This window comes from Chrysemys picta, chromosome 7 (assembly GCF_011386835.1).
Source record: "Chrysemys picta bellii isolate R12L10 chromosome 7, ASM1138683v2, whole genome shotgun sequence".
In the NCBI taxonomy this organism is placed as follows: Eukaryota; Metazoa; Chordata; order Testudines; family Emydidae; genus Chrysemys; species Chrysemys picta.
Genome location: NC_088797.1, coordinates 22764551 through 23021742, shown reverse-complemented (window position 1 = coordinate 23021742; position 257192 = coordinate 22764551). Strand labels below are relative to the sequence as shown.

Below are 257192 nucleotides of genomic sequence, written 5' to 3'. Positions count from 1 at the left end.
GCTTAGGCTACAATCCATTAGCATTTCTTGTAGATTCTTCCTCCTCTTCCTCCTTTCTGTTTCTCATGCAATTGTAATTAAAGAACAATAGAAACATCCCCATGCAAAGGGAGCGGATGTTTGTGAAAGGATTGGGCACCATTTGTCATCATCCTCACTCAGCCTGCTCCCCTTTCTGTTCACTCCACACAAGGACACCAGATCTCTTTAGGAATGCTAGCAGCTAGATGCCCTATGGATTTGAGCTGGGATTCCCAAAAGTGCTCAGTGTTGCCCTACATTCTGTTCGATCAAAGTCAAAGTAAAACTCCCGTTCACTTCAGTGGAAGCAAAGTTAGGGCTATGCTGAGCACTTGTGAAAACCCATCCTAAAGATCTAAGTTACCTCCAAAAAGGTAGGACATTCCTGCCCTGCTTCTATTAAGTTGATTGGGGGCTAGTGGGGAATTTCTAGACTAGGGACCGAATGGCTAGGTAGCAGTTCTGCAGAAAAGGACCTAGGGGTCACAGTGGACGAGAAGATGGATATGAGTCAACAGTGTGCTCTTGTTGCCAAGAAGGCTAACGGCATTTTGGGCTGTATAAGTAGGGGCATTGCCAGCAGATTGAGGAACGTGATCGTTCCCCTTTATTCGACATTGGTGAGGCCTCATCTGGAATACTGTGTCCAGTTTTGGGCCCCACACTACAAGAAGGATGTGGAAAAATTGGAAAGAGTCCAGTGGAGGGCAACAAAAATGATTAGGGGTCTGGAGCACATGACTTATGAGGAGAGGCTGAGGGAACTGGGATTGTTTAGTCTCCAGAAGAGAAGAATGAGGGGGGATTTGATAGCAGCCTTCAACTACCTGAAGGGGGGTTCCAAAGAGGATGGAGCTCGGCTGTTCTCAGTGGTGGCAGATGACAGAACAAGGAGCAATGGTCTCAAGTTGCAGTGGGGGAGGTCCAGGTTGGATATCAGGAAAAACTATTTCACTAGGAGGGTGGTGAAACACTGAAATGCGTTACCTAGGGAGGTGGTGGAGTCTCCTTCCTTGGAGGTTTTTAAGGCCCGGCTTGACAAAGCCCTGGCTGGGATGATTTAGTTGGGGATTGGTCCTGCTTTGAGCAGGGGGTTGGACTAGATGACCTCTTGAGGTCCCTTCCAACTCTGATATTCTATGAATTCCACTGGTGTCAACTGTCTTCAAGCATGTCTATTGTGCCACTCACTATAGGTCAAGAGATTTAGTCGGCGTGATCTGTTGTGGGAGTGAGCTATATAATCACGGGGGCTACACTAAGACTTTTCAGCCCCCAAGCTGTCACAAGTTCAAACTTGGGCTCCAACAGTTGAAGTGCCTCCGTTGCATGTAGCTGACCAGGACAGGAGTGGATAGAGAACAGCCATTGAAACAACTCGGTCCTGATCCATTCACGACTTAGGAGGACCAGAAATAGGCCTGACATTTGACTGGTACCTAATGTAGGGTGCAAAAGAAAAAGTTACAGTGTATTTGTGCTGCTCAGCTCTACTCACAAGCCTTTGTGACATAACAAACCACTGTCCTGATTGCAACTGGGAGAGCCCCGTGACTAGAAACTCCATTGAAGGAACCAAGAAGCAGGAGGAGGCTGGTTAGGAAGGAGACACACAAAGTACCTTGGGGTAAATCAGCTGTGATTGAGGAGGAAACGAGATTATGCACAAGTCCCAAGGATATCCCCAAAACCTAAGGTTGCTTTAAACCAGCCCACATATGACCCAGACAGTTGCGCTAATGGATGGCAATCAAAGAGAAGCAATGACCCAGACTCTCAAAGAAAGTGGCAAAAGACTATTAAATACTATCACTGGGTCAGTGTACAAAGCATGGCCTCGAGGTATCTGAGACACGGCAACTCACTGGCTGCCCCACGTGCTAAACTATTGATTATACACCCAGTATGTGGAACAAAGGGATAGCGTAGCAGTGAGCAGAACACAGGTGTAACTGCAGCTGAATTCTTGTTAGGTCCCCAGCCAGCCACCTCCCTCCCGCTAACAGAGAGACATACAAGATTGATATTTGAATTTTAAACTCATAAGCCCCTTCATTTTATTCTACCGAGAGATGCGCCTTGGTCCATCAGAACTAACACAGCTATAATTTGGATAGTCTGAATATTTGCCAGCAAACTCCTCTTGGATCTAGACTCTTCGGGGCTGAAGGACATTTGAAAGGCCACTTGCCCTGGATTTGCAATAATGAACACACAGACACACAAACATGGCAGTTGTCCAATTGCTCGAATATTACTTATATACAAGGATAAACTCAAAGCCTTTCAATTCTAAAATTTAGTCATGGATGTGGATTATTCAGGTTTCTCAGCAATTCAAATAATTAACAGCTCCCCACTAGAAACATATATCGTTCCTTTCTGTTTGGCAGCTACCGGGTTAAAGAATCAGATAAGGTAATGAACAGTTACCTGTCTTTCTGACAGAACAGGTCTGTTCATTTTAATGACAATCTTAACTGCAAGAGGGTGCATGGGGGGAGGGGAGGGGAGAGGATTAATTCCTTTTCTTTTGTTTAAGACTTTGAAAGGAATTAATCCATGGACATGGCTGAAGGGGTGGGGGCAGCATAGGTTACTGCCCCCATGTCCTCCATGTTTGTAACTAGAGCAGCAATTCCCAGGGATTCTACAATGTAGACACTCATGGTTCCCTAATTTCTGATCATCAGCCAGGGCTGGGGAAAGAGCTATGCATGCTCATCCCCATCAGTACTCAAAGGTTAGCCCTGACCCAGGCTTAATGCATTGCTCTCAAACGAGTTTCCCACCGCTAGGCCCCTGAAAAGCAACCTTGTGTCTCCACTCCTCACCAGTACAACAGGTGCAGGGTACGAGCCAGGAGTCCTCGATTCAAGCTTTTTGTTTCAGTCTCATCATTTCCCATTGCGAGCCGGGTGGGGGGAGATAAAGGCCGTCAGTCTGTCTGCAGAACAGGCTGGCTCTGTTTGCCCTGCGCCCCGGCGAATAGAGGCTGCCGAGCTTTAATGGAGCACTCAGGTTTCCGTCGATGCCAGCTGCAGATAGAACGGCCCAGTGGCAAACAAATTCAGGTCCCTGGGGGCTGCTCAGATTCTCCCCTCATTTGTTAGTTTATGTGTAAAGTACAGTCAAGCTAATTCCTGCTTGCGTGGCTGGAAAGATACATTTTCCTGCTCTTTGGGTTCACTAAAAAAAAAAAAAAAAAATGAACAAGTGCAGCAGGGCTAATGGAGTAAGAGCATTTCCCAGGGCTCAAGCCGCAGCAAACACCTTCCGCTGGGGATTCTCTGAGGAAAACTCCATGCGAAGGTGAAGTTGTGCAGCTCTCTGTAATAACCAAGAACCATTTGTTACACAAAGGGGCAGGAGCTGTCTTAATAGCTACATGTTCAGATGGGCTTAAATCCAATAGCTTCTTGTGGCATCAGCTGTTGGATTTATTATATGCTTAATAACGTGCCAGTAAAAAAGGAAGGCATGAGTGGTACTGGTAAGGGCATTATTTGCTTATAAAATATTAATGAAGCCATTTAAATTGGGGCTGTAGGCATCACGTCAGGGAAAAGGGTCAGACTCACCTTCACTTCAAATCCCAGCTTAGAATTCATGTGAAAATGATGCCCAGCAACACAGCTTTGCACGGAGATACCACATCTAGTTGAAATTGCAGGGGGAAATTTAAGTATGTAGACTGCAAAGGGTAGCTGAATTGAACTGCAATTGTATCTGTCTAGCTACATACTTATGTGGCCCTTGTCACCACTGTAGCTGAGTGCCCCAAAATCATATAAATCCCTAGGAGGCAACCGCCCAAATCAACAAACCTTCATGCAGTTTAGCTGTAAAATGGGGATCCAGATCCAAGTTGTAAACCCCTCACCCCCACTTTAAAAAAATGTTCAGGGTTGTTTTGATTTAGGCTTGATAATAGAGACAGCAGAGATGAAATTCGGGTCCAGAATGGGGTTCAGATTCCAGCCTCCCCAGAATTTGAGGATGTTGGGTTTAGGGTTGTACTTAGTAAGAGGGACAGCCCACTGGAATGGCAAGGGGTGCTACTTGGATTTGATTTTTATGAGTTCAGGATGACAAGGCACTCCAAAACCCCTATATATGACAGAGAATTTACAGGGTGGAGCCACGAGGTATTTACATTAGAGCATTCCCAAGATGAACATTTAAGTATCAGTCCACTTTTCAATTGTGGTTTATTTTCTACATCACACTTCATTTTCTATTTGTTGCAAATAAATGAACACTGCGATCTCCAGTTCTCCAGGGTTCCTCAAAAGCAGCAGGCTTTAAATTGGGTGTTGTTTTCACAACCTTATGCCGAGTATTAAGACTTGTGTTGATGTCTGTGCCAGGCTCTCTCTATGATTTTGGACTTGCCTCATTCACTGAGGATGGTGACAATCCCAATAACATAAGGTACCTGACAGCTCTTGCTTCAAGTTACTCCTGTTACTACAAAGCAAAGCAAGGAAAAGAAGAGTCTGGAGAGTACATCAAGATTCCAGTGATTACTTTTCTCCGCCTCAACTTTTCCAAAGGCCAACAGATTCCCTAGTCACTCAGAGAGAGGCTGCATTCTTGGATAAGTGATGGAAGTATACTTGGGTCACTAAGTAAATTGTGACCAACCAGAGAATAATGAAGTTGAACAGCCTCAGGGGAAGGACTGTACCAAAAGCTATCATTGAACTATACTTTAAAAACGGGGAAATTTAAGGACAAAAATAAGGAAGTTAATCAAAAAGACCATAAAGTTAAAAAGGAGAAAATTAAAATCCTTTGACTCAGGCTGGGTCTACACTACCCACCTGAATCGGCGGGTAGAAATCGACCTCTCAGGGATCGATTTATGGGACGCGACAATCGATCCCCGAATCGAAGCTCTTACTCCACCAGCGGAGGTGGGAGTAAGCGCTGTCGACTGGAAGCCGCAGAGGTCGATTTTGCCGCCATCCCTACAGCGGGGTAAGTCGGCTGCAATACGTTGAATTCAGCTACGCTATTCGCGTAGCTGAATTTGCGTATCTTAAATCGAACCCCCCCTGTAGTGTAGATGTAGCCTTAGTATGGAGACTACTTAAGCAAGCCATAGAGAGTCCCAGAATGCACGGCATACCCCTATATGAATAATGAAAGTAAGACAGCGGGGGGTTGGGGGGGGGAAACCAGTAGCAAGTTTCAAGGGATTATTAGAGCCAAATAAGTAGCCTTCAGAAATGGAAATACAATCCTATGAAAGGCAAGAGAAAGGAGCATAAATTATGTCAGGCAAAATGTAAGATGGAAATTAGGAGGGCTAAAGGTGAATTTGAGAAATAAGTAGCTAAAAACATAAAAACAAATAGCAAAACATTATTTAACTTGGTCAGCAACAGGAAGCGGGGTGGATCAGCCAGACCACCAGGGCATAAAGGCAGCAATTAACAAGGATAAGGAAATTATGGAGAAGTTAAATGATTTTGTTACAGCAGTCTTCACCACCGAGGATGTTGGCGAGATACCTACCCAAGCCCTGCTGTTTCAGGTAATAAGATAATATACTGTCAACAACTGAGGTGTCAAACCAAATTAAAGAATCAGAAGAGCAACAAGTCACCAAGACTCGATGGTCTATATCCAAGAGACAAAAGGAATGAGCTGCTAACAAAAATATGCACTCTCATTAAAATCAGTTACCATACTGGCAAATAGGCACAACGTTTGCTACCCTCCTATCTTTAAAAACAGGGCTATGGGTGATCCTAGGAATTACAGGCCAGCGAACCAGGTAAACTGGTTGAAGCAATCATCAAAACCAGAATAATAGAAAACCTAGATAAACACGATATGAGGTGTGCCAAATCAGCAAAGTTTCTGCAAAGGAAAATTCTCTCTCTCTCTAGTCTACTGGAATTCTTCCAGCATAGCTGCAAAATAATGGATAACTGAGGACCAGCTGACAATTTGGGCTTTCAAGTAGCATTTGACAAGTCCCTCACAAGAGGCTAACAAAATAAGTAATCACAGGGTGAGAGGTATAGTCATGTCATGGATTAAAAACTGGCTAAGAGTCAGAAAACAAAGGGTAGAAATAAATAGTCTGGTTTCAACGTGATGAAAGGTTAACACTGGGTGCTCCAAGAGTCCATACTAGCATTGGTATTGCTTACTTAATTGATTGGAGTTTGGCAGAAACTTCCCCACTGAGAAGGTTTATTCCATAATTTTCCACTATGGGTTTTTTGGTACCTTTCATGGAAGCATCGGACACTGGCTCCTGACAGAGACCAGATACTGGTCTAGATGGACCACTGATCTGATCCTCTCTGGCAGTTCTTATCTTCCTGTGAATCTGCATTGAAGCAGTGGGAGGGAAGGCAAATGAAGAAAGAGAGCCCGAGGAACATGTAAAAGCACATCTATCCTCAAGGGATGTTCACACCCAACATGCATGTCATGTGCTATGCATTGTGTAATAGATGGCTGACATCAGCAAATCAAAGAGAACAAGAACTCCCCATGCAACTCTCTTCTAAATTGCTAGGCAGGACTGAAAGCTGGAATTGCAGCAAATATAGCAACTGACTCCAAAGATAGGAAGGGAGTCCTGTCCTGCCTGGCAGTAAAATGGAACAGCATTAATCAGACAAAGGGACGGCTGATCCAGAGCGAAATCAACATTTCCTCCCATCTGCCATTCAGTTCTGAAACCTGGTCTTTCCAATCTGAAGATTTCTATAGGTTTCATTTCAAATGGAGAGAGAAACCCAAGCACCTTGGAAGTGACAAGGGCCAACCAGGAAGATGCATGTTTTTTAGCAGAACGTTTCTGATGACCTGGCACAGCAAGCAAAAGATAGCTGCAGGCAGAAGGGTGCGAGCTAATCCCTGCTGTGTGGCTGCCCTGTAGAAACAGTTGATCCTTCTGCAATTCTGAACTGCCAGTCACAGCTTCAACATCTTAATACACAACATGTAGTAATTAAAATTTCCAATTAAGAAGAAAACTAACCAGCAAAACGAATGTTGTAAATTAGCAAGCTTTATGTACAAATTGAAGAAGGTTTTTGTTGCTCTTTAAAAGAGCACGTTATGTTAGCATTTGAAGTAAATGATTCTGGACAAAGCTATTGTGACATCCCTTGTATCCATTTTAGTAATGTGATACAAGTAATGGTCTCCCAACAAGTCTCCTTTGTTAGGGAGCATGGACTCCAATAAAGACCTCATCTCATCATCTGCCTATGAAATCAAACAAGAACCGAGCATAAATGGACAGATTCTTTATGCATTGTCCCAGCAAAAGGGGATGCCACTTCAGACTTGCTTCTACTTTCATCCCAGGAAAGAAAGAAAAAAGCTTTGAAGGAATCTGTAGGAACAACCCTTAAATTTGGTAACAGTGAACATGAACCTGGGCTTGAGTGTGACAGGTAAATGAAGGGACCCCTGCACAAAGGAGGAAGGATGGGACTTGAGGTCAGAAGACTCACTCCCAAATTCCCACCTGACCCATGGAGTAACTTTGGGCAACTCACTCAGCTAACACGGGTCTTTGCCTCCATTTCCCCATCTCTACAATGAGAATAGACTCACCTGTAGAACATGGGTTTTGTGAAGTTAAACTCATAAGTTTTGTAAAATACTTTGAGTTTCTTGGATGGAAAGTGCTATAGAAGGGCAAAATATTATCAGCATCTATATACTACAGTGGAAGAATCTTTAAAAACATTGAGAGTGCGCATGCCTGCTGGGAGGTCTTTCAAGTCTAATCACATAACAGATGGTGTTTAAAGGCATTTTTCATATTAAAGACGACTATTCTGCTGCTCAAATGTTTGTGTCTAATATGTGTTTGTTATTAAAATAGCATTACTTTCTTAGATATATATGAGCTTGTGCATGTGCATGTGTGTAGGCAGGGTAATTTTCTTCAACTTTCAAAATTTTTGATGCTCATAAAAGCAAAGGATTCATAGCCCTGGCTAGAACCAGGCAGAGCAAAGTCAGATGCTCTCTAAGATTCTTCTACACAGCTCAGCCAATGTATTTCAATCCTACACTGCAGCTATCTCGTTATTTCAATCTTGGGCCACAGCAGGTCTACAAATGCATCTCAGGCTAGACCTGCACCATCCTCATTTATCAGCTCTGCTATTGCACCTCATCTCTGACCTGCAAGCTCACTTATCCAGTCATTATTCTAGTCCTACACTTCTGCCTCAAGTTTCAGAGCGGTACCCGTGTTAGTCTATATCAGCAAAAACAACGAGGAGTCCTTGTGGCACCTTAGAGACTAACAAATTTATTTGGGCATAAGCTTTCATGGGCTAAAAGCCACTTCATCAGATGCATGGCGTGGAAAATACAGTAGGAAGATATATATATAGTACATGAAAAGATGGGGGTTGCCTTGCCAATTCTAACGAGACAATTCAATTAAAGTGGGATATTATCAACAGGAGGAAAAATCACATTTGTAGTGGTAATCAGGGTAGCCCATTTCAAACAGTTGACAAGAAGGTGAGAGTAACAGTAGGGTTAGCGTTTTTGTTGTGTGGTACTCACCAGCAACTACACACCACAATGCCCCTCTGCCGTGTACATAGGCCAAATCGGACAGTCTCTACGCAAAAGAATAAATGGACACAAATCTGACATCAGGAATTATAACATTCAAAAACCAGTAGGAGAGCACTTCAACCTCCCTGGACACTCAATAACAGAGTTAAAAGTGGCAATTCTTCAACAAAAAAACTTCAAAAACCAGACTCCAACAAGAAACTGCAGAACTGGAATTAATTTGCAAACTGGACACCATCAAATTAGGCCTGAATAAAGACTGGGAGTGGATGGTTCATTACAAAAACTAAAAATTCATTTCCCCATGCTAATTTCCCCCTACTGTTACTCTCACCACCTTCTTGTCAACTGTTTGAAATGGGCCACCCTGATTACCACTACAAAAGTGATTTTTCCTCCTGTTGATAATAGCAATTGGTATGGTAGTTCTGGGGGATGGCACTAGACTGAGTCCAAATAATTCACTTGTTAAGATCGGCTGTAATAGAGATCAGATCTCTGGAGTTTAAAAGGTTACTGCAACAACTGAGGTATGTAGCACCCTGCGGTTCCCTCCTCCCACAAAGGTTGTTTTCCCTTGACAGAGTTTCTGGACTGCAACATTTTAGGGAAGGCAGAAATCATCTTAATAGCAGCTCAAAACCACTTAAATGCCTTTGAAGAGCGAGAACATTTTTAACAGAATAACTCTCTTTTGCGTAATAACAAACACATGAAACACACTGGAGCTCTTCCAAATAAACATCCCTTCAAATCCATCCTGAATACTTAATTATTTTGCTCCACCTCCCAAAGCCAACCTCTGCCTTTCCTGCCCTCTAACACGACATAGACTCTGCTGTCTAGTGTCTCCCTTGCACATTTATCAACGGCTTAAACTAATCTTAATTCACAAAAAAATTATATTTAAAAAGGAGCCGAGATGCTTGTATGACCAAATGTGTCTCACATTTGGAGATGGATGGCAGGAGAGAGATCGCTTGATCATTACCTGTTAGGTTCACTCCCTCTGGAGCACCTGGCATTGGCCACTGTTGGTAGGCAGGATACTGGGCTAGATGGACCTTTGGTCTAACCCAGTACGGCCATTCTTATGTTCTTATGATCCATCACTCTAACTTCCATCCTTCCCATACATCCAGCCCTTGTGTTTCTCACCCTTCACTTTCCTTTGGCTAATTTAGGCCTCATTTCTATGAACTGCCGAGTACCTTCAGCTCCCACTGATTTCTGTGAGACTGGTAGTCTTAATTTGTTATGAGGTATCATACACACCTCCAGTACTATATAAATTACGAACAACAAACAGCATTGTTAATTCAACATCACATCATTCCAGTATTAGAACTCTGATGAGTCGCTCCTTTAACTTTGATACATTGTCCTTACACGAAGTTGCGGCAGGGTACAATAATCAATGTAATTAACAGACACGCCCCCCCCCCCCCCCGCCCATCGCCTATATTTAGATACAAAGCAAAGGGTGGTGGGAAAAGCTTTCCATTCAGATCTCCCCTTCAGTCCAGTATTCACAAGCCTCTCACGAGGACACCACAAAACTGCATAAGTAGCTTCTTCAGGGAGCATCCAGGTAGGGGACGTAAGCAGTGCAGGTCCCATTGCACTGAATTATTATTGTCTAGGGAGTTTAATTATTTTCCTATTCTTTTTAAATAAATTCTTCATTCTTTTCTAATCATGTTAGAGAGATAAAGAAGAAACTGAATAGAGAAATGACGAGATGGCAACGTGGGCTCCATTTGCCTCGGAGATGGATAGGGGCATTATACAGAATAATCCCCAGGACGTGGCTTCTGATCTAATTAGACAAACATTAGCTCAGCTCAATATACAGTACCCACAGATGTACACAAGCTCAGGGAATGGACATGTCACCTGATCGGAACTTCTTCATCATCCCAGCGGGGATGTCGGAGAAGATTTTGACAGCACAGTACAGCTGCGACATGGAAACATAAGGACAAATTGCAGCTCAATGATCCATTCCTGTTTGTTAATGATAGGCAATAAGGGCTGGAATGTAAAATTTGGACAGAGGGTCTCTCTGAGACCAAAAACAGTTGTATCTTAGAACCACATTAATTGGGATACCACCCCCAATCATTGTGGTACTGATCATCCCAGCATTTGGGCTCTGGAAATGTTTAGTTCAAAAGTGCCAGAGCAGTAAGTAATATTGGTGAGCTAAAGATTAAGTTTCACAAAAACTGACAGCATATACCAATTTCCCCCCACCCCCACAAAAAAAAACAAAAACACACACATTCAGGACATGCAATATTTTTAGATGTAATACTGCTCGAAAATTTACAGGCAGACTGCCATACAGATCAACACTTTTTCAGGGGTCTCACACACCTAACTCAGCCTCAAGAGGAAGTGACCTACTAGGTCCAGCAAGCATCTGGTTCAAAGCAGGTTACACACCAGTGGACCATTACTATGCCATCTTTTATAAGAGATTTTTATTCTTTGTGTGATAGAGAACATACACATCTTAAACAGGGTCCTGATGTAAGCTGCTTGCCTTTTTGCAGAGGCATTATACTTAAACCTGAAGATTAAAATCTATTTCCTTTCCAAAAGACAATGGCTTCACAAATAATTGAAGCAGAGCTGAGGTTTCGTATACTCGCACTTTTGCTTTGGATACATGTGATATCTTCATATCAGGTCAAGGAAACAAAACCTCAGAGTCAAGGCTCAGATGAGCAAATGAAGAAAGAATGGTTACTTACTCTAGAGTAACTGATTCCTTGAGATAGGTCGTCCACATAGAATCATAGGACTGGAAGGGACCTAGAGAGGTCATCTAGTCCAATCCACTGCACTCATGGCAGGACTAAGTATTATCTAGACCATTCCTGACCGGTGTTTTGTCTAATCTGCCCTTAAAAATCTCCAATGATGGAGATTCCACAACCTCCCTAGACAATTTATTCCAGTGCTTAACCACCCTGACAATTAGGAAGTTTTTCCTAATGTCCAACCTAAACCTCCCTGGCTGCAATTTAAGCCCATTGCTTCTTGTCCTATCCTCAGAAGTTAAGAACAACAAATTTTCTCCCTCCTTCTTGTAACAATCGTTTATGTACTTGAAAACTGTTATGTCCCCTCTCAGTCTTCTCTTTTCCAGACTAAACAAACCCAGTTTTTTTTTCAATCTTCCCTCATAGGTCATGTATTCTAGACCTTTAATCATTTTTGTTTCTCTTCTCTGGACTTCCACCAATTTGTCCACATCTTTCCTGAAATGTGGCGCCCAGAACTGGACACAATTCTCCAACTGAGGCCTAATCAGCACGGAGTAGAGCAAAAGAATTACTTCTCGTGTCTTACTTAGAACACTCCTGCTAATACATCCCAGAATGACGTTCGCTTTTTTTGTGACAGTGTTACACTTTTGACTCATACTGACGTGTATTCCACTTCTGGCGTGTATTCACCCCATGAGTGCAAAATGGGATTGTTTTGGCCAGCAGTTTCTGTTGGGGCAGTGCCTGTGCCCTGGATGACCCGTCTCCCCTATGAAAGGGAATAAAGGGCAGAGCAGGCCCGACTACCCCTCAGTTCCTCAGAAGCCAGGTGTTATGGGACTCAGTAGTAGTGAGGAAGGAGGATGGATCATAGAGTACACATGGATAACATATCTCGAAGTTACTGTACAGTAAGTCACTGCTCTTTCTTCTCTGAGTGTTTGTCCATATGTATTCCACTTCTGGTGACTCACAAGCAGTGATCTCATAGTCAGGAGGTACGTGTTCAGAGTCTATTTAAACAATGATTGCAGGACAGAAAGTGTAGAATCAAATAAAGTAAAAATCTTAAATGAACCAAACTGTACTACAGAATATCTATGGATAGTAATTCCATGCTTGATAATGAGAATATAGCAGTAGGGATATAATACAGACTACCTGACCAGGATGGTGATAGTGACTGTGAAATGCTCAGGCAGATTAGAGAGGCTATTTGTAGCGGGGTGGACACCCGCTCCTGCCTGGGAAGGGTTAAAGCCTGCCCTGCCGAGGGCTGGGGCTGTGGGAAAAACTACCTAGGCTGATTGGGGAAGTAGCCGCAGCTGGGCCACGCCCCAATCAGAGCCCAGCTGGCCCTATAAAGAGGCTAGGAGCCAGGAGCTCAGCAGTCTCTCTCTTCCTTCAGAGAGAGAAGGGCCTGGCTGCAGGGAGCTAAGACAGAGTACCTGGGTGGAGCAGGGCTGGGGAAAGGCAGAGGAGCTGGGGAGCTCCAGCCTGGAAAGCCCCAGGCTGTGGCCTAGCATTGGGCCAAGGGGTACTGGGGGTTGCAGAGGGCAACCCAAGTGTAGGCCAAGGCAGCAGGTCCAAACTCTCCTTGCCAGTGATGAGTGGCTGATACTGCAGTCTGCCCCAGGCGTGGGGCTAGACGATGACTGGCAGTAGCCGGATACTGAGGTGAGGTGGGATTAGTGGGTGGGGGTTCCCCTGGGAGGGGAGACCCAGCGTGTGTGGGTACTGCCAGGGGGCAGTACCCAGAGCAAGAGGCACCGGGGTCCTGGGAGGGACACGGGAGCCAGTACTGAGAAGGCGGATCACTGGCCTGCAGAGGGCGCTCCGGGCTGATTTGAGCTGATTCCTCGGAGTAACCAGCAGGAGGCGCCGCAGGGATGAGTCCGACCCCTTACACTATTAAAATAAAAAACTCAATAATAATGGGAGATGTCAACTATCCCCATATTGACTGGGTACATATCACCTCAGGAAGGGATGCAGAGAGAGAGTTTTTTGACACCTTGACTGCTTCTTGGAGCAGCTTGTCCTGGAACCCACAAGAGGAGAGGCGATTCTTGTTTTAGTCCTAAATGGAGCACAAGATCAGGTCCAAGAGGTGAATATAGTTGGAACACTTGGTAATAGTGACCATAATGTAATTAAATTTAACATCCTTGTGGCGTGGAAAACACCACAGCAGCCCAACACTGTAGCATTTGATTTCAGAAAGGGGAACTACACAAAAACGAGGAGGTTAATTACACAAATTACAAAGTACAGCACCAGAAATCCCTGCAAGCTGCCTGGAAACTTTTTAAAGACACCATAATAGAGGATCAATTTAAAAGTATACTCCAAATTAAAAAACATAGTAAGAGAACCAAAAAAGTTTGGTTGGCTAAACAACAAAGTAAAAGAAAGAATGAGAGGCAAAAAGGCATCCTTTAAAAAGTGGAAATTAAATCCTAATGAGGAAAATAGAAAGGAGCATAAACTCTGGCAAATGAAGTGTAAAAATATAATTAGGAAGGCCAAAAAAGAATGTGAAGAACAGCTAGCCAAAGACTCAAAAAAAAATTGCTATTACTTTTTAAGTACATCAGAAGCAGGAAGCCTGCTAAACAACCAGTGGGGCCAATGGACTATCGAGATGATAAAGAAGCACTCAAGGACAATAAGGCCATTGAAGAGAAACTAAATGAATTCTTTGCATCGGTCTTCAAAGTTGAGGATGTAAGGGAGATTCCCAAACCTGAGCCATTCTTTTTAGAGTAGCGGCCGTGTTAGTCTATATCCGCAAAAACAGGAATACTTGTGGCACCTCAGAGACTAACAAATTCATTTGTAGCCCATGAAAGCTTATGCTCAAATAAATTTGTTAGTCTCTGAGGTGCCACAAGTACTCCTATTCTTTTTAGGTGACAAATCTGAGGAATTGTCCCAAATTGAGGTGTCATTAGAGGAGGTTTTGGAACAAATTGATAAACGAAACCGTAATATGTCACCAGGACCAGATAGTATTCACCCAAGAGTTCTGAAGGACCTCAAATGTGAAATTGCATTACTACTAACTGTAATCTGTAACCTATCATTTAAATCAGCGTCTGTACCAAATGACTGGAGGATAGCTAACGTGACGCCAATATTTAAAAAGGGTTCCAGAGGTGACACCAGCAATTACAGGCCAGGAAGCCTAATTTCAGTACCGGGCAAACTGGTTGAAACTATAGTAAAGAACAAAATTGTCAGACACATAGATGAACATAATTTGTTGGGGGAACAGTCAACATGATTTTTGTAAAGGGAAATCATGCCTCACCAATCTACCAGAATTCTTTGAGGGGGCCAACAAGCATGTGGACAAGGGGGATCCAGTAGATATAGTGTATTTAGATTTTCAGAAAGCCTTTGACAAGGTCCCTCACCAAAGGCTCTTATGCAAAGTATAGAGGACTATAAGGTGGATAGAAAGCTGGCTAGATCGTCAGGCTCAAAGGGGAGCAATCAATGGCTCCGTGTCTAGTTGGCAGCCGGTATAAAGCAGAGTACCCCAAGGGTTGGTCCTGGGGCTGGTTTTGTTCAATATCTTCATTAATGAGGTGGAGGATGGCATAGACTGCACCCTCAGCAAGTGTGCAGATGACACTAAACTGGGAGGAGTGGTAGATACGCTGGAGGGTAGGGATAGGATACAGAGGGACCTAGACAAATTAGAGGATTGGGCCAAAAGAAATCTGATGAGGTTCAAAAAGGACAAGTGCAGAGTTCTGCACTTAGGACGGAAGAATTCCATGCACTGCTACAGACTAGGGACCACATGGCTAGGCAGCAGTTCTGCAGAAAAGGACCTAGGGGTACAGTGGACGAGAAGCTGGATATGAGTCGACAGTGTGCCCTTGTTGCCAAGAAGACTAACGGCATTTTGGACTGTATAAGTAGGGGCATTGCCAGCAGATCGAGGGATGTGATCATTCCTGACATTGGTGAGGCCTCATCTGGAATACTGTGTCCAGTTTTGGGCTCCACTCTACAAGAAGGATGTGGAAAAATTGGAAAGAGTCCAGCGGAGGGCAACAAAAATGATTGGGGGCTGGAGCACATGACTTATTAGGAGCGGCTGAAGGAACTGGGATTGTTTAGTCTGCAGAAGAGAAGAATGAGGGGGGATTTGATAGCTGCTTTCAACTACCTGAAAGGGGGTTCCAAAGAGGATGGATCTAGACTGTTCTCAGTGGTACCAGATAACAGAACAAGGAGTAATGGTCTCAAGTTGCAGTGGGGGAGGTTTAGGTTGGATATTAGGAAAAACATTTTCACTAGGAGGGTGAAGCAGCACTGGAATGGGTTACCTAGGGCGGTGGTGGAAACTCCTTCCTGAGAGGTTTTTAAGGTCAGGCTTGACAAAGCCCTGGCTGGGATGATTTAGTTGGGGATTGGCCCTGCTTTGAGCAGGGGGTTGGACTAGCTGATGACCTGAGGTCCCTTCCAACCCTGATATTCTATGATTCTATGAAAGTAAGCTGCCATGGGATAAGAGGGAAGGTGTTCTCATGCATTGGTAACTGGTTAAAAGATAGGAAACAAAGGGTAGGAATAAATGGTCAGTTTTCAGAATGGAGAGAGGTAAATAGTGGTGTCCCCCAGGGGTCTGTACTGGGACCAGTCCTATTTAACCTATTCATAAATGATCTGGAAAAAGGGGTAAACAGTGAGGTGGCAAAATTTGCAGATGATACAAAACTACTCAAGATAGTTAAGTTCCAGGCAGGCTGCAAAGAGCTACAAAAGGACCTCTCAAAACTAGGTGACTGGCCAACAAAATGGCAGATGAAATTCAATGTTGATAAATGCAAAGTAATGAATATTGGAAAACATAAATCCAACTATACATATAAAATGATGGGGTCTAAATTAGCTGTACCACTCAAGAAAGATCTTGGAGTCACTGTAGATAGTTCTCTGAAAACATCCACTCAATGCGCAGTGGCAGTCAAAAAAGCAAATAGAATGTTGGGAATCATTAAGAAAGGGATAGATAATAAGACAGAAAATATCATATTGCCTCTATATAAATCCATGGTACGCCCACATCCTGAATACGGAGTGCAGATGTGGTCGCCCCATCTCAAAAAAGATATATTGGACTTTAAAAAGATTCAGAAAAGGGTAAAAAAAATTTTTAGGAATATGGAACAGCTGCCGTATGAGGAGAGAATAAGATTGGGACTTTTCAGCTTGGAAAAGAGACGACTAAGGGGGGATATGATAGAGGTCTATAAAATCACGACTGGTGTGGAGAAAGTAAATAAGTAAGTGTTATTTACTCCTTCTCATAACCCAAGAACTAGGGGCCACCAAATGAAATTAATAAGCAGCAGGTTTAATACAAACAAAAGGAAGTATTTTTTCACACAATGCACAGTCAACCTGTGGAACTCTTTGCCAGAGGATGTTGTGAAGACCAAGACTATAACAGGGTTAAAAAAAGAACTAGATAAATTCATGGAGGATAGGTCCATCAATGGCTATTACCCGGCATGGGCAGGGATGGTGTCCCTGGCCTCTGTTTGCCAGAAGCTCGGAGTGGGCGACAGGGGATGGATCACTTGATGATTGCATGTTCTATTCATTCCCTCTGGGGCACCTGGCATTGGCCACTGTTGGGAGACAGGATATTGGGCTAGATGGACCTTTAGTCTGACCCAGTATGGCCATTTTATGTTCTTATGACTGCTCTACCAAAGCAGGGATCAAGTTTGGAGGCTTCACTAAACAGTAGTGCTGGGTAAAAGTGGGGCTTGAGCTCCAGATATCTGCACTACATACACAAGAAACTGGAATTTCTTTTAGAGACGTTGCAGAGGCTGTCTGGGCCCCAGTGCAATGGGCTCTAATCTGCAGAGATTGATCGAAGAGAGCCATTCGGGCAGTCTTTGCGTGGATACAGGTTGACCTTTCACCCTGTCAGAAAACGCTAGAAACAGACGGAGAATTTGTGAAGGATCTTTTCCTGTTTAGATAGCAGGAGAGGGCTCTGATGACCTTAAAAGTGTGATGTTTAACCTCTCCTTTATTACAATGAGGCACAGCAAAGAAAACCATAAGATGGACCACTTGGTTCAAAAATTTTGGCTGAGGTCTTAGTGGCATGTCCTTATGGACTACTGTATAAGGTGGCCCCGCTATGAGGGCTTAGATCTCTCCTACTTGTCAAGCTGAATTTATAGCCACTAAAAAGGCAATCTTCAAAGACGTGTGTGTGTGTTACCCTATGATCCCCTCAATGCCTACTGGCAAAGGGTTCACTGTCATGTAACAGCAACTCCTATTAGGCCTGACAAATTCACTACACCTAACTCATTGCTGTTGTGGTATTTATCTATAAAGAATGCTGTGTAAGGTGCCAAAGGAAAACTTGTGTCATACTGGTCAGCATAATCATTGTGTGATGTATGTCTGGGTAACAATTAAGAAGTTGTGTATGCCGAAGAGATGTTTAACCCAAGCAATCCAGGCAGGGGTGATAAACAAGGTTTTCCTAGATGAAGAAATGTTGATTTACTTGTCTGCCTAGGCCTCTGACAAACTGAGAATTGTGCAAGTCAAAGCAAGCTTCATTTGCATAGTAAATCCACAGAAAGAACAAATTAGCAGAAGGATGAGAAAACAGCATCGGCAGCACCGTGTCTGCACACCAGCAGGGGAGAAGGATTTTGTCTGGGGGAACACATCAAAAGAATAAATTACAAAGGTTACCTGGACTATAATAGGGGGGAAAAGACACTGTGGTGGTCCATCAGCGAGGGACCAAAGAACAGAGGTTTTTGCATCAATGAAAGCTGGATCCTGGCCCGGGGGGGTGGGGGTGGGGGTGGGGGAGGGCTTGTGACACTGAGAGGAAGCTTTAGGTGAGAAACTGCCTTAGATAAGGATTGCAGCCTAAGTTAAGTTTTAGTCACCAGAATGCACTTTATACTTTTGTTGTGTTTGTAACCATTTGTTTCTATTATCTTTGTTTAGTATCACTCACATATCTGTCCTTTATTAATAAACTTATTCTTGGTTTTACTATAAGTTCATCCCAGTGCGATATGTAAAGTGTGAATTCGCTGCTGTATACTTTCTCTTTGGAGACAGCAGACTTGGTAATTTCTGTGAACGTCCAGTGACAGGGAGCTATCACTCAGTTTAACATCAACAAATCTCTCTTTTGCTAAGGCAGCAACATCACCCATAGATCTGGATACCCAGAGAAAGTGTCACAACATGGTATAGAGTAAAGGTTGCTAGATGTTCGAAGGGGGACCCAATAACCTTCCTGTAGAAGGTAAATTCTTGATGCTGTGGAATCCAGAACTGTTCCGACAAACTTTGAATAGGAGTGAGATTGGATTTCTCTCTGTTGATTCTGAGACTAAGTGAAGGAAAGAGTCCCAGTTACTTGGATGGAATTGTTCATGTGTTGAGGTGATTGTCCCTGAGTTAGTCAGTCATCAAGGTACAGGTAGATATATATCCTTTGTCTCCTTAAGTGAACTGCCAAAACCACTAAACACTTGGTGAACACTCTTGGAACTGTGGAGAGACCTAAGGGAAGCATTCCGTATTCATACAGTTACTTTCCCACCAGGACTTTGAGTTATTTTCTTTGGGCTGGGTGAACTGCCATATGGAAATAGGCATCCTGAAAACTGAAAGCCACAAATCAGTCTTGAGTATCAAATATGGGGATTATGAAAGCTAAGGTCACCATTGTGAACTCGAAACAATGGAAGAATTTGTTGAGATGTCAAAGATCCAGGATGGGGGTGTCAACCACCTTTTCTTCTTTGGAATTAGGAAATAATTAGACTAAACCTCCTGCCCCAGAACTCCACGGGCACTTCTTTCATTGCTCCAAATTACAGAAGGGAATCGCTCTCTCTCCTTCCTTAGCAATATTTTGTGAGAGGTGTCCCTGAATGGAAACAGGGAATGGGTAGGGAAGGGACAGGAACTAGGTAGAATACTCCTTGTCTATAATCTCCAGGATGCATCAACTCCAAGGTTATCCAAATCCATACCCCCGCTCCCCCAAAATCCGCAAAAGGCAGTTGCCAAAAGGGGGGAAGAGGAGGATAGATCCAGCATTTCTAGATGGTTCTCGACGGTGGCATCAGACCTGCTGACACAAAGTCGATGAAAAGTGTGTGGCAGGAAGGTCTCTTTCTCTGGAATCTGTGTCTCTTCCTCAGAAACTCTGATGATCTCTTCTGGCTATAGTAGTGGGAGAAAGGCCCGGAAACTACCCTAGAGAGAGGCAGCTTTCTCCTTGGGGCAGTGTATATAACCCCAGACAGTGCAGAGGCAGCTCCTGAGTCCTTTAAAGTGTGCAGGGCTTCATCAGTACTTGCACTAAAAAGGTCATAGCCTTCACAGGCTCCCTGATGATCATTTGGACCTCTTTTGGTATTACAGAAGACTGCAACTGTGAAGCTCTGCGCATCATGATTGAGATTGCCAAGGAACATGCTGCTATGTCTGAGGTGTGCAGATCAGCTTGCAGGGAAGTATGGGCCACTAGCTATCTCTCAACTACTAAAGACTTCAGCTTCTCTCTGTGCACCTGAAGGAGCTTTTCTACACACTAATACCCTGTCCCAGTTTAGGAAGTTGTATTTATCAAGGTATGCTTGGTAGTTTGATAAGTGCATCTGCAACCTACTAGAGGAATAGGCTTCTTTGCATCCTTGTCCTGTAGTGTCATTTCGGTCCCTCCTACTTAGACCTCTCATGAACTGCCACAACTGCAAATCCCAGGGTCAATTATAGAAACATTCGAACCCCTTCGAGGGAATCTAGCAGAACCTGTCTCCCTATTCTGATGTGGGTAACACTCGGGATGGACTCTGCCACAGGTCTTTAGCTGGCTCATTTATTGGTACTGCTAGTCTCCCAGGAACAGAGGAATGCAGAATCTTTAATAGTTTATGACACTCTTCCTACACTCTCTCTAATGGGATTTCCAGGATTTTGGCCATTCACCATCGTAGAAGACATGGTAGTCAGCTGGTTGGGCTGGAATAGCAGGGGTGACAGCTTCACTGGGTGAAGAGGAGCATATTGCTGCTGGAATGAGCTGATCCTCTGCTTCTTGCAGACATCCTGCTCAATGTCTTGCTCCTGTTGCTGTAAAATGTGTTGCAGAAGTGGACCCTCTGGAGATGACTTATGAGGAAAGAGACTTGTCTCTGAGGCAGGAGCAATGGAAGAAGTCTTCCTGCTGGGCTGCATGCTGCAGGGAGCCCGGAATGGCCATGACTGCAATTTATATGGATATGGGATTGCAGGCCATGGAGGAGGTAACCAGAAAGGATGTTTGTCTCAAGACTCCCAATGCCTTCATTTATAGAAACGTCCCTGGGATTCCCTGACAGATCAACTTGGCTCACAGGGAGGGGAGCGTGACAACAGATAAGTGATATCTCCCTGCTTTGTCAGAAGCAGATGAAGAAAAGGTGTATATTTCTTCCACAAGTGAAGTCACTCTTTCATATGTTCTCGGGAACTCTGAAATATTCTCCACTGGTACCAAGGTTATAGTTGCAGGTAGTACTGAGGGTAGGTGCTTCTTAGCGTTAGAGAGCAACGGTGACACCGGTTGTTGGATTATCATTAAATAACTTGGTACGATAAATCTCTTCGTACTGAAAACGTCAGAGCCAGAAGAATTTCCAGCACATCAGTTGAAGAGTGGTGGGTACGACAGGTTGTGAATGCTGCGGTGCCAATGTGTTGGTACCGGTAGAGGTGCGGACAATGTCCTTAGATGGTTCTGTGGTTGTTCAGTGACCAGCTAAGGTCAAGGCATCAGCAGAACTTGATCTGTGCCTTGAATTGCCTCTTGGTTAAGAAACATGAGTTGGAGCATATACATGATAGGATTTCTGCTTTGATTTACCAAGTCTCAAGAAAGAGACCTGTGTCTGCTGTCACGTTGAGAAAGATGCTCTTTCCTAAGCCTTTCTCCAAAGATTGGGCAGAGGTGAGCTTATATGCTCCTCCTGACTTGGTAGTTGAAGAATGTACCTTCCTTCAGAAAGAGCAAACCTAGTAGCGAGGAGCAGGCCTGCGGTGTACTGGAGCACTTGGGGAGATAGTCTGATCGAGTTTGGTAGTCTTCTTTCCCTCAGGTTCAGAGGAGGACTTACGGAGCTTTCCAAGAGGAATATTTTAAGGTTGGATTCCCTCACTTTTTGTGTCCTCCAAGAAAAAGCACAACATATTGAGCACTGGTCTGGCATATGTGTTGCACCAGAAGTAGTACTTAAGAGTGACCATCATAGATAAGAATAGCTGCCTCACAAGAGGAACAGGATTTAATACTGGAAACTTGGGCTCCATCATCCCAGAGAAGCTCTGACACTTGGAACAATTGAAGGATGGTTAGGCACACTCCACCCTTGATGCCCATGGGTGGAATGGCATGGGGGCATCAGGGGTGCAGGTGCAGCCCACATGGATACTGCTATTCAAAAGAATCCAATCTCATGCACATAGGGTATATGCACACCAGAAGTGGAATACATGTGGCCATTAGTCAAAGAACTGATTTTCCAATATTTTGCTTTAAAATTTATTCTGGGTCTTGGCTCCACACAGACTAATATTTACATAGATTTTTTCCATAGTGGAGTCTCTACTTTCCCTCTTCCAGGTTCAGTAGCTTAGAATATTGTGTTTATATTTATTTGAAAATTTTGAGTCTTAATGATTTCAGATCTTAAACTCATTTAACATTAACAGGGAAATGAAAGGCTTTTTATTTAAAAACCAAACAAAAAAGGAGATAAAAATACTTTAAAATACTATTAATAAAAATCAGTTTCTCTGCTGTCTTTCACCCTTCATTTCACAAGATCCCACATTTCTTTACATAATGTAAATACAGGAACTGACCTCCCATCACTGAAATGCAGCCATCTCTGGAGTGGAACATGGCTACTGTAGGTGAATGCAGAGTCCTTACAAATTCCTGTAATGCTATGTTTTCACTTTTAGTCTGCCACCCTGTGATTACTCAATGTTACTACACTAATGTGCATGTAATGTGCTTAGTGCTAATAAAAATGAACAAACACATTGCTCAAAGGATCTCCATACTGCATCAATATGGATGTTTCTTTTTTCCTGCAGTCACCTAGCTGCACTAAATTAACACCATGGGCAAGGGGTGAAGAAAAAAAATGTACCCATGAATGTAATATTTTTTGGATTTTCTCAGCCTCTAACACAATCTCAGCAATTTCTTAAAACCTCTCTTTATTATTTGATTTTTGTGTTAGTTATAGCACACTGTCTCCTATAAAATGTACTACTATGATACATTCTGCAACATTTAACCCCTTTTCCCAGTTGTCATTCGTTAGCTTCACAGCTTAATGACAGAGTCAGCAGAGCACAATATGACCCTGTTAAAAAAATTTTAATGCCATTTTTACAAATTACAGCATAATGCACCGATTACCAGGATGAAAGCAAAGTCTCGGCGTATGTCTGGAGACCAAATAAAAGAACGTTTGAACATCTGTTCATCCTACAAATGCCTTTAAATGCTTTGATTTTCCCATAATCATTTTGTTCCACCATTTCACCCTTTTCTGAATGTGTATCCAACAGCCTCAGGACAGCAGCCAGAGATCTGCAGTAATAGCACATTATAATCAAAGTTCCTGGGCACACTTAAGTTTTCCTCTTAGAGTTACAAGGGGGGAAAAAAAACCCAGTTCTCAGCATATACCACCAACTCTTGGTCCTATAAAATACTGTGCTCTGCTAGATGAGCAAAGTGAAAGGACAACACACTCTTCAAAAGGGGTTTATAATACGGAATTATAAAGCACTAGAATACTGTTCAGCCAAAGAGAGGGTTATATTGACTCAGTAAGTATTCCTAATCTGTATGTTTTCAGATGGATCAAGTTCCAGAACAACTGATTGGCCCATTCAGACTGCCCTGAAGAATGCAAAGAGAATGGGTGGAAACAGAAGGAATTCAGAAAGTTAAATAGAAAATGCTATGTAACAATACATACCTTGCACTGATTGGCTGCCTTCCATCCAGAAGTATCAAAAAGTCCTTTACAAACTGTACAGTCAAGAATCACTTACCCATCACCAAAATGCTACCACCTCTGGTGTGGAATGCAGCAGCCAGCAACATTAGTACAGAGCAGTTTAGGATAAAACACAAAGACTATCATGTCCTACTGAAACTATTTTAGGATTGGCAGTTAATAACCCAGTTTGGTATTTGTTGAGGACACCAGAGCCAAAACCTCTGCACTTGTAAACAAACAAACAAAAAAAATCCCAAACAAAAACATTCTTAAACATACTACAAATTCTTTAGTAATTGCAAGTGATCAAAATTCCCCAAATTATACCAATAATTCTTAGATTAAGCAGATATAATACACAGGCATTCCCTCTGTGTCATCTATTTAACAGTTTTCTATAACACCCATCACCATAGTATCTAAGTGCTAAACGGGAGTGCAGTATTGAGTAAAGGATGCAATATGGGATTTGATAACTACTTAACAGAAAGAGAATGCAATAAATATTCTGTGAAAGATTGTCTTGGGGGGTGTATATGAGAGAGAAGGGTGGGAGAGAGGACACATTTTCCTTATAGGAGGATACATTTTACAGCAGGGCTGGCAGCACAAGTCATATTAAGCCGTAACTGGAGTTGCCTAATTCCTCATGGATCACACTGAAAGCGAACCCCATCATCTTAAAGGATGTGCTAAAGCTTTGGCTGGGACTCACTCACTCAGCAGAAACTGTTTGGGATTATTCCACAAAGCACTTCCTCTGATCTGATTTAAAGGGACACTGTGTCAAGCTAGTTTAGGCACCAAATTTGCCCTGCCTCAAGAATGTTTAGCGGGAAATGTTCTCTGGATATCAAGTTTTTTGCTCCTTCCAGTTCATCCCTGTCACCAAATAAATAAATCCTACAATATTTTGCTCTGCTGAAAAAAAGCCACACAAGCCAGCAGAAAGGGCACAACCCCTATTCCCATTACTGGATGGCTGATCAATAATGCTTTGGCAAGCAAGAGAGTAAATGATCTATTATGGTTATTTGTTTAGCATTCCATGTGATCTAAAGAAATATGCTGGCTTGGTGCACGTGGCCCCATCTCATTCTCATGGCTGGTCCCAGCAACCACATCACTTACTGACAGCAAATAGTGTTACTCCTTTTGATCAAATGACACGGGTGAATGTTTTGGTGTTGTAAATCCTTCGTTCAATCCCTGCTCAAGAGTGCAGCATCTGAATGTGTACAACCATTGTTAGTATCTGTGTTTGGGTGGCTTACGCTCTACAAGAAACAAATAAGGGACACTGGAGAACTGTTATCCCCAGCTTTTATGAGGTTGGGGCAAGAAATCAGAAGTACCACCTATGGGAGCCTTTCTAAACAGCTAATAGTTTCTAAAGCGCCTTAGAGATCTTCAGTTTAAAAGCCCTTATACTGCAATATGGTATCTTAATTTAATGAAATAAAGCCAGTCACTATTTCCACAGGCAACTTTGTGTTTCATTCTCACAAAACAAGCACTTTGGTTACAAAAATTAAAGTAGTTCCAGCACATATTTTCTTAGCAATTATTCAGAACAGCTTAGCCTTCCAATTTCCTAAAGAATCAACTAAATAGCCAGCAGACTCTCAAAGGCTGTGTGAAATATTGTAGAAAAGCAGTTCTGAACTGCCAGACTAGCAAACATAACAATACAGACCCTGAAATTATGTGCATATGAGGATGTTCTAACATTGCAGACTGTCAAGATATAAATCATTTATACAAAACTTCCATACCTGTCTCTCAGACAGCATCTCACATTATTAGATCTGAAAGAATCTAAAACATCTATTTTAATTTTCACCATTTACATTGGGTATTTTTTGCCCCTCACTCAGCTTGGGGCGTGAAAGTAGACTGGTTAGTTTCATTTACTGGTTCTCATAAAATTTCCCAAATTGCTACTGGGTTTGGATTTTCCACCTTGCTGCAGAATGTTTAAATTAAAAGAAACTTAAAACATTTCACGAAAACATTTCTATCAACTGTAAAACACAATAGTACAAATTGGCAGGTGACACTTGCCAAGAGGGACAGCAGGGAGATTCAAATAGCAAAATCAGAACAAACAGATTCTGGAGGCCAAGCGAAGTCATGGGGATAGGAGGACTTTCCAGCTTCAATCCAGGTAGAAGGCGCCCTTATAGGATGTTACTGAGATAAAAAGCCTTTCAAAGTCCAAGGTTTTCAGACAAGAAATACGTTCCACCTGAATTCATTTTGGTGTGTAAGCCTTTTAAGGACACTTCAGACATCAGCTAGAAGGCCTCTTCTGCCTTCTCAAGATTGAATCATTTTCTTCTGTGTGTCAAAGACATATCTTTTAAAGAGAAGGTTGATAGTAACAGGCTGGGCTGAGTCAACCTTGCTGCTTTCATCCTCTTTGGCTGCATCTCCCTTCCCTGCCTTGGATTTCTTCTTGGAGGGGACAGTGAGAAACACCTTTGTATCTGACTTGAGTCCATCTGAAAAAATCAAGAACATACATGACAAAAAACTGCCTGTCAGCATTTCAATATTACAAGTGTACATCTGAAAACAATGAATACGTGAGTTCATCATTGCAATATACCTCATTTCAAGGATTTATTGGCTAAAACTAAAATTATGACAATCCTTCAAAAGTGCAGTTCAGAGTAGTTATTCCCTGCAATCCAATATAGTCTCCTGCATCCTCATTCCCAGATCCATGTTCTTTGCGAGCTCTCATACAGTTACCCCCCAAGCCATCTCCCTTCCAAAGTTCTGAGGGGATAAATAGTAATGGATTTTTAACAAATCAGATCAAATTGCCTGATCTAGGCCTTTAAAACTCCACAGACTTCCTGCATCCTGCATGGATGCTTTCCAGCAACCTCTTCTTTCTTGTGAGTGGATTTGGGGACTAGCATTTTTAAAAAATCAGTAAGAGTCACATTTAACTTTGCTCTATTTCTGAGAAGCAAAACCAACTTGTCCAAAAAAATTCATATAGAAATCTCACAAGAACGTAAGTGACAAATCAAAGATTAAAATCCTGAAAAAGTGTAGCTCCATAGGCACCAGAGGTCTTGAATACTTTTGGTCCATTACCTAGACTGGCCAAAAGTACACTGCTCAATACACCACAAGTAAAGCAGTGTTGTTTCTGGCCAAAGCACCATATATGTTAACCGGTTACAATTTTTTTTACGTGGCCAATCCTTAAGAGGATCAGAATTTGGGGGAGCACGACTGGAAGTTTAAACACTATGCTCGAAAAGGATTTAAATCTTTTGTGTTCAAACAGGAATATCTGCCTTTTTCTACCTAAACAGCAGGGGGTTTATTTACCATTTTTATGTTATTTTAACTGGTCACATTGGTGACATTTCAGATAAGAGATACAAGGTAGCCAAGTCCAAATAAATGCTGCAAAACAGGGGAGATACTGCTCCTTGGAGACTGCTCTTGAAGCCTTTTCTTTCTTAAAGCAGATGACAGAGAACCTCTGAGAAGCATATTCAATGCCACCTATCTGCATACTCCAAAATGTAGCTCTCAGGCATTTGGCCAGTTTCAGTTCAGGTGTTTTTAACCTGTGGTGTCATGTAACCTTATCTCAAACACTTAATCAGCTTCTCCCACCTCATTCTGAAATTCAGAGACAGAGTCTTGTATCATGGCCTGACAAAAAGATTGAGATGCTTATGATTTACTGGAGACAGGAGGTCTACAAGCACATGTGATTTGCTCCATTATAGACACATCTAGTGGGTATTTACAGCTGATTGTGGGGACTCAGCACCAGAGCCACCTTCTCTTCTTGCTAAGTCAGATAGTAAATTGCTCTAAGAGGCATTCACAATATGCTGCAAAAGTGGAGAGGAGAGGAGAAGAGGAATCACAACAGCAAGAGAATAGGAAATAAGCAGGTCCTGCAGCAAAACCATTACACTGTCAACCATCCCCCTTCAATTCCTGTAACGGAGGTTCTGAAAACACTGCCAAATCCTTGATACACAGTGCTCTAAGGGCTAGTCTACACTACCCGCCCAGATCAGCGGGTAGAAATCGATCTCTTGGGGATCGATTTATCGCATCTCATCTAGACGGATAAATCGATTCCCGAATCGACGCGCATACTCCCACCTCATCAGGAGGAGTAAGCGCCATCGACGGGGGAGCCACGGCGGTCGATTTGCCACCGTCCTCACAGTGGGGTAAGTCGAAAAGGATAAGTCCAATTCAGCTACGCTATTTGCGTAGCTGAATTTGCGTATCTTAAATCGATTCCCCCACACCCTAGTGTAGACCTAGCCTAACAGGCAGACCACTCAAATGCTCCATGTTGGGGTGAAGTGAGGACAATCAGGTGCTCTCTCCAAACACAAAGGGACGTGGGAGTATGGGAGAAAAGGAGCACATTATATAGGTACATAAATACATAGCCTAGGGTTGGGGAAGTCAAATGTCAGGCAGCATTAACTTTGCATACTTTCTACAAGACCTCCTGAAATGTATATTAATGACCAGTACAAAAAGTTTTCTTCAGATATTGGGATATAAAAAGCAACACTTATTTCATGTGAAAGTGACTAGGTTAGTTTCTCCCCAGTGGCTGAGAAGTTTAATGATAATTATCCTTGCATGTGGAAGATACAATTAATCAAGTTAGATAATATAGTAAAACCTGACCTCAAACACGTACTATATGCCTCCACTACACCGTACAATTGTTTTTGTTGTTGCCGATTTTTATAAAACCCAAACCCAAGTGCTGTCCACATAAAACCTATTTTAAAAAGTTTTTACTTGCATTACGACCACCTTTCATCATTAAAAATGAAAGAATCTAATCATTTCATAGAAAGTACCTTCTTTTACATTTGGAAAGTATCTAGCACATTTTGAATCCTGGAAACAACAGCAATAATAATAGAGATGGAAAAAAACTATTAGCTGATCCAGTGTAGCTCCCTGCCTGTGCAGGATTTGTTCCCTATTGTACATTTCCACTCTTTTGACCGATCTCATTGCAAATGTCCCTAACTTACAGGGCTTCCTGTACTTCTCCAGGGAGACTGATTACTTTTCGGACTTCACCGAGTTTAGACAAGGAAGCTATGCGGTTTAGCTTCACTTTGGTTACTAGTCAGTTTCCCTTTCTTGGTCTCATCACTAGTATTATGTTGTTGCTGCTGCTGGAACACCTGCTGCTATTAGGAAGATGTTTAAATCCAAATCAGCTCAGAAAGGCCCATTTTCATTAATTACAAAAGATCATGAAATATTTCAAGTCCTATTACTAGGTTGTGCAAGACACATTTTAATTAAAAAAAATATCTAATTTGGGGGGTTAAAACTTGACAACAGTGGCCAACATTTTCTATCTTGGGTGTCAGAAGCTAGCTACCTAATTCCATACTTGGGAACCCTTCCTTTTGGTTTATACAGAGTTTAGCACAATAATGCCCCCAATCCTGATCGGGGCCTCTGGGTGCAATCACAATATTTAACATTAAACAACCAGAATAGGGAATTGGCTTGAGTTTCAGAGGTGCGGTACAATCACCGTTCCAAACGAGCAGAGCATCCATTGCTCCCACAGAAGCCACTGAGAGCCTGGGGTGCTCAGCACCTCTGAAAGTCAGGCCACTCATACAGGCCACTGCCTAAATTTAAGCACCCACATTTGAAAATTTGGATTTCAAGTAAAAATGATGAAAAAATGAAAATGGAGCCACAGAAAGTGTAATGAACTGCGGGGCGGAGAGGGGGGACGGGGAGGGGGTTTAAAGCAACCTCCTCTCCAATCCATCCAGAAAAACTGAAAAAGAAAGAGGCAAAACTTGACCTTGTCTGCAGGCTCCACACCCATTCAGATTCAAACAAGGCATTATGTGCAAGAAGAGTTAGCAGGAGAGATGGAAGAATGTGGCAGTTCCTACAAGTGAAATCATGGGCTGCCAGCCAAATGCAGCTCAGGTATTATTAAACTTGCAAGGTATCTAAATTACTTAATCAGATCCCATGGCCCTCATTTTGCAAACAGATTAGGTGGCTGGCATCATACCCTGACAAATGGCAGTTGCTGTTTTTTTCACTCTGGTGCCAGGAGGTCTATGGCTGAAGAGGCTCTATGATACAGAGCAGTACAAAGGAGCAAGCAGAGGGAGACAGGCAGAGAGGCACAATCTAGGTTTCATCTACCTCCGTGGATTTCTCGCGTTACACACAATGCATACTTTACATTTTACAAAACCCAGGAAATGAAGGGAAATATATCTGTCACCGAAGAAGACATCAGCCCTTTAATAGCTGAAATGACGGATATTTTTAGATGAAACTCTAGTTTAACTTACTTACATTAGAGGTCTAATCTCTCCTGAACAATGACTACGTTAGCCTGAATACATAGTGAGAAATCTGTTCCATTAATTAAGTGCTGCCTGTACTAGGATTTGTAGCAAATGTTAATAGATTTTTTTCCTTCCTCTGTTGGACAATTACTTTATTTTGCCAAGTTGCTAATGGATTAAATTTAAAAGGTCTGTGTGTTAAAAAAGACTTTAGCTTCAAAGTTCTAACACGCACCTTGCCCACATTGCTGGGAAATACCTACATATTAATATTATTAATGGGCAGTCCTCAGAGGCATAGTAGATAGCTGAAAGCTTAGCAAATTCATTCCCACCCATCAACCTGCTTTCACCACTAAGTATATAACATAACTCTCCCAGCCAGACCTTATTTAAAATGTATTTATTCTGTAGACTAACCTAGGTTAGAGAAGGAAATGTGAATATACAATAGCTCCTATTATTACTCTGTTGTAAATACCATGTCAGGACTCTCATACTAACTATAGGATTCTTCTATTTTAGCAAGGACTAAAGGATTCATCCCAGATTGTATATTTCACAATTCCAGAAAATGCAAACTTTGCATGCAAATGAAAAAAAAAATCCCACCAGGAAAATTAATTTCAAAGCCTCAGAATGGCTTCAAACAGCAGAAAGATAAAGATTTTTTGGAACAATTTTATATTTTCAACAATAAAATAGGTTTTGCCCTAATTTATGTTACATTAGTTTTAGTTTATAAAACATTATTATAACCAGATTTTTACAACTGCACAGGCAAAAATTCTTGTCTAATTGCAGAAAACATGCAATCACAACAATTTGGTACACCGATAACATGCAAAGAAATCCTGGGCTTGTATTTCTTCTTCCTCTTCTCCTATCAAATACCTGATACTTAGTATCTACCCAGTTAGATCCGGCAATAATTCAAAGGCTGTGCCAAATGGAGTTTTAAGGTTCCCCTGATGCTTCATCATGATCATTTGCTTCTTCATACCTACCTGATCCCTCTAATAGGGTCTGATCCAAAGCCCAGTCACATCGATGGACCTTTTCTCATTATCTTCAATGGTCTTTGGATCAGGCCTATAGGGAAGAGATGACTTCACTGCTCCTAGCCAGTAGCTAGGATAGCAGAGGAGCATTTTCCCCCCAATACTGCTCTGCAAGTGGACCAATTAAGAGGTGCTGGCAAAACAGGAATCCTTCAGATTTCCCCTCTTCTTTGAGTTGAAACAGAAATACCATTAAGTAAAAACAAAACAAAAGTAATCCTCTGCTGCATAGAAGAGTTCATGAACATTCTTCATATGTTCATTTATGATTTAGGTGCTGGCTAATACGGGTCAAACAGGTGGCGAACTCCTTCCAGAACTCATATGCTGAGAAGATACATGAGGAATGAATGCCAATTCCTCCATGCAAGTGATCCTCCCTCTGCCTCATCAGATCCTCTCTCCAGCTTGACCCACTGCCTAATTCAAATCAATTGCTTCACTTCCACTTGACTGTATTCACTCCTCTATCTCCTATCCCCACTGTTGTATATTTTTAACCTACTAAGTGTAAAAGACAATTACTTGTTCCATAACTGGTGTTGTTGAGATGTGTTGCTCATCTCTACTCTCTGTTAGGTGTGTGTGCTCGCCACATGCACCAGTGCCGGAAGTTTTCCCCTCAGTGGTATCCGTAGGGGACTGGCTCTGGCGCCCTCGAGTGGCGAGCACATGCCATGGTATACGGGGCACAGCCGGCTCCCTCCACCCTCAGTTCCTTCTTCCAGAAATTCCTACAGTGGGGAAGAAGGGTGGGTCATGGAATGGACATGAGCAACACATCTTGAAGAACACAAATTCAAGTGCTTGCTCATGTCCATTCCATATTAGGTGACTCCCAAGCAGTACCAACCGAGGCAAGTAGGAGTTCATGGATGTGTAGATTGCAACACAGCTCTGCCAAACCGAGCATCAACTCTGGCCTCCTGAGTGATGGCGTAATGCGCTGTGAAAGTGTGAACCGAAAACCATATCACGGCTCTGCAAATATCCTGGATGGGAATGTGCGCCAGGAAGGCTGCCGAGGATGCCTGGGCTCTGGTCGAATGGGCCCTCACATTCGGCAGTGGTGGGACCTGTGCCAGCTTGTAATAAGTCTGGATTCAGGAGGTGATCCGGTTGGAAATCCTCTGTGAGGACACCAGAAGGCCCTTCATCCTGTCCGCTGTCATGATGAAGAGCTGGGTCGACCTGTGGAAGGGCTTGGTACGCTTCAGGTAAAAAGCCAGGACATGTCTGACGTCCAAGGCATGCAGCCTCCTTTCCTCGCTAATAGTGTGTAGTTTGGGACAAAACACCAGGAGGAAGATGTCCTGGTTGACATGGAAGGAAGATACCACTTTCGGCAGAAAGGCTGGATGGGGTTGCAGTTGAACTTTGTCCTTGTAGAACACCATATACGGTGGCTCCGATGTCAGGGCTTTAATCTCCGACACTCATCTCGCCGATGTGATCGCCACAAGGAAAGCGACCTTCCATGACAAGTGGGAAAGGGAGCAGGAGCCCATAGGCTCAAAGGACGGGCCCGTGAGCCTAGAAAGAACCAAGTTAAGGTCCCATTGTGGGACAGGAGCCCAGACTGGCGGGAAAAGCCTCGCAAGGCCTCTCAGGAATCTGCTCGACGTGTCATGCGAAAAAACTGTCTGACTTTGGATCGGCGGGTGGAAAGCGGAGATGGCTGCAAGTGCCAGCCCCTGGTTCTTAAGATGAAGCAGGTAATCTAAGATAGATTGTAAGGAGGAGTGTGATGGAGAAGTGCTATGCTCAGACGCCCAGTGGGAGAACCTCGTCCACTTGGCCAGGTAGGTTGCTCTGGGAGCACAGGGGGATACTGAGGCTGACGGCTTGTCTGAGGCCCCCCATCACCGACCTGAGCCCTTGAGAAGGCTGAGTAAAGCTCCATGGGTACCAGGCAGCTGGCCAGTGGCCCTGGATTAAATGGCGATACTGCCAACACCGAGGGTACTGCTGGTGCCGGGTTCTGGCCCGCCGGCAATGACCCCTGTCCAGTGCCAGAGCTTGAGCCCAAGTGGTTGCTCTCAGGCGACCACGAGCGAGTAGATCAGCTATCCCGGTCGCTGCAGTGCCGATTGCTGCACCTGGACAGGGAGCTCTCCACTCGGGATGAGTCCCTTCTGCGGGTCCTAGGAAAGCAACGGCGTTCAGCAACAGCGTTACAATGATCTACGCCTCACGCTGCTTGACTGGTACCGGGATCTGGAGCGGGTCGGTTGCCAGGAAGACTTTCTCTCCGATCTTGGGAGACCAGCGAGGGTTTCGCCAAGCCAGTCCTCTCTGCTTTCGAGGACTGGTTGCTCCATGTGCGTGAGCACTGGTGGGATGTCCCCCACCATGGGGAGCAGTGCCGCTGAGACAGGGACCTATTTAAAGGACTCAAGGTGGGTTTACCCCTAGACCGGGGTAACACCGTAGCCAGCGTGGGCGGCACTGGTAGCGCCAGGATATCCTACATTGCTTGCAGGGCCTCGGGCGTCAACGGGACCTCTAGTTGGCAAAGGCCCCAGTCACTGTCCGGCCTGGCAGACATGGGTTGGGGTGGGCTGGACCACTTGACCTAAGCTCGTGCCCGACTCCTGGAAGGAGGTATCGAGCTGTCCTCCTCAGGCCTTGGCTCCCCTCCTGCCCTCTCCTTCCCCTAGCAGGATGTAGGAGATCTTCCTCTCCCAGTCTTCTTTAGCCGCTTGGCAGGTGGGGTGCTGCATACTGATGCTGCAGTGCTCGGGGCAGATTCAGACCTTGACTGCTCCGGTGCCAGAGTTAGCGCTGACTCCACTAGGAGCACCTTGAGACGAAAGTCTCTCTCCTTCTTAGTCCGAGGTTTGAATGACCTGCAGATACGGCACTTGTTGCTTATATGCGACTCGCAGAGACACCTTAAACAACTATTATGCAGATCACTAATGGACATTGATTTCTTGCAGCGATCGCATGGCTTAAAGCCTGGGGACCAGGGCATGCCCCATCCCTAGGCTAAGTTCCATTCGGGGCCAACCAAGTAAAAACACTAACACACTAAGGGAAACTGTTAACTATGTACAACTGTTTTACAAGAAAAGTTCAAAATACTGAACAGAGCGAAGAAAGGCTAGCCGAAGCAGCAGATGTTCCAGCACCATCACTGGCGGCAAGAAGGAACTGAGGGTGGGGGGAGCCAGTGGTGCCCCTTATACCGCGGCATGTGAGCACCACTCTAGAGGGCACCAGAGCCAGTCCCCTACAGATACCACTAAGGGAAAAACTTCCAGTGCAGGTGCACGTGGCGAGCACACACACCTAATATGGAATGGACATGAGCAAGCACTCGAAGAAGCCGCCTTGCTCCTTCTTGTGGATCCCAGTCCACAGCTTCAAATAATCCTTTAGCCCATTCATTGCTCCATTTCTCCTATCTACATAGTCTATTGTCCTCCCGTGTTTTCTCTCCTTTTGTTTTGCTGTCTTCTGCTCCTCACCATTTTCTCTGACCCTGAAAAGGTCTTCTAAGGTGGACTTGGCTATTTCCCCTGAAGTCTAACCCCGTGGTTCTCAACCTGTGGTCTAAGACTTCCAAAGGGGTCCGCACCGCCATTCAAAATTTTTAGGGGTCTGCAAATGAAAAAAGGTTGAGAACCCCTTCCCCCTCCAGCTTTCCTCTGCTTTCTGTTCTCTTTCCACCTAGCCATTTCTCTCTACCCCATTCCCTGCTCCAGCTTTCCCTCTTTCCTTTCCCTCCTCATTCCTACTCCAATCTCAGAGGTCTCCTTTACCTCCAGGAATGGCTCGTCTCCTTTAGAAGACTGACAAAATGCTGAGTGACTGGAAAACTGTAAAAGGCTGAATGCTACATACTTTGGAGGAAAGTAGTAAAACAGTGGAATAACTCCTGTGTGCCTAACCAGAGAAGGGAGTAACAGCCAAGGCACTGACTAATCACAATATTTTGAACAGGTGGAATGATATACATATGGGGCATGCCCTCTAACCCAGCCAAATGAGAGGAAAATGTATACAGCTGAACTTCAAACCCCCCTCCCTGAAATAGGCCTGGGTGCCCCCTGAATTAAGTAACAGTTCCAATTCTTTACTGCAATGACAATTACAATGACACCTAGACCTGATATCACAAATGTCAATAGTTCCTTTCATGCTTAAAGATCCCAACATGCTTTATATACTGCATACTACCTATTACAGTTATTAGGGTCCCATAAATATTTCAATATCAGTAATCTTTGCATTACTGGAACATAGCTGCCTCTGGACTGACGTGCAACAGGGTGGACAGCCAGCAGGCTCTACAATTGGGTGGGGTTGAAGAGTGTGAAATTTGAACCAAAGAGACAAGGGCAAACATTTACATTTATGTTCATGGGAATTTTAAATCTAATCAAATACCTGCACACATTTGAACAGTCTACTTTAATGTATTAGTAGGAACTACTACTAATGCTGCAACTGCACGAGTAATAGCAGTGGTGCAAGTGATACTGTAGATATGCCTCGGGTGTTTTTACCACCATGTCATGGAAGTCTGCTCTAAGCCAGAGCACTGACTACACTAATGGCGTAATACTAGTGCATCTGCACCATTACTAGCTGTTACTGGAATATGGGTATTACTTATTCTGGTGTAGGTGCATTTATTAGTGTTAGAGCCTATCCTTGATTTGTTGCTGGCATCTGCAAACATATTATCTGACTCCCTTCTGGAATTCACAGCATCACTTTTGTTAAGAGATTCAGGGGGATGAGACACAACTTTTTCTGTTTAGCAGATCTGCCAATATCACCTTGTGCTGTGGCCCCATAGATTTCACAAACTAAACAAGATAGGGCAAGAAAAGCCCTTGGATGGGAGACCTCCAAGGAAAGCATAGGAGCTGCAGAAAGGCATCCTGGTAATTTAGTGAGTGGCAATCTTCCCTCGGAATCAATATTGAATGAATGCCACAGTATAGTACTAGGGTCTACATGCTACTGGGCAGGACCTGTCTTTTGGAAACATAAAACCAAGGTCCTAACTGCCTGCGGTGATGAAAAATCTCACAGCACTTTTCACAAGAATAGGCTGCCCCAATGTCCTCACCAAATCATGACTTGGCTAATTATATTCTGTCTACAGCAGCTAAATTACTCCTGAAGTTCCAGCTGGATACAGTATCACTACATGTCCCCAACTACTGTACAGTTTTGCTATGCACTGCTGAACAGCTGCTGTGTTCCACCCCTGAGCATGCTGCATTTCAGTGGTGAGTGAACTGAGAGCTTGTGTGCAGGCTTCTGGAATGAAAGGCATTATTATAAGAGTTGTTATACTGGAACTGGAATTATCAAGTGGATTTCATTATGGTCTTCTGATTATTAGGAAAGAGCTATTCTTTCTTGATGAGGAAGAAAGAAGCTGTTTTAATTCTGGAGAATGACCTAGGTGAAGTTCAGGCCAAAGCTGTATTTGGAAAACTCTCACATAAAGCAGGACACAACCCTTTCATGCACGGTGCCAATTCTACACAATGGCTTGAACTGCACTCTCCGGCGGTCCTTAAAGGCACATTCTGTATCTTGGCTTTCACTGCTAGCAATCAAGAAAGAATTCAAGAAAACAAAACTGTTTCCCAAGCACTGTTTGCTGGTGCCATAATTAATATAATCAAACAATTCCACAAATTGCTTCCAATTGCTGGCGTCACTTTCATGTTCAGAACCAGACTTTCAAAGAAGGGCCCTTCTTGTCCTACACCCCTACAGAGGTAACTCTTGGTTCACACAGTGGTAACTAGGCCTCGCTAAATAATATAGGGTAATTTGTACTGTAATAGGTCCCTAAGGCACCATGGACACAATTTGAAATGCCATCTAATTTTTCTTTTTTAATTAAAAAGCAGTTACTATATTTAAATGACAACACAAAAAAAGTTCAGAGGGGACAATTTGAAGGTTCCCACAGCTTGCTGGGGGTCTTCTCAAGGTCATGAAGAGTTTTATGGGCTCAATTGTACACAGTAGGACTATTTCTTTAATTAGCTCAGCGTCCTCTCTGCATAAAGTCAGCATTTTGATTCATACTGCTAAATGGAACTCAGGCCCTAGTACTGCAAGCCCCAGACCAGAAACATTTACAATATTTACTAACACCTCCATGATTTCTGGCTGCCCTCTGCCCTTTCCCCCCGCCCCAACAGAGTCCTTAATTTACCACCTAGATCAAGCAGAGTGTATCAAGTGTGCATTCAGTGTGCCACTCATCCATAGGTTTACTGGCCCACCCCATAGCCAGCAAGCTGAATCTGCAGGATGATCCAAGTGTGCAACTCAAACTTCCAAAATCAGTGTAGCATCATCATGATGCCAATCATCAAAATACAATATAAATGACAAGATCCAGCATCAAAATGTGATTTGTCTAGAAGGATGTTTACATTCTGGTGACCCGTGTAAGCATGTGGAGTCTCTGCTGCCCGAAGCACTGAGATGGGACAGATTTTTCCATCTATCCGCTCCACTGTGCATTGGAATTTTGCTCCTTAAACCCTACATAAACCACTTGAACAAGCCACATGGTATCCACAGCCAGTGAGACAATCTAAATGCTCTCTACAAGACCATCTGTGGCCGCCGAAATATATTCCAAAGGGCAGCCTTATCTTCAGCACCCACCCAGCATCTTCTCCAGCCCAAACTCAGACCCCTGGTCTGAAGCAACAAGTCAGAGCTCTTCTGTATTTCTCAGACAGTTAAGCACACACTTTCAGAATATAAAACAGGGTCATGTTTTTTATACACTAAAAAAATCCATGGCCACCTCATACTTCACAACTGTCCGTGCGCTGCACGGTGTGCCTATTTGTTGACAGTGGGACACAGCTTGGATCCTCTTGTTCCAGAAGTAGGCCAGGTTAACTTTTGGGAACATGGAGAGGCAAAGAGGAGAGTTTATGATGTTTTATATCTGGCCCATTGACCATGCACTGTTTACTTGTCTATTCTTGTATTGTAAGCTCCTCAGAACAAGAGCCATCCGTCTTGAGTGTTTGCACATGTTGAGCATTACTGGAATAAAATAAAATAACGAGGACAATACTATTAATGTGAAGGCTGAAGCTGCAGCTTGATGTCTACAGGGACTCTTGATAGAGTTTGACAATAGAGAAATTACTGGTTGACCAGCTCTAGCTTCACCATCATACTGGGAAACATCCCAAGTTATTAAGAACAGCCAGCCTGGGAACATAGTATTTAAAAAAAATTATTTTTCAGAGTATTGGTCACTATTATTTCAACCGCTGATATGCATTTGTTCCCACTCTCCATGGGCCTGCTTGGTGATCAGAGCACTCCTGCTAAAGTAAGGCCGACCTTGTGTTGGTTTCCTTTAATCAAAGATCATTGCTGTCTCATATATCTCTAGCCAAAAGGATTTAATTAGCAAGATAAATATTGAGAGTAAAACAATGACAATGAGCCATAACTTGAACTTTGCTGTTTGCTTAACTATCCAGCACAGTCTTTCTTCAATTTAATAGATTTTGTGCACTCTTGTGATGGCTCTGGTGCTGGAACTGGTTTTGAAGCTTGAAAATCCATGCTACTTAAGGACCATGCATCCGTCATGGAGCTAAAAGTCTCCCCTCCCTCTCATCCCCACCCCCTGCACAAGTTCTGCCTCCCATATTGTCACAGTCCCATTGCTTGTCTTCGTTCAAGAAAATGAAAAGTGAACAAGAGCCAGAAAACGTTCTTTCTGGTTGAACTGTTCTTATGAATACAAGGAAGAGCAACTTCTGGCCAGAACACCAAGCACAGTTTAGGCAGGAGGGCAAGCTTATCACTCAATTCCAGTTCTGTCAATACACATCAATCCTGACTGGCAACACTCCTCCAGTTCTATTCTGGACACACAGCTCTGTCAACGTCCCACATTCTTGTCCCTTAACTCCCACTACTATTCCTAGCCCTGGGACCAGGCACATCTTTGCCACTGGATCTCAAACCATATCTAAAACCCTGGCTTGCATAAACTAAAATCTACTTTCTAATGAGTGCATAGGCAAACTGAATTCAGTATGGTCAGGGATATTTGGGACAGTCTCTTAAAACAGGAGATTTACTTAATAACGAAGGACTCTTGCGCAGGTTTCACTATAATAGGGTCCGTAATGTTTAAACTCTCATATCTGTAGGGAAGCAAGTTCTGAAGAGCATAACTTCCCATGTTCTGAAGAGCATAACTCAAATTTCCATGCTGATTAAGGGATACAGTATAATTCCAACCCAGTGCATGGGGACTTTATCTGTGAGAGTTCATAATTCTAAATCCTCGGTTGCACTGAGTTGGGACCATCTTTAACTCCTATGTGGGTGTTTTGAAGCTAAAGCACACACTGGTATGGGCGAACAGATGCCTCAGTTGATATAAGGTCAACCCCAATACCATAAAGAAATCAATACCTCTGGTCTGCACTAGGATGAGCAGCAGTACAACAGGAAATCTGGTTTGAATTCAACAAAAGGGGCTAAAATTTCATCAGGGAAGCCTAACGAAAAGCAAAAAAGTACAAATACACAATCTTACACCAGCCTTTCAGAAATGCATACGAGGCAGAAAAAGTTCAGGTTAGCAGATCTGACACAGAACCAAAAGCAATTCATTACAAAGCTGCTCCAAATTAAAGTGCTAGATCTGTGGACCCATAATCCTCCCATCTTGCTTGCAACTCTTGATGTGGAGTAGGCACCACTGAAGCCAGTTAAGCTGACCCAACTCAACTGACTTATACTGGGCATCTGCTACTTAGTGTGGGCCCAGAGTTTAAGTTGTGCGATATTCATCTTCCCATGGGCTGCCTTTTTAAAGCAAGCCTGAACAATGGGACTTCAGAATAAAGACTAAAACAGTTATTTAAAAAAAAACTTCTAGGCAAAGGCCTTTAATGCGATTAGTAAGGGGAGGAGGATAGGGTAGCAGCTTTTTCTTTTTTATGTTATGTATATTGTGTGTAAACAAATATGCAATTTGCTTTAAAAAGATAAGGTGATTAAATTTTTATCAGGCTTGTACTCTGTTGTCACCACAACAAAGAGAATTAGGAAGAGGAAAGAAAGGCCTTTTTATTTGAATTATGCTCTTACCAGAGGTTCTCCACAGCACAGCTGAAAAGCCACTCAATGTTCTCTAAACAGGCCCTTTGATTGCATTTTATTCAACTTGTTTGCATTTGGAGCAATCGAAAGGAAAAGAACGCTCCACATTTTGATGTCTTAATGTTCCTTAATACCTTCTTTAATTTATATTAAGCTTCTTAACTAGGGTGATGAATTCTTCAAAAACAATAAAGACCTAGTACAGAAATCTTTCACACACCATGAAAATTGAAATTATAATGTATTCACGGCTTTTTTTGTTACAAAAAAAAATATTTAGAAGAAAGATTTAAAGCATACACAAAAAAATCCTGAAAGTTGTATGAAAATGACTTGATCCACAGAACTAGATGAAAGTTCAAACTAATTATTACAAGGAAAAGAAAATGGTTGGGGTGTGTGTGTGTGTGTGTGGAATGGAGAAAACTATAACAGAATGTTTTGTTACTATCAAGTTTTCAGTCTTAATATTCTATAAATTCCTTCTCTATCACTTTCTATAAAAAAGGACTCTGGAAATCTTTGTATTTTTGTTTTACACAGAATAAATTTGAATGTTTGCCATTCCTCTCTCTCCCCATTACTATTATTCGTAGTCTTATTTTCTAAAATGGCTTTTAAACTTTAAACTTCCACAATATATTTCCATCTATTTCTATCTTTTACAGAGGGCCAAAACCAACAATGCACATTTAACTGGTGGACTTCTTAATAATGCCTCGAAATGCCAACATACGCAACAGTTTCGCGGCTGCCTGGGTAAAGTTTCACAGACTGAGTTGTCATTCACAGATGGATCTCAGTCAGATGGGAGACCGGGTTTATGAGAAAAGCAAGGATAATGTAGTAAACATGGAACTAAAACAGGCCACCCAAAGGACAAGACTCAATGGATTTGTTCTTGCATGTACTGTACATTTTCCAATTATAGTTAAAGAAACATTCTAAAATTGCTTAGCCTACAACACTGATTATTTGCCCCATGCTGTAAGTCTTACCCCACAGGATCCCAATAATTAAAAAAAAAAAATCTTTACAGCAGCAATTCATCATAGTCCATATGTTCCTAACAAGAAACCATTAGGTTGTCATAATCTCAGTTTAGCTCTTTTTCCACAATCGGTCTTAATGGCTTGCACTTGCACTTTTCTCTGTATTTGTGTGTGTATATATGTGTGTTTGTGTGTATATATATACATACATACACACACACACACACACACCAGCCTATTCATTGCTCCCACAAAGAAACCCCCCAAAACAAACAAGCAAGCAAACAATTCATGGTATTGTCCTATTATAAGCCAAAACAATACCTAGATATTGCACTACACTGATTTGGTGCATTAGAAATACAGTAGGAGAGACGAACTTCCAAGATACTCCCTACCCCTGAAGTACATCAAATCACCCTAAAAATCCCTCTGAAAGAAGCATGTTTGAAAAGGAACACGGATTTGTTATTTTCTGTCGACATTCACTGATAGCTCACCTCCCTTGCGTGAGTTACACTTTTATGTTAGCTTCCAGGAAAGCTAAAATTAAAACCTTATGACAAAGCTTCCCCCACTTATTGAGTGCTTGTGAAAAAGCTCACTGAGCTGTTACAGCAGTCAACTGGTCACAGTAATGAAAACAACACTGGGTAGATTTAAAAATCTGTACACTGTATGTTTTTGCAATTTTAAAGTTAAACAATACTGACCTTAATCCAATAAAGTGGGATTGTACCATGCAATCTGTGTACTGTCTGGAGTAAAATGACACATCGCCCCTTCCTAAACTGAATCAGACACATGCAAGTACAGTAGCATCAAACTCATGGCCCAGGGCTATATGTGGTCCATTGCAGCAAAACTTACAGCCATCCCTGAATGGCATTACTGAAGTCAGAGTGAGTATTTATGAGAAGGCACAAACAGCTTTTCAACCAGAGAAAGTGCCACAGGCCAACTCCTACCCTGGTATCCTGTCTGCTCCATATTTGTCTGGCAATCCTAATCTCTGTTTTTTCAGGAGACAGTAGAGAGGAGAGAGAAAGAGAGTGCACTATTAAAGCAAAAGGGTGTTCAAGCATAACAATCAGTTTTGAACCAATGAAGCCTACAGTACATATCTGCCCAATTTTTCATTATTGAGTAAGCACATAATTTGCATGCACAATCATAGTAAGTGTGCACGTAATCAACTAGTTAGAAATCTTAACTGGTTGCATGCAATTATGAAAGTTTGGGCCTATAAGTATCAGTGATGCATGAATTTTTATTAAAGGAATTTTGTTTAAGAAACCCATTCCAGGAAACTGATTCAATAAGTCATTGAAAGATCAAGGAATTTGCTCTATTTGCATCTCAGATAATTTAAAACCCAGAAGTCCACAGGCATCATGATGGTCCACAGATTTTACCGTGGCTGTGTTGTATTTTTCAATAGCTAATTTTCCTGCATTGTATTTTCAAAAAGTCAGCCACTCTGCTCCACCCTTCCAGCACTCACCAGCTATCCAAGAATCCTTTCTTCATTCTTGCTTAATTCTCTTTGTGTACCCAGCAAATATTAGTTCGATCAATATTATAACCAGTGTTCTAATAAGAAAGAATCCGCAAAAGACAATGGAAATTTGCAAAATTGGGCCCTTGATTGTTTGAAAACCTTTCCCACAATGCTGGTTCAGTATTGCCAATTTCAAATGTCCAAAAATCATGAGACTTAAAAGAAATAATAAATATTGGGTTCTTTTTTGCCTTCTGAATTTGGGAGCCCTAGAGTTCACTTTTTCAACCTTTTCTTCACATCAGGGTAGAAATTTACCTTTTTTTTATTTTAATCAAAGGTGAGATTCTCACAGAGTAACATGACTCCAATAGTTGGGGCTTTAAGGAAAAATTACCTTATATTGTGAAACTCTTGATAAAATCTCAAGAGACAGTAACACTAAAGGTTGTGCTTCCTTCCCTTACCACATTGTTCCTGGCTCCTGGAGGCACTGATGGTTCCACAATTAGTTAAGCACAACATCAGAAAATACAGTACAATCTCCTTTATCGGATATTGAATTCGCAGAAGATTGGTCATGTTCTCCAAGGACAACTTCCACTAAGCATTGTTCCCAAAGCCAAATTATCTTTCACTTCCTGAAGTTTCCAAGTTCTAAAATACTTTAAGGCCTGGTCCCCACTAAGTCCCCACTTCGGACTAAGGTACGCAAATTCAGCTACGTTAATAACGTAGCTGAATTTGAAGTACCTTAGTCCGAACTTACCGCGGGTCCAGACGCGGCAGGGAGGCTTCCCCATCGATGCCGCGTACTCCTCTCGCCGAGCAGGAGTACCGGCGTCGACGGCGAGCACTTCCGGGATCGATCCCAGAACATCGATTGCCTGCCGCCGGACCCTCCAGTAAGTGAAGACGTACCCTAAGAAACACAATGTCTGTAGTGTGTATAATTTGGGAGCACTGACTGTAAACTATTCAAGTTTCTAGCGTTATGGTACCAGGTATGAGAGGTCCATGCACAATAAAGGACCCACTCCTGCAATATTTCCATAACTGATGTCAATGAAAGTTCCCTGAATGGGAGGCCTGTGGATTTAGACCCCCATTTGTTAATTAGAGGAACAATGTAAAGGCTAATGCAATGGCACCGTCAAGTTCTAATGAATGAACCAGTGACCTTCTGAACCTCGCTTGGATTGAGAGAGTCTCTGGGCAGTTCCAAAACACAAGCTCAGTCAGAATGGCATTGCAAAAGACACAAATTAGACTGGTATTTTGAGTGAGCTCAGCTGAAGGTAGCACTGAAGGAGAGAGAAAATTAGATTATAGGGGATGTAACATGACCAGCCAAAATATACAAACATGTTAAAAATAAATTAGTCTCATTACCAAAACCACAAGGGCAGCATCTCACATTGCTCTCACTCAAATAATTTAAATCTTTGTTTATTTCATTAAGTTTGGGTCCTAGTATGATCCACTTCATGAGCACGGGTTCCAATGTCTTAAGATTTATTTTCTTGCTGGATAATTCTCTAACATTTATCTTGTGCTAGCACTTCAATGGTTGTGGCACCCTAGCCTATTCAAAGTCAACAGACGAATATAGTCCAATATATCACCCAGAAACGCCCAACCTATCTGTCGGTCATCCCTGACATCACACACTCCTCATGTGACAATTAGCCGCTGCCATTAAGTGTAGGGAAACTATTTGGCAGCGGCTGAGTTTCTAAGTTTTGGAAAGAAAAGAAATTCCAAACAAAATCTAGAAACCTGTTCTTAATTCAGTGAAAAAAATTGGGGTCTTGCACTTTCAGGAGAGGAGAATCATCAACGGGATGAAAACAGTTTCCATTACAACAGAATTAGACACCTCAGCAAAGTAACAAATATCTTTCCTACTTGCTCATTTATCTTTCATTGGGAATGCTGCAGAGGGAATGTGTTCACAGTGGCAGAAGTTGAGAGAAGAGTTACATCACTTATAAGCATTTCCCTTCAACTGGCCCAAGAAAGGAATGGTGCACACCCGTTCGAACATATTCTTGATTGAGTTTTGTCAGGATATGGGACCTCTGCGAAAGGGAAGGAAATGAAGGGGAAAAGTGAAGATTCCTGGCTTAAACAATGATCACATTCAAATTAATTTTTTAAAAACCTACTCCACGTTTTCCTCTTTTTTGGCTTCTCTCATTCACTGAATGATAGCGCTTCAGTCACCTTTATACTCCATAAAATCACCTAAAACACTACCAATAAAAAACACAATGTCCCTTCAAATATCAGCTTGTGGCTGTGTCCTCTATTTAGATCCCTGCCGTAGGGTTTTAATTCCCTCACCCCCGGTTTGGCTTAGTTGTCCTGATGTCTCCACTTATTGTTGAGAGCAGGGCTGATCAATTGTAGGCTCCTCTGCCTCCGAACTCAACCAAGGAGTGACTTACAATTCCAACAGCTATTGCTGATTTTGTAGCAGAACCCTGGGAATTTTGTGCATTTGAGGTCCATTCTCCCTCCATCCACTCTTCTGTAGAGGAAAGTGAAAGGGAGGAGAGTGGCTACTGACACAGCCCCGATTGGTAAGAGCTTTCCCCCAGCAGATGCAACAACAAAGGAACTGCTATACTTGAGCAGGCCTGAGGTTCATCTACTCTTGTATCCTGTCTCTCGCAGTGATCAGTACCAAATGTTTTGAAAAGAAAGTGTAAGAACCCTGCGCTAGACAGATGTGAAATAATCCACCCCTCACATTAGGTCTGATCTTGATCCTTAGGAGTTAGAGATTGGCTTAAGCCCTGAAGCGTGAAGTTTAATATCCCTTCCAAAATTGCTATAGTCATTAATTATGATACTCCTGGATATTCTTGATATTCTTTTTGAAACAACCTTTAATCCAGTGGAATACATCCAATCCCAGCCCAAAAAATCTTCCTTAGCTGACATTTGGCAACGAGAAGTGAGAGAGCCAACGTTTATTTGCATTGGTGGAGCAATATGGCAGAACATCAACAGCCTACTACACTGCCATGCAAAGGCACCTGAATTCAACTGTTGCCCCCCAGCTTCTTCTTCCCTAAACTGCAAGAGATTGCAGGAGTGCACTTAGACCCTGGGGGAAGGTACTGCTTCATGGCACTCATCAGTGACTCCTGCAGCTGGTGGAGAGGCAATGGTTCTAAAGTACAGCACCAATCATCTCTCCTAAGCAGAAAGGTGGCAGGTGACTTGAGTAACCATAAAGTCAGAGGAAATGGTGGACTCTGAGACTTTAACAAAAAATTCCAGGGGTAAACTCAAAGCCCATCAACATGGAAGGTCTCAGCCTTAGTTTATCTAAAGCATGAAAAGAACCCTATTTTAGCCTTCCAAGATTATAATGAAGGCACAAGACGCACTCACCGCTCCATACCACAATGATGATGAGAAAATATACATAAACTTTTGTTTATTAAAAAATATAATTCTCACTTTGGGTGCCTGGAATTCTGCAAAGCTATTGGTCCTGGAACTACTTTCAATTATTTTATTAAAATCTACATTGTTAAAATAGTATTTCTAGAAAAACATGACACTAAGAACAGCAACGAGCACCTGGATCGTTACAAGATATGGAGACCACAAAATACACTCCCTTGCCTATAAGTTGAAAAGAACTGGAGAAACAGGCCTAAACAATATTGTCTGAGAACATTTTCTTGAGGAAAGAATGTGTGTAAGGGTGGGGGCTGAGCTGTGGGAAATGAAGAAGGCAAGCGAGAGGTTAGTTTAACTATTAAAGGGAAAGGGGGGAAATGAAAAAAGATTGCCTTCAATTCCTTGCCTCAAAAAAAAAAAAAAAAAATGGTCCCCATCGCCTAAATACTTAGGTCTGAAAACATAAATACGATAATTTGACTTCTTCAATGGGTGTAAGAATACAAATCAGTTCATAGACAGCAATGAATGGTTCTTTTAATTACTATATTTGGCACATAAATATCTAAGATCATTTCTGTAATGAGTAACTCAAGCAAGTGGCATGTAGCAAATGTGAGTTTTATATATGTTTCATGTTTACAGCAACTATTCTTTGAACCACTGTATATATTTTACAAAACAGGCAACAGATTTTATATGAGAAATACTTGTAAGATTCATGCTGAACTTGTGAATCACAAAGTATTCTGTTAATTTCATCAGTACAAAAAACCTCCTTAACGTTAGAAGAACCTATAGGTCAGCTTTGCTGACTTTTAATGAAGGTTAGTTTGTGCTCTGTGCTCTGCAATCTAAAATTATAATGGTCAGACTGCACTATTCCCATCTTTTAATGAGTCCTATTTCAATACTCCAAATATATACTACCTAAATTTGTATACTCTTTAACAGTAGTTAATCTTCAATTAAAATACCTAGAGCAGAAACTAAGATAACTGGTTTAAAAGGTAAAAGCTTATTGACAAAAAACGGTATTCTTCATATTGCCTTTTTTAATTCTGCATATTAAAAATGCCATTTTTAGGAGTTGAGAAAAAAACTTCAAGAATAATGAAGGCTAACAAAAGACTGAAGAGCAGTAATTTAAAAAGCTCCATATGTAGCATCCTGATTACTGTATCAGTCCCATTTCCATAACGAAGGGAGGTCACTGAACTGCCGCCTGTCCTTTCTGGTGACAAAGAAAGGGCAAAGAGGACAGAATATTTTCAAAGCATCACCCTCAAGAACTAAAGGAAGAACAAGAAGTCTCCTGCAGTACAATATGGGGTGTCAATGTTTGCACTTTTCTGGAGTATGGTAACCCCAGCTCTGGTGGTCCCTGCACATGCACTTAATTTGGAAACAGCTGGGTTCAAAAGTTTATCCTCACTTTTTGACCTGCAAGGGTTTAGTGTGTGGGAGTGCACATGAGTGTATACATCATACCACACAAGCGGAGGATGGGCAGCCACAAGATACACTGTGTGTGTGCATGTAGGACATTTTGTATATTTACAAATGCTGTAACATGTATATATTATCCAATATACATCAGACACATACCACGCATTGTGTAGGCATTCAACATACAGCCAGCCAAGAAAAGGTTGCATTTTAGAGTTCAGTAAGTCACTAGAGTCTGCATTTATTTGCAGTTACTTTTTTCAAAAGAAAACACATAATAGTCAGCATATGCTGCTAATTACAATACCACATATTTGGAAATCGCATATTTCCTGGAAAGTATGCCAACACAACTTCTGTAGCTGACTAGACTAGCATCATATCCATGTCTACTTTAAATATACCATAATGATGTATGAATTAGCAACAGATCAATCTATCAAGTTATTTACAACATGCACGGTATCGGAGCACCTTAGACTGACAGATGCAGAGAGATGCAAATGCAAGTACTATAGATATAATAGCTAATTAAAGTAGCATTGTAGATGCAGTAGGGCTGGGTGATGTAAGGTACTAAGTAGGGCATGGTTCAGGGAGGGGATCACGGACTCTCGGAGGCTCAGAGAGCAGTAGTTTTACTTACAGCATGAGTGAGAACATTAGCAGTCACAGACCTGGCAAAAGAGTCAGATCTTGCAACGCCTTTATAAGTGTTGATGTTACCATGTTACCAGAAAATCATTTTCTTGTACTGCTTTAAGGCAGTAGTGATATCTTAAGCTCTTGGACAGGAAGCCTACTATCCTGAATTCAGGTCTTGGAAAGTAAGCAAGAACCAACCAATTTCCAATTATTTTGTTCTTTCTTTCTTTGACTTGTATAACAATTGTGTTATTTTGGAATCTGAAGCAGTTGGATTACAAAAGCTTTCCATTTGTAACACTGAAGGTTCTAAAAAACATTGAACTTTTAATAATTTGTAACATGCAGTAAGTATAAATGGTGGTGTAGTAAAAAACACACAGCACATATAATGTATAAACAGAGGGTGATGGAATAATGGAGAAATGGAACCAGGACTCATTGTGACCGATAAAAGAAAAAATTGTGAATGAAAAAAGCACATTCTGTCATTGGTAAATTTGTACCACTTCACTCACACAGAGTTACACAGAAATGCATTATTATTCAGGGGTTTCAAATATAACAAGAAAGGGGAGGGGGGGAACACTGAGAACACAAGGCAAATCAAACAACACATGTAGACGTTGCACAGATATAATGGTGTAGAAAAGTTGTTTAACAGAACAGCCCATACATTAGCTATTGAAAATGGGAGTTGAAACACAACTCAATGCCCTGGGGGAACATTCTGCACAAAGACATTACAGAAGGCAAATCTATGAAGACCAGACTACTTGACCGATGCCAAAATATGAGTGTCTCACTCTTCAAAAGTCTCAGGGATACAAAGTGAAGTTATCAGTCATAGCCATTGTGTATTTCAAACCCAAAAGTCCTAGCTAAGTGCAAGAGTTTCCCAGAGGAAATGTTTTACTTTTATATTAACTTCCAATCTGAACTCTCAAGAGTTGGAACACTTTAAAAAAAAAAACAACAGGATTGTGTTTATGCCATTTCTGAAAGCTGAAAACAAATGGTAGAGTTTTGGAATGGGGGAATCAGAGTAATCCAAAAAACAGAATTAAGTGGCTTGGTGGCAATGTAATAATTGCAATGCCCAATACTATAGCTGAAGGAAGCATTTCTAGAACCGTTAGCATAATACCAGCCAACAAGCAGTTTCAATGCTACCCAGTGGTAGTATGGGGAACAGCACTTTTAAGCATTCTCTGAAGAACAAAGATGATGCTGGCCTAATGGCGAGGAAGAGAGATGGTCATGATGCTTTTTGGGTGGTACCCAGACAAGAAGATAACATTGAGTCCTCACACTTCAGAGAGGCCTCTGGGCTGAAAGCAGTGTGCAGGTGATTCCATCAGTTTCTGTCGAGGGTTAACAGGAAGTGGGAACACTGCATTTACACTCTCAACAGTGAGCCAGATTCTGTACTCATTTTTACTAGTGTAAAACTGGAGTAACTCCTTTACCTTCAATGAAGTAACTTCAGATTTTCAATGAATCTGACCCATTAACTGCAGGGACATAACTAACTTTTTATCATTACAAATGAGAGGGAATGGGTGCTATCGTTTAGCATCTCTTCCTCTGTGGTCCAATTTGCTCTCACTAAAGCAATGGACTGGAACTCAGAAGACCTGGGTTCAATTCCTGACTCTGCCACTGGTTTGCTGGGTGACCTTGAGCAATTCACAGGCACCTAGTGCCTCGGTTTCCCCATCTGCAAAATGGGGATGATACTGACCTCCTTTGTAAAATGCTTTGAGATCTATGGATAAAAGTATATAAGGGCTTATCTACAAGTGGAGTCATGCACGCTACAGGAGTGTGATTTCTGAAATGCACTAATGTGGGTGTGCATTAACTGGCCTGTGTAGATGCTTCTGGTGTGCACTAAAGGTTCCCTACTGCCATCTTTAAAGAGTACACCAGCAGGGACTACATGGACCAATTAATACACAGCACATTAGTGTGTTTTAGAAATCACCCTCCAAGGATGTATCACTCCACCATATAGACAAGCCCTAACAGTTAGGTATTACAGTATACTCCCAATTATCTGAATAACATGGGGTACACAGATTTGGATAATATTTAAATAATCGAGAGGACAGGGGCCATTCAGCAACAAGGTGGCCTACCCCGCAATCAGAGGCTTGTCCTCCCACTCATCCTTGCAGTCCTGGCTGGGGAAATCTGCTCTGCCCTGCTCGCTCACTCCCATAACAACAAGGCTACAGATGGCTTCCTGTGCTGGCACGAACCATTCACCAGCAGAGCGGCCTCCCTGCAACTGGGGTTCCTCCTCCTCACAGTCCTGGCCTGGGGTCTCTGCTCTATTATCCGAACCTTCACATTATCCAAATCTCTTCCTTGTCCCCCAGCATTAGACATACAGAGGACAAGGAAGGGATTCCGACAAGGACAGATTTCTGTAGTTCAGATAATAGGGTTTCAGATAAATAGGAGTACACTACATTACTATTACAATTAGAAATCCATTTTTAAATGTGTAAAGTGTCATGGCTAGGGCAGGAACATGTGTGTCTGCGGTGCATTTTTTATTTTTATATTTAAATACATCAACAGCAAACATAAGTAGAGTGATCTGGATTAATTTCTGATTTTGCTAATTTAAAAACTACTTAGCATTTTCTTGGAGGAGAATGGGATTTGGGAGTTTAATGTTTCATCAAATATGCTTTTGTTAAGTGCTGCTGAACAGGAACATTGCTTAAGGTCACAACAAACTTTTAAGTCAAATCACAGGCAACTAAGGAGCTCCTGTCCTCTTTCCACGACCTCCATGTCTACCACAGAAGGCCAATTATTTTAGAACAAAATGTGAGAAGTACATTCTCTCCCCTAGAGCAATATTTGTTCATTGTTTCACTTCCATTTATGCTTCCACAATATGAGTTCATGTCTACAGTTCCCATGTTCTAAACAGAAAATGGTGCTTGATCAGTATCCCCATCATCACCACAAATTTTTGTTTTTCAAGTCGAAAGGCTTATTATGTCCTTCAGATGGCTTAGCCTATGGTCAAGGCCAAATTCAGGCTACGTATCAAAGAAAGTTTAGACATACAGAGTTCAAAGGTCTACTGTATTCATTACTGTTTGGAGTTTGTACAACTTTCTCAATTTACCTGAACTCAGTCTTCCAAGGTTCTCTAAAAGTAATTCAGAATTGTTTTACCAGCTTACTTAACTTTCTATATTCTTGATATTATCAAGCAAAATGAAAATTCTTTATCTACTATCAACTTTTTCTCCTGAGGTCTAATCCTGGCTTAGACACTGACTCTTTCTGCAGCCTTGGGCAAGTTATTCAACCTCGCTGTGCCTCACTCTGAGAGAAATTTACCAGCCTGTTTCAGGTTTGCTATTTTGGGAAACATGCTGAAAGAAACTCTGGTATGTGCATTGATGTAAATTTTGTATTTTCCCCCAGAGATTTTAAAGAAGAGGCTGAAATCTTGCCACTAGCTTTGTTTTTGTTTATTTTAATCTTAATTTTAAAAAAATTACTAACAAAAATGGTATATAACACCAAACATCAACTACATAATATACAGAATTCCAGACACACTGAGCATAAGCCCAGCCTCTCAACTACTCAGACCTCTATAGTGGGATGGTCAAAGACTAGCCTAGATTACTTACAATTTTAAAAACTACTTCTAATTTATGCCAATGTATTAGGTATGATATAATTTTATCACCATTAATACATTTATAGAAAAACAGCTTTTCCAAAAGAAAATAACTTCTTCATCTAAACTGTAATAGAATAATACAATTATACATGGAGAACTAGATGACTAAGGACTGAGAATGGGTAGGGCTACAATTATGTCACATCCATTTTTAGGTCAAGTTTCTAAGGTGCTGGCGTACAAGGTAGAAGTCTTGGAAATACAGAAAACAAAAGTCTCTGGCAATATTTTGTACCCAAAGTAACCATGATTTTTCTCTTTTTAGCACAAACAAGAATAGTGCATGTGCTATTGAACAGTGAGTGGTTTAGAAGAAGAGGTCCCAGACTGCAGATGACTTGTCAATCTCACCCAAATGTTTTTTAAAAAGATGGGCTGCTTGTTTGTTTTGTTTTTTAAAAATAGAGGTGGAACCCCATGACCCTTTGGGGAATTAAAGCTCCTACTGTCTGTTCTGGTTTGCTGCGTTATCCTGAAGCTCCTGTTCTGTATTAGCCACCCATGCAGTCTAGGCTTGTTTTCACTTTGGAGCTGTCAATGAAGTTTGGTGAATAGTTTCCCATCACACATCCACACGCTCAAAGAAATACCATCAGGTCAAAAATCCTGGCTATTCTTTAAAAATGTGAAAGTCATAAAAGAAATCCAGGACTTATGATGATTGTGACAAAACTCCACCTCTGGCAATGGGTTTCATAATATCTACTGGTACTTTGTTATTATTGCTGTTCTGTGCAGGAGAGAGAACTTCAGGCTCCAGCTCCACAGATCCAGAACCTAAGAACTACATCACTGGTTCAGATTTAACCAAATCAGTAATGACCAAGTCTTTCTGATAGAGCTGTTCAGTAGCCTATGAGAAGTGAGTCAAGCATCATAATTCAGCTCCTGGTAGCGAGATGCCAGATCACCGGGGTACCCACAAAAGTGACTGGAAGTAACACTATATTTGGCCTATTTGCTGGTAATTAGGAAAGAGGGCAAGGATTGACTCACCTAGGAAACTATATGTTGTCACTCCAAAGTGGTATCTATACTAGAATTTTCAGCCACATCAAATATGGTCCATTACCATAGACAAGATCAGCTGGAGTTGAGTATGCCATGCTGTGTTGAAAAGGGGCTGACTGATACACATTGGCCCACTATGAACTGCACAAATGAAGTGGACAAAAGTGTCTCATGGGACAAGGTTGAACCTGTGGATATTCAAGAGTGACCCCTAGTTGACACACAAAATAATCCTCCAGCTGCCACAGGTAGATTGTTCCATTCAACTGGAAAAGTCTGAAGCAACACAGGAGTCCAGTAATTGGCTCACTCCAGCTAAGCCCCAGCCTATAAAATACCACGAGTAGCTCAGTGACTCAGCACTAGGCAGAAGCTCAGAACTGCAGAGTACCAAGTCACCAGTTTCACTTCCTGGTTGGAAACAGCTGCTCTATTCATTCTGCAGAAAAAGCATCCCCTTCCCAAAAAGATTTAGGAATGACAATGGTTTCCATAGACACTCCAATGTGACAAGAGATTATTTTTGATCACACATTTCCCCAGCAGTAATCTTATGATATACAGGTAGGGGTGTGTGTGTGTGTGAGTGTGAGTGAGTGTGAGTGTGAATGTGAGAGAGAGAGGAAACACTATACATTCCTTCTAGCCCCTAAAATCACCCCGACAAGAAGCGAGAGAGTGTGTGGAAACTAGGATATAGGGAATAAGTGGCACAAAACATTGATCGGTGGGGGAAAAAAACTCTACATCCAACTCTTGGACCCACTAAATATCCCAAGTTGCTCCCTCAGGGCAGACAGAGTGTACCCACCCTCTTGGCCCATGGAAGAGCCAGGGGAGAGAAAGCCGATGATGAAATTCATGAAATCACTTCAGTTGCAAAACGATGAGATGAAAAAGAGTTGATGTTGGAACTGTTGCTCCCATTCGTCTCTGAGTTTCACATAGAGCATTCCTTTGTATCACCCTGGCTGCAAGCCCACTGGTCTCATCACTGATTGCAGAGACACACTGTCATGATTTTATGTTTGCAGGAATACATTGAGACATAGCATGGAAATTGCCCCAGGACAAGCTCAAAGTGGCACCAATATATAGTAGGATCTTTAACTAGATATTTTAAGAGTAAAAATAGGTATACGCACACAATTAAGATGCTAATAAATGAGACTGTCTCATATGATAATGGAAACTAGAATAAAATTATACTCATCTTCACCTTTTTTTCCCCACCATGACCACCAGACATGCAACATTGGGTCAACTTACAACCCTGAACAAGAGCTGGGGCGGAAAGAGGACAATTTAATAGTTGGTTCCATTATTGTTTCAAGAGTGAAGGAGGGTTAAAGGGCAATAGTTTAGTAATGAAGAAACTCCAAGGACCTAGAAAGCATGGCAGCCTCCAGAGGTGGATTTTGCCAAAAGACTATAAAAAAGCTACAAAGCTGCTATTAAGATCCAAACCCTAAAACAAGCCCATAAAGTCAGAAAATATTTATCTGGAAGGGTGGTAGCCCAATAAAAGTTTTATGAATGTTTTACAACTGCCCTGTCAAGAGGCTGGCCGCTCAGTCACCTCCCTCCCCTTCTAAAAAACAACACATGCAAAAAACCTTGCCCATTGTGTCAGGTTCCAAAGTGGGAATGACAAGGCTGTTTGGAAAATGGAAGTACATCTCTCCCTCTCCCTCTCGTAAAAGCCAGCAGAATGTGCATTCCTTTGATCCCACTCCCACTGTGTGTTATGTATAGGCAGGGAGAGAGGGCAATGGCCGTAGTTTTCAGCCCCAAAAAGGAAATGGGAATCTCTATAAGATATCACCTGCCTCCACTATTTTTTTTGCCAGACCTCCTTCTCCTGCCCACTAAGCTCTCCTACCTGTTTGGGAGAAGATTTACATGCACAAGTACTAGGGATGACTGGAACTCAGCAAAAGATAGTCAGATCTTATGAAAAGAAATATTTGATTTGCAGGGTACATTTTAAGATGTTCAGCACTGATGCTTATGGGCATTGGAAGATAAAGTTGAAGGCAGACGAACACAAAGCAGAAAAAGAAGCTTTTGGATGGACGACGTGGTATCCTGGGTGGATCATAAGGACTATTCATCCACCATGAGATTAGCAGAGGATCATACAGAATGGGCTACCCAGGCTGCAAACCTCCAGTAATGGAGATGCCTAAGAAGAAGAAGAAGAAGAAGAAGAAGATGATGAGAAGGACATTATCCCCATTTTACCAATTTAATAGTTCATTCATTACTTTTCACCTTCTAAGGACAAACCCGCCAAAAATAATCCCACGTAGTTTAGCGGTGGACAATGTGGTCCAAGTGTAAGGAGTTACACTTTTTCATCTTTAATTTTCATGATTCTCATCTCTGGTAAAACATTTTAGGACCTTCTACTTTAAAAAATTCAAAGCAATACAGACAAACACTGTACATTTCAGTTACATTAAAGGGATATTTATTCCTTTCATTACACACTGAGAGAAATCTGGAAATTCAAAAAGGTAAGATGGCTGCTACTTCATCCTCCATCCATGCACTATGTCTTCCCCATCAATCTCCTCCCTGACTCTCAAATCTCACCCCAAAACAATAAAGCAAAGGAAGAGGAACAATCACAATATGGTGAAATCAAACTAGTTAGCGATGGAAAAGACCCAGCACTTTATCAGCCCCCAGCCAGTGAGAGATTGTTTGTTACAGTGATGTCTGCAGTACTTCATCAATCATTTTTAAATGACCTAACCAACCAGGCTTCCATCAATTCCCTTTGGATTCTTTTCCACGCTCTATCAGGTCTGACCATTGGGAAACATTTCCAGAAATGTAAGCCAAACTTTAATTTGTTTAAGATCATCTTTTTACTCCTAGGTATGGCCACCCTAAATGATTCTTCTCGTGCTGCATCAAGCAAAATGGATGCTGGATTTCTTTTAAAAGATCATCTGGGTGGAAAAGCACCACCCACTCTTGTGACTGAGCAACTGACATTCAATGATGTAACACAGCTTAAACATGACTCCTCCCTCGCCTCTGGTGAAGTAGTATTACGGGGCCATTCCAGTGGATTGCTGGAAAGACAGATGTTTCCCATCAGCCATGTCATGTTTGTGTTAAATAACAGATATTTTTAACATATTGTGTTACTCCATCCATCTTAGTGAATTGCCCGTCTTGTAAAATTCTTTTAATTATATTATTTTCTCCCCACTATCTTCATCATCTACAATTATTTATAGTATTATTGTCTTGGTTTCAAACACTAGTTATAAACATTGTTGCAACAGTTCCTAAATGGGGGGTTTATTTATTTATTTGTCTGCGGGCGCGCGCGCGCGCTCAAGAATAAAATCATTATTTGAAATGTTTCGACAGGGGTTTCTGGCTTTCACACACACCCCTTCCGAAAGGAAAATTTTAAGGTAATGTTGAGCAGATCAAGTTTGGTTTTCATTGGGGATCTCAAAGAATCAATCTTCCAGAGGATGGCACAGCTCCGTCCTGGGCCTGAAGCTCCGCCAGCCACTTATTTCTGGGGGAGCAGAGCAACCTCTGAGCCAGAGTTTGGCAGGAGTAAGTGCTCTGCTGGATTAAGTTTCAGCATAATGTTCTCGATAGGAATCAGAGCAGCATCCCTAAAGTGCACTGGGAGGCTAAAACGCCAACCATCAAGATGGATGGTTTGTTTTTATTTTTATAGAGATTTTCTAAACCTCAACTTTCACCCCTAACCCCCCCTCCCTCCTCCCATTCCCAGCCACCTCCAAAGGCCCATCTGTCTGTTTCATTTAATAGAAACCTATATTTCCTAGCTAATGGATGCACTTGGCTAAGAAGAGATAATCTCTTTGTGTTCGCTTCAGTTGTCTCACTCCTGTTATCATATTAATACTGATTAAATATGAAACCCAACATTTAAGACAGACCGCACGCATTATTTAAAAGGGACAAATTCCCATGAATTTGGACTCGCACATGCTAATCTACATGGAATGTGGTCCCCACTGGAAAGACTCTCCTTCGTGTTTGGATGCCACCCATATTGATTTCCACAGGGCAGTCCTGCTTTGTTGGAGCTGTCCTACGTGGGATCATAGGACATCAGAGGTTTCCTGAAATAACTGTGGAGTTGATACAGCTCCTACATTAGGAGAGTCGTCCTGCTGTCATACCATTATAATTCAAATAGAAGGGAACTTTAAGGTCAATCCTTGGCTCTGTCAGGAACTTCCTGTGGGCACTTGGGGAAATCACAATATTTCTTTGTGACTCAGTTTCCCTATCTGAAAAAGATAATACCTATGTCAAAGTGGGGTTGTGAGGCCAATTCATGAATGCCTATAAGGTGCTTCACATCGCATCTTCAAATATCATCAAATAAGCAAAACTCATTCAACAAGTTTTAGGATTCAAGCTATTTTTTAAAATGGGCTACATTTTTTAAGGAGAGGGGGAAAGGCTCCAGTAATATCTCATGAGAAGGATAAGATTTTATCATGACACTGAAAGGAAAAAAGCCATCTTCAAATTCCTAAAAATAATGAAACACGCCCTACTCCAAGGAAAAACCAGAAGAAATTTTCAAGAAATCATCAATAAATTAATATGTCAAGTGTACCATCCTATACCTGATCGGAGAGGAACAGGGTGGGAGAGAACAGTTGTGGAGGAAATTCACTATTCACAGATAAATTAACAAATTACTAGAATAATGTGTCTCTTCTGTTACAACTGCCTGTGAAAACTAGCAGCCAAGCAGGTGGTTGAGGAAGGAAACAAGTAATACTTAAACTTCACACACAACTTATTCTATTCCAGTTTTTATATTACATCCTTCACTGTGGTATTTAAATGTCCCATTCTTTTTACTCAGTTCTTTCTTTGAAAACTCTGTTGAATAGTATGTGCAAAATGTGACAAACCTTTAAAAATTATCTGCTGAGGTACATTACCTTTGGATTTTAATATTGTCTGTTTAAATACATGACAATCACCACTTTTTAAAAGAGTTATTAACACTGCCACCTATTTTTGTAGGACCTATTGTATTATCTTTATTGCTGTGTCACACCAAGTCTGCAGAGGGATGCAAGTTCATCAGATTTATTCCCAGAGCTGTGCTGACATCAAGTACATTGGTTTATGAATATGGAGGTAATCAATTTGAGCATTGTTAGCATCTGCTCCATTACAAAACAAAAACAAAACCACCACACACAAACAGACCAATATCCTCTACCCAAATATTTGCTAACTAAAGTTAGTCCCTTAAAGTAATTGGAAGTGTCCACTTAAACTATATCCACATTCCTTAGAGACTGAAGACTGGTCAGAGAGTTCCGCGCATCCCTATTCTTGTGGTACCTTTTCTGAAAAGGGATGCTACGTGTCCTGCACAACTTTGGAGGAGATGAGGTTACACTATGGTCAGGAAAGCTCCCTTGAGATGTCAAGAAGGCTAACCTAACCTTGTGAGATCCATATAAACAAACAACTGAACATGGAGAGCCTTGAACTGAGGGACTGCTGTTTACCTAACCCCTGAACTGCAAAAGACATCAATCCCTGCCTTATTAAAGAAATGCATACACTCGCTCGGCATGCCTGCTCGAGAACTCTCTCATATTCACAGCTTCTCAGGGGTTGAAGGAAGTTCTAACGGGCCCTGTCCCATAAATAAAATCCTTCTGGCGTGCGATAGCTAAATTGTATTAAGACAGGCTGAGACAGCTCCAGTTAGAAGCCACGGGTGGGGGGTGGAGTGAAGTGCCCTATATAAGTTCACTTAGTGGGTTTTTTCCCTTTTCCATTCCAAGTCAGCTCTAACTACCTGGTAAAATGAAACTAGCGGGGAACCCAAAACTTCCCTCCATCAGCAGTATAAATATAGTAGAGCTGTATCAAAAAACCAAACATGCCTACATAACCTGCGTGCATACAGTTTTAAATACAGAGAAATGGAGGCTACATCTACAGCAGGGATCGGCAACCTTTAGCACCCGGCTCACCAGGGTAAGCACCCTGGTGGGCCGGGCCAGTTTGTTTACCTGCTGCATCCACAGGTTTGGCCGATCGCGGTTCTCACTGGCCGCGGTTCACTGCTCTAGGCCAATGGGGGCGGTGGGAAGCGGCGGCCAGCACATCCCTCATCTCGCGCCACTTCCCGCAGCCCCCATTGGCCGGGAGCAGCGAACTGCGGCCAGCAGGAGCCGTGATCGGCCGAATCTGCCGACACGGCAGGTAAACAAACCGGCCCGGCCCGCCAGGGTGCTTACGCTGGTGAGCCACGTGCCAAAGGTTGCCGATCCCTGATCTACAGTATGGGGATTATAACAGCATAGCTATGGTGGTATAACCCCGTAGTATGGTAGCAAAAGAAACAAAACACTTCAACATAATTCAATTCTGCGTTTGCAGAAATGTTTCTGGAAGTGATTTGTTTACAGCCCAGGGAGAAAACCATGTATCAAGCAAACAAGTTTTTCTAGTGGGGAAAAAGTCCCAAATTGAGAAATTACTGACCTAAAAAAAAGAGCCAGTTCCCATTTGAACTCCAGAAGAACTATAATCTATGTACATCTTCAGAGGAGAAACTTGTTAGAACACTTAATAGCAATGAGACATGAAAAAGAAAATCCACACTTCATGATACCCAGCTCCCTTCTGTCAGCAGAAACTTTAGTGCTTTGGCACATTTCCAGTTCTTTAAAATGTCCTCTCCCCCGCACTATAGGGTTACCCTGCATCCATTCTAACTTCTCCACATTTACATCTCTCTTTGCACAGGCTGTATCACCATTACGCTAGGTTAAGAGAGAATTAATTATTCCTAATCATAGTGATTATGACTGGAGGAACACGATCAAAACTTCACAATAACAAAGACCAAATTTGTATTTTTTCTGGTAATATTTTTATTATAGTAGCAATCATAATGTGCTGGGTGCTGTACTGATAAATAGGAAGAGAATCCATACTGCAAAGAGTTTACGCTCTAAATAGACAAGACAAAGGGAGTATTCTTTTCCTTAATTTATAGCTGGAGAACTGAGGCAATGAGAGATTAATTGATTTACTCAAAATATATAAGAAATCTGTCGTGGAGCCAAGAATTAAATGAAAATCCCTGAATGCCCAGCATAAGAACATAAGAATTGCCACACTGGCTCAGACCAAAGGTCCATTTAGCCCAGTATCCTGTCTTCCGACAGTGGCCAATGCTAGGTGCCCCAGAAGGAATGAACAGAAGAGGTAATCATCAGGTGATCCATTTCCTGCTACCCATTCCCAGCTTCTGGCAAAGAGAGGCTGGGGACACGATCCGTGCCCATCCTAGCTAATAGCCATTGATGGACCTATCCTCCATGAATTTATCTAGTTCTTTCTTGAACCCTGTTATAGTCTTGGCCTTCACAACATTGACCTCAACCACAAGACCATTCCTCCTCATTTACATTCTAAAAACACCAAAGCAGATGAAAGATGCGGCAACAGGTAAAGTGATCAAGGGGATGGTAGACATTCAGCTCGTTTGTTCAGTATTAGTTTTATTTATTTTATTAAAAGCAATTGTTTGGGGAAGAGGTGTTTGGGACTGAGGACAGGATTTGAAGCAAGCAAGAATGATTGACACAGAAAGGGATCATAGAATATTAGGGTTGGAAGGGACCTCAGGAGGTCATCTAGTCCAACCCCCTGCTCAAAGTAGGGCCAATCCCCATCTAAATCATCCCAGCCAGGGTTTTGTCAAGCCTGACCTTAAAAACCTAGTTGAAAGCAGCTACCAAATCCCCCCTCATTCTTCTCTTCTGGAGACTGAACAATCCCAGTTCCCTCAGCCTCTCCTCATAAGTCATGTGCTCCAGCCCCCTAATCATTTTTGTTGCCCTCCGCTGGACTTTTTCCAATTTTTCCACATCCTTCTTGTAGTGTGGAGCCCAAAACTGGACATAGTACTCCAGATGAGGCCTCCCCAATGCCGAATAGAGGGGAATGATCACCTCCCTCGATCTGCTGGCAATGCCCCTACTTATACAGCCCAAAATGCCATTAGCCTTCTTGGCAACAAGGGCACACTGTCGACTCATATCCCGCTGCTCATCCACTGTAATCCCTAGGTCCTTTTCTGCAGAACTGCTGCCTAGTCATTCGGTCCCTAGTCTGTAGCAGTGCATGGGATTCTTCCGTCCTAAGTGCAGGACTCTGCACTTGTCCTTGTCAAACCTCATCAGATTTCTTTTGGCCCAATCCTCTAATTTGTCTAGGTCCCTCTGTATCCTATCCTTATCCTCCAGCGTATCTACCACTCCTCCCAGTTTAGTGTCATCTGCAAACTTGCTGAGGGTGCAATTCACGCCATCCTCCACATCATTAATGAAGATATTGAACAAAACCGGCCCCAGGGCCGACCCTTGGGGCACTCCACTTGATACCAGCTGCCAACTAGACATGGAACCACTGATCACTACCCGTTGAGCCCAACGATCTAGACAGCTTTCTATCCACCTTATAGTCCATAAGATTGTGGGAGTAAGAAAAGTGAACGACCAAAGGGAGAGGGAAGCGTGAAGGTGGGAGGTGAAGAGAGATGGAAGTGTAATGCACAGGGAGAATGAAGTTGAGTAACTGAAAGGTGGCTAAGAGTGAAAGCAGATTCCTGAAATTATCTAAAATGTTACTGTCCAGCAGTGCTTCTTGACAACCAATTCCAGAACAGCTTAAAAAGGGGGATTATAAACGCAAAAGAGGCAAAAAAACACATTATGTTAAAATCCACAGCACATTACTATGTGCAATAAGTACTTGCCTGGGACTAGAGATCCTATGACCAAGATTATAAACTCAGCCATTATATTAAGAAAATAATTTAATATCAGGATGGTTTGTTTTTGCCTTTTTGACAATAACCGTTATTCCATAGAAATATGGGCTATGCTTCCTGCAGCCATTTTTATAGCTGAAGTTTGGCTATTAATCACAACTGTTATACTGTATTTATATACAGGAAATGCTTTAGTTACTAATGTACAATATTGTAACAGAAGATATACTGTAACAGAGCGCCATCAGTACAGGTCTATAGAAGCTCTGTTTATGATCTATTCTTTGTTAAGCATTGAAACCATGATGAGTTCTGTATAAGATACAATCTTTGTAATATAGGCCTGACACACAAGAGTACTATTAGGAAACAAACTATTTCCTGGTCCTATACACATAGTCTGGGTCAAGGTTCCAAAGGTTAGTATCCCTGTCACATAGATAGATAGATTATAGGACTGGAAGGGACCTCGAGAGGTCATCGAGTCCAGTCCCCTGCCCGCATGGCAGGACCAAATACCGTCTAGACCATCCCTCATAGACATTTATCTAACCTACTCTTAAATATCTCCAGAGACGGAGATTCCACAACCTCCCTAGGCAATTTGTTCCAGTGTTTAACCACCCTGACAGTTAGGAACTTTTTCCTAATGTCCAACCTAGACCTCCCTTGCTGCAGTTTAAACCCATTGTTTCTGGTTCTATCCTTAGAGGCTAAGGTGAACAAGTTCTCTCCCTCCTCCTTATGACACCCTTTTAGATACCTGAAAACTGCTATCATGTCCCCTCTCAGTCTTCTCTTCTCCAAACTAAACAAACCCAGTTCTTTCAGCCTTCCTTCATAGGTCATGTTCTCAAGACCTTTAATCATTCTTGTTGCTCTTCTTTGGACCCTTTCCAATTTCTCCACATCTTTTTTAAAATGCGGCGCCCAGAACTGGACACAATACTCCAGCTGAGGCCTAACCAGAGCAGAGTAGAGCGGAAGAATGACTTCTCGTGTCTTGCTCACAACACACCTGTTAATGCATCCCAGAATCATGTTTGCTTTTTTTGCAACAGCATCACACTGTTGACTCATATTTAGCTTGTGGTCCACTATAACCCCTAGATCCCTTTCTGCCGTACTCCTTCCTAGACAGTCTTTTCCCATTCTGTATGTGTGAAATTGATTTTTCCTTCCTAAGTGGAGCACTTTGCATTTGTCTTTGTTAAACTTCATCCTGTTTAACTCAGACCATTTCTCCAATTTGTCCAGATCATTTTGAATTATGACCCTGTCCTCCAAAGTAGTTGCAATCCCTCCCAGTTTGGTATCATCCGCAAACTTAATAAGCGTACTTTCTATGCCAATATCTAAGTCATTGATGAAGATATTGAACAGAGCCGGTCCCAAAACAGACCCCTGCGGAACCCCACTCGTTACGCCTTTCCAGCAGGATTGGGAACCATTAATAACAACTCTCTGAGTACGGTTATCCAGCCAGTTATGCACCCACCTTATAGTAGCCCCATCTAATTTGTATTTGCCTAGTTTATCGATAAGAATATCATGCGAGACCGTATCAAATGCCTTACTAAAGTCTAGGTATACCACATCCACCGCTTCACCCTTATCCACAAGGCTCGTTATGACAGGGGTCAACACACATGAAGCAGCAATTACTGTTACAGTCAAGTATTAGAGGGGTAGCCATGTTAGTCTGGATCTGTAAAAAGCAACAAAAAGTCCTGTGGCACCCTAAAGACTAACAGATGTATTGGAGCACAAGCTTTCGTGGGTGAATACCCACTTTGTCAGACGCATGACTAACGAAGTGGGTATTCACCTACGAAAGCTTATGCTTCAATACATCAGTTAGTCTTTAAGGTGCCACAGGACTCTTTGTTGCTTGTTACAGTCAATGTTCCAAACAGCTTACAATTAAAAAACCACAAAGAAATGTGCCCCAAGGAAGTCCTAATGACATACACCTCTAAAATGTGCCCAGACTTTAAAAAGACATCAGAATAAATGTTAGTGGGAAGGGAAGGGGAAATGGAGGAACAATCAAAGTCAAGGGAGCACAAAAGACTTCTTTACGGGAAGCAGAAATATTTAATTTCCATTGCTCACCAGGCCTATCCTTATGGCATTTAAATTCTGAATGCAATATCTGTATTGCTAAGCTTCTATTTAAACATTTTATAATCACCACTTCTACTTGTGCATATGTGTAAGTCACAGGTAATTTTTTTTAAAAATTATTGAACGTTACTAAAGAAAGTTCCTTCTTGGCCATCATCTGACCTAGGCCCCAGTCCAGCAATTGGATCCACATAAGTAGACCCTTGCACACACATGTAACCCCACTGAAGCCAATGAGGCCCTGTGCAACCACAAGGGTCCTTCCTTCCCAACTATGCAGCATTTATACAAATGAGAGATGCTGAAGATTTTCAAGGCTGTTTAAGATAGTTATAATTTTTATAATAAAGATTAGTTATGAGAAAAATATGTATTGTTAAATTTCTGTAGAATCCTTCTTTGCCCTGTCATGATCTTTTAAGGAGCACTGAATGAGTTAAATGTAGTATAAATTATATAGGATCTGATGCTGAATTATACTGAATACCACAGAATACCATAGAATCATAGGACAGGAAGGGACCTTGAGAGGTCATCTAGTCCAGTCCCCTGCACTCATGGCAGGACTAAGTATTATCTAGATCAGTGGTCCCCAACCTTTTTCATCTGGCAGGCGCCGGACGACGAACCACAGAGGACAGTGGCAGCAGACAAGAATCCGCTGAAATGCCGCCGACAAGCGGCAACGTCAATAGGCATCGCCGCTGAAATGCCGCCGACAAGCAGCGTCATCCAGAGGCGTCACCGCTGAAATGCTGCCGACAAGCAGCGGCGTTTTGGTGGTGGTGCCGCCTCTGGATGACGCTGCTTGTCAGTGGCATTTCGGCGGATGCTCGTCCACCAGCCAGTACACAGGCACACTTAGACGCCCTGGCAGGCACCATGGTGCCCGCGGGCACTGTGTTTGGGACCCCGATCTAGATCATCCCTGACAGGCATTTGTCTAACTTACTCTTAAAAATCTCTAATGATGGAGATTCCACAACTTCCCTAGGCAATTTATTCCAGTACTTAACCACCCTGACAGTTAGGAAGTTTTTCCTACTGTCCAACCTAAACTGTCCTTGCTGCAATTTAAGCCCACTGCTTCTTGTCCTATTCTCAGAGGTTAAGGAGAATAAGTTTTCTTCCTCCTCCTTGTAACAACCTTTTATGTACTTGAAAACTGTTATGTTCCCGCTCAGTCTTCTCCTCTCCAGACTAAACAAACCCAGTTTTTTCAATCTTCTCTCATAGGTCATGTTTTCTAGACCTTTAATCATTTTTGTTGCTCTTTTCTGGATTTTCTTTTTGTCCACCTCTTTTCTGAAATATGGCCCCCAGAACTGGATACAATACTCCAGTTGAGGCCTAATCAGCGCTGAGTAGAGTGGAAGAATTACTTCTCATGTCTTGCTTATAACACTCTTGCTAATCCCAGAATGTTTGCCCCCCCCCTTTTTTTTTTTGCAATAGTGTTACACTGTTGACTTATATTTACCTTGTGATCCACTATGATCCCTGAATCCCTTTCTGCAGTACTCCTTCCTAGGCACTCATTTCCCATTTTGTATGTGTGTAACTGATTGTTCCTTCCTAAGTGAAGTACTTTGCATTTGTCCTTATTCAATTTCATCTGATTTACTTCAGACCATGTCTCCAGTTTGTCCAGATCATTTTGAATTTTAATCCTATCCTCCAAAGCACTTGCAGCGTCTCCCACCTTGATATCGTCCGCAAACTTTATAAGTGCCATTATCTAAATCATTGATGAAGATATTGAACAGAACTGGCCACAGAACTGATCCCTGCAGGACCCCACTTGTTATGCTCTTCCAGCTTGACTGAGAACCACTGATAACTACTCTCTGGGAACGGTTTTCCAACCAGTTATGCACCCACCTTACAGCAGCTCCATCTAGGTTGTATTTCCCTAGTTTGTTTATGAGACATTTCTGTGAGACAGTATCTAAAGTATGAAAATTCCTTTTCTTTCAACTGGATATTGTAAGAGGCACAGAAACCATTTAGTTTTTTTCATACAATATAGCCAAACTGCTTAGGCAAAAAAATGAAGACATCGCTAACTGTTTACTTTTTTTTCTCCTCTAAAATAGTAAATTCCACACAAGAAACTACAGAAGAGTGTTAAATTTGCAAAGTGAAACACTTGAAAGTCAGGAAATGCCAAAAGCAAGGTTGCATGTGCAACCTTCGTCTGCTCTTGTGCATATGTGTTAGTATACGGTTTTAATTACATAACATTATTTCTATGAATAAAATACACCTCTACCTCAATATAACGCGACCCGATAGAACACAAATTCGGATATAACGCGGTAAAGCAGTGCTCCGGGGGGGCGGGGCTGCACACTCCGGTGGATCAAAGCAAGTTTGATATAACACGGTTTCACCTATAACACGGTAAGATTTTTTGGCTCCCGAGGACAGCGTTATATTGAGGTAGAGGTGTAGTAAATAAAATATAATAATAAATAATAATAATAATAATAATGTAGTGAATTAAAGAGAGGTTCTGTAGATCCGTATCACATTCTAGTTCAAACTCTGTTTTCAATTACAGCAGTGTAAATCCAAAATAAATCCACTGAAGTCAATAATTATGTGCAGAATTTGTCCTTTAGTGCACAGGATATATAGTTGAAATAAGAATGCCCACTTACCTTACCGGTTTGAGCTAAATGCAAATTCGCTTCTTCTCCCAAGCTTTCCCTTGATAGTGCTTTACTCTCACGATCACACTCCCATTTTCATATCTAAATACTCCCCATCCCAAACCTGCCCTTTGCCAACCGAGAAGGAGGAAAGAATTCATTGATGCCATTTTTGCTTTTCAGAGGTGCTACGGTACTATGATGATGTGGGTTATAAGTGCCTAAATAGGTAGATTAAAAAACCCAGGAGTCTTTACTGAGTCTCCTGCTCTAATCACTTTAGTTCGTCACCACATCAAATAAATGTAGCTGGAAAGCCAAAGCTAGACTCAAACTGCAACATGTCTAAAAAAGGCTGCTGCCTCACTTCCTATTTCTAAATTCAGCTGATCTTTACTGTCTTAAGTGTTTCACTCTCTCTTCTAGCCTTGCCCAGTTTAATGCAGCCATCCTGCATTCTGAAAGCAGTTCACTAAACTGTTACCTGCAGAAACTTGTTAAATGAATAAAATTGTCATATACAATCTCTATTAATGAGTTTATTCCATCATCTGGTATTTGTTCAGAAAGGCTTTGCTGTTAGATAAAATGCAGTTTGCACAGCATTGAGAAATAGCTTCTCGGGGACAACCCAGTCCCCCATAGCCTCCACAAGCACAGAGGAACCTCTTGCAGCAAAATCAGCGTGGTTCCTCTGTGCAAGTGAGGGGAAGAACCTAAAAGGGGTTGCACACCTCAGTGCATCAGAGCCCAGCTCTGGGCCTCCTCACACCCTGATGCGCAGCAAAAACGGTTCAGCTGTTTCTGAAAATGAAATGAGGGGAAATATATAGTTTTGCCCATATTAAAAAGACCTTACAACCATTTTGTGGGGAAGCTCTAGTGCTTTGGAGCAAGCACTTCACATACAGCAAGGGGGGTGGCCTTTGTGTCAGGGATATGTCCTTTGCTGTCCCAGTGAAAATCCACCAAAATTTGGCCAAGTTACAAGCCTTTGAATAATATCAGTTTACGTATTTTCAGTAGAGACTTGTTAAGATTTTGGAAGCTAAATTCCCTGAAGATTACATCTGCTCTGGGTATACTCTAGCCTTGGGCTGAGTGTACTTTTCCTGTAATTGTTCCTCCGAGCTGTTGCAGGCTGCTGTGGTGTTGGTCATCGGAACTAAGAGCAAGGATACTGTCTCTCTGTGCCCTCTGGACTCCCCCTGCTGGTGCCAGGCCTGAGGGAAAGAGAGATGGCAGCCACAGAGGGAGTACATTGGGACAAGGAGCACTGGGGGACTGGAAGCTGGCCGGAGTCAGGAAGACAAATTGGGACTCACTGGACAGAGGAAGGGAGCCAAAGGGGGGAAGGAGACTTAGACTGGACAAGAAGTCTACTTGGAAGTTATTCTGTTAGTTCAAATAGCAGAAGTCTGTGCTATGAATCTTAAAATTTGGTTCGAGGACGAGTACATGCATATTTTAACTTGTACCAATAGGATGCTTTCACTCTCTCGGGGAAAAAAGGGTGTTTCAGCGTGTTTTGCTCTTTAGCACCACCTAATGGCTATTGATGGAGCAGCAATTTTTTTCCAGAGACCACCCAGATTCATAAGTCCAAGCTGAGTGCACTGACTACCACTGATATATAGGGGGGAGAAGGGTAAGAATTGTACACGATGACCCAGGACCAGTAGCGAGAGGAAATCTATAGAGCCTCCAGTTAGACTGGCTAACTCTTTCTTGTAGGAAGGTGATTATCTTTATGGGGATGATTTATATGTTTTTGCTGGAGGTGGATAACACTGTGATGTCGGGGTTCCTTTCCCACAAAAAGGAGTATAAGGAGAGAAAGGAAGGTGGCTTTATCTAATTCTGTACAACTGTTCAAAGAAATGTCTGTTCACCTGCAGAAAAAACAGCAGGCATTCTGTAGCACACACTAGTCTACACAGTACCCAGCTTGTGGGCCTACCTAGGAGTTTGGTTGTTGGGCACATTTTTCAGAAGCACAGGTATGCACTCAAAGAATACTATATGTCTCGTGGTGCTTTATATTTCCACCCTCAATGTTCGTTCAGTCCTAGAACAGCAAACTGCTAAGCAAATGTTCCAATTACAATCCAATACTTGAATAATGGTCCTAGAATCCTCACAAACCCTATTAACATTAGCCCGCAATGACCAGCTGCCTGTCAAGCCAATCTTTAAAATCAATACATCACTCTTCAGTGCTCCAAGTTTAGAGAGAACCTACTGCACTTCACTCATTACTGTCAAGAGGTAAGACATTCCAGATACTAGCACAGAAGAAGAGGAGCACCAGATAAAAAATTACACATATTTGACTTCTGTTTTCAATCAAGAGGAAAGTGTATAAATCCTGGCTTTGACCCAGCCAACAATACTCTCCAAGGTCAATAAATCTGGATATTCAGTTCTTCAAAGGTCAATGTGTGCTTACAAGGTAGGCTAGACTCTTTCTGGCCAGCTTCTCCATGTAAATGCAATCCAGACTTCTAGCTCCTTTGTGGTCAACAGGACTTTTACATTGCCACAGTTTAATCTGCTCAAGAGAGGATCATAAAGGGAAGTGATGCTTCCCTGGCAACAATCCTCTCTGAGCCTCTGTCCATACTACACTAGCCAACTTTCACAAAGAGGAAAGGAGATTTATGCTTGAAGTATCCCTTAAGGATTTTAGGTTTTGTTTGTTTTAGAGGGTAGGGGAAAAAGGACTTTGAAAGAACAAGCAGAACTAATCTTCAGCTTTTAAATAAAATGCAACTTACACAGATTTCTTGCCCTTGGGTTTTTGCGTTCTCCTCTCAACTGAAAAGCTACTCAGCCGCACCTGATGCTGACAGTGAAAGCAACCCATGAGGCTTAGTGGCTTGCAATTTTTTATTTTATTTTAATAAACGGAGACCCAGATTGGGCAGGCATGGACATAAAAAGTGCTTGAATTCCATTTGCTTAGAGAGGAAGATTATCCTATTTTCATATAACAACACAAGAAAAGGATTCCAAAGGGTGGGCTCCCCCACAAAAAGTAAGCATGCTGGCTAGTTTAAAGGCTCTCTAAAGCTATACTTACATGTTCTCATGGTGCCAGATATGTGGGGATGGAATAGGAAAAGGTCTATACAAGATGTGGATATCCAACCTGTTGTTGGGATACCAGGACGATAACATTGGACAACCTGGAAGGAAGCCTGGCTCAGCACCTTGGGGTGCTCTCCACTTACTTTTCTTCTATCTTTGTTTCTAATGGTCTTCATAAGATTGTAAATATGCACAATGTAAGATTAAGTATAAACAATGCAGGAAACCACTTTACTGTACTTATCTTTTTCTTATACTAATGTATATTGATTTTTCTATTATTTCAATTATATTTGTCTCTAATTAAAGTTCAAAGTTTGCGCGTGTTTCACCAATAACATCTTAATTAACTCTAAGTATCCATCTGAATAAAGAACCTGTCACTTGTAACTAGTGCATGGTGCACGCCAACAAATAATTTTATAATTGCAATATTCAATCAGGCTACAATTGCCAAACCAACTAAATGCAAGTACTCCAAAAGTACCCACTATTAATAGTGTATGGGAGTCTGGGACACCTGTAAACCTCCTGATATTCTAAGTAGGCCTAGCATAGAGTAGTCTAGATTTTCAGTAAGGATCCAGTGAATCTGTATGGTATATGACTATTTTTCCATTATAATTTTTCTGACTTTACATTATTCTAGTCTCTATTATTATTATTATTTGAATTCTTCCCGCTCTGATCCCTCTGTCTCCTAAGAAGAATGTCAACCAAACAACTGACAGGTGTCCAACTTTCAAAAGCACAATGTTCATATGAGACTGAAATTAGGCAAAACACGGTTGTGCCCATCCTTAGTTCTTAGTCACATCAACGACTTCTCTCTAGTTGGTAGGCAATTTTATGAATCAGCATGGGAGGTCTATTCAATCAATGTGTGGCACCCTCTGCTATCATAGGTGGCTACCGAAGTGTCACAATGGGAAGATAACATTTTTTATATGCAAGAGACCAGGGCAGAATTAAACCAGGAATCCTGCAACATCTAGCTTTGCACACCGGAATGTAAGATCTCTAGGACAAAGAACATCAGCTAGTTCTTATCACTCTTCCACATCATCCTCTACCAATACAATAGTATGACAGACAGCATTCTAGGAAAACACACATTCTGTCCTCTTAGCCAAAGAGCAAGCACAGAGCATTAGTCAATAGTGTGGGTATAAGTTAGATCTTTAACTTTTTATGCTAACTTCTAGGTGGTTTAACCCTTCTACTAAAGGTCTGGCTGCAGATGTCGAATATATTAGCTTGTTCATATGTGCCAATACTTGGAACTGGAAGATAAAAGGAAAAAAAAAAAAAAAAAACCTTGGGAACAGAAGGCATGCCCACAAATAAATTTGGTTTTGTCTTCATCAGCTGTCAGAAAAGAGGAACACAATCACCCTGAATTGGTACAAGTAATATCAAAGAAAAAAGCCTAGTATTTCCATGCTTGTTTGTGTCTTCCTATGAAAAGTATGCATTTTATATATTTAAACCCACTTGACTCATATAAACTCTTGTGAATTTACTGAATATGCACTGCTTCTTTTGCATTAAGAAACAATGTAGCTTTTTAACAACACATAGGTATAGTAATTTCTACTGTAATCAGGGCCGGCTCTGGCTTTTTTGCTGCGCCAGGCAAAAAAGCCTCCGGCCGCCACCCCCACCCCCACAGCGCGGCAGGGGGGGGCGCGGGGGGGGGAGGGCGTCCGGAGCCCTGGGAGGAAGGCGGAGTGCCCGGCCAGGGCTCTGCTCTCCCCAGCGGCCAGAGCGCCGGGGGGAGGGCAGCGAGTCCCGGTCGGGGCTCCGCTCTCCCCAGCGGCCAGAGCGCCGGGGGGAGGGCGGCGAGTCCCGGTCGGGGCTCCGCTCTCCCCAGCGGCCAGAGCGCCGGGGGGAGGGCGGCGAGCCCGGCCGTGGCCCCGCTCTCCCCGGCGGCCGGAGCGCTGCACCTCGCCGCCCCCCTCCAGGTGCCGCCCCAAGCACAAGCTTGGTGGGCTGGTGCCTGGAGCCGGCCCTGACTATAATGAGAAGACGGAAGAGAAGAACTGCAGTCAAATGTGCCACAGAGCAAGAGAAAGGATAAATCCTTTCCTAACAATTAGCTCAGAAATGAGAATGAACTATGCCTGTGATATCAAGCGTGCTCAAATTGGATAAAAAAAGCCACCAAGTTTTAAGACCATTACATGTGACAATAACTTTATACCAAGCTAGAAACAATGGAATGGGCATATCTACAGCTAATCTACTGACTGATGACCTGAGCCACACCAACCCACATTATGAACTCACAAACTGAGTCTGACAGGATCAGTCAGTATGTGGATGAGAAACCTCTAAAAAACAAAACAAAACAAACCCCAAAGGGCAGGATTAACACTCCTTTGAGTTGCTTATTGATTCCATAACCCACCTAGGTCTGTACTGTTGGAATTACTGCCTTCCAGAGAACATGAACACAAGGTCATTAAAGATTCAATGACACTTTGCTAGGGTAGGGCAATTGGTTAAATGCTTTCTGCTAAATTTGTTCATAAGTTTCAACAAAGTTGCATCTGATGAAGTGGGTTCTAGCCCACGAAAGCTTATGCCCAAATAAATGTGTTAGTCTCTAAGGTGCCACAAGGACTCCTCATTGTTTTTGTTGATACAGACTTACACGGCTATCACTCTGAAACAAATACAGAATTCTTCACTTCCTTTCCACTAACTGAAGTGTAGTGTTACTGTGCACTGTTAGAACATTTGCCATGTTTCACTCCCTTAATAGATCCATTTCAGTGGCAATTCTCATCACACAAAGTGTATAATTTGCAAAGCACTCTGGGATAACTTTGCATTTATAATGTTGCTTATTTTTCAGAAGCCCACTAAATGTATCTTATAGAAAAGCACTGTACATAGTACACATTTTATGCATTTGAAGGACACAGCAGGATAGTTTGGAAAAATATAAGTGCCACCCTGTATATTAGTATCTCCTATCTCTTCCACAGTTAAACCATTACATTTACTTGCTGCAAAATCCATCTGCACAGAATTAAAAAAAATCTGTCAGCAAATGCATATCTATTTTTGCTTGAAATGCCATTACCACCAAGCAGGGATGCCAAATCTTGCCATTCTGGGAATAAATTTTGTCCTGATATACTCTCAGAAATCAGAGATGCAAAAGTGTATCTTGTTAAGAGTGTCTTGTTCTTATACCTCCAACCACCCTGGTTTTTCCTTAAAGAGCATTCACAAACGTTTGGTCTAATCCAGGGGTCGGCAACCTTTCAGAAGTGGGGTGTCGAGTCTTCATTTATTCACTCTAATTTAAGGTTTCGCGTGCCAGTAATACATTTTAATGTTTTTAGAAGGTCTCTTTCTCTAAGTCTATAATATATAACTAAACTACTGTTGTATGTAAAGTAAATAATGTTTTTAAAATGTTTAAGAAGCTTCATTTTAAATTAAATTAAAATGCAGAGCCCCCCGGACTGGTGGCCAGGACCTGGGCAGTGGGAGTGCCACTGAAAATCAGCTCGCGTGCCGCCTTTGGCACACGTGCCATAGGTTGCCTACCCCGGTCTAATCTATATTTGAATAACTTGAGTGATCGAACATCCACCACTTCATCTGCAGAGATGATTCTATGGTCCCATAAATCTATGTTAAGAAACTTTTTTTGATAGTCAAGCTTCATTTTCCTTTGCTTCATTTCATACTATTATTTTTAGTCCTACCTCCTTGGACCACCCGAAAAGATTCCTCTCCATCTTCAGTGTTTATGCGCTTCAAATATTTGTAGCTAATCATCTCTCCCACTTAGTCATCATTTAGCCAAGTTATATGTATTTCTTTTCATCTTCTTTCCCTCGTAAATCAATCCCTCCAGACCCTTAATCGTTTTTGTTACTCGTTTGTGAATTCCATCCAATTTGCTGACAGCTTTCCAGAACTGAGCCACTCACAACTGCATGCAGCATTCTAGGTGTGCTCTTATCTAGAGGAAGGAAATAAATCCTTTTTGTACTTATATAGTGATGTTAATCCACAGACCCCAAAGCGATTTACCTCAGTAGATAATTAGTATCTGCATTTTACAAAGGGGGAAAGTGAGGTACAGAGAAAGGAAGTATCTTGCCCAGTGTTGCACATAAAGTCAGTGGCAGAATCAAAAGAACAGGTGTCCTGATTCCCAATGACCTAGTCATTCCAACAGACAACAACTGCCCTTATCTCCCTCAATCTTCTCCCAGCTAGTTGAGCTACCGACCTCTGCTAGCTATATCTGAGATTTAACAACAAATCCCTGCACAACAAAACCAATCCAAAACGATCATAGGTTAACTATCCAACCAATCTGCCCATTTCCACAAATTACATTCCAGCAGTCAAGACTGGTTTTCAGTGATTCAGAAGTAACTGTTGTGCATGTCAGGTTGAAGCAGTTTTCATCTTGTAAGGTTTGCTTGTTTGTTTTTGGTTCAGATGTCTTTGTTAAGGAATTCTCAATCAACTAACTAAAGAACTTCAGAAAGGTTGAGAATAATTCTTTATGGAAGGAATCTATAGGGGGAAAAGTCTGTAAGGGAAAGCCAGGCTGAAGGGGAGAAGAATCTGACCAGTTAAATTTAATAATAATAATAAAAAAAAACCTTGGAAAACCCATAAACAGGATGCAGACACATTAAAAAAGCAACACTGACCTAACAAAGGAATGTGAACTGTAGTTGACTTAAACAGCATCATACCCATTAGCCCTCCCTACACACACAAATCTTGGAAACTCTTAAAGGAACCAAGCTATTTAAAACTTTCCAAACCATCTACTTTTCACTACATATACTTTTCACCTATGAGACTGCCTTGCTTTGGCTGCTGCCCCTTCTTTCTGGTTGGTAAAGCCCCCAAACTTGCTTCAGGATAAAGAAAAGAATAGCTATAATATTCTCCTTTGTCTTGTAAAAATATTAAATTCTAACATAACTGGAACACAAAGACTCATTGGAAGAAGAACAGGAACCGAGAGGATTCTCTGTTCTATGATCTGATCTACTGTTCAACTTCAGAAAATACCAGCAGGAGTAGATTGTAAGCACCGTGGAGCAGAGACTATTTCTTCCTACTTCTGTTCAGAACTCAGCACTCCGTTAATACACAATAAATAATTATAATGTTTGCAGAAATGGGGAACACAGGGTGGTAATCATTTCTCATACTCTTACTTGCTAAAGGATGGCACAGGCTCACTTGGCAAAGGGAACCTAACAGACTCCATCCTGTCCCATATGGGACTCGTTTTTTCTATCAAGAGTTTGATCAAATTATAGATACAATTTTTCTGTTATTTGATAAATGGTAATCACCACTGATAACACGTAAAAGTGCTCACTAAATTTTAATGCCTGAATTCATCTCTAAGTCTCCATCTGCATCAGCATTTTCATCAAAGAGGTCGATTATTGGACTCATTCCCACGTGAGCAGCTGATCTGTCCACCACTCAGGCTACCCTTTGATCCAAAAAAAGACTATTGAAAGAAGGCATCAGAACAGTGTTATTTACAAATACTTTACCTCGGTTTTCCTCTAGAGCTCTTTGGAAAGACCTATTCACACATTTTTTTCACCTCCTACCTTAAGCAAACCTATGCTTGCAGCACTATTTTTGCCAACAACCCAATGCTATGTGTTAGCAGGGTTTAAAGTTCCAAAAAGGGCAAAGTAAATTCATCTACCTCCATCGCAAATCATTTTTAAGTCTCCATTGTGTCTCCAACTAGCATCTCAGACCAATTGGCAGAGTTTCCCAACTGGTGGCTAAACTGGAATTGTGAGTGTCCAACACATGACTCCACTCAAGACACAAATGGGGAGCCTTTTAGTCTAGTCACCACATTCACCAGGTAAGCCAAAAGGACAGAGCCTTCCACAGTCTAACCAAATAGGAGCTGCACTAATCTGGCTTTAGCTGTAAGTTGAGGGTAGGGTGACCAGAGAGCAAGTGTGAAAAATCGGGACCGGGGGTGGAGGGTAATAGGAACCTATATAAGAAAAAGACCCCAAAATCGGGACTGTCCCTATAAAATCGGGACATCTGGTCACCCTAGTTGAGGGGGAGAGTGGTCAGTCTTGAAAGAGGGACTGAAAATCAGGAGACTTCAAGTCTTTTCCCAGATCTGTCAATGAGTTGCTGTGTACTTGTGGCAATGTCACTTAACTTCATGTTAGTGTCCCCATTTGTATAACAGAAGTAAGCAACACTTACCTCATTGTAAGGATTAACTAGTTAACATTTGCAAAATACTCATAGATCTTTGGATTGAAGACACTAGAGAAATGCAAAGTATTACTATTATTAAGTCACTCTTACTTTACAATTTGAATTTTAAATGCAGCACTTACTGGTGCCATGACCCAGAACAACTTTTGTCATAGTAGTATGCTGCCAAATTAGGGAAGCAAAAATCAGTGACAACACAAATAAATCATAAAAATAGTGTAGAAGTAGAAGATGCAAAAGCAGTTACAGAAGGTACATATACACTCAAAAGCTCTACAATCCACTTATCAAAGAGATTGCCATTTGTATTTCAAGGCAGGTTAGATAACAATACGCATAATATGGAGTATTGTTAAGGAAACGATATCCTGAATTTGTTGTATTTGATAAATAACTACAAGTAAAAATGAATGAGGAGACACTCTCTCTTGCTACCTTGTTTTAATTCCACATCACTAATATTTTGCTCAGTGTGATGCTGCCGGAAACTTTACAATGAAATCCACACACCCCAAAAGTACGTCCAGTGTTGCTGAGCACTAAAGGGGATATGTTGATAGATAGCAGGGGTGGCTGCATCCCAAAGAGTTTGATAACATAACGTCATGGCCTCTGCCACTTAATTACAGGAGGAGCAGCCCACTGAGAATCAAGAACCCACTAACTGTTGATACATCTGGATCTGAACTGATGCTGCAACTGGCTCCCTTTTGTGACAATTAGGATCAGCCCTCATTTGGACAAAGTTTTGATGTCTTCTACACTTGAGATTTCTGTTAGCCGAAGGAATGAGAACTTACTTGGCATTCGGATTTTAAATTTGCCACTCTGCCCAAAGCCGCCCTCTATTACTCCATCCTCTCCTGTAGATAGTTTGACTTTTAGCCCCACAAAAATCTGGATGTTGGTCTCCTTCTTAAACAACGAACGACCAATCACACTATAATCATCCAGCACCTGCAAAAGAAAAGAAATATGTATTTTATATATTTTATATATATACATATACACACACACATATATGTGAGCCTAAATCATAGAATAACAAGAACAATTACACATATATGGAATACATTATAATGTGGTGTGCTTTAAAGCTTTCATCAGCATGAATTTGGGATGGCCACAACTCTCAAATGGCATAGTATGTATATAAATACTTATTCTAAGTGAGCACAGGACTGATAGCCAGGAACTTCTGATTCTAACCCCAACTCTTTTCCAAAACTGCAAGGGAACATCTATAAGTCATTTTCTGTGCCTCAGACTCACCTACTGTAAAAACAGGGGGAATACTACTCACGTGCCTCACATAAGTGATGTGAAGATTAATTAGTTAGCATCTATTAAGTGCTTTGAAATCTTTCCATGAAAGGCAATGGAGAAGTGCAGTTGTTATTGAAGACCCTCACCACAAAGCAGTTTATTCCATCACTTACCCCAACATCACTTCTATAGCAACTCCACTTCCCTCAACATCAGTTCTGTACTCATGTCACCTTGGTTTCAGTCAAGCAGGTGATTACTCAGAATTCCTCAATACAACCCTTTAAATACTATATGTAGAAGTGAATTTTTAATCATATTGATTTGTTAAACCAAAACTCATATGAATTTTAATTTCAAGGTTTGTAACCAAGTAGGAGGAGCCATTCCAAGTTTGGATTCTTAATTAAGTGATCAGGCACAAGAACCAGCAAGCTTGGTGGGTAGGGTGAGATAAACAACCCTTCCTAAGGCATTATGAAGCATAAGGTGCAGCCAACTGAGCCTAATTCCCAAGGTGTGAATATCTTTGGCTGCTACTAACCCCTGGAGTTACTGTACCTCCCTCACTGCAGTAACAAGAGTCTTTATTTTTTAGAAGGAATTAGGAAGCACTGCTTTGTTCCTTTATTACAGTGGAAATTGCAGCTGGCTTCAGCAACTGTTTCTTCATTGCACCTGAGTGGTCATTTTAGCCAAGCTATTCAGAAAAACGTTTTGAGAGCCACAAATTAGTCTGAATATTCCCTCAGTCCACAGTTTGATACTCCACAGCATTATGACCCATCAGTTACAAGCTACTCCGATTTCTTAGAAACTTCTGTTCCATGGGCAGACATTTGCCGAGCCTGAGGAATTACAAGCCACCAATGTTCTTTTTCATGTTTTTAAATTAAGATGCTTTTAAAAAAAATACACTACTCTATTCTAGTTCCTGACATTTCTCAGGTGTCTAGTTAAGCAATCTAATACCACAGTCCTAAATTTTTAATTGTTTAAACACAAAAACTATCAAGATCAATAGAACATCCCGGAGGGAAAAAATCTAGAGTTCTTCAATACTGTAGCTCCTAGCTTTTAAATGATATGTGAAGTACGTTAGAATCACTTCAGTGGAGTGAATGAAATTTCTGAAGTAGGCATTTCAAAAGGTGACCACCACTATGCTACCTAGGCACTTCTCACTCTTTCATTTTGAATACAGAGGATCTCTCATGCCCCAATGTGGAAGCTTCCACATACCAAACTGTTTAATTGTAATTGCCTTTAAATGGGGAAGGGAGATCAGCTTTTAAAAAATGTAAAATGATTATTTTAATGCATTTTAAGAATGTTCCAAAGTTATATTTAATTTAATTATTTACATAATTGAATTATAGGGTGAACATCGTGCTAGCGTGGTTTCGTTTTGACTCATTCAGTCTGGCAGGGCTGTCGGAACAGCTCGGAGTAATTCCTCTTTGTGAACAACGGTTAGATGCACTATTATATAGTTCTGTTAAAGGGAATGGAGTGATAACCTATAATTAATATATGGATATTGGAAAAAACACTAACAATTCTGAAAGTGTAGCATTCACTTATTACAACTGTCCTGAAATATACTTACCCTTTTAAAATAAGTCTAATCAAGTCCCACTCTTGCACTCACTTGAGTGATAAGTTTGCAAGATAGGATCTTCAAATTGTAAGCGCTGGGGCAAGGACTCAGGCTTTCAGATATTTACAGTGCTAAGCAACAATATTTAATACACCTCCTCTTCTTCTAGTTATAACAAACATTCAGCAGATAGCAAACACCTTTTATGAGAGGTCCCTAAAGCGCTTTACAAAAAACTAAGGCTACGTCTTCACTACCCGCCTGAATCGGCGGGTAGAAATCGATCTCTCAGGGATCGAATTATCGCGTCTCGTCGGGACGCGACAATCGATCCCCGAATCGAAGCTTGTACTCCACCAGCACAGGTAGGAGCCGTGGAGGTCGATTTGCCGCCGTCCTCACAGCGGGGTAAGTCGGTTCGGATACGTTGAATTCAGCTACGCTATTCACGTAGCTGAATTTGCGCATCTTAAATCAACCGCCCCCCGCCCCAGTGAAGATGTAGCCTAAGTACCACAACATCTCTCTGAGATGGGAAAGCAATACCCTCCTTTTACAATTAGGAGAAATGAGGCATAGAGTGGGTCAGCAACTAGCTTAAAGTCACATCAGTGGCAAAATGTGGAATAGTACCCCCTAAGGTCCTGACTCTCAGTCCTCCACACTAACCATTAGACTGAAATTAGAAGAAATTAACTTCACACTGATTTATCCTTGAAGACAGACAGACTTCTGAGAGGATGCCCAGCCTCAAGATGAAAAGAGTGCTGATCACACAATCAAATAAAATAGATGTGGAAAATAACACATCAGCTTCTGAAAGGTATTTGCTTAAAAATGAACAATCATTTTTCAAGCCCTGTATCAATTTTTGTAAAAAAAAAAAATAAAAAAAAAAATTAAGACTATTTTACAGCCTTTTTTTCTTTAAGAAGCTACAGAAATGCATGTTCTCTCCCACTGAAACTCAACACTTGCAATTACTTTAACAGCAATTTAGCTCCAATCACTAGATTTCACAGTAATCCCCTTTGAGTTCTCAGAACATCTACTATGGCAATCACTTTGCCTATTAGCTGAATAGCCTTTTGAGAGATCTCTCTCTCTCTTTTTTATGAAATATTAACTTAAAAAGCCGAATGCTGCAAAGACAGTAAGGGATATGTTGTCTGTTCTGAAGCAGCAGCAAGGGGCCTAGCAATGAGGGCAGACTAATTTTATTAACTTCAGGGAAACTTCAAAAAGCTTTAGGGCTTTAATGCCAGACAGAGACGACCCCAAAAGTCAGTTTAAGTGCTGCATAAACACAGGATTAGGGCAAGAAAAAGCTGAAGGCTCCTTGCCTTTCTTGTTTATATTGTCATATGACCTAGTGGGAGTGGGCGAGGGCTGCCTCTCTGACTTTAATCCCCCATAGTGTACAGTGGCGTTTCAGTTCACTGACCTACATTACGATAATATTTTTTTTAAATTTATGGGCAGAGGTGCAGCATCAAACTCACTTAAGGACTTAAAAAAAAAAGGAAAAGAAAAGAAAAAGGGGAAAAAAAGAGAGAGACCAGAAGTGTTTCTGGCTGCTATATTCTCCCTCTCTTATTTCGGTTAGATCAGCAGCTTAGAAAGGGATTTCAAGTTCAAAGGGAACGTCTCTGTTACTCTTGTTTTATGGCTTAGTCCAGAGGACACAATAGCATTGATTTTATGAAATATCCCCTCCTTCTTCTTGGCTTTTGTGTTTGCAGAAAAAAGTAAATAGTACTTTATCATCATAGGTGAAGAGAGTGTGTGTGTGTGTGTGTCTCCCACACACACACACAACCACACACTCCTTGATCTAAACGCTACAATATTAGGTCTGCAACTCTGTAGTTAAGGTTATGTGTGCAGGCCTTCAGTGCAAACCCATAATTTAACCCCAGGAAAAATAATTGCTAGTTCCTCTCAAGAGGGGAATCTGGTAACTCCACTGTCAAATCATCCTCATTTATAGAGTGACACAAACAAATTCACTGTCAGCTGAGCATCCTCTGAAACAACTCATCATGGACATTTGGAGGGCAAACACAGCCCATGCTCTTATCCTCCATCCCTAAAGAACCAAGGGGAGCAGGACAGAAATGGATGGAAGAAAGGACAAAGGGGGCTGTTGGAACGAGGGGAGGGAAATAATGAGAGAAAAGTTGGGACCAAGAGAAAGCGAGAGTGTGAAAACATTGAAGGTTCAGATAGGCAGAAGGAGACAGACATTTTTCTTTTCTGATTTAGCCTAACATGATTGAAAATGTGATAGAAAATTAGTCTGAGGGTTTCACAGATCCTGGGAAAAGACTGAAGAAGGGATACACTGACAAGTTAGGAAAAATGGAGAATGAAAAATGAAAGGAAAAATAAATAAATGAGGCACTAAAAGTGGAAAGATTTATGATTAGAGTACATTTGTTATTTTACAGAAAGTTCACTTTAGACAACATTGTAATCTTGAAGCTAGTGGCAGTTTGGCTGTTTCTTGCAAAAAGTTTCAGAACATGTTCCCAGCTCTGGAGCGGAAAGAGGACAGGGAAGATGCTCCCCACAGCAAGTGACCCTCTATGGATGCTACAGATCCTCCTCCTTTTCTTTTTTTAAAAGTTGACACATATGTATTGGAGGAAATAATCCTACACTGGCCCTTGAGAGGATGGAGGAGATGGAATTGACAGGGATCTCCAGATATAGAGTCTAATTTTTTATTCCCAAAATATGGTTTTGGTTTTATTATTGTGAACCAGAGGAATTACTCAGCAGGAAAAAAAAGTAATTTCGGTCAGCAAGGTCTTTTCCTCATGAGTTAATGTCTATAACAAGGAACCAAAAATAAGTTAACATAGGCAGAAAAGGAAACAAAACTCACAGCTTGAGGATCTAACCTGTTCTCTGAGCAATTTGTTTGGAGACCAACCTTTGCAAAAGTATTCTCCCCACTCTGTCTCCCAAGCAGACAGACAATTTAACCTCTCCAGTCCCCTTGTACTCTGCCACAGTTGTTTTAGTAAAGAGAAGGACACATAAAAATTGTGTTTTCAGGTGTCTCCCCTGTAACTCTGAGAAGATCCCCAACCTGAGGCATATTTTTCACATCCCATTCGTTGCATTCCACACCCTAGAGAGGACTAGCATCATGACACCCATCCTCCTGACTCTGTCCCAGTAAAGTTGGACAGGATTCCATTTGTTACCTAAACCAGCCTGAGGGGTTGAGTGCTACTGGGCGCTTCCTCCTAGGACAAGCACCTTGCCATGACAGCAGTCTGAGCTCATAAACTTTAAGGCCTGAAGAGACCATCATCATCATCATCTAGTCTGACCTCCTGCACATCACAGGCCACAGAACCCACCCACTCCTGGAATAGGCCCAGAACCTCTGGCTGAGTTACAGAACTCCTCAAATCTTGATTTAAAAGACTTCAAGTTACAGGAAATCCACCATTTATTCTAGTTCAAACCAACTAGTGACTCACGCCCCAGGCTGCAGAGGAAGGTAACACCCGCCCCCCAGGTCTCTGTGAATTTGACCTGGGGGGGAATTCCTTCTTGACCCCAAATATGACAATCAGTTAAGATCCTGGGCATGTGAACAAAACTCACCAGACACACATCTGAGAAAGAATTCTCTGTAGTAACTCAGAGCCCTGAACCAGTGAGAAACAATGAAGATGGGGAATCAAATAAATAAGAGAAATAATGTGATAATTATTTAGATTGCTTTGAATTTTAAAAACCAACAAACAAATTGGGATCTCCATGGCACATAGAGAGCCCTACAGCACATTGGACCACTTATACTCCTTTGTAACGCAGGTTTTGTTCACCTCTACTTAAACTCAAGTCTTGAAAAGTCACAGAAAGCTACAGGTATTACGTTTCTGACATATCCTGGTTACGAAAGATTTTTTTTTACTCTTTGCAAAGAAAGTGGTCGAGGGCACAACTTTATTAATCTTTTGCTGTTCCTCTTCTGCTAAAAAAAAAGACAAAAAAATATGGTAGGAGACCAGAAGGATATGGACTATTATTATCTGTATTACCATGGACCAGGACCCCATTGTCCTAGATGCTCTATGAACACAGAACAAAAAGGTGGTCCCTACTACAAAAAGCTTACAAACTAAGAATAAAAGAAGAGACAACAGATGGATACAATGGGGGGGAGGGGAGAGTACAAGGCAATGAGACAATATTGGTCAGCATGATAGGCAGTGGTATCAGTGCATCAGCAGCCTAACTGTTGTCAAGTTTTTTTGTAGTCATCACAGCAAAGGAGAGTTGTGAGGAGGGATTTAGAGAAAGATAACGAGGTAGCTTTCTGGATGCTCACTGGAGCTCCTCTCAAGCATGAGGAGCAGCATGAGAGAAAGCATGAAGATGCTCATTTGAAAATTTATCAAATAGGTGATGGAAGCTGGCCTCATGGGCCTATCAGAGGCAGGAGTTGACAATTCGATAGTGATGATAAGTAGGGTGGGAATAGGCCGTGAAGGGTTTCGAAAGTGAAGACCAGTAGGTTATGTTTGATGTGATAGAGAAGCGGGAGCTAGTGCAGGGATGCAAAGATGGGGATGACAGTTAAAATGATGGGTTAAGAGTGTTCTTTGCAGTTGCATTTTGAATTCACATGAAAGGGCAAAGATTACATTTGTCAAGGTCACAGAACTGGATGTTGCAGTAACTGAGCGATGAGACCTTGGGACATGTCTACACTTAAACCACTACAGCAGAGCCACAGTGCCGCGATAGCGCATCAGTGTAGACACTACCTATGCCGACAAGGGATTCTCTCATTGGTGCAGGCAATCCTCCTCCCCAAGAGGAAATGGAAGAATTCTTCCATCGACCTAGCACTGTCTACACCAGGGGTTAAGTTGGTATAGCTACATCTCTCTGGGGTGTGGATTTTTCCTGAGAGACGTAGCTATGCTGATGTAAATGCCTAGTGTAGACCAGGCCTATGAGAGCCTGGTTGAGTGTTTTAGCAGTGTGGCTGAATAGGAAGGGCCATATCTTCGGGCTTATCTACACGAACAATTAGACCAAAGCAAGCTGGGGTGTAAATCCACTTTGCACTAGTCTGCTACAGTCTAGTTAACAGCTCTTTTAGAAGAGGAAGTTACTCACCTTGTGCAGTAATGATGGTTCTTCGAGATGCGTCCCTATGGGTGCTCCACTGTAGGTGTATCTGTGTCCCTGTACCTCTAATAGGAGATTTTAGGTAGTAGTGTCTGTTCAGCCCGCGCACACGCGCTCTCCCTCCCATGTGGTCTGCCTCAAGGTTATCCAGCACTGCGCAGGCGAACCGCCCTCAGTTCCTTCTCTACTGCAGAGCCCCTTGTCAAGAACTCCAAAGCAGAGGGGAGGAGGATGGGTTACGGCGTACCCATAAGGACGCATCTTGAAGAATCATTGTACTGCACAAAGTAATTAACATCTTTTTCTTCTTCTTCGAGTAGTGGCCCTATGGGTGCTCCACTGTAGGTGACTCCACAGCAGTATTCCCCCATGGTGGGCTGGGGCTTCGGAGTGGAGTCTGTTGTTGATGATAACACTGTGGAGCCGAAGATGGCATCAGAGGTTGAGTCTCGGGTAATCGCATAGTGTTCTGCGAAAGTATGGGCAGAGGCCCAGGTTGCAGCCCTGCAGATTTCAGAGATGGGGGCATCTTTAACAAACGCGATCAAAGTGGGGACTGCTTCTATGGCACCTAGGCATAGCAGGTGATCTATTTCCTGATGCAATAGTCTCTCGTGAGAAGGGTCCCTGAAGAGGGAAGGGCATGGACATGAAGTAGATGGAGTAGCCTTTGGAAACAATTTCCAAACCCACTGGTTGGAGGTGATGTTCTTCCAATGCTGGAAAAAATGACTCACACTCCCAAATGAGCATGGAATCAGCTTTCTAGCAGCTGATCATGTCACAAGGAGTGGTCACTTGGGGCCTTGACCAAGGTGTCAAAATTGGTGTTTAGACGAGAGGTCAAGGGTTGAGAAGCCGATGACTTCCTCTTCTGCATCCTGGATTTCTTGCATGGTGGTTCGCACTAGGGCTGTGATGGAGGGAACTGGGGTGGTCAGGATCTGTGAGGTGGTTGTAAGGTTAATTTCCTCTGATGTCCCCATGTATAGATGCCCAGGGAGGATAGTGAGGCCCTCCGGTAGGGTGACCAGACAGCAAATGTGAAAAATCAGGACAAGCGGTTGTGAGGTAATAGGAACCTATATAAGAAAAAGACTCAAAAATCGGGACATCCGGTCACCCTACCCTCAAGTCCTTCAGGGTGTGCAGTGACACATCCATCTTGTCACTGAAGAATTTGGGCCCTTCGAATGGGAGGTCTTCAACCATCGTATGCACTTCTTTTTGGCAATCCTGAGAGGTGTAACCAGGATGCCTGCCTTATTACCACTGCCATTGAGACTGAGTGGGCTGCTGTGTCAGGAGTGTCCAATGGGATTTATAGTGCTGTTCTTGCTACTAACTAGCTCTCTTTGATGATGGCCTGAAATTGTTCCCTTTGTGCTTCCACCAAGTGGCAATAAAAGTACTGAATTTGCCATAATTCATATTTGGCCATTGATTATTCATAATCGTATTTGACCATCAGGGCCTGGTAGTTTGAGACCCTGAACTGTAGTGTCACAGAGAAGTATGCCTTCCTCCCAAAGAAGTCTAACCTCTTGCAGTCTCGATCATAAGGGGTGGATTTGGAATGATGTTGCCTTCCCCATGCATAAACCGCATCCATCACTATATAAATAGGCTGAGACTGTGTAAAGAGGAAGTCCGTCTCCTTAGGAGGCACATAATACTTTTTATTGGCCCTTTTCTGTGTTGGTGCAACGGAGGCTGGTGTCTGCCATATGACCTTAGCTGGGTCCAGAAAAGTCTCGTTGATTGGGAAGGCGAGTCTAGAAGAGGAGGTGGTGTGTAATGATGCAAGTCTTTCACCTCCTTAGGGAGAATTGGTAGCACATCCAACACACTCTTACTGAGGTCTTGGGATAGCTTAAAGTCATTATCCAGTGACGGAGGAGGGGACACCACCACCGTGTCTGGTGAGAAGGAGGAGAAGTTTGCCGGTGGGGTAGTTTGCATCTCTAGTCTGGCCTCCTGCTCCTTGAAAGTGTCTTCCTCTGGTTCTGCGGCCCTGGACACCAAAGTCGTAAGGGAATGTCTAGTGGGAGGTACTCGATGCCCAAGAAATGTGGGGCCTGTGGACTGCTCACGGATCCCAGTATGGCCACTGGGAGGGAAAGGGATGGGTGGTGGTACACCGGGGTCGTGGCAGGGACAGGTGTAAGAGGAGGAGAAGGCAGGAAATAGAAAGCAGGCCAGGGTGGGGCAAATATCACCAGAATTAAGGGGAATGTGGATGAGGGACCTAGATTTGTGCTGGAGGGTGGGGGGAGATTGGGAAGAAGAAAAGAAGAGGAGTAGGCAAAGGTGGTGGGAAATGCAGAGGGATGAGGATAACCAGGAAAGGTAAATGGGGTGGAGGGAGGAGGAAGAGAAGAGATGCTTTGATGCAGAAGAGAGATGTGTAAGAGCCACGGATGGACAAGATTACCAAAAATCTCCCACAAAAGGTTTAAAGGTATGCTCCCGGCCCCAAGGCTGAGCTGGCTGGGAAGACACCCCGCCATCATAAATGGGGCCTCACCAACAGCAGTCCCCAGTGGTGGTGAGGGGATGGGATCAGACTGAGATAACGGTATGTGCAGTTCCTTGCCCCAGTGTCGAGACCAAGCTGGCTCGGAAGGGCTCCCTGTCATAGGCAAGGCTACCCCCAACAGCAACCCCTGTTAACTGTCTTAGTGGCTTGGCTGGCAGCTTATTGTCATCATAAAAGAAACCTGATTTCTGCACTGACATTGGCAACTTTTCACTTGCTTTCTGGGTCAGTTGTGAAAGGGAACATGAGGTGACAACCTCTGTTTCCAAGGCCAGAAGAAGGCACTATCCAGGTCAATTTCCATCAGTCCCTAGCACTGCCGCACTGAGGGATGGGTTTATTTGTACAGCACGTCACATGCTGTTCTAGAAAGATATTTCTAAATACAGGATGCTTTTAAAGCATTTTATAGTTATTCCTAAAACTTCTCTGGCTTCTCTGCATCATTTAGAGCCACTGAATATTAAGTACCATACATACAGGTACCACTGACCACATCAGTAATCTTAGACAATAGGATTCTCTAACACAAAGATTTAAATTAATAATGTTTCATACAGCTATGGATTCTATGCTCATTTTATACACACAGAACATTTAAAAATGTTAAAAGTATGTTATTTAGGTTGCAAATCTGACACTCAAAAGTTAAGAAATGTCAGATGTCCATGCAACCTTAATTTTAACCTCCAGCTGGATATGCCCTATGATACATTCTTTAATTACATGATCACATACTATTTTCTCTACAGGTTGCCTGTCTTATTAAGCGCACAGAATGGAAGCCCAAGTTTGCATGGACATTTAAGATTTCATGGGCCACTGTAATTCTGGCATTTCCTAACTTTCAAGGGCTTTAATTTGCAACCTAAATAATGTTTTTGTAATAGGATTTTGTATTCAATGAATAAAATGCCTTATCAAATGCTTTACTCTCAAATTAATTCATCCCCACGTGCAACTCTGACACAACCTCAAAACTCCAGTGCAGCTGTCTATACCCTTGTAAGACCCCAAAACATGTCTGTATTTTAAATTTATTATAAAAAATAACCATAGGTGCTACACAAACCTTGTAAGATTCTACTGCCCAGTCATATGGAGCAAGTAATTTTTGTTGCGTGAGTAAATTATCATTTTTTTCATAAGAGCCAGTGAGTTGATTTTGTGCCTCTGATGGTAAATTTGTCTCAAAAATTTACTAAGGCTGTGTTAATCCATATATTGTAAAACATCATTCTTCCCCTTTATCAATAATCACCACCACCATTTTCCTCTCTGACATTATTTAACAAAGACTGCTTTTCAATTTAGAAGTTTATTACCCCCACTCGCCCAACCTTCACAAAACTCCTCTTGCTCAAAAACAGAAAAAGAGCCAATGAATAAAAACATCTTTTATATTTATATTTCACGGTGCATTTTTACCACTGAATGCACTATGCATTTTTTATTCACCTGATTGCCTTCTTCTCTGTGTTATTACTGTATTTAGCATACCATCAGCAGCCAAGCAGAACCAAACAACTCCATGTTCAGACTTCAAAGCAGGTGAAACATTAATTGTGGCGTCTGCATGTTTACAGTAGATGGAGTGACGTCTACCAGTTCTCCCAGCAAGAGTCACAGAAGGTTCTGCAGACAGCTCAGGTCTCTGCTGTGCTTGTGCATCACCATATGGTTTGTTCTCATTACTTAGTCTGTGTATACCCCGTCTTCATGCCATATTAGTCATCTGGATTTATTCTCCAAAGAGCATCACTACCAGACTGATGCCCCCATTTGAATCTATTGTATTCTAGTTGATCTCCAAAAGGAATATAGCATCCTGGACATTAGCCTTAATAAGACAATAAAAATCCTTCATTAGGAATAAGCAAGATTGGGAATATTCAGAGGACACCTCCAAAGCATATTTCCCATGATTCTTGGGAGCACCACTCCCTTGAATCGCTTCCCTGCAAAAGATAATTTTGGGAACAACACTGCTGTGGGAACAACATTGCTGTGGGAAACACTCTGTATGCCCAATGCAGAAAATGGTGCTGTGTCAAGCTGTTCTCTCATGATTGTCCATTCATTCCAGACAGCTCAGCTACTTTCTTTCCATACTGACTAATGGTGCCTTCAAACTAAGTCAAGTACTTCAGCATGCTGGGCATCAGGGATGGGTAGGCAACACTGGATGTCACCCTGTCATTCATGGGTAAATTCATTTTCCTTTGCTCACGCCCAGTTCTTCATATTTCCAACAGGCTCCCTGCTGAAGCATGTGGCTTAAATGCTGTAACATTTGAAACATCCACTGTCAATTAAATGTTGCTATTTTTATCAATTTAAAAATGTAAACACTTACATGGGGCAGTTTGTATGAAAATTAATACATATGAATCAAGTTTCAATCAGAAAGCACAAACTGCCATATGCATGATTTTTGCTTTTCAAATCACCTGGTCAAGAATAGCCTTCTTACTGGAGGAACTATCCCTTTCTATATCGTACACTATTGCTATTCAACAAATTAACAATAAATTATAATAGTTCCCCATTTCTATCTTCTGTGCTTCTTAAGACTTTGCACTGGATCCTATCAATCACCATGTTATCTGAGCACCACACCTCTTTAGAAAGGCCCTCAAGAGCTGTTAAATAAGGGATGCACACAGAAGCCTTCCAGGGATCCAAATGTCATTTTGAGGACATGTCTATTCAGGGAGTGAGACCCCATTGTATGGGTGCTGGCACAGCAGCAGTTTGAGTTGCTGCTATACCATTGTGGGGAGAGAAGAAGTTAAAAATTGTTGTTTCCTGCTCCATCCAGACCCCAACGAAGTGTACTGCATTTCTGATGAAGTCCTAAGAATTCCTTCATCTTCTGCTCTGCCTTCATCCATCCTCAAAGATCATATTTTTTCTGGCTGGGGACTGTTTCAAATCATGTCAACAAAGCTCAAACCTCCAATAAAAAAATAAAAAACCAACACAACCCTCCCCCCTCAAAAAAAGGTGCTGCTTTCTCCTACTACTAGGGACTGAGCATGTTACCTACATGATCCCCTCAAGCCCCCAGCAATATGAAAGTACAAAGCATTAGCCAGCCAAACTCAGGAGCAGCACACATAGTGAATAAAATTGGAATCTTCCATGACTATAATGTTACAAAAAAGGCTGCAGGAAGCAAATGCCACTCAATGCTTACCACCAAACGAACCAAGTCTAAAACAGAAACAAATAATCAAGACAAATTTAAGGATAAGAACAGAAAATGCACACTAGAGAATGAATTCTCCTTTTGGTTTTAGAGGACTACAGATAAGTAATGACTACCTAGCACCTTTGGGGCTGTGTAGGCAGGGTGAGTACCTTCTCATACAAAGGACTTTATATTATGGTTACATCAGGAAAATATCGCTGCTGAGGTATGTGTTCATTTTCGCTAAACAAGTCTGAAATAGCAAGAGGTGCAGCTTGTGTTTTGCAAAGAAGGTGGAGAGTTTTCCCCTTTTGTTTCTTCCACTGAGTTACTGATTTATGAGCGTCCTCCACAATGGACCCAGCAACCACCACCACGGGATAAATCCTGTTTGTGCAAACATTTTCAGAACAGACAGCATATCTGAGTCATGCAGGAAATCATAACTTGCTTCTACAATTCACCTTTCACTCAAAACTCATTGCAATGAGCACCTATGTCCATGGAAACCCATAAAGCAAAGAATGTGAGAGTTTTATCTCAAGGGCTAACTGTTCTGTGCATCAAATTGGAATTGGCTAGAATGACGTTTGGGGGTGGGGGGGGAGAAATCCCAGTAGAAAGGTATTCCGGTATTGGGACTCTGTACAGTCTGCCAGTCTCTCCAAGTGAGCGATATTACAGCAAGCAGATGCCATGGACAAAACTGACAAAATTATAGCAAGTATGACTAGCAGTTATATGACTGAATGGGAAGTCTGTTGGACTCGGGGCTTGGCTCTATCACTGTCACTGTGGGAGACTGAGCAAATTACCTCTCTATCCTTCAGTTTCCACATTTGTGAAATGGGATTACTACTTTCCTACCTCACAGTAAGGTTGCAAAAATGAATGCCAGTTTCCTCACACCATGACCTGCACAGCTGGCATTAGGAGAGGGGATGTCATCTGAAGTATCAGATAATTGATGACAGTCACTGCCAATCTTGATGCCTCAAATATATCAGACTTGATGGACAAATTGTCTGATCCAGTATAGTAAATTCATGTTCATCCAAATATTCCATTAGGCACTGGTCATCACAGACGTATGAAAATAAGGAATCCAATACAGAGGTACCAATCTCTCCCCGAGCTAGCACTAAAGCCATGGTTTCATTCCCTGTTGTTTCATTACAGGTTCCTGCATCTTTCTTCATACCAAATGATCCTGGCAGTAACTGTGGCAAGATTTTCAGCTCCTGCTCCTACCTTTTTGTTTGTATAATTCACTTTGTTGTTGCCAACCCAGCTCTTTTGCCTGCTAAAGATGCCTTTGTCTGAAAGAACAGTCGGACAGCTTTACATGTATAGCAACAGTAGATCCTCCAGCAAAAGGGTCATTGTCCCTCCTTATATGTAGTCCTGCAGAAAAAGACACCGATCATAGAAACTGAACAAGACATCTTTTCACAGCATTTCTCCTGTCTCTTAGGCCTTATCTACGTGAGAAAGTTGCACCGATAAATTTAAATAATGTTTTAAACTGATTAAGTTCAACAAGTACAACCAACCCCAAGTCTAGACACACTTATTTCAGTTTAAGAGTAGTTTAATTTGGTTTATATTAAACAGATTTCTAATCAATTTAAATTAAGCCGAAAAAAACCTGGTTTAAACCAAAATAAGAGTGTCCACATGCCCTTTTGCACCAACTTAAGCAAATCAGATTAAAACCACACCATAAAGCTAACATGGTGCGATTTTCTGATGTAGAAAAGGTCTGGGAGAGGCCATGATCTCAATGCTGATTAACAGAAAATTCTCCACTATGGCCACAAGTCTCTCGGACACCCATCGCCCATGCAGCTGAACATCAAAACACCACTGACTGACTCAGACAGGAGGTGGCCTTATAGAAAAAGAAGTTACCAAAATGTTCCTCTGAACTAGCTATCAGATACTACTGTGGTGAGTGCAGTACAGACCCTATAAGTATATAAATTACCAAGAGTGGGGGAAAGAATAGCTGAGGACACATTTCAGACATGTAACGTTTCGAGTTCACTCACTGATCACAGTAGAAAGTCTTTAACCCTTTCACTTCCAGAGCTCCAATGTACTTGCTATGTCCCTCCTGCTTGTGGCATTAAATTGACATGATACCAAATGATAGATAATGTAACCAGTACACTGAGCAGAACAAGAGCATTCAATACCTAGATGCGTATGCAATATTCACAACCCTGAAGCAGTTCAGCAGAGCCAGTAACATTATGCAGGGATTTAATGAAACAGTGCATAAGCTAATTCAAAGAGCACTTGGGGGGCGGGGGGAGGGGTTGGGTGGGATTTTGTTTTAACAGTGTTCTCTCATTTGAAGATTTCACCCTTTTTGAAGTGGCCAGAATGCCTCTCTTCTGCTGTCAGATAGCTTAAAAGCTATGAGGAGGTGCCACTGTATCATGCATTAAAAATGAGTTTGAGGATGCTGGAGACTTAATTAATTTACAGTTTTACTATTTCATAAGTGCTCTGAAATTAATCAGAGTAGAAACAAAGCGCAAAAGCATAAATACCTGATTTCTCCTGGGTTAACTGGTCATTAAACTGTTGGAGGGTTTATTTTAATTCCAACAGCAAGCAGGGGGCTAGGGAGCATCCACATTAGATTAAATGAGTACAACATTTTACAAGTGGATACCACTGAATTCCAGTGGTTACAGGAATCGGTTTCCCCCCACTGAAACTGGAAAGCCAAACACTACATACCCCAGCCTTCCTCTCTCATTCCCAGCCCTTCAGGAAGTTATGAAGCCAATTTTCCGTAACAGTATTCTCAGGAGGGAAAGTTAGCTTCCCATAAAGGTAAAATTATTATTTTTGTGCCTCCCCAGAGAAGGTGAGGAGGGGGGCCACCAACTTCCTTGCTTTAGCAGAAAGAATGAGATTTTCCTGCACCAATGCCAAAAATAGACACCCTAAATTCAATTATCCTAATCTCTAGCTATCCATCAGCAGCAGGGTGGGACCAACTGATTCAGAATTTCTATTAACTAGAGACTTTGTATACTTTAAAAAAAAAAAAAAGGACACTGCACCACCAATTGGTTCCTGCCGCGCTCCACTCACCAAACCCTTTCATTCTATTTCCTCAATATGAAGCCGTAAGTACTTCCCCAGCAGACCCATGATAACTGGCACCGTCCTCTTCCCATCAACCCTCCAAAGACCTGATGTACTCCTCTATCTTTACACTCAGCCTATACTATAGTAACATGCTCTGTCATATCTTTTTGGCATATACGGGGGGAAAATACTAACTCTGAATGAAACACTGTTCCACAGTAACCAGGATCAGAATGAATTTTTTATCTATATGCCATTTAGTATATACAGGCCTAACACAGATGACGAGTTGATGATTTTACAGTAGATCCTCACTTGTAGAACCAATTGGTGTTAGTAAAGAGAGTGATTAATGCCCCCATTTTCTACAGCTTTGGTGACATTTCCATGACTGGAAAAAGGTAAGACATCTGCCACCCATCCTAGCCCACAGTAGTGCTGTTTTAAAAGTTACAGGGATATCTGCTACAATTCACTACGGATATCACTTTCAGAAATTACTACGCTGGTCAAATAATTTTTAAAAAGTAGTCGTTTGTCTGTTATTTGCCAGACAAGAGAAAAAATGAATAATTTGATTCCTATTATTCAATTATTTACAGAGCTGGTCAGATAGTGGACTATATGGTAATAATTTTACAACTGATGGACAAAATTCAATAAAATTATTCATAAAAATTGTATGACCAGCACTAAAAATTGCAAGATATCAGTTAGTCAAAGCGTACCACAGCTATTCATTGTAGCTTCTGTGAATATTACATAATTGTTCAAACTATTTACCAAAGTACTCACGATTCCCTCTGTAATGTAAGGGAAATAATAATAATACTGAGTAAAGAAAGTTAATCTGAATCCAGACCATTTCAGTTTAAAAACACCACCACAGTATGGGCCCCCTAGTTTGCACCAACTCTTGTTCTCATTTGTCTTGCTAATATCCACATTCAAGCAGAAAAGTCACAGACAAGCCAGGTTTCTCTGGCAGTTACCAATGCTACCAGCATTAGGAGCTTTGCATACATTGAAAGTTCTAGCAGAGGTGAAGGAAGTAATTTTTAGAGTTGAGAAAAGGTGCCAGAGCATCAATAGAGTATAAATGGAACAAGATAGAACAGAAAAACTGGTATAAAAATGTACAGATGAGACAGAAACATTATGTATCAAATCCAAATTTCCCCAAAGTTGGGAAGGTAGGGTGCTCTAGTTTGGGACTGCCACTATCTACTGGCAAGGAAAATTAGCTATTTGAGAGGAATGAAATGCACATAAACCTCCAGGTCAAGATTTTGAATAGTGACAGTGATTTGGGGTTCCCAACTTGAGATGGCTCAAAAAGGACCTGATTTTCAGAAAGTGCTGAAAACTATATTCTCTGAAACGTACACTTCTTCAAGGAATATCAAGTTGGGCACCCAAAAACTGAGGCAACTAAAAAATCACTAGTCGTTTTTGAAAATCTTGACCTCCAGATTTAGCACCAAAAGCATGGGGGAGAAGCAAAGTGTCCCTGGAAAGCAGCAGCTACAACAAGGAAAATACTACAAAATACTTACTTTTACAGAGATATTTGATGTCTCAGGGCTTGTCTACACTACCGCTTAAGCTGACGTAAGCTTATGTCACTCAGGGGTGTGAAAAAGCCAACCCCCATGTGATGCAAATTACATCGACTTAAGTGCCGTCCACACCAGCGCTAAATCGGTGGGAGAGCATAGCTTCTGCCTCTTGGTTGAGTTGGAGTAATTATGCCTACTGGAGAGCAATCTCCCGTTGGCATAACACGTCTTCACCAGACGCACTACAGCGGCATATCTGCATCGGTGCAGCCGTAGCACGGTACTGTAGACTAGCCCTCAGAGAGAAAGGAGGAGGAGAGAATTACAACTAATTGGTTGTCTGGATGTAATTAATAGTCAGTGCTTTAGAGAAGAACCTCATTAATATGCACCTGTTGCAGATTACAAAGTAAACAAACAAAAAACAAAAATTCTGTACCACAAAATGTACTGTGACACCTATTTTCATAAGTGTTTAGTTCTTCATATAAAAATATGGAAATGTACAGCATCGCACTATAGCAGTGTGCTAAGAAACAGGGCTGAAACTGCTGCAGATTGTTTTGTTAGAATGATCAGATTTTTGTATTACGAGAATAAAAATTAACAATTCTCTGCTATAGTATAAGTTAATATAATAATGCTTAGCAATTATATCACATTTTACATTTTCAAAGCATCATGTAAACACTACTAGTTAACATTTACATTAACATTGTTAATAAAAGGGTAACGGATTAAAAATGTATATAATTACATTTCTAGAGCTCCTTTCACTACAAAGAATTCCAAAGTGTATTACAGGCACTATACACAAATGGTTATCCACCCATTACTGAAATGCAGCCACAAATGAGGTAAGACCACCAAAGCAATACAACAATAGTTTAATACAAAAAGTGAAGAAAAACAACATACTGGAAACCGAAGGGTTTGTAAAAATAGTCACAATGTAATTACCCAAATTAAATCTTAGTCAGGACAAATGTCTTGACTCTTGCAAAAAGTCCCATGTATTCTTTAATGATGGGCTGTGTATGCACTGTGACATGGCTTACCATATGGTGTGTGTGACATGTGCATAATATATAATATTCAAGGCCCCATGTACTCAGTGACAGGCTTGATCTAAGTCCTATGGCAATGTTTCTGTATATTGTAGCACTCCAGTGCAGACAACAGGAGATTCTGTGGTATGCTGAGATAAATTTTAATCACTGAGGTTTTTATTTAATGGAGTATAAAAATTAATAACTCAATCAATAGTGTTCTTTAACCTGATATTAATTTCTATTTATTTTATGCTGCCTCTACATTTTTAATAGTCAATGTACTACACAATTTTGGACTGAAACTATAGAATAACTGTACTGTACATGCCAGAGGAAGCAGAGGTTTTGGCAGCTGGGCAGAGGAGAGTTGGGGCTTCTGAGAAAGTATGGGAGGCCGTTTGAGTTTGCGGACAAACACACCAGCTAAATTGTTAAAATGATAAACTGTGAAACAGTTAATGTTGACAATGAAATTGCGACCATTAAATTTCTAACTTACTCCCTCCCCACCCCCCCAAAGGGATGGTGCTGTTCACACCCTTCTCAAAAGCGATGGTTTCTGAATGACCTCAAGCTCAAACAGGAAATACTGGATCAGGTATATACAATCTTTCACAGATTTTCTTTGCAAACAAAAGGCCTACAAAACTAAATTTTTAAAAAACGGAAACAGGAATTATGGGGCATAATTTGGTGGAAAATTCCATAGCACCGTGGTATACTTGGGATCCAGATCATAACGCAGAATAATTTTATTTTGGCTGCATAAAATATTAAGAAATATAGCTTACCCTCTCCACTTGTCCTTCCTTATGCTTCAATTTATACACTTTCAGCTTTGGAAGAAAAGTCTCAACATAGTTCTTGTCTTCCATCCCTTGAAGCAATACCCCATGGAACGCCAACCTGCAGGTGTTTGCATGAATATCAGTATCCAGCTTGGAGCCAATCACAAGGCAAAATTTAGGACAAGTGACAGGTTTTTCAAACTCCAGTAAAGCCCATTGTTGCCTCGGAAGCTGCCCCTCTCCTGTTTGGTCATTTTCCTTGTTTTCCTCTGAAGATTTTGACCCCTTGGATAAGTATTCCTCTTGATAAAGATATTCCTTTTCAAAATCAAAAGCATTCTCCAGGGGTTCTTTGCTGAAGTCAGCAGGAGCTGGGCTGAAAAACATCACTCTTCCCATGACTGTTTCATGACCAACTGTGATGTGAAACTTGGCTTTGGTCTGAAGAGCACCACGGAAATACTGGATTTTCTTCAAGGAGATGACAGCAGCATGTATGGTCTGGAGAGATTCTGGAGTACAGATTAGACCTCGTTCTAGCAGCTTGGGATCAAACTGGGTCACACAGACGCCTACTCTGTCACCCTGCATGGCATACGTTACAGGAGTATGGAACATCTGCATAGACTTGACTTTCTTTGTCACCTGTTTAGGAGGAAACAAAAATAAGAAAATTAACTGTATTTATATTTACCTGCATGGAATGAGCGCCAAATCACAGTGTGTCAAGCCCTGGCTCTCTGCTAAAGATTCACATCGTCCAGAAGAGACTGAAATTTTTAAAATGGAAAGCAATCAGATTAAGAATATATTCACAAAATTATCTAAAATGAACCCTGATATGATTCTCCCGAAGAGTTTTATTTTCATCTTCTAGAATGTAAAGTCATCAATGCTTGGACTATCTTGATGTGTGTGCCAACACTGCGGATATGGCTACCAGAAATCAGCAAACCAATGAAAATTTGGTAATGCATAAGTCATGGAATAGCTGATTTTTCATCTTTCTATTTATTATAAAAAAGTGGTACTCTAAAATATCATCAAGATGTGTAACAGCCACCTATGTAACTACATAATTTTATTTTCATTACCCTCTTTTTCCCTTACTCACCTCCTGTTTCTCACACTCATCTACTGAATCATATTAAATCAGATTGTAAGCTATTCGGGGGCAGGGGTCCTCTCTTAATATGTATTTGCACGGAGTTGAACACAGTGAGGTCTTAGAAGGTTCCAGAACAATACAAACAATAAAAGCACACTGCCAGGCAATTTGTCTGCATTTATCCAATAATAAATATTAATGCACACACTCTTGCATAAGAGTATACAAAACCCCAAATCAGTTTGAAATAAAAATATACATTCAACTGGACTAACTGCAAAACAATTAAAATACGCCATAGCTCTAGTTTTAAATATTAACATTTATTCTAACATGCACATGGACTGCCCTAGAACCCTGTGCAGGTAAGGTAGTTTGCATGAGAATCTTATATTAACACATATGAGTAGCACTTGAAGACAGGCCCCTTTAAATAACCTCCGAAGTTTAACTGGACTCACTCTCAACTTAATTATAGTATATCCACATCCAAACTCTCTAACCAGATTTAGTCATGTAATAAATAAATAAGTTATAATAGCAGCAATCATATTCTCTTCTATCCAAGTGTGTGTGTGTGCGCGCGCGACTGCTTTAGTAAAGGTTCATCATTCTTCACAGCTGGTGTGAAGTATTATTACATCCATTTGACAGCTGGAGAAACTGTGGCACAGAGAGGTTACAGGATTTGCCGAAGGTCATGACAGGCCAGTGGCAGAATCCAAAATCGAACACAAGCTACTATGGACCTTATTAGAGTTTGGAACACCATTCATTTGTTCTGACTCAATCCCATGCACCAAGCACTACACAGTACTATCTCTCTAATTTATTATGGTATATTTTACTTTTATATTAACATAGACATGTATATGCATATGCATATTAATATCATATTTAGTATTTTTAACATTGTTCAATTTTTCCCCAAATCCACAACGAAAAGCTACAAAAGAAGGCAGTGAGACAAAGATTTGACTATATTTGGAAATAAATGTTTCTTCAACAAATATATGAAGATGCTCACTCCAAGAGTTTAATGCAAAAAGGTGCTGGAAGTTCCAGATTAAACGCTGCAGCTCTTGAGTCTACAGCTTTAGCCCTCACATTAAAGAAGACAACCCTGGAAACATTTCTGAGAAATAAACAGTGGAGTTAGTTTTATTAAAAACATATTTCAAGTCATCTACCGCTGGAGGTGTTCCTCTTTACTCAGCTGATAACACCATCTTACGTACTGACATTCACACACAAAGGGGCTATCCCACTCACTGAGGGTTTTCCCTGAAATTGAGAGAGGACACTATATCCCTTTATGTTTTAGTTAGTCGTTACTGATGTCCTTCACTGCTAACGAGCCATTGAACCACTGCCACCTATGTCTCAGAGGTAGCATTTTTTTTTCTGGTTCTAAGATTGACTGGCAGGAGTGGACACTCAGGCCTGGTCTACACTACGACTTTAATTCGGATTTATCAGCTTTAATTCGAATTAACCCTGTAACCGTCCACACAACGACGCCATTTAATTCGATGTAAAGGGCCCTTTAAATCGATTTCTGTACTCCACCCCAACGAGCGGAGTAGCGCCAAAATCGATTTTAGCAATTCGAATTAGGGTTAGTGTGGCCGCAATTCGATGGTATTGGCCTCCGGGAGCTATCCCACAGTGCATCATTGTGACCGCTCTGGACAGCAATCCGAACTCGGATGCACTGGCCAGGTAGACAGGAAAAGCCCCGCGAACATTTGAACTTCATTTCCTGTTTGCCCAGCGTGGAGAGCACAGGTGACCACAGATACCTCATCAGCACAGGTAACCATGCAGGCTGATAATCGAAAAAGAGCACCAGCATGGACCGTGAGGGAGGTACTGGATCTGATCGCTGTATGGGGAGAGGATTCAGTGCTTGCAGAACTTCGTTCAAAAAGACGAAATGCAAAAACTTTTGAAAAAATTTCCAAGGGCATGATGGAGAGAGGCCACAATAGGGACTCTGAGCAGTGCCGCGTGAAGGTCAAGGAGCTCAGACAAGCCTATCAAAAAACAAAGGAGGCAAACGGTCGCTCCGGGTCAGAGCCGCGGACATGCCGCTACTACGCCGAGCTGCATGCAATTCTAGGGGGGGCTGCCACCACTACCCCACCTTTGTTCGTGGATTCTGGGTCGGGGATAGTCTCGACGCCTGAGGATTCTGCCGATGGGGTAGAGGAGGAGGAGGAGGAGGAGGAGGATGAGCTTGCAGAGAGCACACAGCACTCCATTCTCCCCAACAGCCAGGATCTTTTTATCACCCTGACTGAAGTACCCTCCCAAGCCTCCCAAGCCAGTACCCAAGACTCTGACCCCATGGAAGGGACCTCAGGTGAGTTTACCTTTTAAAATATAAAACTTGTTTTAAAAGCAAACGGTTTTTAATGATTACTTTGTCTGACTTTGCATTCGCGGTCAGTTCAGCTACTGGAAAAGTCTGTAGCTACTGGAAAAGTCTGTTAACGTGTATGGGGATGGAGCGGAAATCCTCCAGGGACATCTCCATGAAGCTCTCCTGGAGGTACTCTGAAAGCCTTGCCAGAAGGTTTCTGGGCAGTGCATCCTTATTCCCTCCTCCATGGTAGGACACTTGACCACACCATGCTTGCAGCAAGTAATCTGGTATCATTGCCTGACAAAGCCTGGCAGCGTATGGTCCCGGTGTTTGCTGGCATTCAAGCAACATCCGTTCTTTATCTTGTTGTGTAATCCTCAGGAGAGTGATATCACTCCTGGTAACCTGGTTGAAATACGGGAATTTAATTAAGGGGACAGAGGTGGCCGTTCCTACTGGGCTGTTTGCCTGTGGCGGAAAATAAATCCTTCCCTGCAGTTAGCCAAGCGCAGATGGGGAATTGGCCCTGAGTTTTTCGCGTTTGGCTAGCAGGGATCTTCCCTGTTACCAGCCACGCGGTGGGGGGAGGGTACCGTGATCATCCCAGAGAATTCATGGCGGGGGGGGGGGGGGGTCGGCGGAGGGGGGGGGTAGTTTGGTGCCTGCAGGGATCTTCCCTGATACCAGCCACGCGGTGGGGGGAGGGTACCGTGATCATCCCAGAGAATTCATGGCGAGGGGAGGGGGGTCGGCGGAGGGGGGGGTAGTTTGGTGCCTGCAGGGATCTTCCCTGATACCAGCCACGCGGTGGGGGGAGGGGTACCGTGATCATCCCAGAGAATTCATGGCGAGGGGGGGGGGGGGTTAGTTTGTTTTCTGGTGCTGCTGAATGTTAACAGAAAAACCGCAGCACTCTACTTGCCTGAAGGGGCCCAGACAAGCCCCACCACACTGCCCCCCCCCCCAACTGGCTGAGATTGGCCAGGCTTCTGCAGCACTCTACAAGCTATGCTTGGTATGTGGGAAAGGAGGGTGCAGAAGCTGTAAAACAATGGCTTACCATGGCCGCATGCAAGCCGAATTCTGTTGCCCAGACCTGTGATCTCTAGCAGCAAAGCCACAGGCACTCAGCATTAAGAGGCAAAATGCGACCTTGCACAGAAATCACATGTGCTATGTAATGTGAACAGTGTTGGTCACCGTGAAAGAGTATAAGCATTGTTCTGCAAAATGTAGCTTTTAAAACAATTCTCTCTTTTTTCCCCTCCCTACAGCAGCTGCAAATTCCTCAAGCCTCCCTCCTCCATCCCGAAGGTTATCACAGATAAGGCGTCGTAAGAAGAAGACGCGGGAGGACATGTTTTCTGAAATTATGCAATCCAGCAGGAGTGACAGAGCTCATCTGAATGAGTGGAAGGAAACAGTTTCAAAGTATAGGAAAGAAGTCAGTGATCGTGAGGAGAGGAGGGACCAACGTGAGGAGAGGAGGGACCAACGTGAGGAGAGGAGGGACGATCGAGATGAGAGATGGCGGCAGGAAGACCAGAGGATGAAGGATGCAACGCTGGGGCTGCTCCGGCGTCTGGTGGAGGTTCAGGAACGGCTGCTGGAAAACAGACTGCCGCTTCAGCCCCTGTTCCACCCTCCCCCCTCCCCATGTTCCGTATCCTCCTCACCCAGACGTGTAAGAACGCGGGGGGGGAGGCTCCGTACACCTTCCCATTCCACCCCAGTAGACAGCCCAAGCAAAAGGCTGTCATTTTTTTAACCTTTTCTTTGTGGCTTTTTCCTTCCCAGCAATCCTCCTCCCAAATCCCACCCGGGTTCCCGCCCTCTTTTTCTAATCTATTAATAAAGAATAAATGATTTTTAAATGATAGTGACTTTATTTGGTTTGAAAGAAAGCTGGGGGAAGGGGCAGGGTGGGTTCCTTACAGAAAATCAGTCAGTAAAGGGGGAGGGTTTTCATGAAGGAGAAACAAAACAGATATTTCACACGGTAGCCTGGCCAGCCATGAAACTGGTTTTCAAAGCTTCTCTGATGCACAGCGCTTCATGGTGTGATCTTCTAATCGCCCTGGTGTCTGGCTGCGCGTAATCAGCAGCCAGGCGATTTGCCTCAGCCTCCCACCCCGCCATAAAGGTCTCCCCCTTACTTTCACAGAGATTGTGGAGCACACAGCAAGCAGAAATAACAATGGGGAGATTTCTTTGGCTGAGGTCAGAGCGAGTCAATAATGAACGCCAGCGACCTTTTAAACGGCCAAATGCACATTCTACCACCATTCTGCACTTGCTTAGCCTGTAGTTAAACAGCTCCTGACTCCTGTCCAGGCTGCCTGTGTATGGCTTCATAAGCCATGGCATTAAGGGGTAGGCTGGGTCCCCAAGAATAACTATGGGCATTTCAACATCCCCAACGGTTATTTTCTGGTCCGGAAAGTAAGTCCCTTGCTGCAGCCCTTTAAACAGAGTAGTGTTCCTGAAGACGCGAGCGTCATGAACCCTTCCCGCCCAGCCCGCGTTGATGTTGGTGAAACGTCCCTTGTGATCCACAAGTGCTTGCAGCACCATTGAAAAGTACCCCTTGCGGTTTATGTACTCGGTGGCTTGGTGCTCCGGTGCCAAGATAGGGATATGGGTTCCGTCTATCGCCCCACCACAGTTAGGGAATCCCATTGCAGCAAAACCATCCACTATAGCCTGCACATTTCCCAGAGTCACTAACTTTCGTAGCAGCACCTGAGTGATTGCTTTGGCTACTTGCATCACAGCAGCCCCCACAGTAGATTTGCCCACTCCAAATTGATTCCCGACTGACCGGTAGCTGTCTGGCGTTGCAAGCTTCCACAGGGCTATCGCCACGCGCTTCTCAACTGTGAGGGCTGCTCTCATCTTGGTATTCTGGCGTTTCAGGGCAGGGGACAGCAAGTCACAAAGTTCCATGAAAGTGCCCTTACGCATGCGAAAGTTCCGCAGCCACTGGGAATCGTCCCAGACCTGCAACACTATGCGGTCCCACCAGTCTGTGCTTGTTTCCCTTGCCCAGAATCGGCGTTCCATGGATAGAATCTGCCCCATTAACAACATGATCTCCAAAGCACCGGGGCCTGTGGTTTCACTGAATTCTGTGTCCGTGTCCGTGTCCATGTCCTCATCATGCTTGTCGCTGCGCTGCCGCCGCCGCTGCCTCCTCTCCTCGTTTTTCTGGTCCTGGCTGAGCATAAACTCCACGAGAACGCGCGAGGTGTTTGCAATATTCATGAGTGCTGTCTTGACCTCAGCGGGCTCCATGCTTGCCGTGGTGTGGAGTCTGCAGTGTTCACCCACCCAGGAAAAAAGGCGCGAAAATGGTTGTCTGCCGTCCGTTGCTTTCATGCAGGGAGGGAGGGAGGGAGGAAGTGAGGCTGTACCCAGAACCACCTGCGACGATGTTTTTTGTCCCATCAGGCACTGGGATCTTAACCCACAATCCCAATGGGCGCGGGAGACTGCGGGAACTATGGGATAGCTATGGAATTGCTACCCACAGTGCAACGGTGCAGAAATCGACGCTAGCCCCGGTACTTGGACGCACACCACCGAATTACTGTGCTAGTGTGGCCGCACTCATTTCGACTTTATACAACCTGTTTCTCAAATCCGAATTATCTAAATTCGGATTAATCCCGTAGTGTAGACATACCCTCAGACGATGTTCAGCGGATTTCATTTAATGCCTAGTACTTGGCACAAACTCCAAATTACTAGTGGATCATGTAAACAAGAGTATCATTTATGAGATCACTAAAGCTGTCTGAAATATCAAATAATCCACAATTTAGGAAAATTCAAATGTTGAAAGAAAGAAAGAAAGAAAGAAAGAAAGAAAGAAAGAAAGAAAGAAAGAAAGAAAGCCCTGCACAAAATAATCCAGCACAGACTTGTGTTTATTTAAAGTGAACTTGGTGATATTGGTCCAATAATTTACAAATTAGGCATGGGAGCTGTTATACTTCATTTCCTTGATATTATTGAGCTTGGGGAGCTCATGATGGTGCCCACCATTTATAGATACAGTTTATTTACCATCTCGATATCTGCTTAAAAAATTGAAATAGAAAAAAATCCCTATCTGAAGTTAATTAATAAGACATTAATAAACTTATGGTTGTATCAGTTATTTCAATTCAAAGAGTTCTCAAAAAGAAGAAAAGAATGAAATAAACTTTTTAAGATCAGTCTTGATTCAGCTTGATCAGGCCAAACCAGTTTAATTTAATAAGATTTTATTTTGGCCTACTCTTTGTGTTCTCCAAACCATTGTTTAAGAATATATTTTTCCAGTTTATGCATTAACCCATCTGCCTCACACACTTACACAGACAGACAACAACAGATCTGGAATATCAATTAATTCTTTGCAAGGAACTCTATGGTTTTGACACAGTTTTAGATGCTGGAACACATATACAGTATAATAAAATAAACAATATTTCTCTCTTAGATACCACTCTTTGTCCTTAGAACTCAGAGTACTTAAAAGTTATCAGTCATTTTACCCTTTGTAGGAGGGTTATCTACCGAATGTATCAGAACACAGCTCTAAATTTTGACTCTTCCAAAGTTTGTGCTCTGAAAAGTAGATTATCTTTCCTCAGTATATAATGGATTGTATAATTAATGTGGCAACCAAAATCAGTACAACAGGCCTCAATTCTCATGATCTATTCCTGCATTTCTCCCCGTTCTCCTCCTCTCTGTAGAGCTGCAACAGAAATATCAGCATTTTCTTGCTTTGTACCACGTTACTTCTCTATTCTCGGCATAAATACTATTGTCACTCATCTATCATACTCTGTCATATTTATGTTCCTAGTTTACTGCTCAACTGTGGCAAGCCCATCAATAAGCTACATCATCTTCCACCTGCCATTCCCACTGTCTTTTCTCTGATGGGACTCAGCAGATCTGGGTTCTATTTCCAGCTCTGTCACATACTTACTGTGTGACCTTGTTTGGGCAAGTCACTAAGGCTGAGATGTTCAAAGTAGTCTCGTGAAGTCATCTTCATTAACTTTAATGGAAGAGGTGTCTAAATGCCATACATTCCTTTGAAAATTGAGCTTGAATCTCTGCCTCAGCTCCCATCTCTACAATAGGGATACCATTTCCATTTTTCATTCTTTGTCCTGTCTACTTTGTTTTCAAGTCCTTAGGGACAGGGACTGTCTATGAGTATGTACAGCACCTAGCACAATGGGGTATCAACCTTGGTTATATAATAAATAATAATTCCACCCCTGCAAAATACCAGTACTATACCCACCTAAGCAGTATAGTGGTCCATATTATTTCTATGGTACAAAAGTAAGAAACCCACCCGACTAGGATCTGTAGATGTTGTTTTTAAATGGAGAGAGAGAATTCTTCAGTTGCCTCAATGTGTCCTCTTTATTTCAGCTACCTAATGTCACACACTTAAGTTTCTGGATGTTCCAAAACTATAATCTTAGCAACACAAAAGTAGATCAAGTAGATAGACATAGTTATGGTGCCTGCTCTGGGTGCACAAGTGCAGATTGTGTACACACAAATCAGTTGCTGAGTGCCTAAAAGAGAGGTCACTTCTGCAAACGTGTCTAACAGTCTGTATTGCAAGAGTGCAACAGGTGAAAGCTACTTCCATAAAACCACTCAAAGAGCAAAAATCTTCCAGACAGCGTTCCAGACTGTGCAGTGACACCGAGAATCCATTCCTACACTTGAAATCTATACAAAGTATCTGTCTAGCCACTATCAGAAGCAATCATTCTTATGGGTCAGCTATACTGCTCCATACAACAACAAAAAAGTCACTTTTTTTTCAGTTGAATAAACAGGCAACGCTAACAGTGACGAGATTTTTCAAAACCAAAAGGAAAATAGAAACAAATCCCCATCACCCCAAGGCCTCATCAGTTACTAAAGTGAACTGAGCAACACAATCCTTCTAAGTCCCATTCCATAGGCAGGGTTTCAATCTCAACCTTCGACTGGCAGCTAATCTTGTCTGGTGTCCTTATTAATTGTTTACTTCTATTGGAAAGTGCTGAGTAGAGTAAAGAGGACTGGGGGCATTGCAGAGGAGAAGGAAGAATGACTCACAGAGGAAAAGGGGAACTGTAGAAACTCAGACCAAAATAATGGAAAAGAGGTAAGTCTTACGGCCCTAATTTTGTTTGGCCAAAATCATCAGCTGCTGGGAAGTAAGAACCCTCTTAAAATAGGTCAGTCATGAGTGAAAAAAAATATTAGGATACTATTCCTTTTTAAACAAAGCAAAAATAGAAAAAAAATATAGCAGACACAAGCTATTGGGAACCACCTAAATTATGTATCCTCTCACCCTTAGTCATATTCATACACAGAAAGGCCATTTGCAAGCTGCACGAAGATTAATATTGTTTGGGTGCACTGGATGCCTGGCTTCTAATCAAAAACAAAAGAAACAGCCCTTTTCAGACTAGGAAAAGTCATTGTTGCAGCCCTTTTCAAATCAAATGTCACATCTATGCCTGTGTGTTTCACTGTACTACATAGGATGTGACAGGGAAGAGAGATCAGAGAGTATAAATATAAGCGAGAAACCCCTTCATTAAAAAGGCTAATGACCCTAACTGCTGTCTGCTGGAAACACTGTAAGTAGTGATATCAAATGCTAAGCTCTACCTACTATTTTGCTTTCAAACATTTTTGTGCACAAGTCATGTGCCTAGTATCCCTTCAGCCAAGCACCCCAGACAATGTTATCTATCTAGCTGGGCTAACAGGAGAAGACCTAGCAATTATCTTCTATATCCTTCACTTATGCAAGCACTTGATAAGTTTTCACCTATCCCCCATCATTCCTGGCTGCTATCTGTACCCTCCTTTTCCCCTTACCCACCATCTCCCTCTTGTTCCCATCACAATCCTATTTACAGCACAAATGCCGAGAACAAGTAATGGTGGGAAAGATGGGCAGCAATGTATACAGTTACTGTCAGTTAAAAAACAAAATGGTTTTTGAAGATGTAAGTTCAGAGCAATGAATCCACATAACAGAATTTGAAAATGGCACCTCATGTTACCAATTCATACTACCTTGAAAAGAAAAAGTCCTTCTTTTTGTGGCAGCAAAGCTCAAAGGCTTACGGTCTTCTACAGCAGTGGACAGAGAGAATGGACTTAAAAGAGCTAACCTGATATTCTTCTATTCCTTTCATTTCCTATGTTCCTCGACACAAAAATAGCAATTGAAGCTTGTAAAGAGAATCGTATAACTACACAAATTTACGCACTGAAGCCACGATACATTAGAATCTTCTTCATTGTTTTATGATGAACATTCAGATTTTAAATATCCCATCTTTAAAAAAAAACCCTAAGCATTTAAAAGGACATTGACTAGGACTTTTTGTATATTTTTTTCAGTCTTTGTAAAACTCTCTTACAAGTTCATCATCAGAAGCATCTTGCAGGGGATTCCAAATAGTACAGAAAAAATACAGAATAAAAATTGCAGGAGTGGGAAAAGATTACTATTTGCCTCTGTGTACATAAACTATATTAACTTTAGATTAAATATATATATATTGTGGCAGAGCTCCGACCTTGTCCCCATGGGTCCCGCGCTTCTAGGCGGTATATGCTAGCCTCAGTGGCTCACTGAGACCCTCCACGTAGCCCTTCTCTCTCTAGAGCCAGGGTTACAGTCTACTGAGCACTTTTCATCATAAGCCAGCGAGGAGGTTGGTGAGAGAATTCCCAGTCTCTGTTGTCCCTGGGGGCTTATTTCACAACAGTTTAACCTCCTGTCCTGACAGGGCCTGACTTCCCCTCCCAGGAGATGTTTCTGTAGTGGCAGGTTGGGGGGAACCCGGGCCCGCCCTCTACTCCAGGTTCCAGCCCAGGGTCCCTAATGGCAGCAGCTGTTGGCAGCCGACCTTTCACTGCCAGAGTTGCTACATTTCACTCGGCCACTTCCCCATAGCTCTCCCGCTTCTCTCTTCTTCACCCTTACCTTAGGGCTCCCTTACCGATGGCTTGAGGATGTCTTCATTAACCAGCCCTTCAGCCACACTTCCCCTCCTCTGGCTCTTTTCAGCCTGACTGGAGTGAGCCCTTTTATAGTATCAAAAAGGGCCTTAATTACAGTCAGGTGTTCACATTACCTTAATGGCCTCACCTGACTCTTTGCAGATTAATTGGAGTCAGGTGTTCTCATTAGCCTAGAGCAGCCCCTGCTCTGGTCAGTCAGGGAACAGAAAACTGCTAATCCAGTGGCCAGTATATCTGCCTTCTACTACTTTGTTGTACCCAACTGGCCTGGGTCTATCACAATATGTAGTGACACACATGCTCTATATATTATACATACACCCAAATAAACTTAAATGGTTAGGCTTAAAATGCCCGACAGTCAGAAAAATAAGTATTTCATTACAAGAAGTAGAAGAAAGAGCTTTTTTTAATTTTTGTTTTATGGGATGTATTTAATATTTTCAAAGTATTTTCCATTAGATCAGCAGTTCCCAAATTCTGGGTCTGCAGTGAACTGGCTAGTCATATAGCACTGGCTCCTCCTCTCTATTTCCAAATGTTACATTAGATTAAAAAGCTAAAAATACATTAAATACTTACTGGTACTTTTCAATTTATGCAATTGCTGTAATTGCTACAACTATGTTTGAGAATCCCTGCATTAGACTATATTCAATGGAGTAATTTTAAAACTGTTCCAGGAAGTTTTAACAGTATGGCTCCCATTAATCCATTTGCCACTTGTCCTCTTCTCCGGTTTCTGTGCTATAATGGAAATATTTTATTGGAAAGTTAGCATCTCACATTGACAGACTAGGTATATAGAGTAGTCTAGAAGGTGGTTTAAGCCACCCACCCTTCCGCGTGCGTGGTACTTACCCATACATTTTCTCTATTTATCTACTCCCACATACAAGGTTCTTATTTGTGTACCTGAGGGCAACAGTTAAGTCAATGATATCGCACACCTAAAACAGTGTCCATAACTTTACCTTCTAAAGTTCTCTTCTGGTTGGTATGGGGGTACACGGTAAATGGATCACAAAGGGAAGAACCTTAACTGAGCATAGCATCTCTCCCTGTCAGCTGGGCTCCAACAGTGCAAGGACAGAGCGCATGGGGATTGGTTTCTCGCAAAAAAAGGTTTCTGTTGGGTGATGAGGAGAACTAGAATTACATCTCATTCTAAAGGTCAGATAGAGAAACTGGCAGAAAAGTGAATCAGTAAGTTGATCTGGATCAAGTAACAAGTCAAAGGAGCTTTAAATCATTACTTTCCTGTTGCCTGGGCAGAGCATAAATATCAATAAAGTATTTTGTTCCATCTCACTCTTCTTCTTCCATATAGCTTGGGTAGGTAGCAACAACTACAAATTTATATTTAAGTTTGATAGCCAGCACATTGCCACAGCAGTGAGCTGGTGAATGTCCTTCAAGCCACCGGCAAAAGAACGAAGGGGACATTCAGATATGATGTGCTCTATGGTTTGTGCCTGGTGATCACAGTCACATACAGGTGTTCGCCTCATTTTCCATGTAAAGAGGATTTGTCCACATCTCCCATGAGATGTCCTAATGCGATTCAATCTGCACCAGTCTTTCCAACATAAACCAAAACCCGGTGGTTCCTCAATAGGATCAACAACGAGCTGTTTGTTTTGAGCAGTCAAAGTGTTCCATGTGACTCTCCATTGAGCCTCAGCATCAAAGTTGGGTGTAAGGATCTTGATACAGTTCCATAGAGGGTTGCGGGATTTTAATCTCATCTTTGGTGGGTTTTGCAGGTCATGATGCAGTGGGATCCTCGTATTTGCATTGACATGATTAAGAAAGCAAGATGTGATTCGTAAGGTCCATGGACTGGGAGCCCCATGATGTTCCGGCCAATCTTCTAATAAGCGCGACACAAGACCTGACCTTATCGCAGGTGTTCTCGAGGTGTTGTCGAAAGGTCAAACTGCAGTCCAGGGTCAAGGCCAAGATACTTTGGATTAGCTTCGTTGCTGATGCTCTCACCACAGAACTGCACATCAAGTTTGATATTAGCCATTTTATTGTTCAGAAGGAAAGCAGTTAGCATGGGGTTTTTTTGGATCAGGCCTAAGTTTCCAACATTGGAAATAATCAGCCATTGTGCTAGATCTCAGGTTAGGTTACAGTTGATGATATGGAGGCTTGTATGCTGAACAGCTAGGACAATGTCATCCGCATACATGAATTTCCTTGACTCCATTGCTGGTATATCCACAGTGTATAGATTAAAAAGTACAGGGGCCAGGACAGATCCCTGAGGGATGCCCGAGTTAAGAGTTCTTGGTCTACTGATCTGGCCATTAAGGTGTACCTTAAAGCGGTGGTCCCCAGTCATTGCTGTCAAGAGGTCGCATCTCACTCTGATCTGGACTGACAGAGACATTCTTCCATAGCTTAAAAATACCCTAACATTGTTTTGTTCAGGGACTGCAGTGAGTGGCTAAAGCTGATCTCTGTTTTGTCTGGCCCTTAAAATACAAACCTGGAAAACACTGAAAAGGACCTGATAGGCACTTAAGATTTGGATTTTGTTTTCCTAACATATATTCAGTTTCCCTACATCAGGGATCTCCAGAAATTATAATATAGCTCTAGACTTTTACCTATTGTGCTGGGCTTTATTACCACAGAAATTATGGAAGGAAAAGATCTATTAGAGCATCCAGTCCACCTTTCTACGAAGGAGATTGCATCATACATTTTGGAGTATTTTATCCAGCCTCCAGTGGTTTGAAAGTCCTGAACAGAACTTTGAATCATAAATTGCAGCCAATTTTTGACAAAAATCAATGGAATTTGTTTGGGATTTTATTTGTTTTTCTATTCTCAACTTTAAACCATTACAAAAAGCATGATATGTTTTTAAGCAACTTCAGCCTCATGAACTTCATGACAAAATCAGAGAGAAGAGAAGTAGGGGAGAAAAGGACAGTTCAATAGGTCCAATAAGTGGAAAGTTATTTTAATAGTCTCCCCTGGAATTCTAGATCTGTAGAAACATGAAGAAAAGGAACAATATTGGGTGTAACTTTAAAGTTAGCTTTTGCTGCATGCAAACAATATCTGAAAACATGGTTAACTTGGATACCATTATAATTGTTACTACAAACTTAGCTCATAAGGTCATTCACATTTTGTTTCTAAATGGTGGCACAGAGGGACTGATTGTATCTCTTACTTTGTAAATTAACAAGCATGTATTGAAATCTTACATCCCTTACAAAGAAAGGGTTTTTATTATTTTTTTAAATTTAGATTATCCCATTAACATTCCTAAAGCGTTATGTAGAGGTTTATAAAGGGGGTTAAAAAGGGGATTGGAGGAAACCCATGTATTAACATATAAATAAAAAACCCAAGGCAGAGAAACATTAAAAGCACCCAAATTGTTCAGCCCTTAAGATAAACAAATGTGTTCAATATAAGAAAAGAACCTGTTATTTGAAGACCAAAGGAAAAGCCCACTAAGATTTTCAAAGCAGTTAAACTAGAGACTAATAGGAAACAGGATAAAAAAAAATCCACTAATGACTTTTTCCCCTGATATGTCAGAGCTTCTTTTCCTTTATTTATCAACTTTCATTAAGTTATCAGTGTTCCATAGGTCATAGCTTTAGCTTCTCTAGATAAGAACCATAGTATCCTGCTACCTCCCAGTCCTGTGACTGCATATTACTGATACTACAGATATAGCAACCGAACCCTCCTGTAACACAGGTGGAACCACAGAAGATACAGTAAATAATAAATACTAATACATCAGATAAAAATCACTGGGTTATAAACATACCTAAAGTTCCTATGTATAAGAGTTAAAAACTACAAAAAGAAGATACCAATTTAACGCCCTGGGCTCCAATCAAAGGTGGAGTAAGGAGCAGGCACTAAAGACCCCTGCCTAGAACACCAGCAGCTCCTGGAGCTATCGGATTACATGCAAATCTGAGTTTTGTTTTGTTTTGTTTTAAATGAGGGGAGGGGGAGATTTTTGAAGATATTTAGGCACTTAACTCCATGGGAGTTAGGGTTCTAGACACCTTTAAAAATCTGGCCCTAAATTCATAGTACTCCTGGTGATGAAGAAAAGCTTGAAAATGTGACAAGAAACAATGTCTGCCTGAATCTACAGACAACCTGAAACAATAGCCTTGAGAAGTGAAAATTGTGCTATGCATCTCAATGGGTGTTTAAACCAAAAATCTCTGCTGTGGGGGACACTGACAACACCATCCCAGCAGAGGACTGCATGTGTGGATGGAGGAGAGGAATGCGTGAAGACCCTTCATCCAAGCACATCCACTCCAGTTGTTGGGGTAAGTCCCACTATCATTGCATCTTTGGAAGAGGAGGGGCCCTCTGCCACCACCATTCCAAGTAGAGAAGAGGCAGGGAAAACCTTTTGCCATCAACCTGATGTCAGACATCACAAACCCTGTAGCAGGAGCAGCATTCATGACCCCACTGTACATGCTGTATATTCAACATAAATAGCAAAAACTAGACTAAATGTAGATTCCTTTTCACATTACTTTTGAGAAAGTTAAATTTTAAAAACCTACACAATGCATATTTACCCTGTTGACCTCACTGACAAGAGTTTTAAAGGTTAAAAAATGATTTGACAATTAAAAGATAGGAAAACATCCACCATTATGGGTTTAACATTTTATAACAAATATAAATGTTCGTGTGTTAGAGCATAAGCTAACCACTAACTGACAGGAATTAGGATAAAATTTCCCCTATGGGCAGGTTATTTCATAACTTTCCATTGTGCAGTCTCTACAGCCTTCCTCTGTCACTAGTGGACACAGGTTGCCAGACTAGATGAACCACTTGTGTGATCTGGTCATTTCTATTTTCCTATGAACTCTTGTCTAATCTCAAATACTGCATCTAATTTAAACTCTGATCACCTAACCAAATCCAGAACTGTACCTACCTTTAACCAGATCATTTCCTAAATCCTTCTCTAAACCTAAGATATGCGAGTTTCTCTCTTTTGGGAGTAGAGGTGATAATTTATGGATAACAGAGAAAATTTCTACAGATCCACAAATGATGATGCCATTTAGCAACAAAGACAAACAGTTCCTGGTTTAAGGCATCAAGGGACACCTGGAGCATAAATTCATGTGTGAGTCAGTCAGGCCATCCAAAAAATTATTAGGTTGGCTTAAAAACATGAGCTATTTAAAAAAAATGAAAATTGGGTTCTTATTTACCTTCCATTTTTGAGCTTTTCACAGATTCACATTTTAAAAAAAAAAAAGCCTCCTCCCAAAAGCTGAGATTCTTACAACCACACAAATTCACCTGATTAGCGATTTAAGAAAAGTACACAACTTGCAAAAAAATCACAAGAGTTGGTAAGACTATTTATAACACAACAACCATGTGATATAACCTCGTGTCCCACAACCTAGATCAGAGAAGGCCATCTCTTCTCAGATAATCAAGGGTAAAATGGCAGATGGAACCTACTACACATTGGAGAGGTTATGATTGTGCTGATGTGCTTCGATAACGCTTACTTTGTCCCCAGCTACCATGTGTGTGTGCAGTCGGGTGAAGAATATAATTGTGGATAAAATGTTGTCTGCCCTCCTGAATTACAGGTAAACGGGCAGAAATAAGGAGGGAAGAGTTTCTAGTGTTCAGTAGAGTCACATTATGATTGCAGTGCTGTCAATGTAATCCTATACCATAAAATCTTTTAGGGAATTCCCCTTTTGATCAGATGTTTCAGATCCTGACAGCCCACATTGCAACAGTGGGATAAAACAGCTGATAGATCACACAGCATTAAAGGAGTTAGCTAAAATTCCCTTATCACTAGCACAGAAACTTAAAAAAAAAAAAATGCCGGCTGTCCAATAAGCTAAAGGCATGTCCCTGATCTCACTTTAATGCTGCTCTGCTTTAAAGGTGTAGTTTCTGTTTAATGTCTGCATACACTGTATTCATACACGCCACATCATTGTACATACAGTGCTACACAAGTATAAATACATATTTCATAAAAACTACATAAAAACATTCAGATTGCAAAGTCAAACACTCAAAAATTAGGACATGCCAGAATTACGGTTGCCCAGGCAACTTTAATTCACCCATTGTGTGCAGACATTATGATACAGTCTTTAATTACACAATCACATACTGTTTTTTTCCAGCAGAACCCCTGCCTCATTCAGTACACTGGATGGATGGTGCTCACTGAATGGGCAGCTACTCACTTTTCGTTTTATCCTCAGTATTCAATGTGTGGACCCATTCATTATTTACTGCACATCATTCAAAACCCTAAGCTGAATTATTAATTTCCTCATGGGCTTTTCTAGGATGCTCTTATTATAGTATCTTAGTTCTTTACAAACTCTAATGAATTAGCCTTCCCAACACCCCTGTGAAGTGAGATGATATTATCCCCAATTTTATACATGGGGAACTGAGGCACAGAGAGTACAGGCAAAATTGTCAAAAGTATCAATTAATATTGGGTTCCCTATTTGAGAAGCCTAAAGCCTGATTTTCAGAATACATACCATTTTACATGTTCACAGCAGAGCTACCACTGACCTCAGCTGCAGTTGAGAATGCTCAGCACTTCTGCAAATGAGATCCTAGATGTCTCTGGATGGATACCCAGAAAATGAGGAACATACAATTTGGTTTAACTGACTTGCCTAACTGGAGATTCCAGTTCTCCAGACAAGTATTCAACTGCCTCGGTCCTGAGGTCATCCTTTCTCTTCCACCAATCCCCTCATTCATTATATACATTCCAACTCCTGCAATAAATGAGGCTGGGAAACAAAACACAACAGCCTCCTTCACTATATACTCCTAATTTATTCCCAGAGCACAGTCCACCCCGTGCACTCATGGAAGCACTTGTCCTGTGGAAAAAAGTCTTATATGACAATATCATTAAAGACTGTATGATAACGCATGCACACAAGAAGCGAATTCAAGTTGCCATTTCCTAATTCTGAGTGCTTGACTTTGCATCTTTAGCATTCTTCTGCCATTTCCTAATTCTGAGTGCTTGACTTTGCATCTTTAGCATTCTTTAACGTATGGTGGATTTTTTTTTTAAAATCTAATTTCCTACCTTTTTTTTTTTTTAAACCAATTGGGGAAAAAAAGCCAACCTATGGGATTATATTGACCACCCACATAGGTCATCAGCAGGGTTCAGATCTTTAGATCCAACAGCACACTACTCTACCACTTGAGCTAAGAGTAACTGTTAGTAGTTGAAGGATGTTATCTTCTATGTGGACCTGCCACTAAAGAGGGATGGAAACAAATACTTTGCCAGTGGGTGTTACAACTATTTGGCAGACACCAACTGAATGCTGACATTCAGGAACAATGGATTCCATTCCAAGTTCTGTAGGTGAGCGTATTTTAATGATTACAGACTCTTCTTCCCCTCCCCAGCTTCTGCTGGCATCCTCCCGGCATCCTCCCCACCTGACTCCTGCCCCTCTAACTCCTCAACCTGGCTTCTGCCCTCTCCCACCGCTCCTGCCTCTCACCCCTCTCTTGCTCTTATCCATGTCCCCATCTTCTAGATTCTGCTCCTGTACCCTCTTCCCTCCTCAGTTCCTCCTCATCCCCTGCATTCTCTTTTCCTCACATCCTCTGTTTCCTTCTCTTCCTCCTCCATGCTGCCTGGAAGCACTGAGAACATAGGAGAGTAAGTGTCCCTGCTCTCAGTTCTGGTGCCTGGTGACAAAGCAACGCCTAGCAGACCCATGTTGAAGCCTGTTCCATTGCTCTGTGGGGACAGGGCGTGCACAGTCTGATCAGTACATAGAAGTTGGGAGGGAATGGTGCATACTCAGCGCAGACAGAATCTTTGGAGAATTTCTCTCTCAAACTTTAACTCTCTACTGATCACGTGCGAAGTGAGATTTTTCAGAACCTTGTGGGTTGGCCAAATTTGGGCAGATTTTCATGGGGACAGCAAAAGGCACATTCCTGACAGTAAGATCCTCCCCATCTGTCAAATTCCTCATCACTGTTCTAACGCATAGAAGCACTAGACTCTCTCAACTAAATGATTGTAAGAATGCTTTTTTAAGTGGATTAAACATTTTCCCTTAAATTGTTATTGAATAGACAAACCATTTCAGGCGAAAAAAATTCACTCTGAGGCACACACCCAACATGGAAAATTTTAGCCCAGAGTCTTATAATAGAAAATGTCAGGCAACCTTAACTATAAGCAGTGCTACTTTCACCACCTATAATTTCTTTGTAATAGAATGCTTTGTTTTGATAATCTACAACGTCAGTAAAAGCAGCTGAGATTAGTATTTTTTAAAGTAATGTATATAAAGCCATTGTATTTAATCAGTGATCAGTATGGAGAGTTCCTCGTACTCTGTATTTATTAGAGCTGTATTATAAATAAACTTAACATTTAATACCAATTAAACCTCGATTTATCAAAATTGGTTTTCAAGCACATATTTCAAAATGTCCCCCCCAAAAACCACAAAGCCAATGCAGAATGGATGGGTAGAAAACAATGACTGTGGAATTTTGTTCTTCAAATGAAATAAACAGAATTCCTCTTTTTCAACTGGATAGTTTTGGAACAACAACAAGACTTTCATCTGAAGACTTCAAAGTGATGTACAAAAGACTATATCACAGCAAACACAGGGTTGAAAGGTTTATAAAGAAGAACTCTTCAACATGGATTTTTTTCCTCCTTCCTCTTTAAAGGAGATTTTTGTTTACTACCAGTTTTTGAAAAGAATCAAAACGGAGAAACTACAAGCTAAAGAAGTAAAACTTTTATGTGTAAGCAACATCTGAAGCTTTGTAAAAAAGATGGTTTAGGCAGGATATGTGACATGTAGCCCAACGTGAGTAATATTATATCTCAAATAAAAATCAGCCCATGAATATACATAATCCAAAAGGTAATTCTCCCAATCTCTGAAATGTAATGGAGCCACTCTAGATCACTGAGGCATGAATATTTACCATATTCAGGCTTTACTGCTCTCGATCTGGGTTCAATTTTGCAAATTAAAATGAGGGCTGTGTGGATAGAGAGATTAAAGAAGAGCATCCCAAAGCCTGCCTGTTTCCTTGGTGTGGTAGCAGTGATCTGGTTACCCTTCTGTTAGGTTATTTCTTTTTACTTAATGGAGTAGGTCAGAACCAATTGAGAGTGGAGTGAGGAGGTCATTATTAGGTCATAACCTTGGAGTTAAAGGCTCACCAAGGAAAAACAAACACAGAGTGAACATAAAGCTGCATTTAAAAATAAAACCTATAATGAAAAATAATATTTTCAGGTCTTTTCACTTCTATTTTGACAGGTCAAGGTTCTTGTGCTCATTTCTTCTTCATGGGCCAAATTCCTCTATTCTTTCTTTAAAATAAACTTGCTATTAAAAGCTTTATAAACATAAAAAGAAAAAAATTCTAAATAATTACAGAGCAATCACGTTGGCTTCTGTAGCTGTAACAAATGTTAACATTTATCAGTGGCGATTTGTATGCAATTTAACAAAATACTGAAAATATAAATACTACACAGCATTATAGTATGATGCTGCATCAAATACAATATACATTACTATGCACACAGGTGGACATCGATACATATCAAATTATACAGTGTTACATCTGTTATGTTCTTTCTGCTAATTCCAGCTAAACCAAATGCTAGGTCTTTGCTAACTTAAAGTACTGGAAAAAGGCATCAAGAACTATTTATGGAAATGTATACTTTCTGCAATAAATACTGTTAGTTTATGGAAGTAAAAACAATTGGTATACAAAATCTTCCTTTATAGCTCTTTGCTTCTGAATGATTTTTTTTCAAGTGGCAAACTTTGAATTGGATTGGAAAGTAAATTTTTCATCTGAGTAAGCAGTAATGTTCACGATTAGGAGATCATATAATGCAGATGGTGTAAATTAGCCATTTTTTAAATCTAGGCAGCAGAGCATGGAGTAAAGAACAAATGAATTTATCCCCTACCACCACTGCAAATACTTAACTGTAGAAAGCGCACAGAAGTACTGGAACAAAGTTTGACATAGCAACAAAAACCATTTACAAACGCACACATACCTGGTGGAAAAAATAGTCAGGCTTACAGTAGTAATTTTGCATGATTGCACGCACATGGGGGGAAAAAAGAAAGCAACATATTCTGGGTAAAGAAGAAATAATAAGCTGCAATCTATAAAGAAGCTGGAAATAGCTGAAAGCCAAAATGTAATATTCATCTGCTAACAAAAACAGCATTTACCATGGGAAGGCAGGATGTGATGTCTTACGAAATACAACAAATTCACACTTTTTTGCCTGCGAGTTACATCCTGGTACCAAAGGGTTACTGTGCTTTGAAAACCCTCAACAGCAGCCTTAGTAAACGTTTAATATTTTTCTTTCTGCTTTCTTAAAGGCCCCAGATGTGCTCTTGCAGATCAAAAGAGACCAACTTATAAAGTTAAACAAAATCAAGGGCTTTTGTTCCGAGGCATCGTTGCTGAACTAATTATTCCTGGATGTTGTTTAATGAAATAGTGGTGCCATATATTAAAACAGTTAACAGGATGAGTTGCATGAGTTATAGGAAAGGTCTGATCTGGGATTATAAATTTAACTTTTTCTTCAAAGGAGATGAAACAAACTACTCACAACTCCCTAGCACTTTCTGTCACTGGAAGACTAAAATAGAGGCACCAAAATGTATGAAAGCTGGAACATAATTCTACATTTTTACCTTTCCCATTGATGACAGAGAACTAAAGAGGCGGAAATTCATAAACTCCCAAGATTTCTTCCCCTGACTCAAAGACCTTTTGCTTTGGTTCCGCATCCCCCAAACTGAGACTCTCTCAAAATGTCATTACAAACACGAGTCAGAATGAATGAAGCTATGGACAAGTCCCGGGAGAAAACTATTTCTTTTTACACTAAAGGATTAGAAAAAAAAACTAGACAGGTTTTCTGTCCTCTTAAACAACCCATGGCATGTAGTTATTGCCCCATCAATAAGGATTTTTAATTTAATTACTCTATAAACAGATGGACAAGGAGATACGCATGCACAAAGTTTATTAGTACAGTTGGCCCTTTTAGAAAATATAGCAACGCTGAACCAGACATTTTTAACTGAATTATGAAACATATATTTGTGAAACGTTTTTATTCTGCCAAGTTTACATGACAGACAAAAAGAAAGCCACTAGAGTTCTCCCAGGGACTTCTAAAGATAGGAAGGGAACTGTTTAAAATGATGGCTTTCATATACCAAACAATAAACACTTCACCAGTTACTGTCTCTTCTGTGTTTGTGTTTTACTGCCTGACACCAACCAACCCAACACTTGCCACGTAATTAACGGACCTAAAAGCTGGAGATGCATACACTGATCACAGTAGACTGGATTAGCCCAAAATAAAAAGTTCAGGGGGTCTTGACCAAACTGCACCACAGCTAAACTGTGACAGCTGCTATGAATTTGTGTAAACAGTGCCCACACTTTTACTGAGAGAGGTCTCACACACAAAAACCTACAGTAGCCTATGAGATCATAAAGGTTCACCTAACAATGTCAGACTGTGTAACTGTATTGACTTGCTTGGAAGAAAAAATCCTCTCAGTTGTTTGCATAGGCTTTTTTGATTAATTCACTAAAGTGGTTATCCCCTCTCCCTATCCCTCCATCCCCCCTCCTCACTCCCCCCCAGTGAGTTGTGACTTCATTGCATCCAAAGTTATATCATATGGTGGGTAGGGATGGGTCCTTAAAAACTTAAAAATCAGTTTGAGTGTAAAATAAATAGTTCATGCTATGTTGCACAGCATGTACATTCTGCCCATTACAGGAGCAACATACAAATGCTAGATGTGCAGCTCCACACTAGTATCTTAACACATCCTCTACTTGCCTAAATCTCTAAACAGTCATCAGAAGAACAAATTCTTCCATCCCCATCTTTTTCGGAATCCTGTTGATTTAATTTTTAAGCCTCAATCTGACCAAGATTCAAACAAATCAGAGCTGTGGCCAACCTGCTTCAGTATACTCAATGTTCTGGGCAAGACAGCACACTGCTTTCTTATTTAAAACAAAAACTGTCCTGTTTTCCAATATAAACTAAATGTTTTAAATTTAAATAAAATCCTTCTTCCCGCCTTTTCATGTTACGATGATGGACAGAGGGTATTTAGGATTAAACTGATCAGAGAATACAATGTATCATAGAATCAAAACAAATCAGAGATGGAAAACACCTATTATACCGCCTCATTCTGAAGAGGGAGTCAAATTCCATTTTGAATTATGCTTGGTGGACCAAGATATTCATTTAGGACTCCATACTCCACAGCAGAACTCTCACTGATGGCAGAGAGAGGTTTGCAAAAAGATCAAGAGTGGAAAATATTTGGGGGAAGAGGGGGTTGTACACAATAGCACCCACTATGTGCTCGGCGCTTTCCAAATGCTTAAGGTTGGTCCCTACTCCAATGAGTTCTGAGGATGAAGCAGAAGAAAGAGACCTGGAAAAAGGGGGGAAACAGTTGGCAATTTAGATAAAATGTGCATACAAATCAACTTGATTCATTATAAGTAGCAGAAGTGGGTCTTTAACAGAATAAATAGCAGAATAACAACAGAAGTGGGTCTTTAAGAGGGACTTAAAGGCAGACAGGGTAGGGATGTGCAAATGGACTCAGGGAGCTCATACCATGTTCAGGGGCTACCTTGAAGAAGTCATGAAGGTCCTTGTGTGAAAGTATGACAATGCGTGGATGAAGTTGAGAGCACTGACAGTGTATAGAGAACGGGAAGAGTGGGGAGAGCACCACAAAGCATGACAAGGAACAATAGGTAGGAGTGGCAGTATTAGGTAGAGTTTTAAAGTTGGTTTATGTAGATGCTAACATTCCGTCCCTTGTTATAACAAGAATAATTTTTCTGCCATTTGTTTCTCTCCCTTCCCTACCAATATCTTCTCTATTCTTCCCTTTATATTTCCTTCCTTGCAGCAATTCTCAACTTTCCCCATCCTGTAGGCTTCACAACCATTCCCTTTTGCAGCATTCAATGATCAGCATTGAAATTGCTAACACTGACATTTCAAGTATTATAATTAGGCTTCTATGTTAACATTCCAAAGAGATTGTGGGAGAGAGAGCTGACATCTCCCAGAAACATTGCTTCAGGCTGTCTGCAGACTCAGACCTACAACATCGCATCAGTTATAGCTTCACAACCTAGAGGGCCAGTGACTTCTCTTTTTTCAATGAAAGCTAAGATTATGCAGAATCCCAATATGCCATGTAGGCCACTAAAATATATCAGGTAGGCTGAATCCAGTCCTCAGGACATTTCTGATCTAATCCATCACCTAACCAATGCAGAACTGTTCCTTACTCAGTACATTTTCTCATCCTTTGCATGTTTAAAACTACCCCGGGCAAAAGTGATGGAGCTTCCACCATACCTTTTTAAGGTACCATTCCATGATCAAAAAGAACTAATTGCCAAGAAGTTTTTAAGTTTTATCCCATTGTCAATAGCTATTACAATCCTAAACAGCTCCTCTCCCTTTGCTTATACATTGATCTGGTTTACGTACTTGAAAAATGATGCAAAATTCATCACCATTTGTCTTTTGGTACATTACATTTATTATAATTGTATGCATCATTTTTATATGAAAATTATTCAGAAAAAATGTCTGGAACAACAAACATTCTACAAAGGCAGGCACCTCTATGTAAGATGAGGTACAAAACTAAAGACACCCAACTAGCTTTGCTCACTCTGACAATTACACCGAAGGAAATGTAATATCAGAAAGTGCCTTAAAAAAAAAAAAAAGATAGCAATGACAAAAGGCAACAGCAAGCAATTGAAAGCTTGCAACCCTACAGAACTAATGAATTATTAGTGCCTCTCTCTTATGGTAGCTACATATAACAGACCCCACTGCAGCAGCCATCATATCTCTGAACTTTTCCTCATTAGTTGAAACAGTTCTCTTCTCAACTAAGGAGATCTAACTTCAAGCCTCATCAGGATTAAAAGACAGGTAAAAGTATGGAAGGAAAGGAACTAGTGTGTACACTGTTTTCCTCACAGGACTTAATGAGTTGAACTGGGGAGGGAGAATTAATACAACTTTGTCAGAGTTTAACTAAAATAGCTGCTGTTAGTCACCTTACAAGTTATTCTCCAACCTTACTCAAAGGCAAAAGAGAGTTGTGTGCGACTGGAGTGTTCCCTATTCTGTTCATACAGACATCAAATATTACATTCAAAGGGGATGCAAACAAGAGTGACAGCTGTTTTTCTTCCTGAAAAATGTACATGTCACTTATTGCCTTCAGGATTTTTTCTTTTATTTATTAAACTGGCATAAACAATATACAGTTCGGAAATAAACCCTTTATATTTTCTCCTTTTAAAAAACATTTATTACTGTCAAATAACCCAAAAGATGTTAACATATTTAGCCAAAAATAGGATTTGCCAAACTCAATTAAACCATTACGTCTGGCATGCTGCCTATGGCAAAGGCCAATACCTGTTGCTTCAGAGGAAGCTGTGACACCCTACTAATATACTTGACCAATTGTGCAACAACGTAAATGGGGTGGTAGCAGTGATATTCAAATCGCATCCCTGAAGAATGGATTCCTATTGCTCTTACCTTAGCATAACTACAGACGTTACTGGCCATAAAATAACATTATTTTCTGATATCATGGTGATCAGCACTACAAAAAAAAATGAACCAGACAGATATAAATCCAGCCACATATTTGATTTTTTGATGTTCTAACTTGAACCCATGAGGTAAGAAAATTCAGAGTTTAATTTCAAGCTTTGTTACTCCCAGTTTTGCTGGGGGTCTTCAATACATCGGGGGGTGAAACAGTCATTCTGCATGTGCACACCTTTCGATTAAGAATGCCATAATGGAGCTTAGCATTATATTTGAATTTTCTGGCTCTTAAGAATTTCAGTACAAATTCTCTCAGCTAACCTAATGATTTTTGTGGTATAGTACACATTCAGCACAAGCCATGTTTCTACAAGTCTTTGGCTCCATCTGCTGACTTTTAACATTAGAAATAATTGACAAGGGCTCAAAACATTAATAGTTTTTGGAACATGTCAAACTTTTTTTTTTTTAAATCTTCCACATTTTTATAAGTGAGTGTCACAAAGTAAAACAACTTAACACACCGAGTGTGTGATCTAAACTGTCAAAAAAGGGTTGAAGGGTTGAAGCAACAGTGAAACAAACAGTTTTAAAAGGGAGGTATTTGAGGAAGTTTAGGGAAGAATAGTGGGTAAATGGACCGTACTTGGAAAGCTGGTTGAAATCTGGCTTAAGTAACTGGCATCTTACTGGCTTAATTTAATTCACAGAATCACCCCACAATTGAGTGCAAATGGCAACACGACTGGAATAATAACAGGAGCCACAGATCCATACTGAAGTGCATTGGCAGGGCTTGATGGAGGGTACTTTACTCAACAGCTGCCAACTCTGGGTTCAGCTCTGGCCATTTTTCTCAAGCTCTCTGCTTCATGAAAACTACAACTTAACTATATTTATTGAAGACAAAGTCGTACAAATTGCTTTGGGGGCTCAGAAGCCCTAATATTTGTCTTCTCCAGCAGTGCAATATATTTTTCTTCCCCACAGATTTCTGATCATTATCAGAGGGATAGGAACTCAAACTAGATAGTATTTCCAAAGAAAAAGTACACATGAGAAATATTATTTTCATGGACATATTAAATGTAAGGGAGAAGCCTCTGACCCAAACTTTACTTTAGATGCTTTCACAAACCTGAAAGGGAAGGTTTGTGAACTATTTTTACAGTACAAGCGAGAAACAGAACTTCAGTATAATAGAGACCAATATTTTCTAACTTTGATGCCTGAAGTTAGGCAACTGAAACTATTATTAAATAGAAGAGGCCTGATTATCAAGGTTCTGAGCACTCATGACTGCCAGTGACCTGAATGGGAAGTGGGGCAATCAGCAGCTCTCAAAATCAGGCCACTTTCATTTAGGAGACTAATTTTATGCACCCAAGTTGGTAAATTTTGACCATACATTTTAATCCTTTTTGCACCTTATATCTGTGCACTCTGAAAACACATTCCCATGATCATCTTTGAGGAGACACGCACACACAAGAACATTCTTATACTGAATCATCTATGCAGGAATTGTTAAGATATGAGGGGATCCTTATTCAACAAGCATCATGAATGACTGCTACATTGGGCTGCAAAAGTCTTAAAAGAGTGGTTTCCTTGGCCCAGGTCCCCCCAGGGACCAAGAGGAGTTGCGTCTTTGTTGGGGGTGGAGGATAACCAAGATTAAACAGCATCTGATCCAGACCTTAAAGTTCTCCCTCTCTTATCACAAAATAAGCATAAAACTCATTACAGATTTGAGAGAAAAGCTCTTTTGAAAGTAAAATACATAAAACTTCTTATAAATAATATTACATAAAAGGTATATTTTACTTTCTGGCACATATACAAAGGCATTGGATTGTAATTTTCTACACATTTCTTACAAAAATCCATCAAGATTTTATGATCCACTCATCACGATAGGGAACTGCTTGTGTTTTTTATAAACAGGTGAAACAATTTAAATAAAATATGAAATAATATAAATTCTGCAAAGAGGTTCACAAGATGTTGCTAGTTGTGCATAAAATCCAAAGAAACTATACTAATCTGTGTTATTTCTCTTAAATGGGATATGTCCCTAAAATATCTATGAGTGAAAATGTTCTCAGATCAAGTGGGTTCAGAAATACATTTATGCAGTTTCACTTGGAGAAAATTTCCATTATAATCTGATTTTGGATTTAAACAAACTTTTACAACAGGGAAAACCTTACAATATAATCACACAAACAAATTTAATAATCTTTAGTATAATTTTCATAAATACAAAAAAAATTCACAAAAATAAACATGCATGCTTTAATGCATCATGCACACTTTTGACTATTACTTCTAGGGCACAAATGTATTCTCTGTCAGAGTCTATCTAGTCTTTCAGTGAAGTTAAAAAGCAGATATTCGTGACATCACAGCCACTGGAATGACAACAAATAGGGGGTTAAAGCTTCACTGCAGATTGGAGCAGAAAGAATCTAGGCTGTAAGGGAGAATGATTTTGAAAAACAAAACCAAAAAGCAATAACCCAATGTTAAGTCAGAGCAGCTAAATACGCAAAATGCCACAGGATTTTAACACTGTGGTTCTAAAAGCAATGTTATAGCAGACATAATGTATATCCTGGATGTTTTATGGTATGGACTGGAAGAGAGAGAGAGAGACAGAGGCATAGACAGAGACAGCATGTGTGCGAATTAAGTGGCCCAAGACTTCCTCTTATTAGTAGCAACACAACCTGAACCCCCTCCAAAAAACCTCACTTTTTTCTTTCCTTTCTACTCAATTCTGAATGGGCTTTTCTCTTCTTTTAAAAAAATGAATTAAAAACCAACATGTACTTTGCCCTTCTCTTAGTGTTTCTACTGGCACCCAACACCCTGGTATTTAGCACAGTATATTACTAACAAGTCAGTGGTCTGGCATCAGGAAAGTATTTTATATCCAATTTATTTGTCTGGGTTTATCTGCTGCTACCTCAATACGATCAGAAGTCCTCATCTCCTCAGCAAATTCATTTCCTTCTAAAAGTAACTTAATACCTAAAATAGAATAGGGTACTAATGGGACATCTGGAATCCCATCAACAGTTTCTGGTACTGAGCAGTTTTTGACAACCCTGGAATGGCATGTTAGTCTGAGACCCCAAGCCAACCTAAATTTTTGTATACATACAAAATCCCTGGCACCTCCTCAGACAAGAACATAGCACTAAAGGGAGGAAAGATATGAGATACAAGTTCTGACATATCTGAAGGCACATGGTTCTCTTTAAGGTTCCTTCTCCCTAGCACTGTTCTGTGCCATACTCCAGGATATTCACTGGAAATTTTTATTTTACAAAACTTATAGACTCCAATCCATTTACATTAAAGTCTCTAGTGTTGCCTTGTGACAGGAGTGTTGCTTCACAGGCACAATTGGTCACTTCTTCTGGTCCTGGTAAAATACAATCTTCTTTCTATTTTCCTTTACACTCCTCATTCCTATATTTTCATTTATTGATTTTCACCACGTGAACACAGCAAGCAGAAAAGTCGTCTCTTATACCATTCTTTTGCATTGTCTATTGCAGGGGTAGGCAACCTATGGCACGCATGCCGAAGGCGGCACGCGAGCTGATTTTCAGTGGCACTCACACTGCCCGGGTCCTGGCCACCAGTCCGGAGGGCTCTGCATTTTAATTTAATTTTGAATCATAGAATATCAGGGTTAGAAGGGACCTCAGGAGGTCATCTAGTCCAACCCCCTGCTCAAAGCAGGGCCAATGAAGAAATGAAGCTTCTTAAACATTTTAAAAACCTTATTTACTTTACATACAACAATAGTTTAGTTATATATTATAGACTTATAGAAAGAGACCTTCTAAAAACATTAAAATGTATTACTGGCACGTGAATCCTTAAATTAGAGTGAATAAATGAAGACTCGGCACACCACTTCTGAAAGGTTGCCGACCCCTGGTCTATTGCATATCATGTATTCAGAAGATATAAAAAATCAGGTGGACCCAGATTCTAAAATTGGGCCCACTTTGTTCCATAAGTAAATATAAATATAAGATCAAAGGCAGGGCTACTACCAAGTCTGCAAAATTCACTAAATTTATATTACAAAATAAAGTAACTTACATATTTGTCCTGGATAAAGGCTAGTTGGCCATATAAAGTGTTAGGCATTTATTCCTGTGACATCCCTTTCATTAGGATAAGAAAGAAAATCCAACTTTCTTTTGTGGTATATGTTTCTATGTGACTGTGAAGAGCTTGGGAGTTTGTAGTTTCAATTTCAGTCAGTTGTAATGGAAAATCTCTATCTAGGCATTTTATATAATGCTTATCTCTGTGCTATCTGGGCGAGCTTGCATATTATGCCAATGGGTATTCTAAACACGGGCACTCTAGTACTGCTTCTTCTTTCCTTACATCATAAGGAGGTACTAATAATTATTAATACAGTATTGTTACAGGAATGCTGAGGTGAATAAATTAATCTTGCATATTATTCTGACAATACATGTTACTGTCACAGACAGAAGATGACAGATTCATGTGATGAGCTGGAAGAGACTTTGGAAACAAAGCTAGTTTTCATGCAAATTTACCTAGCAATCACAAGAAAGAATAAAGTATATTTAAGCCCCTCTTATGGTCAAATACTAAAATTCATCTTAATAGCTCTGTCTGAGCAAGTAGGAGCCTCAGCATTTGGATGATTTAACTTTTCACCAATTCCCAGATGTGAGAAAAGCTTTACACTAGGTAGGATGAAGGGTCAACCAAGCAAAACGCTGTTTGTATTGCTTTGATTTTTAAAAGCGTGATCAAATGAAGATTTCTACATGGATGACCAAGGAAGAACAAAAGTGACATTCCCTTCCCTTATCCTGGTTACTGAAATGTTGCCAATGCCTTCAGCAGTTGAGCTTTACGTATTAAAAACGTGATAGTAGCTCATTGCCCTACCAAACCCATTTGTATTAATGTTACAGCCACAGCAAGAATGTACTGTGAAAGATACATTTACCATATAGGTTACCTTTCAAATTACCATTCAACCATTTAAATAGGGTTTCTGCTCAAATGTTATGTGTACGTGCACGCGGGTCTGCTCTCAATTGAATTATATTGAGAACAATTCTACCTGATAAATAAAAAGCAGATCAAAAATAACATTTGGAAAGCAAATTTTTTTTAAAAAAAGCTAATGAACTGGCAGCAGTAATACTTAAGCAAACAAGCTTTGCAAACAGAAAACAGCTATCTTTTGCTTTCTAGTTACCATGAAGTTTAAATTGAAGGCACTTTGATAGAAGCTTGTAGCTCTTGTAACAGTGCCCAACAGTTGATAACTAACATGGTTTCAATCTAACGTTGGATTGTGGTTTCCCCAGTCCCAAGAAAATGACACTTAGTCATTTCCCCAGACAACAAGTTCAATCTCCCCCTTGAGTGGGGAAAAAAATCCATTAAACAAATTTAGTTAGGTTCCTTCCTTGATGGTCTAGGAGAAGCAGCAGAGTGGGCCCAATCTACACATTTGCCAAGGGACAAAGGGCATGTTAGATGGTCCAACAGACAATTATACATACATGGAAATGGAGAACAGTCCCACAGAAAGGACTTTTTGAATATTCTGAAAACAGCTTCTAGACAACTGGAGACAGAAGGTCTATTAACTACCTGACCAGAAAATCCTATATATCACTTACCAACAACTCCAGCTGCAGACTACAATGTCAGAACAAGTTTCACAATACTAGCAGAGCCAGGTGTATTTCAGGCAAGACGCTGTACCACCATCCTTGGCCCTTCCTCCCTCACACACATATACAAACAACTCTACTAAAGTAACTCCATTCTGATCTGAAACATTGCCTGCCTAGGGTTTTTAATCCATGTTCAACTTCACATCTCCTAATATACCAGGTCTCTTAGACCTTTCCCAAGCAGAGACCAACATACTGCCAAATTGTTTCAAGTTGCACATTGGTCTCACCAACATGGAAAAATGTCCACCAGAGATTAAGTTTAGATGATCCCATTTTTCACTTTCAACTGGAACCCAATTGAAATTTGACCCCAGAACTCCAAAAGTCCAAAGCTATGGTAACACTTTACACCACCTAGCTCCAAAGACCACATTATTTTGGGTCAACTGCACCACAGAAGTGCTTCAAGATGTCAAATGAATTAATCTCAGAGTGTTAACCCAGCAGATAAAATGGAAGAAAGCAGATGGGGCATGGAAATACTGTTAATGTTAAAACCAATCCTGGAGAACTGTCCTCTCTCCAGCCAGAAAGCACCTATCCATGCACCAGAGCTCCTGAATAATTCTTTTATTATACTCTAAGAGGATAGAAGCATTGCAGAGATGAGGCACTTATCCCTAAACTGGGGTTAAGGAAGGAATTCATATCTTCTGAATAATCCTTTCTGGGCAAGGGGCTTTGAAGGAGTTTATGTCCAGTCTTCCTTCGCTGGAACTGGATACCCAGAATATGTATCACCTAAAAAAATTGCAAATGAGTTTTCAAATTTAGCATTTGAAGAGTTAATTAAATGGCACTAGGCAAGCCACTTTCCCCTAATAAAGGATCACATTAAACACATACAAGCTCCAGATATGTAATGTATGGTTTGTATTAGCAATGCTCAGATTGGCTGCTCTCCCTCTGGCTTTCTTCCCTTCTCCTCTACCAAGGGGGGGCGGGGAGGGAAATGAACATACTTATATACATCTAGCTCCCTCTCTTCTGTGTCTTTTCCCTTGTCCTGAATAAAATGAACCCTAAAATTCAGAGCCCTAACCTATCCAAATCACACCTGTTCTGTAAGAACACTTCGAACAAACCACTGCCAATAGGAACAGAAATGCTGTACATTAGTTATTAGGTACAGATGTTGCAGAGAACAGACAAAAATATAGAGGTTTTCCAGTGCCTATTTGAAGTCCAAGGCATTAATTTAAAATTGTTCTTTCAAAAATTAAAGAGCAACTATAGGAATGGCAACTACGTTAAGCTTGAAAAAAATGAACTGAAACATCTGAGATATTAAGATTCAGAATCACTAACATTAAATAAATGTAAAAAAATATTGGAACTGATTTCTAAAGAAGCTGAGCACCTGCTCTTCCTAATAATATGAATGTGGTTTGTGGGTGCTCAGCCCTTTTGAAAGATCAGGCCAAATATATTTGAAGAGTCATTTGAAGGTCTTAAAGTCAGGTCCTTACTCCACTACTTAACCACACAAAATAGAGCTCATAAGCCCTTTTCACATTCAACAACTGATGGTATCCTAAGCAACTGAAGTAGAATATTTACTATCACAGGCCAAATCATACACATTTTACTTATATAAGTAACCCCCCAGCACACATAAAAGCAAGCAGGATATGACCTTATGTGAACAATTTTTTTTGGAAAGGGAGTGAAGGAAAACTCTCAGAAACCCTACCTCAGTAAGTGACCAATACAAATATTTAAGCTTAAGTGTATTTGTAATTTTAAAGTATATGTTTGAGTTACTGATCTGGGATTTAAAGATTTAAAAAATAAAAATTATATGAGCAGGATGGTCACCAAGACATGATTATATTCATCTACTAAATTCACCTCACTAAAATGTTTTGGTTTTTTTTTTTTTAAGATTTTCTGAATTATCCTATTTCTGTTTTATAGCATTTCAATTAAAAAAGGGTCTGAATAGTGTCCAGTTAAATAAGACTTACGGCTACACACTGATCCATGGAGGAAGAACTAAATATCAAATAGCTACTCATTCAGTGAGTACTGTCCAGCCTGTGCACTGAATGAGGCAGGAGTCCTGTAGAAAAATAGCATATGATCATGTAATTAAAGATTGTAATATAATGATTATGTACAAGGGAACAAATTACGGCTGCACAGGGAACTTTAATGTTGGCATTTCCTAACTTTTGAGTGCTTGGCTTTGCAATCATAACATCTTTTAACATAGTTTTTTGGATGTAATTCCTTAGTTTGGGGGTTGGAGGGGGTTATGTTTGTTTGTTTTTTAAAGCCAACTGAAAACAGAAATCCCATCATGTGGAATCATACTGACACCCACATGGATCATGAGTAGGGTTGGAATCTTTTAGATCCATTACAAAGACCTCTGCCACTTGAACTAAAGTAGTAAATATCAGCAATAGTCATCTTTCATGTGGCCCAGCCATGAGAGGGGGATGAGAGACACACTTTGCTAGTGGGTTTTATGGCTATTTGCTAACAGCAGAGGAATGGCGAGACTCAAGAACCTTGGTTTCCATCCCAGGTTCTGAAGGGGAATGTGTTCTAGTGATCACAGATCCTTCTGCCCCCGTCCCCTTCAATCTGTCCCAGTGCTGTCTCTTACACACCATTCCCCCCAGCTTCTCATCTCCCATCCCAGTCCCAGTGATTTTGCCCAGCCAGTTCCAATCTCCGCAAACATATTTAAAATTAAGTACATGCTTAAATGCTTTCCTGAATCAAGGTCCTAGTTCTGGCCTCATGTGTGTTCCTCTGCATTATCTCACTGCTGTTGGTACAAGAGCTTTCTCATCAAATAGAACTACTCGGGTAGCAAGGGTTTACTCAATGCTTATAAGAAGAGTTATACAAGGAATAAGTAAAGTAATAAAGAAAAGAAAAGCACCAGTCTACTGTCAGCAAGAATATGTAATGTCTTGCTGAGTGTACACTGCTATTAAGAGAGGAGTCTAGGACATTTCTCCCTCACTTGCATTTATAGTAAAAGCAGTTCTCACTATTTAAACCCAGAACATACTTTTTTACATGGTTAACCCCACCCGGTTTTCTCAGTGTGCCCTATATCTTCTGGATGCCTTAAAAAAAAAAAACAAAAAAAAAAAAGAGAGACTCCAGACTTTCTAGTACTTCATACCAGGCACATTGTTGAGGTTTCACAAACAGAAAATAAAATGTTCTCATACTGATGTACAAACATCAGTTTATTGGTAAATAATTAAGTTGATCAGTTAATTAACATTTCAAAGCATATCAAGATCCAGAGATGAAAAACACTACAGAATGGCAAAATATTATAAATTTAATACATACACTCTAAAGGAGGCATTAAGTTCTAAGGCAGGGGTCGGCAACGTTGGCACGCGGCTCACCAGGGTAAGCACCCTGGCGGGCCGGGCCAGTTTTATTTACCTGCTGACGCAGCAGGTTCGGCCAATCGCGGCCTCCACTGGCCGCGGTTTGCTGTCCCGGGCCAATGGGGGCGACAAGAAGCCGCGGCCAGCACATCGCTCACCCGCGCCGCTTCTCGCCGCCCCCATTGGCCCGGGACGGCGAACCCTGATCTACGGTATTCAGTTTGCATTTACATTCCTTGGATAGTCACCAATAACCACATAAAATGGCAGTGGTTTAGCAAAGCAGACATTTAGCAGGACCTCACTATGGGGAGAGAAGATACATGCTGTGATTTCACAAGGAGCATAAATGTTACTGATTTAGTCCCAAGCAAACTCACTTTGCTTGGGACTAAAACTCTCCATGAATTCACCTCATCTTATCTCTTTGACCTTGTATCCACTTCCTGTACACTCCTTTGTCTACTCACTGCACTCCTGACTTGTCCTCCTCTCTGGCCCTTTGTGGGGGCTCTTCACAACTTAGGGGCAAAGGGAGAGAAAGTGGCTCACAATGCCTTATCTGGAACACCTTCCTGCCTCCAACCAACTTCACTTTAAAAGAGATATTAAAATAGTATCTTCCTTATCTTGACAAATTACCTTATCTATGTTACTTTCTCAGCATGATTTCCATTGAGCCTATAACTGTCGAATCTAAGCAAAAGCCTTAAGATTAATAACAATTAAAAACCGATATGCTTTGCACAATTTTTCTGGATTCTTTTTGCATTTAGTTTAGCTTAGACATTGAAATTAGACTCCTCAGTGCTTTATAGTTCAGACTGCTCATAGTAATTTTCACTTTCTAATTCTCCTGAACTAACCCACTGCTACATGGGGAAGTTTAAATCCCCTCCAAAAAAGAAAAATATTTCTATTCAATTTAAATAATTATGAAATACAAAGCTAAAAGTTGGGCCTAAACTATTTGACAGTGTTCTTTCAAAAGACTGCTGGAGACAGCTGAGGTCCAAGGCCCAGAGACGGAAAAAAAAGAGATGCGAGTTCTTTTGCTGGGTCTGCTCTTACTCATGTTTGACCCTGGGCAAGTAACAACCACAGCATGCCTCAGATTTCCTATCAGTGCAGTGAGACTAAGGATACTCACCCACCTTTCTAAAAGCACTTCACAATTTATTAATTAAAATGTGCTAAACAAAAACTAAGGACTTGTCTACATCAACATTTAGGTTGCATGTGGCAGGCTAGTGGAGGGTAGAGTCACACACCAGCTTGCTGCAAACTAAATGAAATGGGCCTGCACATCAGTGGTTTTCAAACTTTTTTTCTGGCGAACCAGTTGAAGAAAATTGTTGATGCCCATGACCCAACAGAGCTGTGGATGAAGGCTTTGGGGTGTGGGAAGGGCTCAGGGCTGAGGCAGAGGGTTGAGGTGAGGGGGTGATGGCTGCAGGGTGGGACCAGGAATGAGGGGTTCAGGGTGTGGGAGGGAGCTCTGGGCTGGGGAACGGAGTTGGGGTATGGGAGGGGGTCAGGGCTCTGGAATGGGCTGTGCCCCGGAAGTGGTCAGCAGCAGATCCGGCTCCTAGGCAGAGGTGTGCAAGTGGTTCCGCGCGACTCTCGCCCACAGGCACCACGCGGAGCGGGTGCTCAGGGCGGGGGCAGCCTGCCTAGGAGCCAGACCTGCTGCTGGCCGCTTCCGGGGCACAGTGCGGTGTCGGAACAGGTAGGGACTAGCCTGTCTTAGCTGGGCAGCACCACCAACAGGACTTTTAATGGCTCGGTCAGCGGTGCTGACCAGAGCCGCCGCAACCCAGTGCCTTACATTCTTTTGCAACCCAGTACTGGGTTGTGACCTGCAGTTTGAAAACCACTGCTGTACACAAGCCCTAAGTATTAGTAGTATTGAAAATCTTGAATTTTTAACCATCTCTTCGCTTTAACCTAAATTCTCATAGTAAAGTATACTTACAACAATATGTCAAAACATATGTTTTACTAACTAACATCAGTCCTAAAGTGAATGGATAATTACAAATAAGAACCTCACTACCCAGCCCAGGAACCTGTTTTTATAAAGGTAGTAGCAGAAATGTCACATTATATAAACAAATGCAGTTTGTAAACTGGGAGGGGGTGGAGATTTAAAGACCACTGGAGTAATCCCAAAGGATTCAGAATCAGAATTCTGCCAATATTATGTTTTCACAGCAGAAATCCTAGGTTCATGCTCTTCAAAGTGAATCAAATGCTATCAAACAAATGGTACTAAATTGCCTGGATAGAGAATAGTTTGCTGTGTCAAAGCTTTTTGTCAAACATATATATAACTTTTCTCTTTGCGGTATAATCAACCCCAGATGGCAATTTACATAGGCACTTTAGTAGGTAAAGGAATCAGTACGCTGTTGGCATTCTCAGCCTCAATCAGAGAAAGCATTGGGCGTTCGAGAATGTCACTGTTTATTTTTAATTGCTGTGTCCCTCCTTTGTGCAAGTTCAAGCGGTCAGAGATGTCGAAGTCTATTAGTTGAATTAGAAAGTGATGCCACTTTATTTGGTGAGAGGGTTCCTCAAATTTAAAAAAACAGCTGGTTTGCAATGTCCCCAAATGCCCAGTGGGCACCAGCTGTCAATCTCAGTTATCACAGGGTCGGAGCAAAGAAAGGTCAGTAAGAGTCATGAACCACAGTGTGTTGTGAAATGTGCTTCCTCCATTTCCTTGTAGGCCTGAGAAAGGTTTCACCTTTAGTAGATATACTAGCCCAACTCTGCGTGGGACAAGCAAGGCGTAGGATGAGTCGCCTCTCTTTTCTGTGCCTCAGTTCCTCTCTCTGTAAAATGGGAATAACGTCACTGACTTACCTCATGAGCTGTTGATGATACAATAGGAGTTCCAACACTGCCCATTATTTTACAGAACTAAGAAGAGACAGGTTCTGCCTTCATGTAGCTTTACCTAAGCAAGCTAGTAAGAGGATTAATTCATCAGTGTTTGTAAAATGCTGAGAAAGCCTAATATGCAAGTTGCTATATGCTGTAAATGCAAAGTGTTTTGTCTTCTCCTTCCCTAACCTCATTCCTCCCCACAATCTCACCAGAGTTGGTGTCAAAAACCACCTCCTCTGCAGCTCTTCATGTGTGGAAAAGAGTCCTTCCCCCTACATCGCTGCCAAACAGACTTCATCTCTTTCCAAATCTCATTTTAAATGATCTCTTACCTATTTCACCTAATAAATCTGAGGAAAATAATCTGCAATACATAAATTACTCAACACATTTTGCCTTTTTTTGTTTACATATTATCACAAACAGAGCACGTAATTCTCAAATGCATTCATCCAAAAATTTTCTGAAGATCCTTGAGCCAATAATTCTTGGCCTGTAGTTCATCCAAATTGCAAGTCTTACAAACAAATATATCAATATGTATATTCAATTGTAAAATTTGTAATTTGAACCGTTCTTCAATCAGCACAGCACAAATTGCAAATTTTACAAAAAATATACAATTCAACATTCATTTCTGACAAATAGCCAAGCTATGTATTCATTCTTAGCAAGCATTTGTACTAGAAAAAGATTGTGCAGTAAAATGTGCAAAGGAAATGTGAAAGGGTCACTATCAAATTAAGATTAATTTCTGAACATGAAGAAATAATTTGTGGAATTCTGTTCACTCAGCTCCCACTCTTAATAGCTCACTCTCTCTGTGTTATTTACTACACCTCTACCCCGATATAACGTGACCCGATATAACACGAATTCGGATATAACGCGGTAAAGTAGCACTCCAGGGGGGCGGGGCTGCGCGCTCCGGTGGATCAAAGCAAGTTCGATATAACGCGGTTTCACCTATAATGCGATAAGATTTTTTGGCTCCGAGGACAGCGTTATATTGGGGTAGAGGTGTATATCCCTATAACTCTATTGCACAACTCTGTTAGCAGAGACAGTTTGTAGGAAAGATACGATTTAAAGCAGTGCTCTTGTCCACCACTAAAGATCAGAACTCCTTGCCCAGTCCCTCACTGGACCAGAACGCCTGGGGAGAGCTGAGGAAGCAGCATGCTCACTTCCCTTAGTTAACTATAAGACCAGAGGGATAGCATTCTAGCCAACACCTGTGAATTGGACCTTCCCCCACTATACACATCAGGGGTGCCCAGTCTCTTTTAAGGGATAATATATTTCTAAGGAAAAAATGGCAATGAAATGCTCAGATTACACAGAAATCACAGAAATTTAAAGGGGCTTTTTTGGAAGGCCTTTTGACTTTCTAGAGGGTCTATAAAATGTCAAACTGCAGCAAGCCACATGCTGTCACCCAGTAGTCCTCTCAGAATATGCTGACATCCAAGAAATCCATGGCACATGCAGAGATTTGTATGTCAAACACTTTCATGCCCTCTTATTGTCATTTTCTTATTTTCCTAGTTTCCTCGTGTGACAGCGTACCCCATAAGGCTTTATGGGGGGACGTTTATAAATGTATGTATGATATAACTGGCTGTATGCTTGCTTGATTTCTAAGTAAGCTCTGTGAGGCATTTGGTCAGCTTCTTTAGGAAGGAATTCACCAGGTTAAGTACCTGATCAGGAAACACTTGGGGAACAATGCATCTTGGAATGCTCCAATCCACATGAGAAGTCTTCCTGGAGACATGCAAGATGCCATATGGACAATGGCGTCGGCCTGCAAAGACTGAGTCATGCAGGGGCATGTGACTTGCCCAGGTGACTCCAAAACTCCATCTTGGAGCTGGACTTTGCAGAGGAGGGAGGAGGGGGGTCTCCACCCACAAGAGAGAGTCTATTTAAACCCAGGGGAGACCCCTCCATTTTGTCTTCAACTGGCTAAAGAAGGAGCCTCTCCACCCCCCCCCCCCCCCCCAGGATACTTGAAGGAGACTGAAACAAAGGACAGTAACTGCAGGGGGTGTGAGTGATTGCTGGACCCAGGCTAAAAGGAGATTAGCCTGTAAAAGGGAGCACTCTGGAACTGGTGAGGAAATTATCTGTATTCAGTTTGATTAGGCATAGATTCGCGCATTTTATTTTATTTTGCTTGGTGACTTACTTTGTTCTGTCTGTTACTACTTTGAACCACTTAAATCCTACTGTCTGTATTTAATAAAATCACTTTCTATTTAGTAATTCACTCAGAGTATGTATTAATACCTGGGGGAGCAAACAACTGTGCATATCTCTCTATCAGTGTTATAGAGGGCGAACAATTTATGAGTTTGCCCTGTATAAGCTTTATACAGGGTAAAACGGATTTATCTGGGTTTAGACCCCATTGGGAGTTGGGCATCTGAGTGCTAAAGACAAGCGCTCTACTGTGAGCTGTTTTCGGGTAAACTTGCAGCTTTGGGACAAGTGATTCAGACCCTGGATCTGTGTCTGGAGCCAAACAGGAGTGTCTGGCTCAGCAGGACAGGGTGCTGGAGTTCTGAGCTGGCAGGGAAAACAGAAGCAGGGGTAGTCTTTGCACATCTGGTGGCAGCTCCCAAGGGGGTTTCTGTGATCCAACCCGTCACACCTCGAATCTCAGGAAATCTACTCAGATTCTTATACAGCCCCAGTCGTTATGCTAGCCAATATCTAGAATGCAAGACCCTCAATCAAAGAAGGGGGGGGGAGGGGAAAACAGTCCTGAGTTCTTAGCCATTTCATATCTAGGAAATCAGAATCAGATTTGCCCACTTGACATTGTATAGCTAATGCACTAACCTTGGCCTCCTCTGTCCCTTCCACATGACAGTAAAGTTGAGCAAGTAGAAATGGGGGGGGAGGGCGCTCCACTCTTTTTGGCTGTCCAGTTTGTTTAAAACTTCCCTTTCCAGGGCCTCCTCTCTTTAAATCTCACCTTCAGGCTTCCATTTCCCTTGCAAATGACATTCTATAAGCCATTGGACAATGCCATGTTACAAGTTATACTGTATCCCAAATGACTGAGTTTCTACCATCCTTGCCTGCCCAGCATGGGCTAAAGCAGCGCAACAGGAAAATAAAGAAGTTAACAAATAAATTGACAAACTAAGAAACAGAAAATAACATGCTGTTCCCTGTTGAGTCTCTCTCAGTCTCGTGGGGCTGGGGGACAGAGACACTCACCTTCAGGGCAGGAATCTCCACATTATCACCTAAGCTAACGGAGCCAGAAAGAACAGTCCCTGTCATCACTGTGCCTTGACCCTTGATGGAGAAACAGTGGTCGATGGCCATAAGGAAGGGTCCCGTGGGATCTCTTGTTGGCAGGTAAGCCTGAGACTTCAGGACCTGAAAGATAGATAAAAGACGTACCATGTCTTGGTGAAATGTCATGACAGGCATGATGCAAAAAGAGATGATTGATTCAATAAACTTGTAGTTTTACTGACTTCAGGAGTCCCACAACAAGCTTGAAATAGACCAATGTCAAATAAACTGTTCACGTTACAGAAGAGATGTACACTTAGAAACAGCAGGAAGGGATTTATTTTCTGCCACAGAAAGATTTGGTGCTGCACATTCAGCTTGGTTAGCAAAACTGTGCTACAGATAAAACTCCTATGAAACTAAACAGAAACACTGTGGCAAAAGAGAATGAAAAACCCTGCACTCCTTAGCTTAAAAATAATTGCCAACGCCACTTTAAAGTGCATTTTACCACTACAGCGTCTCAGATTTGAAGGAGGTGAGTTTGCTATATATGTAATCTTAAAATGCCTCAGAAAACTCATCCCTGCCTCTATCCCGTAAGAAATATTGTATTGGAATAAGACAAGAGAATTAAAATCAGACTGATTTAGGATTTATGCTGACATTTCTTGGAGGAATAAACTATTTTCATAGCTCGCTCGCTCTCTCAAAAGCGCCATCTTCATTAAGCTCAGGATAAGCTTACCAAGGCTAGGATTTCACTGCATTTTACTAACAAAATGTTTGTTAAAATACAACAGCAAGATGAAAAAACCTTAATTATTGTGGGCTGCAGTAGTGTGGCCATTAGCGGTTCAGGGACCTGGTTCACATCTCAATCCTAGTCCCCAATTGCGCGAATTATGGTAATATATACTGAATATGGTACAACTGTCAGTGTCTGCTCATAAAAAGGCATAGGACTGGAACAGTGGGTCAAGACTGAGATGCTCTGGTAGAAGAATGGGAGATAGGTCCAGAACTAAAATAGCAGGGATGAAATACTGAGGAACAGTGGCAGTGTTTGCACAGAACTTGTGTACTCTTACAGTACTGGGATTCCCTTGAGCAGAAACTGAAAGTTGTGCTAAATTATACAGTTGTTTTGACATGTAGATATGTCTCCTAGCAACAAGAATTTAACATCAAACCCAATGTCTCTTGTTACCCAGTATTTGAACCCAGATATCCACAGTGAGCAACCCAATGCACTGCACACCCCATACTCTGACATGATAAGAGTCTAGTAACACACTAAAATAACAGTCCAGTTTATTGTATATAGGGGTGGTAGATGCACCTATAAAGGTTGTCTGACACTTCCCATTATAACATGAGGTGTTCAGTTGCTTACAACTTTGTCAAATTAACTGTTTGGGCTGAAATTTTACATGCTGGGTGTCTGCCTCAGGCTGAATTTCTTTGGAAAGTTTCAGCTAAAACAGTTCAGCCATTTCCAAGAATTAGGTTAGGAAAAACTAAACTGTTTTGCCATTTAAAAAAAACCTGGCAACATTTTATTTGAAAATTTTTAACATCCCCGACTTGGGAACAGGGACTTGTAATTTTGCAAGGGGGTAGCCTATATGCCAGGGATGTGCCTTTTGTTGTCCATGTGAAAATCCATTCATATTTGGTCAAGTTATAAGCTTTGAAAATATCTCAGTTTGCACATGCTCAGTAGACTTTAGAGTTTAGCAGCTAAAATGACTCTTCCCCTCACAGCTCCTACATGTGCCCAGACTGCGCATGTGTCATCCCCACATTGTAAATGAGCACGCTCAAGCCTAGACCTACAGGGGCAAAACTAGACTCTCCTGTAATTGCAACTCCTTGCTAGGGTCCAGGCAGGCACCAGAACTGCGAGAAGGAAGCCTGTCTCTTCTGTACTATTAATAACGCCCCCCTGGCACCCAGCCAGCATGGAGGAGAAAACCATGTGATCCAAATACAGAGGGGACAAAAACTGGGGTAGGGAGAGGGAAAAATAGATTGGAACATGTAACCTAATGAGACTAGAACTGGAAGGGTTGGGGGCACTAGGACATACTGGGTAAAGAGACTGGGATTGTGAACCAGTGAGGGAGGAAATTAGGCTGACCAGATAGCAAGTGTGAAAAATCAGAACAGGGGGTGGGGGGGTAATAGGAGCCTATATAAGAAAAAGCCCCAAATATCGGGACTGACCCTATAAAATCGGGACATCTGGTCACCCTAGAGGGAATGGGGCAGAAGAGTAAGGAAGAGGAGACAGTTATGACAAGGAGCAAGAGGGTTGGGGGAGAACTGGGCTTGGCTGAGAAAAAAGACTGGGACAGAGGGATTGGAAACAGACAAAGAGAACCTGGGGGAAGGATGAGATTGGGACTTGGCTGTAGAGAGCCTGGAGGGGGAGACTAAGACTAGCTGGGCAAGGAGACCAGAATTAGGATCAGAAGCCTGAGGAATTGAACCTGGGAACACAAAGAGAACAGAACTGGAATGAGGAGCAAGGGGAAAGGAAGAGACAGGACTAGGATGGAAACAGGCACAGGTTAAAGGGGTTGGAGGAACTCAAGATTCCCAAGACTCACCATTACTGATGCTGCCAGCAAATAGCCAGGAAACCCACTGGCAAAGTGGGTGCCTTATTTCCACACGGCTGGTCCACATAAGAAGATGACAACCCTATTATTGCTATTAGTTACTCCATTAGCTCAAGTGGCAGAGATCTCTGAGATAGATCAAAGGGTTCCAAACACTGCTGATGACCCATGTAGATGACAATATGATGCCATATAATGGAATTTGGTTTTTTTAGTTTGCTTTTTTAAAAACCTGGGAAAGCTCACAAAAAGTAATGTTAAAAAACATTATTAAGGTTGCAAAGTTGAGCACTCAAAAGTTAGGAAATGACAAAACTAAGGTTTCCTGTGCAGCCTTAATTCAGCCCCCTTCTGCATATCCGTTATATATAGTCTTTAACTGCATGATCAAATATTTTTATAATAGGACCCGTCTCATTCAGTGCCATAGGAAGGACCATGCTGTGGGAATGAATTAGCATGGTGTAGTGAAGGAGGCTGTTGTCTGTACGTCCCCAACCTCATTTGTTGAGAAGTTGGAAAGTGATCTGATTTGCAGAAGTATTGAACACTCACAGCTGCAACTCTACTCAGTGGAATGCTATGAACATATGAAATTATATATAATGCTAAGTACTATGAAAAATCAGTTATAGGCATCTCAAATTGGGCACCCAAAATCAGCAGACAATCTCTCTGAACCTCAGCTCCACATATATATCATGGGAATAATACTACCCCCCTCATTTCACAAGGGTGCTGTGAAAATAAAATCATTAATGTTTGTGAAGCACTCAAATGCTATAGTGATGAGTGCCCTTGAAAAGTCCATGAGTAATGAATAATTTTGTAGTCAGAACAAAGTTTGAATAATGCCCAGTAAATAAGGCGCCACACATTGAACCATGACGAGAAAATAAAATACTCAAATGCTGCTCATTAACTGAGTACCATCCATCCTGCACACTGAATGAGGCAATGCTCATGCGGGGAAAAAACCTGATCATGTAATTAATGACTCTATCATAATGCATCCACAGAAGGGAGCCAAACTAAGATTTTCCAAATTTCCTAACTTTTGAGTGATTGAGTTTACAACCTTAATGTTTGTTTGTTTGTTTGTTTTTAAACTTAGCTGTTTCTGTAATTATAAAAAGATACCCTCCATGGATTTGGCAGAATTTTAGAACTAATTTTACTCACTACTCATAACAATCCCTCACAATTTTACAAGAAACTTCTTTGCTTACCCGTAACAAAAATCTTCCACCACTGAACACGTACTAGTGTCTTAGTATGTGGCTGGTTACTGCCACTGGGACTGAGCATGTTAGTTCTTTATGGCAGTTCTTCACTGAAAAAATCTGATACAACAATTCACCTTTTGGGTCAAGCAGCCTTGACTTGTCTGTTCAATTAGAATGGATTCCTAAAGAAGTGCGTAGAACTCCCCACATGAATATCACATAAATTCATTAGAATTAAATATTATTACAGAAACACCAAAGAACTTAAGAAACTGGGCCATAATTTACAGTGTTTTCCTTTTTCAGTACACGTACCTCAATTAGTTCAGAAACACCTAGTGGAGTCACAGTCTCTGGGGCTTCTGGTCCACCTGGCTTAGCTGCAACAGCAGCAATAGGACACCCTTGGAACCTAAAAGAGAAAAAGAGCATCCCAACTTAAGACCACAAGTCCCCTGCACATACAAATAGAACATGGTAATAATCTGACAATCCACATGAGGAAATTGCCTTGGATACGGATTGATCTAGTTCTGCAATAATGAATTATTGACTTCTTCTGAGAATGTACTATTTGTGCCTCTGAATTTACTACTGAACCTTTAACACTGTTAATTTTCCTTTGTTGTAGTTTCTGGTCTGACTTCCCTGGGGAATAAATACACTTCTACCCTGATATAACACGAATTCGGATATAACGCGGTAAAGCAGCGCTCCGGGGGTGGGGGGCTGCGCACTCCGGTGGATCAAAGCAAGTTCGATATAACGCGGTTTCACCTATAACGCGGTAAGATTTTTTGGCTCCCGAGGACAGCGTTCTATCGAGGTAGAGGTGTAATAAGATTACAGCTTGCCTCAGAAGGCTGTAGTTTAAGCAGGGGTCCAACTGGGCCAGCTTGTAGAGGGCTCAGTAAGCTGGACCCTTTTTTCCTGGAGGATTCCCATCTTGTGCTCCAGATTGTAAACTTTCGTTTAAAAAAAAAAAAAATTAAAAAAATATCCTCTAGCTGTCATAACTGCAAGGACAACCTTCAAAATGTGAATCAGATATAAAACAGCGCTGTGATGTCTGACTGAGTTTACAGACACCCTGAAACCATAGTGTTGAGATTTGCCTCTACTCAGATCAAGGGATGTGAACTCTGAAGCCTAATGATTATAATGTAAATGTCAACAGTGTTAACAACTTAACTGATGATCAAAGCATACCAGAAAGAAGAGGTGAGTGGTTGTTTAACAGGCACCTTGTTTTGCCATCTCCAGTGAGAAAAGCTTAAGAGAATACCACTATGTCATCCAACTCAATCCTGGAGTTTAAGACTTCCTTTTGTAACCAATTTTATTCTTCAGCCCTGTAATATATAGTAGTTTTTTTAGCAGTTGAAAGAATCTGTAATATTATACCTTTTGTGAGATGCAAACTATTGGTTTATCTCATCTAATAACTCATTTTGACAATGAATTTTTTTTAAAGACTTCTGAAAGGAAACAAAATGAAAACCTGCCTTTGTAAGGACCAGGACCTTAAATAGGGTAGAGTCTTTTTAAAAAGCCAAAACAACCCCCACAGAGTCACAATGGCCAGTAAAATAAGATGATAAAAAGCAGAAGAGCAGGAAAAAAACCTTCAAATACTGTAAGTGTTCAGTTCTCATAAATACTCAATTACTGTACAACAGAGACAGGTCACAAAATCAGAGTGTATGGGATTCCTTTTGCTCTCCTCCTCTCCCAACTTAAACTTTTAGATTTTCATCTCAAAAGGCAAAAACTAGGGGGGGAATGACAGCTCACTGATAAAGAGAGAAGGATCACTAAATGTGCTCCCTCTGCAGAAGTTATCAAACACTAATCCAGTATACAAGGTATTTTCTCTGTTTATGTGCCATAAGCCTGAGGCTCCCAGGGACAAAGGATGATAAAAATGTGCACTGAGAATTCCAGCCATTAACCATAAAGCTTCTGGAAATTCAATTATTTTTATCCAAACACTTTTGGGCAATAAACAAATTAATGCTGAACCAGGTGTCTCATTCCTTCCACACGAACCCCATGTAACATAAGCTAGAGGCGTCGCATGCTGCTTTTAGAAAGTATCAGGGGTAGCCGTGTTAGTCTGTATCTACAAAAACAACAAGGAGTCTGGTGGCACCTTAAAGACTAACAGATTTATTTGGGCATAAGCTTTCGTGGGTAAAAACCTCACTTCTTCGGATGCATCTGTTAGTCTTTAAGGTGCCACCAGACTCCTTGTTGTTTTTGCTTTTAGAAATACATTCAAATATAAGGGGACCCTATAAGAACTACTTTACTCCACCACAAATAACTTATTGCAAGTGGTGTCTCCACCAAACAAAGAGAAAGGCTAGTGTGGACAAGAAACCCAGGCAAAAAAACTACACTAATTTTGATTTTCTGGCGTGAAATATTTTTGCTTTGATTGATTTTAGGTGCCAATCTGCAGAACGGTCAACTGTAAATGAGGCCAAATTCTGAAAGCACCAAACCCGCAGAAGGATGACAGCTATTCTCACCATCCCTGTTCTCTTTCTCCATTGCACTGAAGTCATGTGGCAGCAGCTGTAATATGTTGTTGTCAGGGTCTATAGCACTGTCACCTCTACAGTTGCAACCATACTAGCAACCACACTTGATATTTAGTTGTTGATACAGGGCTTCACCCATAGCATGGACAGATCCAATATTTTAGTAACTGAGGTTTCCCCCAGGAACTATAGATGAGTACGTAAGGAAAAGCAGGCTGCCAAATGGTCTCAGCGGTGTCCCATAAATAGGAGTCATTTGGAAATGCAAAACCAGCTTAAATTGCCTGTGTTTGATAGCACAGAGTTGATAATGGGAAAGAGGCTGTCAGGAAATTAAGTATGTCTGCTGCACAGTGGGGTTGGCACTTTAGGACAAGCCCAGGTCAGCAATCCTTTTAAAAATTCACCAACAATAGATCTGATGTCCGAATGCTGAATCTTTTTGTGCATGGGTGGGGAAGACAACAGACATCTGATATATGAGCATCCCTGGGATCTGTAGTTCAAATGACTTCAACTAAAACATTATGAAAGACCACCTATCTCCATGGGGAAACCAGAGCAGTTGAGATCAGGTGAGAGGACCTTTTCTTAAATAGCAAAGGGGTGGAGAGAGAGCATTTGCAGGCAAGAGGTTTCACTCTAGAACTCAGTTCCCCCTTAGTTTGATCAAATCAGCCAACTTTCAGAGTATGCTCTGCAAGGCCTATTTGTGTTCCCCAGCTCTTAAGAAAGGATTGGGTTAAGAAGGTATATGTGTATTCAGTGCAAGGAAGTTCTGTGAGAAGACACTCTAGTTTCCTTCCAATATATTTATAATTTTAGCTTTCTGAATATAGGTTTGACCACAACCAAACTCCACAGACAATTAGGTGTTGACACTCATACAATAGGTCACTAGAAAAGTAATTTTTCCTCTTTATTTGCAGTATGTTCTCAAACTTTAACCTATGACCAGAGTGCCATGCAGGAGTAAGGATATCCATTCAGACAAAATAAAATGAATCTTTATTTTGTCATTTTGCTAGCATCTGATTAGTTTGCAAAGATAAACTATTATAAATCATTACTTTCTCAAAATTTCACTTATTTGAACCAAATAGAACTGTTTCTCAGATAAGAAATATGTAAAAATTGAAATATTATTTTCATTTCTGTTTCAAGATAAGAGATGTGCAGTGGGTCAACCTTTCTAGCAAGTAAATAAAATTATAGAAAAACTATGAGATAAAATTAAACCTTTAGGTTTAAGTTGTTCATTTTTGCAGTCTGATGGCCACTTCGGCTGTGAATAACAAATCTGAATTCTTATGCAACAGTCATGTAAGTGTGATCATTTTATCTGATCAATGAATTTTATTAACAAAAAGGCACAGCTAAGAAAACTCATATATATTTGGTGTGATCAGAGATGGAGATTAAAAAAGTTTAAGCAATCTCAGACCAAGTTACAGGTATCTGCACCCATAGAAAGTAATAAAAATGGAGAGTTTCTCAATCTACATGACAGGGGAAAACAAGTTGCTTTATATTCGTTTGCTCTCTATGAAGGAGAGTGACAAGTTGCAGAATTTTGTCTCTGTACTATATACACAAGAGGAAACTTCATTCTAGTGACCTCTATGCTGTACTGATCAAAAGGAAACAGACTAAAGAACAGAGACGTTGATAAAAAGTAAGATTTTCAGATTGCTCAGCTGAACGGGGACACTATCCTACTATCAAAAATAAGTTAAATATGAGGTGACTTACACAACCAAGCTCTACTGGCTCCTCTAGCACTGTTAAAATCCTCACTTTCAAATGCTCAATCTACTTCTGCTCTTATGCCTGCCATTGGGAACAAATGTGATTTAGCAGCTAGGCAAGTATGAGTCAGAATTCTTTCCACAGCATGACCTTGGACAAAACACTTCAGCCATCTGTGCTTCAATTTCCTTATCTATAAAAAGGAGATAGTACCTTGCAGCCTTGCCCCTAGGGGAGTTGAGAGGCTACAAAACACTCAACAATTGTTACTTAATTCAAAAGTATTATTTTTATTGTACCAAACTGATAATCCCAATCTCAAACACATCTTCCATATTCTCATTTAAGTCATCCATCACACTGTTCTTTTCCCATTAAGACCAATCACACTTCTCACCTTCAAGTCAGGAAAGACCCTAACTTCTCCTTCCTCTCTCTGCAGCTGACAAGATTCCCGGAGTGCAGAAAGTGTTACAACCCCATAAACCAAAGGGCAGATCTTTTTTTTTTTCAAACCAGGAGATTTTACCTCTGTTGTTTTATCTGAGCTGAATTCAAAGAGAGCCTTTAAATTGATTAACTACCTTAATTCTGGTTTGTTTCTCACAGCATTACACTGAAGACGACGCTACAATTAAAATTTAGGGCAAGGTAGCTTATGGTGCTCAGGGGTGTGAAAAATCCACACATCTGAGCAACGTAGTTATGCCAACCTGACCCCATTGTAGATGCAACTAGGTCAACAGATGAATGCGTCCATCAACATAGCTACCATCACTCAAAGGCACCGTTGCCAACTGTCACGCAGTAAATAGGCACCCCAACTTTCACAATAAGCCAAAAATCAAGATAATCCCATTTCAAAACAAGGCCGAAATAAGCCAATCCCTAAGAACCCCAACACTCTATGTGACTAGATCCCCTGTGCAGACTCTATGTGCAGTCTGGGACTGTAGGTGGGCCTGCTGTGCACCCCTGGCTCTCTCCCCACCTTGCCCCTGCTTGCCGGGAGCCAATTAAAAAAAAAAAAAAAAAGATGCAACAAGTTACAAGGCAAAAACTAACCAACAAGCAACTCGCAAGACAATTAAGCCAAAAACAAGCCCAATTTCTGTGCTTTTTTTCCGGGTTTGGCATGTCTGCTCAAAGGTTGTGTTCCTACAGCAACAGAAAAATCCCTTTTGTCATTGTAGTCTGAGGGTACGTCTACACTGCCCACTTTACAGCGCGGCCGCAGCAGCATAGTCATGCTTTATCGCCCAAATGAGGGGTGGTAGCTTTATCACCGGTGGCATGGCTCCCAAAGATAAAGCGCTGCCTATACAGGCCCTTTTCAGCGCTAACATTTTTGCCACTCAGGGAGGTGTTTTTCACACCCTTAAACAACTGAAGTTTTAGCACTGAAAGTGGCAGTGTAGACACTATAGGGTTAGGCCAGCATAGCTACAGCACATTAGCTATGCTGCTATGGTCCCCTTATTGTTGACATGGCCTTAGGAACAAAGCAGCCACCATGAGATCTTTAATGACCACAGTGAGCAGCTGGAGCGCACAGCCGGGGAAGTGCAGCAAATTAACCCAAAAGAATAGCACAGAACTCACGAAGTTCTTGTCTACACTGAAAAACTGAGGGGTGTCAACTAACACATGTTAAATGGCACATTTTAAAACATCGCTTAGCACCTAGTGTAGATAGAAACAGTTATATTTAAAAATATGTCAACTAGCTATGATCAATGCTAGGCACTTGAGCAACCACCCTCTGGAGTTGTCTCAAACTGGGCACCAAAAATCAGAGCAATGAAAAGGCACTTATAAAAATCTTGCTCAGGGGTCAGATGCAAAATTTAAGATAGGGTTTTAATTTCTTGGGGCGGGGGGGGGGGGCGGGAGGGAGACGACATACACCTCTATCCTTTTCTATGCATCCATACATGAGATCTCTTTATGCCTGTGTCTGATCTAACCAAGGTGTATGTGAAAGCATCTTTGAGAAGTATGTGGATGTACAATAAAAAAGTTTTCTTACATTAAAAGAACATCTTTGGTAACTTACTTTGTATTTTCCAGAGTCTTCTGCATTTTCTTCGTCATCTTCTCAATGGCAGCTTGTCTCTTCCCCTCTGGAAGAAGGTCTATTTTGTTCAGAACTACTACCATCTTCTGGCAGGCGATTTGCCCAATCACCAAGCACTCTGCTGACTGAGTCTGCATCCCTTTTGTCACATCTATGACGAGCATCATCAAATCAATAATCTGGGCACCTGGAAGAGAAGTCAACGTCAGTATCATACCTGTATGAAAGAGTTAGAGACCCTCTTTCTAAAGTGTGTTTCTGTAAACACTGTCCATAATGTAGCGATACATACACTCACACAAATAAAACATGAAGCCAAGGTGAAAACGGAAAGCATGTTTTTGTTCAATGCCATTTGAAAACTCAAGGAATTGCAAGATCCAGAATAATTACACAAAGAAATTCAAGGTTGTTAGACTAAAAAGTTTACCTTTTACACCATAGTGACAATCTCACATTAAGGACTTGGGCAATATATTTGTTATAGAACTGATCTTTGCTCTAGCACAAACATAAGACATACATCTCAACTAATTCAGTAACACACTGTAAACCGAGATTAATATGCTACAATGAGATCATATATACACTGTTTACATTGGGTCACACACCACAGTGAGGGCAACAGGGTTAGACATTTCATGCTGCTGCAAAGGTAAACACATTTTACTGCAGGAGTATAATGCCGAGTCTTCATTAGATCTTTCCATAATTACGAACATGATTATTTCTCAGTATCCTCTTTTGATTGTAATCTATATTTCATTGTTTGTTTGAAGACAAAACCTTAAACTCTCTTTGCAGAGCTATATTAACATTTTTAAGGGTGCTGTTGCATAAAGAAGAAAATGAAGTCACAATGGTCTAGGCTCCATAAGAATCACAGTAAAAACAAAGTAGTAAAATTAAGCGTAAACATCACAGAACAAAACCACTAAGGAAAGAAACGTTTCACGCTCCTAAGTGTGTGCAAACAAATGGAAAGTTCAGAAATACTTGAGAGTACTCATTTAAAAGTGCAGAAAAAAATATCTGCCACCTACCCCTCATGACATCTTTAAAGGTTTGAAATAAAAATACTAGCTTGGGACATTTAAACAGTGATATCAAGGGAGCTGCATGTGTGCTCAGCACCTTTGAAAAATCAAACCACTTTTACATAGGTATTTAAGTACGGATTTAGAAGCCTAACTTTAGGTACCCAGGTTTGAAAATTTTGGTCTTAGTCTATAAAATGAGTAAAAAAGGTTCAATGCAAGTGTGAAGGGAGAACACCAGCAAATAAACCAGTGATGGCCAAAAACTATTACAACTGTGGCAAGGATAAACTGGGATCCTTCAAATAGGTTAATTTTCCCGTTTCAAGATCTCCTTTGGAGCTTTATGGAACAACATTCTGGGAAACATCAGCCAAAAGAGGGGTGTGCAGGATTCACTGTAAGAACATAAAAGAATGAAAAGGTGATGAAGAAATAACCCCTGCTGGAACAGTAAACTTGTTCGTTTCCTCTTTCACATGCTGACAATAATAGTTTTGTGTTTGGATGTTAAGAAGCAAAAAAGCAGAGGAGGGGAAGCTGAATGAGTGACATAATTTGACAAAGATTATGGCTACATAGTTTTCGGTGCTCTATGGTAAGACTGGATAATAGTTTTTGATTGGTGTGCAGGAATAGCTGCATTAACAGGATACTTCAGAACAAGAGGGAGATTTAGGAAACATTCTGCCCTTTAATTAGTGAGAGCTGAGCTTCGTCCTCTTCTGCCGGTGTCCAAAACTTGGCATAGAAGGAAGTGCTTTTCCAAAAATACTAACATTCAAACTGCCAAATAGTCATTTTAATCAATTCTAAATACATTAAAATAAGTTTTTAAAGTCACGTGATTTATATACTTTTCTGACGTTGAGGGAATTGATTAAACCCCACAGTATATTGTCATTCTGCCTTGAATTAAAGCATGTACAGTACGTGCACTTCAGATCTCTGCAACAGCTGAACAAATACAGGCAGATTTCCCACATCCCCACTCCTTCACCGAGAGGAATGTAATTCACTTGGAGTCTAAATTTATCTAGAGTTCTCATGGCCTCATTTTTCCTCCAATTTTTATTAGTAGTATTATCACAAGTTCTAAATATTATTAAGTGAAGATTCCCATTATTGACTAAACTGGTTTTCAGATAGGGTTCTGATGGCTGGACAGCTCTGGACCATACTACGCACACATTCAGGACCCTTCTATCTCTTTCCTGCTAGGATATCGATACACATAACTGATCAGCAAACAGACAAAGAAGTGCATCAATGCCACTCACATACTCAGAAGCTGTTTCAGAGGAGCATGTTGTAAATGAAGCACTAGAAAGCCATGTGCAATGGACCTTAATATAGCAAAGCTCAATCTAACAAGGTAAAGGTCTACAGCGGAACTAGGAGAGAGTTGCAGTGATCTACAAAACGTCTTTCAAGAATAACAAAATGCTAAAAAACTAACGTGACAAATCTAGCATCATTATTTACAGTACTCCGGATTCCAGTTTCTAGTGCTTCTAATATTTTCCTGAAACTTTTATTAAGAATAAGAAATTGACATAATTGTTCCTTTTCTCTCTCCTCCCCCCACCCACTTTTTTTGCTTAATCTTCACCATAGGCCATCACATGGAAACAGACAGCCTTGTTTATAATTCCCATGAACTCAGGATAGGAAATCATTCTGAGAGTGGATTTCATGGGTGAGTGAGTGGGTGGGAATTGCAGCAGCAAAAATTAACAGTTATAAATGACTACTTTCAACCTATCAAAGCTTTTCATCTTGTAATACTGCACGAAGACTCCTTTTAAGCTACAGCAGGATCATCATCATAGCATTGTAGTTAGCACAGCATTTTCTCATGCAGTATCTCAATCATTTAAAAAATTGCATGAGGCAAGCTTAGCATATGTGTTATCCCTCCAAATGCATTTTCTGTTTTTGTTATTGCAGAAATTGTTTTACTCCTTTAAGCAGTTTTTAATTACACTATAAAATAGCATTAAACCACATTTTTGAGGGAACGGGAAGAGGCTTGGAGGCACTAAACTCCATACCAAAATGGCTTAAATTTAATAATAAGAAAAAGTATGCAGATAGATAGTTCTGAATGTGAACAAGTCTCAGTACTTTAAGTGAGGTAAAAATATTTTAAATTAGTTAATATTTGAACAATTAAAAACACTAGTTCTAAGCACACACAGCAGGGGGAAGTAGGTTTGTTTTTACAACTGTAATGAAAGGATGTTTTGTACTAAGCTTTATTGCACACATACTCTTCCTACATTGCTGATACCTGTTCAAATGAATGTGAATGAACCATTAACCTTAACTTCTTGGCTGATTTTAACATTATTAGCTATCATTATATTTAAGACGTAACCATTAACGTAATGGTGGATGCACTGTATGCTTTAGCTCACCCTCTTCCAACTAATTACTATGACAAGGTAAATATGGGTCTCTAGAGACACTCTAGGCCAAATTTTGATCTCAGTCCAGATTTAAACCAGGGTAACTGAGATCAGAATCTTGCCTTTGAGAATGGTCACTAATCTGATACCATATGTTCTACACTATCTAAGCCCACTGACAAAAGATGAAGATTGCACTGCAGCCTTCACGTGCAGTGTCTATACAAATGCTAATTTATGTTGCAGCCTTAATGGCATTTTATTGCAGTTTCTTTCATTAACTTTATTATAAGCAAACATTACATATGCCACTAATTGTGATATTTATGCATCTATTAGCACCTCCAGACAATTTTTTTAACATATGAAGCCCTTAAAATGTAAGGATCACTAGGGTTTCTGCTGAGGTTTATTTAAGAAACCAAAAGCAGCACCAAAGTCAAAATATTAAATTATTAAATAAAAATAATTGCATCAAATATAAACCAACAATTTTCATGGAAGGAGTAAGAAAAATAAATATGTAAATGTTGGCCAGATGACAGCTGAAGGGTGTAAACACCAAGATACAAGAAGAATTGATTAGGTTGACTATTGGGAAAAATCTAAATGATGAAATTTATTAGGTCCCTGTTGCACAACCTTTGCATCACAGAAGGTCAAAAGGCAACTAACCAGGAGTCCAAAGTCCACACCTGTATACAATATTTTTATATAAGATTTTAATGCACACAATTTTTTTTCTGTTTAGAGAATGCTGTAAGTATAAACAGCACTTTAACTTCTTGATATCTAGCTTTATCCTGGAGGTGGCCACAATAAAGCTCTTTAGGACAGGGACTGTCTTTGCATTGCATACATGAGCAGCACTTAGCACAATACAGCCCCGATTGGGATGCCTAGACACTACAACAATACAAATAACAAACAATAATAATGATGAAATGATTGACAAGAGCAGTTCAGATAAGGGGAGCAGGTGCAGAATGTCTACTAGGAACAACTTAAAGGTAAAGAGAAGACAAACACAGAGAGAGAGGAGAGGAGAGATGAGGGATAAGTGAATAACCCAAGGAGACAGCTCATATAGGGCATCCAAGAAATGACACATTGATCCAAGTCTTCCTGATAAAAACAATTATACACACCTGGTAAAGATCTGTTAGTCTCATTATACTATCAGCTCTCTAGAGCAGAGACCTTGCCTTCTCTATGTTCTATACAGTGCTTAGCATGCTGACTGGGCTCAATTAATAAAATAAAGAAATAATGTTATATAATAATAGTAATAATGTATAACAGAAGGTATCCTGTGAACAAAGGACAGTTCACACATTTTGGCAGAGAACCTAGATAGAAGGGCAAGCATCAACATCTTCATTGCAATCATGGAACAAAGGGGAAGATGAAGACCGCTCCAACATACTTAGACTGCAGACTCCTCAAGGCATTGACCATGTCTTCATACGTCTTTGTACAGTCCTTAACACATTGTGGTTTCTAAGGCTGATGGGCCCATTGGTCACAATCATATTATAACTAATGAAATAATAAAATAAATAAATAATAACAGTAATTTTCCAATTTTCCCCACCCTTCGGATGACTTCACAAGGGACAGATCTTCTCACTGACACACCTCTCTTCTCTATTCCCTAGTCCTCCTCCTCTTAATTCTCAAATTTGGTTTCATTCTGTAGAAGGGCTACTTAGACCACTTGCAATCCATGGATCATAGCTGTAGAGCTACTGGAGTAAAGTAATCTGGAAAAGTCAGCTAAGATGCACAGGAGGTGAATATAATAGCCAGACTTCGCCTCATGAAAATCGGAAGCTCACTTGGAGCAAAAATGGCAAAGTTACTAACAGCATATACTGGAAAGAGGCAATCTCACTGAATTTCAGTATTGTTTTAAAAATATCTTACAGATAATAAAGGAGATGTGAGAAACTAACAGCCTCATGTTTACAGGTTAAATGGTCTTCAAAACACCAACCAACCAACTCACCACAATGTTGAATTTCAGTCAACAAAAAGAACTGAAACATTTATATGTTATTTTCTACTATATCTCAGGACTTCAGGAATAGGGAAATAACAAGTAAGGATGAACCTATATAAATGTACTACTATGTATATAATCTCACTTGAAGAAAGCTTTTAATTCAGGTATTGAAAACATCATCACTGCCATAGCAGTAAGGACATCAAAAACAATTACAGGAATAAACAAGGTGATGATATCTCACCCAAAACCAGGGTGGATAAAAATCAATGATTTAAAAAAAAATCGGATTTTTTTAATTTAAATCAGATATTTTTGATAAAATGCTTTTTGAGGAAAAACCCTATCTAAAGATAGTTTTAATTAAGATACATTATAGCTCAAAGATATCTCATCATGGAATAGGGATTATAAATTCTAATTCTATAGTATGAGACAATATATTCATGTAATGTTTAAGAAAAGTTTTGTAAATGAATTCCAATAGTTCATGGATTAGAGACCCAATTTTATGAGGTTCCAGGGGCTTCTGTATAGATTATTTAGGTTAATCTTTCTATCTACCCAATCAGACTCAGTGCTCAGTCTAGAAGATACCATCAGAGATGCTTAGTTTTGCAGTTCTCAAACCGTGGATTTGTGTCTTCAGAGATAATATGCTTGTTAACAGCAAAAATGTTTTTAAATAAATAATATATAGAGGTGAGAAATAAAAGACCTCAACCCTATTGTCCCTCTGCAAATTTGTGTACAGTCTCATCCCTTACCTCTCTCTAAAGGTGCAAAATTTCAAATAGTTCAATGAATAGAAGATTGCTGGGGGCAGAATAGATCTGGACAAGGAGAAGAAGTCTGGAGATAAATGTGAGAAGGGAGGGACAGGCAGCAGAAACAAAAGTGAAACTGTTTGAGCAGCATATTCCAGAAGTCTTGAGGTCTTTCTGAGTGTAGCCTTCATTGACTTGAGATTTACCATACCATTCTCACACTAGAAGGGAAGTCTTATAATAGGAGCAGGCCGTAAAAGAGACCCAGTTTTGGAATATTTTAATGTAGTTCCTCTACCTGTGGGTAAGACAGACATGAGTACAAAATGCAAATGGTGAAACAAAGAAATGCAAGGCCTGGTTGCCCCAATGAAACAACATCATGAGAAGTGTTCCCTCTCAGGAGGAAGCTGCGTTGAAGATGATGAAAGGAACAAGTCTGAACATGCAGGATCTTCAGGTTGGTAAAATTTTATTTCATACTTCTTTCCTAAGGACTGCCTGTCTTCCTTCTGGACTATTCTTCAATTCTCATGTTTGAGCAAAAAATATAGTTGTTACTCTATGGTACTATCATTTTAGATGCAGTTGTGATAAAAAAAATAAATAGCTGAAATAGGCAGATCTTCCTTTTACTATTTCACCTTTAAAGTAGTACTGAATGTCAGTGAATGCAATGAGTAATACTACATTAGCAGTATGATGATAATTGAATAACTGCATAGACTTATTTTGTTTAGGAGACTCCATCCGCAACATACAGGATTCTGAAGACTATCCACCTTCAAAATCACCACCATTTTCTACCGTTTCAGAGTTATCTGCCAATGATAGTGTTTCAGTCACATCATGTATGTCACAGCCACAGTATATCATCTGTAGCAAAAAGAAAAAAAAATCTCCATCATCCAGGAACAACCATAGATAAGTTTGTGATATGAACCAGATTACCTACGAGGTAATTGATGAAAAAATTGCCCGGTTTGTTTATGCAACAAACTCTCCTTTCCGTATGATTAAGACCAGGATACAGTCCACCCAACAGAGCAGATGTCACAAGCAAATTGCTGGATAAAGTGTATGAAAGAGAAATTGAGCAGTGTGCAAAAGGTCTAGAGGGTAAATTGTTAACCTGAGTCTTGATGGGTGGAGCAATGTTCACAATGTTCCTGTTGTATGTGCTTGTGTGACAACAAAAGAAGGGAATGAAATGCACACACAGCAGAATACTTACAAGTAGCAGCAGTAAAAGCTATAACAAACTGAAAAAAAATCAAATGCCTAGTACGCAGCTTGGTCACAGACAATGCTGCAAATGTAGCCAAGATGAGAAGAAATTATTTAGAAGAGAGTCCCAAGGTAACATATGGTTGCAGTGCTCATTTGATGCACCTCCTAGCTAAAGACTTCAGTGTTCCAGAAATAAAGACTGTTGTTGTTGAAACTGAAAAATACTTCCATAACAAACACTTTGCAGCAGCTGCTGTGAAAAAACTGGGAGGAACCAAGCTAACTCTCCCACAAGACGTGCGATAGAACCCAGTAGTGGACTGTTTTGAGCACTGTCATAACTATAAAGGGAAGGGTAACAACCCTCCTGTGTACCATACTATAAAAACCCTTCTGGCCAGAGACACCAAAATCCTTTTACCTGTAAAGGGTTAAAAAGCTCAGGTAACCTGGCTGACACCTGACCCAAAGGACCAATAAGGGGACAAGATACTTTCAAATCTTAAGGGGAAAAGGCATTTGTTTGTGCTCTTTGTTTTGGGGTTGTTCGCTCTTGGGACTAAGAGGGACCAGATATCAATCCATGCTCTCCAAATCTTTCTGAACATGTCTCTCATATTTCAAACTTGTAAGTAACAGCCAGACAAGGCGCGTTAGTTTATCTTTGTTTTCTCACATTGTAAATGTTCCTTTTGCTAGAGGGTTTACCTCAGTTTGCTGTAATTTTAAACCTAAGGCTAGAGGGGGTTTCTCTGGGCTCTTTAAATCTAATTACCCTGTAAAGTTATTTTGCATCCTAATTTTACAAAAATAATTTTTACCTTTCTTTCTTTAATTAAAACCCTTCTTTATAAAAACCTAATTAATTTTTCCTTGTTTTAAAATCCAAGGGGGTTGAATCTAAACTCACCAGAAATTGGTGGGGGAGAAGAGGGGGAATGGTTAATTTCTTCTTGTTTTAAGATCCAAGGGTTTGGATCGGTGTTCACCAAAAAATTGGTAAAAAAGTCTCTCAAGGCTATCCACGGAAGGGTTATAGTACTTGGGAGGAAAATATTCTGGGGGGAAAGTAAACAAAGTTGCCCAAATAACTCAAATAATTTGGGTGGTGGCAGCAAAACCAAATCTAAGCTGGTAGTTAAACTTAAAGGTTCTCATGCAGGTCCCCACATCTGTATCCTAGAGTTCAGAGTGGGGAAGGAACCTTAACAAGCACTATATCAAGAACTGGCCTAATCTGATGACAGTTTGTGAACAAAATCGTTAAACAGATGGCACTGTCACAGCCAAAGTTCAACATTGGGTTTAAGAGAAATGTTGAAAACATGCTGAGTACCCCGAAGCCTATTTCTGTAGCCTTGAACAAAATGCAGGGAAAATAGCTGTTTTATTGCTGATGCTGTTGAAATTTGGAAGGAACTGAGCAAGATCTTAAAAAGATAAATATGCAATGACAGTCAAATTACAAGTATTAAAAAAATGAATGGGACAAGCACTATCTCCAGCTCATTTTCTTGCAAATATTCTCAATACTCTCTACAAGGGTCAAACCTTAACTGCTGAAGAAGAGGAGTTGGTTATGACATGGACATCCAGCAATCATCCCTCCATAATGCCAACTATAAAACATTTCAGAGCTAAGAGTAAACCATTCAAGAAATATATGTTTGCTGATGATGTTTTAAAGAAAGACACACCAGTGAACTGGTGGAAGTCACTTAAGCACTTGGATTCAGAGACTGTTGAAGAGATAATCTCACTTTTAACAGCAGAAGCTTCTTCTGCCGGTGTAGAAAGATTATTTTCTTCCTTTGGACTCATTTATTCCAAATTGAGAAATCATTTGGGACCCGAAAAAGCAGGAAAGCTTCTTTTTCTTTTCCAGATTATGAACAAACAGGAAAATGAAGGTGAAGACGACTGAGTTAGCTGCAGAAGCCAATATTTTAAATTTCTCATGCTGACCTGGCTGACACAGTCAATTTAATTTTTGTGGGTTTTTTTTAAATATTTCATTTAACTATTTTAGTTAAAAACAATTTTAACAAAAACAAACCTGATTTTTAAAAACGTGAATGTCAAAAATTCATATACTTGTTTTGATAAAATATTATATGTTTGCTGTTGAAGAAAAAAATCCAGAATACATAACGTTGTTGTTTTAGTTAAATAAAACCATTTAAATGTCTGTCTGTCTGGTGATGTTCTCCTCCTAATACAGCATGGCAAAAAATTCCTCCAAATATTAATGATTAACCTGTTGAATTGTAGTTCACCTCTCAATGACTTCATAAATATCTGCTTCAATTACCTTTGGTAAATGAAATAACCAAACAATCATTCATTTTCTGATAGAGCTGTAAAACTAATCTGAAAAGTTTTCAAAATAAATCACTTTAAAAATGTATAGTGTGTACCTTCTAAAAATGAAACCTACATCTATCTCGGAGTTGTGAAGAATATGTATTAAGGTTATAACAACTAACAAGAATGCACTTTTATGTAGAAATCCATGATTAAATCAAGTCTTCCTGACTAGTGATTTAAATCACTTTGATTTAAATCAAATCCACCCCGCCCAAAACCTGCATGATTTGTTGAGAGAACATCTTCCACAGGCTCTGTGGGGAAAAGGAATAAGGAGTAGCTGAACTGCTTTAGCTTTTCAGAGGATATTGTCCTACACAGAGAAGTGATCTAAAAGAGATCAGAAGTTTTTCAAAACCACATATGCAGGCAAATGGGACTTGAAACGAATCTGAATGAACCAGATACATGCAGAAGACCAAGACACATATATGGAAGCAGCAGTGACTATTACATCTATACTGAGAGTATCCATTATAAAATTAAGCCGAGGAAATCAAGAGATCCCCCTCCAGAACAAGCATGCAGCCTTCCATTTACTGTTTCATCCATTACTTTCTGAAAAAAATGTTGAAGCACATTCAGAAAGATATCAAAAAGGCTTCCTGAAGTAATTTCCCACTTAGCCTGAAAATGGTAAATCAACTATTAGAGTGTATCCTTCTGGTGATGACACACCGCTCAAAGACATGGCCCTCTAATAAGAAAAATGAAACAGAAGCTAGTTGTCACCTAAAGACATGGGGGAGGGGAGGTGGCGAAAGATGGGAATTATGTTGCAAGATAAGAAACTGAACAAACAAGAACAATAAAATAAAGCAACAGACATTTACTAAGTCAGGAAAAATCACTGACAATGAAGATAACTAGTGAAAAAAGTCTCTGTGATGACAGCCAGAAATGAGAAAAAGCAACTAGGCTAACAACAAAGTATCAGGAAAAATAGTAAAACAGTGGAAACTAAATTTGGAGGCAACAGAATTCATCTATAATCAGCAGATTGACAGGAGACTAACTATTTAAAGATGCTCTTAAAATGAGGACTTCAGTTAGAGATAAAAATTATCTGATCCCCACTTTAAAAAACCCAAGTCCAAGCCATCCTTAGCAAAGTAAAGTTACTTTAGAACTTTGGGGAAACCTGAATAGATGGCAAAAAAAAGTAATAATTTATGACTGCCATTGCTTGGAGCTTGTAGAATGAGTACTTAGCCAAAGATATCAGCCAGGGAGACCCTAAAGCCAACAGTGTGAGTGTCCAGTCAACTAGAGACCAGATAGTAGAGTGGACTCCACAAGTCAGCAGAGACCTTTATCTAATAACTTGATTTATTTGTGCATCCCACACATTACCTAAGCTAAGACTCCCATCTGTCTAGTTCTTATATCTTGCCCATCATGATAGTATTTCAATGCCTTACCAGAAAGACATCCTCATGATGATCTATAGGCTGCAGCATTACTTGGTAAACCACAATAAAATTTCCACTAGCTGAGCTGGTAGAAGACGTGCTTAGCCCATATCAGACAGAAGCAACTCTATGTCATGTATGTCTCTTAACGGGACAATATCAAGGTTAGTAAGCCAAATATATGACCTACTTTTAAAAATGATATTGTCTCCAAAAAATCTTGTGTTTTTTAGATTTTTTTTTAAAAGATTAGTGATCTTAAAAACCAAACTGAATTTTCTCTTCCTATTTCTCTATTAATTTATTTTGTTTATTGTAATTTCTTTGGATGTATACTCTGAATAAAAAGGAAATCCCATTCAGGGTTCTAAACACAAGAAACCAGAAAAGAAATAGAATTAAATAGTAATTTAACCTGGCAGCCAGCAGAATCCACCCCCAATAAAACACATTTTTAAACTAATTAAGTAAGTTTTAAAATAATACACTGGACTTGATTCCAACCCTACTATAACTAAACAATATGTTGTTGATTTTTTGTATTGTAGTGTAAAGAAAGTGGAAGGCTGAAGTCTAGTCCCTACAACTCCTGTATACTGGTGCCTTGCATTCCTAGGCAAAGGTGCTAGAGCAGAAATAAAACTAAATTTCTTAAATACATATTTGTTGTAGAATGCTGCAAAGATCCAGTCTATGGTAAACAGTCTTGTTATGTGCACACAACCCATGGATCAGTCTTTATGACTTCTCTTGCAATACCGAGGGAAAAGCCCATCTCTCACAAGAAGCAAATCCATCCAGGTTTTGACACCACGCTGTTATGGATCTCCATATAAACAAACTCACAGATTAAGGCTCTGATCATACAGTTCATTGCATGCTGATGGTGCCTATTCAAAGACCCCAATGAAATCAGTGGGGTTCTGTAAAGAGACAGCTCTTCACTCATGCACAACTAATTGTGGGATCAGGACCTAAGAAAGTCAATTCTCTCCATTGCACGTCAGTTGTATGTCATTCTAAATAGGATAGCAAGGGCAGCGTTATGTCTAGAAAAATCATTTAGGCCAGGGGTTCTCAAACTGGGGGTCAGGACCCTTCAGGGGGTCGCGAGGTTATTACATAGGGTGTTGCGAGCAGTCAACCTCCACCCCAAACCCTGCTTCACCTCCAGCATTTATAATGGTGTTAAATATATTTAAAAAGTGTTTTTAATTTATAAGGGGGGGGGGGTCACACTCAGAGACTTGCTATGTGAAAGGGGTCACCAGTACAAAAGTTTGAGAACCACTGATTTAGGCCTTTCTTTTTAACCTCTCAATTCCAAGAGTTGATTACCATTTTATTATATACACAGTACACATTTTTAGAACAATTGGATTATAAACTCTAGGCACTAACCTGACTTGCAATTTTAGTATGGGTGAAAAGGGTGAACCAAAAAGTATTTCCAGCTACTAATAGGGAAAATCTGAGCTTTTTTTCCCCCCCAAATAGGTGGGAAAAAAAAGAAAATTAGAGGTTTATTTTATTTTATTTTGGCAGGCAGCAACTTAATATGGTGCCAAATCAGATTTTTGCTACAATCTCTATCAATGTAAAGGTGCAGATGACTTGGCTCCAAACATAGTAAAAATGTCACTAATCTGCACTAATCTCCTGGGGAGGGGGGAAAAAGGAAAAGGGGCTGGGTCCGAGTATGACCTAGTGAAGAGATTTTGCATGCCACGTGAGCACAGAGCATAAGTATGGATTCTGACTCCGTGCTTCTTTAAGCTACTGTATCCTTTTTTCTGTTTGTGGTAATCTTTTTAGCTGACTTTGCGCAAATAGTACAACTCCTGTTCACAGGCAACGAAAGGAAGCAGAAAATGGAATTTGAAATGCTGAAATAAAATAATTGTAGGCCATGGGCTATAATTTGATTTCATGCTTACAAGGAAATGAAAGCGGACTTCCTTAAACATATTTTTTTTTAAATATGCTTTTTACCATGTTAGGATTTCCTCTAGCATAGAAGAGAAAATAGGATTGCAGAAAATGTGCCGTTCTCAAGTATCATTGCTACTCAGGGGCAAAGCTCTGTTTTAATGTGCACTTCCCATTCTGGGGAAGAGGAAATTCTTCAATTAATAAACCGGGTGGACTGAGGCGAGTTTTTAAGGTTTAATCAATTTCATCTGCCCTTAGAATAAAAAGACTGACTATTCTACTATTTTTTCTCCCCTTTTCCCCCTTTTTAAAAAATAATAAAATGAATGTTTTATTTTAAATTCTTTGAGGTTAGTATCTCCTGTTTCAGGAAATATTGTCTATTTCATGCAGCGAGTATGAAACTTCCCCCTCTCACCAACCCACCCTCATTTTTCTTTGTTAAGAATCCTTCTTCAAAAAACACTAAATGATTCTCTGTTTTCATATACAGTAACACCTGGGGAGATGCTATGAGTTATACAGGATTTTGGTAGGTACCTTCGGGGGAGGTGGTGGGGTTGGTGAGGAAGATGTTTTGCTGGATAGGGAATCTTTCAGAAGCCAGTGTTAAAGGGAGGGGGGACTGGAGTGCATGAATTACTCATGAAGAAACCCTCTGTAAAGCAATTCAAATCATGTACCAAAACGGATACCAGAGCTTTGGTTAGACAACACTTTGAAAAGTACAGGAACTCTCACTACAGTTCAAGGATCCCACCACGGTTTTCCAGGGATGCCAGTCCAGATGGTTTATCAGCTGGAAGTCACAAACAGGGAACTGCCTGAGAGCCTTACACTCAGAAATTGATTTATATGAAGTTTCTAGGTACCCAGGGACAGCTCAACTTTGCAAAACATAGGGTCACATTGCCAATACACTGAAGGTTGCCCCAAATTTCTCTAAAGATGTATTAAAACGTACAAAATATAATACAATCATCCTTGATCAACAAACAGAGATTGCTTGTTGCCTGAATTTACCACCAATAAAAACTTTGGTTGGATAAGCTCTTTCCTACCCCTACAGCTTTAAAGAGTGGGCAGTAGTTGTCTTAAGCCCTCACACTTCCAGGGAATCCACATCTGACCCACCAAATAGAGTGCTGCCCTACAGTTACCCATCCATGTTCCTGGTTTACTCTGGGACCAGTTCCTGTCCTCCTGATCCATGTAGCGAGGTTTCCAGAAGCCAATGCATATCAAAAATAGGTGTAACAAAAGGTATAGTTGCTACAACCAAAGGGAATTTCAAATAAGGAGCTGGTGGCCAGAGATGGGAGGATCTGTTCATAAGTGGTGAGAGAGCTAGCCAGAGCGCTGCATATATTATTTTGCAGAAAGCTTCACAAAACAAGCCCAAGAGCTGGCACATATTTGAGGGCTTTGTGGGCTGTACAATGTGCACCTCTGCTCTAAAGACAAAAATGGAGACTAATATGGGACCCTTTGTGAATGCGTTCTCTCTTACTATAAAGTTATCCAAAGCCCTTCTTGTTTAAACACGCACATAGTAAATGTCAGCAGCTGAAGGCATATGGCACTGGGTAGATTCTGGGCTTTGTACAGATGCTTGTAAGGAACAGAATAGATCTCCTGAGGGGTTGCTATTGCTTTTGCAAAAGCACCTGCAGGAATACTTAAATAACTGTATACGGTTTTTATAAGATCATTTTTCAGTTCTGGTGGCTGACTTCAAGCCTACGGTGGTCTTGTCATATTAACTAACGTTATAAGACAGAGAGATTGTTTTTGAAAGAGTTCAGGCCTGAAGGGTCATTTCAGGGGCACAAAAGCTATATCATCCACTACTAATCAAGAGTTATAGGTATGAACCACAGAACTGGAGTCTCATTTTCTACGCCAGCATGGTCTGCACAAACTACAAAGGTCATGTGTTTAGATCCACAGAGGAGGATTACTGTTACACTGCTCAATGGTGACACCAATTGGCCAGTCAGAAGCAGCATGAACAGCACTCTAATAGGAACTCCAAAAGCGCCAAGGTGTGATGGATTTGAAGCTGCCCTTTAATAATTCATTAATATTGTATGCTGATCTGGTTATTGGCATGTTTGCTGTATAAATACATTAGTTTAGTTTAACAGGAGGGGCTATCTGGAAAAACAAGCAGGAAATGAAAGAATGGCTCATGATAAGCACTTAACCACAAACACTTGAGGGCTGTTAAGAGACAATGCCAGGAAAGGAAATGGCCCAGGAACACAAGAGAGCAAAGGAACTATATAGTGGAGTTTTAAAAGGGACTCTCTCTCGAGGGAGAAGAGGTAGTTGTTTGATGGAACCAGACAGACAAAGGCACCTGCTGGGGTTGTTTGAAGAATTTAGGCTTGCATAGGATACCATCAGGGAATGGTAGGCCTTTAGGTAACAGACACATATGCAGTTTATTGTTTTAAAATTCTGTCTTTAAATGCTTTGCTCCTACTGCAAAATAAACAACACTTTGGTTTTAAGAAAATGGTCTTGGTCCCAGTATACTATTGGTCACCAAATCCCAAAGAGAAGAATTGCAGGTGCTTGAACTCAGATTGACCTGTTGGGTACAAATGCTTGATACACAGGGTGCTGTAGCCCAGGGCCCATTCTAAGAGCTAGTCTGCACTAGAAGCGCTACATCTGCGCAATTGCATCCGTGCAGCTGCACTGCTGTAGAGAGTATGGTGAAGATGCTCTATGCCGACGGGGGAGAGCTCTCCTTTCGGCATAATTGTTTCAGCATCTCCCACCAACACAACACCGGTGTAAACAGCGCTTAGGTTGCTGTAACTTGTGTCTCTCGGGGGGGAGGGGGAGGGTTCACACCCCAAGCGACCTAAGTTATATCAACATAAGCAGTTGTGTAGACCTGCCCTAAGACTGGGAGAGAATTGTGGAGTTCACCATGAGATAGCTAAAGGCATGAGGCCTGACACCTGAGGGAGTGCATTCAGAGACAAGAAGGGGGAGAGACATGAAGCTAGTCCAGTAACCATGATATGAAGCTTTAAAATTAAACCTTAGACTTAATCTCTCTATTCACATTACTTTAGAACAGCAGTTCTCAAACTGTGGGTTAGGACCCCGTTTCACCGGGTTGCCAGGGCTGACGTTAGCCTTGCTGATGCCTGGGGCTGATGATGAAGCTGAAGCCCGAGCCCCACTGCCCAGGGCCGAAGCCCGAGGGCTTTAGGTTACAGGACCCTTGCCTGGGGCTGAAACTCTTGGGATTCGGCTTTGGCTAGCTTGGGCAGGCTTAGGCTTTGGTCCTCCCTTCTGAGGTTGCATAGTAATTTTTGTTGTCCGAAGGGGGTTGCGGTACAATGAAGTTTGAGAACCCTTGCTTTAGAAGCCTCAGTGATGAGCAGCAGTCAAAAAAGCATTCAGAGCCCAGATAGGTAACCCAGTGATGGCAGTTAGCAAAGCTGTTAGGATTCCCAGTCCTGATAGCTTTTGATCAGCAAAATCAATTGCGCATGCAAGTCTATCTAGGTACTTACATGGGCTCTAACACCAAAGTATCCAAGTACCCTCTAAGTATTAAAAAAAAATATTGTATATCTTCCTTCTCAACCTGTATGAGCAATAGCTTATTTATTTTGTAGGATTTTCTTGTTTATGTCTGTTTGCATGTGAAGAATTTATGAAGGGAAGCTAAATTGGAGAACAGAATTTTGCATTTGTAAGTAAGGTCCGCAGTCAATTTTAAGTCCTGTAGGAGTGAGTTTCACAGTCCAGGTTCTATCGCCTAAGGGGAAGAATAAAGGCAGGAACAGGACCGTAGTCAGGGCTCCAACAAAAATGCAAAGCACTGTCTAGTAAGAGAAAAAAAGGTTTCTGTAATCAAAGAGGCTGACATCTATTTTATTTAGATTCTGCAAGTTAGTGCTTTTATCTTACTTTTTATCATAATGCTTAGTGTTATTTCATCTCTTTATTATAGAGAAGGGAGTCTTGCTGTAGAGAGGATGCAATGTATTGTAGAGTCTGAATTCTAAAGCTACCTGGCAAGGTTCAGGAAGCTGGCATTACGATAATCTGAAGAAACTCATAGATCATAAATGTGTTAAAAATTATGAATGGAAGGAGAACCAGGAAAGCTATTCACACTCATGAAAGGCTCCCAAAAAGAAGTCACCATCTAAAAAATGAAAGAAAACTAAAAGTAAACTCAGCAGAATTCCTTCATGAAAAGAGTAAAATTAGCATATTGAATAAGCTGCCAACTAAGGCCATTGAGGCAAGTCATGTAAATGACCTCAGGATACAATCAGACGTTTTTCTGGGTAGGGAGAGAAAGAGAGGTTGAAGGATATAGAGCAGGTCACATTTCAGTTCAAAAGCAACAGGAAATAATTCCACCATGTAGTGGCACTGAAAACAGCTGCCCCAAAACCAGCATGCCAAGAAACTCTGAACTTTACTAAATGTGATACAGTAGCAGTTCTAGTTCTGTTGTGAAAAAAGCAAGGAGGTGAATTTGAAGGTTGAAGATAAGCCAAAGTAGACTTGTACTTGTTGGCTGTAGTGGACTTTCCTTCCCACCCTCACCCCACTCCTTCAATTCCATGCACAAATCGCTGTTCATAGTGCCTCAGTCTGTGTATCATGAGCCATGAATCAAATCCGTTTTGATTTCTTGAAGGTGAAGTAGGAAGAAGTGTTTTTCAAAACAAAAATTTTAAATTACAGCAGAAATAGCCACCACAAAACTATAAAGCACAGCTGGAATTCTGATGAACTGAGCTCATGATGAAGAGGAGGGGCCAAATTTACAGAAACAAATCAAACACTGAATACTACAAATAGGATGCTCACAGATCATTACGTTTTATAAAGACACATTTGGTGGCCCTTGAGACCAACCTTGCATGCTTGCTAAAAGCAATTAAAACTCAATGTTTCCAAGTTATGTCTAGTGTCCACTTAGATTTATCAAAAACGATATATAACCTATTGCTTTTTTCTCAACACTGTCAAAAATAATACATGGCATAATATTTCTCATTTCCAGTGGAATTGTATTCTGTCTACGGGTCAAATCCTGCAGTCCTTATCAGGAGAAATGCTCACTGCCTTATCAGGCAAAACTCACCACAGTAAGCACTGCACACTCAGGCCCAATCCCTGTATCACTACTCAGGATGATTGTAACATTAATAACTTTTAGTTTAAAATGTTCTTGTGCACATGAATTAAGTCAGGAACCACTACATTTTCTTAAACTATCTGTTCATATTGCTAATTTGTCTGCATTAGATTCTTTGCAATACCCACTTAGAAGATCAAGAAATCATTTATTTTTGTTGGCTTTTTCTTTTCTACTTCCTCCATCTTGTTTTTCTAATGGGATAGAACAGGGGTCGGCAACGTTCGGCACGCGGCTTGCCAGGGTAAGCACCCTGGCAGGCTGGGCCAGTTTATTTACCTGCTGACGCGGCAGGTTCGGCCGATCGCGGCCCCCACTGGCCGCGGTTTGCCGTCCCGGGCCAATGGGGGCGGAAAGAAGCGGCGCGGGCAAGCGATGTGCTGGCCACGGCTTCTCGCCGCCCCCATTGGCCCGGGACGGCAAACCGTGGCCAGTGGGGGCCACGATCGGCCGAACCTGCCGCGTCAGCAGGTAAATAAACTGGCCCGGCCCGCCAGGGTGCTTACCCTGGTGAGCCGCGTGCCGAACGTTGCCGACCCCTGCGACAGAAGCTAAGTGCAACTGCTTTTTGTTTACTTCTGCTTGTGCAAGAGCGTCACTAATGAGGGGAACAGCAATATGCAAAGCTAAGAAAACAACATTCCTTAGTTAACGTATTCTTGTGTATTAGTGCAAAGGGAATTTTTTTTTAAGTATCTCAGACCAAGGTAGTGACTTTTTTTCCTCCACTCCGATTGTTGGAATGGGAGATTTATTAAAAAAATATATTTAAGCTTTGTGTAGCTTGAAAACTTGTCTCTCTCACTAACAGAAATTGGTCCAATAAAAGATATTACTTCACCCAACTTATCTCTCTAATATCCTGGGACCGACATGCCTACAAAAACACTTCATACTTAGACTCAAAGACATTTCCACCTAGATATTTTTAAGTCAGGGCAAAGTCACATATCCTAATTTTTTGCTGTTGTAGAATAGTTGCATATTAAGCAATTATCCAGAAAAAGTATTAAATAGTCAGATGGCAAAATATGCAAAGAATATAAAATTATTTAGATTAGTAAAGACAAGAGAGGATTATGAGGAACTTCAGAGGGACCTAAGAGAGCTGAGTGACTGGGCAAAGTGATGGCAAATGAAATTCAGTATTGTCAAGGTAATGTACACTGGAAAAAATAATGTAAACTATTTCTGCACACTGGTTTCTAAATTAACTGTAATCACTAGGGAAAGAGACTTGTGGACAGTTCAATAAAAATCTCTGCACAATGTTCAGCAGCAGTCCAAAAATCAAACAAAATGAACAAAATGTAAGAATGTATGAGTGGTGAGACAGAAAATACTCAAAGTATTAAATAAATGGTACATTCTCAACTGTGGAACTCATTCCCACTAGACATTGAGGCCAATAATTTAGTGAAATGGGTTAGATATTTATATGAATAATAGAAACATTCACAATTATATTAAGCAAGATAAAACTTTTTAGACAGGATAAAACCACTCATACTTCAGGGCATAAATTAAACACTAACTGGTGGGGATTAGGAAGAAACCTACACTATGGTTGTTATTCTATAGTTGTCCATTATTGGGTTTCTTGCACCTTCCTCAGAGGTATGTGATTTTGGCCCCTGCCAGAGACAGGATACTCAACTAAATAAATAATTAGTTTGATCTAGTATTCCAATTCCTATGAGATACTCCAAGGGGCTCCTAGGCACTAGTGCTAGGGTGACCAGATAGCAAGTGTGAAAAATCGGGACAAGGGGTGGGGGTAATAGATGCCTATATAAGAAAAAGCCCCAAATATCAGGACTTTCCCTATAAAATCGGGACATCTGGTCACCCTAGCTACTGCAATGCAAATAATAAATAATTAACAAGCTTTTATCAATCTCCAATGTCTACATTCACATTCAAGGCATGAAAAATTGTCTATAATTCTTCGTGCAGTTTGACCTGAGACAAACCATCTGTGGGGAAGTGGGGATTCGCAATAGATTTGCCTCCCTCTTCCCTTTAACAATAGTTTTGGTTTTTTTTAAGCCCAGAAGCCTGATTTTATGAAGTATATGGTGATCAACTGCAATGTATTCAAGAGCTGTTTATTCCCACTGCAGCTGGATTGAAGGTGCAAAGAATGAACATATACTCTGATTTTGCCTTCGCCCATAGAAGATATTCCATATCCAGCATCCCCAAGAGTTTTCCTGTGACCTGTTGAATTGGTATTGACTATTCAAAATGCACTGTGATTAGTTCAAGTTTGCTGGAAAATATATTGCTTTGGAGAATTAAATGTAATGCAGTATTTAAAGTTGGGCCTTATACAGCTGAGCATAAATGGTTCCTGCAACTCAGTAAAGTTTTAATAATAAATTCTGAAATGAAACAGGTTGAAAAGACTAGATTTGAGAAACTTTATAGTCGAATTATATCAGCTTTCTGCATGAGTTTGCACAGGGCAAAAAAGGTAAGTTATTATCTGTATACCATCAGAGTGCTAAGATGCTTTACAGGGAGATACAAAAATAAGGTCCATGACCCAAATTGATTACAGTGTAGGCAGACTATATAAATAGGCAGGCCAGAGACAATCAGGACCTAGGCATGTGTTTTCATGGTGGAAATGGATAAGGATTGATGGATGGATGGATTTTGGAAGAAAATTCAGAGGGATTTCACAATGGCATTAATGTGGAAGGGGGAAAAAAGAGGAATTACCAATGACACCAAGGTGCTAAGCCTAAGAAACAGGGAGGACACAAGAGTTGCCAACAATAGAGAAGAGATCAGCATCCAAAAGAGATGTGAGAAACAATGGCCTTGAATTTAAAGCACTATACTGGCATGCACGAGACCAGGGTTCCTTTCCCAGCTCTTCCACAGACTTCATGTGTGACTCAGTTCATCATCTGTAAAATGGAGATAATACTTCCCCCTACCTCACAGAGATGTTGTAAGAATAAATTAAGTTAATTCTGAGGTGCTCTGCTAACAATATGAGCAGCACCACAGAAAAGTCTATATATGGAGAGACAATAAAAAGCCCCTGCATACATTGGCCTGCTAAACCCAGGGTTGAGAGTTCAATCCTTGAGGGGGCCACTTAGGGATCTGGGGAAAAATCAGTACTTGGTCCTGCTAGTGAAGGCAGGGGGCTGGACTCGATGACCTTTCAAGGTCCCTTCCAGTTCTAGGAGATGGGATATCTCCATTAATTTATAACCATAACCCAACCCCCTCCAGCAAGGTCTTGGTTTTGCTGTTGGTACATTACCTTGCTGAGAAGCTAGGATCTCAGGACTGCAACCCAACGAATGAACCTGTACTTCATAAAGAACTATAACCATTAAAAAAGAAAGAGAAAAGAGGAGCTTTTAAGGTAAGTGAAATAATGGGCCCATCACTATTGATATTGTTTCTAAGGTCATTTTAGGGAAAGAAGGGAGTGGTATGTGAACTGGACAGCTTGTGTTTGCATGCACACATCTTCTCTCAAGTCAACAGTTAGTTGTCTCTGCTAGTGACTTGTAATTCTGGCTGTTTCCACTTAACACTGTGTTTTTCATGACCAGCATAAGTGTAACAGAGGCTTTCCCCAATCTAAGATTTTTATTTTAAATGTGCATACTTCTATATCCATTTAAATCAACTATTATGAATCCATATAATTCCACTATGTGGACTCTGGGAGGGGAAGGGACAGGCACCTGCTTTACCCATGTAAAGAGGTTCAGGACATGGCATCCTCCACCAACATATTTCATATGCTTTGTCTCTATTTTTACAGGAACTTCTAAAGAGAAGTTTACAAGCAGATTTTAAATTATATTGTGTCATACAGAGGGTTGATCAACTCAATGCTTGAGCAATTGATTTTACCACAGAAAGTAGTGCCAAACTTCCTAAATGTCCTTACCATACAAAATTATTCATAACTTAAGTTCCCAAATATCTTAAGATGAAATGTATTGTGCCTAAAGATTAATTGACTTGTTGCTGTGGATTCAAGTAGTGCTATTACATAGCATCTATGCACAGCCTCCCTCCCGGTGCTTAAGCAAACTTAAAAAAAAAAAAAAAAAAGTTTGTAAATATGTAAAGTAAAGTGAAAGTGACTTGTATATTAAATGACAAGTAGACTCTTTTTATAGCTTTCGAGTTAGCACCTCAAATTCTCAGCATATGTTAAATGGTGCCAAGTTCCGCATCACCGAAAGGATGGCCAGCAAACTGGCAGCAGAAACTGAAAGTGGCTTTTGACTCATTCTGCCCCCACCTCCCCAAAAAGTTCACCTCATAAATAAGTTTCAGGAAGTCAACATATGGACTTAAAGTTAGTGACACCGTATTAGCTACAAGAATGAAAGATACTGTATTTCGGTGCAATTTAAAAGCATAAGTCTCACAATGCTACCTATAAATAGTAATTTGCATACAGTATGAAAATATGAACAGGTACACACTTTTAAAAGTATCTTAAAAGAGACTTGAAATCTATCTCCATGTCTCTACTGGACCCTTATTTTTTCTCCTTTTGCATACACTTTATACTGCCACACTCAAGGCCAACCACCTTCCAATTAAGGAATGCATGGGACTCTTATGGAAAAATGTGAACATAACTTGTTAACCCAAGGATTCATTGTTGAGGCCCTCTCCTCTCTAGCCCCACATGGGTTCAAGCACATTGACTACACATAATTTCCAGCCCTTATTAGTTCAGGGAAAAGGAAACATGAACAAGGAACTGAATTCAGATTTCATACAGGGTAATGTAGAGTATTTTCACTGGGCTGTCAAAAGTGAATTCTCCTAGAGAACTTTACAAGCTAGTCATCAGAGGCAAACATCTTCTATACAAAGGATTCCGAATCATTCACAACATTTCCTCAACTGAGGTCTCAGTTTCTATGTAAATGCGGGAAATATCAAACATTTGTTCAATTCACCTCTTAAGCATCAACACAGAATTCACGGGCCACCTAGCATCTGACTTTGGAACAGACCAGCCCCAGGGCCGTGGTCCCCAAATTGGGAAGCCCTGCTTTGTATTAAAGTCCACAGCTATGCATCTTTTTAAAACCACAAAAAATATGTTGTCCCCAAGGAACAGTCATGAGAGGCCACTGGAAGATCCACGCATAGTGCTCACAGATCTTTTTGATCAGAGGGCAGTTGAAATGGATTTTAAAAGACCAAAAATAATTAAGAGTTTATGTAAAAATAAAGATTTTTTTAAAAACCAAAATGATTGCTAGAGGCAAAGAGAAAAGCATTCTCTAGTTTTCTCCCCACCATCCACAACACTGAAAAAACATCAGTCAGGGTTATAAACATCTGTAATTGCCGGGGGAACATACAATACTTTCAGAAACTCCAGGCCCACGTATCCTGTAGCTCTGCACTTCACAAACAAAAGGTTGGGGGAAGAATGAGGGGGTGGGATACAGGGAATAAAGGCTTAAAGATTAAAGTCACAGGCAGAGACAGACGGCTCCGTTTTTTAATAACTGAAAACACGAGTTGTGCCTGAATGTGCTCATTGTTTTATGGCGGGAGGGAGAGTCTACGCATGCACGACTGGCTGGCGACAGAGCTGCCTTTCCATCAAAAATAAGATTTACGAAAAGAAAAAGACACCAGCCCAATACCCTAATTTCCCCTCTTGTAATGTTTAATGATGCAGTCAGGTAATTATCAACAAGTTACCCCGCCTCCCCTTTCATAAAGTTGAGGAAACTTGTTATAGAAGAGCTATTCCTGATTTTGACAGCATAACACACAAATGAAGAAGGCTTTCAAGGCCGTATGTTATGGAGAATATAATATTAATATATTCATACACCAACTTGCATAACATTTTAAATATCACACGACATATATACATTCCCATCTATCTACTTGCATACAATACTAATACATACGCATATATGAACACACATACCTGAATGATTTTTAATATATTTTTATAAGCACATTTTCATCAATAAAAAAAATTAATAAAATTTAATTATTTATTTTACTATACACACACAACTCTACTATAGGACACTAACAACTGAAGTTACATGTTCTAAATAAATGTCTAAACCTAGTTTATTATTGACATCTTAAATTTTTAGAAGTGAAAAACATTTTAAAAATCCAATTTACTTAGTATTTATGTTCTCAGCTTGGACAATGACAATCAATGAAGTCCATTTCACTTCTGTTTAAAGTAATTTTCCATTTGAATTTTTAGTGTTGAGATGTTTGGATTTTAAGCACTGCAGTGGAGCACACACTTGTTTTGAAATGTAACTGGTTTTCACAACGTTCAACTGTTTCGCCATGTCTTATGTCCCTATTACTTAAAATTATTATAAAGGACCAAAACATATATTTTATATTTTAAAAAGTTTTGCAAAATCTAAGAATACAGATATTTTTGTGACTTATTTCAATGAAAATATTTTTATTTTCTGTGTCTGGATTTAAATAGCATTTGAAAACCAGAAGGTGATTCCATTGTCCAACTGAGCAACCGTACATGCAACAGGTAAACAAACAGTAAATTAGATTCTTATAATTCCTTCAGTTTTATTAAAGTGCTAATAAAACAAGGTTTTTAAAATATATACCTCTACCCCGATATAACGCTGTCCTCGGGAGCCAAAAAAATCTTACCGCGTTATAGGTGAAACAGCGTTATATCGAACTTGCTTTGATCCACCGCAGCCCCGCCCCCCCACTCTCCCCCCCCCCCCCCCCCCGGAGCACTGCTTTACCGCGTTGTATCCGAAATCATGTTATATCGGGTCGCGTTATATCGGGGTAGAAGTGTATATATGATTTTTAAATTACCAGTGTCACTTAAGAAACAGTAGGGAATAGGGTGACCAGACAGCAAGTGTGAAAAATCGGGATGGGGGTTGGGGGGTAATAGGAGCCTATGTAAGAAAAAGCTCCAAAAATCGGGACTGTCCCTATAAAATCGGGACATCTGGTCACCCTAGTAGGGAAGGAGATAATTTAATGAGACAACAAGCTCTTTCATGTAAAACCGTGAGACTCTCAGTCATAACTTCTTGAAAATGCCTGCAATGGAGTGGGGGGGAGGGGGGGCAGAGAACACACACTTTAGGAGGCTATGGAATGTAGTCTCCTAGGCAAGCATGCCGTGTGGGGGAAGAACCAGTGGCCACAATATGTGGTACTTTGGCCAAGAAGGTCAGATCTGGAAATCCTCTGGCTATGAGGAAAGCTTTTTCCCCCTTCCTCTGTTGGTGCAACACTGGCACATCATGGGCCACTGGAGGTCTTGCTTAGATTAAAAATACTCTATAGAGGTCTCATCTGTTTGATGAAGGAAAAATAGTCCATAGCAGAACAGAGGAGGAAGGAAAAACTGAAACATGATCTTGTAAGCCTGGTACAGAGGATAAATACAGGCTTTGTTTTATTTTGTTCAAACCAAGTATGAATAAGAAACTCATCACTGTATTGCAGTTGGGCGTCAAAATCAATTCTCTATGTAGTACAACGAACGGCTCTTACTTACGTAACTATATTATGTCCCCCTTCCCAAAAATAGTATTTGCTGACTCTGAAATCTGATATTAAAGGGTGAGTGAAATCTATATGGTGACAGAGATTATCACTTTGTCCTAGCTAGAGATTATGGGAATTCAGCAATGAACATATTCCTAATTATCAATTAGCCATCTCAGAAGCAAATGTGAAAATATTCTTGTGTAGAGAGAATAAATCCTGCAGATCTTATGTGTGCATAATTTAATGAAGTCAGTGGCTGTGTGGGGCGATAAATATTTCTAGGAGAGGAGCACGTAAATGTTTATATTTTTAAGCTAAAATATATTAATACAAATGTAACCAAGAATATCAGTACACCTGGGGATAAACCTTCCTCGTCGAGGATCATGTGGACATACATAACCCCAAGCACAGTTACCAGTATATTAATCAGAGTTTAACTATACAAACATAAAAAATCTTTCAATTATGTTTGGAGGATGTGGTAGAAAATCTAATCATAGCCAGTAGAGGGAAGCAATGGTTATGGAAAGTTAGAGAGCTCTCATGGGCCAAAAATACAAATTCTTTCTAACAAATCTGAAATTCACAAGTCAGGACTGAAACTCCAAATTAATGTCTAGATCAAAACAGACAGTCTTCAAGAAGTAAAACAGCTAGTAGAAAAGTCACTCCCTAAGACAAAAACCTTAGCTAACTCCGCTGTCTTTAAAAAGAGCTCAAGGGCAACCCAGCAAAAGACAGGGAAGGGGAAGCACAAAGTCTGCTTGTTTCTTACTCTGAGAAAATGTGAAAATTTACTTTGTACAACCAAAATTGTACATGAAAGTTTAGAAACAGTCAATTAAATGTAACATTAAGGAATGAGATTCAAGGTCCAAGCGGAACACATTAGATATGCATTCCAAATAATGGATACAAGAGTTATTCTGCAAGGCAGAGTCTGTCAACCTCCAGTACACAAGATCAACAGCTTCTAATACATGGGCAACCCCGTCTTTGCCCAAGAGCCACATTGGCAACTTGCCAGGAAGCTGAACACCAAATCTAATCTGCAAATTGAGCCACCCACTTCTTTAATATGGAGGAGCGGCATATGAAGACTACAAATCCAAATACAATATGCTCAGTCTTCATCTGTGTGCATGGGATGTTCTGGCTAAAGATGGTACTAATCAAATCTCTCTCAGCCAAAGGAGGACACAACCTGACTGAGCTGAAGAATCACAAACAAGGAAGGAGATATTTACAAGAAATACTGGTGAATAAAGAGTTCCTGCTATGGTAGAATTAAACTTGTTGTATACTTGGTTACAGCTTCACTTCTACTCTTTGCCTTGTGTAACGACAACCCAGGAGAACAACTAAGCAAGAACAACCAGTTTAGTTAAGAGACAGCTAGGCCAGAAGAAAAGCAATCATAGCAAGTTAAATATGTTCCATGTTGTACACAATCTCATATACTCTGCAGCATGATCAACCTACATTTTGATGAAAGCCCTTCTAATTCCTCAAAAAGAACAGGAGTACTTGTGGCACCTTAGAGACTAACAAATTTATTAAAGCATAAGCTTTCGTGGACTACAGCCCACTTCTTTCGGAAGTGGGCTGTAGTCCATGAAAGCTTATGCTCTAATAAATTTGTTAGTCTCTAAGGTGCCACAAGTACTCCTGTTCTTTTTGCGGATACAGACTAACAAGGCTGCTACTCTGAAACCTTCTAATTCCTGTGGCAGAGTGATGCAGAATTCTGCAGCACGTTGATGTTTTTGCAGCAGTTTCAAATACATAAGAATTTATTAATTAAATGTGAAAATTAAAATTGCTGTTATTCCTTGTTCTCTATTTTGATGTTCAATTCAGTTTAACTCGGGATTTTTTTTCATTTTCATGCAGCCCACAAATTATCAGTGTGCTGTAGAATTTAGCACTGATATCATATAAATACATTGCAGAAGTTGTTTCAGGAGCAGAAAAAAGGGGATAGAAGAAGCCTGAAGTTGTGGCAGCTGTGTAAAAGGCAGTTGGATCGCTCGGCACTCAGGAAAGCATGGAGGACAGTTTGGATTTTTGACACCCAATAGGTGGATTTTTTTCCTTTAAAATTTATGCATAACCAGTAAAAAGGAGCTTCTATCCCTAACTCCAGATGCCCTGACAATTATATGAGATATAAAATAAACTTCTGCAATTCTCCCCTCACCCAACAGCCCAACAACAGAAAGCAACCATCAATATTTTTAACCACCCAGATTTCCACCACTATTAGCTACACAGGACTCAGAAACCTTCCCCCTCCCCAAATGCCAACGAGAGGAGAAGGGCCTTACAACATGCTCAAAGCATCAACAGATTCAGGTTGTTTTGGACCAAGCAGGAAACAAGCTACAAAATTACGTTGCCCTCTGGGGAGATGCCTTGCAAGCAGTCTTCTCTTCTTTTAAAGTCCAATCCAACCATCTTTCCTGTCATACTACTGCAGCAGTATGGCCTGGGAAAAGAGGCGGTATCTCATATAGATCTCAGAACACTAAGGCTACTGGCACTTGGGAGAGGATACTTCTTCTCTCACTCCCTAGATTGTGTAGATGGGGTCTGGGCCAAGGTGACCATTTTTGAGGGCTTGAACTTTTATTGCCTTGCCCCATCACCTTACTTGCCGTCCCTACTCCCCCATCCCCCAACCACTGCATCAAAAAACAGATACACACACTAGCTGCAAGTTTCTGTAAATTGAAATTGCAACGTTTTAGAATTAACATCTCCACCCCCATAGGCAGTTTACATCTCTCAAAACCATTCTTTCAAGTTCTCTATTTGCAAACTTAAAGGGACATCAACATACAGATTTAAACTCTATTCACTTTTATAAGGTTTTCTTTGCACGTAAGAAGGCTAGAAATTTGATTTAATTGAAAAGAGACTACATTCACCACCCAAATTCTGTAGCAAGATCTGTATTTTATAATCACTTCTAAAGCCTTAGGGCCATGGCAGACACAAGTCCTACTTACAGTATTTAGTAGTAAACCATAAAAAATAATCATCCTAAATATTTTATCACTTCACTAGGACATTGCACTGTGTCAGAGAATCTTCTCCCAATAAATCATTATTGGGGGGAAGGATAGCTCAGTGGTTTGAGCATTGGCCTGCTAAACCCAGGGTTGTGAGTTCAATCCTTGAGGGGGCCACTTAGGGATCTGGGGCAAAATCAGTACCTGTTCCTGCTAGTGAAGGCAGGGGGCTGGACTCAATGACCTTTCAAGGTCCCTTCCAGTTCTATGAGATAGGTATATCTCCATATATTAACTATATGGCAGTATTTCAGACTTTCTGCAAGGACAAATGTTAAGGTTTGACGGTGTATTTATTTTTATTTAAATTTTTGCTGACTAGGATTGCCTCCTGAGCTACACATCTCATTTCAGAACAGTTCCAAGGGGTCAACAGTCATGTCAATTTCATATTCCAGTATTTCAGGACAAAAGAAACTATATAATGCTGCACACGCTATCTACATTGCCAACATCCTGGTATCGTAAGCTGTACAGTATTTGGGTTTCACAATACATTGTCCTCATAATTAATAAAAGCCCAAATGTAACAGAAAGGGTGAGGTTCATTGTAAAGGAGGAAATCGATGCAGAGCTGATTACTGAATAAAGCTACATTACAATACTTGCCAACTTTAGAAGGGTTGGAATTTAAATTTAATGATATATAGTCTAGGAAAAAAGGTGATAAGGGACAGTTAGTTGTAACACTGAATAAATATTTAAAAGGCATTAATAGGAGAGAGGAAGCAGCAGCTTTCTATAGCGGGGGGAGGGGCTGAAAAAAGCGTAACTGTCTAAAAACTAAAAAAGTAAAGTTTTATTAAGGACAATTTGGCAGTGGGATCAGCAGTCTAATAAGGTAGTGGTGTTGCCATAAGTAGTAATTTTCAGAAAAAAATGCTAATAGGATCCATGCTCAAATGCAAGGGGTGACAGTCATTCACCCATGACTTTTTTTTTTTTTAAATATAGTGCCACTAGTGTGAATGGGTAGAGTCCTGCACGGATACAAAATTTATATCCGCATCCGATCCGCGATCTGAAAACACGGTCTGCAGATATCCACAGCCGTGAATGTGGATATCCACAGAAAAAGCATCTGCAGATTTGCAGGGCCCTACATATAAAATTTGGATCCGCATCTATCCACGAATAGGTAAGGGCTGCAAAACTGGATGCTAGTTTATTTATTTCTACAGTGTCGTCAGTGTGAACAGCACCTCGCAGACAAATGTGAAACAAGGGACCTGCCCACCAGCTAAATTTAGACTGATTACCTCATATGCTAATGAAAAGGCTTTCATCCCAGAACTGTCAGCGGAACTTATTGCTTCAAGTTATATATGTTGGGAAACACAGACCACTCAAGATCAACATACAAGAATCCTTCAATAAGCCAAAAAAACATTTTTCATACATATCCCTAACAAAAAAAATTAAACAGAAAATAAATGTGAGGTGGTGACTTGACCTATAAAATTTAATAGTTTCTGTAGGGTTTTCAATTTGTGGAGTAGGGATTTAATAAACTATCTCGTTCACTACTAAATTCTACAGGTTTTTAGAATAATTTCTATAGAATTCTGTTTTATGCTTGTTAAATTTTATAACATTTTTCCATAATATGTGTATGAACAACATTGAACAAAATTAGAGGAAGTTACTTAAGTGCAATACTAAAGGGTCTGCGGGAGGGAAGGGTGTGTTATATGGTTCAGGTCCCAGTCCTAATTTATTTATGCCAGTCTTTTTTCTGACTAGCAATATCTATTGGTTATATAAAATACCATTCAAAATCAAAATCCTCAACAAGGTCAGAATTGTGGCTTTGACTAAGAAAGATCTTTGAAAGGAGAAAGTATTTCAGGACTTTCATCTCTCTCCCCACCTACTGTCTTCTACAAGTTGTACTTTTAGTTTATAATCAAGGATACTTCTCCTCCCCCAAATCTAAATTTGGGCACTAAAACAGAGGTTGGCAACATCCCCACAGAACAGAAAAGCTGCACAGAAGACAAAGTCTACTCAAAATACACATTGTTTCGCCAAGCACAAGTGATTGACTCTGAGGAATGCTGGCATTGCTCAAGTTATTTGATGGGAAAACAGTAAATAGACAAACCAAAGAGTACTAGATAAGCAGGAAATAATATAGAGTGTAAACAAACAATAGTCATTAAGCAAAGTGTTTTATACTTTAAATTTAGAACGTCAGCGTTTAAAACTGAGTAACACTGAAACACCAGAATGTTTCAAGACTTGGAGAACGCACCAACAGTGGACACATTCAGCCCCCCTAATCTATGAATCTTACATATCAGAACTGGAAGTAAAGCACCCAAAACCCAACCAGTTATCCAGAAAACACACTTCACAGGCTAAAGTGACCCCCAAGATATTATTCCTCAGGTGAATTTGAAGAAAAAAGGTGTCCTCGAAAACAGGACAGAAATAAATAAGAAGCAAAACTACACCAAGAATTCCCAGAGGATACATACTTCACTCTTTATAAGAGCCCACTCACAGATACTTTACTTCTGCAATATATTTGCATATCTTTGTTTAACTGTCACTTTTCATATTTCATTATTTTCCCCTTTTACAAAAACTCAGATTTACAGAGAACAATGAGATTGTAAATTAAACAAGTTTTGAGGCTAAACAGCTAAAATACTAGCCCAACAGATGGAAGGATTTTTTCATAGAATATAAAATTTCAAATTAACACATTCTTTTTGTTTTAACACCTAAAAAGCTCTGATCAGGCCACCAAGTGATGGAGTCCACTGGCAATGAGTTAAAGCATAAGCCATGTAACAGTAATAATGCAACAGAATTACACTGGGGAAATTCTGAAATTGAAGACAGACAGGCAACTTATTTGAGGCACCGAAATTATTTTTTTGTTAAAATAGAAGCTTTCAAAAACTTTTATGTAACTGTTTTCCTGAATGATGTTTAAAACATTTCAGCTGAGGCAGGTTTGTTTAGGATTAAAGAGAACAGACGAAAATTCCCATATACTATTAAACAGAATACCACTAGACTACAGTGCAGGGGTCGGCAACCTTTCAGAAGTGGTGTGCCGAGTCTTCATTTATTCACTCTAATTTAAGGTTTCGCGTGCCAGTAATACATTTAAACGTTTTTAGAAGGTCTCTTTCTATAAGTCGATAAGGTCCAAAGCTAGTGGATGTACAAAAATTAGACAGGTATTATTGCCACGGAGTCGCCGGGCAATGCTCCGGAACTACTCCATACGAAGCCAGTCAGGACTCTGGGGGAGCCTCCTCTCTCTGAGCAGACTGTCTACAAGGCAAGAAGCTTACACAGCTTCGACCTTCCTGGGTCTGACCTCTGAGCATTCAGCATTCCCTGCCCCACCGTGCACTTCGCACAGCAAGTCCGCCCTGGCGGGGCTCCTGGGGAAGCCAGAGGGTCCTGTACCTCAACTCCGCAGTCAGACATAACTCTCAGCCAGCCAGTAAAACAAAAGGCTTATTAGATGACAGGAACACAATCCAAAACAGAGCTTGTAGGTACAGAAACCGGACCCCTAAGTCAGGTCCATCTTGGGGCCAGGGAGGCCAGCCCCCGGGCCTGGGCCTCCCTCTCTTTCCCCAGCCAGCTCCAAACTGAAACCCCCTCCAGCCACTCCTTTGGCCTTTGTCTCTTTCCTGGGCCAGGAGGCCACCTGATCTCTTTGTTCTCCAACACCTTCAGTTGGCACCTTTGCAGGGGAGGGACCCAGGCCATCAGTTGCCAGGAGATAGCGTGTCGGCCATTCTCTGTGCAGACACCATCACACTGGCCCTCTAGGGCTCTGCAACAATCACACACCCTTATCCCACCACCTAGATACTTAAGAACTGCATAGGGGAAACTGAGGCACCCACACAGTATTCAGAGAAAACATTAAGAACATTCCCACTTTGTCATAATTACCTAAATTAGATTTCTATTTTTTCCACATTTAACATAGCAAAAGGTTAGGATTTTTAAAAATATATTTATTTTTATCTTACAGATTCATTAAGAAAAAAAAATGCTAACCAAAAAAGAAAAAAACCCTCTGTCACAAGCCTGTTCAGTTGGTAACTGATTTGTTTTTAAAAAATAATACTCTTTGATGCTGAGAAAAATAACCACAAAGAAAGTTATATGTACAACAGGAAGATTCATTTTTCTCCTTAAGGGTTGGCATTAGATATTCTGCTGGGCCAAGTGAAACTGAATCACAGCACCCCATAGGAAGTCTGAGAAGAGAGATTTTAGCAAGGGTTTTACCAGCAAAATGACAGCATAGGAATTTCCACTTCTCACAAAAGATAGTAAAATAAATCTATCCCCTCTGTGCCAGCATCAGGCAGGCAAAGAACCTATTAACATCACTGAAACAGAATAAACCAGAGGCCCAGAATACAAGTTTTTGTGTGGTTAAACTTGTAAGCAGCTTGGCTATTTAAAATTTAAGGAAGCAAAAGTATGTCCATCTTCCCACAAAAAAAGGATCATTATTCAAGACCATGAAACTACTGTACTTGCTTTGTGAACATGGGAATACACTGGATTGACTACAAACTTCCAACAACTTGTAAACTTCAACACCAGCCTGCCATACAGTTTTCTTGCACTGGTGGAGGAAGGTGTATTGTATGTCCATAACGTTTAGCTGATCAAAGTAAAAAGTTCAAGATATTGACCTCAAGGTTTTTCAAAAGCTCCTTCTAGAATAAGTCTGGTACATTTTTGATTCTCTCCAACGGAACAGGTGAGATTTTGATTAAAAAACCACTAACAAGGCAATTCTTTTCCTCCCCCATTTACTTGAATATTCTTGCATAATAATAAATTTCAGACAAAGAGATCTGCTGAAATTGCTAAGCATGGGCCAAATTCAATAAACCAACAACATTCCCTAGCTGCAAATTCTTCACTGAGATAAACGTATGTATAATTGAAGAGTACTGATCACTTTTTAATGAAATGCTGAAGCAACCAAGTGAGCACACAACCTTGAAGATGAAAGACCAAGCAGTGGTTTAAGCTCAGTTTTTTGGTAGCTGGGAGTTAGGGGGCTGTTAGGGATGTTACAGCTCAGACATTTAAAGTATTTCAAAATAAATACACTATCTCCGTACGCAGCAAAACAGACAAGTTCCTGAATTTATTTACTTTTGGAAAATTAGTCTGTTGATTATTTTATCTGCTGTGAGGCAAAATAATGTTTGCCACCTATCTTTTACTATATTAGCTCCCGAGATTTCACCAAGATGGTTTACATATAGTGTTCTATATCATATGACAAATTCTTATGGTTGTGCTATTTCAGCTGAATTACCTTGGCTGCTTTATGTGTGTGCGCGTGCGCACATGCAGTGCTCTGCATTTGACCCCTAAAATTTAGTTTAAGTAGTTTTGCAAACACCACCCCTACTCTTACCTCCTCCCCCAACACAGTATCTCACATTTCTCATTCACTGAGCACATTTTGTCTTCTTTTAAGTGGCAACTAGGCATATGGAAAGTTTAGCAAGGACTGGATCAAAAATAAATCTATTCAGTTTTTTTTTTTTAATAGCGCAGAGTCTCCTCCAGTCACCACCCCCTCAAAAAAAATCAAATCCAAAACATATAAGAGTTAAAGGCTGTCAATTCCATCTGCTTAGGAATCCTGGGAATTATTATAGCCCAATGTGTGAACACATACATTGGCAGCACACATTCTATGAAATTGTTTTCAAATAGGGGGGGGGGGGGGCGGGTTTTAAGTTCAGTACATCCTAGGCACTACAATAATATAAATAAATAATAAAAACAGCAACACTATATTATGGACGAATGACAATCATTTCCTAAATTTCATTTTTCAAAATGCCACTGCATAAATCCAAAAAGGGGCTACAAAAAGACTTATTGCTATATATGCAAACTTTAAAAGGATACTGTCCACTTTTTAAAAATCAGCGTCTGAATTTTTTTTTAACCTAAACGTTAACTGTAACAATCCTAAGATTACACTTATTGAAAAATTAGAGAAAAATTGTTGTGTTTGTTCAATTTATTTCATGAATTTCACAGAACTTTGTACATTATCTCAGAGTTTCCCCCATACAGCCAGCCAGCTTCCCTGGTTTGTGTGGGTCTTAATGGGACTGAAAATTAACAAAAGTTAGGAACAGAAGGGGACAGGTGCAGTAGCCAAAACAACTTTTAAAACTATTTTTTTTAAGTTGACTAGATTTCAAGAGAACAGTGCTCCTTTAAAAGCAAGTAAGGGTTGTATTTATTTTGTTGGGAGGCGGGGAGTGGATATTTAATTTCAAAGGAAAATTAAAGCTGAATCTCCATATTCTAAGTCTGACCCAGGAACAATAGATGCTTGGGGTTTTTTTAAAAGAGTCAAGAGCTACACTTTTGAAAATATGGTAAAACCTCAGAGTTACAAACTGACCAGGTAAAGGAAAGGGTAAGCACAATTACAGATATACGGTTAAAGTGTTGATAACTCATCATTTTACTATAGGTCTTGTAATAATGCCCCAGTTCCTAGAGACGTGAATATAAGTGAATCTCAGCTTTGATTTAAAAACAAGTTTCTAGTCCTCATGGTTGCAGAGAAAAGCATGAAAATGCGACCCTAGTGTACTGTAAAGACTCAAAAAACAAATGGCAGACAAAAAAATCCAAAACTTTTTTTTTAACTTCTCATTTTGTGGGGCCTGACGCATGATTATTGAATGTTTGGCACTGGCAATATCACAGTTATGCAGATACTCAGGCATGAATACGTATATCATGATCATTGTAAGTGTTTATTTTCTTAGTGAAAACACAAAGATTTATGTTGTATTATCGGGGGAGAGTTTTTTTCATGCTTTAAAAAAAACCTTCAGCTACTTGGTGGCAGTGGAGGAGGGGAGAGTCTAATAAATTCAAAAACTACGATATTGTCAGACATGGGCCAAACTTGTGTGCCTAAAGTTAGTCACCTAAATAAGCGGTATTATTTTCAGAAATGTTAAGCACTTGTCACTCCCACCGAAATCAATGGAAGATACTGGCGCTCAGTGCCTTTGGGAAAAAATATCAAGTCACTTAAGTAAGTGTCTAAATACAGACTTGGGTACTTAGTTTTAAGTAGCCGAAAGTTTGGACGTTTTAATCTTAATCCCTAGTGAAATCTGTCAATCAAAATCCTCTGACATGATCTAGAAATAATTAAAAAATCATATACTATTCAAGCACAGTATATGATTTCCCAGTAAATTTTCAGAGTATGCATATAACAAGAGAGCCATAGTTAGCTATGCATTACCAATATGTTGAATGTGATAGTTAGTTTAAAAAATGCAGTGTTTATCTGAATCGCAATTCACAAAATGAAATAAGTGTTTCACTGTTCTGTGTGTAATCACAGACTTTTCCCCCCATACTGTCATAAAAACAAGGAAATCAATGCAAAAAGTTAATCTTATTTGTAGTTTAAAAATAAAAAAAAAGTCAGAAAATTCAAAAATAAAGTTCCCAGAGTAACTGTTACTTAACTACACAGTATACATACATTAAGGCAGAAATGTAGTATAATTCAGAATCTTATCCCACAAGGAGATGAGAACCTTCAATTCGCACTGACTTTGCCGGGTTGGGCTAATTAACTCTACAAAATACCATACTATGTGTGCTTAAGAAGACCAAATTATAGTTGCTGTAGGAAGCAAAACTTTTAATTTCTGACACTGTTTAAATTCTTCACTGTAACAACGCATCAGAGATTTCTGTATCCATTATGGTTTAACATTAATATACACATTCAAAACAGTAAAGTTATGCCATGTTTTCATTTACATATTTTCTCTACTCCCCAACTGCTGCCTCACAGAGGCACTGTCACTCTGGTACAATCTTGCAAGATACTGAGTAACTCCAGTGAATACTGAAAACAAAGAGTTGACAACACTCACATTTCACAAGAAGCACTTAGCACTTTGCAGTTATCAGGCCCTTGCTCTGGGCACTTTTTTGTAATACCACATTGATACCTGTTAAATACCCCATTACATAACTGTACCACCTTGGGACATTACTCTTTCCACACTCCAGTCTCAACAAACCTATCTTGTTCCACATTCACTTGCTTCTTCCTCCAATTTTACTCACTGTGCTCTGATCATTTACTGTCACCACCTCTATCACTGATTATTATGGAATCAATAATCCAGTAACGGTTTATAGTGTATAATATCATGTAAACCCCAAAGCAGACTGAGGCATGCCACTATTACTTTATATATAAGATTTTTTTAAGCCACGCTTTAACTCATTTCAACATACTAGAATGTGAAGGTGGATAACCACTGCCAGAACACCACACAGAATCCCCTAAAGTCAACCGCAGGTTCAGGTAATCGTGACCTCATTTTTACAACATAAATGCATAATTTCCGTACCGGTCTTTGATGACGGGACCACAGACTTGAAAAGAGGAAACAATTACAGTCATTAGAATTTCACCCAAGCATGAGATTTAATCTCAGGGCATGGACTTGCCAATGGCTGTGGGGGTCTCAATGGAGACAAAATTGCTCTGTAGGGGGAAAAACCCACCAATGATGCCATTAGTCAGCAAGAAAGACTGGGCTTTGTCTTCTGTCCAGCGTAAAAGCCAAGTACAAGGAATCCATTTTCCCTGCCCCCTCTTCTTAATCACAAAAAAATACAATAATTTTGTTTCTTTCTTTGCAAAGCAGCTTTTACATACTTTGGAAACTTTCTTTCCAGTGCAATAATGCTGATTGCAGTAGCAGGAAAGGAAAGGCGGGGGGGGGGTCTTTTTATAACAAAACTAGACTTTAAGAATGAATACATATCTGGGACAAAACGTTATTTCTCCCCTGCCCACCCAACTCAATTTAAATTGAATGGTTTTATTAAAACCATCAATCTCTTACATTTCCATAGCTTTTTTTCATCTCAAAAGTTCTCAAAGCACTTTTCAAATTTTATACATGCAGGAATCACTTCACTATTGAAATATGGCCACCTGGTGCACAACACATTGCACAGCACTGGGAGAAGGAGAAACATTAAGCAAACAAATCAAGGTAAACTCCTGCTCTTATGAAAAAAGTGCCACAAGTCCACACAGAGCAGACCACAATCTCAGCTTTTATTTGTTAATTGCCAAACATGTGCTGGGCACCGCACAAACATAAAATGAAGGCAGTCTTTCGACTGAAAAGCCTACCATCTAAGAAAAAGAAGCCTGGATGTGCCAGGAAGTCCATAGGAAGGAATAACTTGGACTTTTTCCACAATGAGAAGAAGTGGATGAAAAGAAAAAAAAATTAGTTTTGTACAAAAATAAAACATACCTCACAAACAGTAAACTGATGGAAACTCATCTTTTTCACAAAAAAATGGACAAGTTGACCCTCCTGAGATTAAAATGCAAGTATTTCAAATCTGATGCTTATACCCCTGAAAAACCCCTCTCCCCAAATACAAAATGTGCTCAACAGCACTGTTTTTAAAACTTTCCTCTTTCATCCATTCCTTTTCCTTCACTATTCACCCACTCTTCTTGGGTTGTCACATTCACACATATATATTAGTTTGTCTGGTCACAACCACCCTGATGCTGGCAATGCTGATAATTACAATCTAATGCAGAACTAGTCAGGTTGGGTTTGAAACAGAGATCATAATTCAAATTGGGAGCTGACACTAATCATTTGATGTTCACTTGAAGAGATTAGATAGGCTGTGCAAGAACATTTTGGTAGAAGTACTGATAAGAAGATGGGAAATAAGAATTATTGGTATTTACTCTGCCTGCAATGCTTATGGAAGCAAACTGTTTAAAGGGAGCACTTCAAAATGGCTATTTAATCTGAATTTTACAGAAAGCACTGAAAACATTTTCTAACAGAATGCACAGTATCCTTGCCGTCATATCTATCCTATGGGTTGTTCAAATCCTTCTTTGCAGGAATTCTCACTCAGTTTTGCTCCATTATGAGCTGTGATCCACAGTACATAATGCATTTAAGAATCCAGCTGGAAATTACCACTGAAGAACATCTGTCCTTGCTCTTCAGCTTGCCAGGCTTGCCTCAGGGATCCAAGATAGAAAACAACTAGTTGCCACACACAAAAAAAACCTTTTTATTCTATTTATGGGCTTTAACTCCAATGGAAATTTGGAGTTTCGGTTTGTTTTCTTTGTTAGATGACATTTTTGGAAGACATGTTGCACATCTTATTTATTTTACCATCTGTGATCTTGTTTAAAAAATAAGCACTTCTAACAAAGGATACCATGATCATACATGATTATTTGTAAGGTTAAAAAAAAAAAAAATAGGAGGAAAGGAGAAATACACTCAGGAAAGTAGGCCCATGCCTTCTCCAAGTGAAACTAGTTGCACTTGTATGTAAAATCCCAACTTGTTTTCTAATAAAAGTACTGTATCATATAGCATATAACTATATATAGCAGCTTCTAATTGAGGGCAGTCTCCAAATCAAGGAGATTTGTGCATGAATACAGCAGAAACTTGCAAATTCACAATGACGACTGGGAGACTATTGTGAATTACTAAATTGTACCATTTAGCAAATGAACACATTCACCCCCACCAAAAATGCTACATTGAAAAATGTACTTTGTTAATTTGTTTTGATAACTGCAATTTTAATAATTAAAATATTTTATATTGTAAATAAAATGTACTAGATTATAAGAAAGTAACAAGCTCTTAACATAAGACATCACTATATTGTTGTTTATCTTAACAGCACCTAATAGATAAAAATCTTGAGCACTGCCCCAAACTGCCTACAAACTAATTTCAGAGCAGCAAAAAGGGGCAGGGGTGACAGATTATGTAATTATTCAGTGAATGCTAGTACACAGCATGACAGAACAAAGAAATTTTGTTTTTTAGCCCAACAGAATGAATGAACAAGTAGCAGACTTAGTTGGCAAGTCTACAGTGCTTGGTTATTAAATATTTCCTGAGAAGTTTTGTATATTTGTGGCAAATAGCAAAGTGTGGTTTTGCTGTACATCAGCAATTACGTACACACACACAAAACAGCTCTTGATTAGCAGTAGCACATTTGACATGTAAACCAGAGAAAGTAGTTTAATAAAACCAATCTTGTTTAGAATTTACATTTAAGATGCAGGGAGAAGTACTTAAATGATAATAGAAATCACAACTTTAGAATCAAGATGTGCAGTATATTGACATACATACACATACACACACATATATATATATATATATAAATAAAATGAGCATTGCACAAGTAATCATATTTCTGAGTGTTCCAACTATACCCAGAAAAGCATGTGATTACACAGTATAACTCCAAAGATCAAGAGTTGCTGATCTTATCCTTCTTCATATTCATAAACCCATAAAAAATAAGGAAAATTCTGGATTTGCTCTCTACTAATACTTCCAAGTTAAAGCACAGAGTTTAGGATTTTGCTGGATCTGTAGCTCCTCTTAGGAAAACCATAAACTCCAAGTCTATAAACTAGCAGCAGCAACAACAAAAAAGGTGGGGGGGGGGGGAAGGGCACGGGGTAACCGACTTCAGACCATAAGACCTGCATGCCCAAAAAAAAAAAAAAACTGGTCAGAGAGTCAAACCAAGATATTTTATATATATACACATTAAAACTATAAAACTTATGAAACAATAAAATTTATGTTCAAACACTGAAATTATGATACAAATGAAAATACCAGGCAAATTCCATGTCAAGGCCACTGCTCTATTTTTAAAATCTCCCATTATACCTATGTAACAGAGAGGCCTCATGATTACCCCAACCCTCATGTTGCAATTCCTAGGCAACACAGGAGGAGTTTGGAATGGATTTAGGAGTAACAACATGCAATTTCCTCGCTTTTGCTTATTTGTTATATGACCGTAAGGTAAAAATGCAGGGGTGTGTGTGTGTTAATACCCAGTACACAGTTCCCACATCTTTAATTTGTTTACAAGTTAAGTCAGATAGTATTTACATAAACGTAAAAAAAACCACACACAACATTTGACCCTTTATTGGGGGGGGGGGGGGGGGAATCCTCACAATCACATTGCTTTTAATTGAAAAGCAGTTGTTTTGCCTCAGTTATAGATGCTATTTCGCCTCTGCCATGTAATGTACAAGACAACAGACCAAATTGCTTACTGTTTAAGAAGTACAAACACTATTAAGGTTGTAGACATCAAAATGTCTACAAAGACATCTAAAGAAGAATGAATCATTGGGGGGAGGGGAGAGAAGAGTTAGGCCACGTTTGAGTTCTGAGTGACTATGGACCCTATGCATTGTCTCATTTTAAAATTGGGGTCACTACATTTAGGCTGACCCTATACATTTATCATAAAGATCCTGCATTGCAAGCAAACACTGCCCTCTTGTGCACTATAATGTCCAGTAGAAAAGGCTGCATTTTGTTTCTTTTTAAAAGCAAGCAACAGTTTTATACCAGCAACCTCCTTTATACATTCATATGTGTACTCAAAAACCAAACAAACCATACAATTTGTTTCATTTAAAAATTCAGTAAGGTTACTCCTCCAAGTTGTCATACAAATGTTAGGCACTAGCAGACTACTGTAAAATTATTTTTTTTAATCTAAATTTTAGTTTTGAGAGAGAAGGGATTTAGTTTAAAAAATAAAGTTGAAATTGTTTATTAGACAGTTTCAGAAGTGCAACCATATTGCACATGTAAGCCATTTATAAGCATGCTGAATATAAGAACCTTAGCGTGCGTTTTAGAAAACACTTAAAGTGCTAGCAACTAAGAGAAATGTTTGAACCCTTTCAGACTAGTAGAATATTTCAAAAGTGCCAACCACTATGCAGCTTCAGAAAATAAATTACCTCTTCCTCACCCAGAGTCCTAGGTCTTCCATTTTTAATCTCCATTTTATACTTTCACACCACCCACTAGGCTCATTACAACCACCATCCTCAACCCAAGCTGGTGGCCAAGGGTCCTCCCAGAGTTTACCAGCACTGGTTATTTAACTGACCAGAATGGTTGCTATTGAGCAATGAAAGGCACTCTTTTCACCAAGGAAGAACATGTTGCCCCCATAGCATTCTTAACCTCTACAAGTCCAAGGAGCAAAAGGCCTACATTCAAATTTAGGTCTCTCACATGGCTTGGGGAGAACTCTGCCATTAGGATACTGGAGTAACACCCTCTGTAACACATATATGCAAATTTAATCAGAAATACTCATTTAGACAAGAGAAAGCTTTTACGGAAGCTACACAGAACTACTTTTCCTGTTCACTAACTGGACTTTTATGTATCAGTATTCAAACATCCAATTTCATGATAACAGTCAGTGGAGGGTTACAATTAAGTACTGTTCCCCAATAGGCAGAGTTAAAAAATATGGTGGATGGATTGCAGCATATGCAAGTAGATTTATGACAACCTGCTCAGTAACTATAACAACTTATTACATGGACATTTGTACTATTATTTTTTTTTTTAAAGTTAAAAACAACATTGAGTATGTATTCTTAAAAGGAACATCCTTCCCGCCCAAGCAGGCTCTAGTTCCCCTGACGGGGGTACCAGAGCCCACCTGTTTTCCCTCCTAAAATACTCCCACGGAAGGCCAATTGTTCCAGCCTCTATCATCTTGAGGAAGTACAACTGGATGGCTCTTTCAGGATACATCAGTGCCACACCTTACTCTGCCAAAGGGCAGTCTGCTAAAGTGGATGCTGTAGAGCAGCAAAGGCTCGCCTTCCTTTCTTGGTCCTCATCCCCATAGGGACTGAGCATCTTTTGCTATCTTTGCAGCCCATAGGGTCTCCGCTCCCTATGGAGCAAGGGTGAGAACAGTAGGACCAGAGATCAAATCTCTGATGATAGCAGCCTTGCAATATTCTACTTGTCCACTAATCTGCAGTAAAACAGGTATCCATTTTATCATCAAAGATGAGCAAGTAGGTTTTGTACTAAAAAGTCAGCATATTTTCATTGCAATTTTGCAAGGTTGATGGACTCTATAAGCTTATGTACATAGATATTAATTATATCTTACAACAAACTAATCAAAACAAACATTTTGTAACAACAACAAAAGTACTGCTGTATTAATCTTACAAATAATCTCTAGCTGACCAAATTTGAACCTTGGTATTATGCCCATGTTTCCCTTGATCTCCCTAGACTGTTTTCATTGTAGTCATTTGCATCTGCAAGACATGCTTTGGCTATGCTCATTTCCCCCTCCCCAAGCTCTTGTGTGAGTTCAAAAGTCCTGGCCCCTTCAATGTATCAGGTATGAATTAATACCCTTCCTTAAGAGAACACAGCAGCAAAGTGGAAACAGACACTTGCAAGGCAGCCTTCTTTGAAAGGAACTGCTGGGACAAATGGTGACAATGAAGCTCTGGTTATGAAGTAAACAGGTCAAAGGTTCAGACAGGCATAAGGATTATGAAACTACAAGTTTGTCAAAATTTCCCCTGCAGGTTTAGACAACCAGGGTCAAGCAGTAACTTTCCAATTAAAACCCTATAAGACTACTCTGTCCTTTGAACTTCAGAGGAAAAAAAACAACAAAATCTATTTTTAAATGTTCTTTGAGAAGTCATCTCAGTCCATTCAAAATCAAGTAGATAAAGGGCATCCGAAAACTACTTACCTAAAATAAACAATTCACTATCCCTCACTGTATGCATGAAGGGTTGAAGGGGAGCTAGGGTGAGGTAATCATGTTCTTCTGTATTAGTGTGCTGACCCTTTGTAGGGCATGAAATTAACCAACAGCAAGTAAGAAATCTGCTACTGGTTAAACTACTTTGCTACGCAAAGTGGTCTTAAAATGAAATATGGGGATTGAATTTCTTCTGGAAGATTAACTTCTATAACCTCTCTGCTGGTTTCCCCTACTGCTGAACTCATTCGAAAAACCATTCAGCACCCTACTGGATGTATAGGCCTTTTAGAGTACAACATACATGTATGAGCCCCACTCCTTTGAGGAAGATAATGACAGCTTCATGAAAATCTATAAACCTCATTGTCAATACCAAAACAAAACCTCAAGACAAGCAACAACATTACACAGACTCGCCCACATTGAGTAAAATCCCTCAACAGCCTAAACTTGTGTATCAAGATTCAAAAAACACTCTGTACCCCACCACCACATGTCTGTCAAGTGCCATAGCCTCAGTATTGAAAACAAGCATAAGCTGGTCAAGAAGAGAGAATTACTCCTGGAATTACCCTCTCACTCCAGTCACAGGGCCCTTTTCCTATGTGCGAACCTGGCAAGGAAATAGATGCTGCAATTGTAGACAGAAACAATGGGTAAAATGGCAGGGAATTGCTCAATTACCTATGTGAGATGGAATTTTAGTCATGTCATTTTGTGATGAGCTTTTTGTGATGCAAGCTAAAGAATGCACCTCAAGACTAAGTTTTTCAGGGCTTTGATTCTTTGTTTAGTAACCTTCATCTCCTGCAAATTACCCTATATGCTTTTCCAATGCTACATGAATAATAAAGAGACCGTTATCAAGCATCTTTATCACTAAATGGCCAAACAGCAGTGGTGGCCTTGGTTATATGACAAGCAATCTTCCACTTTTTTTTCTGTAGTAGGAACTATACAAGTCAGTCTTATTGTACGCAAAGATCTGTTTTAACCATGTTCATGTACTATTTTCAAAACTAAAGGTTAAGTAGTGGTTGTAGAATGACTGAGCAAGTAATTGTAGCAGCCATTCTGTGCTCAACAACTGAAAGGCAGCTTGAGACTTTACTGCCCATAGGGGAGCCCTGGTAAGCATATCACTTGTCTCCCTTCTCTATCATATACGACACCCACAAGAAGCATGTCAAAGACATTTTTAAAATATATTTAAATGGTGCATTTTAATATATACTGAATCCAGTGCATATGTCTTCACAGAGTAATAACATGACCACATCGCGGTAACTCACCCAACATCCTCAAACTATTGTATTTGTTGCCTTTTAGTTCCACCATTGTCTGAAATTAGATAGTAATTTCTTTTCAGTGCAGAGATTATTTCTTATTTATAATGTGAGGCACCTAGCACACAAGTGGGCACTGGAAGATAAGTTAGAACAGTTGCAGCTGCACTGTACAGGAGAATAATGAAACTACTGGTAAGTGAAATCCATGGTATATTTCTCAGCAGGCAGTTACTCAGCATGCCTTACCACTTCACTGCTGGGGTCTATGGTCTGAGAACAAACTGATATTGTTGGGGCATAAGTAAAATTAAGAACTAAAAAGTAATTAAGAAGTTTAACTGGAAAAGGTTATATCCACCATTTCATTCCAACCTTGACTATAACCTTCCAGCTAAAACCTTAAAAATGCATCATGGCTGGAACTAATGTTTTCTATTCCTAGCATGTAGGTAAAATATTCTTTGATTTAAAACTCGATATGTTTTGCTCTCAAGGGCAAGCTCTATAAGAAGAAAGATGCAACTGCACAGAATGAAATATGACTTCCATCTTCCATTTCTCTTCTTATTTGGTTACTGCTCAAATATTCTGCATTCATTTAAACCAAGGTTTCATCTCCAATAACGCTTCTTTTATGTTGTCATGAAAAGTATTTGGAAGGTCAACAATGCCCTGCATAACAGGAGGAATAGGCAAGAATACAGAATTCAGCTATGAAAGCCCCCTTTCAAATAATTAGTGAGATTCATCCTTTAAAATCATGTTGTGTTGTTTCAATCAGCCCTTTAAAGAGGAGCTGCCACCCAGAGAAAACTTTCAAATAGAATATATTAAATAATAAAACAAATAATACTTTGGGCCTACATAACACCTTTCATCTAGGAATCTCTAAGTAGTTTACAAACATTAAACTTCACAACCTCCTTGTGAGTTTATTGTCTATAGAATGGGTATAACAATATCTCTATCTATTTACCTGTCCTATGTCTGATGTATTTAAAGATATTTGCATTTAAACTGGTCTTTTCTCCTCCTACCTAATCCTACAGTGAGGTCAATTTTTAAAGTATATGATGTTTTATACAGCACTCCCACAAAAGTACCTTAGTGTTTCCAACTCTCGTAATTTTATAACAAGCCTCACAATAGTAAATGTTTTACTTAAAGCCTGGAGTCCCACACTTACAAAAGAATCTCAGCTTTATTTAAAAAAAAAATAAGAAAGTTACTATGCTCCATGTTTGCAGGGGAAAGATTGAACACTAAAAGCACAAAAAAATAGAAGGCAGATAAAAACAATCAAAAATGTATTTTTTTTTTTAAACCTCAGGATTTGGTGGCCTGATTTCTGAACAGCTGGAAATGGCAATACTAGTACCTATGGACTGAACCATTTTAAACATTAATTACTAAATAAATCAGATGTTATTTGGGCCCTGATCCACTAGGGCTATGCACAGGTCCACTAGCACAGGTCAGATTACAGAAATTGTAATTGTTATATTTGGCCAATATTGACAGTCGGGAGCAAACAATCACAGTTTCTTTTAAAAACCAATAGAAAAGAAACAAATGATAACGCCAAGCTATTGATTAATAGGTAAGGGAGTGTGATTTTTAAACACTGCACAGATTATGAAAACTATTTTTTCTAGTCCCTCCTAAGTATTCCTCATGAGATAATAGTTCCAGAGAAAGATTAGCTCTCTCAGATCTTAGTAGTTTCCCCTCAGAGAGCAAAGCCTAAATGAAAGTTTCTACACAGAGACCTTAACAAGAACTGTCCTGTTCACAAGAACAAACTTAGTTCCCTATAAAGTAAACTATCAGTACTTCTGTAAATTATCAGGCACCTTTGCTGTGAAACAAAGCACAACTGTAGGCTAAATGCAGCTAATTGTCGCCCTCTCCCTGTAACTGCAGAGCAACAAAACAGCTGAACTGAACTGCAGAAGGTTTTACTGGTGATGAACTCAAGCAATAAATAATTTCTATTCATCTATCCAGGATGATACACATACAAGTAGGTATTATGGTTGTGTGCATCACTGGCACCATTTGCAAGTAGCAGATCTGTCAAAAAAGTGTTTCTCCAGTGGACTATATGAAATCAGTTGAAAGGTTCCCATTCCAGCTCCCAGGAAACGGGTGACAACATCGTAAAACTGCCCCACTAACTGGTTTTCGGTCTGGCAATTTGAAAAGAGACTAAGGACAGAAAAGGCATGAGAAATGTACTAATCTCCCCTCTAAAGAAGGTCCCTATAGGTTAGTAATAAGAATCACTGACTAGGTCATTGTGAGATAAGCTAGCACTATGGCTGCTCATGTTGTACCTTACACCCATAGAATAGTAGTCTTCATTGCTGGCACCTTTCATGAGCAATTAAATCACTTTTTAAAGTGTATATGTTTGTTTTTAGGGAGTTCCTTTTTTCATATACTAGCATCACCATGCTACATAACTGTCTGATTCCTCAGGGCAGAATATTTCTTTCCTGTGCCAATTTCTTTTAAAAGTTTTGTGTATCAAGGAGCATCAACCTAAACTACATATGTAGGTAACATGAAACAAGAGATTTATATACACCAGTATTTACAAATATTAAAGGAACAACAACAATATACAAGAAAATATGGAAACAGTTAAACAATACATGCAAAAATAAACCTAATACTAATCTAAATCTCACAAGAACTTCTCTCCAGCACTTACCAATAAGTGTTTGGGTTTACAATAAGCTGGACCTTTGAGCAATTTAAACCACAAACTTCCAAACCAATGAAGTAAAAGCATATTGAAGAAAATCTGAAGTTCTACAAGGGTTAGAAGATGCAGTGATCTCAAATTCCTTCACTTCAGAGTTCACATACTGAGCTGAAGTTAAAATCGCATCTTCCTCAGACTAAGTTCCCCTTCCAACACTTTCCTGACCATCCTTCAAGTCTCATCCTAAAGCCTGTCCCCCAAATAATACAAAAAGATTGGATCAGAAGAAGTTACCATAATGACTGCTGACACCACTACTTGTTTTCAATAATGGAGAAACATTTAGTTTTTAATTTTAAAACTAAATAAGTATCTATGCAAATTAACAGAAACTCTTAGGCTCAAGTATAATTTGCCGGTGAAGGCCTCAATGCCTACAAGGATCGCCCGTTTTACAGCAGGAAAAAATCTTTATACAAGCTCTAAAAATGATTTAAGACCTGTTCAGGTGGTGGAAGATTCACTCCCTGCCCCCACCCCCAACCCCCAAATGTGAATGTATTTTAAAATGTGCTGCTAGAATAAGTCAGAGTCTCCTTTACCTCAAATTTGCTTTCAAGGAAAACATTTTAAAAGAACTGAAATGTACACAGTACTTCTAACGCTATAGTCTCACAAATGTTAAGAACATCTCAATCTAGGTAGGAATTTTGCATCTAAATTTCTAGCAAGTGTGTATATGAACACTGCAGCAGCAGCACTGCCAACCTCTGACAATTTAAATGAGGGTGAGTTCAAGAAATTTGAGAGAGAAATTGTAACTATGTCCATTAATATTGTCACATCCTCTCCATCAATAAAGAAATGTTTAAAAAACAAATGCATTACCATACGCAAAACTGACTGGTTTACATACAGTTTTGGTATCAATAAAAATATTTTGGTGACGGGTGTGAATTTTTACAGAAAGTTATATCAATATGAGCCCTGGTGTGGATGTAGTTATATCAGTGTGAGGTTGTGTTTAGCATAGCTTATTCCTTTTCCACTACAGGAATAAGCTATCTTGACTCCACACAGGGTAGGGCTACATTTTTGCTAGCATAGTAACGTTGGTTGGGGGTGTAACTTTTCATGACATTGTCATACTGGCAAAAGCCCTAGTATAGAAAGTTATAACAACAAAAAAGTTCTTTTGCTAGTACTGTACAAATCATGTCTCCACTAGAAGGATTTGGCAACTGTATAGATCGTTTTAACCTTTCCCTCCCCTGGCAGGAGGCAACTTCCAGCTCTTCAACCCTCCCACCGCACACAAAACAAACTTTACTTCTTTACATTTCAAACCTCCCCACCCCACCCGCTCTCTGCATCCTCGGAAACGATACCCACATGTACACAGAGGAGGCGAGACCCCCAAAGACACTCCCCCCCCTCCCCCGATTCACTTCTCTCTAGACAGCAGATCTCCTGACATGGGCGGGGGAGAAGCCCCCGCCCCTCCAGAGTCACAATCTCTCTCAGGGGCCTGTCGCCCCCCCGCCCCTTACCGCCAATGATGGTCCGGATGAGGGAGGCGTGTCCCGGACAGTCCACCAGGGTGAGCTGGAGCTCGCCGGGGCCGGGTCCCAGGTGCGGCGGCAGCGGGGTGCGGAGGCAGGAGAAGCCCAGGTCCAGGGTGATGCCCCGAGCTCGGCTCTGCGGGGCCCGGTCGAAGGCGGCGGTAGAACTGGTGGTGCTGAGCGCCCGGGCCAACGCAGTCTTGCCGCTGTCGATGTGCCCCAGGACCCCCACGTTCACATTCAGCCTCCTGGGGGCGCTGGGCCCCGGGGCAGCGACAGCAGCGGAACCGGCCATGGCTCCCCTGTTCCCTTCGCACGCCGCCGGTCCCGGTCCCAATAGCGCCCCCGCGGCAACACGGATTCCACGGCGACCGTTCCGGGCTATCTCGGCGTTCCGCCCTCTCTGGGGAGAAAGGGAACGTCTAGCACCCGGGCGGGGTTGGGAGTTACCCACACTAGTCATATAACAAGGCCTGGGGGTGGTTCAGGACATGTCCCGCAGAGGGAGCCCAGGGATTGTTCTTTGCTAAAGCTGACAGTGGGCTGTGTTCTGTACCAGACCCAGAAAACCTGGCTGCTGCCTCACAGAGTTTGCAATCAAAACCAAACAACTCCCAGAAGAACTCATGGGGAACCTCAGATACACTGTAAGTATTACACCTACAGCATCTATTCCGCAGCTGTGCAAAATACATACCTACTACATGTAGACACACATTGCACACAATACCCACCTCTATATACACAGATCCACACAATACATACAGCAGCATGCACACAACATGGTACAAATCTGAAGGGATGTTAGGAAGGTGCCACAATAAACAAAATCAGACTCATAGTTATTGGTGTAAATAACATGCATCCATGATAAGAAAAACAACCCAAACAAAAGTAAAAAGTCCAGGACTCATCCATATTCACTATATTCATTTGTTTGTACATTAAATCCCCATCATCAACCTTTCATATTTGTCTCTTGAATTATTAGCCCTCCAGGGCAGGAATTGTCTCTTCATGTTTTTACAGCACCAAGCACACTGCTGGACTCTTTGACACTACCATTATATAAATATAACATTGACATCCTCTACTCCAGGGGCTGCCCAAATGCTTCAAGCAACTGTACAAGTTTATTCAGTTTCTTCTCTGTATTAGATAGTACCACTACCTCCCACTCAATTGTTCATGCTCTAACCTGCAGTGGTGACTGAGTTGCATTCATAAAGTTTGGAGCAAGCTCTACTATAGTGTTTTAGAATGTATAAAACTGAATAGGAGGCGAGTCATGCTAGTGCACCAAGACCCATCAGAGAAACTCATTGTTAAGGTACAGAAGGGAAGTTAAGAATATCACCTACCAGTACCTCCAGGGAATTATTTATAATATTCCCTTGGGTGCTGAAATTCTTTCATAATTTAAATTTTATTTCATCGTACACCATGCTCACTTGTTACTACAGGATTGTTGATGGGTACTGAGCTGCACACTTTGGTTTGCTATCTAAACTATTTTTAAGGAACCTCTCACTGTGATGTATCTAAGAGCCTCAGGCTGATGACATTTAATGCTGGTTGGGTTTTTTTTAGAATAAAATATGGATAGATTTGTTTTGGGGGGAAAATCCACATTTAAAAACAAAAAGTCAATTTTTGAACAAATCAATCTCACCAGACTCCTTTTATTCTGTATTACTAATTTCTGGATTTTTACAAAGGTTCCTAGTGGAAAAGAATTTATATAGAATGTGTTTTAATTAACTGGTTAGAAACATACCTGTAAGCAGTCAAGAGGAAGCAGTGATGAGAAGTTGTCCGTACAGCGCTTCACAAGAGAAGATAAACTTCCCGCAGGAAGGAAAAGGGCTGGATAAGCATCCAAAAGACAGCATGTCAAAGAGAAGAGACAAATGTATCCCTTGTGTAAGTCCGTGACAGAGATACCCCTTGGCAAGGGGTCCTCTGTTCTTCTTTGCAAACATTTCTCACCTCAGCCCTGACAAACGCACTACACCGAACACATCATACAGAATATTTATTCATAAAGAGTAACATGTAAGGAATCTACAGAAAGCTCACAACTTGTCAAGACTCAATCATTGCAAGATGTGTATATGGGTAATATTTAAGGAATATTGTATTTATACTGAAAGTATGCTTTATGGACTTGGAGTAGAAATTAGTCACCAGGACGTAGTATGTCTCAGGGATAGGGTGACCAGACAGCAAGTGTGAAAAATCGGGACGGGGTAGGGGGTAATAGAAGTCTATATAAGAAAAAGCCCCAAATATCCAGACTGTCCCTATAAAATCGGGACAACTGGTCACCCTACTCGGCGATGACCCATTGGAGCAAGGAGTTGTCCCCCTCCCTAGTCAGCGGTGAGGTAATGTGAGGTTCTATTGTCTACCCTTGCCACAACCCAGAAAGGTCAATGGAAAACCATCAAAGAATTGCAAACACTCACAACACCTTGGAGATGAAAAGGAACATTATAGAAGGCAGGAGATCACCCTAGCCATGAATAAAGACAAAAGATTGTTTCGGTATAAGAGTGTAGCGAAAGGTATTCTGTATTCATTCACTGAGACAACCCATTAGGGAGCAAGGTGCTTTCATGAATGTGTGGATCCTGGTTCTTGTGAAATCAGTCATCTCTGCAACAGACTGAATTTAGGGAGAAAGCCTACCTTAGTGTTGAGTCTGAACTTTTGATGAGCTTAAACTTAACCCAGACTTGATGTCTCTGTCTGAACTTTTAATCAAAGCTCTGACCTGCGAACTACTCATGACACCCCCCCTCCCCTTAAGTAGCCATCTCCCCTTATCTCTTTCTGAATGTACATTTTAACCTGTTTTATCCTGTAAAATCTTGTTTGATTATACATGACCATTATGATCTGTTAATCACTTTGTTTACTTCTGTGTATAAATATTGATGCTCACCCCTAATAAACTTGCCACACTTACTCTGAAGCCTTTCAAGCTAAGGATAGTGTGAGCCCGTTGATCAACGAATTGGTGTCTGGTCTCTGACAGATTGTGAGCCCATACCAACTCCGCACGAACTCGGGTGCTGGAGAGGTGAGTGAGGACTTGCTTTTTTACCTAACAATTTGGGGGCTCGTCCGGGATATCCTTCTGGTGCGGTGCCTCTGTCCAGTGGTCAGACCACTCATATACGAATTGGCAGGCGCCACGGGAGATTTCTCCCAGCCAATTCAATATTGAGGGGTCGTGTACTGGACAGCAGGGTAAACGCCAGTTGGAGGGCTCCTGTCAGACACCATGGGTCAAGGGACTAGCGTGCCTCTTGAGAGTCCGTTGGGGATTGTAAATAAGTTATGGAACGAAGGGAAACTCCCAGTACAGACAGGAATGTCTAGGAGAAAGTTGTACACACTTTGTGTAAGGAATTGGACTGGGTATACCGCGGTATTGGCCGACCCGGAGATGAGGTGGCCTTCGTATGGCTCTTTCGAACAGGCTGCCTTAAGAGGAGTAAGGAGCCAGATCGAAAAAGACCATCCGGGACAGTTATGTTACTGGTTTTGTTGGGACACAGCAGCAGAGCTGTGGAAATCTTTAAAAATTATGGCAGTCAGGTATTCTCCCGAGAGTGAACCCCCTCCATGTTATTTCGATGAAGGGTGTAAACCACGGCGTGTTTTGACTCGTCAGTTGGTCCCCACTGCCCCTGCCCCTATTCCTCCGCAGGGGGACTCTCTCCAGGGCGCAGAGGGGAATCTGCAGGACTCCAGGTCGGAATCTCTGCAGAGGGATAAGGGGGAAATGGAAGGGCACACCTCGGGAGGAATAATTACTAGGCAAATGATCAAGCAGATGCAGCAGGTTGCATACCCCTCCCCTGAGAATAGCCCAGAGGCTGCCTCTGCCAAACCTTTTGTGAGTGATAAAGGTGAAAGTAGAGTACTGCCTTTACAGGTGCACGACCAACCTTTTGTGGGCAATAATGGCCAGTTACAACATACTAATGTTGTGGAATATAAAGGATGGCTAGAATGGGACTTGAAAGAATGGGGACGGTTGTCAGGGTCCTTTGGGGAAAATCCCCGAAAGATCACAGAACTTTTAGAAAGATTGTTTTCAAGTCATAATCCTACTTATATGGATGTAGATCAGTTGTTAAGTAGAGTTTTGACCGGAGAGGAACGTAGTAGATTGTGGATGGCAGAAAGGACATGGGGGGATAGCGATGCGGTTAATATTACTTGGATGGATAGGCGGGATCAAGCTGCTGGCTGGAATCCCCTAGACTGGAGTCAGCCAAGGCTGACTCAGCTGCGAATAGATCGAGAGCGATTGTTAGAGAGACTCAAAGAAATGGCTCGCCGCTCGCCTAATCAGGCTAAGTTCATGCAGATTCGGCAGGAATCTGATGAGCCACCCAGAAAGTTCTGGTCGAGGCTATTGGAGGGGGCCCGAATGTTCACTCAGATGGATCCTGAAAGAGAAGCAGACCACCCTACTCTTATTTCGTTTTTTGTGAATCAGTCAGTGCCCCCTGTAAGGGATTATTTCTTAAAGTTTCGCCCTGGTTGGGGAGGTGAGTCAGTCACTTCAGTGTTGGACGTAGCTGATTTTGCATGGGAAAAAGAAAGGGAAAGTAGTAAAAAGAAAGAGAAAAAGGAAGATTATAAGTTGATGGCTTTAGCTTTTCACGGCGGTGTTCGAGGCAGAGGCCGTGGCCGTGGCAGGGGATTTCAGGGTGCTCGGGGAAGAGGGTCCTGGCAACCCCAGCCACCAGGAAATTGTTTTCAGTGCGGACAGCCCGGTCACTTTAAACGTGAATGCCCCTGGGGACGCCCAGAGGGTCTGGTTGCATCCGCAGATACTTACACCAGGGACAAATACACCCCTGCACCACCAGCTCAGCCCGTTCCCCAGGCCTGGATCAACTACGGGCAACAGCAGCAGCTGCAGCAAACTCAGCCTCCTCAATGACTGTACCCCGGGGGCGAAGGCAAACAATGTGATGGTCTTATTTCCTTAATGTCTTTAGCTGGCTCCTTCCTCACTTTCTCCCCTCCCAGCAAAGAGCCTCGTCTAACCCTTTCAGTCCAGGGACTGTCTGTCTCCTTCCTCATTGATACTGGAGCTACTTTCTCTCTTTTAAATCATGCCCCCTCTCCCTGGCTATCCTCTGAGGTTAAAACTGCAACTGGGGTGGAGGGCAACCCACAGTCTCTGGGACTCACTTTGCCTCTAAATGTTATTTATGCTGATAAATATTTTTCTCACCGTTTTCTTTTTTCCCCAGCTTGTCCGATCCCTTTGATGGGCCGGGATTTACTCTGTAAGCTTGAGGCTACTTTAACCTGCACTCCTGAAGGGGTAGGATTATTGATGACAGTGTTAGGAGATTCGGCCCCAACTCAGGGTAATTGGGAAACCCCCCCCTCTCTCTCCCCTGACCTCACTGACTTGCCTTTAACCCTCTGGGGAATTTCTGACACTGATGTTGGCCTGCTCCTTTCAGCAGAGCCAGTAAGGATTCAAGTGAAGCCCTCCTTAACCCCCCCGTCAGTCCCTCAATACCCCCTGTCGTTGGAAGCCCGGGAGGGCATCCGCCCCATTATCGAGGGATTCATTGCACAAAAGCTAGTCCGCCCTCAGCGCACTCCCTGTAACACCCCTATACTGCCTGTCAAAAAGCCTCCTAAAAAGGACGGAGACCCTATTCGTTGGCGCTTTGTACAGGATCTACGGGTTGTTAATCAGTATGTGGTCCCTCTTCATGCAGTAGTTCCTGATCCAGCTACTATCATCAGTCAAATCCCCTGGGATGCTGAGTGGTTCACTGTTATTGACTTAAAATCAGCTTTTTTCAGCATTCCTGTGCACCCAGACTCTCAGTATCTCTTTGGTTTCACCTGGGAGGGACAAAGTTATGTCTGACAACGACTTCCTCAAGGCTACAGAGACAGCCCCACGATTTTCAGCCAATGCCTCCGCCACGACTTGGAAGGCTTCACCAGTCCACAGGGCTCGACGTTAGTCCTATACGTAGATGACATCCTATTAGGTAATCGCGAAGAAGCTGCCCTCCGCATCGATGGTAAGGCACTTTTATTATACCTACACACCAGAGGCCACAAGGTAGACCCTAACAAGATTCAGTGGGTCTCACAGAAGGTCCGATATCTGGGCTTCCTATTAACCCCAGAGGGAAGACAAATGGACCCAGTCCGCATAAAGACTATCCAAAACTGCCCTCTGCCAAACACCAAGAAACAACTTCGAGGTTTCTTAGGATTAATTGGCTTCTGTCGCCCCTGGTTACCGTCCTGCGGGGAGTTAAGCAAGCCGCTCCACCGACTCACTGCTAACCTTGCTCCTGACCCTTTGCAGTGGTCCCCGGACACAATCCAAGCCTTTCAGTTACTCAAGGACAGTGTGGCCTCCTCCATGTCTCTCCGCCCCCCCAATTACAGCAAACCCTTTCACCTTTTTGTCCACGAGAGGGGCGGAATTGCTAGTGGCGTCCTTACCCAGCTGAGCGGGCCCCACCATTTCCCGCTTGCTTTTTACTCTCAGCAGATCGACCCTGTCGCTCAGGGAACCCCATCCTGCACCAGGACTCTGGCAGCAGCTGCCCTGCTGATCACAAAGGCAAAGAGCCTGACCCTGGGTCATTTTACCACAGTTTGGACCTCTCATGCCTTGTCAGCCCTTCTGCGTAGGGGCACAACCCAAGTCTTTTCGGCCCATCGCCAGCAACAGCTAGAGGCCGAACTCTTGGAAGACACTAACCTAATTTTTGAAAGGTGTGGGCCCCTTAATCCAGCTACCTTGCTTCCTGACCTGCCAGTCCTCCAGGATCAGCACGACTGTGTGGAAGTAGTTTATAGCATCTTACAGATAAGGGACAACCTGTTTGACGTGCCACTGGACAACCCTGATTGCATCCTCTTCTCGGACGGAAGCTCCTTCTATGTTGATGGCAAGCGTTTCACCGGTTATGCAGTCACCTCTGAATGGGACATTCAAGAGGCCGCCTCACTGCCAGGCAACTGGGGAGCCCAAGCCGCCGAACTCTATGCCCTGGCCCGAGCTTGCCAGTTGGCCGCTGGTAAGACCGTTACCATTTTTACTGATAGCAAGTATGCTTTTGGAGTTGTGCATTGTCACATCCACCTCTGGAAGTTTCGAGGTTTCCAGACAGCTGCCGGTAAACCCATTCAGCACCTCCCCCTCATCCACAAGCTTTTGGACGCCCTCCAAGAACCCTCGGTCCTGGCTGTAGTTCACTGCCGGGCCCATACTAAAGATGATAGCCCCGTCACCCGTGGGAATGCCCTGGCTGACGCTTCCGCCAAGACGGCTGCCGTCTTACCCTTAGCCATGCCCATGTTGGCTATTGCAGCCTCCTCCTTTACTCCACCGTACCCCGTACCAGTACCCGCTGCTGAACTACAGTCGTGGGAGAGCCTCGGAGCCACTCTGGTCAAAGGGACCTGGCTTATGTCGGATGGCCGAGCCTGCCTCCCTCGCTCCACATACCCTGTGGCAGTTCGCTGGCACCATGATAAGGGGGGTCACTACGGCACGCACGCCCTTGTGGACACCATCGCTCGCTTTTGGTATGCTCCAGGCATTCAACCCTACTGCCTGTCAATAGTGAAAGCATGCAGCACATGTCAGCGTAATGGACCTGCTCCGCCTCTTAAAAAAATTAAGGGTGGAAGACCTCCGCCTGCTGCTCCATTTCAACATCTTCAAATTGACTTTGCAGATATGCCAAAGGCTTTTGGGAAAAAGCACCTCCTTGTTTTGGTTTGCCCTCTGACTTCCTGGGTCGAAGCTTTTCCTACTGCTAATTGTACTGCTGCCACAGTGGCGAAGATTCTCCTTAGAGACATTGTACCCCGTTTTGGCATCCCTCTCGTGCTTGACTCAGATCGCGGACCTCACTTTACTGGTCATGTCCTTGGCTGTTTAGAACAAGGACTGGGCATTTCACACTCCTTTCATACACCCTACCACCCTCAGTCTAGCGGGAAAGTTGAGCGTATGAATAGGGAGCTTAAGTTTACATTGGCTAAATACTGTCAGGAAACAGGATTAAAGTGGCCTCAGGTACTTCCCTTGGTCCTGTTTCACCTTCGTACTCGCCCAACCCGTGTATTGGGATTATCCCCCTTTGAACTGCTCTATGGACACCCCCCTTTCAAAGGCGGGGCGCTACCACGTGCTGATGTTTCACTATTGGGAGGGGATCATATGACCGCGTGCCAGTTTCTCTCCCTACAGGCTCGCCTCCGTACCCTTTGGAAAACCTCGCAGTTTTCCCAGACCGTGCCGCTGGAAGAACAGATCCACCCGTTCCAACCAGGGGACTTCGTCTGGGCCAAAAAGTTCATTCGTGGCGACACCCTCCAGCCGAGGTTTACTGGACCCCACCAGGTTCTTTTAACAACCCAGACTGCAGTGTTCCTGGAAGGACGCAAATCCTGGATCCACCACTCCCACGTCAAGCCAGCCGTAGTGGACCACAGTGACGGACCAGCAGCTCTTGCCACCACTGAGGACACTGCCTCCGACCAGTGGACCAGCTTACCTCTTTCAGACATCAGACTTAAATTGACTCGGAAAAAATGAGAGGACCTTTTATTCTGACAACTGTATGTTTTTTATTATGCCTTTTTAGTTTATTTTCTGCTTATGAAGATAATGCTTTTATTAGATATTCCCACGAGGTTAAAACTCGTATTTTAGGAAATAGAAGTAATTGCTGGGTATGTACTCAATTTCCAGTAAATGCAGAACAGGGACTCCCCTTCACACCCATTCCCCTGACCACTGCTAATATGACTTGGATGCCACTGGCTAGAGTAAAAGATCCAGTCCAACACAATCTTACATGGGACAAAACAGGAGTGCCAATTAACAGATATCTCAGGGTAACCAATCAGACAGGATCACTGTGTTTTGTTAAAGAAAAGGGGTCAACTTTTGTGGGAACAAGTAAATGCAACATGTATTTTAATGGCACCGCCTTTAGTAAAAATCTTGGCTTCAAGCCTTGCGCATCCCACTTATCCCACATGTGGATCCCTCACCCCAATCCAACTTTTCCATGGGTGGGCAGGCCTTCAGAGTCAGCTTTTAAGAAGCCCTGCTCAGATCACAAGGGTGTCCAACTAATTGCTAAGGGACGTACGATTGCCTTCTACAACTGCTCAAGCAGTACTACACTGCCCTTTGAAAACACCACTACCAAATTGTGCCTCTGCAGTTCGCACAATGACCCCTCTGCATTACCAGGGGAACAGTGGTCCAACGGGTGGTGGTTTACCTCCTACTTTGAGAAATGGAATACCCGAAACGCTTTGTATGGAACATACTGGGTGTGCGGGCCCAAAGCTTATTACTTTCTCTCCCCTGATTGGGCAGGGTCATGTTATTTGGCATGGCTAACACCGCCTTCTCGCATCTCCCTCACTCCCCCTCATTTTCCCCACGTTCGTAACATCCGTGAAACCTTCAGAGATATTAATATCCGTGATGGTTTGTCGTGGCAGCGGTGGGCTGGTCTCATTAGCTTGAGGGGTGGTGTCATCCGTCTACAGGGACTACTAGAATCTTTAACCAATGAAACTGCGACCCTATTTGAGAATCAGGCTGGGGAAATGTCCCAGCTGCGCCAGTTAGCTTTGCAAAACCGAATGGCTTTAGACATAATGTTAGCAGCCCAGGGAGGAACTTGCGCCCTCATAAATGAAGAATGCTGTGTTTTTGTAAATGACACCTACTCTGACACTTTTCAACGTACCAAACATCTAAGGGAAATAGCTAAGAACTACTCTTCTGGCCAGCCACCTTATGATTGGTGGGGAGCCTTATGGAATTGGCTGCCTGGATTTGGGTGGGTTAAAAAACTCTTGTTGGGTATTGTTGGGGCCATAGTAATCCTTATAATACTGTGTTGCTGTATTCAGTGTGTCCCCTCCCTCATAGACTCATGTGGGTCAGTTTATTCTTTTCCTACTTCAGCCAAGGGCCTTACTCTCTTCGAGTTGGCCCAGGCTGAAATTGCCAAGCGGCCCTTGGCTCCTTAAAATGGGGTGTAGCTTTTGGTAAATAGTTATCCCAAAGCTACAAATGGAGGAATGTTGAGTCTGAACTTTTGATGAGCTTAAACTTAACCCAGACTTGATGTCTCTGTCTGAACTTTTAATCAAAGCTCTGACCTGCGAACTACTCATGACACCCCCCCTCCCCTTAAGTAGCCATCTCCCCTTATCTCTTTCTGAATGTACATTTTAACCTGTTTTATCCTGTAAAATCTTGTTTGATTATACATGACCATTATGATCTGTTAATCACTTTGTTTACTTCTGTGTATAAATATTGATGCTCACCCCTAATAAACTTGCCACACTTACTCTGAAGCCTTTCAAGCTAAGGATAGTGTGAGCCCGTTGATCAACGAATTGGTGTCTGGTCTCTGACAGATTGTGAGCCCATACCAACTCCGCACGAACTCGGGTGCTGGAGAGGTGAGTGAGGACTTGCTTTTTTACCTAACATTAGTATATCGAAAAGGTAACTTGATGAGTGTGGACCCACATTCATGTTTTATAAACAGTTGTTTCCACCACTTCCTCTCATGTCTAGCTAAATCTTTATTTTCTCTCTTGTTTTATTAGAAGTGCTCATAAATGCTTTGTGGTTTATGGAGCAATGGTTTAAGGAAAAACTGGGGTACACTGCACTGTTGGATGAAGAGGATCTGGAATCTCTGTGAACAGCCATTGTCAGGGGCTGGATATCACAGGAGAACGATTCAAAGGGAGTTGGGGATTGGGATGTACCTCTTATTAATCTGCAAGGCCAAGTTAGGGCTTGCACAGCCCACAGGAGAGTGACTGAATGGCTGAACAGGTGATGGTGTTAGGAAGCTGACATCCAGCTACCACACAAAAAACTCCCTCTCACTGGAGACAAGGGGTAACAAGCTGACTCACAGCACTGGATATCTTGAGAACTGTCAAAAAGTCCTTTGGCTTCAGAGGAGTTACAGAAGGCATGTTGGTACCAGTATGTTTAACATAAAAAAAAAATCCACAAATGTATTTCCAGAGGACAGGGTATCTGAATCGTGTAATGACTGAAAATTAGAAGTATGTTAATGTTTTGAAATGATAGAAGATGGCAACAAATTGAATAAATCAGTCAACTTTAGGACTATATGTCAAAGACATCTCATCTCACAAGTTTCTAAGTAAATTGGCCTTACATGATATACTGCTATTACCTGCATGTTAAGGGGTTTTCCAATATTCTGCACATTTTTTCCAAGAGAAGCAATACAAGTTACATTTAAACTTCCTTATGCAATAATACATATTGTTAAAGAATACTTAGCAGTTAATAGTGCTTTATATGTTCAAAGTGATGTAAAACATTAACTGATTAATTAATTAATTAAGTCTTACAACAGCATTATGTCCATATAACAGATGGGAAAACTGAGGGAAATATGTGAAGTGACTTGCCCAAGGTCATATACGGCAAGGCTGAGATTTGAATTTAGAATTTTGAATCACGACTGTATGTTTATTCTTCCAGAGCACATTGCCTCATATTTTTAATCTTATATATTTCCTTTCTCTTATGATGCTTTACAAAATTAGGTAAAAATAATTTCTATTTTATGGGCACAAAGAATTTAAGTGACTTGCCAAGGTCATACAATGATTCAGTGGCAGAGTCAGGAATAGAAGATGGTCCCAGTTCCCTGCTTGATTTATGAGAGGCCATCGCCTCCCTAGAGAAAATAAAGGCAGTTAGCCTGGTTATTCAGTATACTCAAAGGAATGGTCCTGGCTCCCACTGCCATCAATGAGAGTTTTGACAAGGGAGCTGGATTAGGCATAATATGTCACATTTCTAACCAAGTGCCCAAGCTTTGAACTGTTTTATGTCAAATCATCATTCTTCAGAACTCACATACACTTTACTACCCTGAACTCCTCAACCAATCAATACATACATACATTCATACACACACACACACACACACACACAAATAACTGCAAATGTATGTCTATCCCCATAAGGATACAAGAAAATGCCTGTATAATTCACATATATGTATTACTAGATCACATTACACACCATTCATATTATAAATATACTGTATAATTCATTTTAGTATTAATGATAAGACTTCTGTGGATTTACAATTTTAATTTACTTCTTATGCAAGAAAAATGCATTTCTGTTTATTCTTCAGCTTTTATAATCTTAAAGTTGACTTGTAAAGGAAAAAACATGGATTTGTACTCCCTTTTGTTTCCTCGAGATGTATAAACAAGGCTTGAAACTTTTAAGGGGTTTAGTTTGTTTGTTTGTTAAGGGAGGCAGTGTTTTCTTCCATTTGTTTTTACATAAGAAATTTAAGTTATCAGGATATTATGCTACAATGCTCAGAGTTATGCTAAATGCCTCACAGTACTTATGCACTGCATGAGGTCCCTGCCTCAAACAGTTTGCAGAATTGGGGCCTTTGACCGTAAAGTGCCTCAAAGAGGTAGATCCCTTTGCAGGATGAGGGTCTAAAATAAAACCAATTTTTCCTAGAAAACTTGTACATTTATGATGTCACAGATACCAAGGATGTGAAACCTGGTGAATTGAGAAGGGAATGATTTTTATTCAGATTATTTTTCCCCCTTTTGGTTGGTTACTACCTCAAATCCCTTAGAAAGAGTTAGAAGAAAAGATACCTGTGTTAGAGATTTAACAGCCTCCTTTGATGAAGGGTTCAAGAAACTCCCAATCCAATTCTCTCCAAAAGAGACCTCTAGCAATATGGTAAACAAGACTTTATATTCCTGATATTTCTAAGGTAAGAAAATAAACTTCCAGGCTTCTCTACACAATATAAAGAAACAAACAATGGCATAAAGTCATTTTTGCCCCCCTCAATATAATATCCTCTTTTCTATGCTGAATTCTTGCTTCAGAATTGTTCACTTTGTTTGCTAAGGTTTTCCAAGACTCATGGGAGAGAGGGCAGGAAGTCAGACTTTTGGGAAGGGCTAAAAATGCAAAGGTCATTCTCCTCTCTCACACACATACACATACACACACACACACATTCTTTCTCTCCAAAAATAATACACTATTTGACAGTTTCAGGATTTGGCATGTCCCACTGAAATTTGAAAACTTATGTGAAACTAGGCCAGGTCCTGTAACCTCAAACATTTAGTCTAAGAAAACAGCTCTGAAGTCTCCAGCTCCCACCTCAAGTATCACATGACGTCTGTACCAAAGAGGAGACCTATAGGAGGGCTGGGGGTGGAGGGCAGAAGAGAAACTGGAGTGAAATGAGTTTCTTAAACCTGGGGAATAACAATTCAGACTATGTGAACGGCAGGTATTATTTTTCTGGCTAAATGGTTAGTGAAATATTGGATTATGCTCAAAGCGTTTATAATGTGAGAGGGACCGCAAGGTCTCAAAACTGTCTCAAATTCTGCTAAAAAACACCATTGGTATAGAGGAAAGAGATGAATGACTCATGCTTAACATCTAGAGTGAATTTAACCTCCCCCAACTTTCTCCTAAAATAAATGCCTTGGCCAGCCAAGGTCAAGAAAATCGTGTTAAGTTCAAGCTCAATATTTCTCATGTTGATGTATCATAACAACACATGCTCATTCACATCAGACATCAATTACAACAGATCCCCTAAGCTGTTTAAGTTCAGCCTTAAGACTTTACTGTAGTACCACTTCTACTTTGCCCTTTTTGGGAAACATACAATTAATCCTGTGTGGTCTGACGAGCTGTGACTCTTTGGTTGGGGGTTTTCCCCCCATATAAATTGTCTCCACTTTAAAAAGAACAAGTACAGTGAAATACTCAAAACAAAGACAACACAAAATGAAATAAGACAGGCCAATCCCTTCTCATCTTGTGGATGAGAGTAATCCTGTTGAAATCATAGGTCTGTTCAGATGAGCAAGAGGTGGAAGAATTAGCTACACCAAGCAAAAAACTGTGGTGGTCACTTGACCTAAATTTCGCTGCATATGGCAAAAACCAAGATGACTTTAATTAATGTACTCTCTGCAGGTAGAGATTAAAATTCAATCCTCAGTGTAGGATAGAGTTTTATCCACCGAACATAGCAGGGCATAACAACCAATACTCCTGTGTTCTATTCTCAGATCTGCCGTTGACTCACTATTGCCTTAGGCAAACCATTTAACCTCTCTGTGTGTCCAAATACAAAAGAGAGATAATAAAGCCTATCTTACAGGGGAGTTGAGAACCTTAATTATTGTTTAAAAAGCTTCTCAAGATCCTACAAAAGTAGAATATTGCTATCCACTCTCTGGCTCCATATTAAAAGATTAATGGTGATTTTCCCCAAAACTGTTTGTGCACTACCACAGAGATATAAGTTAGTGATTGTCAGGTGTGATACAATAGATTACCCAAACTATCCCCTGCCGTTTCAGAAGAGATGTCAGGTTTTATATGTTGATTGGGCAGATTTTAATACAAGCTAAAAAAATTGATATATGGTTCACTCACTGGTTCTTTCTGGTTTCTCCATTGATAAGATTTTACCCGTACCCTTGACTTCCTGTTATGTCATTGTCTTTAAAACTCTTAGAGAACTTGATGATTGTTTTCCCAGAACTGCAAGATGCTTGAAACAGGACTATACCAGCTAATAACATTTTACTCCTGGGGGAATTCTGCACCACTGCACATGTGCAGAATTTATGTCCCCCACAGATTTCTTTGCTTCCCTACAGAAAAATGATTTTCTGAGGGGAAAGCCACAAGAGTGGTCATGCGAACCTCTCCAGCAGTATGTTTTGGGTGCCCAGGGCAGCTGGCAGAGAAGTAAATCACTGTGGGGCAGGACTGGGGAAGACCCGGCTGGTGGCTCCTACCCTGTGCCAGGCTCAGCTAGTCTGGCTGGGCTGGGGAGGATGGGACTGCCTCTTCCACTGCACAGGATCCAGGGCTGGGTCAGACCCACCCCCAGATTTCTTCCCAGGCTGCAGGAAGCTCTGCAAACTCCCCCCCACACACCCCAATCGCTCCTCAACTGCAGGGAGAGGGATCACTGTACAGGGAACTGCTCCCCCATCCACTCAACCCCTGTGCATCCAGACCCTCTCATACCCAGACCCTCCTGCTGAGCCTCACCCCCCTGCACCCAGAACTCCCTGCCCCCCAACAAGCCCCACTCTCCCTGCACCTGGATCACCCTGATGAGTCACCCAGATCCCCAGCCCACCAAGCCCCAACCAGCTGCCCCTGGGATCCCCCACCTCACTAAGCCCCACTCCCCTAGGATCTGGACCCTCCCCACTGAACCCCCCACACCCAGACCCCCATGCAGAGCTCTATCCCTCCCCACATCCAGACCCTCCCCGACACCCCCACTGAGCTCCAACCACCTTCACCTGGACCCCACTGCATTACTTGTAAAAGGGGAGGGGAAAGCTGAACTGGAGCTATCCCTTTATTTACCAGGTAATGTCCCTGCACATCATCATACTATTTAAAATATTACACATTTCTCTAGTGTTTGGTATTTTAAATATACAGAACACCCTAGTAGTTTAATATTATAAAATTTTCCCATTTTTCTAGTATTTTAAATGTAGTTTAAATAGTCACCCAAATACTCCAAAACTGCTGCAATAAATAGTAGCAGATTATAACAGGATAGTTATAGTTTAGGACCCTGCATAGGAATGCAAAGTTCTTTTGGTGAGTCATCCTACATAAAAATGCAGGGGACTTATTGTAAAGTTAGAGTGACGGGGCATCTTGTTAGGTACAGCCAGAATACAAAATGTATATAGAATATAGCTCTGCACAGCAAAGTGAGGTAGAAGACATTCTAGGGACACTCCAAAAACAGCCATATGCAAGGTGGAGGGAATCTCATTTTGGTTATGAATAATGAGAAACCCCATAAAGGGGATATGCTTATGTATATACAGAGTATGTATATTGTTCAGAGCCAAATCAGAACTCAGCTGCTTACACAAACACTTTGTATGGAAAAATTACTGTTCCATGTACATGGTTAATACAAAACATTATAAAATGTTAATGAAGGAAATTGCAAGACAGCTGGAAGATAAAAGGTTTATTTTGCTACCTCTATTAGAAGTATTTAGAGCATTATTTCTTTAAAAGGGAAGTGTTAGCTAAAAGGGAAGTGTTAGTGGGACCAAAGTATAGATTTTTAAGAAGTGTTTTCTTCAAGCTATCACTATTTCACTGATGGTTACACCCTTTTCCAGACCAGTGCAAAATCAATGGGCCAACTGAGCCCAGGGGCAAGAGACCCCATGCCTCTCCCATACCTGCACAACCAGTCAGTTCCAGCAAAACAATCAGGCTCAATCAGCGGCGGCCCATTTTACGAGACAGGGCTGCGTGCTTCGGGAGACCTCTAGAGCAAGCAAATGCTTGTGCCCTTTGCCATGTTGACACAGCCACTGTCTCGGAAAATAAATCTAGTTATTGCTATTCATTAGAAACAAGCAGTCCTCGCGCCCCTCCATTTACCAGAGGGGCACGAGGCTGTAACCTGAGCAGCCCAAGATTCCCCAGGCACCTGACCTGGGAGGGGAGTCTCCCAAGCATGGGAATCCCCCTAGCTGTGGTTATTACACCTCCTCCCAGGCCCCACGCGGATCCTGTAATTCCTTCCCCCAGCCTCTGTCACCCTTGGCTTGGGTCCCACAGAGACTGCCTTATCCCGGCCCAATAGCGCCAGAGCACGCGGGCGAACCCGGAACCTCTATTAAGAGCACAAGTGGAAGTGGATGGGCGGGCTTTCAAGCCTTCGCAGTAACAGACACATGCCCTTTCCAATAAGCAGCGAAGCTCGTGCGGCGCTGGCCAATGGCAAGGTAGAGGGCGGGATTAGCGGGCCAGGCGCCGGGAGCCTTGGTAACGCGCGGGCCGCATGTTACCCGTGCCCGCCTGGAGAGGAGGGAGCTGCAGCCCGGTGTCCGCCCCGCACCCCCGAGCCCGTTGCCGCCGGGATGAAGATCGAGGAGGTGAAGAGCACTTCGAAGACGCAGCGCATCGCCGCGCACAGCCACGTGAAGGGGCTGGGGCTGGATGAGAGCGGCGCGGCCAAGCCGGCGGGGGCCGGGCTGGTGGGGCAGGAGAACGCCCGAGAGGTGAGGGTCCCCGACCCACGGGCGGCGCGGGGTGCCCAGAAGGCATAAAAGGGCCCCCGTGGGGAGCGGCGAGGCCGTTGGGGGGGGGCGCTGCTGCCTGTTTGCACATCCCACCCCCTCTCTGAGAGCCCCATCCCTTAACCGAACTGGCGCCAAAACAGCCACCTGGGAGCTGAAATATCCGGCCCAGCTGCTTCGTGGGCCCCCTGCCGGGACTACTTGTTCTGCCCCCTCCCCGGCCACTTGGAGGGACCAGAATCCAGCTGCTTAAATCTTTGTCTCTCCTGTTGGCCCTTTCGTAATTACCTGCGCCCTGCAGGCCTCCTTAGTCTAACCTCAGCTATGGCAGCTCACCCTTATAGCACCACGCATCCACAGATGTCAAAGCACTTTACCACAGAAGATTGGTGTCATCATCTGTTTCGTATGATGGGGAAACTGAGGCACAGAGCGGCAAAGTGAACTCACCCGAGGTCACACAGCAGCTCATTAATTTGGGTGGAACCCAGATCTGCTAACTCTCAGGCCCCTGTCTTATCCACTGGACCACACTCTCGTGTATCTCTCTTTATATCCTAAAGCAGGGGTCGGCAACCTTTCAGAAGTGGGGTGCCGAGTCTTCATTTATTCACTCTAATTTAAGGTTTTGTGTGCCAGTCATACATTTTAACGTTTTTAGAAGGTCTCTTTCTATAAGTCTATAATATATAACTCAACTATCGTTGTATGTAAAGTAAATAAGGGTTTTAAAATGTTTAAGAAGCTTCATTTAAAATTAAATTAAAATGCAGGACTGGTGGTCAGGACCCAGGGAGTGTGAGTGCCACTGAAAATCAGCTTGCGTGCCGCCTTTGGCATGCATGCCATAGGTTGCCTACCCCTGCTCTAAAGGTTTAAGAGCCACTCCATTCTCAAATACTTACAGGTACATATAAGAAGTTTGTGTTTACAGTAAAGAGTCAGAACTCCCAGGTTCTATTTGTACATCTGCCACAGATTTTCAGTGATCTGGGGAAATCACTTCTTGTGTCTTGGCCTGAGTTTCCCCATCTATTATTGAGATCATACTTAATCTTAATGGTGTTATTAGTACTAATTCTTATAAAGCACCGTGGGTTCCTCTGGAATGAAAGGTGATCTGGCAGTGTAAAAGTATTATTGTGTCTACCTGTAAAGGAACATTCTTAAACACTTTAATCTTTAAGTGTTCTGATAAATATCTAAATTCATTTCTTTAATTTATAGGCTTGTGGTGTTATAGTGGAATTGATCAAAAGCAAGAAAATGGCTGGTAGAGCTGTGCTGTTGGCAGGACCTCCTGGAACTGGCAAGGTATTGTCTTTCTTCTCAGCGCTGAAGCTGTTCTCTACCCCTCTATCTTAAATATAGTGGTGTCAAATATTTCCTAGTAATAATTTCAGCAGGTTCCTTCTCCAGTTACTGAAGCTTTTTTAAAGTTTAAACTTGAGCCAGAGTTGAGCTAGCATTGATCCTTGCTCCAAATTGTATTTTGCCATCTTATGAGCATGCAGTGGCAGTATCTCATTCTAGTGCCAACAGTGTAAAAACCACTCTGTGTACATGAGTGAATGAAAACGTAATATGAAGCATGTGGTTTTCAAAGAAAGGTCTTCTTAAACATATACATTTGGGATTTTAAAAGCATTTTAACTTTTGTTCCTTGCACTTTACAAGACTTACCATCTTTCATACTGGATGTTAAAAAGACACTGCCCGATACTACCAAACTATTTTATGACTAGCTTAAAAATGTTTCTTGACAATGCTTTATAATCCTTGGATAAAAGCCATGATGTAAGGGAAAAGTGCTGTAGTTGTATATGAGAAAGTAGAGTGGATAAGAACATAGGACCTGGGAATCAGGATTCCTAGGTTCCACTTCTCATTCTTCCAATGTCTCATTGGAGCCACTTGTAGTACTCTATTTATAAAATTGAGCACTGTGAGGCTTAAAATAATATTTTAAAGCACTTGCAGATTCTTGGACAAAAGGTGATATAATGAGCAAAGTATTTTAACCTTCTGGAGTGGTAATTCTCTTTTCCACAAGATCTTTTAGTCATTATACATTTATTTCTCATGAGAATTTTTAAGTGTGTAATAGTTCAGTCTCTTGAATTTTTATAGACTGCTTTGGCTCTAGCTATTGCTCAAGAGTTGGGAAGCAAGGTTCCATTTTGTCCTATGGTTGGAAGTGAGGTATACTCCACCGAGATCAAGAAGACCGAAGTCCTGATGGAAAATTTCAGAAGAGCAATAGGTAAGTGTTAAAATAGAAGAGTAAAGTGCTTATGTTTGGGTTTTTAAAAAAAGAGAAAAAAAAATCTGAACAACAGAACACTAGCTTTTCCCAGTAATTCTGGTGAGGGGCCGTGTTTTCATGCTCCAGTTTTCAAAGTTCTTTTTAGCCCCGTTTCATTTGGTCTTGTTCCTCATCTTAGCTGAGTCAGTATGGGTTTTCTGCACTATGAAACTTAATGCAGTGCTCATGTCTTTGTCACCTCAGTTATTCCAGTCCATCTCCCTCCCAAGGCTGTGGCACGAGGGAAACTTTTCCATTCTCTTGCCTTGTCCTCCAGGATCTTCTCCTATTCCTGCATATTGTTGCTGGACAAAGTTAGAAAAATATTCTCTTTAGAATCTGTCAACATGAGTCTTGGGTCTGGAGGGTTTTGTAGAGAGGGAAATGCTCCTCTCTTTCTCTTGACAACATTCTCAATCCCTGCTAGCCAAGAACTTAAACCTAAGTCTCCTACATATCAGTACTTTGCCTGACATTTTATTCTAAGTGAGCACAAGAAAATGTTCCATGCTAGTAAGATGAGTATCTTATTAAGTGGTAAATGCATTCTAGAATTAAAGACAAAATTAACTTGAATTGTCTGGGTTTCATTTTATCTGAAAGAACAAAGTTAAATTTGCAACAAAAGATCATTGAGTCTTTAAATTAATCTTGTATTTTTTCTATATGATTGCTTCTGACAACTGATAAAGTAAGTCAAAAATGGCCCTTGCATGCATTTGGATTACATAAAGATAGCCTAATTGTTTTCACTCTGAACACAGTATCAGTTAATTTCCCTGGCTTCTATGTAATGATTCACTGTGGATTTCAGCTAGGTATTTGGTGAAGAATCTCTCTCAAGCCTGCAACCAAACAAAAGTGTCCCATTGATTTCTATAAGAAGGCGATTTTCAGTAGTCTGATCTGTAGGTTACCGTTAGGTTGGCACGGCTTGCGAGGAGGGAGATCGGAGATGAGAGAGAGCAGTCTACAATATTTCCTTGATGTGATGAAATTCCTTGTCAGAGCTTTGGAAACTTGAACCAGCAGATGAAACCTGTGTCATCCATATTGTCATTCCTAGAGATCGCACTAATTTAACTCCCTCTAGTTAACAGCCAACCACATTGTTGGTGCTTCACATTCCCTGAAGGTCAGCACAGGGATGCTTCTAAACAAAGAGTCATGCTAGTGAAAGACTGAGATTCCTCTATTCCCTTCTATTGAATTCCAAGTCAGATTTACCTAATGCAAGTTATTGTAAAACATTCCTTTGGGGAGATTCGTTCCTTTTAACACCAATTACAAAAAATCCAAACATATTTTAAAGGACTAATGACTCCCTGTTTTACATGAATTAAACACTTTCCAATCCTGCTCAGATCTAATTTTTGGAAAGTTTTATTTTCACTGTCATAAAAAGGAATTTCTTGTGCGTGTTTTCAGAAAAGGGTTTTGTTTTCTAATTGGAATAACCCCAATGCAAGGCATGTGATGATTGTAAGATAACACGTCTTGTGTGTAGGAGCAACTTGTCTCAAGCCTCACTGTAGTCCTGATGCTTACAGTATGGGTTTTCATGTGATTCTTCACATAGCAGGTCACAATATGTGTGGCCTGTTATACATCTCATGCATAGTACTTTCAGTTGGTTTAGCCACCACAGTATTATTGAAATGATTCTGACTAACAGTCAGATACCCGAGTCTCATTCACAGGGTTTCTTATTCTTGGATACAGCAAGCGTCTGCTGTGTTTGGGAACAGTACCCCTACGGACAACCACTAGTGCATCAGATTCTCCATTTGTTCTGGGCCCTGCTCATTGACACACGTTCTAACAATGTACCCAGTGTGGTTCCCATCTCTCGTTTAGATTGTTTTCTTTGCCATATTGAAGGTGCTCTCTGTCAGAATTATTATTGTCAGGATTCCTTAATACCTAGACTTATTATCAGGGTCTGACATGTGCTTGGGGTTGTTCAGGACTCATCAAGACAGGTAGTCTCTGCTGTGGAGAGCTTATGGTTCATAAGAGACATAAAAAGACAAGATGTACTGGGACTAGAAGATTATAGGGCAACTCTGTCCTCTGATTTAAAAAAAAAAAAAAAAAAGTAGCACGGATGTTAATCCTGTATAGAACTTATTAGCATTTGGCAAAGATTTTGACAGAAAATGTTAAAGTATAGTTACAGTCAAAAATCTCTTATAAGGAATAAATATACTGTTTAAGCAGTGGCTGTTTTGTCTCCAACCTATAACTGCTTGCTTACATGCCAAACAAGATTTTACTTCTCTTTGTACTATTAAGCCAATAAATATAGAACCCCATAAGTTCCTTTTTAGAATCATGCATCTGAATATAACCACAGGAAATGCCTCCATTAGAGAGCTCTTTGACCTAGATCATCTTCATATCTAAACTCCAAATTTGCCTCTTGCCTAAAATAAACCTTGTTCCTACTACATCCAATTAAAATCTCTAACAACTAAGGAGCAATGATAAACTATTCATTCCATTGGCTAGAGCAAGCACCATTAGCTGTAAACCTCTGTGATATGCTATCTTCCCTGCATCATTTCATGTCACTTAAATAATAAGGTGTTCAAAGCAGAGACTTGTTAATTTCTCTGTTAAGGCACACCCAAGACACTATATAGAAATGTTAAATTTCTGAAATTATATTCCACATGATGTGTATTGCAGGGTATTCAACAACAAAGGTAAACTAACAATTGCACTGAAAATTATCAAACTCTTTATTTATAATTCACATTTATGTGTCTTACTTTAAAAATCCCATTCTTAATATGAGACCAGTAGGGGGAGACAGACCCATATTATTTTTGTCAAAATTATTCCCACCCCCCACCCAATCAGCAACTCAAGATTACTGATGAAGTATCTGGTCCATGTATTTATTTCAAAGCAAAATGAAAAGCTACAAAACAAGGGAACTTTTATAGGGTTCTGGTGACCTCCAGTCCTGTACAGAATGAGTTCCCTTGTGTCTCAATACAGTCCACTTTTTATTTTTGGGATGGTGTATGAACCTCATAACATATCTATTTTACAGTGCCTGTTAAGGAGTGGATTCTTTGAACTTTCGTGTAGTTGGAACCTTTGCATAATTGTGGTGGTGATATTTTATGGTCAGATTATCCTAAGAATAAAACTCTCTCTGCCCCATATTTAGAAACCTAAAATATAAATGAAGGTTTTAATTATAGATGGCCATAGAGGGAGTAATAGACACTATGGTAATGGGAGTCCTAGAGAAGTACACAGACTAGAAAAGTCTACATATCTCTAATGGGGCTCTGCTGTCAGAAATGCAGGAATAGTTTGAATTTTGCACACCACCAGAGGTCTCTTTAATTATATCTGGTGCATCTTTGGCTATAATACAGTACATTAATTTAAAAAACACTTTAAATACTAAACCTTAACCTCTGTCAGAATCTCTTTAAAATAAATTAGTTAACATACATTTTTATCTTTAACTTTGTTACTAGAATCTCTAAAGTTATATGAAGGCACTGATTTTTAAAATCAGTGTCCCTAATACCATCATTGTTGGTCAGGTATGACTGAATTGCATGAATGTCCTTAGCTTTCCAATTAAGTTACCTGGGGATCAATTTTCTCTCCTACTAATATAAAAAAAACAACAATGGGGTATTAATTTTATTTTCTAGTTTCCAAAGAAGAGAATAACCATGAAGTACATTGTAGTATGTAAACACCCTCGATGCTCTCAAGTTTATAGACAGTGGCCAGAATGACTTCTAGATGGTGAATAAGAGTCAAGAATAATTAAATGTAAATGGCCACTTATTTATACAGTGCAACTCATGTAAACTATTTCTTGTAGGATTGAGGATAAAAGAGACCAAGGAAGTTTATGAAGGTGAAGTCACAGAATTAACTCCATGTGAGACTGAGAACCCGATGGGTGGATATGGCAAAACCATCAGCCATGTAATTATAGGACTCAAAACAGCAAAAGGAACGAAGCAGCTGAAGGTATATATGATAAATTCTCCAGCATTTAATTCAGTGTCCCAGATATGCATCCTTTCACCTTTGTTCCCATCTTACCTAATTTTGTGATCTCTAGCCCGGTACCAAATAAAGTTAAAAATAGCCGATTTCTTCCCCCTGTCACCTGTGTACTGGTAGTGAACAAAATGACTTGTTCATATTATATAGAAATATTAGACTCTTGGGTCTCTTACTAGTAATTTAAAGACTTGACTTCAGGTAACCTTCTGTGTTCAGCTACAGGGGGATTTGTTGATCCAGGGATCCTCTAAAAGTGCCATTTCCCCCTAACTTTCCCCACCAAACACACACCTTCAGACAGCTCAAAGTATAGCTCAGACTGCAAGAGATGCCTGAGAGGGCCACTTTGATAGCATTACCAGCCCCATGGAACAAATGACTGAACTCAGGAGCCAAATGGATCTGCCTCTCTAAGGCAGCACATTTTGCTGGTATGTGATGCTGAGGCTGACCCCAACTACAGCTCCATATTTATCGTAACAGTTAAATACATAAGGAAGCACTTTATTTTCTTTTAAGCTAATACTCCACCTGAATATTGGAAGATAGGTTCTTGAAATCTTGCCTGTATTAATGTAAATTATTTCATATGTTCCTTGCCTCCTTTTTATGTTAAGGAGGAAGGTCCAGTGGTCTGAACATGTGACTGGGAGCCAAAAACCCAGTTCTGTTCCTAGGTCAGACCCTGACTCCTTTTGTTTCCGTAGACAAGTCACTTAATCTGTACCTCAGTTTTCCTTCCCTATACACTATATAAAATGGGGATAAGAGAATTTACAGCAGTATCTCTGCTGTTTAGCACGTATTGTCTTTTTATTTGTTCATTTTGAAGATGCAAAATAAGAGAATCCTTAGTGGAAGTAAATGAACCATTCACCCAAGAAAAACAAAAGCACATGCCATGTTCTGGCTTCCATCTTGCTCATTTAGTAACTGCATATAGGAAAGAGAACAAAAGGAGGTCAGACTAGATAATCGTGATGGTCCCTTCTGACCCTAAAGTCCGAGTCTATAGTAAAAGGGTCACATTACTCCATAAAAACATAAGACATTGAGTGGTCGACAGGTGCAGTCTATTCCAGAACCAACAGCTAGCCCTTTATAAGGCTAGACTAGCAGCCAAGAAAAGCACTGCACCCTGAGAACAAAGAGTATATCAGTATGAAATGTAAAGGCATCCTCTTCCCGATATATACCAGCATCCTCACAACTTGGCATAATGCAATTTGTTAAATAACATTAATTCAGCAGAAGAACAAATTAGGCAAGAAAAGTTTAAATACCCTCTATAAATAAAAGTTAAGTAAAGCAGTAAATATGACTTAGTCTCAAAACCTCTTCCTCAAATAGCAGGGGAAGTGAATAAGGAAATTTTACAATACCCTTTGTGCATCCTGATCTAGGTCTTGCCCTAAAGATTGAATTGAGCCTCAGAACTTCCAACTTTGTGAAATCTTAACTCATTTTGTCAGACTATCTAACAAGCTTTGGTTTAAATCTCTTGTTTCATGCTCATTCTGCAATACAATGGAACTGTCTAATCTCCCATGTTGTTTGTCTCCAGTTGGACCCCAGCATCTTTGAAAGTTTACAGAAGGAGCGCGTGGAAGCCGGGGATGTGATTTATATTGAAGCAAACAGTGGAGCTGTCAAGGTAAAGCCAAAACATGACTTGACTATTATCCTGCTTTGTGTACTCAGAGAATTTCCAGTGTCCCTTGGCCAAAGGCCCTGTGACCTATTAACCTTATTTGACTTGGACAGGCTGGATAAGACTGTTAAAGAAAGGTCCGGGACTTTGCTGCTGTGGAGGGAGACATTCCTCCTGCCTCAAGACAGGGTAGTCATCCAGTTCACAATTAAGGTCATCTTGGCAAGGAAGCCGTCTCTGCAGCTGCCTGGGATGAGCTTTCATTCCTTTAACCTTTAAGACCAAGACATCTTTTCAAAAGGAAGGGGAAAAAACCCAAACAACTTTAGTCATTCTCAAACTGAAATATGCAGTGTATTTAATCTTTCTTTTATCTCTCTGATATTTTCTCCACAAGATGTATGCATGTAGAAGGGAATACTGCATTAGTTAGCATTCTTTTTATATCTGATTTAAAATGTAGTGTACAGTGATACTTGCTGTTTAATGGATGAGCATAATATTTCGTATCGTATAATAAATCACCCACCTACAAAGAGGTCTTGAACAGTTCTCCCAATCTCTAGTTAATCTGCTGGATTTGTCCTTTAGCAGAAATCGCATACAGTTAAAGTAAGAGCAGAGGGAGATGGAATATTCTCAGTCGGAAAATATCAGGTGTTTTTTAACAGGGTTTTTGATCAGTAGATAGGATATGCACGTTGCTAAGCGGGGAACAAGGCATATTTTGAAGTGTCAACCAAAGCTTGTCAGGACTGGAATTGTGAACCAAGCCCTTTATCAACCGTATGTCACTCAAAGTCTTAGTTTCATTGCCAACTGTATACCTGTGTTTCTCTTCCCCCTATGCCTCTCTTCTCCTCCTCCACTCCCTCCCCCGCCCCCTTTTCCACAGAGGCAAGGCAGGTGTGATACTTATGCCACAGAATTTGACCTTGAAGCTGAAGAGTATGTCCCCTTGCCAAAGGGCGATGTACACAAGAAAAAAGAAATTATTCAGGATGTCACCCTGCATGACCTGGATGTGGCCAATGCTAGACCTCAGGTACTTGACTCTAGAGACTAAATCTGTGCAAAAAACTGTTTCTTAGCCTGAGGATGGGTACCAGACTAACCCGATCTCATGTGGGGAAAGGGTGAGAAGCAGTGAGGATAGGGAATGCTGCAGGCCGTGGGATCCACTCACTCCACTGAAAACATGCCACTATTGAAAAAACAGTAGGTAGCACCTTGAAACCCATCTTCTCTCCCTTCTCCTGTAGTTCCTGGCCACAGAACCAGCTCCATAAAGGTTCAGGGAGCAATTTGCTTGCTCAACCTTTATGTATCTGCTCTTGAAATTCTTGGCAGCAAGAGTACATTTCCCAGCCCCATAGACACATTAGTAGATGCTCTTCATCCCATCCAGCAAGTACCTTTCTGGTGAGTGAGGGAATAGCCAGGGGGCACAAAAAACAAGAAAAGATGAGAAAATGAACAAAGAACAGAAAGAAAGAATAGCAGCAAATGAAAAAGGGGGCAAAGCAAAAGAGGTGCAAGAATGAGCAACTGGAGAAAAAGGTGCCAGAGCATAGTACCAGGGAATACCAGGAGAAGGGGGTACCAGCCCAATACAGCACAAGGATGGCTTCCTCAAAAGACATTGAGGAACCACTGTGCTAGAAGCTAAAGCATCATCTGTGCTGAAAAAACCCCAACTAACCAAAAAGCCTACGGGCTGAAGCTAATAGGAGGTCTTTATAGGGAGCTGTTCGCATCACCACGTAAAGAGTAGGTTACCTTCCATCCTCAATACTTAAAGATATGAACGGGCAGCAGCCAGCAGGTCCGCATTGTTTTTATTTATTAAAATGTTCTGGATACAGATAAACTTCCTTTGCTCTGTATTTATTGTTTCATCGGCCATGAAATGGGAACTGCGAACACGTTGATAAATGATCTTTGCTTGTCTGACTTCAGTGTAATTTCTGTAAGTGCCCCTGTATCTTTTAGAAATGTTTAGTATTAATATACTCCCCAGTTACTTGCAACAGCACCTTAAGCATTCTACAGTAGCAAACTTTTTGTATAGGGAGTGTTTTTTCCTCTTTTCCCCAGTATTGGGAGGTCACCACTTTGTCAAGTGGTGTTGTATATGGACAGTGACTTTTTAAAAAAAAAATACAAATACTTATAAGTTCTGTATGTGAAGGGACACTCTCAAGGTTGACACACTCACAATTTGACATTCCAGCCCCTTGATCTACTTGTTTCAAAATATAAACAAAAAACCCCCACCAGACTCACCCTACAAAAATAAGGGATGTAAAGGTCTTAAAATCCCAACACAACCATCCATTTGTTGAAAAGTTGAACACTCAGAGTCCAAACAGGCAGCTCTAGCCTTTCTGCTCTCTGATCAGTTCCATTTTTGTGAGGAGTGAAATTGACAATGCTGTAGGAAAGGGTGTTAAACTTTGAGCTCTTTTGCTGTTCTCTCTAAAGTCCAAACCTAAAAAGGGAGTGAAGAGGCATTATTTTAGCTAAAAGAGAATAAATTTGGAATCCCAAGGCAGTGAAGTGATAATGGGTTGGACAGTTGGATTAGAAACAGAATCATTCATTGTTAGAGCTAAAATATTACAAAGGACCCCACATAAATGATTATTCAAGTTTTGTATCCTAAAGGTGTAAAACCCTTACCTTCTATAATAGCCTGGTCCATATCAAACCTGGTGCACTGAGCAGGAAGGAGAAATTGTTGATTTCTAACTTTGCTTTTTCCAGGGTGGGCAGGACATTCTTTCCATGATGGGACAATTGATGAAGCCTAAAAAAACTGAAATCACAGGTATAAAAACTGCTTGCACCACATCTTTACCCTCAACATAAGCTATACATATGCCTTCTAGACAAGGAGTTGAAAGAATTGAATTTATGTAGCACCACTAATAGTGAATGTATTTCAAAATACTTCAGAAAGTAACATGTTAGGTGCCAGCAGTGCAGTGACTGGAATCAAAGGCAACATCATTATACAAATAATAATATCCCATATGTTGCTTAAGATATTGGAGCCCATTTTATTGAGGGGGAAAGTTAGTCAGGACACTAGGATTATCCCCCTATTCTTTCAAAATGGTGCCACTTGATACAGTAGGGGACCCAAACATTCCATGAAGGAACAAACCAATACAATTACAGAACTAAATTATTCTTTCACCTTGGAGTGTGCTACTTTCTCATATTGTGCAACTGTACAATAGTTTTGCAAAATGGCTGTGAAAGGATCACTGTTGAGTGGTTCTGTGTGGCATTGACTCACCTATAGCAACAGCCCAAGGACTTTAATATGGATGCTGTAAGTGGAACCGATTCTCTACCTACCTACAAATCACAGAAGGAAAAATACCTACAGTAAAAGTCTTTTGTCCTTTTTGCTTTGAAAGAAAAGGTGCTTCAACAAGTGTCTTATTTAAATTCAGATCAAAGTCTGTTTCAGTACTAAAGTTGAATGATGCTCTTTTGAAGTATTCCATCTCTTGCAGAGATCACCTTCCATAGTCTAAAGTCAGACTGTATCTCTGTAACATCTTGCACAGCTTTGAGATCCATATGTTCAAAAAGCTAAAGAATTATATTTTTGCTTATATTCAAATGTTATGTTAAAATAAACCAGCAGTAGTTAGCTTTCTTTCCAGTCATGCTTGGAAACATTGTCAGAGTTCCTCACAAGCTATGCAAGTAGGAGAATTATCCTAGTTGAAAGTACGAAGTACTCAGCATTCAAGTAGATGATGATGCTTATACTTATGTGAAAAACAGAATTCTTCTCTCACTCTCACAGTTTGATGCCTCAGGATATCATGTGTTTTTAACTGTGGAATGTATAAATGGGAGATAGAAAACAATGGGTGTTGTAGAAACATTGAAATTGGGAAGAGATCAATTGTATACTGGATCAGACCTGAGGTCAGTCTCATCCAGTATCCTGTCTGACAGTGGTCAGTACCAGATGCTTCAGAGGAAAATGCAAGAATCCTGTAGTAGGCAGATGTGGGATAATCTTCCCTGACCAGCCTATTGTTGCTGATCTCATAGTTAGTGATTGGCTTAATCCCTGAAGTATGAAATTTCATATTCCTTCTAAAAATTTAGCATTAATTTTAACTCCGTATTTTTTTATATCTATGTACGCGTCCTGCCCTTTTTGAATCTTGCTATGTTCTTAGCCTCAAGAACTTCATGTGGCAATGAGTTTCATAGCCTAATCACGTGTTGTGTGGCGATATGGTATATTATTTTTGAATTTGCCACCTTTAATTTCATTGACTGTCTTGTATTACAATATAGGTAGAACAAAAGTTCCCAGTCTAATGTCCCCTGTTATTCATCTCTGTAGGTAATCAATCAGTCTTTTTAAATCTCTCTTCACGTGAGATTTCCCTGCCCTTAATCATTCTCATCACACTTTTGACCCGTCTTAATTTTGCAATATCCTTTTTGAGAAAGGATGACCAATACTCCACATTATTTCAGATGAGGCTGCAGCATTGATTTATATAATGACTTAACAATATTTTCTTTATTGATCTCCATCCCGTCCCTTATGCATTCTACATCTTGTTTTGTTTTCACTGAAGATTGGGCAGAGATCTTTGATCTGTCCATGACACCACCCAAGTCCCTTTCCTGAGTCAAGTGAATTCAAAACTTTAAAGCATAAAGTAGTTCAAATTTTTCCCTACAGTGTTCATTGCTTTGCATTTATGGACATTGAACTTTTCTTACCATCATGTTGCCCATTCTCCTAGCTTGGTTAGGTCCTCGGAAGTTCCTCCTAGTCCTCTCTAGGCTTTGTCATCTGCAAATGTTGCTGCCTCATTACTCACCACCCCCTCTCCAGATCATTAATTATTTTAAATGCTGAACCTAGTACAAAAGTTTAACCTTTTGCCATGATGAACACTGACCATTTAACCTTATTCTTTGGTTTGTGTGTCCTAGCCAGTTTTTGATTCTTGATAATACTTTGCCTGTCACCCCATGGCTAATTGGCTTCTTTAGTAGCCTCTTGTGCGGGATCATGTCAAAGGCTTTTTGGTGGGTAATCAGCTGAACTTGAGCCCTAGTGTGACCCTCTGGCAAAAAGGGCTGATGTGATCCTTGGATGCATAAACTGGAATCTCAAGTAGTGGTAGAGAGGTTATTTTATCTCTGTATTTGGAACTGGTACGACTGCTGCTGGAGTATTGTGTCCAGTCCTAGTGCCTATAAATCAAGAAGAATATTGATAATTTGGAGAGGGTTCAGAGAAGAGTCACAGGAACAGTCAAAGGATTAGAAAACATTATAATGATAGACTCAAGGAGCTCAGTCTGGTTAGCTTAGCAAAGAGAAGATTGAGTGGTGACTTGAACACAGTCAATACGCACTGACATGGAGACAAATACTTGATAATGGGTCCTTCAGTCTAGCAGACAAAGATATAACAAGATCCAACAGCTGGAAGTTGAAGCTAGACAAATACAGACTAGAAATAAGGCATTTCTTAAAACAGTGAGAGTAGTTTATCATTGGAGCAACTTACCTGGGATTGTGGTGGATTCTCCATCACTAACAATTTTGAAATCAATTTTTTTCTAAGATCTGCTCAGGAATTATTTTGGGAAGTTCTATGGTGTGCGGTATGCAGGAGGGCAGACTAGATGATCACAGTGGTCCCTGCTGTTCTAGAATCCATCAATAGAGAAAAAGACGTGCAAGATTAGTGGGACATGATTTTCTGTTGCAGAATCCATGCTGTGTTTTAATTTTGGTTTTCAAGTTGCTTTTTACACCATTGATGAGGGGTTGTACAAAATGGCCAGCTTTGTATACAAGTTCCAAGAACTGAAAGTGAGAAACACTAACTCCCCCAGAACATGAGCTCTACATCATACTTTCAGCTCTCTCTTATGCGTATGAGAAAATATGGGACCTTGGCTCAATCTGACTCTCATACCACAGAGACTGCATCACAGTGACTCACCCATTCCTGATAGGATATCAGTTTAGAACAGAGGTGGGCAAACTATGGCCCACGGGCCACATCCGGCCTGTGGGACCTTTCTGCCCGGCCCCTGAGCTCCTGGACCAGGAGACTAGCCCCCGGCCCCTCCCCTGCTGTCCCTCCACCCCTGCAGCCTCAGCGCGCCGCACCATCAGCGCAACGCTCTGGGCGGCTGGGCAGCGCAGTTGCAGAGCTGTGGCCTGACCCAGTGCTCTGCGTGGTACGGCTGTAACGCCGCCAGCCACCGGTGCTCTGTGCTGTGCGGTAAGGGGGGTTGGATAGAGGGCTGGGGAGTTCAGGGGTGTGGATAGGGGTCGGGGCTGTCAGAGGGCAGGGAACAGGGGGGTTGGATGGGGCAGGGCTCCTGGGGGGGGCAGTCAGGAATGAGTGGGGGTTGGATGGGGTGGCAGGGGGCAGTCGGGGTGGGGGGGTCCAGGGGACAGGGAGCAGGGGGTGGTGGATGGGGCAGGAGTCCCGGGGGAGCTGTCGTGGTGAGAAGCAGGGGGGAGGGGAAGGGGTCAGATAGGAGGTGGGGACTGGGCCACGCCTGGCTGTTTGGGGGGGAGACAGCATCCCCTAACCATCGCTCCATACAATTTTGGAAATCCGATATGGCCCTCAGGCCAAAAAGTTTTCCCACCCCTGGTTTAGAATCAAGATGCTAGGAAAGTGGCATCCCCCACTTAAGCGTCTTAGAGTCCTTCACATAGATGCAGAGAGCGCTAACAGAACAACTAAAATGGTTTTCTTTCCTGTCTCTTAGACAAGCTTAGAGGAGAGATAAACAAGGTGGTGAATAAATACATTGATCAAGGCATTGCAGAGCTGGTCCCAGGTGTGCTCTTTGTAGATGAGGTTCACATGCTGGATATTGAATGTTTCACATATCTGCATCGAGCACTAGAATCTTCTATTGCTCCCATCGTCATCTTTGCTTCCAACCGAGGAAACTGCATTATCAGGTACGCTTTTTTAAAATTGAATTCTGCATGGTTCACCTCTGTCCATAAGACTTAGCATTAGCTGTCTCCATACCAAGAACGATGATCTTTGAATGCTTTCATCTTTGGTGCTGACACCCCTCTGATCATCATCTGGATGGATCATGAGCCACATCCAATGCTCAAGGGCTGCACGCTGGGGAAAGAAAGATGACTGGGTTAGAGAGTTGGGTGGAAGTATTGTTTCTTCATCTCATGTTTCCAGGGACTCACCTTTCGATCCCTTCCACAGCTGCCACTGGCAAGTTTGTTTCCTTGTTCTACTGTAACTGCCCTCTTCTTTGGCTTCCTTTAACATACACATCTCCTGCCTGTCCCCCCCATCTACATTCAAAACACTGCTGCTAAGATAATCTTCTTGGACCTTATTTGTCCCTGTCCTCTGAGTTTTTTCTCTAGCTCTCGCTCCTCCGCTGCAACAACTTTTAGCTTCTTGTTCTCACCTTTAAAGCCCTTCTCAGCTTACTCCCTCCCCCACTTTCCACTTTTCTGTCTTATTACATTGACTAGGCCTCTTGTGCTCCTCCCACAATGCCAGACAGTCCATCTCTCTCACAAGCGCACTCACACTTTTTTCCATGGCTCCCCTTATGTATCACATTCACTCACACTCTGAAATAGTCAATAAAATCACTCTATTTTCCCTCAGATCCCTCCAAGATCCACTTCTATCATGTTGCCTGTGGTAAATTGCTAGCTGATAATCTCTAGATAAGTTGCCAGTAGGGATTGATACTGATTTTGTTTTAATTGACTGAACCTGCAAACTCTGCACATAGCTACTCTGTGTAATCAGATAATCTCACCCTTGTCCTCCCTTCCTCAGTCCCCTCTGTTTGGTACACCCACTTGATGCATCTGGTCTTCAACTGGAAAGCTCTTTCGAGGAGGGACCATATCTTTCTGTGTGATGTTCAAAACCTAGCACACTGACCTCTGGACACTACAGTATTACAAATATTAAAATAAACTGTGCAAAGAACAACAGCCCTGGAGCGGGAGACCTAGAGAAATGGTAACACCATATGGCTTTTGGAATCACGTAGGTGATTCTTACCCTGTTTGAACAGTTCTTACTAACACGGTTAGCATGGCTTCCCTCACCAGGGATTAGATAAGGATTGGTATTGTATCTCCTTTGGACCCTGCAAAATACAAGGAAGACTTGTTTAAAGAAGGACACAACTGAAGATACTGTTAAATAATTGACCTGGTAGTAGGGTACGTTGGTGCTGCTATCTGTCACATGGGAAATGAGGTCACAAAATTAATGCCTTTCCTCTGACCTTAAAAACAGTTCATAGATTACTGCCGCAATACCTGAAATCCATTGGCTTTAGCGTTTAACAGATCATACTACTATCCCAAGTATTTTAAAGTTGCTTTCCCATTTATATCTGCCTGCAGATGTCCCTTAACAGGATCAAGAGGTGTATCTAGTCATTTGTATAATACAATTGGCTCTGTATCCTAATATGTCTAGGAATAGCTTCATATGAAAGCAGAGTGCCATCTACTGGAGAACATAGTGGGAGATGTTTTCAAAAATTTACTTTCTTGTTGACCCTTTGCATAGCTTCCTGTGGGGGGTCGTGAGCAGAGCCTGAAGCACTCAAATCCTGGCACTGAGTTTGGAAATTGAAATGTCGTCATAGTTAGCAAAGGAGTTGGTAGGTCTAGAATCCTAGGTGTCACTTGTCCCTGCTAAAAGAAGAGTTCTAGGGACTATACTGTACGCTTAATGCACAGTCTTGCCCTGGCACCTCTCATTCTGCCGGATCACTAATGTGGAATATAAACAACTACAATACTAGGTGAGAGGAATAAAGAAGATAGTGTGGAAAAGTGAGCCGTGATGGCTGGTTTAAGCAAAGAAGATGCTCTCAATGTTCAGTACTGCATATAACTTCTGCTTTATTGCTTAAATACTACAGCAAAAATAATTTGCTCCTTGCTGGAATATGTACAGTATACTTTGGAATATCAGACAGGTGTAGTATGTATGTTCTTTAGGGACTGACTAGCACTATGAGAACAAGCTATAAAGAAGCTGGCACCAGCTAATTCCCACCTCTCAGCATAACTATGTGAAGTCATTAAGAGTGCAGGGGAAAGAATATTTTCAATTTAGGCTGTTCCAGGTTTAGCGTACGAACTCCGGAGTCTGTTTTCCCGTGTCATGTATGTAGTTCCCGTTAGTGTCTCTTGTGTGAGTGTGCTTGGTGGGGAAAATAAACCCTTTTGTTCACAGGTTGTTTTATAATGGCCTGACTCAGTTGCCAATATCTAAACCAAGTCCATGTATTGAACTCTGAATGAGGAGTCTGACCTCTTGTGTATCTCTTCCAGAGGCACAGAGGATATAGTGTCCCCTCACGGAATACCACTGGACCTTCTAGATAGGGTGATGATTATTCGAACCATGCTGTATACGCCTCAGGAAATGAAACAGGTAAGGGCTATATTAAATACTTCTTGAAAAGTCTCTGAAATTAGAGGTAAGAACTCTAGCACTTGCCTGTGTGTGATGTTACTTTGTAGCTATTTGATCTCAGCTTGGACAGCAGGGTTTACTCCCAGAACCATCTCTGTGCCATGAAGTCTCCTATGGACATGGTGACTAACTTGCCTTTCTGGGTTGGTTTTTTGGTGTGGTGTGTGGTTTTTTTTTTTTTTTTTAAACTTGTTGACCAGAATGTTGAACTAGAGTGGTGGTCTGAATTTTGCCCACAAAAGGGATGCATTGGTAAACTGGCTGGGGCTTAAAAGGCAAACCTTCTCACAAGAAAAGGAGGGGATTGCTGTTGCCCTGATCTCTAATATAGAGGTCCTGACTACACAATCTATAGGTTCCAACGTGCAGTGCTTTTTTGCTTAATATGAAATGGAGCATTATGGGTTGGGACCTTTGGTCTCTGCAGGCTGCACCTCTATGTTAAAGATGAGTGCGGTTGTTTTGCAGAAGAGCAGTCTCTAGAGTTCTACGACTCCTGCCCTAGATGTACTTTTTGTTTCTTTATCCTACTTCCGTCTCTAAACTTCACAAAACCACAGGGTACCTTTTTTTCCCCACACTCCTAGGTGGAATTCTGGAGTGCAGGAAGAGTTGTAGTGATACATTACTTAATGCCTCAAGACTTTCCTGTGGGCCAACACAATGTATTGTATATCGATTATAATCCTTGGGTGCCATTATGATGCATCGTGTCAAAGATCCTCCTCATTAGCGTCTCAATAGCGTGAACTGACATGATACAGGAGCCATTACAGTTTATCATGTCAATTCTTTGTATTATTTAGGAGATAGTGTCAATGGCAGGGAGCGTTGTCACAAGATAATGGGCTCATGCTGCTGGATAAGTGCCAAGGTGAAGCTGAGGCATTTATCGAACATAAATGTAGAGGCAAAACCTCATTTCATTTGGTGTGAGGAGGCTTTTGTGAAGTGCTGTTTCGAGGCATGCTCAGGATGGTTTTTGTGCACCTGAAAGGACAGCTGAAGCACTGTAGTGCAGATTACAATGGTAATGGCCAGATGGTACAGTAATACAATTGGGTTTTGTCTGTCTATAAAGCCAGTTTTAAAGTTCTGACTTGCTCTCAAAGCCTGGAGATTCAGTGAGGGTTGCCATCTGTCCTGGATTTCTTCCTATGGTGCTTACATTGTCCTAGGATGTGTTACAGGAGCGGCAGCATGTATTTTGAATTGCCTTTTGTTGAGTTGAACTATATTAAAATGTTAATATTTGACTGATAAAATAGAAACTGGTGGGTGCTGTGCCATCACATTGGACACCCTCAAACTATCCCTGTAGCCTATTAAATGATTAAAGATCTAATTTATGAACTGTCCACTCTCAAAAGTCTAGAGCAGGAACTGTATGATTGCCATGCCCTGCTTGTGTGGGTGGGGGAAAGACTGCAATATTGCTGTTCCCAAAGACATATACAGAATCTTGCTGATTATGCCCAATAAACCATGGCACTGAGTGTTCAATGTGTCCATAATTAGACCATTCTGCCTTAATGACTGACCTCCACCTCAGGAGGTCGGGAGCTGGAGCAACTGAGTTTCATTCATGACCAAATAGAGCTGTTTTAAGTTTTTTTTAAAAAAATTGTACAGGCCTTGGTTGGGGGGGAAATCACTTTGTTTTTAAATTAATTTTTATATGGGTGTGCTCCCCTTTTTGTTTTTTGCTAAGAAAAAGCAGTTTTCAGAGGCAATGTGCTTTTTTTTTTTTTTTTTTTTTTTTAAGAAAAAAAAAATTTTTTTTGCCCTTGCAGGGGGATCACATGAGAACTTTGAGCTCATTCTGAGGATAATTTTCATTACTCAAAAGAAATAATTTTGAAAATTGTGAAACTTCACTTTTGACCGATTCAAAAATGGGTCTGTTGCAAAACTTTCACTTGTGCCTTGGTAGTTTATAGTAGATGTAAAATGCTTCTTAAATTTCTGTTGAGCGATGTAAGTTAGTAGCTTGTATACAAATTCCATTATCCAGCTTTAGGCTGAGAGCAAAGGAATCCCAAATATCTTAATCCTACAGTGATGTGGAAGAAACTTGCTTTACAATAAAACACCAGCCCCCATTTAATAGGAAACTCATATGTATATTCACACCTGTACTTGCATAATTGGGACTTCTTCTGTTGAACTCTCTCACCCAAACACTTCTTCCATTTTACAGCAGTTTTATATGTATTTGCTGGGTTTAGTGTCCTGATCTTATGTTCTGTCACTGAGCAGCACCTCTCACAAGCTTAAAAGTTGCTTTTTAATATGGCATTAACGGACGCTTCAAAGTGTATTATTTCTGGAGAGGGTCAGTGTAGCAATAGCTGGAAGCATGGAAAAGTGAAGTTGGTTTTACAATATTTTTTTAAAATCTCAAATCTAACATTAATTGGTAACATTCTAAAAGCTGCTGCAAAAATGTAATGTTTTTAGAGCAACTTTCTGCTGTGTCAAACCCCTCTCTCTCTCTTCCCCCACTCCTGACTCCCCTGCTGCATTTTATGGCTTTAATTTAAACGAGTGCTTCTTGATATCTTGTTTACAAAGCTGCCAAAGTGAAAAATACCTGTATTATATGAGGCTCGCAGTTCCAGAGTTATCTCAGCACTACAACACAACATCATTATCCAGTCTGCCCCTTATCACTCAGCTGGTAATACGGACTGCTGGGAGACTTGTGCCACTTTTGTTACAGCTTTATACACAGGCTTATTGGCGATATCTTGCTCTCCAACTTTACAAAGATCTTCAAACTGGTACAAGCTTGCGACTGTTCTTGAAAGATTAGATTCTTCTTAGTGATTTTAGGGAGGGGCAGGTGAACCTTATAAAGTAACTTTTTGATTTATTTTACCATCTTACTTATCAAGCAAATAAAAAGTGTATGGTGTGGAGTGAGCAGCTGAGGGGAAAGAAGGGTTTTTTCAGGGGGTTTGTAGGAGCGTGCTATACAGCAGTGACTTCGAGTATGCATGATTGAGATTGGGGCCTCTGTGTACCCAGGATTCAGACTGCCATTGTCAATAACTATGTGGTTGTAGTGATTTTCCTATTACTGAATAGGCTTAACCAGCCTTGCAAAATCATCATGAAACTTTACCAACCCATGCAGTCCTCCCCTGCCCTTTACAATGATGATTAATGATGTCCAGAGGTATTCAGGATGATTTAGGATTTTGCAGGGGGTGGGAGGCGGGTATTTTTTGTTTTAAAGGATACGGTGTATGTTTGAAATGAAAATCACATTTTTGTTTCATGTCTCATCTCTAAACAGGATATCCTGTCTGCCATTGTGTGCGTGCATGTGTGTGTGTATATTATTTTTTTATATAAAATTAATAAGCATGGTATCTGCTACTGTCCAGACTACTACATGACTGCTGCAGCTTCACTTCTCCACCTTATATTCCAACAGATCATAAAACTTCGAGCCCAGATAGAGGGAATTAATATTAGTGAGGAAGCCCTAAACCATTTAGGGGAAATTGGTAACAAGACAACCTTAAGGTAAGTAGAGCCCATCGGAATTTTCTCACACCCTGCAAGGATTGGATATGAAAGTACTCTGGGATAGTAAAACAACACACTTCCCAGGGTAAGAGTGAGCCTTAGTTGCTGGATAGTGACCTCTAGCCCCTTAGGAATGGCTTTTAACACTATCCAAAAGTGATAGTCCTCCCATTTCTCCTACTGGGAGGTGCACTGGGCACTTCCTGGAATCCCACTCCTCTTTTGCGCCTCTGGTACAGAGCTGTTTGGTAGGAATCTGACAAGTTTACTTGTACCCTTTTAGGAGTTTGTGGTGACGTACTGGATTGTAACAGTTAATTCAGCCTATCCTCTTTGATCACAGGTATGCTGTGCAGTTACTGACACCAGCCAACCTACTAGCCAAGATTAATGGGAAAGACAGCATTGAGAAGGAGCACATTGAAGAAATAAATGAACTTTTCTATGATGCCAAATCATCTGCAAAAATCTTGGCTGATCAACAAGAAAAGTACATGAAATAAAGCAGCTTGTTGCACATCGTATGCTTTGGAGTAACTTAACTCTTGCAAGAGTTGGCTTAATTATTGAAAGAGAAATGGACAAGAGAAATATTAATGGTTAATCTCCATTGGGACTGAAAAGTATTTAAATGGTAAGATACTTCAAGACATGAAGCTAACAGCCCAATTTTCCTACTTTGCTGGCAAGCAATAAGATGCTCCCTGATGCCTGTAACATTTTATTGTCCCTTCTGAGTGTATATGAAATGGATACACGGACCCATCATTTTTGCTTGTCCGTTAGATTTGGTTACAAAAATGCTCTAGGCTCAGGAAAAGCCTCTTGATTTCTTTGAAGCCGATGCTTAAGAATAGTCTGTTTTCTTTATGAACTTTGTTTTAATTTGTTTGAACAAGAGTTCTTCCTGCTAAAAATGTTGAAGTGATGTTTCTCTGAAGTGCTTTTTAATAAAATATTTCAAGTAATGCCTGTTGTGCGTCTTTCATTCTGTATGCTGATTTGCCTGAAGAAATGGCCTCTCATTTTTTCTGACTTTTAAGGTAAGGATGAGTGAAAGAAAAATAAAACAGAATTTATATCTTGTTTGCTGCTTTGTGACATAATTGTTTATCAGGAATCTGATGTCTTTGGGGGTGGGGGGGTTTTAGACACTGCTTTGGGGGAAACAAGACCTGTGTAGTGGAAGCTCTCTTGGCCCTGAACAAAACCCTGGATCCTGTGAAGAGGCAAGATATAATCTCTTTAACAAAGATCTTATTCCAGTTGTTAGGGGGTTTTTTTTGGTTGTAACTCAATTGTTTTAAAACAGCCTGACTAAAAATCAATTCCCTTACCAAAGAATATTCTGAATTGTCCTCCTACTAGGTCTCTAGTCAACCATATTTTCTCCCAGGAATATAAGGGTACACAAGACACTAATTTCTAACAAGAGGAAGAATTATCCAAAGGTTCTGGTGCTAGCTTGAAACTCAGTGGACCTGTGTTTAATTCTCTGCTCTGTCTTAAACTTCCTGCCTGATTATAGGCAAGTCACTGACTCTGTGCCTCAGTTCCCCATTTGTAAAGTGCAGATAACACTTAAGGGTGTTGTGAGGGCAAATGCAGTAAAGATCAAAGCTCTCAAGTATTATAGTAATGGAGGCCAGATAAGTACTTAAGATAAATAGAATGGGGAAAATTTAGAAAATTTTAAAGCAAGCAAAAAACAGTACTTTTTTTTTTTGCAAGTTTGCCCTTTAAAATATGGATTTTGCCACTTCATGTGCATTTGTTCAAATGTGTGGTTTACTCTGACATAGGGGAAGCTTGCTCAGCAGAGAACATGTCCACTATTGCACCTCATTTGAGCCTTTAAGCAGAGATTACCAGTTGTGCTACACATGTAATAGTTTCACAGTGGGGGAAAAAAAAGGCCAAGTCAACCAGACTTCTCAGATTTCACCCAATTCAAACTTTAACCCACTAATAAATCCTATATTAACCCTTTGCTGAAAGTCAGGATTTCCCTGTACAATTCTCAAATATAATACCAATGGGATTCTTCCTGAAAATGGCAATATCCAAGGCCCTATTTTTAAAAAACAAAACGCAAAACAAAAAAACCCATTAGTCTAGCTTCCTTGAGAATTTCTTCTATTTTAAGTGTTCTAGGTCTTGCAGGAGAACCTAAGGGCAGGTCTACACTAACCCCCCAATTCGAACTAAGGTACGCAACTTCAGCTACGTGAAGAACGTAGCTGAAGTTCGAAGTACCTTAGTTCGAACTTACCTCGGTCCAAATGCGGCAGGCAGGCTCCCCCGTCGACTTCGCGGTACTCCTCTCGCCGAGCTGGAGTACCGCAGTCGATGGCGAGCACTTCCGGGTTCAACTTATCTCGTCCAGCCAAGACGCGATAAATCGAACCCAGAAGTTCGATTTGCTTGCCGCTGAACTACTGGGTAAGTGTAGACCTACCCTAAGATTAGTAGTGCCTTCAGAACAGTTGGAGTTTCCGGTTCAAATCCATACAGACTAATACAATACATACAGTAGTTCAGTAACACTGTGGGTAATAGGAACTTTTACATGGATTAGAACTTAATCCGTATGTGACAGTCTGGTATTGTGCACCACCAATTCCTGAAGAGGTTTAAACTAGTTTCTAAACAAAAAGTAACCTACCATGGTTATCAAAGTCATGTACTTCAATTTTGTTGAGACAAATTTCTGCTCCTCTTTCCATTTTTCCCTAGGTGTGCATGTATGCATTTTGTTTCACAGCTTACAGTTGCCAGGGCAGCCTCAGAACCTTCCTTGTGAAGTTGTCTTGCACTTTAAATCTAAAACCAGTCAGGCATTGCCTCACTCTTCTCTCGTCTGGCAAGAAATTCCATAGCTAAGCTTCTGCCACTGGGAAGCCTCTGCCCCAGCACCTGATAGTCTAAAGCTACATCTCCTATAGTCTCATCCCTGTGGTGAAGCACTGTTGTGGAAGATGAAGAATCTTTGGCATAGTCATGTCCCCACCTATAAAGGGGCTTTGGAGCTCAAGACTAGGACTCTGAATTCTGTTCTGTCTCTGCTACAAGGAGTGAACGGGCATTTACTGAAGACAAGTTGCTCAGGGTGAAAAGAGGTTGAATGGTTTGGATTTAATACCTCTAACAAATGAGGGGTATATGCAGCTACAGATATTGTCAAATAAAGATTTCTCTCAGGGCCTGTAAGCCCTCATACAAAAAATTCCCATTTTATTTTACTTAGCAGGGAGAGACCTATCCCATCCTTTAAAATAGACTACTTTGTCATACAACCCTAATAATATTTTGTGCTGTAAGTAATCTGCCTTTAATCCTTTATATCTAACGTTAAAGGATAGTGGCTAAGATTTGCAATAGAAGATGGTGGGAGTGTCCTACGGTAAACCAAAAAGTAGTAATCCGAAATGACTTCTACTGACTGCAATCATCAAAATGCTGCATCTATCTCTGCCATCATAGTAACTTCCACAACAATTTGGATGTAAAACAGGATTATCATGGCTGCAGGTTTGAGCGGCTGGGTTTGGAATAGTTTTACTAATGAATTTCCTGTCATTTAGGCCCTAGGGAAAGTTCTAGCAAATGAAACTGCCTTGTGGTCAAAAGTACACTTGACAGTTTGCCCCGATTTGGAAGTCCCTCTTTATGGCAGTGGTAAAAGTAACTATTCCGTAGGCATACAGGTGGTGGTTGTTCATAAAGTTTTCAGAAATATCTGATGTTTCCTTGTGTGAACAGGTCAAGGACTGGCTAAAACCAGCCCTGAATAATGCTGAACTTCAAGGATGTTCTAAATCCAGATCAGAACTTGATGGCAGTTCACTGATAAATTTTGCTGTCCTCTCAACATGGCATCAAGAGTCCTACGGATGCATTGGAGGTTGATGCCTAATGGGAACACTGACACCATCTCCTGTGTTATATTTCTAGGAAACAGATCTCAGATCAGAATTCACCTTGTCTTGCAGACTGATCATTCTTAACTTACAAAACACCCCTTACTATAAAATATTCAAGCTGCAAAACTGAAGGAAAATCATTTACTACAACTTTTAAAAACAGGCATTCTCTCAGCCTGAATTAATAGTCCACCAGTCCTTAAACATCAGGCAAAAATCCTGAAAAGAGGAGACACAAACCTTTGCACCACACCCTAAAAACCAACAGCTTCAGGTTCTGTTGGACTAGCAGAGGAATTTAGCTCCACAGTTGATTTCTACTGCTGGTGATACAGGTCATTGGTGATTGACTCTGAAAAATTGGCACAAATAAAGCTTTTTTTAAGATCTTGTTTTCTTGCAAATGTCCTTAAATATGTAAGTGGGAGAAGAAAGCAGCAGCTTTGGGAGAAATAGGAATCATTACCGTATCACACAAGATCATCACCAGATCTGACAAGTGAACTATGTAGTCCAGTATCCTGTCTGACTAGATGTTTCAGAGGAAGAAGATGCAAGAATCCTTGTAATGGACAGTTATGGGATTGCCTACAAAACCTTTTCAGTAAAGCTCTTTTACCAATTGCTATACAGCCAGTAAAGTCCCTCAATTACAAATAAAACCTGGATACATTCTGCATCTGATAATGACATTAAACATTAGAATGACATCAAATAAGCCTGTATCTTTTCTCTTACTATGCGCAAATTCTGGAAAACTATCTCTATACAGTGGCATCTCTCTTCTAGCCAGAAAGTATTTGGGAAAGACATAAGCCTGAGATAAAAGGGAAGATCTTTGCACGCTAAATGGTAAGTGAATGTTTATCTGGCCTATTAGGTGATGTCCACCAGACTTATTGGTGTCAAAGCTTTGCTCATGAAAATAGTCTTCATATTACTAATAAAAATAGTTCTATTGAAAGAATAATTGTAGCAGATACAAAGCTGTTGAGTTTAACAAAATAAAAATTGAAAATCAAAACAAGATTGTTTTGTATTAGGGAGGAGGGATGATCTAGCAAAAAATAAAACCCAACCTGCTGTGGGGGGAGGGAGGGGAAGTGTTATTAAATGTGGAAAAACAAAACATTATTTTAATTCTATTCTTCCCATTTCCCAGAAGGGCTGCACTTACTGCATTAATCTTCCGAGCGAAGTTTTTACGACCGATTGCCTGCAGACTATGAGAAGTTTCTCCATCCATTACACACAGGGAAACGGGTCCTGCTGGGTAGGAAAATATTTGTTACATCTTATCAGGGTGACACATAATCTAACAACAATTACAGCAGGCCCATATTTTGTCCTATTTCGGTTTCAATGTGAAAAATAGTTCTATATTAAACCTAGGATAGGGGGTGGGGTGGTTATAGTAACCTGTTGAATATTATAAGCTCTGCAGCTGTGATTTCCTTTCAGACACAGAATAGTGCCATAATGGGATCCTGGTCTGAGCAAGTGAATACACATAAATCCAGCATACGTGCCTCCTATGCAAATGACACAATGTGTATGTCACTGGGAAGGGAACTTGAAAGATGATCCCCTCCTTACACATACTGAGTTTTGAAATTGCCTTCTTCCCATGTCTTATATTTTCTTTAATGTAAATGCTCCCCTGGCCAGGTCAGATCAGCCTTCTTCAGCCTCCTTGCTTCCCCCTATTTCCCCCACATCCCAAGGTCAACTGCATCTGAGAACTTTCTTAGCCACTTTAAATAAAAAGCCTTTTAAAAAGTGGACTTCCCCATTCCCAAGCTTTGTTGTGCCTTAAAAAGACAAACACAAAAATATATTTTCTCAAATTTTGCTCAATATTTCCTATTTGGTACGGAACCCGTTATAAAAATCCAAACAGATTACAGTAGTCTCTCATCCCACCTAGCCTTTCTAAACGATTATTTTAAATCGCACTTCAAAACACTTTATGGACATTAATTCATTTTCATTTCACTCTGGTAAGGTAAATCAGTAATATCCCTATTTTATATGATGGGGAAAGTTTTGGAGCAGAGAGGTTAAATTAATCGGGCACAGCCACACATAAAATCAGTATGAGAAGCAGAATTAGAACGCAGGAATTCCTGACTCACAGCCCTGTGCTCAGATGTGATAATTTTGTTGATAAATGCAAAGTAATGCACATTGGGAAAACAATCCCAATTACACACACAAAAGGATGGAGTCTAAATTAGCTGTTACCACTCAGGAAAGAGATCGTGGAGTCATTGTGGATAGTTCTCTGAAAACATCTGCTCAATGTGCAGCGATGGTCAAAAAAGCTAATAATGTTAGGAACGGGATAGATAATAAGACAGAAAATATCATAATGCCACTACAAAAATTCATGGTACACCCACCCATGCAATTCTGATCACCCCATCTCACAAAAATGTATATTAGACTTGGAAAAAATACAGAGAAATGCCTAATCATATTTTGTTGCCTATGGAACAGCTTCCATAGGATAAGAGATTAAAAAGACTGGAAATGTTCATATCAAACAAGAGACAACTTAGGGGAGATATGATAGAGGTCTATAAAATCAGGAATGGTGTGGAGAAAGCAAATAAGGAAGTGTTATTTACCTCTTCACATAACACTTGAACCAGGGATCCCGCAATGAAATTAATAGGAAACAGGACCCAAGATGGACAATTGTCCTGACCCAGTATAGCCATTCTTATGTGGCCTATATGAAATGTGTTTTATTTCAGTTTTCTAAAATATCTTCTGCTCTGAGCATCTATTCCAAACATTAAAAACCACAAAATAAAGGGCTGCCCATAAATATACCACCTCAAACCATTCCTTCCTCAACAGCATTAGAGAACACAGAAGAAAAAGTTCTATAGAAAAGAGGGGAGGGGAAAAATACACCTGTCCCCATTGTTTGAATGCACATACACACCAGTCCACTGTGAATATGATTATATTTGTATGAAGGGCACTATATAAATAATGAGGTATACAACATTTCCTTAGGGACCTGCTACACTGCTGAGGATATGGGGGTGTTACTTCAATCCCACCTTATGGTTACTGTGTCCTCACAGCTCTGGCAAAATAGACTGCTTTCTTTTGGAAAATATGCATCTACAATTACCCCTATATATAGTGCACAAAACTCATTGGGATCCTTCAGGAGGAAAGCCACTCTATTAAAGAGTTAAGGTGGTGATGTTATTCCTTCCACTTTCTGACAAATTTTTCCTTAGGTTCAAAGCCATTACTAGCCCTGGCTAACTTCATTTTAAACTTAAGCAGGACTTTGCCCCTGTGAGCAGTTTGACAATTACAGTCTGTGTTGAATTTCTCAAAGCCCCCCCCCCCCCCCCCCGCTTCACACCTCCAGGTGCATTTACATCCCTTTGTCAAGAAATCCCAAACATAAAAATGAAAAAATAAATCCAGGTTTACAGAAAGAACAGACTGGAAACAATGTCTTCAAGCCAACTCCAGCTAATTAAAGCGGACGCTAAACTAATTAACTTCACAGCCTGTTGGCAGTGGGTACAGTTTATATTTTGTCACTGGAGAAGTTAATAGGAGGGGGGGGAACATTTAGAAATACAGAACCATGTCTCTCCCATTTCCTGCTGTGATAAACTTGTTAGTTACCCTTAGCCCGCCTAGAGGAAGGCTGGTGTAGACCACAGGCCTCTGCCTTGCCCTGACAATTCAAAACACCCTCTTGTCCACCAAACAGATCTAGCCTGGGGAAGCTTCAAGCAAACAAAATGTTCTCCTGGCTATGTGTAATATTTCTATACATTTAAGCGGAACAAATGGATGAGGTTGGCTCCATGTTGGTTCTGGGAGTCGGCTATGAATAGACACTTTGGGCTCAATGCATTATCCGTATTGCCTTAACTGACTGGTAGCCTGGGAGTTTATGCATTATTTTACATGTTTTAATCATGAATGCCCAAGCAAATGACTAGCAACGTGCAAAGAAGGAGTACTAACATTCCAGGAGTTGATGAGGTTATTAAGCAAGACACACCCCACCCCAAATAGCATCCGCTAGCTCTTGGAATAATGCAGGTTTCACCCCCACACAGCTCTGCTGACTCATCTCAGTCGTGACTAACAGACCCATTTTCTGCAGTGTTCATTGTTCCATCTTTTAAAAAGTGGTGGCAAACGTCACTTATCAATTAACATGTTCTCTTTCTATTTTATTGGATACATGTAATAAAAGTGATCCTGTTTCCACAGAGATCAATGACTTTCACAGGAGCATGACTGGATCCAACACAGTGGTTGAGACTGTGTCTAACATTATTAGATGATAAAATATTCTAGACCCACTTGGGAAAGTGAGGACATTGTAGTTCCCCCTGGATCAAAACAAAACCAGAAACTTTAAGAACATAAAGATAATTGAACTTTATCTTCCAAACTACTGCAGGAAAGCGCATGTGTTTAAGCCGACATTTTCAAAACTGTCCACTCGTTTTGTATGCCTCAATTTTGGGGTTAACAAATTTTGGGCCTGATTTTCAGAGGTGCCAAGCACTCATTGTTAATATTTTAGTTTGTATCACACTAGCACCTTGAGCCCCCAATCAAGATTAGAACCCCATTATGGTAGGCACTGGACACATACGTAACGGGAGACAATTCCTGCCCTGAAGCATTTCTAGTGTAAATAGCCAAGACAGGTCCTACTGATTTCAGGTAGAATTCTGGGTGCTTAGCACTTCTTGGGCCTGACTTTCCAGTTCCAAGTTGGGCACTCAAAATCCGAGGGATGCAAAATTAAAAGCTATCTTTGACTTGGGCTACGTTGTCTGAAGCATCTAGGTTTCAAGTTTTTAGACAGAGCAATGTTTCCCCAACGCCAGGCCTAGGTGCTGGAAGTAGGGGTGCTACCACACCCTCTGGCTTGAAGTGGTTTCCATCATATCCAGGGTTTACAGTTTGGTTCAATGGAACTCAGTTCCCACACTGTACAAATTGTTCCAGTGTCCCTGACTCCAGCTGCATGTCCCGGAACTGGTACTTCAGGCTTTTTTAAAGGTTGCTCACCAATAAGTCAGTCACTCACGCTCTCTTTTTATATTTATATATATGTGCTCTAACCCAGGATGGCATTTGGGCAGCTCTTCTGACATGAACCCCTGGGGTTTGGAGCAGTTTAAGCTCTATGCTAAGTTAGTTGACCTCCTGTGGAATGGCAGGCAGGGGACAGGTACAGCAAGGCTCTTAATCTGGTAAACTGCTACAGTGACACTAAAAGTTGGGCACAAATTTCTTGTTAGCAGTAGCTCAGACATCTACAGCACAGGAGGAAAGCATCAACTATAGCTGCTTCCTTTTCAGTCTCATGAAAACTATGGAGGGCAGGTACCACAGCACAACTCAGCGGTTAATGGCAATTTCAGACTGTGGCTCACAGCCACAACAGTCCTGGGGATGCAGCTGCTCCACCTTTGGGTTCACAGTTTGTGCATGTGCACGCTCTTGGGCACCAGTGCTACAGTAACGGGAGAAGTAGTTCTTTTCTTACCCCCCCTATTGTAGTTCTGCCATTCTCCATGCAAACCCCAAGGAAGTTGATAAGTGGGAGAAGAGGGGGAATCTTATTAGATTATGCAAATCCATAGCCCAGACCCAAAGCTTTTCTTCCCCTTGGGAAGTACTGAGCCTCTTGCTTCCAAAGTCCATCCTGAGAGCGCAGAGCAGAAAGCTTGTTAGTCTAGCAGTGCTGCTGAACCAGAGAGGGATCCATTAGCCCCAAGATAGTTCCTGGTGCTGAGTGTGGTATAAGACTTACGAGTTACCTTTTCCCAGGATTTGAAACCACTTCTGTTATCCCACATATACTGAGGTCCCTAAACTGCAGCCTTGGACAGTTCCTACTTCCTGTTTTCAAAGCTTATAGATTATATGCAATCTATATCCTTCACCCACCCTCCCTGCCACACAGTGCAGCAGCTGCAGTGTTTGTGGACAGCTCCAGCAATCAAAAACAGTCTAGGTTGTGGGGCAGAAATCATGTAACAGGTTGTTTTCACATGGGGTGTTATTTTGTCTCTATGGTGCTTTCGTTAAGATGTCATAGGAGCTTATATATTAAGAATATAGTCTGGCGGTTAGAGCAGGGGACTGGAGTCAAGATTCCTGGGTCCTATATCCAGCTATGCCCCTAAGGTTTTGTTTACACCGCAAATTCTGTCACGCTGCATAGTCGTCGTCGTCCCCCCCGTTTTATAACAGGTTTTAATCTCTGAGAAATCAGACCAAGTTAGTTATACAGTACCACGTTAATGGAATGGTGCTCCAGCCGTCAGGCTTACAACACAATTCCTGTGGCAGGGCATCATCCCAGAGCAAACTCCCTCATGGCCTGGAGTGGCCTGCAGGCAACCTGTCTTAATTTCCTTTCTGGTTCTCCTAGTAACTTAGTCACAGCCCAGAATACTTACAGTAACATTCCCCTTCCTGGGGTCTCATGTATTATGTTTTTTTATAGTTTCCTTTGGCCCTTCAGACCCAACCCCTTCCCTCTTGTGGGTTCCAATTCACCCTTGTTCCAGGGCTTCAGTTTTCTGCTTCCCCTCCAGTTTTCTCTGAGCCAGGGAGCTTTGCCAGTCCCACTGCAGCCCTTGGCCTCTCTGGAGAATCTGTCCCACAGGTCACCTCCTGCCCTGATTCTTGGACTCACAACCTTGGTTAAGAGATTCCACAGCCTTCCCTCATGGGGCTGTGCCGTGATTCAGGGAGGCTGCCCCTGCTCACTAGTATCTGGGTTCCAGCCCTCCTCCATGGAGCTTCCCTTGCTCCTTAGACTCACACAGGTCTTCCCCTTGGTTCCAGGATCCCACAACCCTCCTTCTTAGGGATAGGCTGTAATTCAGGCAGGCTTCTGTAGCCTACTAATCTCTCTTCTAGTTCTGGATTCCCCCCCAGGGACCCCTCCTTCATACTCAATGCTCCCCTGAAATTCTCTTCTCCCAGCTATCTGCCCTCTTCCCTCTGGGCAGTCACCTAATAGCTGGTTTTTATCATGTTCAGGAGGTAGCTACCTGATTAACATCTGGCCCCCGAGTCACTGGCCTTTCTGCTGTTCCATTGAATGCCTGTTTCCTTAAAGGGCCACATCAGGGAACAGGGGTTGGCTGTTCCCAGTCCCCACTACTCCTTAAAAGGGGCAGAGCGCCCTATTACAATTTTTTTTAACATGAGTACAGTGTGATTTGGTCCCATCTATGCATGCAAAATAAATAAATCCAGTTGCATTATAGCACGTTTGTGCCCTAACACAGTTGTAATTGTAAGGTAGATGAGAAGTGACTATGGGGAAGACATACCAGGGAGGGTCAGGTGTGTATGTTTACTGCAGCTGGAATTGTGCCTCCCAGCCCAGGTAGACAGACTCATACCACCTTTGCTCAGACTAGCGCACTAAAAATAGCAGTATGGACACTGGGGCATGGGCTCAGGTTATCTGCCCCACGCTATGTCTGCCCCCCCAGGTCCAAGCTTGGGTGTCTACACCGCTATTTTTAGTGTGCTAGCTCAAGGGAAGCCAGCATGAATCTGTCTAGGCTGGGAAGCACACTCCCAGCTGCAGGGTAAACATTACCTCTGTGTCTAAGGTTAGACTTTTGTGATATGGGGACTGAGTCTTGCACTGTAGGAGGCCCAGAATATTGCCTTTATTAAAAGGTTCAAACCCACACAACTCAAATCCTCATGCTTTTGAAACATGTTCATTGAGGATAGGAGTTTCCCTCTTCCAAGGAAACCAGTGCCAGCCAGCCAGCCCCAGCCCTATGTTAAAGGACCACAGTAATGACCATGGAGATCCTGTAGTAACAGACATCGTGTTGTGCCCGGTAATCACAGCACAAGGAGGCTGACAATGGTGCTTCAGGCTAAATGTAGACCTGCTGATCATATATCTTCATTTAGCAGCCCTAGCTTCTCCTGAACAGAATTGCTTCACATTGCTAGAGAACTGCAAATTGCTATCACTCCTTTCCCCTTCAGACTGCATGGTAAAGGTGTGTTTGCTAAGTTAGGGTGGCTTCTGAAAGAAGATTTAACATACTTGGAGCAAAATGCATGCACATTACACCAAAATCATGCATGCTAGATGGGACAGAACACCACACCCATGAGGTGTGTGAGTTACACTATCATTCCTCTGAGGTCACTGAGAAGACAATCAAACATGATAGTGGTTTCTGGGATGTGCAAATTTCCATACGAGAAACACTATTCAACTATAAAAGGGCAACCTCCTTTCCTCCCTGTACATCCCCTCAGCTGCCAGGCACTCTCCTTTCAATGCAGGTCATCCAAGAGGATGCTCTGAACTGTTTCAAAGGCCTGCAAGGCTCAATGAGACCACCTCTAGGCCTATCCCTCTGGTATAATGGCATGGAGATTATTAGTAGATGCCAAGACCAGAAGAGTCCACTGTGATAAACTAGTCTAATCTCCTGTATAGCACAGGCCATAGAACTTCCCCCCCCAAAAAATTCCTAGAGCAGATCTGTTAGAAAAACATCCAATCTTGCTTTATAAATGCCCAGCGATGAAGAATCCACCACAACCCTGGGTAAATTGTTCCAATGGTTAATTATCCTCACTGTTTAAAATGTACAACTTATCTCCAATTTGAATTGGTCTAGTTTCATCTTCATTTTATACCCCTCTCTGCTAGATTGACAAGCCTATTATCAAATATTTGTTCCCCATGTAGGTAATTATAGACTATAATCAAGTCACCCCTTAACCCTCTTTGGTAAACTAAATAGACTTAAGGAGCTCAGTGTATCCTATAAGTCATGTTTTCTAATCCTCTCATGGCTCTTCTCTAAACCCTCTCCAATTTATCAACATCCTTTTTGAATTGTGGACACCAGCACTGGATGTGGTATTGCAGCAGCAGTCACACCCATGACAAACACAGAGGTAAAATAACCTCTTTACTCCTACTCAAGATTCCCATTTATGCATCCAAAGATCACATTAGTCCTTTCGGCCACAGCCTTGCACTGGGAGCTCATCTTCAGCTGATTATCCACCATGATCCCCAAATCTTCTTCAGACTCACTGCTTCCCATGATCAAGTCTCCCATCCTGTAATTATGGCTACATTCTTTTGTTCTCAGATATATACATATTGTTTGCTTGCACCCATCTTACCAAGCAATCCAGATCTCTCTCTCTCTCTCTCTCTCTCTGAGTGACCTGTCCTCTTCATTATTTACCACTCCCCCAATTTGTGTGTCATCTGCAAACTTTATTGGTGACGATTTTATGTTTTCTTCCAGGTTATTGAGAAAATTGTTAAATATCAGAGCCAAGAACCACTCCCTGTGTGAACCCACTAGAAATGCACCCACTTGACGATGATTGGTCAGTTACAATTACAGTTTGACACCTGTCAGTTAGCCAGCTTTTAATCTATTTAAGCCAAATTAATTTCATATTGTTCTAGGGTTTTTTTTAAATTGGCCTGGCCCTTTACCTCAAGAAGTTGAAGCACAGGCACTAAGACTGTAGAGTGGAACAGGCCAGTTTTACATCTGTCATGAAGCTTTCATAGCTGGCATTGCCAGCTCAGGGACAGGGATGAGAGAGCTCCCCCAATGGAGAATCAGACGTACATAATGGAAATTTGTTATAACAGCTTGGGGGCTGGAGAAGGTCAGGTACTTGCTTTCTGGGCTACTCCTGGTTTGAATGGAAAGTCAAACTGGAATACAGCCCCACGATGGAGCTCTGTTGCTAGTCATTTCCGCCTCCCCTAGGAGTTGCCATATCACGTGGGAGTCTCTATATACCACGGGGGCACCCTGGAACATATTAATGCTAAAGATCAGCTGATTCCTCATGAAAAAAGCTTCCATAAAATGTTTAGCCTGGAAGCACTTAAGTTCCTATCCTGTACATACTCTGTACTTCTACAAAGAGTGTGGTCTAGGGGTAACAACCAGTGACTAGGAATCAGAACAGAACTGCTAGATTCAGTTCCTGGCTCTTACACTGACTTGCAGCGTGGTCTTGAACAAGTACATCACTCAGGCCAAAGTTTTCATGAGCGTCCACTACACTGGGGCACTCAGAGTCTGATTTTCAGAAATACTGGGTTCCCTTTGACTTCAGAGTTGTAGGTGCTCAGCACCTCTGAAAAAAAATCAAGCCCTAGTTGTCTCAAGTTGGATACCCCTAAGCTGAGGCACCTGAATGTCGTGGAAACCTGAAAAACTAAATGCAACTTAGGAGCCTAAGGGCCAGAGATCCTCAAAAGGTATATAAGTGCTTGTAGAAGAATGACTCACCTGCTGACAAGACCCATCAAGCCTGGGCACAGTCTTGCAGGACCATCCCTTCAATCACTGCTTTCTGGTAGCCATTCAGGCCCTGTAGTGGTCTGGTTCTTTTAGTGATTCAGCCCTTCAGACCAGTCATGTGTAGTCAGTGGGACTAGTGTCCCAATGTCCACCACAATATTAGTCATCAGTACAGCATCTTCCACCCCTCCTGGGCTCTTCTTCAACCCTGCTCTGCTTTCAGGGTAGCTGGTGCCCAGGCTTCTCCCCAGCAGAACTCAAAAAACCTCAAATCAGCCCAAACAACTATGGCCACTCTGAGCTTGAGCTTTTAGTCCTTCTGGGTTCTCCCCAGCTCCCTTTTCCTCTTCCAGAACACTAGCCCTTAGGATTACCTCCCCGGAGCCTCACCCCTAATGGCAGGGCCCACCACAGGACTAACTCTACTTCTGGAGCTTCCTTATGGTTCCTTTTCCAGCAACAGAGGGGAGGAACCTAAATTTCTTCTCTCCTGGGTCTCTTCCTATCTTTCTGACCTCACTCCTTTAGATGACCCAGCTCCTCCCCAGCTGGTTCTGATAACTACTTGGCCCTAACACATCCTCCAGGGGCAAGCAAGTAGGCTAATTGAGCTCTGAAGCTTCTGTTAACCTTTTGTTAACCAATGTGGGGTTTATGCACCCATCATAGTAACTCCCATTGGCTTCAATGAGACTTAGGTGCCTAAATACCTTTGAGGATCTAGTTTAAATCACTTTTGAAAATGGGAGTTTGACCTCTTAGACACTTGAACATTTTACTCTTAAAATTAGGTTAGAGACAGTCTATCTAATCAGCAAAGTGGGTATATACTGCCTTCACACTGGTGTGTAAAGATTCATTCATTAATGTTCATGAAATGCCTGGATGGAAGGCACTGGGGAATTTCCCAGGATTATTATCTCCTTCTCTTATGATTAATTACCAAGGATATTTGCATGGAAACAGGATCTTCATTTCTCTGCCTTTGCCATTTTCCCTCTATTTCTCATTTTTCTATATGTATCTGTGGCTCTTTAAGGAGTGTCTTCTCCACCAACCCTTACTCCTGATATATGGTGTATCTAACTCCCATTACTGTTTGGGGAAGTTATGTATGTTCATAGGGGGTGGATGAAAGTAATCCCCCTCTGATGTTTGGAAATAACACACAGCAGAACAGCTTCCAGGCATTTTCTATGTAACCCCCCTGACATTAGAGCTTCTTCCCTAGGGCACCCTGTAGGCTCTAGGCAGGGCCCCAGCACTCACCCAGGCTGCTGCTCTGTGATGGTCATTTGGTTTTCCCACTCCATTTCCAGTCCTAAGAGGCTCAGCCCTCTGGCTAGGCCCTAGGTAGTCCACCCCTTCCCTGAAGGTCAGTGAACAAAGGGGAATCAACATAAATTAATCATCCCAAAGCTGGGTTAGGCTCTCCTCCCTCAGGAGAGCACTCATCAGTCTATGGTTATACATTGAATCCACATGTAGTAGATAGGAACAGTTCCCTCTCAAAGTGAGTCAGGATCAGACCCATCCTCCCTCCCTTCAAGGAGGGAACTATCAAGCAGTAGCAAACCAAGGAGTAGTCCTTTCTTCAGGTGCTAAAGGCCAGCTCTTCTTCCTGGTTTACCATGAACAAAGCTGGGTTTCTCCCTGTTAAGCGCCTCCCTCCGATTCTGACATCACTCACAGGTGTGATGGGGCACGGCCACCTGAGCTCACCTTAGCTTGTTAACCCTGTGTTGCCCCAGGTGGCATTTGTATACCCCATCACACACCCCCTTCTGTCCTCATGAGCCTACTGTATTTGAGACAATGAGCTAAAGGGCCTGGCTTCTTCAGCCTTTATAGACAAACCTACTTAATCCAGATCCACTTGCAATCCCCTCTTTTGTTGGGATTAAAACAAAAATAGATGCAGTTGAACAAATCAGCAGTAGGTACAAGACAGAGAATGAATAGAATAAGGGATTAGGCTGCCATACAATAAGGCTAAAGAAATCCAGCCCAGGGGGTTCTTCTGAGGGCACCATTAACCACATGAGCAGATCTGGGTACAGTGGAATGCTGCTAAAACCACAGGAAAGAATCCTCTGCCAGGGCACTGTCACTTATTCACCTTCTTAAATAAGGCAGAGATGTTTCTCCCCTGGTCCCTTCTCTATCCCCATGCAGACCTGAACTCTGCCTTTTCTTTTAGACCTCAGTTTGAACATGCTGAATCTGAATGTTCCTGGTTTACCTTCCTGCGCCCTATCAGGACAGTCATATACCTAGGGACACTGCGGCAGGCTGGATAATTGTGAACCAGTTTTATGAGGATGGGTGGGTGCTTTAGGATGTAAAGTAGATGTGCTGGAGAATCTAAACAGCACATGCTATAGGAGCTTCATAAAGCTCTAAAGCCAGGATTAAGCAGTGTTGTCTGGTGTCTAAGCACAAGAAGATAAAATGGATGTTAATAATAATAGGACAAATCCTGAAGACTTAATTCAGTTCTTACTTCAATGGAAGCGTGAATGGAGTAAGGCCTTCAAGATGTAACCTAATCCACAATACCTTTCCCCCTGAAGGAGCCCAACGTACATTACAGACAGACCGCAGATACATCCACCACCAGAGATGCATGGATCACTCACCTCCCCACTGGAATGCAGCCACTTCCTTGGTGAAACATGGCAGCCACCATACACCCGTTTTCAGAAGGGAGGGTGGTGAAGACTAACTCGGGCTACATCTGCAGGATAGAATTATTATCCAGAGCAAGTTATGGTCATCTCAACTACAAGGAAATCATCTGTGGACTCACAGCCCCAGAGTTCCCTGGAACAGTGGGAAAAGGGAACAGGTTCCGCCATCAGTTACACTGTAGTGAATCCATTAAGTACAGTGGAGCTGCTCTGGTTTTACACCACTGTAAGAGCAAAATCTGGCCTGTTTCCTGTTGGGATGTTTCCCAGTCACTCCAGGCATGACCCTCTCTCAGTGGTGCAGAAGGAAGCAGGTTTCCAAAGTTGATACTCCTTGGGGGGTGGGAGGAGGGGCCAGCTGCCCCCACCATGGGTGCATGGAAATGTTGAAGAGTCAGGAACATGACAGGATATTTAAGTCCAAAGCGCCCCCTCTCCTGGCTATGTATTGATGGCACTGTCACTCCGAGCAGCAAGCATCACCTCCAGCTTCACTTTTTGATTAATGTTCTTCCAAACTTTCCTTGGCTCCCCGTGCTCCCACTTTCTGTCACACTTCTCATTACGGATGTATCTTTGCATCAAGGAAAGCGGGAGGAAAAATTGTTCTTTCAGGGTGACAGCTGAGAGAGGGCTATATTATTAAAGGTACCAATCATAGGTGCCGAGCTATCATCGCACGATGAATGCACTTGTCAGGAGACCGAGGCAGCCGGGGGAGAGAGGGAGGGAGGTGGCGGGACAGCAGCACTCGCTTTCTCTCTCTTTTTTTTGCTCCTCACCCCCGCTCTCTCGCTTTCTCTCTCTCTCTCCTTTAATGTTGGCCACCTCTGCTTGCCTGAACTTGGACCTTCAGCGGCGACAATTTCTCTGGCCTCGACAGCACGATTAATTTCTCCTGCCCTCTGCGGGGCCTCCGAGTGCTGTGGAAGTCCAGCTGGCCTGCTGCTGATAAGATGTACCTTTTGATTTGTTTTGTCTTTGATTGCCTTTTCTGTCACCTACAATGGCTGGCCGCCTAGAGACCTCCACATTGCCTGACTGACGGATCTATTTATCTATAGGCTGCTCCCCAGCTTCTCCTCCCCCCTCCACCTCCGCCTCCTCCTTCCCACCCCCACTCCCCCCTTTTGCAAACCACCACCTTGTACCACTGAAGTCCCAGCCTAATAGAAGCCGTGAAGGCTCATCCACCATAAAATACATCTGCCATCCTCCTTCTCTCCAAGATAAAAGCCTGTCAGTGTTACTTTCCAATTCCAGGCAGCTTGATTAATGGTGAAAAGCCACTGCAAGATCGACTTCTGGTTTTTACAAGCGCTGTCAGCCGGCCCAGGGTTATGCGAAACACACACTCGTACAAAACAAAACAAAATGAGAAAAGGTTGGGTGGGGAGGAGGGGGGCAAGTGTAACCAAATCATATTAGGCTCAAGACTAAATAAAATAGGAACCTGGAGCCATCAAATTGCTGTCACCCGGGTGCAGAAATACGTGCTGCAGCTCATTGTACCAAGGCAAATTATGGCAATAATAAATCATTGTTGAAGGAAGATTGTTGATAATTTTTTTTTTTTGGATGGTGGCATTCAATAGGGGCACTGGGACACCTGCCACTGGGCTCAGAGCAAAAGCTGGAGCACATTATTACTCTGTCATTCACACCACCACCACCCTGTAGGAATCACAGGGAGTGGGACTAGAATAAAAAGTCTGGAGAGAGAGACATTCAAAATTATTTGATTCAATAGTGAAAGTGTTCTGAACAGAAAAAGAGGCCGATGAAAAGAATCTCGGCATCATTTGCAATATTTATTTTTAATTAATAATATTTTATAGTCGGACAGCGTCTTCCATCCCAGTATTGCTTCACTAGACACAGGGATCATGTCACCTGCCACTGAAATGTAGCTATGTCTGGAGCGGAATGTAGCAACTGTTTAACAGGGCACAGCAATGCTGCACAACAGTTTTGAAAAGAAAGTGAAGAATTCTATCTCCATCTGAAACCACAGGGGGATTTAGGGAGGAAGAATGAAATGATCTAGACTGGAATTTCAGCAGAACATCCACCCTCTTACGACCCATCCTCTTAGAACAAGTGACATGGGCGCTTTAACAGCCACAAGTGATCAGGGCCCTGGTTTTGTAGCTTAGGTGAAAGATGGCACCTCCAGCAATATAGTACCCTTACCAACATGCTGGGGCATTGGTTCAGTTCTGACGCAGAGGGAAGAGTGCACCCTACTAAATCACTTACCTAGAGCTTTGGTGGAAGTCTCCTTTCCAAGTGTTGACCAAGCCCAAACCTGCTTAGCTTATGAGATCTGACTGCATCACACTCAAAGGTGGAATGACTGCAAACCACCTACCATTTCTTCTAGCCGTTCCAACGCTCAGCATTCAGAACATTAAAAGTGGCTTCTTCTAGGCCAGGAATAGTCAAATGTGGACTGAAGGGCTACCAAATGCAACCAGTAGCTACCCTCTCCCAGTAAACAGAGTGAGGAGAAAGCTGATCAATTAGATTGTATTGCTGGTGACCTAGCACAGTCAAAGGCTATTTCTGTGCAGCTGTCAAGGATGACACAAGAACCAAAAAATTAAGGGTGGCCCTCAGGAACCTAGCAAGTTGTCAGTTCAGCTCTCTGTGGTGCCCGGGTCAGGGTCCACGCTAATCTAGCTGCTGTACTGGCATAGTCCTGGAGACAGAATGCCACTGTCACAATGCTTTATGCTGGTATCTACTAGCTGGTAGCAAAATGCTAGAGTGGACTTGTCCAAGAATTAGCTGACTCCCTCAATCTCTGGCTAGACTCAACTCATGTGTATCCCACGCGTTACCACAGCCAAGAGAGACCCCAATGGATCTCTTCTCATCCATAGGCAACAGCTCTGCTAGGTGAGCCCAAGGGAATCCTCCCGTCAGATGAGCTGGACATTGCTCTTTGCAGATCTCACAGGCCTAGATTCTGCTGTCTCTTCAACCCATGCAGCCCCATCGACTTCAGGGGAGTTGCCCAGGAGTAGCCCACAACAGGATTTGCCCTGTAGAATAATCAAAGCCTAACGTACATTCTGCTCGATGTCTCAGTTACTGGGGGCTACACGCTGCCACAAAGGAGCACCATCTGAGAGCGCGGACTCAGCATTCCGGCAGGAGTGCTGAGGTTCTCAAAATGAAAGGGTCATTGTAAGGCCCCATGTATCTAGAACCCAGGCCTGCCAAACTGCTACCCAGCAGCAGCTGTAACCAGCCTGCACTCCACTGCCCATGCCTCACTGTGGCCACCAGACCATGGGAAGTCCCACCTCTAGGGGTCTGACAAGCAGCAGCCTCATGGCTCCTGATTGGCTCCCCCCCCCCATATAAAACTAAGGGGCATTCCAGGAACTGTCCAGGCAACAATATGGATCTCCTGTAGGTGCCAAGACCATTCCTGGCTGGATTTGGATTTCACCTTCTGATTCTGACCCTCTGGCCTGGACTCCCACTACAAACTCCTCTGGTACTCCCAGCCTCAGGTTTGCCCCTGCGCTGACCCTTGGTCCTGACTGCCCTTGTTGAGATCCTGACAGTCATCACACCTCTCTCAGGCTGTTGTGCACTGTGTGAGTAGCATGTTCGTGAGCAGCAAGTCTTGCTCTTCAATATGGCGGCAAAGGAGTTAAAGCAGAGAAGACCTACAATGAAGAAACAAGGAAGTTATTCTGGGCTTGCTCACCCATTGTCTTTCCTCAGTTATCCTCACTTCATTACTATGGTGCTGAAGATATGGGAGAGACTGGAGGGCTTGGGAAGAAGGTAAATGAAAGGAGAGAGAGAGAGAGAGAGAGAGAGAGAGAGAGAGAATAGTGAATTTAAGTTGTAGGGGGTAGAGTAAGAGAATGCAGATAGCTAATGAGAAAAGGGAGAGATGGGGTGGGGAAGGAGGGGTTGAAGGAACATTCAGATGGAAGGAGAGAATACAGGAAAGGGAAAAGAAAATCTAGAGAACACAGAAGAAAGAAGGAGAGGAGGGAACTAGGCTAACAAAAAGGAAAACGGGGGGGGGGGGAACCGAAGGGAAGTAATGCCAGTGTATTGGACATGATAGCACAAAGGAGCAAGCAACTAGCGTGGAGAGAAAACGGAACAGGAATATTTCAAACATGATTGAATATTACAGGAAATCCAAGAGGGGAAGAGACACGGGAGGTAAAGGAGAGGAAAGATGGGATGGAGAAGAGGGCAAAAGAAGGAACAACGCTGCTAAGGAAGACACAGCAGGTTTCACTGACAACTTTCTTTCCTAGAAATTTCAAGGCCCATAAAACACAGTGAAGTGTTTGAATAGGAGACAATCAAGAGAGAGAGCAGCTGAGGCTGTTCGTGGAGCTGTGGGTTAGAGCTACATTCATTTTACAGATCTTCACATACAAATGTGTCGACAATGTGACGTGGCGGTGAAAAAAGCCAATGCTGCCTTGGGATGCATTAGGCGAGGTATATCTAGTAGGGATAAGGAGGTCCTGCTTCCGTTGTACAAGGCGCTGGTGAGACCTCATTTGGAGTACTGTGTGCAGTTCTGGTCTCCCATGTTTAAAAAAGATGAACTCAAACTGGAACGGGTGCAGAGAAGGGCCACTAGGATGATCAGAGGAATAGAAAACCTGTCGTATGAAAGGAGACTAGAGGAGCTTGGGTTGTTTAGTCTGACAAAGCGAAGGCTGAGGGGGGATATGATTGCTATCTTTAAATATATTAGAGGGATTAATACAAGGGAGGGAGAAGAATTATTCCAGCTTAGTACTAATGTGGATACGAGAACGAATGGATATAAACTGGCCGTGGGGAAGTTCAGGCTTGAAATTAGACGAAGGTTTCTGACCGTCAGAGGGGTGAAATATTGGAACGGCCT

At 41.2% G+C, this 257192-nt stretch overlaps 3 protein-coding genes and 2 long non-coding RNA genes across 5 annotated transcripts; 3 read left to right on the top strand and 2 right to left on the bottom strand.

Moving 5' to 3' along the window:
* Positions 1–24944: 24944 nt before the first annotated feature.
* On the bottom strand, positions 24945–197496 carry EEFSEC (eukaryotic elongation factor, selenocysteine-tRNA specific). Its single transcript, XM_008168009.4, has 7 exons — positions 197015–197496; positions 147774–147981; positions 141738–141834; positions 137546–137710; positions 96016–96657; positions 76545–76701; positions 24945–25974 (listed from the first exon to the last, which is right to left on the bottom strand). Exons 1-7 carry the CDS (start codon positions 197487–197489, stop codon positions 25790–25792), a joined length of 1929 nt encoding a protein of 642 aa, XP_008166231.2. The 5' UTR covers positions 197490–197496; the 3' UTR covers positions 24945–25789.
* On the top strand, positions 98793–101369 carry LOC135972553 (SRRM2 protein homolog rsr-2-like). The gene is made up of 2 exons (XM_065550917.1): positions 98793–99485; positions 100763–101369. The coding sequence occupies exons 1-2, from the start codon at positions 98942–98944 to the stop codon at positions 101254–101256; spliced, it is 1038 nt and encodes a 345-aa protein (XP_065406989.1). The 5' UTR covers positions 98793–98941; the 3' UTR covers positions 101257–101369.
* LOC135972554 (uncharacterized) lies at positions 197463–209640 on the top strand. The gene is made up of 2 exons (XR_010589049.1): positions 197463–197673; positions 207701–209640. It is a non-coding gene; the product is annotated as an uncharacterized LOC135972554 (long non-coding RNA).
* Positions 209641–213936: 4296 nt separating this feature from the next.
* RUVBL1 (RuvB like AAA ATPase 1) lies at positions 213937–236289 on the top strand. Its single transcript, XM_005288390.5, has 11 exons — positions 213937–214234; positions 215480–215566; positions 216383–216515; positions 220417–220568; positions 222172–222261; positions 223154–223303; positions 225025–225088; positions 229053–229251; positions 231640–231742; positions 235227–235318; positions 235665–236289. The coding sequence occupies exons 1-11, from the start codon at positions 214094–214096 to the stop codon at positions 235822–235824; spliced, it is 1371 nt and encodes a 456-aa protein (XP_005288447.1). The 5' UTR covers positions 213937–214093; the 3' UTR covers positions 235825–236289.
* On the bottom strand, positions 229287–249726 carry LOC135972552 (uncharacterized). Its single transcript, XR_010589048.1, has 4 exons — positions 249591–249726; positions 240422–240510; positions 230348–230435; positions 229287–229426 (listed from the first exon to the last, which is right to left on the bottom strand). It is a non-coding gene; the product is annotated as an uncharacterized LOC135972552 (long non-coding RNA).
* Between the last annotated feature and the right edge of the window lie 7466 nt (positions 249727–257192).

Excerpts from the sequence above, each read along its gene's own strand:
- EEFSEC (XM_008168009.4), bottom strand. The coding sequence starts at position 197,489 with ATGACTAGTGTGGGTAACTCCCAACCCCGCCCGGGTGCTAGACGTTCC. Across the intron at positions 147,982-197,014 it reads CATCCGGACCATCATTGGCG|GTGCCCAGATTATTGATTTG; the intron begins GTAAGGGGCGGG and ends CTTCTCTTCCAG. Across the intron at positions 96,658-137,545 it reads TGGAGATTCCTGCCCTGAAG|GTGACAAAGAAAGTCAAGTC; the intron begins GTGAGTGTCTCT and ends CCTCCTAAACAG.
- LOC135972553 (XM_065550917.1), top strand. The coding sequence starts at position 98,942 with ATGCAGGCTGATAATCGAAAAAGAGCACCAGCATGGACCGTGAGGGAG. Across the intron at positions 99,486-100,762 it reads CCCCATGGAAGGGACCTCAG|CAGCTGCAAATTCCTCAAGC; the intron begins GTGAGTTTACCT and ends CCCTCCCTACAG.
- RUVBL1 (XM_005288390.5), top strand. The coding sequence starts at position 214,094 with ATGAAGATCGAGGAGGTGAAGAGCACTTCGAAGACGCAGCGCATCGCC. Across the intron at positions 215,567-216,382 it reads GACCTCCTGGAACTGGCAAG|ACTGCTTTGGCTCTAGCTAT; the intron begins GTATTGTCTTTC and ends GAATTTTTATAG. Across the intron at positions 235,319-235,664 it reads GGTAACAAGACAACCTTAAG|GTATGCTGTGCAGTTACTGA; the intron begins GTAAGTAGAGCC and ends CTTTGATCACAG.